The sequence below is a fragment of the Camelus bactrianus genome, chromosome 4 (assembly GCF_048773025.1).
Source record: "Camelus bactrianus isolate YW-2024 breed Bactrian camel chromosome 4, ASM4877302v1, whole genome shotgun sequence".
NCBI classification, from domain to species: domain Eukaryota; kingdom Metazoa; phylum Chordata; class Mammalia; order Artiodactyla; family Camelidae; genus Camelus; species Camelus bactrianus.
Window position 1 is genome coordinate 57,556,153 of NC_133542.1, and position 288,358 is coordinate 57,844,510.

General features: G+C 39.9%; 1 protein-coding gene and 1 long non-coding RNA gene across 7 annotated transcripts; one reads left to right on the forward strand and one right to left on the reverse strand.

The window, feature by feature from the left end:
* Window positions 1–37,920: 37,920 nt before the first annotated feature.
* Window positions 37,921–172,261, reverse strand: LPAR1 (lysophosphatidic acid receptor 1). Of its 6 annotated transcripts, XM_010970084.3 has the most exons (5): window positions 169,779–170,755; window positions 169,062–169,206; window positions 112,157–112,320; window positions 89,901–90,648; window positions 37,921–40,379 (listed from the first exon to the last, which is right to left on the reverse strand). In XM_010970084.3, the coding sequence occupies exons 3-5, from the start codon at window positions 112,199–112,201 to the stop codon at window positions 40,078–40,080; spliced, it is 1,095 nt and encodes a 364-aa protein (XP_010968386.1). In that variant the 5' UTR covers window positions 112,202–112,320; window positions 169,062–169,206; window positions 169,779–170,755; the 3' UTR covers window positions 37,921–40,077. The 6 variants fall into 6 exon arrangements, with proteins under 6 accessions (XP_010968386.1, XP_074218084.1, XP_074218085.1 ...); XM_074361983.1 differs by lacking the exons at window positions 169,062–169,206; window positions 169,779–170,755 and adding an exon at window positions 171,904–172,261; XM_074361984.1 differs by lacking the exons at window positions 169,062–169,206; window positions 169,779–170,755 and adding an exon at window positions 171,684–171,764.
* A 21,065-nt stretch (window positions 172,262–193,326) lies between these two features.
* Window positions 193,327–201,442, forward strand: LOC141577374 (uncharacterized). The gene is made up of 3 exons (XR_012506253.1): window positions 193,327–197,778; window positions 198,241–198,326; window positions 201,312–201,442. It is a non-coding gene; the product is annotated as an uncharacterized LOC141577374 (long non-coding RNA).
* The last annotated feature ends 86,916 nt before the right edge of the window (window positions 201,443–288,358 follow it).

A 288,358-nucleotide genomic window follows, 5' to 3' on the forward strand; every position in this document is an offset into this window, starting at 1 on the left:
TACACTCATTATTTTTACTCTCATCATATTAATTTCATATTGTTTTCCTCTGGGATTGGATAAATGTCTTAATCTGCTTTTCTAATTCATTACATCTCTTATCTAAAGATCCAGTCTGCTTTCAGTAGTTTCCATTGCATTCTTTAATTTTTACTTAACTATTTTTAATAAATAATACATTCATGTGAGTCAGCCTCCAGAGGTTATACAAATCTATACAGCAGACATCTGCTTCCAGAAAGATGGAGTAGATTTGCTTTTCCCTATTCTGACTGCTAAATATAACTAAAACCCTGAACATGCAATATAAAACAAACATAAGACTGTGAGGGAACACTTCCACACTATAGATGGCAATGTAAATTGGTGCAGCTACCATGGAAAATAGTATGGAGGTTCCTTAAAAAACTAAAAATAGAGCACCCTATGATCCAGCAATCCCACTCCTGGGCATATATCTGGAAGAGACAAAAACTCTAATTCAAAAAGATACATGTACCCAAATATTCATAGCAGTACTGTTTGCAATAGCCAAGACATGGAAGCAACCTAAATGTCCATTGACAGATGAATGGATAAAGAAGATGTGGTATATATATATATATATATATATATATATATACACATACATACATACACACACACACACAATGGAATACTACTCAGCCATAAAAAAGAATGGAATAATGCCATTTATAGCAACATGGATGGACCTAGAGATTATCATACTAAGTGAAATAAGTCAGAGAAAGACAAATATCATATAATATCACTTATTTGTGAAGTCTAAAAAAATGACACAAATAAACTTATTTACAAAATAGAAATGGACTCACAGACACCGCAAAGAAACTCATGGTTACCAAAGAGGAAAGAGGGGTAGGGATAACCTGGGAAGTGAGGATTATCATATACACACTACTATATATAAAACAGATAAACAACAAGGACCAACTGTATAGCCCAGGGAACTATATTCAATATCTTGTAATAACCTACAATGGAAAAGAATCTGAAAAAGAATATATATATATATTCTTTTTGTGTATATATATATATATACATACACACACACATATACATATATAGGTATATATATATAGGGATATATACATATATATCTGAATCACTTTGCTGTACATCTGAATCATCGTAAATCAACTATACTTCAATAAGAAGAAGCTGTGAAAGGTAGAGAGAAGAAGGCTGATCAGTTAGGAAGGAAGAATAAACATGGTGGTGAGTTTCCTAGATTTTCCTTTGTCCTCAAATATATCAGATTTGGAGCTGAACAGGCTGAAAACCCAGAAACACCAAAGGACATATACCCTTAAACACCTGTAACTAAAGCCTGCTCTCATTAGCCTGGAAGAAGGGCAGCCTAGCAAGACAGAAAGCTTTGAAATAATTGCTCTACTCCAGCCAGATACCACAGGAAAGACAGTTTGTTTTCACCCAGGTCACCAAAGGCTGAACATGGGCCTAGACTCTCGCACCTACCTGTCCATAACACGGGGTTCAAACCCTACAGGAATGGGTCAGAAAAGTCTGAGTGAAGTCAGGAGCTAAGACTCTTATCCCCACGGGGTCCTACATGTGTGTAGAGGGAGCATTTAAGACAATTATATTATAAACCAGGGAGGCTAGAAGGATGTGAAGGGAGGCGAGGTTTCTCCACTTCATTTTAACTGGTAGACTGTCAGCACCAACAGATTATGACAGGTTACACATGTACATACAGTGGATTATCTGGAGCAACCACTCACCAAACTATACAAAGAGATATACTTAAAAACACTGCTGGTAAACCAGAAGCGAATTCTAAAAAATGTTCAAGAAACCCACAGAAAGGGAGGAAAAAAGAACAAAGAAAAAATGGAGGAAACAAACAGAAAGCAACAAATAAAATGGCAGACTGAGGCCCTACCATATTAATAATGATATTAAGTGGAACTGTTGTGGGATTTTCAATGTTTGGATGGGCTTCCAGTCCAAGATGGGAGAGAGAACACATGTGCTCACCTCACCACCTGGGGTCTCAGTGGACTATATATTGTGATAAATTTCTGGAAGATAGAAAGCAGATGGAGGCATGCTGACAGAAAACAGAACACAGGAAACAAAAGAAGGCTGCAGTAGATGTGGAAACCATTCTTCTTGGCTAAATCCTTGAGACTATTTCCCCAGATCTACTAACTAAACTGGTATCCGCTGGCAAATGGGGAAATTCAGGCCCTGTGGATAGTGATCTTTCTGTTCTCAGTGCCTGGGCCATATCAGTAAATATTCTGACCATCACACCTAGTAACAAATCTTCTTTTCAGTCACTCCTTCCTCCAACCCCTCCATTAATTGTTTATTCATTCATTTGACCAATAGTCACTGATTAGCTACTAAATGCCGGGCACTGTTGTAGGTGCTGGGGAAACATGAGTGAACACAGTGGACAAGTCTTGAATGTGGTTGTTTCCCCTCTAGTGAAAAACAAACAATAAACATGAAAACAAAGATCATTTTAAATAGCAATGAGTGCAATGAAGGCAGAGTCACTGCACAAACTAGTCTATTTCCTTCCCACCTGCTGACCACAAATAAATGTATTACAAATGCACTGCTACTGCGTTCCAAGGGCTGTCTCTATGACACCTGCTCCCACTGATGGGGTCCTAATTGCCATCAGTGAGTGATGCAACTCTAGAATCCCATCCGTAGAGAGTGCTTTCTTGGACCACACCTAGGTCGCTGTTTCAGGTCAGGTTCCCTAAGAATCATGGGTAAGATGAGGATTCTGGTGCCAGGGATTTACTGAGGAAGTGTCCTCAGGGGAGAAATTCTTCAGGGGAGAGGGAAACAGAATCAGACAGCAAAGGAGCTGGGCAAAGGGGGTGGTTTCAGCTGAAGTGTGACTCAGCTTGACCTCACTGGGAGCTCAACCTCAGAAGCTGTCCTACCCCGAGGCAAAGGCAGCGGCATTGTTATGTCTGTGCTTTGGTCAGCTTTGAGCTGGAAGTCGCCCCAGGGCGAGCAGGGGAGTGGTGGCAGGTTTCCTCTCAGGCATCACCATGTAAGACTTACGCTCCCTGTCATCAGAGGGCAGTCGTCTAGAGAACGGTGTTGGTGTAGCAGCCGGGGGGGTGGGTTTCTGAGCCTGGGAAAGATCTGAGTGGAGCTTTTAAAGCCTCTGCTGTGCCACTGTGGTCTTCAGTTCTGCCATTCTGAGAATTCCGCTAGATGGAGGTCTTTTCCGTGTGCCTTCCAGTCTTCACTCATGGATCGTTAATCCAGATTCACCTACTCCCATCTTGCAAAAAATCCCAATTTCTGACTTGTAGATGACACCCTTCCCTACTTCGCATGGCTAACACAGTGCATAAATCTCACTGGATTTCTTTTTTTCGATTGACTCAATCAAAATCTGGAAGCGGAGAAGGAGTTGAAAGATGAAAGGGTATGCTGGAATCACTATCTTGATTTCAAAGCCTGAGTTTCCTGACTTCCTAAACTTATCATTTGGAAACATTCGTATTATCAGGTTTATTTTTATGGATGCAATCTTATTAAAGAATCACGACACATTAGCCTTTTATGTTGAATGCCTCCCTTCACACTGCTAGTAGATATGACACAAATCCCAGTAGTACAAACAATCTTTTAAGTTGGTCCAGGATCCAGCATCCTTCAGTGTTGAAGCAGCAGCTGAACTTCAGAGGAAAGAAGAAACTCTCCAAAGTCAACCCTAGGTGGCTACAAAAGGAAGGAGATGGAATGTGCCCACTCAACCTTTTCTCCACGCAACACTAACAGCACAGATTTATCCCATTAGTAAGTCTTCTTCCCCATGAGAAAGCTTCCATTGATTACTAGTCATGGGAGATGTGCATTCTCCCAGGCTTTTGGAGACCTCCAAGTGTCACAAATGCAGAGAAGAGCCGGGGAAAGAGGGAGGAGAAGAAGAAGCAGGGAGACAATCTCCTACCCTCTTTACTATTTACAAACCACTGCGTGTCCCTCATTTCTGTCCTTGATGTGATCTGGGTTTTCAGCATTTAAGAAGAAATTGAGACATTTTCCCGTAGCTCTGATTAAAAAAAAAAAAAAAAAAGTATTTCTGGAGGTCTGTGCCTCTACGTGCTGGAAATGCAAAAGGGGAAGTGTCCCAGTTAAAGTTTAGTAAACCATAACTCTTCCTGTTGTCAGGGATTTCACAGCTGTGCTCACACTCGGGAAAGCTCTCAGAGCAAATCTGACAATATTTCACAAATACCACAAAAGAACTTGCTCAGCAAGGACAATTCCAGGCTTGGCGCTAAACAATGTCTTCTGTCAAATGGCACCAGTGAGTCTCCCTTGATATGAATGATCCACAGCACAGACCAGTACCAACCTTAGACCTGGCCCTCACTCTGGTCCTTCTCTGGCCATGGCCCTCCTCCTGGGGGAAAGGGTTCAAGAAGCCAAGGAGACATGCCTACTCAGAGCCTGTCTCTCTCCTTTTAAACCATGTTCCAGGCATCAGGGACCCTGGAAGTTGAGCACAGACACAATCCTTTTTCTCAGTCCCTCTACCCCAGACTGGACAGTTCCAGTGTGCACACCAAGGGGCAGTTATTCTGAGAACATTGAATGCAGATGTGTGCACAAGGTCCTTCATGTGTTGGGCAGACCCCAGGGTAGGAAAAGAAAGGTGATGGTCCAGGACCCAGCTCTTTCCACGCCATCACATTCCAGCAGGGAGCGCTGAAGAGTCCTAAAATTCTAATACTGTGTGTGTGTGTGTGTGTGTGAAATAGTATTAGTGTAATGCTATAACTAGTATTATTGGTATAGTACATATATTCCAATCATCATAGAGTCAGTCCAGGAACTCTGTGCCTAGAGCCCAATGTTCTTGTTACTCAAAGCAACCATTCACCCTGGGGGTCCTGCCATCTCACCAGGACCCCTAGAGAGTGGGTCTTCACCACTGCCAGAAACCAGAGACACTGGTCCCCTTCTCAGCCTTGGAGAATCTCCTCTATTCTCTTGCTGCTTCCTTATGCCTAATCTCTCCAACTGCTTTAGGTTTCCCCAACTGCCAAGAAGAAAGATTATCATCAAGCAACTCAGGCTTTCGACACTGCAAAAACATCTGTGGTGAAGGAAACACAGGCTGCAAAACTGGGAACAAATTCCAGAGGGAAAAACCATCTCACGTATCTCTAAGTTTTCCAGTAGCAAAGGGAAAATGCAAAGTAAGACCTCAACAAACAATCATGTAGGATATTTTAACTGTTACATGTCTTCCATCGTTTTAAATAACACTGTAAAAAACCATTATATATGTGCCTATATTCTTGGCATGGATTTCAAATCAGAGACATGAGATACCATTCAAGGGGCTCTACTTTTTTAAACAAATATAGAATGAGGTCATTCATTTCATCGAAAGGCAAAGGTTGAACCTTTTGGTCACTTGATAGAGTTTGCTTTTCCAAGAAGTTACCTTAACATGCCCTGCAGGCAAGATAGACTAATATTCTGGAAGCCAATGGTTTCCTGGAGGAAACTCAACTCCTTATGCCTGACATTCAAAGTTAGGAGAACTTATCAGGACGGATAGTGGTGGTCTGACCAAGTTCTGCTAGCAAGAAAGAAGAGAAAAGCCTCCCCCAAAACATTCGCCCAGAGGGAAGGGAAGTTTGGGATGATATTGGAGCTCCACATAGGGCTATGCAATTTGGTAGGGGAGGCTGATTCTGTGCAGAATACTGCTGGAGAGGGAAGCACGTCTGCACCAGTGACCCACACAAAGGTCTACTAACCCCCACTCTTGCCCAAACAGAGGGTTGGCTTTGGACCAGCAGGGACATCACTGCACCAGTGGGTGAGCAGGACAGATCTCCAACAGCAGTAGCTGCAGCAGAATGGAGGGACTGCTTCATCCCTTCCATTCCCTGCCTCCTCTGCTTTGTTATGGCAGAGGTGGTCCCTTTTGATGGGTCCTTGGACAACCGAGGATCTAGGAGGAGAGAATTCAGGAGGAAGTATTTGTGGATGTTTGAGTTAATGATTGGAAAAATAAGAAATGTGAAGATAGTTGTATCCCAAGCTAGAGAAATAGGTCATTAAGTACACACACTATCAGAATCAAAGATTTATTCTCACCAGGGTGCAGAGAAGATGTAGCTTCTTTATTGCTTCCTCAGGTAGTCCTGCCTGCCACGTAGAGGGGAAACTCATGGTTAGTTTACTACTGTAAACTTGGTCCAATAACATTATTTAAAGAGTCCTTTAGGAATACAGGCATCTCATATGAAATTCTTTAGCCCTCAGATGCCATTACCCATCCTCTGCCCCTCTTCAGGATGTTATCTGAGCAAGTGATAAAGGGATTACCTGACCGCATGAAAGCAAGAAAAGAGGGGTCTGGGATTGAATAGAGTGACCCTGGATCCTCGCGGATCCCCACACAAAAGAAAGCTTGTCTGTATGTCTCCTGGACTGGTGACCGCTGAGGTATGCACAACTGGTTACATACTAGTGTATCCAATCAGAGACCGTGGTCCCAGGCATTTGGCCCCATTCCAAAGACTCTACCTCATACCTATTGTAAACTAAAAAAAAAAAAATCAATTGAAATAAAATAGTTTAATTGGAAATAGTACAAGTGATGTTGGATGTTGGGAGAAAGTGAGGGTACAAGAATGTCCCTAGATTATTGCAACAACAACGTGCATGAAAGTCCTCACTGGTTTAATATATGTTCTTTTTTTTCTCCCTTATAGATTGGTTCATTGAGGTTAACAGATTGCAAGACAGGCCAAAACATGCTCTGTTTAAGTTCTAGGAATTATAATTATATGCCTTTCGTGATTCAGTGGGCAGACAAAATTCCAGCCCGCGATAAGTTTTCCAGTGTTCTGGAAAAAGGGCATGCTACTTTGAATGCGCTTAGAGCCATTCACAATGACACTGCGTATATAGAGTCAAGATTGTCTTCACATTTCTTCAAGCCAGGGGAAAGGGAGAAGCCTCCCACCAAAACTTCAAGGCAAAGGGATGAAAGAATTGCTCACCCTCCCTAAATCTTACACCTCAAAAACGGGGACAACTAAACCAGAGCTTTGTGTAGTTGGACAACCCCTGGCTGCGGACCAGCCCTGCAGGGTGGGCAATTTGCCCAAAGCACTTGTGAGCCTCAAATCTCTTGGGAAGAATCATTGGCTTGAGAACAGTTTATCTCCAGGAAATGTCTTTACTGGGGGCAGATGGAAGGGGGTGGGGAGGACAGAAGTGTCTACTTCACTTGAGTTTTCTTTCCTTTTTTTTTTTTTTTTTTTTTTTGTAGAGAGATTCCAAAATAATCCTCATTCATGTCTGAATGTATCTTTCCCAGATAGATTAAAGAAGCTTCTAAAGGGCTGTCAAACAGTATTAAGGGAAAGACTATTATTCCGTGAAAGTTAAGTTCAACCTGCAGTTGCTGGGGACAGTTTGCTCCTGCAATAGGTGGCCCCGAAAGGCAACCAAGACTGGATTTTATGGCTGTGTGAGTATTGAAAAGAAATCTCTAACATTAACAGCCTTTATTGTTGTTGTTGTTGCAAAGGAGAAATTGAATGATAAGGTGCTATAAGTAATAGAAAATGGACCATGTTCATGCCGTCAGCCCTACCTGTGACTTTCACATCCTTGGATACGCAGAGCTGACAAAACTAGCCGTTTAACATCCAGGGACTTGAGCATCCCCGGATTTTGGCATCGGTGGGGGCCCTGGAATCAACCTCCTGTGGATACTGAGGAATGACTGTATAAATCCATTTACTTACATTCCTTAACTTGAAGATTTAATGTCTGGTGATCTTAATTTGGGAGGAGTTTATTGTGGGATTTTTAAATGTTTACATGAGCTTCCAAGAAGGAAGAAGGAACACATGCGCCTGTCACCAACCCAGGCCTCGGTGGACTAGAGATTTGATATATTTCTGGAAAATGGAAAGTAGATGGGTAACAGGGCACAGGAAACAAGAGGAAGATGCAGTGAAGGCAGAAACCATTCTTCTCTGCTAAACCTTTGAGAGGCTTCTGGCTCAGCAGAGGCAGGGTAGAGACCAGAAGGAGAAAGGAAAACTCAAAATCTCTTTCTGCCAGTGGAACAGCTCCTCATGTCAGCCATTCATTCCTTTCCCAGGCCCCTGACCGGACAGAGAGATGGGTTGCACTGGCATTTAATCCCCAGTGAAAACTGGAGTCTACTCTCTGAAATATCCATATCTAAATATGGATAGAATCAAGGTTGCTCATGTGGATACTGGCACCTCCGAGTAAAATGATCCTCATTTTAGTATTTGCTGGCCCGCTCATCACTTTTACTCTCTAAACTGAAGCCTGCCAAGTAGACCAAGTCTGCACTCAGCCCTCCCATTCAAGGGAGAGGCCTACTGGAGGGAAAGCTGAGAGGAAAAGCTCACATCTGTGCCTGGTGTTAATCAACCAAGTCCTTCACAAAAGGAAACAGAGATTCAGGCATCAGCCACCATCTGAGACAAACCACAGGAGCGATGAGAGGGACCAAGAGGAGCAAATTACACAAAAATAAGAATGACCCTTGAGGGAAAAGCAATTTTTCACAGAACTAAGAAGATTTAAGAAAAACAAAATTCTGATTCTCCGAAAAGTTTGAGAAGATACTGAGATCATGTATCCACAACTATAAGAAGAGATTGCTATAAAAAAAAAAAAGAGAGAGAAAAACAATGGGGTTTTAAAAACTTAAATATTTTAGTGAAAAGAGAAAAGTTAACAGGAGAATATATGGTTGACTGATTGCATCCATGATTCCATTTCTTCACCTCGCACTTCATCCACATCCTTTGCCATTTAACAGCATGATAACTTCCCTATTCGTCCTTGGGTTTGTCCAGGTAACTTTCTTTAGCCAAGGATGTTAGCAAGTGACACAGGCAGAATCTGGGAAAATGTGTTCTCTTTCTCCCACGTGTGCCATTGCCATAGAAATGCCTAAGTGAGGATTCTGGATGTATGTGAGAGATGCATGGAGTAGGGCTGCAGCTGGCAGCGTGCCAACTCTTGGTCACACTGTGGAGCCCAACAGACATCAGAACTGCTCATTCAAGTGTCAGCTAACACTCCCCCTCAGGAAGGCTTTCCCTGACCCTTCACCTAACAAATCCCTCCTTGACAATTATCTCATTACTATTATACTGCTCACATGGTACTCATCATTATTAAATGATCTGTTTATATCTTTGCATTCACGTTGTTTGTTCTCTCTCCTTGAATGAAAACGCTACTACATGGTGGTGAGGGTGATAAACTAGGAGAATGGGATTAACAGATACACACTACTATATATAAAATAAACAACAGGGATTTACTGTATGGCACAGGGAACTATACTCAATATCTTGTAATAACCTATAATGGAAAAGAATCTGAAAAAGAATATGTGTATGTATCACTTTGCCATACACCTGAAACTAACACAATATTGTAAATCAACTATACTTAACCCCCCCCCCACCACCACATCAAGGACCTTGTCCATCTTGAGACAGAAAGCAAGAGGACAGAGCACAACCGTTAAAAGAATGAGACAGCAATTGAGAATAGGACATAAACTGGTTAGAACCAGCTAAGCCCAAGATGGTGGAAGGTTTGACTTCCAGTAGACTTTGAGCCTCATTATATGCTCATTGTAATATATTTGCATGCTAAATGACACACCCACAGGCACCAAGGCAGTTCCGAGGCTAACCATAAAAGGCCAAAACACGGGCGGTGGCCTGGAAATCCCTGCCCTTTCCCCAAAATAGTTGAAATAGTCCTCCCACTTGTTAGCATATGAAATTACCAAGCCCATTAAAAATGAAACACTCCCCACACCCCAGGGCCGTTCTCACTTTCTGAGACAACCTTATCTCCTGGGGGTTCCTCTCTTGCCTTCTGAGACAGCCCACACTCTGTCTATGGAGCGTGCATCTCCCGGAATAAATCTGCTTTCACTTTACTATGTCTCACTCTTGAATTCTTTCCTGCTTGAAGCCAAGGACCCTCACTTGGCGGGATGCGTCTCAGGAACTCACCCGAGACCTGGGACAAGGCCATCCTCTCACACTCCATTTTCCTGCAACCATCTTACTCACTAGTGTTTCTCTGGCATCTGCAACAATGTCTTGCATTTAGTAGGCCATCAGTAATATTTATTAGATAAATGAATAAAAAGGAATGAATGGGTTGGCAGGAGGAATAACTGGAAAGAAGACTGGTTAGTAGCAGTGATAGTTAAAATATTACCAATTAATGTGGCCCAAATGAGACAAATGAGAAAGGTCACCATCCTTCAGTGGATTGGAGGGCGTTCTCTTGCCAGGTGAATCTAACACTTTAGCTGATCTGGGGAAGATCCAGAGGCTCCCTGAAGAACAGTAGTTCCCCTACATTCATGGTTTCACTTTCCTTGGTTTCCGTTACCCACAGTCAACAGCAGTCTGAAAGCATTACATGGAAAATTCCAGAAATAAACAGAACGTAAGTTTTAAATCTCACAACACTCTGCGTAGAGTGATGAAATCTCATGCCATTCCACTCTGTCCCCCCACAACATGATTTATCCCTTTGTCCAGCATATCCCGCCCATTAGCTGGCTTGGTTATCAGATCAACTGTCTCAGGAGCACTTGGGTTCCAGTAACTCTTATTTTACTTAATAATGGCCCTGAAGTACAACAGGAGTGATGCTGGCAAGTTGAATATGCCAAAGAGAAGCTGTCAAGTGCTTCCATGAAGTGAAAAGATAAAGGTTTTCAACTTGATAAAGACAGAAAAAAACAAATCGAATGCTGAAGTCAGCAAGATTTACAGTAAGAACAAGTCTTACTGTGAAACTGTGAAGAAGAAAACAGAAATGTGTGCTCCTTTTGCTGTTGCACCTCAAACTGCAAAAGTTACGGCCATGGTGTGTGATACATGCTTGGTTAAGATGGAAAAGGCACTAAATTTGTACAATAAGATACTTTGAGAGAGAAAGAGACCACATTCACGTAACTTTTATTACAGAATGTTGTTATAATTGTTCTATTTTATTATTAGTTGTTGCTGTTAATCTCTTACTATGCCTAATTTATAAATTAAACTTTATCATAGGTATGTATGTATAGGAAAAAACACACATAGGGTTAAGCACTATCCACATTTTCAGGCAACCACTGGGGGTCTTGGAACACATGCCCTTGTGGATAAGGGGAGACCACTGTATTTCAGTATTTTAACAACTGGGCTGGCCCCTGGTGCGTACCATTTAAAGATGACTCTGGTGATTAGGACAGCCATGGAATGTGTGATAGTCACAAAGTCCTGTAAACTGGACAGATACATCACATGACTCATTCCTTAGTGGTCAGTCGTATCATCCTAGCGCCCCTCCAAATCATACATTGCTATTGTTGGATCCCGTCTCAATGTCTCCCTGGCTCTGTAAAAAGAGGATGGCTGGGCTTGAATATCAAGCTCTCAGGCATCGTGCTTGCTTCATGGGATTGAAGTCATTTAAGGAAAAGAATGAGATCACTTAAACACTTCTTCAAAACTGCGGGACTCTCTGAGCTTCCCAGCTCACCCACCCACATTTCTCTGAAGTCAGTGAGCCGCTACTTCTGCTTGGCAACAAAGAGCTGCCCTCTCTTATTTCCCAAGGTTCCCCCCTCTTTGCCAAGATAATCTTTCCCAGACAGGGGCATTCGGGAGAAATAGAAGTCTCCAGAAATGGGAGCAGGGGGTAGGGGGGGAATCCCACAGAAAAGGCCCTGGCAGTGCTTAGTTCGATGAATTCCGCATTTGGCTAGGAACCAGCAGCTGACACACATACGAGAAGATCAGGAGAGAATGTGTTCTGAATAGTTCACCAAAACCAAAAAAGCAAAAAAAAAAAAAAAAAAAAACACTTAATTTTCAGGTTAGGGGGAAGCTGGCTCCTTGAAAGAATGCACCCGTTAACTTTCCATTCAAAATATCTGTTAACTGCAAATGGCAAGTTAACTTATAACCAAAATAATCAACAGTTGAAAACTTCACTTGTTTGGTTGAAAAAAAGAAGGAAGCCTTTTCAAGCCAATTTTTAAAGAGAGGGATGGTTTATTTCTCTAAATGCCCTTTTAGTGAACAGACTAGGATAACTACGAACAGTCCCATGGAAAACCTATCAAGAATCAATGAGAAACATTTTTTAATGACTTCAAATCGTTACATCCAGTTTCTTCAAGCATGCATTAAAAATCGGTTATTATCACTGTATTAAGTATCCTGTCTTATTTCTTAGAAATATCTAACCCCACGCATGTTAAGTTTAAGACATCAGCCCACACGATGATACGATGATTAAAACCATAAATAGGTTGGACATTAATTAATGAACTTTTTCATTTTTAGAAAACCAGCAGCAGCATCCGAGACAGGGATGAAAGCACTGCACGGACAGAGCTTTTAACCCCACCTCCTGCTGCCAAGGGGCTGTTAAATATTTGTAAACAGAAAGCAACCATAGAAGAAAGGCATTCTGATTAATGGGGGTAAGTCTCTCAGGAAACATCCAACTTGAAAGATACTCTTGTCTCTGCCTAAATTCAGAGAAGTCTAAGCTCTTTCCTATGACAGCTTCAGGAATTTTTTAGATGGCTTTTTTTTCCCCCCAGAACTGTTAACATTATCGACCAGACAGAATTCCAGCATCCCTGCATTTTGAGATAGCAAAAAGAACCCAGAAAGAGCCAGAGTAATGGGGAAATTGATGAAATCACGTAGTCACAACAGAAATTTCCTTAAAGACTAAACTTTGGTCTGTTTATCTGTTACAAACTTTGGTCTATGAAAACATTTTGTCTTGCCTAGAATCAATAGGTAACTAACATGGTGTGTCCCATGTGACACGGTGTCCAGGGAAGACTAGCCTAGTAATGACTACACCAGGTTCAGGGTTTAACCAATAAATTAGTGATAAGAATTAGTAACTAACAATAGAGACATATCATAGATATTCATGTGGAGAGAAAGGGGGATGAGGTGTAGGCTGGAATGACTAAGGTTATGAAACAAAAGTGCTATACTTTATTTCATAGTCTGGGATGACTCATTGTTTTATAAAATCCCAGGCCGAGTCACCTCATTATTATAAGCCAAGAAAGACGAAATGAGAGACTCCGCTGGCTTGCATCCTTACTACCCTGGGGCAAAGCCTGGCAGCCCCAAACCAGAACGATGCCTGAATGGCTTCTATCTCCCTTTCAAATGGACCCCGCGTCAAAACTGGTACATAATCTCTGCTCTGACACTTACCCTAATTACAGAGGGGGCCAATTATTTATTTTGAGGATCAATGTGTAATAAAAAAAATATAAAAATCACTTCTCTCCACTTTGAAGTAGTAGTTTTAGGTACGTTAGTGATGAAATGTCAGATACAGCTTATTGCGAAGCCAGTTGGAGCAAAGCTTATAATCAAAGCTTATAATCTCTCTACCTGGTAGAAGGTAGAGAGAATGGCAAGACGCAAACATGGAGCAAAAGCTGAGGACAGACTGAAGTCAAAAATTAAGAGCTCAGAACACCAAGCGGCCCTTATAGGGAAGCCTAAATACCATGGTCAAAGAGGCACGTTCCAGATTAAGGCCACAGAGTTTGGAGGAGCGTACGGTAGGTGTCACAAGCCATGCCCAGCGCATCCGAGAATCAAACTCCGTCGCAAGAACAAACATCAGTAACAGTCAAGTACAGATAAAAGAAAGAGACGCACAGAGTGGGGAGAAGACAGGAGACTCAAGAGTTGAGTTCTTAACGCCTATTTAATCCTGGTTCTCATGCCATTTTAAGGCCCGACTGCAACCCTGCCCTTGAGGTGGCTGTGATGCTTCTGTAGGTCTTATAATAAACTCCCTGATCCCTTTTCTTTAAGTCAACTCCAGTTGCTTCCTGTTACTTGCAACCAAGAATTTTAATTGACATAGCACATGCACATTATAAAGGTCTTGAAGTCCACTGCCAAGCTGCTCTCCCGAAAATTCATAGGGATTCATTTACCCAACAACCGGGTCTGTTTTTCTCCACTCTTATTAACTCTGGATATTTCCATTCTTTTCAAATGCGCTTCTCTATTCTAATGGCTGGCATTTGCAGAAATAGAGTTCGCACGCTATGGCTTTGCCACAGAAACACAGAAGGAATGGACATCGGGAGGAGATTTTGGACTCAGGGAACAAGGGCTCCTATTGACATAAATCTGTTATCTTCCAATGGGAAAAGGATGAGATCATCCGTGGCTAAATACGGGATGGTAAGATCGTGCTAAGCAAGGGAATCTTGGCATGAATGGACAGAAGGGTGGATGTGTGTGTGCCGTGTAATAGTCTAGGAGGAAGAGAACACAGTCAACACCTCTTGAGTCTCAAGGAAATCAACCAACCCATAAGGATTTCCTCTTCTTATGATCCCACCAATGTCCAAAGCTGATCCATCAAAAGCATACCTAATCCACCACTCTATATTAATTATAGCTTTACCCAATAAGACAAGATGAAGTGCGACTATTAGAAAGGAAAAAAAAAACACTAATATTTTGCTAGCTGTACAACTGACATCTCTGATAGTCTATAAGTAACTGAAAATTATGGGAACCTATGAAAGTGTTCGGAGAGGTAAACAGTTAAAAATAAACGTGTAAAAATCAATACATTCTAGATAAAACTGGCCAAAAGAAACATTACAGATTTTATTACTCTCGATCACAAAATATTTTAAATATCTGGGAACTGGCATGAAAACAAATCTGTTAAATAAATCTATATCAACAGCAACAAGCACACACACACACAAATTCTATTTATGTAATGAATGTAAATGAAGACTGCTTAAACAGAGAGACAAATTTTGAAATGAGACTATTTAGTATTATAAGATGTAAGTTATCTCTTGAATTCAATTAAAATTCAACTAAGACATATTTAGAACTTGACAAAAATATTCATCAAAAATAGTCATCTGGAAGAAAAGCTCATGAGGTTTATAAAACGTTGGATTAATAGGGAGCACTTGTCCAAACACATTAAAGATGATCAGTTATAGTAATCCAAAAAGGGTGGTGTTGGCAGTAGAATAAACAAAAAAATCAATTAAAAAACAGAACATATATATTAAGATTACATTACAAACCAGTGGGAAGAGAATGGATTTTTAACAAATTATATTTTGGATAAATATAATTAGAACCATTATGTATCTATTACATTAGGTTGCAAAAAGCCATCTTCTCTAGCTAGTTTAAGCAGAAAGGAGTTTATTGCATAGTACTTAGTAACTTACAGAATCATTAAGAGGACTGAAAAAAAAGAATTGATTACAAGCTGTATTTCCAGCCGGTCTGGGCTGAAAGACTTGGTCCCAAATTGCTAAGTTGCTTCTAGTACGGCCAGATTTGAAACCATACTTGCTAGTTTCTGTATCAGTAAAATGCATGTCATACACCCTACCTTTCTCCCCATTCAATTCACTTGTCAAGTCAAGTCTCACACCAGTACATTCCATTCATAAAACCTAAACACACCAGAAACAGTAGTTACACAGAAACGTGGGACTTGGAGCTTTCCAGCATGTGCGGTGCAAGGGATGGACTAGAAGAGCGATAGAAGGTGAGCAGAGCAATTCACACAAACCAAAAGAACCCTCAGATCATTTACATGTAGCGAACCAAGTTACAGAGTAGAACAAACTACTGGTATATTTAAATATGCCATATGTTGTAAGTGTTTTACAATAATAATAATACAAATTGGAAGAATCCTAAAGTTAATCAGTATGAAATAGCTTAAGTTAATTATGGTACATCATATGGGCTTCCATGTATCTGTTAAAAGAATTAGAGGATAATTAATGATATGAAAAGATGTTCACAGTGGATCATTGAATTTTAAAGTCAGGTAAAACACTGTGAGGAGTATAACCCTCTTTTGTGAATTATTCCTGTAAATTATGTTATACTAGTGAATAGATATATGTTATAAATTAAATACATATATCACATGTAATATAATAAAACATATACACACACATTTCTTTTTTCTTGCTTATAATTTTTAAATAGGTATATAATAGTATAGTAGCTTCTTTATTACAAAAGGTTTTTTTTTAAAGGAGAATAAGCCAATATAACACCTAGAATAAAGATTTTTTTTAACCCTAAGTAAAATATTAGCTAACAATTTTAATAAAAGTTAACATTTACTAGAAACTTACTATTTGACAGACACTGGTCTTAGTGCTTTAAATGTATTAATGTATTTATTCTTTATGACAACCCAAGCAGTAGGTCCCTCATTTTACATTGAGGGAACTTAGCACCCGTAAGAGTTTAAGCAACTTGCCTGAGGTCACACAACCTGTCAGTGGTTGAGCTGGACAAGGCCATCCTGTTTCAGAACCCAAGCTCTACATCCCAGCACTAAATAGCGTTATCAATGTCAACACTGTTAGCTACCATTTACTGGGCACCAACAAACAAGTCAGCTCAGCCATTCAACACATACAATTCAATGGCTGTTAGTGTGTTCACAGACATGGGTACCCTTGACCACAGTTAATTTTGGAACATTTTCATTACCCCAAACATAAAATCCACACCTTCTAGCTGTCACCACCCACCCCTACCCATCACCCTAAGCAAGTCAAATATTTGTATGATATCTGATCTATTGTAGCCTTGCAACAGCTACAAGGTTGGGACTAACATCCCTCCATACAGATGAGGAAACTGAGGCACAGAGAGGCTGAGACGCATGCCCAAGTTTACACAACCGGCCAGCAGTGGAACTGGCACTTAAATTTGGGCAGTCTGCCTTCACAGCGCCTCTCTTAATTATGATATTATGCCACCGTCACCCAATTACACTACAAAACTTGAAACTTATGAACAAGTAGGAATTATTCCAGGAATATAAGAATGATTCAATTTGAATAAACGTGGTAGTAAGATATATCACATCAATAATTCCAATTTAAAAAACCATACGCCAAAAAGCATTAGATAACATTCAATATCTGTTTCTGGGAAAAACAAAACAAAACAAAACAAAAAGATTGAAAAAAACCCTAAATAAGGATGCTTACACATCGTCTCAAATAGATACAACAGAGTGACACAAGGAAGGCATAGATCAGTCATAAAGAATAAAACATGTCCGCTGTCATTACCCCAACACATTTATTCTAGAACTTTCGTCCAATGCAGTAAGCCAGTAAAAAAGAAAAAAAAATGAGGTTTCTCTTAAAAAAGAAAATGCAAAATAAGTATTTCTAGATAATAGAGTACAGAAATAGAATATACTAGAAAATCAACTTCAAAATCATTTTCAGTAACACAACATTCCAGTCATCTAAGAAACTGCATAGAAGTTGGTGAAAAATAAAACAAGATAAATGTGCGTGGGAGTGGCGGTGGGAGTCAACTTCGCGCTCGTATCTGTCTTCCAGGCGGCACAGTCCCCATAAACTGGAAATCATTAAGTCCTGCTTCACCTCGCAAGAATGCATCTCAGTTAAGATACTTTACATTCTTTTCCCGTGCCTATTCTGCTTGGAAAAAAATACTTGAAACTGCAATGTTAGATGGATAGTTTATTTTTGTGGGTCAGTGTTTTAACTGGAAGGAAGAGGAGAGGATTTTTCATGGATCTTTAGGTTACAGTGATTTGACATTTTATTAGTTACAGGATTTATCACCCACATGGAAAAAGGAAGAACTTTTGCAAAGGAAGAGTGGAAAAGCTAAGGGCTAACATTATGCACCCCCTTCTTCCCTGACCTACTAATCAAAAACTCCAGGTGTGGAGAGTAAAAAAAAAAACAAAACAGGACCCCCAAGAGTCCTTTGATGTCCATGCAGCTGTGAGGAAATTCCAGAGTGACAATATCTTGGAGAATCTTTCAGGCTGCTGGACTCACCAGGGATCCAGGCTGAAGGTCCTCCCTGGCTTTGCCTATCCCAGAGCCCAAATACATCTGTTCAACTAGAGGCTGTCAGGACTTCCAAGGGCTTTGACCTAACAAACTTATCAGATTTTTTTTTTTTGATTAACTGTCATTCATGCATCTTCCTCCCACACAGGCTTCTGTGACTCAGATGTCAATATATTCATTTACCTTTAGAAATAGATCAACAGCTCAGGTGCACCAGATGAAGGCTGTCTTGGAGTCAGGACCCTGTGCTGAGTCTCTTGATTATCCACTTAATATCATGTGTAATCTTGGCTGAGCCACTGGACCCAACATTCACCTAAAATTAGCCTCATCAAGATCACCAATAATCTGCTGGTTTCCAAGTCTAATGGACCCTTTGATTAAAAGTCTCGCTTCACCTCTCTATGGCTTTGGGCCCTGAGATCGCCTCTCCTCCTGGGGCTTTCATGACACCACCTGCAGCTTTCCCCCGGCCTGCCAGATGGTCCGTCTTATTCCTTCGCTTACTCTTTGCCTCTGGGATCTGACTTCAGCACTCAGTTATTTGGACTGAAAACACTTTCTCTGGGTAGCCTCATCCAAATCCACAGATTCAAGTCCCAGACCTTCATCCTGGGACCCAGAACTGTAGACTGGACATCTCCACCGGAACAAACCACGGAAACTTACACACGACAGGCCCTGGGCTCGGCTAAACCTCTAACCCCACGCCTCCCACACTGTCCAAATCAGGAAATGAGTTCCTCAGGTGAAGATGCTGTAGATGACCCTCTAAGTGGCAAGGTTTGCAAAGCAAGGCTTCTTTTTATAACCCCAACCACTGGCTCATCGAGTCTCGTGGATTCCACCTTGTTGATTTCCTTTTCCTCTTCATCACTCCCACCTCCACTGCCTTAATTCAAGATCTCACGGCATCTCCTTCTCTCTGCGGACCTCCCTAACCCCATTCTGGATCATGCCAATGTCTCCTATGTACTTCTACCATAATGACCTTTATCAGAGGCAAATATGAGACTCTTCAATGGCTTTCCACGACTCTAAGCTCTCTTATTTTGTGCACAAGGCCCTTCATGGCCTGGCCTCATCCTATCTCTAGAGCTTCATCTTCACTTTCCCGCATCCCCGGCACCTCCATTTCTATTTTCCCAGGCACATCATGCTGTTCCACGCATACGTGTCCACCAACCCTCCTTTTCTTCAGTTGGAACGTCATTCCAACCCCCTAGGCTTACTCTTCTCTCATCCTCCTGGAATCGGCTCATTTGCCCCTTTCACAAGACGTCTTCCCTTCTGCTCCGTGTGATAGGCTGCATTAGCGCTCACAATGCTCCACCATTTTCTGCATTTACATTTTTGCCATGGCTTCATCATGAGCAAACTATACTTCCCCACCCTTGAACTGAGGTCAGCTTCGTGCCTCCCTTTGACCGATAACACAGAAACAGAGATGATAATGTGCCAGTTTCAAGTCCCTTTAAACAAACATCTGCCATCACTGTGAGAAGAACGGGTCTGAGCCTGTCCCAGTAGGAGCAAGAGAAATTCATGGAGCAGAACTTCTCCAGTGAGCTGACCTGAGTCTGGCTTTGATCAGCTAGCCCTCAGAGGACCCACAGACACGAGAGAGAAATAATCACTGTTACGTGGGACAGACTTCTGTGGTTGCTTGTTAGGCTGTATGTTGTAGCAAAAGATCAACGGATACAGCCAAAGTGGTTTATTTGTCTCTTCCCTGTCCTCCCCAGAGCATCCTTGCATGCCTCTGTCCAGTTGCTCTCCAAGACAAACTGGCCCAAATGCCAGTATTACTGCTAAGCACATCACAAACTTTAGCCAGAGGGGAAAAAACTCCTCTGTGCATTCTGATTAAGCTTTTTTTTTTTTTTTTTTTTTTTTTTTTTTTTTTTTTTTAAGAAAAAGGCAAGAACACCCTGCCTGGCTCTTCTCCAAATACATGAAGCCTTGAGCCCTTTCCTTTAAGTTCTTCATTCTCTAAGCAAAACAGTTTTACCCTTGACTTTTACAAGACTGATGCCTACACACATACACGAACCTTTATTTATAGATGACAATCATGTGAAGAAACATGTTTTCCTGCCATGAACAAGCTAATTTAACCTCAGTTACCTGGGGAGCCCAGCGCATGAAGTGTGGAGTAACTCAAAAATCTTCCTAAGGAAAAATACTTTTATTTTCCCAGTGCTTTGGTCTGAGATTTTCTCTGCTACAAGGTGAGGTGTTGGGGATGGAGGAGGACTGACTCAGTATTCCAAAAGCCCCTACCTTGCAAGGGTGATGGTAGGTCTGAGATTTGTCAATGAGACCAGAAATCGGAAAGACTCTGTCTTGGGGAGATGCTAAGTTAACAAGACCAGCCCACAGTCCAAGCACATCACCAAACCCAACTCAATAGGCAAGCAGAGAGTCCCAGTATGAGTTTGGAGATAGGCAACGGACAATTCTTACAACATGGAAAGGTGTTGTGGTACTTGATTCGGGAGCCATGCAGCCTCGGGCACAGGTGAGAGGCATGTGGGCATGGACCGCCTCTACTGTTCAACTTTGCACGCGGTGGCGCAAAAATATTGTATTTAAATCTTTTGTGTTATACATCCAGGCAAGCCTTGTGATAGTTGTGTGCTGATATTTGAAACAGTGATCATGAATATGATTTAGCTACATGGGGCATGCTTCAGAGAGAATGTTGGTTTGTTTGTCCTCCTGATAGAATGTTAAATGAAAAACAGAAAACAGAATGGCTTGCATGCTCTGACTACAATACATATTCCTAGAAAACAGACTGGAAGAAAACATGCCAAAAATAGCTGTTAGATAAGTGAAATTTAAGAGTCATTTTTGAAGGGCTTCTATTTTTCAAAACATTCAACGTCACAACATAACTTTATGATAAGGATAATAAATGTCTCCCATGAAACAGCATCTACAAACAAAAACTGCAAATGAAAAAAAGAGAGGTTTCTCAGTAAGCGTTAAACCAGAACAAAACAGTGTGAAAAATTCCCTGGCGTCTCCCCATGGAGATACTCCTATCAAGGGCTCATTCCAGTCGGCATGGCCCCTTCTCCAAACTGGGTTGGAGACAAATGACTCACACTTTGGCTCTCGATTTCCAGACTCCACACAGACTACCGTCCTCCCAACACATTACAATTGAGAAGATATTTGTTTATTTCAAAGATGTGCCAGTTACAGCTTCACGACTGGTTTTCTCCATTAAACATGGGACATTACCTGGGTGTTGTGCTGAGGGTCTTGAAGTACCTCATGAGCAAAAGTATTCTGTTTTTCAGTTGAGTGCTTATACACGTCGACCAGAAGATTCATTTTCATTTCCTTTCCAGAGGATGAATTTTCAGACCTCATCTCCAAAGCCAAGGCTTCCTCTGTTTGGGATCTACCTACAGCCTGTCCCGGCTGTTAACAAGTGTGAGCGAAAGCAGCCGGTTCCAATCTTGCTCGTGGTAACCCTTCACATGCTTGATGTTAAAACTGTCCGTCAGCTTTTTATTTAACTCACCTGCTCTGTTTGGCTTTCCCGCTGAGGTTTTGTTTTCCAGGAAAGAAGTGAATTTTTTTTCCCTTCATACCTGTGAATATCTCCCTGCAGTTATGAAATTGAAGCTATCTTAAAGGAATATTCAATGAGTGTAGGGTGGGCTGGGGAGAGAAAGGAAGCAAAAAATAACTTTCTCTACCAAAATTGATTTATTTTAGACTATTGTAAATATGCATGATGTGATGCAATGAATACAATCTGTGTGCCAATAGAAATCTGCTCCAAATAACAGATTAGCAATCACCTATTTGTGGAACACCCGGCTTGTAAAAACAAAGCAATTTGTATGAGATTCTTCAAGGAATAACAAAATGGCAAGAGTGCATTTTAGAAAAGATTCTATTTGGGGACTAAGAAAAGGGAATATAGGGCTTTACAAAATGATGGGATAAGAACATGCCTCTTGTGCTGCAGAGCGGAAGGAACTATCTGAACAGAAACACTTGGAGTAGAATGTCAGAGGATCAGGATTGGATTTGCTAGGAAGAGTTTGGAGATGGACCAAACTGATAAACTGGGGAGTCAAGGGTCAGGTTCTTCTTATAATAGGGACAGAAAAGTCACAGTCAGATGATCACGGCCGAGGCTTAGAGAGCCATTTCAGGAAAGAGCCAGAATTCTGAACTCAGGTTAGGAATAAGCAGTGGTGGGGATCAGGCAGCAAGGACAGAAGGTGTGACCATTATGAATCTTGGTCACAAGTGGACCTGGTTCCTGGATGATGTCACATTCAAGGAAGCTCAGTCAAAATAGCCAAAAATAATTTTTAAAATTTCAATCTTAAAAATGCAACTCAAAAGAAATAAGCAAAAAGCAATCAGTGGTACCCAATCAGAATCCTTGTCTTTTCTCTGACTTACTATGGAGCTCAACTTCCTATCTCTTCCTCTGAGCTCTTCTCCCCAGTTCATGCTCCCGTCCCCACTTAGGGCTTTCCAAGCCCTTTCACTCTCTCCAGGAGCTGGTGAGGCAGAGAAAAATGCTCCTTGGAGAGCAGTCGAGGGGCAATAGCCAAGTGGGACAAGAGCCTTCTCCTGGGTAAAATGGGCTGAAATGATTTACACAGATTAATAAGTTTTGACTACATCTCTCTGCCTCTCTTGTCAAAATTATACACACACACACACACACACACACACACACACACACACACACCCAGCATTCACACATATATACACAGAGACAAGAAAATTCTTATATTAAGTGGGGGTCCCAGAAACTCTTTTTCTTTACAGCCCAGCTTTACCCCTCTCTTCTTCTGGGGACATCAGAAATCGCCCTTGTCATATGCTTCTGGATATCTTCCAGGTAGACAATCACAACCTTCTCCAGGACCCTTACTAAACTTGATGCTGGCAGATGGGCAAGTTCCTGAGAAGCAAACACAGTCCACTCAGTATTTACTCAAATGCCACTCCAGGAGTTCTGTCCCAGACTTTGGCACCAAAATTATATCTCTGGTAAGGATCCTCCTGGTTGCAGACTACCACCAGATGTCCTTCTGTCCCTCAGTCTACACAAAGGAGTGTGTCCACCCCACCTCAGGGTCTGTGGCCAGAAGGGGGCAAGACTGTGTAGGCAGAGCCTCTCAGTGAATAGTTAGAAATGCAATTCAGAGTCAGAACTTGGCTGCCTTGTATGGTCCCATGGGCACTTCTCTTTCAGGTGCTGTGTCTTTAAAGAGTAGAGGTGGGTCTGCACACTCCATCCCAGCATTCACTTATCTTCATTAAGAAATCCTGTGCCCCCAAAGCCTTAAATGTTGGCTTCGTTTTCTCCTTAAGTCTATTCTTCGCAATAGCAAGACTTAGAGGGTCTTCAGAGCAGCAGAGAAGCTCAATAATTCCTGACTGGAAATTGACACTGCATGAATTCTAGAATCTCCATCCATTAACCATACCCAGAGAAAAGCTTGTTCTCAGACGCCTCCCCACCCACCCAGTCAGTAGTTGGTCAGATTGAACAATACTGGGGATACCAGAAAATGACGTGGACAGTTGCGGAAAGAGCTCAGGTCAAGTTTATCCTTCACTGATAAAAAAAGATACTCATCAAAGTACCCTGCAGCAAAGAGCATCACTAGCTTAGTGCCGAAGCTTCTCGTCCTGGAGAAACAGAGTTAGCAAAAACAGGAAAAAAACTTTTGAACAATTGCAATGTGTATTTTCAGTGCAATTTAATGGACCATAGGGATGCATAAAATTAACAAAGGGTGCTATGGGAAAAGGAGCAGTCAGAGAACAAGAATGAGTTCCTTTTGGGGGGTGGGAGATGATTTATAAAATTAAAAAATAAATAATAGAGGCCAGAAATAGCAGAATGGACACTGGGCGGCTAAAAACAGATTAGAACAAGCACACCAAGAATTAACTCATCTATTTGATACATATTATTTAGGCATGTCTTCTGCTCTCTGTTCTGGCTCCCATCCAGACTCTGGGGATACAAAAAGCAAACATTCTAGTGGGAATTATTACAGAATTTAGAGCAAAAAGAGACATTACGTAAATGATAAGAGGAATGGTCAGTAATACGAATAAAATAGGAAGATAGTCCAACATCTATTAAATTACGCCTTCCAGGAAACCAGATAGCACATGAAAGAAACTAGAAGAAAATTTCTCTGAGCTGATTGAGGTTTACATCAGAAGGACTCACTGAATCCTGAGGAGAAATGGTAAGGAAGCGTTCAATATATTATAATATCAAATTTAAAAATACTTCAGTTAAAATCCATCATTCGAGATGAAAACCATGACACAGATTTAAGTCAATAGGAAGATCTCCGAAAACATGAATTCTCTTAATAAAACAGACTCAAAATACATAAAGTAGTAATACATAGACGCTCCAAGGGAAAAATGACAAGTGCACTGTCAAAATGGACTCCACACGTCTTTCTCAATTATTGCCAGGAAAAGCAGAAACCAGCAAAATAGCAAAGACATTAAAACATAACGAATATACTTGATCTGAAGAAAACATATGGAATTTTGCATCCAACCACTGGAGAATATTATTTCTTCTCAAGCCTACAAGAAACATTTGGTAGAAGAAAGATACTACGATAGAGAATCCTGGTTTCTGAAATCCAAAGTAAAGATTAAATCCCACAGTATGATAATGTACCAGACTGCCTCCATTTATCACTCCTGCAGCACTCAATGCTAGAGACAATTGAGCAATGTTTAAAAATTTCTTGAGAAAAAAGATTTATTACCCAAGAACTATAAACTCAGCCAAAAAATGTTTATAGGAAGGAAAGTGAAACATGTTTTCACACATATAAGCAGTCATAAAGTACACCTTCTGGAAGAAAAAAGTCATTCATGGAAGCCAAAAGAAAAATGATTCAGCATAAATAGGAAAAGAAAGAAGAAGACATGGTATAAAAATCCTAGTGAACTGTGTAACCAACAAAGTAGAGTCTTCTAAGGCATGTGTTAACAAAGATCTTTCAAAGAGAAACTGCATCAGAAAAAAGAGGGCCTGAAAATAAATATGCAGATGTTTTTAATATAAGAGGAATTTTAGAGAAAAGGGTAGAAAGTAAAACTGATAAATTTCTGAACTTGAAAAAGAAAAATACACTTACATGTTCTTTTTATTGATAGAAGTTTAAATGTTTTGAGAAACATTTAAAATGTATAACTGCAAAGCAATTAGAAAAGTAATTTTAAGATGGCAAATTAGAACCAGGAAAAATAAAGACGTATGAAAGCATGATACAGAAAAATAAAGAGAATCAACTAAGTAACTCTATTAAACCAAACCTCATGGAATAAATAGTAAAGCAAAACCAAGCTTTTTGCTGTTTGTTAACTGTATGCCCAAAAGAAAATAACGTAGAGCTGGAAAACGAGTAGAGAAAAAAACCAGCAGGCTTCGAAATACTCACATTTCGAGAAGTCTAAATTCAAACAAACAAACAAGCAAAAAGCTCTACGTTATCAACTGGATAAAAAAATGTCCAACAATGTCCATCGAAGCTGTAAGCATTTAACTTGGCCCAAATCACAGTTATAATGGGAGACTCTGGCAAACCATCTTAATTTGATACCTAACGTGAAAGAGAATAATTTATGGTATATTACATTAAATATACCAAACACAAATTTACTAGAAAGAAAGTATAGATCTGTATATCTAGCAAAGAACTCACATACTTTTCAAGGTCCTTTGGGATTTGACACATTCATTCTAAATTGTAAATAGAACTAATGTGTAAGAATATCTACAAAAATACTGACTTAAAAGAATAGTATGAGTAAGTTTCCACATCTCATATATTAAAACATTTAACACTGTAATACTTATAATAAATATTAAATTATGATGTATTTGTATACATTACTTAATTAAAAGAATTGAGATCAACAGGCTACTTTTTCTCTTTCTTATTTTTCCTCTTTCCCCCCATGCACATACATTTATAACACACATATACATACATATATGAACAATTCCATAATTGATGTTAGAAAAACTGGCTTTCTTCTTGGCAAAAACAAAGGTATACCTTCACTTCTTATTGTATATTTAAATAAATTGCAGTGAGATTGAATATTTAACCACTAAAAATAATAAAAGCACAAAATAAATGGAAAAAAGAGAGATACGTTTATAAAAGCATTTATAATCTCATCACAAAATTCAGAAATCATAAATGAAAATAATATAGAATTGATTCAGGGAAAATGAAAAATATTTATGTAGCCAAAGAAATTATATTCAAAGCTAGGAAAAGCATTCACTACATATAAGAAAGACAAAGGGTTAGAGTAATAACTTCCAAATTAAAATGACCTATGATGCATAAAAAAAAAATAGAAAAAGAATATGCAAAGAAAAAGAATAAGCTTATGAAAAAACCTTCAATCTCACCAGCAAACAAAGAAATCAAAATTAAAGTAAAAGTAAGAAATAGTTAAATACATACAAACTTGGCTGAGAATCAAAAGATTGCTTAGGACCAGTATTAATGAAGGCATGGGGAAATGGGCTGTCTAATAACTGGAAATCTTCAAAGATATCCAATAAAGGGAATCAAAAATTAAATGCACATATTTGATTGTTATATCAGCAATTTCACTTCTGGAAATGTATCTTAGGGAAGTAATTAGACAAGTGGACAAAGATACGTCAGAATTTTTAGGAGGAAAAAATTATAAACGCGTAAATATTCACCAAGTATTATTTTAATTACAGTTTGTGCACACAATAGAACATCATGCAACAATTTAAAAGTTGAGATACATGCGTATGTATGTGCATGAAAGGGGTGCAAAATAAAGGGAAAAAAGAACAGATTATGACACAACATGTATGCCATGATCCAGCTTTTGCCTGATGTGATTAAAATTTATAGTTTCACCTCGAAGGTGCCAAAATGTAACTTTATTCCTTTATAATGGAATTCAGTCTTCTGAGATCCTATTTCCTCACTTTGAAAATTATTTTAAAACTTAGTCCATTGAAGCTTGAATCAGTTTCCTTTGGAAAATCTTTCTCCTTACTGCGTTTTCTTGGAAACTTCTTGCTTGAGGCATCTAGGTATAGGTTAATGCCTCACTAGTATAGACGATACTTGAAGTCTATCACACCATTTCTGCTCTGATATACTTGTATAAATGAACGTAATGAACAATTTGTGTATTTCTTAATGATTATTATTTTCCACAGCACTCCCCAAACCAAAATATGCTCACTTAGTTTATCCATATATATGGAAATAATTATTCTGAATATATCATTCTTTTCTCTATTATTCTCTGTCAAATGGTAATTTAAATTTTACACGATAAATTAATTTTAAATGAAATGAAATCTAACAGATTCTTCCAAATCTGCATTCAGGATTCAGGGTAAATTCACATCTTTAAAATGTATAAATTTTTACATGAATGGAGTGAATGGAGCATTCAACTCATGCATCCCAAAATAAGGCAAGGATATGAGAAGAAAAGAATTAACAAAAATAGTATCAAAAGATAATGAATTCATGTATAAGAAGACAGTGTGAGGAAAAACAAAACCCAAGAGCTGTTGCTTGGAAAATACTAACACATTTGGCAACCTCTACCAAAGATAATCAAGAAATAGAGGAAATATCAATATATTAATCATGAGAAGGGACTATAACCAATACAAAAGAAAAACGTATTAACACACACTCAGCCCTGTGCTTCAGGGGTAAACAGACCTCCTTGAAGATATCCCAGAGGTTGCAACTACCAAACACACTTGTAAGTGAACCCATACTCTTCTCCCTACCCTCCCCCCAAATCTGTTCCTTCTCTAAGTTTTCCCATCTTAGTAAATGACACCACTATCACGCTTGAGCCGGAGGCAAAAAACTTTTCTTTATTATTTCATTTTTCCTTACAACACACATCCCATCAAATTACTAAGTCTTGGTTGGTTCTATCTCTTACACGTATCTAAAATAGACCCATTTATATCCGTCTCCACTACCAACACCCTAATCTAAGCTAACATCATTTTTTCATCTCCAATATATTAGTAGCGTCTTACTGGTCTCCTTTCATCCACTCATGCCCCCATCCAAGCTATTATCCAATTCGCAAGCTTCCAGACCTACATAACTCATGGTTTCCCTCCCTGCCTTGAACCCACTGAGGGGTTCATTGTCCTTAGAATAAAGAGAAATCTCCCTAGCGTGGATGGTAGGGTTTTGCCTAATTTCTAATCATCATCCCAATTCTAGCCCTGTTTTTTTTTCTTTAATTTCATGTTCCATGGATATAATCTTTCAGGTACTTAAGAGCATGCTTTAACACTTTCACACATGAACTCCCATCAACCTTCCTGTGCCCTCCTTTCACCTGGATAACTTCTACACGGACCTCAGCTATAAACTGGAAAGTTACTTTCAGAGAAGCCTTGTTTGCTGCCCCATCTCCATTCTCAGACAAGATTAACTTCCGTGTAATACTCATCTCATTCTTAGTAATTACTCTTCCCATGGCTGTCTTCCTTTCTATGACTCTCAGCTCTATAAGACTAGGCACAGGACTGAACTTTGGAGACCTAGCAGAGGAAATGATACAATAACATACTCTGATAATACGAAAGAAGTGACGATGTGAGATTTCCAAAGCTAGCATTATAACTGTGGACTTCTAGGCTACTGCTGATGAAGATTTAAGAAAAAAGTGAGGAAAATAGTATTGGAGACTGGAGGAAAGGGTATCCTTTTAAAATAGTAGCAGAAAGTTTAGTAACACTAACACCTAAAGTTACATGGAAAACAGAAAATGGATCTATGGACTGGGTGGTTTAACTAAGGAGATTTCCAGGTGTACTTTCAGAGGTTTTGCCTGTCTTCTTTTTGACATTTATAGTAAAATGCAACAGGACAGAGATACACTGAAGAAAGTACTGTTGAATATAAAGGATCCAGGAATTGCTTGGTTTTAAAACTGTCAATTTCTAAACGTGGTAAAGAATGTCAAAAATAAAATGGCCTCAGGCAAAGAACAAATTGAGGGCACTGTCAGGAAAACACAGTCTAAAGATGAAGCTAAGTTTGTGGCCATAAAATATTTTCTTCAGATTTCAGAGTTCTAAGTTGATGCCTCCAAGAACCATCCAAACAACAGGGCTTCTAAAAATAATAGCCATGTATGGGTTTTTTTTTTTTTTCATGTACAGGTTTTTGTGTGGATATACATCTTCAACTCCTTTGGGTAAATATGAAGGATCTCAACTGCTGGACGCTGGAAGGTAAGAGTATGTTTAGTTTTATAAGAAACCACCAAACTGTCTTCCAAAGCGACTGTATCATTTTGCATCCCAACCAGCAATGAATGTGAGTTCCTATTGTTCCGTATCTTTGCTAGCTTTTGACGTTATCAGTGTTTCAGATTTTTGACAAATAGTTTTGTAGTGGTATCTCATCGTTCTTTTACTTTGTAATTCCTTAACGACACATGATGTTGAGTATTTTTTCAAATGTTTGTTTGCCATCCCTATGTCTTCTCTGATGAGGCACTAGTTCAGGCCTTTTGCCCATATTTTTGAACTGCATTGTTTGCTTATTGTTGAGTGTTAAGAGCTCTTTATATATTCTATCAGATGTGTCTTTTGCAAATATCTTCTCCCAGTCTGCCTCTTGTCTTCTCATTCTCTTGACAGTATCTTTCACAGAGCAGTTGCTCTTAATTTAAGTGAAGTCGGATTTCTCAATTCTTTCTTTAATGGATTATGCCTTTGGTGGTGTATCTTAAAAGTCATTGCCAAACCCAAGGGTCATCTAGACTATTTTCCTTTGTTAACTTCTTAGAGATTTATAGTTCTGCATTTTACATGTAGGTCTTTGATTCATTTTAATTCTCGTGAAGAGTGTAAGATCTGTGTGAGATTCATGTTTTTGCACGTGGACATCCAGTTTTCCCAGGACCACTTGCTGAAAAGACTGCATTTGTTCCATTGTACTGGAACAAATCTTTGTTCCTTTGTCAAAGGTCGGTTGACTGTATTTATGTAGGTCGACTTCTAGGCTCTCTACTCTGTTCCACTGATCTATTTGTCTAGTCTTTCACCAATACCAGACTGCCTTGATGACCACAGCTTTCTGGTAAACCTTGAAGGCAGGTGGTGTCAGTTCTCCAACCTTGTTCTTCTCCTTCATTATTGCTTTGGCTATTTAGGGTCTTTTCCCTCTCGATACAAACTTTAGAATCAGTTTGTCAGTATCTACAAAATACCTTCCTGGGATTTGGGTTGTGATTGCATTGAATCTATAAATCAATTTGTGAAAAACTGACATCTCAACAATATTGAGTTACTTTCTATACACAAACATGGAATCTTTCCACGTAGGTTTGGTTTTTTCTTTTATTTCTTTTATCAGAGTTTTGTAGTTTTTCTCAAATAGATCTTGTCCAAGTTTTGTTAGATTTATACCTAAGTATTTCATTTCCTTTGGTGATAATGCAAATGGTATTGTTTTTAACTTCAAATTCCACTTGTTCACTGGTAATATATAGGAAAATGATTGACTTTTGCACATTAATCTTATATCTTACAACCTTGCTATAATTGCTTATTAGTTTCAGATTTTTTGATTTGTTCTATGTAGACAATCATACTATCTGCAAACAAAGACAGTTATATTTCTTCCTTCCTAACCCGTGTACCTTTTATTTTTCTTGCCTTAGTGCATTAGCTAGAACTTCCAATGTGATATCAGAAAGGAGTAGTGAGAGGAAACATCCTTGCCTTGTACCTGATCTTTATGGGAAAGCTTTGAGTTTCTAACCATTAAGTATGATGTTAGCTGTACCTTTTTGGGTAGATATTCTTTACCAGGTTGAGGAGGTTCTCCCCTATTTCTAGTTTATGGAGAGTTATTTATCATGAATGGATATTGGGTTTTGTAACATGCTTTTTCTGCACCTATTCATAGAATCGTGATTTTTCTTTTCTTGTCTTTTTGCCTGTTGCTGTGATGCATTACATTAATTATTTTTTGAATGTTTAACAAACCTTACATACCTGAGAAAAATCTTACTTGGTTGTGGTGTATAATTCTTTTTAGGCATTGTTAGATTCAATTTGCTAATACTTTATTGAGGATTTTTGCATCTATGTTCATGAAAGATATTGGTCTCTAGTTCTCTCCTCTTGTAATGTCTTTGTCTGGTTTTATTAGGGTAAAATTGGCTTCACAGAATAAGTTAGCTAGTACTGCCTTTGCTTCTATCTTTCAGCAGAGATTGTAGAAAATTGGTTTAATTTATTCCTTAAGGAAAATTCACCAGTGAACCAATCTGGGCCTGATGCTGTCTGTTTGGAAGGTTATTGGTTATCAATTCAGTTTCTTTAGTTGATACAGACCTATTCAGACTGTCTGTTTCTTCCTGGAGTGAGTTTTGGAAGATTGTCTTTCAGGGGATTGGCCTATTTCACATAGGTCATCAAATTTGTGAGCATAGAGTTGCTCTATTATCCTGGTTAAGTCAATGAGATCTATAGTGATGTCCTCTCTTTCATTTCTGACATTAGTAACTTGTTTCCTCTTTTTTCCCCCCTTGGTCTGGTTATAGGCCGATTGATTTTATTGATCTTTTCAAATAATCAGCTTTTGGCTTCACTGATTTTCTCTACTAATTTTTTTTCATTGTTCCAATTTCATTATTTCTTTTCTTCTACTTACTTTGGTTTTAATTTGCCCATCTTCTAGTTTCTTAAGGTGGAAGCTTAGATGATTGATTTTAGAGCTTTCTTATTTCCCAATATACTCTTTCACTGCTATAAATTTCCCTCTAAACACTGCTTTCACTGCACCCCACAAATTTTGATACATTGTATATTCATTTTTACGTAGTTCAAAATATTTTAAAATTTCTCCTGAGATTTCTTCTTTTACTCATGTTATATAGGAGTGCTTTTTCGCCAAGTATTTGGGGATTTTTCATCCATTAGCTAAAGAACCTTCAAGGATTGATAGTATCCAATATTGGTGAAAACATAGATAAAATTTTTCTCATACATGTGGGACTATAAACTGGTACAATTTTTTGAAATGTACTTTGGTATTCTCAACGAAAGTTAAAATTTAGATGTACATTCCCTATGATCCAGAAGAACAAAAAATTAGAACCTTAATATTCATCAAAATTTAATACTATTTATTAGCTATTATACGCTAGGTTATGTTGCAGTAACAAATGAACCACACAAATCTCACCATAAACACAGCAAATATTTATTTCTTGATCATGCTGTACATTTATTATGAGTAGGTAGGGATTTTGCTTTTGAGTCACTCAAGGTCCCAGGCCTTTTCATGTTCACATTTCTTTGCTTGGCTTTCAAGGAGGAAAAAAAAAGATCTGCAGAGTAGTACATGGGCTTTTTACTTCCTCAGCCTGGAAATGACACTTGTCACATCCATTCACAGTCCACTGGCCATAATTAGTCACATGGAGCTGCCAAACAGGACTGTAGTTTTGCAAAAGCCCAGGAAGGAGGAGAAAATAAGAAATTAATGGGCTCTAAACATCTTGACCTCAACTACACAGTGAGGTAAGATAATATTTATCAATCTGGGATATATCTCAGTAATGTATTACCAAATAAAAAAAGCCCTAAGTGTGTTATATGTAGCTAACCTTATTTGTTAAAAAGAAACAAGTCCCCATGTGTCTGGATAATATTTTCAGATATTAAGTTCTGCTCTTTTATTTCTCCCTGTTTCCTTCCTTTCTTCTCTTCTTATTCAAACAGATCAAAGGTTCTGTGTTTCCTATCTTGAGGAGGAGCATGGTAGGATGACAGTAAAAGAATTTGGACTCCGAAATCTGGACCTTCAGTGCAGGGATACACCCTGAGATTCATGCATCACAGAGCCACTGCCCTACTGCGAAACTCTCCTCAGATGGTTCATAGATATTTCAGAATGTACTCAGTATCTTCTTCCTGTAAATTTGCTCCTCATCCTCTGTCCCTTAATCTCATCATATCACACCCCCATCTGCCCAGTGGCCAAGGTCATAACCTGCATATGATCAAAATTACTGGGTCCCAAACACCTCTCAAATCCATCCATCTTCTTCTCGACACCTCCATTACCACCTTCATTGTTCATCTACGTTCATGTGACAACCTCTGATCTTGTCTTTTGCCTCCAGGCTTCCTTCCCTTTGATTTAGTCTGCAGCATAAATCAGACTGTGTCACTCGTTGGCATAAATCCTTTAACTCATTTCCCATATTTCTCAGGGTAAAATGACTTTCAAAATCACTCCAGACATCATGCCTGCTGCCTTTTGAGCCTCCTTCTCACAGTCTATGTTGTCCTTCTTTCCAAAATGCATGCATTCTCTGTCCACACATTTACACATCTGGCTTGGAATTCCTAGCTATCTCTGCTGGAATCGTGCCCATTTCTCTAATGGGGTGTTTTGTTGTGGGCTGGTTACCAGAGTGGGTGCAAGTTCAAGAGCTTGACAGAGCCACACCTTCGCGCCATTCAGGCTCAAGGTGAGTGCTTTGAGAGGACAATTCCATCCCCAAAGAGCTTTTCTAGACTCTCCTTTCAAAGGTAGTTCATCTCCCCGCCTTCTCTATCCCCTTTATTTTCCTTTAATTTCTATGTCATGCCATAATTTCCTTCATCACTCTTCATACAACCTGTAATTTTACTTTTAACCTACTTATTTCTCCGCATTTTCTCCCTCACTCTTAACTAAAGGTCTTGCCTACCTCCTTCACGGCAGTATCCTAAGGGCCTACTATAAAGAGGGCTCTCAAAGAAAGTCCTTGTGGATGAATAAATTAAAGAATAAGTGACAGCAATAACAGTGACAACACCTCATTACGGTCTCAGTCAAGAACCATTTAGTAAATGGCCCATATTTTAGTTTGCTTCCAGTCATTTGGATCATTCAAAGGAGGTGGAAAAAATAAGATCATCTTATTCTCAAAGAATGTATAATCTAGCTGGGGATCCAGGCACACTTACAATATAAATCCCACACAGAACAATTCATGCACCTGCTCACGGCCTCATGTTACCTATGACTTTTACTATACTAGTTTCTTTAAAAGAATTTTTAAATGTAATGCATCAGACTTCTCAAGGAATTCATAATTTGTCCAGAGAGCCAAGACATAATTTGTACATAGGAAGAATGATTAATTACAATATAAAGAACAGGTGTTAGGTTCAAAAAATCCTATAGACAACAAACATCAGGCCCCCAAATTTTCCTCTGAGACACAGCTTCCTCATGGGTAACAAAGTCATTGCAAAGATCAAAATACAAATTATATGGATGTCTTCTGTAAGTTGTAGATAACATTACAGATTCAACACACAGTAACATTAAAAATCAAAGCAAGTTAAACAAGACACACTCAGAAAGCAAAAATATTGATATAATGTTGTATCATTCAAAGGCTTGGTCCTTGGTTTTTTCTTGTTCCTCCTTAACTTCAACTGCAGTATTCTTAAACATAAAGGGAAACTTTTATCAGGGTTGCAGAACTAAGGAGCATTTCTTGGACAAGAATGCCTTTGCTTGTGGCTCATACATTTTCTTTCATTTAAATAAGCAAATATTAAGCATTAATGAGCGCTGTGCTATGTGAGGTGGAGGCCACAAGTTTAAATAAGATTCCTTTCCTGAAAGAAAGATGCAAGTTAAGAGAAAAGATGCAAAACAAATAGCAAAACTGGAGCCTGGCTCCCCTGATGCCAATGAGATGACATTGAGAGTTTCACAAAACACAGTGGAAAATCACTTTGTAAAAGTCTGTTTATCAGGCAATGTGCTCAACAAATTTCTGTGGTCTAGCATCCATCCTACAGAAGACATTCTCGCTTTTTACTTTACTCATTTCTGTATTCCTTGAAATATTTTTAAGTTTGTGTAGCTTTTATAATCACAAAGTTCTCTTTCCCTGCAGATTACACACACACACACTCATACATTATATACCTCGAGGGAATAAGCACCAAACCTTTGAAACTGTTGTTATATAGAAATTTTTAGGAGTTTCAGTACGAAAAAATAGTTAAAAATGTATTTCAAAAAATGAGATTGGTGGTTGCTTTGTGCTGGTGGAACTGTTTGGTACCTTACTTGTATCAATTTCAATATCCAGCTGTGATGTTATACTCTGGTTTTGCAAGATACCACCACTGGGGGAAACTGGGTAAAGAGTACAAGGACCTCTCCATATTATTTCTTACAACTGCATACAAATCTAAAATTATCTCAAAGATTTAATTTTAAAATAATAGCAACATTATAACCAGTCAAATAAAATCAGAATCCATGAACCCATACTGGTATAAATAAATGAATAAATAAAAGAGAGAGGAAAAGGTTTTTTTTTTTCACAGTCGAGAACTAATAAACTTTGAAGAGGCTTAGAAATCCATCGTTTGGCAACCATCAGATTAATGATTAATTCATCCAAGAAATCAGCGGGTGCTACAACTAGATGTTAAAATTTGATGAGGAACAGAATTTTTCCCCACAAAATGCTTACTACAAAGGAAAAAAAATAGTTTTCTTCACATGGAGGAATCTGGCAGACATCATCTTAATCAAGTAATCGAAGGTAACATCACCAGTAATGGAACAAATCAACACCACATGTTCCTTGGCAGGATGCAGTGAGAAGCCACAGCAGTACTTCTGTGTTATTTTGTCAAAAAGGCAAATGATATAAATCTAATTGTGAAGAACTATCAGCCAAACCCAAAGTGAGGGACATCCTATAAAATGACTAACCTGTGATCTTTAAATGACAAAGTCCTGTAGGTCAAGAACAGACTGAGGGACTTTTCACGATTGGAGCTGACTCAAGGGCTATGACAACTAAATGCAACCAGTGACCCTAGACTGGATTCTTTTGCTGTAAGGAACATGATTGGAAAAACAGGTTAAACTTGAATGGGGTCTGTGAACTAAATGGTAGTGTTTGTATCATTGTTAGTTTCCTGATATTGCTAGTTGTATTGTCTGTAGGGATTACGTAGTATTTAAGGACGGTGAATACGTGCTATTCATCATGTTAGCAACTTACAAATGGGTTCGGTAAAAACGTTCTGTAAATTGGGCAAACTTTTCTGTGAGCTTGAGACTATTTCAAAGTGAATATTGTTTATTATTTAAAAAAGCAATTGATAATTTTCTCTGCGGCCTAGCACTCAAGGGATCATGGTGTGCCCAATTTCTCCTTCCTCTTCCAGTGAACACACATGCAGTGAGCACAGCAATGATTGAAAATGCAATTCTCTAAATCAGGGGTTGGCACACTTTTCCTTGAAAGGGTCAGAAAAATATATTAGACTCTAAGGGACAGTCTCTGTTGCAACTCTGCTGTTGGCAGTACAAAAACAGCCATAAACAATACATAACCTAGTGTGTGACTATGTTCCAATGAAACATTATGTATAGACACTGAAATTTGAATTTCATGTACTTTTCATGTTTCACAACACTCCCTTTTTTGCCCACTTAAAAATGTAATAAAATGCATTCTTAGCTCATAAATCATACAAAAACAGGCAAATCTGGCCAATGGCTCTTAGTTTGCCAACCTCTGCTTTAGATTTGTAAACAGTCTTTATCTGTCATATCATTAGACAGATTAGCAGTAAGTAACCTGTGACCATGAGCATTATTAATGGAAGAATCAGAGAATTTTATGTGCAGACTGTATAAAATACAGATGAATGTTACAAAATGAATGGTCCCTGCTTTGGAAGACTGATGACCCATTCTGGCTCCAAGTTATACACATTTCTTCTGCCAGGCAGTGCCTAAATCCAAGCCCATCCCAATACACAAACCAACCCCAAGCCTTCTGAGAGTTTGGGATCAGGTGAAGCTCACTTGTGTTTAAAAAAATAGTAATAAGCAATTTGTTTCAAAAGGTCTTGACATTAAAAAAGTCCTGCTTGCCTTGGTATAATGAAGGGGCCTGATAAAGAAGTGTTTCCCCAGTTTTTATCTAGCACAAGTCATACTCTGGGTTTAAGAAAAAAAAAAAAAACCACTGGAGACAGTATCACAAAATTCCATTTCAGAAGTTAAGAGACTAATGAAATAAATTAGAAAGATAATTAACTCTGGAACCTAAAGCAATAGTTAATTGGGAAAAAGAATGGGAAACCCAGTAAGACTCACTAATTGTATAAGGTTAGCTGAGGTTTTGAGTCTGAGAGATTATGGTTTCACTTAAAAAAAAAAAAAAAAAGATGTGAGGGCTGGTTAATTTGTGAAGGAGAGTACTGAGATGTTTGATTTCTAACAATCTTACAACTACCTAAATTTAAAAGCTCAGAATTCTATTCCAAATACTCGAGACATTCATTTAAATAAGCATTATTATTTTTCCCAACATCTTAGTAGTACATTGAAAAGAATATAATTAGCAAATAACTGGAAGACACACTTCACTTTCAAATTGTTAGTTCCTGACTTTAAAAACATAAAGACCACTATGACTTTATAAAATCCTAGTGAGAGTTTCTCATAAAGTCAATATTGAAGTTTTAATAAAATTAGTTTTTCCCAACGAAACTCACTCAAAGAGATATATGCTGAAGTACTGTCCTAAGATGTTCTCTCCTTTCATGCAAGATAAACCACCATGTCTTAGAAGCTGTAAAGACTTCTCACTCAGGGTGAAAAAAAAAAGCAGTTCTGAGCTGGGGAAGCATATGGTGGCTTCACCGCAAGAGTTCAGAAGCCCCTGTGGCAGGGACAGAAAAGAGGTCACAGAAGGCAGACATCACACCGTGCAAGTTGGAAGACTCTTCAAGCAGAGAAACAGCCCTGACCAGAACCACACATTACCAAACACTGATTGAGAATGATTTATTAAGGTCCAATTAGTAAGTTTTTAATTTCAAATAGTCCACATCACCTTAAGAATGAATGCACATAAAGTCCAAGATCATTTCTTTCACGTCCACTATAAAATGCTCTGTATTTTGTATAAAGTCTGTGCAAACAACTTTCTGCTAACTGGTCCCCCAGATTCTTTTCACTTTGGGCACTTGCTGCATCTGCCCTCCATTTAAATGGTGACCATGCACTGACTTCCTCCTTCCTAAATAACCATTCTTCTGGACATCTCTCTCTTAAACATACTCCTGACTTTCCCACACCTGCTTCATGACGGTGACGTTACTGGCTACTTATTACAACAAACTGGTGCAATGACTAGTTGACCTGGCCAATTAAACAGGTATCTCCCAATGCGGCGGCATCCATGGGGGTGACCCTAGAGAATTCACAATATCCAGTTGCATACTGATACATTCAATCCATTTGCTACAGAAGGGTCCCAAGCTATCTAATATGAAGATGATCTTTTATTCACTTGGCATGTTTGATTTCTTTGTGTTTTCTTCAATTCTACATTACAGCTCTGCCTACCAAGAGCTGGACAATCCATCTCTCAAACGAAACTTGAAATTGCTAGACATATTAATTAGGGTGTCCTGCCTATTTGTGACAGTTGACTGTTTCTCGTTATACAAAAGTCACTCTCCTCTAAAGTAACCACTGTGTTTCCTTTGTAAAAAGGTAATTTAACTGGCTATCCTCACAATTGCCACACATGCAGGGCAAAAGCAGGAAATCCTCTTTCATAAAAGGTAGAAGTATAAAAAGACACTTCACATTTAAAAAAAAAAAATCCTTCATGGGAATGTGTCCTAAGTAAGTAATCAATTATATGGACAAAGTTTTATGTACATACAAGTTTTGCAACATTATTTATAACAGTGAAAATTAGACATAACCTAAGTAGTCAACAGTATGGGAATGGTTAAATAAACTGAGATGCGTCCATTATATGGAATATTATATAGCCATTAAAATTATGGTTTTTTGTAAAATTTTTAATGCCATAGGAAAAATGTGGCAATTCTGCAGTGGAAAAAACAAACTGGTTATAAAATCATTTACAGTATGATCCCAATTATATAAAAAGGTATATAATATACATATAGGCATACACAGGGGCAATGCTGTTAATGGTGGTTACTTCTGGGCTGTGATATCAGAATTTTTTCTGTTTTACACATTTCTTCATTTTTCAAGTTTTCTAAAATGACTATGTATTATAATACAGAAAAACACAGGTTATTAAAAAAAATCCCTCTGATGAACTGACAATTAGAATGGACTTGGGTATTATAAATATGTGGGAACAATACCACTGTGTTCACCTTCCATAACTTTTATGGAGTACACATTCTTCCGAAAATAAACTTACATTTCCTGTTTGTTTCATACATGTTAAACACTTGAATAAAAAGGTACCATTGTGATTAGATCATTGCTTGTTTCATAACCTAAACAAATACTGGCTTTGACATCAGGTTTTCCTATTTCCTAGAAGATTTAAAATGAGTACCTTTCATCTTTCTGAGTAAGGCATACTGCATACATACATTACATGCATGCTTTCTAAAAAAGTCATTCTAATTTATAGTTTTCCTACATAAGGAAAAAATGGAGTTATGATAGCTTAAAAACAGTCTATAGTCTTATCCATCACAAGCATGCTGATAGGCATAAACACGTTTATTAAATGAAATGTATCCTTTAAAAATAAAAAAAAGGGAAGCCTGTATGTAAATGAAGTTGTGGATTCAACGAGTCAGAATTTATTCCGACTTCCACCAAACCACACAAAATCTCCCGAAGACTAGTTAGTGTACGGTAAATGGACACTCCAGAGTCTGTTTCCGAATTTCATCACGAGATCTCCACTTTCTACTTTCAAAAGGAATGGGGATCAGGAGGAGGGTCGTCACATAAGCTAATTTTCAATATGTATCAAGTCTTGTTGGGTCTAGGAAGAAATACTGCCGTTGGTTAGTGTTTTAAGTACGTGAGTGTACTTTTCCTCTCTCTCTCACACCCCACCTGGCCCTGGCCTTTGGGTACAGGGGAGCCTGCTCGATCTTCAATGGATGGCGGCCGCTTCTCATCGTAGCTTCGTTTCTACACCATGGAGTGGTCATTGCTGTGGACTCCGGCCAAGATGGTGTGGTTGAGGGAGGAAGCCGAGCGGTCCGAGCCTTCAGTGGGGCCGCTGGTGTTCTCGCTGCGCTGACAGCAGAGGATCTGCCTGAAGGTGGCGCTCATCTCCTTGTCGCGGTAGGAGTAGATGATGGGGTTCATGGCGGAGTTGAACTCGGCAAGCAGGAGGAAAAACTTCTCATAGGCCAGGACGTCACACTGGGGACAGCACACGTCGAGAAGTAACAAGACCAGTCCAGGAGTCCAGCAGATGATAAAGGCACCTGGGAGGTCAGGGAGAGGGAGCAGGATCAGGGAGGTTTAAAAAAAAGAGAGAGAGAACAAAAAAAAGTAAATGATGAAGTAAGCAACCATATGGTGAAATGATTTCAGTTCAAGATAAAAACACAGAGCTTCAAAGCCACCAGATCTTTATTTGAAATGAAATGTTCACTATCCTAAATAATCAGAAAACGTTTGGATGATTAGAAAATCAATTTGAACTATATTCAATACCTTGTAATAACCTATAATGAAAAAGATTATGACAAGGAATATATACCTGTATATGAATATGTATAACTGTATCACTATGCTATACACCAGAAATTAATACAACATTATAAATCAACTATACTTCAGTTAAAAATAAACCCAATTTAATAAAATCTCATTACTTCAGATCTTACTAAAATGGAGTATTTATGAGGCATTGATGATGATTAATTTGAGCAAAACAGAGTGTGCTAAGCAACTGATATATAAATCTGAGACATCTTGCATTCAGGATATACACTTTGATGCTTATAAAAAATATGGTATTCTAATAGCATAAAATTGTTTTCAGGCAGAAGCACTGACAAATGTTCTTTAACATTTAGTTAAGGCACAGTTTCTGGATTCAGGTTGATTGGGCTCAAATCCTTGCTTTGCGATTTAATAAACTGGGTGAACTCTGGCAAATTACTTTCTTTACCTCAGTTTTCTCATCTGAAAAATAGAAATGATTATATTTACCTCATTTGGTTTGTCGTAGGAGTCAATGAGTGCTAAGAAAGCAATCACTCAGTATACATGGGCCTGTTTGGGAATAGCAATTTCCAATGATAAGATGTATATTTACTTTTATTTTCAGTCCACTATCACTTAAATGGTGTTTTTCTACAGGCTTTACAAATTATTAATTAATTCAATCTGCACCATGGCCATATGCGATAGAAACTATTATCCCATCACACAGATAAAGAAACTGAGACCCAGAGAAGTTAAATAACTTGCTCAAAGCCGGGGTACTGGAAGGTGGCAGACAGGAGACAAACCCTGGAGTTTCTGCTCTTTAAGGCTGACTCCAGAGTCCACGTTCCAGAAAACATTATGTTATAGTCCCCACTTCTTATATTAACAAAATGAAGTATTTTAAACCAAAATTTTTTTGATTTAGATGTTTTCCTGTTTAGATTCTCTTTCTTCCCCAACTAGACTGAACCATTAAGATTTTACTATAATTACAAAGGAAGGAAATAGAGATTATAGTCTTCATCCCAGTTTATTTATTTACCTCCTGAAATCACTCATTGGGCTCCCAGGGAAAAAGGTTGTGAAAAAGCATTAGAATCTACCACCATGTTAGCCTGGGATGAGCTGGGGGTCCTCGGCTAAGAGAACGTGAACCAGTAGCACGGTCGTGTCCTATTACATCTCACTTTCTGGGCCCCTGATGTATAAACAGTCTACACAGCGAGCCTACAGGGAACAGGGATGAACCCAGAAGGGCATCTGAATCTTCTGATTCACTGGTCTAGGTGGATGCGGGCTGGGATTGGGGTCATGAATTGAGACTAGCCTCAAGGAGTGAGTTCCACAAAATGTGTTTGAGTCTCCAAGCAGCCTGGTTTTGAATGTGAGCTTTCTTTTCCAAACCTTTTCAGCAGGGAAATGAAAATAAAGAATGGAGCAGGGTACCCCCATAAAGCTCTTTGTTCTAAATACAAATGTGTATTGGTTTTCAACTGCTGTTCACTTTGAAGACTGGCCAAGGTGCTTCATTTTCTAATAAATACAATACCTTAGACTTTCCTTAGAGAGAGAGGGGAAAAAAATATTTCAAATATCAGGAGATAATAGCCAAGGAGCTATTTGAACTTCAAGTAAAAAAAAAAAAAATGTTAATAAAGCATTCATTCCAAGGCCTTGAATTTCCTTGCTTGAAAATCACTCAGAAAGCTAAACATAAAGGCAAATCAAAGGAATGCCTCTTGAGTTTCAGAAATAATGCATTATTCATTGAGAAGCCAGGAATTATTCTCAGGGTGGAAAATGCTGGGATGGAAAATACATGGTCCCATTATTCCATTTACTTGGAAACTAAAACCATGCAGGCCCTTCATGAATGGGAGAGCATTCTTTCAAGTTCCCTTTCCCCTTTCTTTTATCAAAGCTCTAATTGAACTCAAATTCAGAGCTTGATTAGATACCAGCAACATGCATGTCAGTAGATTTATTTTAAAGGAAATGACCTTTTTCTCCTTCCAGGCTGCAGAAGGGAACATCCTTACTCCCCAGGATTTGCTCAGGCCGCGGGACTCTGTTCAAAAGTGACAGAGTTCCGATACAGTCGTTTGTTGTTTATAACTTCTTCTGATTTTTAAATTCACAAAGAACAAGATCTTCGCAATAAAAGCCAGGGTCTCAGGAATTAGCCCAAAGGGGGCTTTACCAAAAATGCAAAAAGCCTCGCGAGATTAGAGACAGGAAGTGGGGACACCGCAGCCCGATGCAGGAGCTAATATACACGCACATGGATGCTTCACTGAGGAACTCCAAGTCCTCTCCTTTCTTCTTCACTAAAAAGGAACCGTTCTCAGTACTAGAATTAGGCCCAGCCACCCAGTCACAACACTCTGTGTTTGGAACTTCAAGACTTGACTGAGTAATTTAAGGGCCTCAAAGCATGGGGCTCAAAAATCAACATCTAAACCCAAAACTACAGAGCCTTCCCTTCTTCTCACGTCCCTTGTCTTTCACAGAAGTGCTAAGGATCAAGCTGACCAAGAGATGAAAAGTGGACTATGTCAGGGGCAACTGGGCCCTGGGAAATTCCATCTAAAAAAGAGTGACTGAATATTATGAGGTCAAGTTTGCTCAAACTACGGATTTGTCACCAAGCTTCTAAAAACAAACACTACACCCAAGCCCCTTTAGTAAAAAAGGCACCAACTATAATCCAGTCGGGTCACAGAACTTGAGACGTGCATTGTGGACCCTCAATCTGTCACCTGTGGACAGATTATCAACACCTAATCTGTAAAGACTCAAGTCCACACCTGTAAGGCAGGTGAATAAGAGTAAAGGGAACCCATCTCCACATCTGTAAAGTAGAGAAGAAACAGCTTCTTCTTACTCCACAGGGTGTGGTGAGGATCAAATTGAGACACGACACATAAAAGCCTCTACACACTGCACACCCACCCGACTACACCACCTGCTGCCAGGGTGGATTCGTGCGAGCTGGTGTAGCCCAGGACCAGCGCAGGTACCGTCCAGAGCACCACGTGGACCATGAAGACCTGGCATTTCAAAAAGCTCTGAGATGATACCACCCTAATTATGAGAGATTTCTAGGGCTTGCCGTTGGACGCGAGCAGGATAACACAAAGGAAAAGAGAGGAACACAGAGCAGGACAGAAGCCCCAAATCACTTTTGGAGTTTCTCATGGGTCACCTCAATACCTACCAAGATGATGAATAAAATAATGCGGCACTCGGTAGGGACGGTCCTTTAGGTCGTTTGTATATTTCCAGAACATTTCCGACGGATGAATCCCCAAAGACCAACGCATAAAAGCAAGGAATGGCATGCAACAGCAGGAGAGAGGAAACACAAGCCGTTTGTGGTTACTTATTGTAAAGTCAGAAGCAGAAGTGGCAGAGGAGATGTTCAAGGTCGTGGAGACTTTGCACACCGCCTGGCTAAGACGTCTGAAACTGCTCCAGTCCGGCACTGATTCTCAGCCCCAGCCACACACTACAAAAGCCTGCAGAGCTTTTAAGAAATCATGATCTTCATCTACCCTTCCTCCCATGAGATTTTAATTTCACTGGCCTCACTGGCCAGAGTCTCATTTAACGTACAACACTGTAAGGGAAGGGAAGAGGAAAATGATCTGGATAAAGGCAAAAGCATCAGATATTTCCAAATTCCAGAGTTGAAATAATAAGAGCCTGAACAGAGGCAGTGGCGATGGGAGGAGAGAGGCATGAAAGGATTGGAAAAGCGTTTAGGAGATGGACTGCCTGGAACGGATGAGGAAGATACAAGAGTCCAGAATGATGCCTAGGTTTTCCATTTGGGCGCAGGAAGAGTGGTGCTACCTTCCACTGAAGGAAGAAACACAGGAGGAAGTGTTGGTTGGGGTTTTCTGGGGGGAAGGGAGAAGAAGGCAGGCGATGCCCTCAGTTTTACATCTCCTTAGCTTGAGGTGGCTGCATGACTTCAGATGGAGATGACTTAAAGACATCCTGACAGGCTCCTAGCAATCTGAGTCCTTTCTCTCAGTGTGCTGAGCAAGAGTGGTTACATTCCGCATGACTTGCCAATATTACAAGTAACATGGGGAGGACAATATTGAAAATATATCTGTGAGCTGGGATAAATAGCAGAAGTTGCTGTTCCTTGAGCAAGCTTCATTCCTTTCTTATACATCTGTCAAATCAATCTGGGGCCGGAGGGAGCCCTGTGCCTACAAAGATAGAAGGAGAGATGCTGGAATGCAGACGCAAAGGGCAGGGGGGAAGGAAGCTGTTTGGGAACCACAGGTCACAGCTGCGGAACACGATCATATTACCACACCTTCCCTGAAACCTACACAACCCCATCTGCTGAATAATGCTTACCATCTGGTCTCACAATTAGAGTCTTTTTTCTAGAGTGGCTTTTTCCTATCTAGTTGAACTATGCTTACACGTGGAACGTAAGAACCAAAGTTAAAGAGAGAAAGAAAACAAAATGCCGGACAGAGAAGACCTCTAGGGAGGGAGTCCAAGATTTTTGATGAAAAAGACAGAAAGCATTTCCAGTCTGGCGGGCCAATTTGTGTTTTTACAAAAAAAAAAAAAAAAAAAAAAATCAGACATCCCACAGATCTAAAACAAGTCAAGGTAAATCAGTTCTCCACCGCTGCTGGGTTTTGAGTTAACCTCTCCTTGGCTTCGCCTTTCTTGTTTCTCAAATGAGGATCTCAGAGGCTTGCGGTAGAACACAAATGCGAAAGTAAGTGTTCATGTACATAAACCACTCTTTCTACTTCCACTGAAGTGTATATTCTTTCAGGGCGGACATCTTGCTCTCCCAGAATCAGACCCAATTTTAGTTCATTTCCGTAGTTCTGATGTGACTTCCGCTATTAAGGTACACACACAGGGCGAGCTAGAAAATCATTCTAAATCATAAATCTTAAGAGACTGTCAGGTAACAGACCACAAACACAAAGCTTATTGCTAAGGTCTAACTGTCAAGGGGTCATTGGAATGGAGATGTATGTGAATGGCTTTTTGAGATTAAAGCTTCTCTCAGAGTAAACTAGATCCATTTTAAAACCTGTTTTCCATAACACTGAGAAGATACTATGAATGCAACTGAGGTATCTCCACCGTAAGTCACTGTTGCCTTAATATCAATTTTACTTCATTCAGTTTAGTGTCCAGCACTTCTGCTTCTTCATGGTGATAGAAAATACTTCCTGCATTTAAGATTTCACGATTTCATTATTGTGTGACATATTCTAGGGTTCCCATCACTCACTCCTGAGAGCAACATTGATCTTCTAGAGAAGGGCATTCACAACACACAGGTCTTCACAGCAGAGTAGAATACTCATTCTGTTCTCTTTTTTTTAATATTCCTGGGTGGAAGATTCAGCCCCATAACGATGTCCTGATTAACACAGTGCTGGCTTTCCCGTACATTGGAGGGTGCAAACAGTGCCCTCCTCCTGGCCTTGTATACTCTCCTGCACATTAAGCAGTGAGTGTCATACATATACATGCCCCACGTCCTACAACAGACTCGAAATCTTGTCCTGCAACTGTACATTGATTGGAAGGCACACGCTGAAGTGGCTGGCGTGCTAGGACCCGTCTCTTAAAGAGGACCATCGGGGCTTGAGGACAGCCAGTGGAAACCACTTCTCCAGGGCTACAGACCCAGCCAAGTGTGCAATACCTTTTTTTCTGCCTATTGCAATAGGCTTCTAACCAATTCCTCTTCCTCCATACTTCTTCCCTAAAGTCCAGCTTGCACAGAACAGCCAGGATGATCTTTCAAAAGCATAAATCAATTCATACTAAATCATTTTCCTACTTAAAATCCTGAAAAGGCTTCCTACTTGAAATCCTTACTGTGGTCCATGATGCCCTGCGTGACTGGCCCCTGCCAGACTCTTTAACCTCCTCTCTTTCCACTCATCCCTCATTCATTGGGTTCTAGCCACACACACCATGCTATGCTCATTTCTGTCTCAGGACCCTTTGCATTTATGGTTCCTTCACCTGGGAATACTCTTTCTGTAGATCGTCAGGTAGACTCTTCATGTCCACTTACTATTCAGTATCACTTCCTTAAAGGCCAACCCTGACTATCCTAGCTAAAGCAGCACCGTCTCCCCACTAATTATCCCATTTTATCATCTTCCTACCCCGTATCTTTACCCAAAAATATCTTACTTATTGGTTTATGTGTTTATTTTCTGTCTTCCTTCAATGAGAAGGTAAGCTCATAATGGAAGGAATGGTGTCTCTTTCATGTCAGTATCTCCAGCATCTAGGACAAAGGCTGGCAAACAGTGGATACTCAATATATCTTCTGCTGAATGAATTGGCAAATCACAGCTAACTGCCTAATAGACATAGCCAAAGCAAGGAAAGTCAATTAGCAGAAAAGTCATCCAGTTCCATTTGGAAAATTAACACTAACACATACAGTGTATGAGGTCTTTAAATGAGTGCTACAGGGCATTCAAAGGGACACATGGTGGACTCTGTAGGCAAAAGTCTCGTTATGTATGCATCTGTTACTGTAGAAAAACTAGCCTACTGTTTCTAATTCTGATGAGGGTCAGATTATCTGTGGAATCTACTGAGCTTTGGAGAACCAGGCTGGGTCAGGAATGAGGGAGACATGGCATGAGCCAAATTGCTGTTAAAGGAATGCTTCCATAGGATGCTGCTACCCTATCAGACCCTGGATTCCACAGCAGCTTCCTGGAAAACTCACTAATTGACCCAACAGACCTTTGTGTTAAGCCCTCAAGATTCAAAGTTCCACTCAGGGGCATCCAACTCGCCATGATGTAGTCTCATATCCATGCTCCAGCTATCAGGGAGTAGGAAGAAAGACTATATCCCACCCCTCCAGCGTATGTCTTATCATTTAAAAAAATTACAAATTACAGTTCTAATCATTTATCAGCATAATCAGGGTCCATTCATAATATTACGTTTGAATATTCGTAAGACTTTTTCAAGTGTCATACTCAGATATTTTGCAGAGACTCAAATTTAGTGCATTGTTTTCATATATGTATGTCCTGATAATCTGTAATGCCGTTTTCTTGACTCAAGGAACACATTATTTATGAGGATGCTAAGGACAATTCTCATTAATCTAATTTTTCTTCCCAGAACGGTGTATCAGCTGCTTTTCTTTCACTGTTTGATGTCTAAGTGATGACACAAAGCTAATTTCTTGAATTAAGATAACTTTCTTTCCTACAGAAAATTTTGAAAGTACAGAAAAATATAAATAGGGAATTTAAAAAATCACTTAAAGTCCTGCAGTCAAGAGACACCGTAGTATATGACCTTTTACATTTTTTTTCACGTTCCTTTTCATTCTAAATCTGTTTTCCCTTTTGGGGATTTCATATAAAATCAACAGAGACAGATGGTCTGTTTATTAGTGATGGGTAAAGGAGGGCAGGCAATCAGATGTTTTATTTTCAGGAATATGTTTTTGTTCTGTTTTTATAGGTTTGGGGTGTTTGATATGCTTTTGCTGTTTTTATATAGTAATGTGTCCTAATTTGGTCAACACAATATCCTCTTGAATCAGTGAGGATATTCATTACAGTTTATTTTAAGCTATGCTACCTCTGTTTCCATGAAAGAGGCTTCAATACACACAAATGGGCTGGCGGGCGGTGGAGGACACCATATGCAGGACGCTTTCCTGAATAGAGGACCCCTTGGAAAGACAGGATAATGAATTGCCTCCAAAGCCAGCTTCTTCCTATACTTAAAACGTCCCGTGATGCCATCTAATGAGTAGGCAAAGAGCTGTATCAGACAATCATACGGGAAAAAGGTATGTTCTCCTGGAAGTTTCTATGAATAGAGAAAATGAAGCTGCGATGCCGCTCAAATAATACAGAAGCAGCGTGGCCATTCTTATTAGCTCCAAATTCTAAGAAATCAAGAGACAGCTAGGAGACTAACGATGGGCTAAGTTATATTTCCTTACAAACACACCCACACACTATACTTTCAACAGTAGCTAATGTTCTCCTGAAGTAGCATATGAGTCTATGACCCCTGAGGTCTCTGTATAAGCAGACAAATCAGGAAGTGCTTTAATTTACTTTCAACAAAATCAGTGCATGTTAATATGGGTCACTGCCTCTCGCTTCCTCCTTAAACATGTTTTCTTTCTTTATTGAAGTACAGTCAGTTACAGTGTGTTAATTTCTGGTGCCCAGCATAATGTTTCAATCATCCATACACATACATATATTCGTTTTCATATTCTTTTTCATTATAGGTTACTACAAGATACTGAATATAGTTCCCTGTGCCAAACAGAAGTGTGGTTTTTGTCTATCTTATATATAGTAGTTAATATTTGCGAATCTCGAACTCTCAATTTATCCCTTCCCATCCTTTTTCTCCTCAGTAACCATAAATTTGCTTACTGTGTCTGTGAGTCCGTTAAACATGTTTTCTGATTTCTCCAGCTCTGTCTTGGAGCAAACTAACTAGAGTAAGGCTGGCTCACCACATCATTACTGCCCACTGATAAGCAAAAAACGTTACTCCAAATGCCTACCCACCACTTTCTTGGAAGTCCTTATCAGTTTCAAATGACACATATATTTTAAACTTATAAGTAAATATGTATAATTTACATACATGCACATATACATATATGTACATACGTACAGTATATAAATGTATATATAACACATATGTATAGGTGTATGGATATATATGTCCATACTCACACACATTCAGAGCATTCACTGCATTTTAGTGTCTTCAAAAAGACAATGAGATTTATTTTCTTTGACATGAATCCCAACCAAAAAGGATGTCACATATTCTCCACATAGGAGATAATTCACCATTGTCAGCATAATTAAGTCTGTTTTGCTTCCTAAACCCAGTGATTGCAAAATTAAAAAAAAAACAAAAACAGATTTCCCTCTTTAAAAAATCTTAAATCTCACAGAAAATCACTGTCGTCAAACACAGACCAACACTGTCTAACTCAGAAAGTGATACTAAACTTGTTGCATGACTGTGGTCTAGCTGTTACCAAGGTGATCTGAATAACATTTCTCTCTTTAAAAGATAAATAATGCTCCCCACCCCAAGAATCTCTCCCTAGAAAAAGTTCAACCTATACAGGGAACTTACAATTGGTTTTGCAACATATTTTAATTTTTCAGCTATGAATCAAGATTCTTCCAAAATGGTATGACTCTAAACGAGTGTTAAAATCTAGCGAAACATGCTCACAGAAAAGAGCTGATGACAGAATCCTGTGGGTTTTGTTCTTTGCAGTTCATGAACTCCTGGCGTGGATCAACGAGATATGAATTACTCAGAAGACAAAATTCAAGGATGAAGAAACAATGGAAATTTAATTTATAATTCATTATTTTAATAACAAAATGAGGGGAAAAGTTAAAACTTAATCCAAAAGCAAATTCAGAAATACTCTTGCAACCTAAAATATTTATTAAAAGATTATGTGTGTGTGTATATATATGTATTTTTTTTTATTGGCTGAAAGACACGATAAATACGATAATCACTTTCAGTTTGGCCACGTGCCTCTTACAGTTGCTAAATGTCCTGGATTGATGTTTACAAAGTACAAATGCTTGGCGGAGTGGGAGGGAGGTACAGTCTGTTCTGCTAAACATGATAGCTCTGTGCCTAAGACATCTCTTGTTATCAAAAACTCTTATTAAAAAGCTTTTTCTTTCAGTTGTAAAAATAATTATTCAATTGGCAAGTGGGTACTTAGGCTAAAGAGTTCCAAATGCAAGTCAAAAACATGTTTTTCTACACGGATTTCAGTTTCACTACAAGTTCTGAGTAAAATATGCGTTGCTCAACACTAACGAAGCGAAGACCAAATATCAGAGCAAATTCTAACACATAAATCCGGGACAAAAGTCTATCAGTTCTAAAGCCATCAAAAAACAAAAACAAAAACCTTCAACAGCATCACTTCTTAGAATTTATCCATTTATCCTATGGAGGTATTTGTACACAGTACAGTTATGTATGGGCAAGACGTTCTCTGCAGCACTGTTTAATTTTTAAAAGTTGGAAATAATCTAAACAACCACAAATAGAGAAGTAAAATAAGTTGGACTCATAAAGTGGAATTCTATTCAAATTTCTAAAGTTCATAAGATATTCTGTCCTTACCAAATGATCTCCATGATGCACTGTTAAGTAAAAAGAACAAGATATTTAAAAAATATATAATATGGTATCAGTTATGTTTTAACAGTAGTAAAAAAAAACAAAGCGTGCCCACACACAGACACTCCATAATAATAAGCTTGAACTGAGGCAGTCCATTAATTTAAAAAATGTTTAGAACACAAAATTATAAAAATGACACCTTCAATAATTTATTTGAATTTAAAAATACCAATTTGTATTCACTTGCCAGCCCTTTATCAGGGAGCCAAAGCTTTATATTTGAATATGGGTCTGTTAACTGGCGTTCCGCAACACCTTCCAAGCAAAGCCACATCAGTAAAGCATCACATACTACTTCCAAATTTGCTTCTTCAAAGTGGACTCAGAACTTAAAATTCTTGCAAAGCAAACGCAGTACAAAAACTTTACTGATTTTTTAATGGTCTTCCCCAAATTTACAGTTGTTCTTACCTGCAAATTGAAAGCAATGTCTTTTTGTGAATTGCCTTCACTGAATATTAACAAACCCTCTCGCTTAGCTTTCCCAGAAACATTTTCTTCTGGCACTGATTTCTATCAGATAATGTGATATTGACCTACATTACTGTTTTTGTTTTAAGCTGGAGTATAGTCAATTTACAATGTTGTGTTAGTTTCTGGTGTACAGTATAGTGATTCAGTTATACATACATATGTGTGTGTATGTGTATAAATATATTTTTTTTCCTTTTCATATTCTTTTTCATTACAGGCCGTTACAAGATATTGAATACAGTTCCCTGTGCTATACCATAGGACCTTGTTGTTTATCTATTTTATACATAGTAGTTGGCATCTGCAAACCCCAAACTCCCAACTTATCACTCCCCTCCTTTCCCTCCCTGGTAACTGTAAGTTTATAAGATGTCATAAATCTCCTAGAAAAGAACACAGGCAAACATTCTCTGATAGAAATTGTAGCAATATTCTCCTAGGTCAGTCTACCGAGGCAATGGACATAAAAGCAAAAATAAACCAATGGGACCTAATTAAACTTACAAGCTTTTGCACTATTGTTATAATAACCTGGCATAAGTAGCTTTAGGAGTAAAAACGATCGATTCTTGGTAACTGTCAGAAGCTGGATTACTTGGCCTTAATGCAATAGTCTATTAACCTTTTTTTTTTTTTTAAATCAACCCAAATATATGAGTGTATAGTGTATGTCAGGTACTACCCTAGAACTGTGGATACCACAGTGAATCAAACAGAAAAAACTCTCTCCCCTCACTGAGCTCAGGTTCTAGGAAGGGTATGAAAGACAACTAACAAAATAAACAAGTAAAATATGTTTTAGGGGGGAAAGTATTTGGAGGCCATGAGACAGCAAGTGAGGAAGGAGAGCGTAGCTTATGCAGTAATCCAGACAAGAGCTAAGGGTGGCTTTGAACCTGAGAAGGTGGCGATCACGGACACAGGTTGATAGTACAGCTGATAGGATTTGCTAACAGACAGGGTGCTGGGGAGAGGGAGAGGAGTCCAGGAAAGCTGTGAGCAACTGGAAAAAAGGATTTAGTGACAAGGAGGTCACTGAGGACAGTCCGGGGGGGGGGGTGTCTTGAGGAAGAGAGAGACTGAGATTAAGAAAGAGACTGACCAAGAGCAGCACCAACCATCTGTAGCTTCTTCTTCTCACCTGTTGGAGGAAGCATCTGTCTGGCCCACTCAGAAACACGCAGTGGGCTGAGTGGTGCGGGCCGTGTGCTGGGGGTGCCCCACGGCTGTCCAGCAGCGTCCGTGGCTGGATGGTTGAGTCTTTTGCTCCAGGAATGAAATGTTAGCAAGCCCTTTTGGCTTCAGAACTAAAGCTCATCTGTATTCAATACGATAGTCTTATCTTAAAAAGAACAGCTAGCAGACTGGGGAAGATTTATAATCCTATTCATGACAGAATGAGTAAGAAATCAATGGACACACCCATACACTGTTGACAGAAGAGGCATTTGATAATCATTTTGGAAAGCCATCTGGCAATGTCTAGATGTATAACATCCTATCTAACAATTCCAGCTTCAGAAATGTATCATATCCAGAAATACTTGAAGCAGCATGTAAAATGATGAATACAGAGTGTTTGGTGACGCAGTATTTGTACTGGGGGAAAACTGTAAACCTGCACATTCACCGATGCTGTAAAATAAGTGGAGTAGGAAGTAGGCACCACATAGACCAACACTGCTCTACTTGATTGACCCGAATGGGAAGATGCACAAATTACACTGTCTGTAAAGTTACACCATGCGCAATATCCCACGTTATAAAATTTCTATAGGTACTTATATGTGTATGAACTCTACCTGCATTACAAAAAGTTTCGAAGAATACACACCAAACTGTTAACAGGAATTACCTGGGAGAGGCAGGGGTGGTAAATTGGACTTCAAGTTTTAATGTAAATATTTTGTAATTTTGGTGTTTTTTTTGTTTGTTTGTTTGTTTTTATAAAGAGCCTGTTTCTCTTTACTAACTAAGGGAACAGCTGACAATCTTCAAGCCTTGTTCCCACAGGCACTCAAGAAGCTAGCTGGTGAGGAGGAAGATGGATGGAAGCTCCTGCGAGATAAAACTTGTTTTAATCTTCCAGGCTGCACGGCTGGAAGACTTTAAAGGGTAAGGATTCATATTTTATTGGAGAAAAGAGATAGACGTGAGGTCACATACTGCTTCTCTCCCTTACTACTTGTGTGATATTGGACAAGTTATTCAATTTTGCTGAGCCCCAGTTTCCTTATCTGTCAAGTGGGGATACTGTGTACTTTCAGCCATACTGTGAGGACAGAATGAGACGCTGCAGGTAGAGCACAAAGCAAGAGGCCACCTGACAGACGTCCTTCATTTTTTCCCCTTTCCAGAGAAAACCCAAGGAATAAATCTATAAGAAACATGGATACTTGGGGCACACTGTTCTTGGCTCTCCCAACCCACAGACAGCAAACTGAGAGGCTACATTCCCTGTCCTGCCACCACCCCAACCACAAAGAGACCATCGGGCTATTTTCCTTCAGTCTGAAAAACTTCTGAAAGTCCCCACCAGCATTTCTTGACGAGATCTCCAACTCCAGGGTCAGTCCCCTTTCTGCTCTCAGTTGAAAGTAGCTGTGGTGTATGTACACAATGGAACACTACTCAGCCATTAAAAAGAATGAAATAATACCATTTGCAGCAACATGGATGGACCCAGAGATGATCATACTAAGTGACATAAGTCAGACAGAGAAAAACAAATATTGTATGATGTTGCTTATATGTGGAATCTAAAAAAAAAGTACAAATTTCATTCACAAACCAGAAATAGATTTATGGACATAAAAACCGCAGTTACTGTGGGGGAAAGAGGGAGGGACAGATTAGGAGTTTGGGATTAATAGATACTATATATAGAACAGATGAACAACAAGGATCTACTGTTACAGCACAGGGAACTGAATTCACTTTCTTGTGATGTGCGGTAATGGAAAAGAATCTGAAAAAACAATGTATGTATATGTAAAAAAAAATAAATAAAATACAATTGTATTTTCTTTTCATTTCTTACTTTTAGACCCTCCCTCACGTGAAAAAGGATCTGAGGTTAGAGACAAATTAGTAAAATGTTTAAGTGATCCTTGATTTCCCCCTACTTTAGGCAGAGGGGAACAACATCTAAAGAGTCATGGGCTACCTCAGCCTGTTCTGGAAAAGGCTGGAACCTTCTGGTTTTCAGGGGCCTGGGAACACAGTGGAAAGGTGCCCTGTGCTGCGGGGGCGGCTCCCCACTGCCCTGGCATAGGCAGTGGGGTGTCTGGGCCGCTTGCAGACGGGGCCCAGCCACGTGGCAGGGTGGCCCCTCCACCAAGAAAGGCAGGACTGAGGCCCCCGCCCCCTCGGGCCCACGGCCGGGGCCAGATCCTCCTCCTTGCTGGGAAACTGAGTGAGACCGACTTGGTTTTAATGACGAGGCTGACCCCGCTGAGAAGTTTGAGACAAACAGGTAAGGCAAGGAAGGAACTTCTTCAGGGAGTGGGCCCAGGCCTCACGTTTCTGTTTTTCACAGGTTCCAGCCCAAGAGGGGCCACGGGGAGGGACGGAGCAGGTGCACAAGCACGGAGGGCGGGGTCGGCGTGGGCTGCTCTCCGGCCACCTCTGCAGGGTCGGACCCCACCCTCTGCAAACAGCTGGCCTGCTGGGAAAGGGCCAGTGCGGGGAGAGTTCCATCACAGTCTCGTTTGGGCTAAAGGGGGAGAAAAAGAGATGAAACAAAAAATAATGTTCCTAAGAACAAATGAAGTCGGGGGGTGGGGGTGGGGGCGCTTCATGTTTGCTTTTGTGAGAAAGGGGAAGGGACCCTTCACACCCTGGACATCTCTCCTGCTTTTCTCACTGCATTTACCCACTCACTTCGCATACATTTCTTAACCAAAGATCCTAATCAGATCTGGCTTAGAGAAAGAACCATTTTGTCAGGGAAGGCGGAAGTTGCGCTGATTCACGGGCCCACCTCTTGCTCCCAGCTGTTAGTCAAACGTCTGCTTCGAGCTTAGACTGGAGAGAGAAACGCGCTTTCTCGATTTCATTTCATCCAGGGCTGTGACGCCAGTGAAGGGCTTCGAGTCTAATTAGTAATTCGCCTTATTACCTCTTAAGATTTTAAACTCTGTGGATACTTCCTAGGGCTCTAATTTTTCTAATTTACTACCAGTGGTTTGCTTTTAATAAACCTTTATTTTTCAGACACCTGCTATTTCTTTTTTTTTTTAACATTTTTTATTGATTTATAATCATTTTACAATGTTGTGTCAAATTCCAGTGTTCAGCACAATTTTTCAGTCATACATGGACACATACACACTCATTGTCACATTTTTTTCTCTGTGAGCTACCATAATGCTTTGTGTATATTTCCCTGTGCTACACAGTATAATCTTGTTTATCTATTCTACATATGCCTGTCAGTATCTACAAATTTCGAACTCCCAGTCTGTCCCTTCCCACCCCCCGCCCCTTTGGTAACCACAAGTTTGTATTCTATGTCTGTGAGTCCGTTTCTGTTTTGTATTTATGTTTTTTTTTTGTTTTTGTTTTTTTTAGATTCCACATATGAGCGATCCCATATGGTATTTTTCTTTCTTTTTCTGGCTTCCTTCACTTAGAATGACATTCTCCAGGAGCATCCATGTTGCTGCAAATGGCGTTATGTTGTCATTTTTTTTTATAGCTGAGTAGTATTCCATTGTATAAATATACCACAGCTTCTTTATCCAGTCATCTGTCAAAGGATATTTAGGCTGTTTCCATGTCTTGGCTATTGTAAATAGTGCTGCTATGAACACTGGGGTGCAGGTGTCTGAAGTAGGGTTCCTTCTGGATATATGCCCAGGAGCGGGATTCCTGGGTCATACGGTAAGTCTATTCCTAGTCTTTTGAGGAATCTCCATACTGTTTTCCAAAGTGGCTGCACCAAACTGTATTCCCACCAGCAGTGTAGGAGGGTTCCCTTTTCTCCACAGCTTCTCCAGCATTTGTCATTTGTGGACTTTTGAATGATGGCCATTCTGACTGGTGTGAGGTGATACCTCATTGTAGTTTTGATCTGCATTTCTCTGATAATTAGTGATACTGAGCATTTTTTCATGTGCCTATTGATCATTTGTATTTCTTCCTTGGAGAATTGCTTGTTTAGGTCTTCTGCCCATTTTTGGATTGGGTTGTTTGTTTTTTTCTCCAGGGACATCCATGTTGCCATAAATGGCATTATCTTATTCTTTTTTATGGCTGAGTGGTATTCCATTGTATCTGTATACCACAATTTCTTTATCCAGTCATCTGTCAATGGACATTTAGGTTGCATCCATGTCTTGGCTATTGTAAATAGTGCCGCTATGAACACTGGGGTGCATGTACCTTTTGAATTAGAGTTTTGTCCAGATATATGCCCAGGAGTGGGATTGCTGGATCACAGGGTAAGTGTATTTTCAGTTTTTTAATTCACCTATGGTCAATTAATCTTCGACAAAGGAGGCAAGAATATACAATGGAGAAAAGACAGTCTCTTTGACAAGCGGTATTGGGAAAGCTGGACAGTCGCATGTAAATCAGTGAAGTTAGAACACTCCCTCACACCATACACAAAAATAAACTCAAAATGGCTTAAAGACTTAAACATAAGACAAGACACCATTCACCTCCTAGAAGAGAACATGGGTAAAACATTCTTTGATATAAATTGTAGCAATGTTCTTCTAGGGCAGTCTACCAAGGCAATAGAAATAAAAGCAAAAGTAAACAAATGGGACCTAATTAAACTTATAAGCTTTTGCACAGTAAGGAGATCATAAACAAATAAACTACAATGTTTAATTTGTTCCTTTCCTATAGCAGTTAATTCTTATGTATGTTATAAGCTGTAACACTCATAAAATCAACCTGTTCACATAGTATACACCACATTAACTTCACAATATCCTATGAATGTTTTCACTCCATTGGTGCATAGAAAGAACAAGTTAATTCCTTGTAGTTGCAATTGTCATATAAAATAACAGATTTTGATGTATATCAAAAAAACTGATAATCCTCTTAGGTGACTCCCAAAAACATTATAGACAATTTGTTTCAGTGCAATACAAATTACTCCATTAGAACATATGATTCTGGAGTTGTTTGCAATTAATATTAAGAATAAAAAGAGTTGTCACATAGCGACATTGTGTTACACAGAGAAGAATCTGAATACAACATTCAGATGCATTCTGTTCTTCACATGCTGAAATCACTTGGAAACTTTAACTCGCAGTGAAATTCCCAGATATTTGAAAAGGTTTTCTTTTTATTTTTCATCATCAAAACTCTAGGAAGTGTCCAAATTAAACTACAAAGTCAAATATAAAAATAGTCATCCTTTTGGTTAAAAGGAAAAGGACCTATACTAAGAACATTCAGAAGTTATTTCAATAAAATTCAGTTCAGAAACAATAATACCAAGCAACTCTTTTGTGCGAGGCAATGTGTTAAGTGTTTTTTTGGCGGGGATGCAGGGATGAAATAAGACATAGCTCTGGCTTGACAAGCCTAGAAACTAAAGTTGGGAAGAAAGGCATTCGTGTAGCTAAAAGGGAAACAGAAGAAAACAAGGCAAGAGAAAGTCACAAAGGCTTTTCGAACTTGACTGTGAAAATGAATCATCTAGGAATCTTATTAAAATACAAATTCTGATTTAATAGGTCTGGGGCCTAAGAGTTCACATTGCTAACAAAGGATAAGTAATGTTGATTTTACTTGTCCACATATAACACTCTGGGTAGCAAGTGTTTGAGGGATCCATTCTACCGGATCTTTCTGCAACAATAGAAATGTTCTAGATCAGAGCTATCCAATATAGTAGCCACTAGGCACTGTGACCACGGAAGACTAAGCAAGTAAGGAAGGACTAAGGAAGAATCAAATTTCTCTGCGTTTACTATTACAGTTCTCTTGCCCCATGCCTTCCCAGCCCTGTTAAGATCACTAATAAAAAATTATTTTTTAAAATATTTTCAACACCCAAGAAATGAGAAAATATCACTTATTTCTAGATTTTTGGATTATTCCTAGAATTTGAGACTTCCTTTTATATGTATTTAGTTACTGTCTTAGTCCATTTGTGCTGCTATAAATACCACACTCTAGGTAGCTTGTAAACAACCGAAATGTATTTCTCACTGTTCTGGAGGCAGGAAGTCCAAGATCAGGGTGCCAGCACAAGTTTTAGGGAGAGCACTCTTCTGGGTTGCAGCCTGCCAACTTCTCATCATATCCTCACATGGTGCAAGGAGCCACGGACCTCTGTGGGGTCCCTTTTGTAAAGGCACTAATCCATTCATGGGGGCTCCACCCTCTGGACCTAAGCACCTCTCAAAGGCACCTCCTAAGACTATCACCTTGGAGGTTAGGCTTCAACAAATGAGTCTGAGAGGAACATATTCAGGTTATAGCTGTTATATTTACTACTTCTTTAAATTTCCTTTAAATTTTTTAAATTATTTCCCTTAGAAGTGAAAGGAGAATTTGATTTTCTGAACCCTCATCCAAAATCTTCATCGGCAACTCCTCTGCATTTTTTAGATTTTTGTTCCTATGTGCCAAGGGCTAAGGCATCTTAAGTTACCGAACAATGAGTGATCAGGTCAATTAAATCAACTTATTGTTCAAAATGTTAAAAACAAATCCTTTCTTCAATCTGTTCCTATAAACTGCTCTTTGGAGTAAAAACCTGTATCTGTTCAGCTGTTCCTGAAAGAGAGGATTGACGATGAGCAAATAAAGCCAGATGGCATTTAAGGTGTCTTTCCCTTTTTGAGTTTGATGTACAAGATTTGACAAACTCTTTAAAAGCCCATTTCCCCAGTCTTGGGAAGTTGCGGTTGATGAGAGACAATAAGGAGGAAGGTAGAGGCACAAGTTGTGGCCTAGGGACAGAGTATTTGCTGACTCACTTTCCCACCACAAAGGCTGAAACCAAGGCTTTAATTTAACTCTTTTTCTGCACTCTCAAAGACACAAGAACTTCCATTCACAGAAGCCTATGATTACCGAAGTGGAGGAAGGAGTAGGGAAGAGAGGGTAGACTGTGTTCTGGTTTGGTCTACAGGGAACTATGAGAGGTAGAAACGTACCAGTGCTGAAATAAAGCCACTGGCCAAATTCATTTTTTTCTATTATGAGTAGTCTTAAGGGTTCCCTCCCACAACCTCCTTCTTGAATAAGACTTCTGGTACAGACAAGACAGTGTAGACTATTTTGTCCCCATAACTCCCTGCTAAGCATAAATATAAACCCTTGAAAAAAACCTAAGGGGCAGCAAAGAGAACTCTGAAATGCAGAATAAGGAAGGTGAACCGATTAGGGACCCCAGGGCTAAATGGTCTTGCATCCCCAGACCTAAAAGAAGGTCAGCCAAGCCCAGATTTCCCAGACCCCCAAACTAGTGCCAAGAATGTAGCCCTCAGACCAAATGGAGTACCACCACCACCACCACCACCACCAGGCTAGCCAGCAGCACTGGCAAGAGAGATGGACTGGGGGCTCCACGGACAGTACGTGGCCAGGGAAAGCACTCTCCTTACTCACCAGACCTAAGATTCCCTTCCTGCTATGAGAGACAGCAGACAGCTGGCAGCACCAGCAAAGGGAATCCTGCCACGAAACAAGCCCCACTTGGGAAGTGGTCTCCTTCCCTGCACTGCAGGGAGACAGGGAGGGGAAGGAGGGTCACAGCCCAGCAAGTGCCGGGAAGTGTGTTTGCTCTCACTGGCCAAAGAATTCCGCTTCCCACTCCCATCAGAGGGCTGGGAGGCCCTACCCAGGGGAACTCCTCCAACCCCTCAGGCAGAATCAGCAGGGGCCAGAGGGATCCCCAGTAGCCCCAGATAAACCAAGCCAACCAAAAGAGCACCACAAAGTCTCTGAAAATGTAACTGTCATTGGAGGCACAGCCTACAAAATTAGGACAGAATCTGTAGGCTAAGCCTAAATGGGATGACTGCCTGATAAAAGATTTAAATAGGACATTGAATCTCCTAATATCATAGCCAAAATGTCTAGGATACAATGAAAAATCACCCAGTATCACTAAAAACTAGGAAAATCACTACTTGATTGAGAAAAGAATCAACGGATACTAAACTAAGATGAATCAGATGTTAGAATTATTGACAAAGATTTTAGAACAGCCATCATAAAAATGTTTTGACACACAACTGCAAATTCTTTAGAACAAATGAAAGAAATAGAAATACATCAGCAAAGAACTAGAAGTTGTAAACCAGAACCAAATGGAAGTTACAAAACTAAAATATACAATAACAAGGGTAAACTGTGGGTTGAATATTAGAGTGGAGATGACAGAGGACAGATATCAAGGAACCTGAGGACAGATTAACAGAGTCTACTCAGTCTAAACAAGAGAGAGAAAATACACTTAAAAAAAAAAAAGAGTGGCAGAGACTGGGACAATAACAAAAAAGCCAACATTTATAAACATCAGTAAAGTCCCAGAAGGATAGGACAAAGGGAGGGAACTTAAAACAAGGGTTAGAATGTCCAAAGTTGGCAAAAATATAAACCCACAGAATCAAGAAACAGTATGAAACACAAAGAGGATAAACACAAAAAATCCACACCAAGACAAGACATTTCATAATTACATTTAAAGAACTGGAGCAAAAAGAAAAAAGAACAAAAAATCCTGACAGCATTCAGATAGAAATGACACATTACCATAAGGGAACACCAATTCAACTAAGGGCAAATTTCCCATCTAAAACCATGAAGGCCAGAAGGAAGTGGCATACTTTCCAAGTGCTGGGGGTGAGGGGTAGGGAGGGAGTGGGGAGAAGAACTGGTCATCTTCAAATTCTATATCCAGCAAAACTATCCTTCAGCAATGAAAGGAAAACAAAGACATACTCAGATAAAGGAAAAGTAAAAAACAAAATTGTTGTGAGCATCATTTACCTTTGAAAAAAATCGCTAAAAGAAGTTGTTCAAACAGAAAGAATGGTCAAACAAAGAATTTTGGAGCATCAGAAAAAAAAGGAGTAACAAAGGTAAAAGGAATATGGCTACTTACAACAGACAGTTCTTTTCATGGGTTTCATAAAACATATTAGATAATTGGAACAAACACTAAATACCACCTAATACTCAAGACAATGATATTTAAAAGTGGGAAGGTAAAGAGACCTGAATGGAAGTAAGGCTTCCATACTTCAAAGTGGTAAAATATTGGTATTTGTAGACAGTGGTAAGTCATTTGTATATTGTAACACCCAGAGCGTCCTTTAAAAAAACAATACAAAGAGATACTCAAAAACGCTGTAAATCAAGACGCTATCCTGAAAGCCCTAAATATCTACTTGGGATTCTGTATATTAGGTGGCTCATCTATTAGCCATCAACTATTTACTGAGTCAACTATTTACTGCTGTCCATTTAGCATGTCTCTTAGCTCCACCTATATCAAATCTCTGAAACCAAAGGGATTATAGGAAAATCGGCTGATACCCATCGCAGTACACCAGCCCAACACGCCTTCATTTCTTCCACATCAGGCAATGCCGTCCTATTCCAAGTCTGCGTTAAGTGGACAAAGATAATTTACCTTTGCGAAGTGCTAGGTTGTATATAAATGGTTTGGTACAGTAGACAAAAATATATTCAATACAAAAATATGTCTTCACTATAACTTTATAATTAAGGTAAAAAGGGCTTCTGTTTTCTTATCGGTAATATGTAAGGATTAAAAAGTCTACCAGCTTCCTTCAATCTCTTATGTTCTGTGACCAGAATGAGTTCTTTCTCCTAAACAGAATCAGATGTAATCACTCAACAAAGGCAGTCTAGCTTCGTGGTGAAGAGCTTGCGCTTTGCTGTCGGATGCACCTGGAGTAGAAAACGCCGTGGTGTGTGTATCTGCTGGCTGAGTGTCCTAGTTTAGCATCCTGGGCCTCAGTTTCTTCATTTGAAAAAAGATATGGTAATACTTTCCTTGCAGAATTGCTGTGAGAACCAAATGAAGTTACATACATCAAGCGCTTGGCATATAATAAGTATTCCATAGCAGAAACCTTATTGTCAGACGTAGACATAATTTTGGAAACAAAGTGAAGCATTCTAAGAGGTCAGATCAGTTAAGGGTTACGGCACAAAAATCCAAGTTCTTAAAGATGTTACCTCTGAAGCCAAAATTCTCCTGTGTTCATGTTTGAGACTCTGAATCACTTGCCAAGTGGCTGCAATGCTCGGTTACCCTCTGTCTCCATGTCAGCATAGTGGTAACACCTCCCACGCTTGGTGTAACATGTTCCATAAAATAGGGTAAAATTCTCTTTCACTTGTACACTGACACTGGTGATATTTTTAAAAAATGCTTATTTCAAGCCATTGTGTACTTTCTTTGAGAGAAAACCGAGTAAAGATGTGTAATCATTAAAAATAGCACCTCCATAATTTCAGCCTGTACTAGAAATGCAAGCTTATCTTCTCTTTTTTAATATCAACCCCAAAGATGCTGAATTGTCACCTCAAAAATAATCTAATAAAAGCACACATTCCAGTCATTCTGTGGTAGAATTTTTTTCATATTTAAGTATTTTCCTTGGATTTGACTCACAGCCATTAGAGTTGATAACCAGTTATCGAAGCACTTTAAAAACAGCTAGTTTTCTTCAAGGCCTCTTCTAGAACAAGGCTTCTTAAATTAAAATCATTTCTATGTAAAAATATAAATATATTTAGCAAATATAAAATATAATGGCTACATCATATAATATGTAAGTAAGACCCAAGTTTCTATAGTGATATGCGATACACTTTAAGGGGCCAACCTACGGATAACCCAAGAAAGTTTCTGAAAATTATGGTATGAGGAAATCCTTCATTGATGCAACATGGACTTGGAGTAAGATTTTAATTTTATAATTTAAAAAAATTAAAATCAAGAATAAACCTTCTATGAATGTCTATGCAGTTTCTGTTATTAAGTGTAGATACCTAATCACAAAAGCTAACGTGTTTGAAAATATTAAAAATGCATTTATATCACTTTAATAAAAAGGAGAAAAGGGTAACACTGTATAAGAAGAGATTAAATCTTATTCAAGAATTTGATGGCAGTGATGTCACAGACAATAAATGTTCTTGATAACCTACTGTCCAGTGAACAGCATCACAAAACCATCCCAGGAGGGGTGGAGAGAAAGCAAGACTAACGGACAATGGAGGGGGACAACCGAGAATGATTCCTTAGAGACACAGCAGGCTCCCAAGGTACTGAGGTTCTAATCCCCTTACCACTGCGGAAAGGAGGTGGGTAAGGTTCCTTCCAGGCCTCCAACGGAACAGGCTCTTTGGTGGAAGAGAACGCAGAGATGTATAAAGCAAGTACCACACAACCGCCTAGAAGGAAATACACCTGTTACCTGTAAAGGAGATCAATCAGACTGACCTCAGACTCTTCGAAATCAGAGTCCAGTAAAGAAACATCTGTAAGGGTTTGTAGGAAACATTTTGATTCACTAATCTATATTCTCTCCCATCCTTCACATGTCAGGACAACAGAAAGATAAAGGACGTGTGACTGTCTGTGTGATGGGGCTATACAGGTAACCAGCTTTTTTCTTTCTTTTTCAATATTCCCCAGTGTATCTGTATTGATCCTATATTATCTTACCACAGGAGAAATTAAATATCATCAATGATAATTTAGGGATTAAAGGAGAACGAGGAACAAGGACCACAGAAAGAGGGATGGCTGCTGTTCAAATAGTTGAGATTTCTGACTTACATCGGGTTAATCATTGTAAAATTTTCGTACCAAAAAAAGACCTTCTTAAAACACACGCACACACCACACATCACGCTCACACACCCACTTTCTGATTTCAGAATGGATTCATAAAAGAATTATAGTAGACGAAGGCTAAGCTCTTTTCCAATCCAAATAGTTCAGCCTCCCATCTATTATTCCTTGTTTATTTGTTCTTGGGAAACAACTCATCAATGTGTTTTTCTTATTTTCTTTTTTTCCCCTTGGGCTTATTTTACGAACATTTTCCATTTAAACTAGGAATTAAAGTGCCATTAATTTTAAATATTTTATTAAAAAATTTAGAGATAGTAACCAAATTTTAAATATTTCTCTTTTAAAGTATTTAAGGCATTATTTTAAATGATTTTACAATGATTTATTAATTCTTAGTAAAATATTAAGATTATTATTTATTTTTACTATTAAATTTACTGTGAAAACACCTTATAATAGTTTAATTTTAACTGTTAAAAATCTCAAAATAGGAAACTCCTATATAAATGAATGCCCCATCACATCATAACTTTGAAAGAAACCCGGGGGAAAATAGAAAATAAAATAATAACCTAGGAGGTTAGGCACATTTTAGTAGCTGCACTGAACAGAGCATTCTAGTCTCTGAGAGAGAAACTCATGAGGCACAGGGGTTAACTAGCCGTTGTAAAGAAATGCCTTTTTCTCTGTGGAATGAGAAACACCCTGACATGTGCACAACCTCCCAGGAAGCCCGATAAATTCAGACACAGCTCCTAAGGGTGGTGGGAAGGCCACAGCGCTGGGAGGACCCTGCTGAAGCAAAGGACAGGTATGCCCAGCGTCCCCTTAGGGCAGCTGGTGTACTCCATGCACAGGAAAAGTTCAGTGGGATTTTGAGTTTCCATTTCAGAAGGGACAAGAGAACGATGGACTGGACATCAGAGTGGTAAAGAGCTCTATGATCTTGACCCCTTTCGGTGGCCTCCCCATGTTCCTGTTCTCTTCTGTTTCTCAACCGAGATTGGAATTAAACACTTAATAGTACACAAAAGGGCTGGGTGCTTGTCTAATGGCCAGCAAGAAAGCAGAAAGGCCAAGGAGACACTAGCTCAGTCTACAGAAAACCTCAGAGGCAGAAAACCCCGAGTGTGAGAGGAAGTGGACAGACAGGTGCAAAGCCATCTGGGTCACCCAGGACTGGGGAAGGGAGGGAGGAAAGAACAAAGCAATGCAGAAAGAAAACAGCTAAATCACAGGTTTTAAATGAGAACAGAAGAAGGAAAGAAAAACACAATGTCTTTCCAAACACACCCACTTTGACCACCCATAAGGCCAGGCCTCTTGGCTGGGACCTTCTGCCTCATGGAGGTTTGGAGAACTTCACATCACAGAACCCTGGACCTTGGAAACTTGGAAGCTGCCAAGAATCCACCTCCCTCAAAAGCCATTCTGACCTCTTTACAGACGCAAATGTCTGATCCCAGACTGAGGTATGTATCGAAAACTTTGAAAGAGGAAAACTCTTGTTTTTAAAAGACAGTTTACCAAAAAAAAAAAAAAAAAAAAAGAGAGAGAGAGAGAGAGAGAATTAACAGAGGTCAATGACTAAAGAGTTCTCATTTAATTATTTTTCTTTCTGCAAGCAAAGAGAGAAGGGGCAAGACTTAACGAGCTTCTCTGGTCATAATAAAACCCGTTTTCAGACACGTGTCATTCAGGCAGCACTGTCACGGAGCTAGTGTTTGGATGTTCAGGCTTTTGTCAGCTGCAGACACAGGCATGGCCTAAATCTGAACCAAATATTATAATATAGCCATGTGTCTCTTGCTGAAGACAGCGTCTGAACACCACAGATTTTTCATCACTCAAGGACCATGCCCAGAGAGAAGGGCCAGAGAGTCCGGTCCAAATGTCACCAGGACACTGTCCTTCCTTCAACCTCCAGATGAGACTGGCCCCTTTTCGTTCACAGGGTGCTAAGCTTGCCCCCTCTTGGGACTGCCCCAGCTAGTCAAAGGGTTGACCTCAACTGGACTGAGCAACTGGTCAAACTTGGGAAGGTCAGATTTCCAGCCACAAGAAGGTCTTGGCACAGGAGCAAGGACTCCATGGCAGAGCATTCTGCATTAACTCGTCAACACAATGTGTAAAATAGGGTTGGCTGTCCTGTTTTCAATGAGGAATGTGAAGTCGAATTTAATTGACTTGTCAAGTTACCATTCAAGCTGAAGTCTGTGTTCAAATCCAGATATTCCATTGTATTGCCATACCCGGAAGTTCATCTGGTGTAACAGGTACTATCCATCTGTCTACCTACCTACCTACCTTTATGGAAATGAAATGTTGAACTATCTGAATCCAAGGCAATTTTCCACCAGACCATGCAACATGGGAGGCACAGACTTTTCGAGCAGCCATTACACTATGTACAGGTTTGCAAAGGCAGTATTATCATGAATACAAGTCAGTCCTAGCGCCAAATCAGAAAGGACCATCCTGAGAGAAATGAAAATTAGCACCAATTTGTCGTTACACCCACACATGTATACATATTTGATTCTAAAAAGTCTAAGTCAAAGCTTTACAAAAGTATTGATGAAAGGTGTTACATATATATATATATATATATATATATATATATATATATATATATATATTTAAGTATATTTATTTTTAGTTTTAGACATTACAAACCCACGTAATAAGCAGACTAGACCAGCAGATACAGGCAAGAAACAATAGCCTGTTTTGAATGAAACAAAGTAAGTGAAGGGGATTATGGGAAGTACGTCTCAAGACCAGGCTGCAGTATGACTTTGGATGGATGAGAATATTAGAGTGAGAAATTCTGGCTCTCCTTCTTAGGCAGTGGGGATGTTGAATTTAAATTACTGATTGGGAAGATCAAAGTGACTCTTGCAGGCTATAGAGGAAGGGTGAGACGCTGAAAGCAGAGAATGGTTATGAAGTGCAGCTGGGTACCTGTTAACATTCCTCCACAGGAAGGCTGGTTGTTGTTAGCCGGTATTAACAGGACATGTCCACGCTTGACCAATATCGCTGCCTTTTATCTTTGGCAGGAGATGAGGAACAAAAAGCAGTTCTTCGCTGCTTTTCTCCCCTGGTTCCTGCCCACAAAGGATGCTATCATCTCAAAAGGCACAAGCTCCACACCCAAGAACTTACAAACTCGCAGCCCGTGCTGGATTCTAAACATACCTCCCTTGGTCTTCTTATGTAGCTGCCTGCCTAACTTTTGCACTGTTTTGTCACTGAGTACACAAATGTCTTTCATAAACGTGCTTCTACCAAATGCCTACAACAGTCCTGGTTGAGAGAATAACTCACGGTTTCTCTCCTTCCCGGACTGTACCTGAGATACTGACGTGGAAGATGCCTAGAGAGCGTGAATACAGAAGTCTTCTCTCTTTCTACTTCTTTCCTCGTGAAAGACTCAAAAGGAAGCTGGCTTTATTTTGCTTGCTGGCGTGCTGCTTCTGAGTTTCACTTCTCTTCTCCTTAAAAAAAGATGCTTTACCTCTTCAGCTAAGTCAAGGGCTAATCTCAGCCTCAAAAATGGAATCCATCCTTAGTTCTAACCGCCTGGCTTACATAGGCACGTGGGTGAAACAAATTTCTCAAGTTAAAAATAAAAGTCTGAATTCAGTGATTGAAATAAGGGCCCCTTTGTGCCAACCGCACTGATGTGCAGCATGTGAGTCATATGTTTAAGGCACAGACTCTGTCCTCAAGGATCCTTTAGACTGTTTTTAAACTCTATAGAACTGTATTCTTATACTACTAGGTTTAAGAACTTAGTTTTCCTTCACTTCATTACAAAATATTTCTATTGCTGTTTTGTGATCATGAGAGTTCTACACAATGTAGAACACCTGAAAATGAAATATAGAATAAAATTTACAATTCCATCTTTGAAATCAGCACACCTATGTGTACACACATGTACACGCACACACATACATGTACATACACATACATACAACCACACACATATCTTTGTACACATTTTTTCCCTCAGAATTCCCAGAAGTAAAGAGACATAAAAGGATATGAATAAAGTCTCTAGATATAGATTTTAGCTTATTTTCTAAACTTATTATCATGAAAACTGAAATAGAAACTGACATCCCTAAGAAGAGAAATTGAACAAGTGTGCCTTCCTTTACCTCCCCTCGCTTACTTCTGAGTATCTGTCAAAATAATAATTTATTAAATTATCAATTATCGAACCATGGTAACAACATGAATGACCAACAGTAAACAGGCAAGTATATAATGAAGTTACCCTATGGAAAAATAGTGGGCAGATTTTAAATATTAAAGATAAAGGAAGCGGTATCAAGAGTGATACCAATTTCACAGCACGACTGTACACATTTGTACACACGCAGACACACACAGTAGCTACTGAGGCATTTGCCACATGCCCCGCCCTGTGTGCTAAGCTCAGCACGCGTCCTTTCTCATGTAGTTCTTTCAGTAACCTCAGGAGATAGGCACTCCTGCTGTCTCTGTCTTACAAATGAGGAAATTCAGGTTCAGAAAGCTCAAGAAGCTTTTCTGGGCAACACAGCTAAGAAATGGTGGAGCTGGGATCCGAGTCCAGACCTGAATCCCTCCAGAGGCCTTTGTTCTGAGCCACAAGGCTACACTGCAATAGGAAAACACACTCAGGATGGAAATACGTCCAAATGGTGGTGGTCAAATGCAGGGTGGCTTTTTATTCTCAAATGTTTGTCCTTTATAAAACACTGACACTGGATGTGATTTACTTTGCTAGGAAATAATAAATCAGGAATAAATCAGTGCAGAGTAAAATATCACATACAGCCCTTGTGACTCAGGGCCACGCATCCTGGATCCCTCGCTCCATAGAACATCACTATTATTACGAGATCCTTCACTTGGCCACGGTTCTCGTTCTCCTTTCCTAGCAGCTCAGGTGGTGCAGCCTTCTAATGAAGCAGGTGTCTTCTTAAGCCCCTTAGATTTTCTCTGGAGAATGTTAATTGCCACCCTCCACCTCTCATCCCCACCAAAAAAAAAAACCTCCACTGACTCCAAACATTCTGTACTTCTCTCAAAATGTTAAAATAACAGAGGTCCAGATGTTATCAGGAAACCTAGTCTGAAAGACAAAACCTTGAAAAAAGAACTATAATATAATATGCATGGTGAATTGCATAATTCATTCTTCTAATTAAGGTAAAATAAAGATTCTCAAAGGCTGCTGAGAGAAGACAGAGAGCGGAATTCCTAGCATTGTGCCTGTTTATTTTTAATGCTTAACAACTTCACAGTTGGAAGATAAAACAGCTCCTTTACAAAACATAATCCAAGGTATGGAAAATAAAATCGTAAAATTTTCTTCAGCTTCTGCAGTGCAAGACAGTAGGTTTTTTGAAGTCTATGAAATACTATAATGAACTTCACTCTAGGATGAATCAACCAATGTATTAGGAAGTCAAGCCCCACAGAAATGCTTTCGCTGAACTGATCTCTGGCAGTAAAGAACCAGCCTTCATGAAGAAATGTTATAAAGAAAATAGGCCTTATGGTTCTGCATGTGCTGAACGCTGTGGGCTGTCCCACGTGGGCTGTCCCATCACACCGTGGCAGACATGTCCATCACAGACAAAGACCCATAAAAGAGGGCTCTTTGCACTCAGTCCTCCTAAGAGTTACTTCTCCTGATTTTACCTTATGGCCACACATCACGAATCTAATTGTGTTTACGTCTGCGTTAATTGCTAGAAAGTATATCCTTACTTGACTCCATGTCCCTGTTTACATTTATTTTTTCCTTCCCCTCCTTTTTCTTACTTTTAATTCGACTTTGTCCTCTGAACTCGCTGCATCTTTTTAAGCTGTCTTAAATCCTTTTCTTTTGATGCAAGGTTAAGTATAAAGAAACACAGGCACGTGCTCTGTATATATCTGTAAGGCTGTTTAATACTGCTGTTTGGACATAAAAATCACCCAACATGCATGGAATCAGCATGTTTCCTACAAACCAGAAAGGAGAAAATAGATTTTCATTTCTATTTTAACAGTGAGATCCAGCCTAAGGTCTGTCCCAGGCCATTCAGCAGACACTCAGATTACAACATGACCCCAACACAGTTCTTGGCTTATCTGCGGGGTCACAATTACATCATGATGATGGGTTTCAGGACCACTGTGCTCAGGAAGTAAGTGGTCAGGATTATAAGACTTCGGCTGTCCTTGAGGTGAGTGGACAAAGGGACTTGTCAGGTTGGAGATGTGACATTTCAAAAACAAACAGACTGGATGTTGGAAGTGTGAGTGAAGGAATGAGGCAAGAGATAGGAGAATCAGGAAAGAGCAACGTCTCGGAGGCCAACGGAAGAGAAAAATTCAAGACGCATGTGTTAAATGATATATTCTTTGAGGAAAGAAATATTTATGGGGCAAATATTTTTTTAATGTAGATTCAAATATATAATATTCCATCCTTTAGTCTTCCATCTAGTAACATTAATGCCTTTTAAAAGGATGCTTTCCTAAGTCAATTTTTCTTCCAACTGTGCTCATATTGGAATGCATGGCACATGGATTGTGGACACACTCCCGAAGAGTCACAGTCTTGTATAGTCCCCTCCCCTCGTGTGTGGGAAGAACCTATAAATTGCTTCTAACAGAATATAGCAAATGGTTATGCATCCTTTCCTTGACTTGGTTCTGTGATACGGCAACGGTGAAGGGATTTTACATATGTAGTTAAATCGACTTTACATTGATCAAAACGGAATTTATCCTGGGTCAGCTGGACCTAATCAAGTAAGCTCTTTTATTAAGGAAGAGGCCAGAGAACTGGAAGCTGGAGAGAATGTCCCTCTCCATCGCTGACTTTGAAGAAGCAAGTGGCCGTGATTCTACAGCCACAGGGAAATGAATTCTGCCAACCAGCGGAGGGATTTGGAAATACACCCTTCCCTGGTCTGGCCTCCAGATGAGAAGGGCGCCAAGTCAATAGGTTGACTGCACCCTGGTGAAACCTTTAGAGAACCTGCTAAGGTGCACCTGGAATTCTGACCCGTAGAAGCCGTGTAACAGTAAATGGATGTTTTACCAGTAAGCGAGGTAACCCGTTATGCAGCATAGGAAGCTAACACAACATCTAAAGATAGTCATTTTGCATGGGAATTGCCTTATAATAGCAACAGAAAGAAAATGGAATGAAAATTTCAGACTCTTTTGAGTTTTTATCATTTATATTCTTTTTTCTGTAGCCTTAATGTTTATTTTTTAACCACTTGATTGAGATACGACTGACATCACACTTTTTTTTAACTGAAGTATAGTTAATTTACAATGTTGTGTTAGTTTCAAGTGGACAGCAAAGTGATTCAGTTATATTTTCCAGATTCTTTTCCGTTATAGGTTATGACAAGACATTGAAACTAGTTCCCTGTGTTATACAGGAGGTCCTTGTTGTTTATCTATTTTATATATACTAGTGTATATATGCTAATCCCAAACTCCTAATTTATCCGTCCCCCACTTTCCCCCTTGGTAAATGTAAGTGTGTTTTCTATGCATCAGACTCTCTTAACTGCTCACATGATACTTAGTAGCCAAGCTCTTCCACCTTAAATGTTCCAGATGCTTAAAGCTGCTGCCATCAGGCCCCTGATGCTTGGCTGGAGGACCACCACGCTCTGTCTCTGTGGGGGTTCAGTGCTTGCTTGCCCAAAGAAACTTGTCTCTAGAAGGCCAGGAAGTTTAGCTTGCTAGCCTGCAACTTCCCCAAGTTCCTGGTAAGCCAAGAGAGAACCAAGCTACATCTTTACATTGTTACAGGGATTCAGCACACATGCGTCAGTGCCTTCGGCCTCGAAACTATGAGACCATCTGTTCTCCTCTCACCTTCTATTTGGGCATGAAAAGCACGAAACAAGGATGGGAGCCAGCAAACTCCCTACAGACCAGAAAGGAGCCAAGCTTTCATTTCCATTTTGACACTGAGATCAAAACACAGTCTTGGGCCAGGCTGTTGAGCTGAGACTTGGTTCCATAATAGCACGTTCTTTCTGCTGTGTGCAAAATTATACACTGATGATGTATTTCCATGCCACCGTGCCCAGAAAGTGGTTAGGCAACAGTGACTCTAGCATGGGTGAAAGGGTTAGGCATGTGAACATTTGGAAAAAAAGGAGAATGGGGGAAGGGAAAGTCTTTCTTTCTGAAGCACTTTTCTGTCCATTGCAAACCGAACTTAAAAATGCTGGTATTAAATTTTCTGAGAGATGAATACAATGTTTTTGACACGCAGTTCAACTAAGATCACGAGGCATTTTCTCTTTGGGAATTATTTCTAACAGAGTGTTGGCAATATTTTTTTTTCCAAACTGTTTTGATTCTTATACACTGATTAACACTACTCTAACACTTAAATGTACTAGACAGCAGAAACAGCAAATTTTCATTTGCTTAGAAAAATCAAAGAATAACAATCATCTTTCCTTTTCTTTTCCTTTTTTCCCCTTCCTTTCCCTCCTTTCCTTCTCATTTTTAACATTTTAAATATTAAAGGAAGCAACAAAGTGAAGAAGAGTACTGCCACTGAAATGACAAATCCAAAGTTAGGATGTGAGTTCCAGCAAATGTTGAATTATCTTCAGCAATTCACTTAATCTCTTGAGCCTCAGTTATATCATCTTTAAAATGGGCAAAATGTCACACACAAAGTATGTACCTATTACGTCAGGAAAATCTTAAAATCATATGTCTATTCAGACACTTTAGTTTCATAAACCAAACAGTGTATGAATGTAAGGTGTTTTCTTCATTTTAATACTGATGTTCTTTCTCATCAACTGGCAAAAGACAGACACTACATTTTAAAAATGAGCAGTTATTTTATTCCTAACAAAAATGAAAATACTTGAAAGTAAATTTTATAGTTGCTGTCAGAAAATAAATGTTACATGTTACGATTTTTTAAGTGCTTTAATAACATTTATTAATGTCAGGCATTGTACTAAGGGGCACATTTTATTTCATTTTCTCATTTTTCATACAAAGTAAGACCTATTATTATCTCCATTTTATAGATGAGGAATCTGAAGTTTCAGGAAATTAAGCAATCAGTGGTAAACCTAGGACGCAAAAGCCAGCCAAATAATTCAGAGCCCACAATGAACCACTCGGCTGCTTCAGATACATTTTCTGGGTTGGCATGCCAAGAACAGGGACAGTGAGAAGTGGCCTGGGCAGGTCTTTGTTGCTAAAAGGCAGAGGGCCGCCCTGGTGAGTGGGCAGGTCTGGTGCGGAGGGCTCTGCCCACCCACCGCACAGGGTGACCGCCACAGACAGACACCTCAAGATAAGGTGCCTCACTGGCACCCCACTTGAGCAGCCTGCAGTGGAAATGAAGCTCCCTGGAGTTGTGAACTGAAGTCCTGTAAGGTTTCAAACACAGTGATCACTCCCACAGCCAGATACCAAACCCTACGAGGACCCCCGGGGCCGCCTCAAGGTCTGCGTGGGTCAGGCAGTTAGCTACAGAGACAGCAGCTGCTTGATGGAGACTAGGTGGAGAATGGCTCTGGGTAAAGGAGAAGCAAACTAGAGCAGTTAGAACCAATAAATAAATACAAACAGGAACTAGAGAACAAGAGAAGTCAAGGAGCCACAAGGAAAAACAAAACTGAAGTAAATCCAGAAAGCAGGAATACAGCCAGGTTCTGGTTCCCAAACTGCCCTGAGGCACCTTAGGGTTCCAGTTAATTTAAAAGAACACAGCCGGATATTATATAAAATTTACATGTATGTAATTCACATATAACTTACATGTATATAATTTATTTATATGTAAAAGTGTATTTATATTTATATATGTATATATAAAGGGGAGGGAAACTGGCATCCGACATACTAACTTGAAGTAGTTCACAGTTTCAACATTAGATGGCATTACATTCCTTCCTGTGACATCATGTCTTTGCAGTCTGTCTGCTATGATAAAAATCAAATATTGACTAAGTCAGTGTGGAACAGGAAATGAGGCTGGCAGTGCCCAATCTGAGTTCAGGTTCTGAGATGCTGTGCAGTGCCCAGCAAAGCACACACATCCCCCAGTCATGGCTGTAAAGTGATTCTCTTCCTTTCAGTGTATGTGTGTTTGCTTTGTTTTGCAAAATGGCTACTAATTCATGAGGACCTATCTACTTATTAACCGCTTAATAGATGAAACCCTGTTAGGTATCTCTTTCAGCCCAAAAGCATCGTGAAATAATTGAGACAATAAGGGTACTGGGGAATTCAGGGAACTTCTGCATTAGGGATTAAAGCTGTCGAGGGAAGACAGAAGAGTGGGGGATCTCAGAAGTAAGTTGTGTATCTGTTTTCGGACTCATTCAGGATCCCGTGACATGGCATCACCACCCAGTCCAAGGAAAACCTGTCCCACTGAATCCCGGAAGCACGATGGGCTGCCCCTTCTTCTCACAACAGAATGAAGATTTACAACCGTGAGGATTAATCCAGGGACTTGAGGCTTCATCACAGCAATATGACCATTCAATGAAAACACCACGTTATGTATTTCATAACAGTATCTACCAAGTACTTACATGCCTGGCATCTTATATAATAATCTTACTTAATCTTTTGAGGTTTCTTGCTGTTTCTGCCTGGCCTCTCATTATACAGACAAGGAAATTGAAGCTTGGAGCAACTGAATACATTGCCCCAGTTGATTCTGCTGGTGTGCAGTGGGGCCAGGATTAGAATCCAGGCAGTTGGCACTTCAGAGATGACACTGTTAACCTCTGTACTATATTGTTCAGCTGTTAGGCCTTTAAGATTTCTAAAAAAATATACTTTAGATTTTTTTTTACACAGAACAAAGTACTTCCAAGTAGTACCTATATTTAAATGGGACTAAATGCATTTCTATTTTTGTTTACTCTTAGTTTCTAAATTCCGGAAAAGTTTCCACCTCTTTTCTAGGTTTGCTAATACTCATTCTCAGGAACAGAAATACTGTAAATGGTTACAACATGACACCATTGGGGGGGAGGGGAAGCTACCCAATATTAGCATGAACAAAGTAACTCTCATTCCCTTGTGGTAAGAGTTTAAATTGGTACAAACTTTCTGAAGAGCATTAAACAATAGTTCATCAAGATTCATGAAGTCTCAGTGAAGAAAGCAGAGATTCATATTAGATAATATTTATCAAAATGTTATTTATGATAGCAGAAAAAGAGTAAGAGATAAAAGCCAGATGTCCAGTGATTACAATATGCCGTCACTTGGATGTACTGAACTTTGTGTGGGAAACTCATGTTTTCAAAGATTACTTAACGGCATGGTATGGTAACATGCACAGGATACTCTAAAAAAATCATGCACAAGGTCCGGGGTTCAATCCCCAGTGCTTCCATCAACCAATCAATCAATCCATAAATAAATGAACAAATAAACCTAATTACCTCCCCCCCCAAAACAAACAGAAATCATACAACAGAATTGTATTTTACCATACAATTTCAACTGTAAAATATTAATCAGAACCAAGGATTGGAAAGAAACAGCATATTCATTTTAATTTTTTTTTCTCTGAATGGTTTAGATTTGTAAACTTTCTTTATTTTTATTTCCTAATTTAAAAAATTTCTTCATTTTGCCTTTCCTTCCCTTCAATAAACATGAGTTACTTTGGTCAGTAAGATTATTATTAAAATAGGATTCGGTACCTAAGGGGGTAATTGCAGTCTAACAGATGTATCTTTCTTCCAACATCGCCTCGTGACACTCAACTCAGAAAAGTCATTTACATAAACCTTTCCTGTTACACTACTCATATGATTCTCTCTCTTCTCTAAATCCCTGTACAGCTTTATCTGAGCTTCTTTTGGGGTGTTTCTGTCACCTCTTGCCTTTTATAATAATCATCTATGGACATGTGGCATCTTTCCTACTAGACCACAGGCCTGAGGATGGCAGGGCCATATTTGCTTTGCAACTGGATCTGCCTTACGTCTCACTCCCATTCTACCCCGTAATTTAGCCGTATCTGTAAATGAGCAAGGATTATACATTTTGGTAACTGTTGTCCCAACACACAAGAGGCAAAAGATGTCACTTGAACTGAACTGGTTTGCACACAGATGCAGTGTTCTTTACGGCACCAAAGGGAGAGAACTAGACCCAGTGGATGGCACTCTAAAAAAAAAAAAATAGCTCTTTCCCAGATTTTGGCTAAATACATATGTATCCAACAGTCCATTTATATGAAGACAGTCTGGCCTCTATGGAAATAAAAGTGTTCCCTGCATCCAAGATATTTGAGGAAAGGCTGAAAAACCACGTATCATTACAACTGTACACACAAGCCAAGCCTGGCTTTGGAAGAGGGTGTGAATGCCGTAAGCCTCATACAGTCTCATCCCACGCCAGGGTTGGTTCTAGGATTCTGCATTCATTGGTTAAGTGAATAATTAAGAGATGAATGGATGGATGAATCAGCAAACTATAGGAATGAGCTGAGGCCCCATATACAATTCTATGGGCAGACGGTGAGAAAATGCCGCTAGTGATTATAAAAGCCTATTAAAGAGGCTGAACAGCTCCAAGGAATGACCATCCTGGGAAAACAGCTCAAAAGACTAATTGCTACTGGTCGAAGGTGGCACATTCATGAACGCAGAACAATAGGAAAGGCATGAGAACGTCATGTTCACTGTAACACATGCCAGGTAGCATTCTAAGCACTTTATCATATTTAATTCTCACAACAAGGGGGAGAGTGGTAAGTTCTGCTCTCCCCAAACATGGGGAGAATGGGGAACAGAGCGCAGAAAGGTCAGTATATTACCCAAGGCCACAGAGTCTGAATGCCAGCCGACTTGGCGTTTTTAACCTGTGTACGTGTAATGTAAGTCTTAATCCCATGCTGTCTCTGGAAGAAAAAGGGAAACAGAGATTTTGCTTTATGTGGTGTATGAACTAAATGATCGATTCATCCTTTCCTGTGAAGGTCTCCACGCAGACAAATACAACTGTATCAGGTTAATACAAAAACAAACACTGTTGCTTTATCTCCTCTCTCGGGGGGGATAAAAGTTACTCCTTAGAATAATATAAAATCACAGGCCTACCTGAAAAAGTCTTAGGGCTTTATGCCATGATTTCTCAAGGTATCTTGATGATATAGGTCAGTCACATTTTTCAGTCTCTAAAGGTGACAAATTTTCCTTCAGTGATAATAATTAATGCAGACAGTTCAAATATTTCGAAGAAAGTCTATGTTGTGTAAAAATATCCATTTTCTTTAACAGGAAACTCCTCAAAAGCCCAGAATTTTCTCTTAGTAGTACTGCGTTTTCTCCCTAACTCTACCTTACCTTTTCTCCTCATCCTCTTGCAAAGCAGGTGTACAAACACACACATGTCAGGGTGGTCGTAGGTCCTCACCTATTCTTTAAGTGATACCAATAATGTGTCCATTTTGGTGGGGAAGTTGAAAAATAGACTTCAGAAATGAGCAAGGACAGGTTTAATGCCAGGTTTGCGTGACTCAACTATGGATGCCTGGGTACCAACACTGCTTCAGGAGGTTTGGGCTGGGGCCCAGGAGTCAACCTCTTAAACAAGCATCCTGGGTGATTCAGACACAGTTAGTCCTTGGACCGCACTTGGAGAAACACTGATGTAATGAAGCCCTTCATGGTGCAGATGAGGAAACCGTCGTTAAGATTAAGTGAGTTGCCCTAAGTTACACCAACTAGTAAGTGGCAAATCAGGCGTTAGAATATAGTTATTAACGCCTTTGTAACCAGACTACATCTTATTTCATGCTCAGGATTCCAAACTAGTTTTTGGTCACTATTCTATAAGCAACAGCTGCAAAAAACACTCGTAGCTTACATTTACATGACACTTCCTATAAAAAGAGCTTTCCCAATCATTATCATTTGTGAACTTCACAAAAGAATGTTATCTGTATTTGGCACATGAGAGAACTGAAATTCAGAGAGGTTAAGATTCTTGCTTAAAATTTTATATTATATATATTTGGGGCAAAGTAGTAGAACTTAATGAGTTTTGATAACTAGTAAGTACTCAAATGTTGGTTATTATTATCACCATTTTTGGGGATACTCTCAAAACTAAATGTTGACCTAGGAAAAGTTAGAGTTGGTATAAAAAAATCAATTAAAAATAAAATGAACAGCCAAACTACACAAAGTTACATATTGAAATTTTAAAAGGATCAAATACTTTCGATAAAATTTAGCTGTAAAATAAAGCCAAAGAAAAGTAAGTATGAGAGGAAAAATGAAAATTCACAATGGTAGATACTTTGTTACAATCTGATTTGTTCCCAAAAACCTAATGGGTAAATTAAGTCTTCACTTTACAATGTATACAAAAACATTTGATTCTCAGGTAAATTAAATCTGAAAAAATGTAGCATTCTAGAAGTGTTGTAACTGTGCTATATATATTAAATTGTTGAAGGGATTAAAGTAGACTCACATACGCTCTAAAAAAACATTTTCTCAAACAAAAACTGAGTATTACTCTAATTCTGATTTAAATATTTATGCTCACAAAAATAGTACATAAATGTCCTTGAGGTCCAATCAAAACAGTGGGTCAAAATTCCCATTACTTCTATAAGCTACCTAGTAACAAAGCTACCAAATAAGGCTACTACAGCATTATTAATGTTACAAGCCAACAGTTGCAGAGGGACAACGTATTGCGATGTAATAGCAGTAAATCATTTATTATTGATACATTATAGGCAAATCAATATATATAAATGAACATATTTTCTAATTGTTTCCATTTTTTTCTGTTCCTGCTTCTACTGTCTTTCAAATTTATTCATGCCTTTAGTGACAGCTTTCTTGCCTTAAAACTGGTGGAACCAATTCAGATTGAACTAAAACATTAAGAAATTTCATTACAGAATTCTATCAAGCTTACTCTCTTAGCACAGCAGTGTATCATCTACACTACAGTTTAACTTATCATTCAGATTTGGGTTCTAGAGCCTTCTCTTCCAATCGAAATAAGCTGTGCTTACGTACAAGAACTTGTAAATACGCTAGGGTATATGCACAGTGTCTTAGAAATAGTGTTTTATAATGAAAACATCTTCATTTCTGCCCCCAAGATGTGAGTTGCCAAATTAAATAAAGCCAGTGTTCTAATCTCTGCAACTTTCCTGTATTTGATCATTATATGTGGGCTTTGAGGGATGTTCAAATACAGGTTCCTCCTGTCTTCGTTCAGAAACTCAGGTTCCAGCCCCTTGATTTATAGCTGGGCTTTTCCTTTGGGGCTGGAGCAATACACCAAGGAGCAACTCCTGGGCATCACGTGTCCGGCGAGGTTAGCAAAGCAAATCCCTCCAGCAGAACACGATGAATCACTCGCTGGCCAGCGTTCTGCTTCGTAGGTTTCCTGTGCGGGTCCCGTTAAGGCTGCGCCCCGAAGCGGCTATCTTCCCTCTGCCCCCGGGAAAGGAAAGGGACTCGAGAAAATGAAATTCATGCCTACCACACGAAGAGGAGCTTTTTGAAGTGGAGAAATACCCATTTAGAATGAACTCATGGAAAACCCTACTTAAAATGCAGCGTGCTCTGTGTCAACAGAAGTCTACTTGCACAGGATAAATAGTGAAGCCATGAGTTTCCAGGCTCCCGATGCCAGGCTAAATCCCACTTCTTCAAAAAGACCCTGTTATTGCCGGGTCACCCTGTGAGAACTTCATATTTGCTTTGGATCTTTATAATGACTCCTCTATTGGTGGAGGAGACCAGCCGGGGTTTAAGTAAAGCCATGACCACACTCAGTCTAGACAGTATCATCTCCACTAAAACACATGAATAAAAAGTAGCCACTCAGAGCATAAGGCTCCAGTTTAGACCTCAAAGGGAAAAACAGCAAAGGTACAAACACAAGAAAAATAATTATTTATATGGAAAAACAGTTAAAATACCTCTGTCAAAGAGCATGACAAAGTATATATGTAAAAGCAGGGAATAATTCAGCTTCAAACTGGAGGTATATACATTACCTGGTCATAAAGATACATAATTTCTGAGAAACCAATAGAAGATTCTATAAGCGGATATGTCCCTTTTGTCTAGACAACTCAAAATAAAAATCAGAAATATTAAATAAGTGAAACTCCTGAGTACTTAAACTGATTTCCAGGATAATACAGAAACCAGGAAGACAAAGGAAAAAACCCTATATAGAGAGAGTTGATTGCCACCTAAAATTCTTTATTTCCCATCCAATGCTGCGTGTGTTGGCGTTGCCAGATAAAATACATAATGCCCAGTTGAATCTGAATTTCAGATAAATGACTAATACTTCTGTTAGCCTAAGTATATCCCATGCAATTATTTTAATTTGCTAAATTTGGCAATTCACGTACATGTACGTGTATGTGTCATAAGTGACAGGTGTCCACATCTCCAGGCAACAATCTTTCGGGTCCTGAAATGTCACCACTGAGCACTTGTTACTCTCCACAAGGTGTTAATATGCACATGTAGAAAATTGTCCCTATCTTTTTATAGGTTAGTAACTATTCAAGCTCATTTACTGCAAAATCCATTTAATGTGAATCTGATAACTATGGTCAACTCAAAAAAAATGAGTTATACCAGTGCCAAATGCAGGCAAAAAATATGTAAGCACAATGTTGTCTTATAATCATGCGAGCTTCCTCTGCCATCCCCCCCCAAAAAAGCCTAACAGAGGTTATTTCCATATCTAAGTAATATATTAACTGCAATATAAGGAAGGAACTGAATATTTAGTTCAGAGTGTAAAGAATACCTAACAGAAATAATTTCTTTGCCTGGGGTCACATGGCAAACTCCCGCAAAACTCTACCCAGAATAAAATGTATATTTCATTTATTCATTCAACAAACAGCTAGAGTTTGCCAAGTGCTGGGCCCTGTTCTAGGAGCTGGGAAATAAGACCGAGCCCTGCTGTCGTGCAATGCCTATAACGAGTCTCCAACGAGATGCATGAAATAGCAGCAAGAGATTAGAAGGGGAGTGAAAATCCTTTTCTTTCTAGGTGAACAGAGATGGGGCCGAGACTAAAGGAATCGGAGGTGGTCACAGCATCAAGCTGGGACCGAATGGGGAACAGCAAGAAGGTGTCAGACCCTATCCATTTGCCGTTTCTTTCATTTATGCCAGACACAGTCCTTCACTGTGGATCAAAAGGAAAGAAAAGTGATGCCCTGAATGACGGCTGGGTGGCCAGCTGGGCCCCAGGCATGGCACGTGCGCCTGAATGAGCCGATGACCTTTCCCAACAGACACTGACAAAGGGGCCTGCTCCATTTCAAAACTCATTTTAACGGTCGACACTATTTAATCGTCTCCAGAGAGTCACCAGGGCAGAAGTGCCATTTCTCATGGTGCTAATAGGGCTTTTCATACATAGGGCCGAGGCTCCACAAGTAGGATGCAGGCAACTCTGCGGTACAGATGTATCTCTGGAAAGAGAAAGCCACTCGGAATAAAATTTACAGCCTGCTAACAGAGCCAACAGCTGCTAAATAAACCACAACAGTATTTTTATACCATGTCATAGAAACGAAGCACCATCTCAACCATCAAATCCTCTACTGGGTGTGTGCTGGGGTGGGGGTATACCAGAAAGAGAAAGGGGGCAGCGGGTGGAGGAAATGCACTTGCGCACAAGACCTCCTGGTAAAGACAATGCTTGCTCCCGTTCAGTAAGTGTTTTGCATTAGCCAGAGCCTGTACGAAGTGCGCTTTCCATGAATTACCTCATCTACTGTCCGTCATCACTGGACAAGAAAGGTCCTACTACCCTTACGTTATTAATTCTGAAACTGAGGTGCAGAGAGACGCTAAATCACTTACTCTAGTCTATGAAACTATTAAGTAATTCTCAACTCTGGCTTATTTTCTTCCAAATCAAAGCTCTCAAGCTCTAAGCAACAGTGGTTCCCAGTGGTCACAATTCATTCAGGAAACTTCTGCATGTTTCATGACCTTCAGTGATAAGGACACCTGACTGGGTGACCTTCGGGCTGGGCCCGGCGGGGTGTCCGAGCTGGACCAGGTCAGCATCACTCTCCACAGACCTCAGCTCAGCAAGAGCCCCGGGTTCTGGCTGCTCCGTCCGCACCTCAAAAAGGAATTCTGTTAGTTGGGTTCCTGTGGTATTTCTGTTTTCTGTTTCTGTTTAAAAGTTTCGTCTGAGTCAAAATATTTGAATGGAGTTGGGCAACAAAAGGGCACAAAGAGCTGGTATGTGAAAAGTTGTTTTCTCTCTTGACCGGAGCCCAGGAGCTGGGGCCCCTGCAGGGTGTCCCTCCTGACCACACCCTCGGTGCCAGGCGGCCTTGCGGCTGGCCCGACAATGCAGGCTCTCATGAAGAGTCTCCCAGCTTCTTCTTCCTCAAAGAGGCCTTAACAGGGACGCCACAGGGGACCTGAGGAGACTTGGGGTAGCGCTGGTTCCTCCTCCAAGCAACAGGATGTGCAGCTGGTCACCTGTGGCCGGAGAATAAGAGACTCTTGTGTCTGCTGCCCTCCCCGAGCACCAGGACCGATGGGGAGGCCTTCCCACCTTGCCACACAGCCTCTACTGTCATTTTTATACATCATTTCTGGGGCCATCCTTTAAATGCGCCACTCCCTTTAATGGGAGGGCGTATGTCTAGAGCTAATTATTCAAGAGGCTGACATGGAGAAAAACTGTCCTTTGCTTTTACTCCAATTCCACTTCTGTGTTTTTCACTGGAAAACTCTGCACGGCTGGTCAACAGTCATTAAGTCCTTATTGTTTTGTTTACAGAGTTATAAGGAGAGGTCTAAATCATCTTGGAAATCCAACTGGCCAACTCCATCCTCCAGATGAAGGCACAGAGAAATTAACACACAGAGAAGGGAACTCGCCCAGAATCACCCAGTTAATGACAGAGTCAGGAACAGATCCCACAGGCATCCTGCCTCAATGAACGTAAATGGGGAAACACACACACACACACACATACACACTGGGGAAAATATAAACTTAATAAGAAACCAAGATAAATAAGAAATTAATACAATGCTGTTATTAACAAAGCTAGCAGGATGATAATATGTGTAAAAATTACATAATGTGCCAGGAATTCAGATTCCGATGACTTTTTGTCAAAGCTTCATTTCAGTGATCACAGTTGGTTATAATAAGGCCAAATTCAAGGGGACCCTTTGCAAGTACCTTTACAGCCACAATGTTTACACCTAACCCTGGCTCACCACATAAATACATGTTGATGTTCACAAAGAAGAAAATGATGGAAAATGTGGATGGAACTGAACGAGGTGGAGGCACAGGCAGTAAGAACAGCACATCACTCAGAGTTAACCAACCCAGTCCTTGGTTTGAGCCACCAGTGAATTCAGAGACCTAAGTTTCTCAATTAAGTTAGGAGCTTCAGTCTCTTTATTTGTAAGAATTGGAAGTTGGATAGCGTGATTTTTCAAGGACCTTTTCAGCAATAAAATTCTAAATCTGGGCCAACCCTTGCTTTAAGAAAGAAGTTCTTCTTTACTATCTTTACACAGTGGAACAAGTCCAGTGAGGAGCTCTATATTTAAAAAACCAACAGGAAACGAAGAAAGACTATAAACAAACAGAAAGCAGAGCCTAGGCGGAGGGTGACCATATATCCTGGGTTGACCAGACGAGTCTCGATTTATGCCTGTTGCCCCAGTGTCCCAGTTAGCGTCTGTTTTCACTACAGAAGTGTCTCGGTTTGGATGATAAATTAGATGGTTACCTCCAGAAGGAACTGGTGTTCTTTATCTTAGGGAATCCTTCAGCATCTCTCATCACCTACAGGTGGAAACCCAAACTCCTTAGTGTGGTATGATGGCTCTGAGTCCAAACTCTATCTAGCATACCCATCATATGGTAATCACACCTGATGACTTCCAGTTCCCCAAAGGTGAGCTGTGGTTGGCTTCCCCTCCACCCCCACCCTGCAGGATGGCAAGCTCCTCTACATGCATCAAAACTGAGCTCAATATTGCCTCCTCCAGGAGGCCTCCTTTCCCTCCACTCTGCTCATATATCAACTAGCACATGGACCTAACTGTTTTTGCAACTCTTTCTTAGCCTCCTCTAGTACACCATAAACTCTGTGTAGGATGGATTTTAAAAGGCAGAAACAAACAAATGGGACTACATCAAACTAAAAAGTTTCTGCACAGCAAAGGAAATCATCAACAAAGCAAAAACAAACAAACAAACAAAAAACCAACTTACTGACTGGGAGAAGATATTTGGCAATGATATATCTGGTAAGGAATGAATGCCCAAAATATATAAAGTACCCACACAACTCAACAACAAAAAACAAAAAAACCTGACTTAAAAATGAGCAGAGGAGCTACATCATTTTTCCATAGAAGACATTCAGACAGGCACATGAAAAGAGGTTTAAATCACTAATTATCAGAGAAATGAAAATCAAAACCACAATGAGGTATCACTCATGCCCATTAGAATGACTATTATCAAAAGGGCAAGAAATAACCAGTGCTGGTAAAGATATGGGGAACAGGGAACCCTCATACACTGTTGGTGGGAGTGAAAAATTGGTACAGCCACTATGAAAAACAGTTTGGAGATTCCTCAAAATATTAAGAATAGAACTACCATATGATCCAACTATCCCACTTCTGGGTATTTATCCAAAGACTATGAAAACACTAATTTGAAAAGTTATATGCACACTTATGTTCATTACAGCATTATTTACAATAGCCAAGATATGGAAACAATCTAAGTGTCCATCAACAGATGACTGGATAAAGACGACGTAATGCATACACACACACACACACACACACACACACACAGGAATACTATTCAGCCATTAAAAACGATGAAATCTTGTCATCTGCAACAACACGGATGGACCTTGAGAGCATTATGCTAAGCGAAATAAATCACAGAAAGACAAATACATGATTTCACTCATTGAGGAATTTAAAAAAATGAGTAAACCCAACAAAAACAAACATGCAGATACAGAGAACAGAGTAATGGTCATCAGAGGGGAAGGGGTGGGGAGGAGGGTGAAATGGATAAAGGAGATCAACAGTGTGATGATGGTGGGAACTAAATTGCTGGTGGTGAGCATGCCCTAGATATGAAATGTTGTACATGTGAAACGGATACACTGTTATAAACCAATGTTACCTCAATTTTTTAAGAAAAGAATGGAGTTTCCCTTATTCATCTTTTTAATTCCTTAGCACATAATTAGCACTCCATAATATGTTTGTTGAATTAAATGGAAAAGAGAAGTACATAAAGATTTGCTAACAGGATATTGGCCGATGTATCTTTCATCAGAGTGAACAAGAGAACAATGAGCTTAAACTCATCTGACCCCACTACTATTATTAATACCAGTGACAGTCTCTCGCAGGGCATCCGAACAGTGTCTTGCAATGGAGGGTCATGGTCTACAACATTCTTACAGCTGAATTCCAAGTCTGCTACTTACAAAATAAATGCTCTTGAGCAAGTTACTTACCCTATATTAATTCAGGTCCCTCAGCATAAAACGCAGGGAACACAACTTTCCTTGGTGTAAGGTTATAAACAGAGCATGAAGACAAGTGCCAAGTACTGACCCAGGCACAGGGGACCTGGGTAATAAGCAGTAATTTAGCTTCCGTGGTGATTATTTCCGGCCAGAACAGATCAAACTAGAAAAAGTGTCTCCCTCTTCTTCCCCAAAGAGACAGGCTCCACCCGGATTTATTTAGCTTTATGTCCCTTACTCTTTCCCATGATTAAGATGCAAAAACCTCCACACCATAAACATTCTCCTCTCTTTCCAAATCCTGGTTGCCCTCGTCTCCAATTATCCCCAACCAAGGTGTCATCGCAAGGAACAGAGCAAGAGAGGCAAGGACTAAGACAGACTGTGGTCAAATAAGGAAGAACAACTTGACTGCCACTCTGATTCAACCGTGGCACAGACTCAAAGGGAATTCTTGGTAAAATGTCAAGTGCGGAGAGTTCAAGCCTGGGGAGGGGTTACATGACTTCGTGCTGGGACAATGAAACTTCAAGTTAACTACACCTGGAACAAAACGCTCCCTCAGTCAGAAGCAGTCAGTTACCGGTGCTCTGACACCAAACGGTGGAAAGGAGCCAATGAGATGAGAGTTAGAAGCAACATTGTTAGAAGCAAAGAGGAGAAGAATGCTCCCTTAAAAGCTTTCTTCTACCCAGGAAATAAAGCACAGGCAGCGGAGCAGTATCAACAGAAACAAATGGGATCACAATGTTTCAATTTAATAGCACAGTGCTGTTCAAACTTTCTAACAAAATACAGCAGTGCTGGTAGTTGCTTTTATTATGGAGAGGTATCCTAGCAGGGAGGTGAAAAACACACGGCTCTGGAACCAGAGTGCCTGAAACATATTCCAGCTCTGGTACTTAACTAGCTGTGTGACCTTGGGCAAGTTACTTAACCTCTCTGTGCCTCAGTTTTCACCTCTGGGAAATGAAGCTAACGAATAGATAACGTTACGTAGACTCCACAGGGTTGGTCTTTATAAATCCTAATTTCTAAGGTAGAGTAGTGCTGGGCACATGATTAATGCTACATGTGTTTGACAAATAAAAGTACCAGGATCCAGTGCTCACTCAAAAGCAGCTTATACACAACCTTATGCTTAAAAACTGCTATTGGTACCGCCATCATAAACCTGGATGATCTATTTATTCTATGTTGACTCCCAGAAATACAAATTGTTGATCAACAAATCCTTTGGGTGATCCTGAGGACTAAACAGATTTAAAACTCAGAGGTCATTTTGACTTGGTGAAATGAAAACGCAAGATCTGACACATGTAATCAAGCCATAAACATCCCCAGAATAAATGAATAAACATTACTTATTGCACAGCCATTGTGGCCAGTCAATTTCTGAGCTGCTGTATTTGACTGGAAGGCACAAAATGGAATAGGAGTGAGTTGGGTTTGGCTTCTGCCCCACAGCTGAACAAAGCGGCTTTAACTTAGTGAATTCTTAGTGTGGCTCTCCCTGGGCCTCAGTTTTGAGGGCTCAAAAATTGGTTTTGTCACCACATTCATTTATGCAACAGTTATTTAATGAGCACCTACTTTGTGCCAGATCCTGACAGGTGATCTAGAGAAAGTGGCCAATACATCATTACAACCCCTGCCTGCTGTCACAGAGCTGACAATCCAGCAGAGAAGACAGGTATTAAAAACCAAACATGCACCTCCAAAAACCTGATTGCCAATAAACTAATTCACAATGAGAAGAGCTTCAAGTAGACTAGAACTCTTGTTCCTATAAGACCAATCTATCTCTTACCATGCAACGATGACTACACAGAATTCACGCAGGGGAGGACACTGTGTGGATGGTACCCAGGCACCACCTTGACAAACACTGGGTTGTTTAGGATTGCTAATTAGCTATTCTGACCCCTGCCCATTCTCCCATTTGCTGCCTTTCTTTAAAAGGCAGCTTATTTAATTTCTCCTTCCTATATGAGAATTTCACATACATCTTGCCTCACCAAATTTCTTCACCTATCACGCTGACTGAAGTTTTCCATGTTCTAAAACTTCTTCCATCACACATCAATAGAAATAATGCCATTTACTCCAGAGACAGTTATGTGTATTCAGTCCCTATAGAGTTGACTAGTTTAACCTCCAAGGGCAGCCTTACTTCTATTATTTTCAAGTTTGGGGTTGGTGTGGTGGGGCATAAGGGGCATTTAGGGCTAGTGTACACTGAAACTGGTACCCCATTAACCCTCAAAATAATTCTTATTTAACCTGCAAAACCATCCAATGAGGCACAAAAATTAATTTTCCATGAATCATTAAGCATACTACACACAGAAAACGCTGGGTTTTATACAAGTCAAAATTAAAACAAGAACTTGGCAGGTTCCTAGTCCAAGTTCAGTAGTCATTTTCTGCTGGTGGTTCTACGAACTATAAGCAATACTTGAGACAGTAATAGAAAAAGTGCACCCACCCTATGACAAGTTTCAACCTGAAATCTGAATGAATATGGCTGAATATTCATTTCAGTTTCAGTCTAAATCAGATGATTCAGATCATCAGCAAACAAATATCTGAGTTGATACAGAAGTAAAGTATCTCACATTACTCAATTTCATACAACAGCGGCATCCATGGGAAACGAAGATGTGTTTCATCCATGTTGTGGAGAATGTGTCCTTGTGGCACAGGTATGATCAAGGCTTTTGTTGATAATTAAACACAGAGAAATCATTTTTGTACGTCTCCTAAGCTCTGTTGGGTAGATGATGGGGGTCCCAGTGGGGATACTATCTAAGTGTACCAGCTAGATACAGACAGGGCTTTGGTCGTGCGAGCAATCCCAAGGCCTGGTCTTCATGCGTAAAGGTCTACCAGAAGGTCACAATCAGGACACCCAGGTGTTATCTCCCTGAGGCATTCACCCTAACCAAAATAGGTGGGACCCATGCCTCAATCAGAATGCTAGTCTAGCCATCATCAGGGCTCTATCTCTTTCCTGTGGCTAAAATTAATGTAGCTCCCAGAGCTTCCGAGGAACCATACAACCCCAGGTGACATCCACGCAACACTGCTTTACAAACTGGGGCAAAGAGCATTAGAGGAACTTTCCACTGAATTTCCATGGGGAAAGATGAAACGCTGAAAAACTTGCAAAATGTTTTCTTTAAATGTGATCAAACATTAACCTGAATATAATCCATGGAGAAAATATAATTCAATAGGGTCATTATTTAAAATACTCATTGGGTGAACTTTTAAAATAGGCACTCTGGACTCCAAAAGAAACGTCGTGTATGTGTCTTCTTCTTGGGGACACCTCCAGGAGCAGCACAGGACCTGGAACTAAGGAGGTGCTCTTTAACTATTTTCTGAATACACAAATGAATAAATATATTCCTGCTGATTGTTACCATGAATTCTTCATCCAGGAAAAACAATAGTTATTTAAAGGCAAAAGTTATCTGAGTATATATAACATAAAATAAAATTTCGCTTTTCACCTTAAAATATGAATTAACTTCCAACCCTAAAAACAGAAAATTAATGGAAAGAAAACATACGTTTTCATAAAGATGACTGTCATGGGATGGTATTAATTCCAACTTATTCTGTGCAGTCAGTTTACACAAAATATCTTGATATAATACTTACCTTACCTACATGTATGTAGTAAAAATTACAGGATGTGAAAGACATCTTGTTTAGAAATAGACTCATAAAAGTAACTGTACATGAAAGCATAGGTCATTTTCTGAGAATCTGTAATCAAGAGACCACAGGCAAAAGTTCCACAATTTGGGTTGTAAGGAAACCCTTCAAATGCTGGTATTTTCAATACTTCATTGCCAAGCTCGTCAACCGTATCTTCCACATCATCATTATTTATATCACATCACTGATACATGATTTCCCTGAAACCAATTCTGTAATTACAGAAAGACTAGGATGCTGACTTCATCACAGATATTTGATATAATGGTGCCTCATCCCCTTGTCATTCCTGCATATATACTCAGTGAATGTTCATACTGTCGTTTACCACTACCATAAATTCATCTGGTTTATATTAAGACATTGAGAATTCGTAAAGTAAGTTACAGTCAAGACAAAACTCACCAAGCACAATGACCACAGTCTTCAGAAGACTCATCATGGTGTCCCGATTCCTTCGGGGTCCAGAGCTATGGCGAGACATTCTCATAGTCCTCTGGCGAACGTAGCCAAAGATATGAGCATAGAGAACCACCATGACGACAAAGGTCACCAAGTTGAAAATGGCCCAGAAGACCAAGTAAGAGTCACTGTAGAGCGGTGCCATGTTGGAACAATTCTCAATATCACAGATGCAGTTCCAGCCCACGCTGGGTATGGCACCCATCACGATGGCCATGGTCCAGATGACCACAATCACCACCACCACCCGCCGGTTGCTCATCCGTGTGTGGAGCTGCATGCGGAAAACTGTAATGTGCCTCTCGATCGCAATGGCCAGTAAGTTGGCCACAGATGCCGTCAGGCTGGTGTCAATGAGGCCCTGACGTAGGAGCCACGTGCTGACCGTCAGTCTCCGGGTATTGGGTCCTGTGTTGAACATCAGGTAGAAGTAGGCCAACCCAGCAAAGAAGTCTGCAGCAGCCAGATTAGCCATTAAGTAATAAATAGGAAAATGGAAGCGGCGGTTGACATAGATTGCCACCATGACCAGTAGGTTGGCCAACATGATGAAGATACAGACGGTGATTCCAAGTCCCATCACCAGCTTGCTGACTGTGTTCCATTCTGTGGCGAGATACTTTCCACTCCGGTTATAAAAGAAGGCGATGGATTCGTTGTAGAAGCACTGTGGTTCATTCATGGCTGTGAACTAAAAGAGAAAGGAAGAAAGATGGGAAAAAAGAGAAAAACCACAGATCCAAATGTAAAGATGGAGAGAGAACATACGGCTTCTCTACGGCAAATGTGGCAAAAGAAAAGGCCAAAGGGAAAGAATTTGAAAATCTGATCCTGAGTAATATTCTATGATTATGTTGAAACCCCAAGGGTTCTCACTGTTTTACTTAGTGTCCTCAAGATTAAAGACAGTTGGAGTTCAACAAATGACAAGGTCCGCGCTTGGTGGTTGCATGTCATTGAAGTCTACTAGAAAAGCCACACGACCCAGAAACCTTGCTTAAAATACATGAGACAGTTCAGATTTTGCAGGGCATTGCAATTGGAATATTTGCCATAGTGCAAATCTATTTTGACCCGTCATTTAGGGAATCGTAAACATAGCTGGTTTATAGATAGGGAATTATTGCCCTATTATTCTGCATTTCTATTCTCACATAGTATGTTCAATCTGTGTCAGACTTCTTGTAATGCAAGTCCCCACAAGGACCATCAGTCTCAACATTTCAAAGAGGTCACAACGCATCAAAACTTCTTTGCCCAAAGCCAGCATTGCTGTTCGACATTCCTGTGGTCTACCCCCACGACTCTTCACCGCAGAATAGCATTTGTCAACTCGTCTCTAACGTTGGAGAACTCTTCTCTTTTTGGAGGACATAAGAAATACGTTACTTAAAGTCACGTCCAAAGAGCAGCTGACACACTGCTCTACAAAAAGTGTAGTACACTTAGATTAGATAAACTGTATCTTTTAAAATATGGGGTGATTAAAAATGTCTCATTATGTGTTTTCTTATTTTTCAACATCATCGATTAGAAAATAGTTGCTTATTAATTATTCATACTCTCACTCGAATCCAGAAAGGATTGAGGAATTTCATAATATAATAATATAGGGCAGTCAATAAAACTATTAAGGCAAAACTAGAAAATAAAAAGTCACCGAAAAAAGAAACTACAAAATTACACACCAAATAAAATAAATCACTTTTCCTAAAGCCTTAAGTTTGTCTGGGACTCCCAAAATTAGAGAATATTTCTTGAAGACAGCTCATACCCAATTTTTTTTTATTCTGGCACTGCATTTAATAAATTACTTAGCAAATATGACAGTTTTAACCACTATTGTTGATATTCTATTGAATATCTTTAGGTGTGCATAAATGTTTACCAAACACAGAAAGTTCCCAAACAATGGGTGAAACTCTTCTTGAATGGTTAGTCTTCTGACTCATCAAGACATCTAGGGTCTCCTTCCTAATTTAGACTTTAATTAGCTTTTTAGATCATGCCTCTATAATCACTACTCTCACCATGTTGTGTAATTATGTATCACTTTGCTTCTTAAAAAGATAATAGTCCAGGCAAGAGTGAGACTGTCTTACACACCTTGGTATCTCACGTGCCTTCCACAGAGCCCCATTCATTGGCGATCTGAGAATTTGTCTTGGGGTGTGTTCCATTCCACTCCAAATCTATGAATTACTGTGCGTAACTCACCTAATTTTCTTGCCTCTCAGTTTCTTGACCTCATCTCTAATGACTTTCTATTCCATTACAACTCAGTTTCCCACTCCCATGGTCACACCCTGGACTTTGTAACTACTCAGAACTGTCTCCCTTTGGATATAATCCCTTTATTCACATTGATTACTCACCAGACTTCCCATTCTCCCAAATTTCTCATTTGATCCCCAACACATCAGTTCTTTAGAGTCATCTATTTCCTTAAGCATCCTACTTTTTCTTAGTGGATTACCCTCCCTATCTTCCTCTTTTTCCTTATCCAGGTTAGATTCCATAGTTCATCGTTTCAACTTCTTTTTTGCTTAATGCATTCTCTTCTTCAAGGCTTTGAGGTCAGATGTCCTTCAGAATTCAGAATTTTTTCTGAATTTAAGAAGGGGTACACAGGGGATAATCCATACATGCTATAACAGCCTCATCAAAATTTGGGGCAGCACTCCACAGTGATACACATTATTTCTAGAGCAAAATATATGAATATATACACCAATTTGATAAATAAAGGTTATAAGTAGCCTCACATCAATTCATTCAGAGGAAGTTTTGCCACTGAGTTAAGAAAAATATCATTAGTTTTCAGATCCTCTTGAATTCTGTAATTTCAGATAAGGAAGCAGACCTTCATCTTTTAATCTACTTCTTCCTCTGTACTTCTGCAACAATTTCTTAGAATAACACCAATTGTGGAAGAATGCAACTGGTTCCCACATCCACACCTACACCAAGGCTTCTGAGAAATGTTAGAGAAAATCAATCCACCTGGCAGATTGATTCTGCTACAAATTCATGATGTCTAGCCTCAACTGAGACTTAAATGCCACAAGAAATCTGACTTTCTCCCTATTATTCTGTATCTACTTCATGGCAACTATTTTAAGCTCATCTACTATTCTCCTTTGAGCCCCATCTGCCCTCTCCAACAGTAGTTGCCAAAAAAGGAAAATTAGAAATCATCAGATGGGAATTCTTACCTTTCTCCCACCAAAAGGACAAAACTACCTTTTCGAGAAGCCATCCTTTCTTCCCCTTCTGTTACAAAGGGAAAGGTGTACCCTTCGCCATCCAGGTGTTCTGAGTCTCATCCACTCCTACTATTTTCACAGCCTTGTTCTATACACTCCTTCCTTTCTCTGCTTTCTATCTTCCATTCCTCCCTCACTCCTCATCCTCTCCCTCAATATTTCCTATCCACATTCAAGAAAGCCTCCTCTCTACCAAAGACAGAAGGAGCGAAAGAAAGTCCTACAGGACCTCATGGTGGCCTTCCAGCTTTGACTGTTTTCCCCTTCAGAGCCAATGGCTGGCTAGTGTCTCTTGCACACTAACTTCTCCATTACCTAATGTATGGCTTCTCCCCTGACCCCTCCATCAAATCCACTCTAGTCAAATCTTGAGTTTCATGTAACTTCCCAAAGTCGCACCAATCTGGAGGCTGTTCCAATGGAAACTTTTCAGTCCTCACCTTACTAACTCCTCAGAGTATTAGATATGTGACTGAGAGGCTCTTTGTTGGAAAATTCTCTTTCTTTGGCTTTCATGACATCATGCTTCCCTGAGTCTTCATCCTTCTCTCTAGCTGGTCCTTCTCAGTCATTTCTGAGGGTTCCTCATCCACTGTGCAATAGTACTGTCTCCACACTATTTATATCCTCATTCATCATACTTTGAGTTTTCTAATATGTCCTCCAAGATTTCAGTTACCTTATACATTGCAAATACTCCTGTGTCTATCTATTTAACCTCTACTTCTTTCCAGAGCACTAGGCATTGACCATGGTTCTCTCTAACCGACTGCCACCTAACTACTTCTGTCTCTGTGTTCAAAAACTGAGCTCAAACCTACAACCTTCCTAGTGATCTCCAACTTGCCCCTCCTGTGTTCTCCATTCCACAGGCGAGAGAACCACTCTCTCTCCAGTGGCCTGAGTGCTAAACCTGGGAATTCCTTCTCCCCTCACGCTCGTCATTTAATCAGTAACCAAACTCTATAAATTCTCCTTCCTAAGCCTGCTCAATGTGTCTACTATTCCATCCTCTTGGCCACCAGCATTATCACTGTACTGGCGTCCCAGGCGTTCTTTCTACCTAATGCCCATCTCTTCTCTAGTAATCTTTCTAAAAGATAAAGTTGCCCCAACTGTTCCTTGACTAAAAATGCTTCAATGGCTTCTAAGTGCACTTAAGACAAAAATCTAAACTCTTCAACCACCTCATCAGGCTTTCCTTGCCTCTCCAGCCTCAACTCAAGCTATTAACAACTTCAAACCCTCCTGCTTCGGCTCTATTCAATGTTCTGTGCTCTCTCTCACCTCTGGTTCTTGGTGTCGGTGAGACCTGTGATTTTCTGCATCAGCACCCTGAGGGTTTGTACAACACAGACTGATGGCCACATCCCAAGAATTTCTGACTAGTAGATCTGGGAGCTGGGGGATCGGGGGGGAAGCAGGGACAGATGGCACTGATGTTGCTGGTCACACTTTGAGTACCACTAGCCTAAAACAATCTTCCCCCAATTTTCACCTTATATACTCATTCTTCTGTACCAGTTAAAATATTATTCTTTCTAGTCATTCTCCCTAGATCTTCCCACGTCTGCGCAAGGTGTGTCCAACCAGTTTCCTGAACTGCTCCAGTAACAACACTTGCCACACGGTGTAATAATTGTTTAACTATCTATTGACACCTCCCCACGCTAGGCTGTAAGCACTGACGGCAGAGATTCTAGCTTTCTTTGTCATTGCCTATAGCATCCAGCTATTAAATTCAATGCTAAATATATATTGACTGCTTTCATAAATTAAAGATAATTTCAAAAATGTTTACACTTCACAAATCTCCTTTCTGCAAAGGATATATAAAAAATTGTAACTAAACCGACAACATAACGCCATTTGCAGCAACATGGATGCTCCTGGAGAATGTCATTCTAAGTGAAGTAAGCCAGAAAGAGAAAGAAAAATACCATATGAGATCGCTCATATGTGGAATCTAAAACAAACAAAAACAAACAAAGCATAAATACAAAACAGAAACAGACTCATAGACATAGAATACAAACTTGTGGTTGCCAAGGGGGCAGGGGGTGGGAAGGGACAGACAGGATTTCAAAATTGTAGAACAGACAAACGAGATTATACTGTATAGCACAGGGTAGTGTGAGTGGGCTTTTTTTTTTCTTTTTTTTTTTTTTTTTTAATTTCTTCATGACCTGACAGATTTAGGCAGAAACCCACCTCAAGCTCTGGGAGAATCCAACTCAACTATGATTGGACTACAAGCTGTTAAGGTAGTCATGGTTAAAATGATATAGCAAACAGAAAAAAAAATTATCAAACACAATGGGGAGAAAGCAATCTTGGAGGAGGAGGTGGCCATCCTACAGAATAACAGAAAACACGTCCCCCTGAAGCAGATTTATGAAAAAAAGTGGGGGATGAAAAAGAGTAAATGCTAGAGTATTTCTGATTTGCATTCTCAAAGTGTTTTGTTAGGGTGCTAGCACTGAAAATGGAGCAAGCCATTACAAAGACAAAAAAAATTCAGGGATAACTACATAGAGATTGTATTAGCTTCCTACCACTTCTGTAAAAAATCGCCACAAAGTTAGTAGGCTTAAAACTATAAAGTTATGATCTTATAGTCTCGGAGGTCAGAAGTACAAAGTGAGTGTCACTGAGCTAAAATTGGGGTGTTGGCAGGCCTATGTTTCTTTCCAGAGGCTGTAGAGAATTTTTTCTTGTCTTTTCCAGCTTGCAGAGACCACCCACATTCTGTGTGTCCTGGCCCAGCTTCAAAGCCAGCAATGGCCAGTCAAGACCTTCTCACACGGCATCATTCTAACACTGACTCTTCTTCCTCCGTCTTCCACAGTTAGGGCCCCTATGATCGAGGCCACCGACATAACCTGGGATAATCTCCCCATCACAGAATCCTGAACTAAATCACAACTGAAAAGTCCCTTTTGCCTTGTAAATTAGCGTACTTGCTGGTTCCGGGATTAAGCATGTTAACGGACAACTGTAGAACTCCATTTACTGTGCCCTCCAAAGAGATGAAAAACAATTTCTGAATTCAAAACAGTCATTCAGGCAACGAAAAGGAAGTATAAAAATTCCAGAAAACTGAAATGGCAAGGAGAAAACCTAACTTAAGAAATGTGCTCAGCGCTCGGAGAGGAAGGTCAGAGATCAGAACAAAAGGAAAACAAGGCACATGTAGGAAAAGAGTCCAAACAGAACTAGCTTTCCAAGGAAGGCTAACGCAAAGCTTAGTGACAGTCAGAAAAGTTACTGCTTCGAAAGAAGGACCTCAGCTTACCGGCTGAAGTTTATATACATTACAAAAGAGTTCATTAAAATCAACCAAAATTTAGATACAGCTCGGTTAGATTTTTGGAATCTCAGGGGTAAAGGTCAAAATGCTAAAAATATTTTAAAGATAAACAAAAAGCTAACAAACCAACTATTGAGAGAAATAGAGAAAATAGGTTATCATCAAGCTCCTGCTGTAGAATTCCAAAGGACAGACCACAAGCAATCAAAATCTCCTTTATAGCAGTTACTTCAACTTATTAAAATCTCCTTTATAAGGAGAAAATGTTTGCAATCCATAAATTCCTCGACCAACTATACTGGTGATGTCCTATGGGGACAATAAAGAACAGCCCCAGAGATGTGAGGGCTCAGAAAGATCATTATCTGCATTTCCTTTCCAAATAAAATGCAAATCCAAGTACGCCACGAAAAAAAGTAAAAATAATAATAATAATAATAATAATAAAGTAAAACAATTAAAAAACAGATTGAAAAGACTGGCAGCAAGCATCAAAAATACACAAAACCTGAGTCTAGGTTACTGTTCTTCTTATGGCTATATGACAAAGCAAAAACCAAAAATAATTCTTGAAAGTATACTTTTTATAAAAACAATAATTTCATAATGATCTGGAATTAAAATCACTATCAGTTAAGAACTTGAAAATGGCAGAACAGAAGTACGCAAATATCTTAATTTTTTTGTATTTCTCTGGTATGAATCAAAACATAATATTTAAATTATAACAATAATTCTCTAAAATAAGTTTCAATATGATGATTCAAAAACCACCAAACTGAGCAGTTAATATACTAAAAGTAAGATGACTACTTTTCATATTACTGGAGAAAAACAGAGTAAAAAGTAGGAGGAAAGCAATGTATACAGAATGACAATTTTGTGAAATTTCTATAGATAAGACTCTAAATGATTTTCTTTTCTTCCTTAGAAGAGTAGTAACTTATTGCAAGAAATTTAGGGGGAAACAAAAATATAAACAGACAAAACTCAACACTCTTTTAAAGTTTATTCTAAAATTGCAATCAGTATAATTAGAAATTTCTCTGTAGTAAGTTATAGAATTTGGTCCTGCCCAATAAACAAAGATGTACATAAAATAGAATGATTCCAAGATAAACTGACTATACTTCAATAAATATATATATATATACAAAAAATAGAATGATTCCAAAAATAAACTGTCTTCAAAGCTAGAAAGAGTCGTCCACCTCCATGTCCTTTCCACATCTACCAATCACATCTCATGATGATGGGGCGGAAGGAGGAGGCCTGGTTGGCTGCTCTACAGAACAGAGATGTTCCAGATCGCAGAAATTCACCCTCACCGTATCGTGTGATCTCAAAAGAGGTCATAACAAATCTGCCAAGCCTAAACCCTATGGAGGCACAGATGGCGTTCATCTTTGCTACACACTTTATTCATTGACACATTCACAAACGTTTGTGGAATGCCAGGCACCAGTGTGGCACTGCCCCAGGCTATGCCTCCCAGGGGTACCAAAATGATACACCTGAGGGTCTGCTGTGTGGCCACTCACAGCCCATCCAGTGTGGTTTTTAATCTCCTGAAAGACAATTACATATGCATTAGCCAAGTGGAAAAGGGAACACTTGGCACAAACTCACAGCCCAGTAGTTAAACTTCTATGATTTATTAAGTATTTAGATAAGAATGCAAATATGTACTGTACTAAAGATGCCCTAAAGAGAGATTTTAATCTATGATGGGTAAAGAACCAGTAATAAGATATAAATCAACTTGGTTTCCCACTTTCATTAAAGCACTTCCGTTAAAGGGGTGGGTGAGGAGGTCTTCCTGTTTCTGATGCTCGCCAGCTAATCTGGTCTTCTGTCAGTCTCATAACTTCAAGTGGTGATTTTCTCATTTGTAAAATAAGGTCTCTGTCAAGATCTCTTCACTTCTAGTTCTTAAATCTAAAATAACCAGAATTTCCACACATTTCCTCCCTCCCCTCCTCAAAAAAAAAAAAAAAGATTGAAAAGAGACAGCATAGAATTTGATTAAATACCATTAAGTCTCTTAAGAAAAAAAGAAATAGTTCTCACATTTTTTAGAGCCTCAAATTGGAAACAATTTTTTTAAAAATCCAAAACATAGGCCACAAAACAATGCTGATACAAACTAAAAATATTTCAATGTTAGAATCCTCTAAGTGGCTGAATATCCTCAATATCCAACTACTAGATTTTTTTGAAGTCTACCTGGAAAAGTACATAAAATGCTACTTGTTATAAAGTAACCATGCACACGAATATGATGTACATATATGTAAGAGAGAACTTATGGAAAACAAACTGTAAATCAATGAAAACTTTGTATCTGTTACAGCCCCTTGTAACACTGTGCGATAAAGTGGGTGACCTATTTGCAGAATTTTCCGAGAGAATTTTGAGTCGGTCCTAAGAGGAAGCAATGGAAAAAAACAAAACAAAACAAAACGAAACAAAAACAAAACACTAAACACGCTAAGACACGCTGGAGAGAAACATAAGTAGTGTTTTGGATGCTAAAAGGCATGAGCAAACTGAGGTGACAGGCTGCCCTGGCAGAAGATGGTCAGATTATGGAGACAGGGCACTAATTATTACTGGGAAAAAGAAGATGAGCCCTCGGTCTTGACTGAGGCTGTGACAGGACTGAGACCCAATCCTTAAGCTAAGGACTCAAAGATCTCCAAGTCAGTAAAAGGGTAGGTCAGAAAAACTAATCTACCCAGTTGCACTGGGGAAAACAAGGACATTTGTCTATCTCAGTTTAGGCTCTAGGTTGGGAAATAAATAAATTAAAAGACTCCTTTTGGAAATCACGGCCCCTAGTCTATAAATCACACACAGACGGAATCTGAAGTTAGATCTTTTGCCAAGGGTGACAAGCCACAGAAGGAGAAATTAACACAAACCACAGTCCTTAGCTTGTGATACCTCTGTCCCCCTCCCATTCCACGTGCCTGGCACTAGCAAGCATCAAACCTCTCCAGCGGGCCGGACCTCAACGGAGACACACAGGATTCTCTTCGATCAGCCCCACGGAGGATGAATTCATCATCCCAAAGGATAAAAGCACACAGGAAGGATACCACGTGTGAGAACCGCCAGAACAGTACACCGTAGAACTGGACCCAAGTATATCAGATTAAAGGCAAACCTGAACCGACTGAGCTTTGCATTTTTCTCCCTTTTCCACTTCAGTTGGTTCCAATTACATTTCTAGTTCCATTCTTTAATGCTTACCTTTAATATTTTAACATGTGTACTTGACGAAGTCTAAAGGTAATCCTCTTTCCTTGATAAGCTTTCACTCCAATGTCTCCACTCCCATGTTACTGTGGTTTAGCATTTTACTTCCATTTGTTTTGAAACCTGCCTAAGGTTACTTGATATTACTGCTTTGATTTTACATTCTCAATTAATTTGGCTATCTTTATATGAATCCAGCATACCCATGTTACAAAAACAAAAAGGAGATTAAGAATGAAATAAATTACCAGCTGGTATTATTTAAGAACATAAATGAAGAGTGCCTAAATATATTATCTGTATCTCTATCTCTGTATGTAATAGGGTGCGGAGAGGCAGGGGAGGGAGAGAGGGAGAGAGACAAGGGGAGAGACAGAGAAGTGTGACTAAATAGGGTTTATTTCACAATATAAAGATGATTTAACATTTAAAAGATCTGGTAATAGAATTCACCACATAGACAAATTTAAGAAAAGAAAAAAGGCTAATAAATCATCTCAGTAGACATGGAAAAATGCTTTTGGTAAATTTAAACACCCTTTCATGATAATTTGCCAGTCTAGGATTAGAAGGAATCTTCTTTAACTTGGCAAAAGGTATATGCATTGCAATGGTCGTATTTGATGGAAGTATTCCCTTTTAAGGCAGAAATAAACTGATTCAATCACCAGTTGCTTTTAGCATGTACTGGTGATCACTGCCAAAACAATAAAGCAAGAAAAAGAAAAAGAGTAAAGAACTGGAAAAGAAAAACTTACTGTTTTTCACAAATGATTAATCAGTTATATATAAAATGCAAGATAATCTATAAACAAACTGCATTAAGAGAGTTTAGTAAAGTTGCTGGATTAAATATTAAGCTACACGAATCAACTGAGTTCCTACAGAAACACCAGAAAAAATGTTTTAAATTATTATTTCAAGGACAACACATTTACAACAACAAAAGGTCTAATGTACCTAGGAATAAGGCTAAATATTGAAAAGTTTACAAGAAAACCTAAATAAATGGAGAGAGACTATTTCACGGGCAGAGCAAGATGCTGACACGTCAATTTTCCCAAAATAGATGAATTCAATGCAGTAAGATGAAAATTCCAGAAGAGTTTTAGATGAAGCTTGACAGGCTCCCTGAACATTGCTACAGAAGTTCCGAAGGACCAGAGTGTGCAAGATAACTTGGAAGACAAAGAACTAGATGCTCTATGGATAAGTACATTTTATTTTAAAGTGATAGCAGTTAAGACATGATACTGGCACAGAAAAACATGAATAGCCAGTCAAGTAGAATAAAGAACCAGAAATACACACTTGCATGGTAACTTGATATAAGAGACATGGCTTGTATATCCATCAATGGGGAAAAACAGCATAACTGTTCATCTATAAAAAAATAAATAAAATAAATCATCTATGCCACAGCATACACAGAAGTCATTTTCAGGTGATATGAAGACACATGTAAAAAGAAAATAAAGAATATATTTATAACTTGTGCATAGGGGAATTTTTCTAAACAAGACCAAAACACGGACAAAATTAAAAATTCAAGATCTCTGTGTTGCAAACGAATTTCTAATCAGCAAAAAGCAAAGCAGAAGAATAGTATAAAGAGTTTGGCAATGCACATAAAAAAGGCTTAGTTTACAAATCAAGATGGAAAAGTCGAACAATCCAATAGCAAAATAGGCAAAGATGGGGCCAGGCAATTCACTAAAGTAGAAATCTTAAAGGCCAATCATCACATGAAAAGATAATTACCCTTTCAAGGAATCAGAGAAAGTCAAATGCAAACTTCAGCCAGATCCAATTAATCACTCCATCAGGTGGGCAAAATTTAAGACATCTGAAAATACTGAGTTGGTGAAGATTACCAGACAATCATGGTGGAAGTAAAATTCAGTACGACTGCTTTGATAAACATTTTGGCAAAAATCACTTAAATCAGACACGTTCACACATGTGACTGAGAGATTCTGACCCTAGTAAAACTCACACATGTGCCTAAGGAGACATTTGCAAGAACTGTCACTGCCACTCTGTTGTACTATCAAAACGGTAGAAGCAACATGAGTATTTGTCAACTAGAGAATGGATAAACTGCAAAATAACCTGAAAGGTAACCTATAAAGCATTAGAATGAACAAAGTGTAGAGCTTTATGCATGCCAACGACTAAAGCGATTTGCAGACTATACTATAAAGCAGTCAGAATGAACAAAGTAGAGCTTTATATATGCCAACGACTAGAGCAATTTGCAGAGTATACATATATCATTCTTAGAAATGTGAAAAACATACAGAAATATACTATATAGTGTTTATACATTTTCTCCACATATGTTTATAGCCACAACGCATGTGGGGAGATGGTAAGTATCAACTTATGGTCTGAGCCAAGAGGGAGGTTAACAGAATTGGGAAGGAGTCAAGTTTTATCTATACTGATACACTTGTTTTATCTATTAAAGTCCAAAATATCTTCTTATTGAGATATAATTGACATTAACATTATATTAGTTTCAGGTATATAACAGAATGATTCGACATTTGTACGTATTCTGAGATGATCGCCATAAGTCTAGTTAACACCCATCACGGTATACGGTTACAAAATTTTTCTTGTGATGAGAACTTTTAAGATCTACTCTCTTAGCAGCTTTCAAATACGCAATTTAAGTGCTATTAACTATAGTCACCATGCTGTACTTTACAACCCCATGACTTTTTTATTTTATAACTCAGGTCTATTCCGTTTACCTATCCTCACCCAGAAGATGCTGAAGCACTTATATCAAAATGCTACAATTTTACAAAGCTGGGTAATAGAAATCCTATTGTATTAGAATACTTTTTACACTTTTCTGCATGCTTCACATATATTTAAAAAAAACAAACACCTTATTCAGTCTGAGTCAAAACAAATGGGCTCTGCTGTCAATAAAGCACGAGGCGAAGGGAGGAGGGGGGAGGAAGGCAGTCAGCACTATTGCAAGGCTCCACCAGGCCCAAAGAATGATTAACAGACAAAACTGAAATACGTGATGATGCTTCACTGAGCAATCCTGTCTCCTGGGAGACAGCAAAGGGTCTGGGAGACGACGTTATAAATTTATAGTGGCAGAGAGCTTAGACCCCAGAATCGGTGAGACCTGAGTTCAAATTCCAGTTACTTCGCTTACTAATATGACTTCAATACATGATTTAAAACTCTCCTCTCAGGAGTTTGTTTCCTCATCTGTAAAACAGAGAGAAAAACATCACCTTCTTTGAAAGGCTGAGTTATTATTATGCACTTTCTGTAACACCCGTTTCTCCTAAAACTTTAAAATCAAATAACCCAGGGGACTTAAACCTTCATAAACCAAACACTACCCCTAAAATGCAGGCTTCTTGAACACACAGAAGGAAACAATATAATTAAATAATTCATCCTATGAAGAAAATGAAAAGTGATTTTCCATTAGCCCTTTTTTCCCAATAGGCTAAGAGCAGAACATATTTCTTTATCATCCTGTTTCAAATTTTTTTTTAAACAATGCTATGTGTGTGGATTGGTGTCTAGGCTCTATTTCTTCCAATGGTTTATCTATCCCTATCTAAACATCACAATGACTTCTTTATTTTAACTTTATAATAAATTCTGATAATTAAAAGATCGGTTTTTCCCACCTGGGTTGTCTTCTTCAAGATTATATTGGCTAGTTTTGACGTCTTGTATTTTTATATACATGATAGAATCAGTTTGTGAGGTTTCAGAACAATCTGGGGGCACTTTTATTGTGATTATACTCAATCTCTGGATGCATTTAAAGATAACTGGGGTGAAATCAATGACTCTTACAATCCATCAACATACCATCTGTTTAAATGTTCTTTAATGTCTATTAATGAGGTTTTTATAAATAAAATTGGTTTAAGACATCCATGAGGTTATTATTAAAGTTATTCTTAAGTACTTGGTACAGCTTTTGGGGGTGATTTTCTCATTTGACAATTTTTTAAATTCAGATTTAACTGACAATATATCATTGTTAGTTTTAAGGTGTTTAATTTTTTAAAATAGGATTGTATACCTATTCTTTAAGTTTTCGCTGTATTCTACCTACACTTCCTGTATTCTCTTTATTTTTACAAACAGCTTGTCTATGCTTTCTTTTTCTGTGACGAGCTTAGAGGAAAGCAATAAGACGTGCCACTGAAAAGAGGCAGTATTTAACATTTTAAATATTGGATGCAATTTAATAATTTTAAGGAAAAAATCATGCAAAAAAGTTCTCATATGAATAAATGCATATCCTTGACATCAATTTGAGTTAAACACGTGACTAACACTACAATCTCACAGATTCCCAATCATTCAGCACCATGTCCTTTCTATCTTGTCTCTCTCCACTGTTACAGAGTTGAATTCCCAGTTGCAGGCTGTGCTGCCCTACTTTTCCAAGCTAGTCTTGAACAAGACAGTGAGCTGACCAGCAGCTGGGTCTCTCCATCCTGACTTGTGGCACAGAGGCGGCACAGATGCCTGACCGTGACTGCTGACTGCTGTTCCCACTGGACGTCCCTGCACGACCCAGCATGTCAGAGGTGAGCCCTGAACATAGGCCACAGGGCTGGGCTTCTTCCTGGGCCCTCCCCTCCATTGTTTTTGCCAGGTTACTTTAGAAACCTGATCAACCACAATTAAGGTAATGCTGAACACGGTTTGCACTAGAACAGGCAAAGCCCTTCAAGATGGGGTCCAAAGCTGAATCGTGATGAATGGCTCTTCCTTCCAGGCCTGAACTAAGGCTTCAAACCTCCCTATACTGGCTGCTGAAAGTTCACCTAAGCGCAAATACTTTTAAATCAGGCAGCTAGGTGATTCACAACCACACCCTACCCGTCTTCCTACAGGACGGGAGCTCTTGTTGGATCTCTGAAAGCTGCTTAATAGCCAGCCTCGCCTTTCAGGAATTCATCTCCTCCATGTTTAGGCCCTTTCCTAAACATTTTATCTGACGCTAAGGAGCAGGCAACAAGCCACTATCACTTCTCCCCCAGCCTGAGCCTGCCTCGGATAATCACTTACGAAATGGAGTAAGTTTAGCTCACAGGCAGTTCTTTAACGGGTGCTATGCAATTACCAAATGGCAGTTATCATCACGCAGCAAATGAAGGCTGATTTTTTTTAAATGACAGTCTTATTACAGCAAGGTACAGTTCTCAAAAGACAAGCATCCCCTGGACCCTGTGATTATGATCTCTTCAGCCGGTAAAAACAGCAGGGCGTTGCCCCACCTTAGCATCTATTCATGGAAAGGCTGCAACTGAAGTTCAAAGAAAAATAGCTGGAGAAGCCAGGAGCGTAAAGAGGAAAATGGGCAAAGAGCACCATAATGGGCAGTGAGGGGAGGAAGCCACATCCCTTTGAAGGATAAAGAGGCAGCTCCATTAATCATTAAAGACTAAACCAGTCAGAAAAGATGTATTAGAAAGAAAAAGAAACAAACGGGAAAGGTCTCACATGTGGTTTACCCTAGGTATCCCCGTATAATTCTGTCCGATGAACAGAAAACTCCGAATGTGCCCTGAGACTCTGAAAAGAGATACCCGCTCCAACTTTATCTGAGTTTATAAACACAAGACAGGGCACAGATGAATTCAAATTGCAGTACGAGAACGGATTTCACTTGTAATGGAAACATGAGTCTAGATGGAGCGGGTCGACAATCTCAGTGTTTATCCCCACATGCATTTATTCCTGGCCATATACTGGAGTTTTCCGTGGGGTGTTTATGCAACTCGGCTCTACTCCGATGGCTCTTCCGGCACCACACAAGCACGTCATGTACACAGACACTATGCAGAGATAACCACTTTTTCTCCCTGTCAAAAACCTTCCCAGGATAATTATGGGGAGAAAAAGAAGGACTTAACATAGGGCAGGTATCTATTAAGAGGGTGATCCTATACAAAGCACTTAACAGATATTTTCCCACTTAAATTTGGGAGCGCAGTGTGTATTATTTGAATTCCAGAGATTTGAAAAAAGAGAAGAAAAAAAAAAAAAAACAAACAGCTGAAGAGATATCTAGATGGAAGGGATTTAAACCTAGATGTGAACCACCATCACCTGCATCTAAGCCCATGCATTCTCTTTTCTCAGCTCCATGATGGGTGAAGCCAGACCACACTGTGTCTTCATCATGTGGCCCTGGAAACACCCTTCATACTGCAAATAAGTGTCACACTTTAGACTAAAAGAAAGCCCTACCAAGACAGCCATGGTCCCTTACTTTAGGGACTGAAAATTTAACAATTGCAACAAGTCCCTTTTTAAACCTCAAAAAGTTATTGAGTAGTTTCTGGTGGAAGAGTCAACTGATCTAATCAATGTTTTTTCAAAGATAACATAGCATACCAAATGCAAAAACACTTTTGAGAAAAGCAATTGGGAAATTGTGAATGAGTATAAAATGACCCTAAAGAGTTATCTGTCATTTTGTTATGTGTAAGGAAGGTGCTGTGGTTACATAAGTGAATTCTTTCTTAGAGGTGCTTGTTGAAGTATGAGGACTGAAATAAAATGACATGATGCCAAGGGTTTGCTTTAAAATATTTCATTCCCCCAAAATGGGGGACAGTGAAGCAAGTATGACAAAATGTTTACAGTTGTTGAACCTAGGTGATGGCTATATTGAGATTCATTATTCTTTTGATTTTTGTGAATGTCTGAAAACTGCATAATACAAAATTAAAAACAAAATACAAAAGTCTTTCAGTCTCAAAAAATCACAGCCCATTGACCATGGAATTCAGTTTCTTTAATCCAAAAGTATCCACTCTCTGATATCAAACATCTAAAACATAGATTTTGGAAATAGGATGGAATTTGGAGAACCTATTAGTAATGATGTTTAAAAACACCTGCCTTCTTCCACAGACACCAAGTAGAGATCCACTCGTTAGTTATATCAGAGCACTGGATAAGAACTAAGGAGGCAAGCTGCTGATTAAGATATTGAGAATCCACCCAAATTCACGTCTTTAAGGAAAGCTATAGGAAGTCACTTGAAGGGATCAAAATATCTTTGCTTCCTTGGCTTAAAACTAAGATTGCCCCTTAGCAAATGAGACAGATGAAATGATAGAAGGATTCCTTCCTTACTGGAATTATAGGTAGAAAATCCGAGTACCTTTGAAATTCTCAAACTCCTATTCTGGTCTCTTGACGCCAGCCCTGGGTTTGAGAGATGCCAAACCATGCATTCGTCTATGGAACTACTGCCCCCTTCATTCAAAAGAAAAATAAAGCTTTTAACCCACAGTCTATCCACAGTAACTGGATGAACCACTGTTTAAGTCATGCTAATCAGAGCTCTAAAAACAGAAAATGGTCGTTAAGAGCAGCACTTTTTTTGTTTGTTTTTTAATTTAAGTTTAGTCAGTTTACAATGTTGTATTAATTTCTGGTGTACAGCATAGTGATTCAGTTTTTTATATATATATATATATATAAATAATATAATATATATATATATATTCATTTTCATTTTTTTTATTATAGGCTATTACAAGGTATTAAGTACAGTTCCCTGTATATAGTAGGACCTTGCTGTTTATCTGTTTTATCTGTAGTAGTTAGTGATGTTGTTAATCTATTTTATATGTAGTAGTTAGTATCTGTAAATCCTGACCTCCCAATTTATCCCTTCCCACCCCTTTTCTCCTTTGGTAACCACAAATTTGTTTTCTATGTCTGTGAATCTGTTTCTGTTTTGCAACTAAGTTCATTTGTGTTCTTTTTTTAGATTCCACATATAAGTGATATTATATGATATTTTTCTTTCTCTTTCTGGCTTACATCACTTAGAATGATGATCTCCAGGTCCATCCATGTTGCTGCAAATAGCATTATTTCATTTTTATGGCTGAGTAGTATTCCATTATAAATATACACCACAACTTCTTTATCCAGTCATCTGCCAATGGACATTTAGATTGTTTCTATGTCTTGGCTATTGTGAAAAGTACTGCTATGAACATTGGGGTACATGTATTTTTTTCAAACTAGAGTTTTCTCCAGATATATGCCCAGGGGTGGGATTGCTGGATCATACGGTGAGTTTGTTTTAAGTTTTTTAAGGAATCTCCATACTGTTTTCCATAACGGCTGCACCTAACTACATTCCCACCAACAGTGGAAGAAAGAATGTTAAGTTTTTTGGTGACCCACCATCCCTCCATCCCCAATCCCAACCCTGCAGGGTAGGAGCAGGTTACTTTAACCTAATGATAAGCAGGGTCCTATCTGCAAACACATCGCTGGAGCTTCCCTGGGGTGCCCTTATGAGCAGCTGCACTGGCAGGACTATGAAGCAGCTACACAGTCTCGCTGCTGCTGCCTGTCCAGTTTCGCCTCAGTATTCAGCTAGCTTCGCAAGAACAAGGTGCGCTCTCTCTCAGCATGAGCAAACAAAAATCCTTCTTACAGTCTAGGAGTAAAGTCTGGGAGTAAAGCAGGGAATACAAACTTGTCCCACTTCAAAGCACAAGGCGTGTCTTTCACTGACTAAACAGCAATTCCAGCGGGAGTGACAATGAACGCTTTCTTCCTTATTGTTTGCAACAATCACAGGCTATTTTGTTCATATTAATTAGTTTATATCTAGTATTAGGCAGCCTTGATTCGAAAAATGCTCTTTGTTACCAAATGAATAGAGTAACAAACAAAACCAAAAGCTTTTTTTTTTTTTTTTTTTTTGCCTTAGAAAAGGGATTGTCAGGCCTTTCACACTTGAATGTTGGGTTTATCTTTGCACAGGTCGCTGAATTCACTCTAGAAGAATGCAAGTTGATGTGCCAGACAATGACAGGCTAAGCTGACTGAGTGGACTGCTCATTATGCCCTGCTTAAGGAGATGCTGCATTTAAATTACTTTTACCTTCCACGAACCTGGGGGAGACTTGATAATAGGCAAAAATACATGAATACAGGCTTGGGGGCAAGGGCAAATCAGCCTTGGACTAAAATCTGACTGCACAGATTACATGTGAAGGGTTGACATATAATCAAGAGACTCACCACTGACGAGAGGATCCTGGGAACCAAGTGACCCAACGATCTGCGTCTCTCCAGGAGAGTAAGCTGCCTGCCTCTGCGACCCAATCCCCCAGCTGATAGCCGACTCCTTCCAAGAGGGCTTGCGTTCTCCCAGCCATCAGAGGCTGCGACTGTTCCTAGCATACAGTGAGACTAATGGGACTCACCTCCCAGGTTGAGATTACTGAATGAACTTGTTCAACTAAACTGTCAAAAGTCAAGGTTTGAACCCAGCAGGTCTAAGACTCAAGAGCTACACAGGCTACTTTGAGATGAATGCTAAATACCTGAAGGCGCCTCCCAGGCCCTGCAAAACCCCCTCCAGCCTCCTTACCTAAGCCATCTACCTCCTCTACAACCTGAAGTATGCTGATAAACATCTAACAGCGGGCTCTTAGGAATGAGTGCCAGTGTTTGCCGATTTCCATGGTGTAAATAGTCCACCCTGGCTGATTTCAGGCTACAGGCATGAAGTCAATAGGTTCACTGCATTCCTGCAAGTTTAACAGTCAGCTCTTGTGAGCTAGCAGGGCTGGCGTCACTGGTCACAACCTCACAGCCCCCTGTACTCCAACTGTCCCTGAACTCACAACCAAACGCTGTGGCACTTGACATTCACACAGGCTTTTTCCTCCCCTTTACCAGAGTAACTTAGACTCATTCATAAGCTCTCAGTCTGGCAGTCTCCCCTTGAGAAGCCTTCCCTGATCCTCCCAGGCTTTCCCGGTGGTCCACTCCACCCCACCGAGCACCCACACTTCCTGCATCACAGCATCTGACACACAGCACCGTCATTTTTTGGTTTCCTTATCTGGATATTTCCTGATACATTTGTAAAGTCTTGGCAGGGCAAAAGCCTTCTTTACCTTACTTATTCTTGCATCCCCAGGCCTGCCACAGCGCTCGCTAAACGGCAATACTGACACGTACTGAGCAGCATGTCACACGCGGTGCTAAGTTTTACACACGTGATCTCATTTCAAGCGTCAAGCCACCCCGTGAAGTTGGCTCTATTATGAAGATGCTCACTTTGCAAACGAGGAAACCGAGGCACTGAGAGGGTGAATCTCTCTTCTCCCCTCCCCCACAGGCCTGGCTGCTGAATGCTGGAACCAGGATTTGAACCCAGGAAGTGTGACTAGAGAGCCTTGTGTCTCCTTCTAGACCAGTGGTTCTTGACTTTCTTTCCCCTACTGGTGACTCTCAAGGAGAAAATCTTGTTTAAATTTAAGTTCTCCCCAATGAGCAATTAAATACTAAGGAATAGGATTTCATCAGGCAGGGTTAAGCTCTGGAGGGAACTTTTTTCATCTCCCAAGAGCCAATCTTTGCCCTCCTGGGGGCAACACCATTCCTGGCAACAATGTATGTCCTGGCCTTTCACTATGCATTTACATTAATGTAACATGTGTTTATCCCTAAAAACATACGGTTTTGTTTTACAGTTTTAATGACATCTCCCTGGAAGCATTATTCTACACCTTACTTTCTTTTCCCTCCCTTAGATACCTTGAGGAGACAGAGCTGTATTGAGATAAACAGATACCCCCCACTTCACTGCAGCATGGTATTTAAATCTTATCAACATGACTGACTTTATTAAATCCTTCTCCTGTTGAATATTAGGAAGTTTTGTACTTCTTGGCCTTGAACTAATGTCTCAAAGAATATTTTCAGGCACGTCTCCTGGGCTCATGTATAAGCGTTTTTCTAACATAGATACCAAGATGGGAACAGGATACATGCAAAGCTGTATCATTTTAATAGATACCGTCAAATTATCCTCCAGGGTGACTGTGCCAATTTACTTTCCCACAGAGAATTTACAAGGGTACACATTTCTCCAAGAGTTTATATGCAACATGACCTCCTTTTAGCTAGGGCGACACTAACCATTTTCATGGAATGAGTCACTTAAAAATATTTGTATTACTCGCCAGCTGATAGTAGCTTGTGTAAGAGGAAAGATGTGAAGATAAGGTGATGTTATTGGAAATGCTGACAAATGAGAGCGGCCAGAGGGGCATGCTGAACTTCCCTGTCCAGAAAACCCATCCCAGGGCCTAGCTCGCCCCACAGCAGGCCCAGAATTGTCACGGCAGGCGAAGAGCGAACACTATTGAGGGGAATGGAAACCAAACACCCAAAGTAAATGAGGTGTTGAAAAGGTAACGATGCACCTACCAGAAAAAGAACTACACACAATGGCGGTTACTCCAAACAGAAAATGTTAAGGCACAGCCAGGACTTTATCCGTATGATAAAATGCCAAGGTTTTAGAGAAACAGAAAAGCATTTATAGTAAAGGAAGTAGAAATGTCCTTTTCTCCTTTTTCTCTCTCCTTCCTCACACACACACACACACACACACACACACACACACACACACCCCCCTACTTGAAATATATACAAAATTGAGTAGCCTGAGAAATGATACAGAGGGGGAAAAAAAGTGTGGAACATTTTGTATCATAAAGACTCAAATTTCAATCCACATGGCTTTTTCTCAAAGGTACACTTTTTTCTTTAACCTTGGCCTAAAACTCATTCTCACGAATGAGATGGGAGGTCACACTCTGAAAGGAGGAGACGACGAAGGAAGAGCACACGGGAGACGACGTTCGTTGAGCACCTACTACGTGCTCCGCATACATGCTTTCCCTTAATCCCTATAACCACGCTGTGAGGTCTGATTATACGCGAAGAAATGGAGGCTGAGCGAGGTTAGCATGATGGAGGCCTCTTATCCAGCGATCACACTGGTAATTCAGGCCTCACGACTCCAAAGTCTGTTTCCCCATTGTACTGCACTGCTTGCTGAAACTCAGGGAGTCCGGTTAATACTTGAACAAATCAGACAGAGGACAGTCAGAACAATGTTCCTGCTGCGTCACGGTCCTTCATTGGACAGAAAAAGTGGTCTAGCAGTTTCTGGAATTGCATTTTCTCCTCAAAGTTACCAGAATAGGTCAAGGAAAAATAATAATCATTATAGAGGGAGGACGTCGAGACAACATTCGGAATACCTGTTGTAAGATTAGCTCTGTACTGAACCGTCTGGATTTGGAGTTTGATGCCTACAGGAACAGCCAGACGTCCCGGGCACTGAAAGCAAGCCCCTCCCTCCCTCACAAAAGCAGTCTCATCCAAACCCCTCCAAAGGATCACCAAAGGAGGCACATGGTCTCCTGCGTCAAGCACACTTTCTGAAACTCAGTTTAGATATTCAACAGAACTGTGATGAGCCCCAGCCTCTGCGGGCTTGAATCACATACCTGGGGCTGTGAAATTCCGGGGCTGGAAGTAGAGGCAGTGGCCATGCCGGCTCCGCAGTCGTGGGCGGTGACCAGGCCCCAGCACTAAGGCGCCGGACGCACGCAGGAGCCAAAATCTCACGTCTGCTGATCAGATCGCAGTCATGCTAGGAGAAACTGTGTACCTGAAAAAGGACAGGAAAACCCACCTTTAGCCCGAGACGACTAGCACGTGGAAGTGTCTCTGGCCTCAGACGCAAATATCCCCTATACCAAATGCCAACTACCAGCTTAATGAAAATAGGGACCCGGGAGGGAGCATCGAACATCTCAGCACCAGGATTTCTATACTATCCATCCAAATCATGTTAGGTTGATGTATCTCGTATCTCGTAAGTTTGACTCCAACTATGCCTGCCACTAGACGTTCTGGGCAGGTGGTTTCAAGTTGTGACCATGGGGAGAGTGGGCGGGGGAGGAGCCATCCTGTCTTTAAATAATAAGGACTCACAGTGAGAGCGGACAGTTCATAGCCAAAGGGAAAAGAGAATAATAGCATTAAGCCTCTGAGAGATCACCCAGTTCAACCCCGCCCATCAGCAGACGAAACAACCGCAGGTTGCAAAGAGAGATGCCTGGAACCATGCTCTCCTGTTAATGGCAGGACCAGCACTAGAGCAACAAGGAAGCAATTTCCAGTCCCGGATGAGACACCAGTGGACCTGTTTCATGCTTACATTTCCTTAGGGAACTTGTTACCATTTTCAAGATTACAGAAAGGCAAGACACCCAAAAGTTACAGGAGTCGGTCACAAGAATGAGTCAGGTACTCGGTTCGATGGGCGGTGGGGGGCTTCGTAAGTCAAACTTCCGCGTGTGTGAGGAAGAAAACATCTCTAAGTTCCTCTCAGCATCCTTAGGGAGAGGATGCTAGATAAACAGAAAGTATAACCAAATCTTCCATTTTTTTTTAATAATTTAAGAAAATACTTTCATTTTAAGAAACTTTTTTTTTATTTTTTCCATTGTTTTCATACCACCTGGCAATATCCTTTCTTTTATTCAAAAGATATTTATGGAGCATCTACAGTGAACTTGGGGCATCATGAATAAAACTGAGCCAGCTCCTGCCTTCAGAAAGCTTTTTTCTGTAAATATGCTTTCTCGTTTCACCAGCATGCAAGATGACACCTGAACGTTTTTAAACTATCGGGAAATGATACTCTTCATACAGTGAATCACAAGATCCAAGCCTTGAGCAGTTAGTAACGGCAGGGTTGGCCGTAATTTAATCCAAGTCTTTTGACCCCAGATCCTCTGGTGCACTTCTCCATCAGCTGGATGATGCTGGACAAGTCACATAATGTCCGAAGAACTGTTCCCAAAGAAACATTCCAGGTACGGCAGCAACTTCCATATTCAATTTTGATTTTTATCCTGTCTTCGTGTATTATCCTTCACAATGTGGCTTTAATCACGGTAGCTTTTAGTTGTTTAGAACTATGGCACTTTCCTGTTTCCTATATCTAACTTCCTGTCAGAGTGACTATTTTTATTAACAAATAAGAAGGAAAGCCATGAAGCCATTTTGGTCTAACATCCCACACAAAATTCCATAGCTACCCCGAGATGACAGTGATGTTCTTAGTCCCAGGCTGGGGAGGGGCTGGGGAGGAGATCTGTTGTCGATTCCACTGTGAGTCTACATAACAGCCCAGGAGAAAGGCATATGTACACGGGGTGCCTCTCCTCTTGCTTGATGGCTGCCAGACAGCAGAGCCGGCCCTGAGAAAACCAGAGCGCCCCATGGTGCGCTGTTTTGTACCGAACTTGACCCTGGCATCATTTTGGGCCCTCCTTACTTTTTTATTTTTCCTTCTTATGTATTTATAATTTACATCATCTTGCTCTATCATATGTGGGGTGGACAGATGAACATATAAATAGCATGATAGCTAAAAAGCAAAATAGCAGGCAAGTGAGATTCTATTCTTAAAGACTCACACTTGTGCGCGGGTCCAATGTCATTCCTGCCAAGCTAAGTCATTAAATAATATAACCTTAAAATACTTTCAATATTTAGAGTACACAGAGTTGCCCAAAAGATGAACACGGGGCACCCAGGCTGCAATCAGGAAAGGGATGCAGAAATGGAAGGGACAAAGACGCCACGCGGCGTCACTGCTGACAGCAGAAGCGGGAGAGGCGGGCGTCCGGGACACAGGCACCACCTACAAGATGCTGTGCGCTGGTGCAGTCACTTCACGTACAGTTTGCCGCAAATATTAACTCATGTCATAGATGAGAAACCCAGGGCTTTGAAAGGTTATGCAACGCTCCCAGTCACACGACCAGGAAATGAGGGAGCTGAGACCCGATCCAGGACCCACTCCAGGGCCTTTCCATGGACTAACCCTCCAAGTGAATAAAAATTAACAAAGAAAGCACTTGGGTGTTTGTTTTTTTTTTTAAGCAAAAATTTCAGATATTGCTGAAGGAAGCAGGATTAAAGTCAGATGTCCTGCAGAGTAATCATGTCCCCAAACCCTGAAACAGAGGACCCTGGGCTGCTCCCATCTATATACAACATTAATGATGTGTCCTTAGTTTTGATTTACATTACATTATCCCTGAGCTACATGGTAGATAATACAGGTTAAGTGTTTGGTAGTTCAAAGAAGAAAATTAAGACAGAAAATTAACTGTCTTCCCCTAAAGCATTTTTTAAGACATATCTAGTTTTGAGGCTTTTGTTAAACTTATTCTTTTTTTTTAAGACAAGGAGATTTTTACTTCTGAGAGAACAGTGTGTAACACTAGAAGATTCATGAAAGTGTATGTTGAACCGATTTGTACACTGTCAGAGCCCTTTATAAAATAGCATGTGGTTACCTAACTGAAAATACAAGTGCTGAGCAATACTACCTCAAAGGGTGTCAAACCTCTCTCTTAGGGAGTGATGTCTTAAAATTACATTTGTGAAATCTGTTTACTTCCCAACCTATTTACACAACTGTACAAATCGTGGGGGAACAGACATGATGACAAAGAAGACGACACGCTAAGTAAGGATGCCATTCAGCCTCTAGCCAGGTAAGCTGGATTACTTACACAGACCAGTCCCCTGCCTTCCCAGGGCCCCACACTGTCAACTACAGAGCTGTACAGAACGTTTAAAGAAATTCATCCCTCTTTGAATTCTTTCAAGTATCTGGACACCTGACCTGCAGTTCTTCCAACCTTCCAGCAGCCTAACTCTCCACTTCCCTTGCTTGAGCTCCAGGTACAGGAAATCATACGGCACTGTGGTTTGGCCCCGTTAGCCCCAGGCGCCCTTGGCCATCACTACCGCCCCTCACGTCTTCCCCAGTTGGCCCCATCCTCCATCCCAGGCATCTCTTCTAAGCTATACACCATTCTGCTCGAAGCCACACAGCCACCTCTAATGCCACTCACTTGCAAAATACGAGCCTTGTCACTTATTTACTTGCCCATTCACCCACTTCCTTACAGTCACTGGGAATGAATTACTTTAGTATCCCTCCCCATAGTTCAAAATAGGTATGTAATATACAGTTTACAAGTAAGAAAGCTATCTAGGCTCATGCCTCTGTGCTAGACTACTGGAGAAATAACCAACCGAATGTAAGAGCAGGAAATACCCTGAATCAACCCTAGAAGCCACAGAGGGACCCCAGCTATTGCTAAAACTTCCAGAAACATACACTGAAAAGAACCAGTAGAGGAAGCTGGAGAAGGACTAAGGTTCAACACTCCCTTCGTGGGAAACTGCAGCTGAATTGACAGAATGTAAGTAAATGAGACCCCAAAAGACTTGTAATGATATTCCAGGCTCAGAGGGATGACGGCGGGAGTGAACTAGGCCAGGGAGAGTTGGAGTACATTTAAAATACACTCAACTCAAAAAAAAAAAAAAAAAAAATACACTCAACTCTTTAAAAGGGGTCTCTGGCTCCAACTGAGAAAGTAATCTCTGGCTGTATTTACTTCTAATTTGCATGCAGCCACAATGATGGGCCCAGAAAATATGTGGGAAAACCCACCACCAGCTGGCTTCCGACATGGGCAGCCATGCCAAGGGACAATGATCTTGCTAATTACCGAGTGCCACGCCAAATACCTTCAAAAAGGTCTCTGGTTCTGAGGCAAGTATCCCCTTTGATTACTTCTGGAGCTGACGCTGGCTCCTTCCTTGGGACTCATAGGAAGATGAATTTCTAACTGGCAAATTAATCAGCTATAAATCTAAACTTTTTCCTTCATCTGGACTTGAGTCAAACAGTGACTCATTTCAGTCTCTGGCAATACCTGATACTGAATATGCACAGACTTCCCTCTCTAAGGATAAGAGACAGAAAGATCCAAATCCATCAGGCAAATGAAAAATATTATGGAGTTGAAGAGAAGGCAAGACTCTAGAATCAGCAAATATTTTCTTAAAAAAATAGACATATTATATAAAAGGGAACTTTGAAAAACTATGAGACCATCATTCAAAAATCCACAAATGACAAATGCTGGAGAGGCTGTGGAGAAAGGGGAACCCTCCTACACTGCTGGTGGGAATGCAGTTTGGTGCAGCCACTTTGGAAAACAGTATGGAGATTCCTCAAAAGACTAGGAATAGACTTACCACATGACCCAGGAATCCTGCTCCTGGGCATATATCCAGAAGGAACCCTACTTCAGGATGACACCTGCACCCCAATGTTCATAGCAGCACTATTTACAATAGCCAATACATGGAAACAGCCTAAATGTCCATCAACGGATGATTGGATAAAGAAGATGTGGTATATTTATACAATGGAATACTACTTAGCCATAAAAACCAACAACATAACACCATTTGCAGCAACATGGATGCACCTGGAGAATGTCATTCTAAGTGAAGTAAGCCAGAAAGAGAAAGAAAAATAACATATGAGATCGCTCATATGTGGAATCCAAAAAAAAAAAAAAAACCAACAAAATCAAAGCATAAATACAAAACAGAAATAGACTCATAGACACAGAATACAAACTTGTGGTTGCCAAGGGGGTGGAGGGTGGGAAGGGATAGACAGGATTTCAAAATTGTAGAATAGATAAACAAGATTATACTGTATAGCACAGGGAAATATACACAAGATCTTATGGTAGCTCACAGAGAAAAAAATGTGACAATGAATATATATATATGTTCATGTATGACTGAAAAATTGTGCTCTACACTGGAATTTAACACAATATTGTAAAATGATCATAAATCAATAAAAAAATTTAAAAAAAAAAGACCTTCCCCCCCAAAAAAAACAAAAACAAAAAAACTATGAGACCAGTAATGAAATGAGTCTGCATTAACAAAAAAAAAATATGAATTGTGAACTCGAATGAAGGCAGTCGATAAAGGAGAAAACAGAATAAAAGAGCAGAAAATGGTATTAGTGAAGCAGAAGATAAACCTGAGCTTCAGGTGGCGCCTACATGGGTGAAGATTTCAAAGCTTCCATTCCCACAATAGAACAGATAAACAAAAAGTACTATGGGAAGAAAGAAGTATCAATGCTAAAACCAGGAATCGAAAAATTTATCCTCAAAATATTAGAAAAGTGTTACACATAAATAGAGACATTTAGATCAAGTAGGACAAAAATTTCAAATTTTAAATTTATGTATCCTCCTTCAGAGAGCTCTGGCGTCTGGCAGAAACCAAACAGGAAAAACTCTCAACCTCAAAGGACGAGGAACAAGATGACGTGACAGAGGAAGATCAGAGCTATAGCTTGTCTTTCTCAGTATTTATCTATTCCCTCTATCTGGGCTAAGCAACATCGGAAGCCAGGTTTTTAACTAAGGCCTGAGACTGGAAGATTCTTCTCTGGACTCTGGGTAGATGAAAAGACCGCAGGCGTCACAGAACTTGGGATGGCTCAACAGAGAACGACATTAACAAGGTCATGATAGCATTAACACTGAATAATGGCTTAATCAAAATCATGAGCTATATCAGGAAGAAGAGGTATAGGAGGGGAGAATGCATATGGCCCATCTTCCACATGGGAAGTCTATGAAGACCTGAAACTGACACATCAAAAAGTACAAGTAAAAATCTGAGTGACGCAATGCAAATAGCAAATGAAGCGGCTAAAACAACTGAAAATGGCGAAGGTAAAATGGCAGGGAGGGAGACAAAAACTCCTTTTTCTCAGCAAGCCCCAGGTAGCTATTTGACACTTTCAATTACAAACATTTGTAACTTTGATTTTTTAAAAAAAAAAAAAGGAAAATAAAATGTCACGGCTGAAAGGAAAAACTTATTGAAAACTACAACAGGCAGAAACGTCACCACAGAAAACCAAGACGAGCCTGAGAAAAATCACACAAGTTTCTAATAATACTAGTTACTAACTGATGAGAAATTGGAGCTCTGAAGATAGAGATTCAGGATAAGAAGAATTGGTACACCTGAGAACAACAAAGGCAACAGAAGATAGTTAACAAATAAAAAACAATTAAAGAAAAAGTTCACTTTTATTTATTTATAATTGTTAAGTTTTATATATAGCGCAAGCAAAGAAAAAATAGATGAAACACACTAAATCAAAATTTTAAATTTCTGCGCAAAAAAACCCCACAATCAATCAAGAATGACAAGACAAATCATGGAATGGGAGAAAATTTGCAAATCATATTATCTAAAAAGGAGTTAACTCTCCAGAATATAAAAGAAACTCAACAACAAAATCAAACAACCCAACATAAAAATAAATAAGACTTGATTAGACATTTCTCCAAAGAAGATAGTCAAATGGCCAAAGAGCACAAGACAAGACAGTCAACATCACTAATCATCAGGGAAATGCAAATCAAAACCACAATGAGATAACACGTCCCATCCATTAGAATCGTTGCTAACAAAATAAGCAAGGATGTGGAAAAACTGAACCTTTATGTACTGCTAGTGGGAATGTTCAGCTGCTACAGAAATCAGAATGGCAGTTCCTTAAAAAATTAAAAACAGAATTATCATTATTATCGAGCAATTCCCCTTCTGGGCACATACCCAAAAGATTTGAAAGCAAAATCTCAGAGAGATATCTGTACACCCATGTTCATAGTAGCATTATTCACAATGGACAAAAAGGTGGAGCAACCCAGGTGTCCACAGATGACAGATGAATGGATAAACAAAATGTGGTGTGTGTGTGTGTGTGTGTGTGTGTGTATGTATATATATATATAATGGAATATTATTCAGCCTTAAAGGGGAAGGAAATTCTGGCACATGTTACAACATGGACAAACCCTGAGGACATTCTATTAAGAGAAATAAGTCAGTAACAAAAAGACAAACATTTTGAGGTTCCACTTATATTAAGTACCTACAGTAACCAAATTCATAGAGACAGGGATGTACAAGGGTGGGTGCCAGGGGGTCGGGGAGGAGGGAATGAGGAGTTGCTGTTTAATAGGTAGAGAGTTTCAGTTTTGCAAGATGAGAAGAAATCTGAAGATCTATTTCACAACAGTGTGTATATACTGAGCACTACCAAACTTGAAATGGTTAAGATAGTAAGTTCCATGTCATATAAACGTCACCATATTAAATTAAATCAAGGAGCTCACCACATTCCAGGAAAAATATAAAGAACATGATCTACAACTGAAACACAGGTCTGTTAAGGTACTAAACTTCCAGAGTTAAAAGAATTCCATTAAAAAAAAAAACCATGAAGTGGGGAAACATCAAATCAAAGGGAAAAACTTAGGCTGGACATAGTCATCAGCTTGGCCACACCAGATGACAAGACACAGAAGCAACTTTCATGATTTTGTCACTAATACGGAATGACTCAAAAAGTATGCATTCAGCCAAGCTGTTACAAGAACAAGGCATTCGCATTAAATATAAGCAGGATATATTTCACCCTGAAATCTCCACTCGATGACATAACGCAGGTAGTCGTGTGACAAATCAAAATAACGTGCTCAGGAGAGCCTGGGCACGAGCTTCCTGTCAATCCACGTAAACAAGTAATAGCTGTGATAATGGTGACCAGGTAACGCAGTCATAACTATTAAAAGAAACGCTATACGACTGAAATGCATATAATCTGCAGTGAACTAAGATAAAAACTCCAGGAAATCGAAAGACAAATGAAAAGTTCTTCACCTTTTGAGAGTCAGTCAATACTGTTTTATTTCTAAATGTGATAAAATAGGAATTTCAGGCCAGATTTAAAGAACCAAAAGAGAAAGGGGGAAAAATGGGTGATAAAGGAAGAGCGAGGCAACATTTTTGATCTGAGCTTCCTACCCTCCCCACTGCTTCCCGTAAATCCAGCGAGGCAAATGGTCCAGCTGGGATGGAGGAAGCTGTGACCCCTTTCAGAGGCCATTTGCTTCACATGCAGATTTAGAACAAAGTAGTTAGAAAAGCATTAAAGAGACACAATAACTTCCCTATGCTTTATTTTAAAATACCACCTTTTTACCTGTGGTGGCAGAAACTTCCCTCTCTTCTTCAAAGCATCAGGCCCAAGGTCTTGCTTCAATATTCACTGAAGACAATATATGCTCCTAAATTTTTCCTTTTCCACATATAGGATCAGTTTTTCCATTTGCTTCTCCAACTTTTCAATCAGACCTTGTATTTTACATTTGGCCCAGAAGCCTACCGTTCTTTCCATATGGCACTCAGCTGATGCCTTCACAGGAAGGGATACAGTGAGCCCACCCTGCTCACACTGCCTGCAGAAACGCAAACACCACAATTACACTATTTCACATGTATTTTTAACAGTTCAGGGTTCAGTACTCCACAGATTGAAGAAACGGGGCACAAATTATTTAAATAAACTCACTGTCCTGATTTCAAAGACTGTACTGACAGGCATACAGTCTTCCCTTTGGAAAGTGTTCCTGATGGGGGGAGATGCTATCCTGAAACTTGTCAAAATAACCAGGAACTGTAAAACGTAATTGGCAGAAAAATCTCAGAACAGTGGTCACTACTAGGGCCAAGGAAATACTGGCCATACTGTTTACAGTTTAAAGCTCAAGCCAGTTTATATTATGTTACTTAGAAAATGGAAAAAAAAATAATCTGTAGTTTAGGAATAAGGGGTCAGAAATGGGCCAAAAAGAGAAACACATCCTATGAGTTAAAAAAAAAAACCAAAAAAAAAAAAAAAAAACACCAACCCCTTGAGTGTGCTCAATCACAAAGGGAGAGAGAAAGAAGAGAAGGGATGAGAACAAAAGAAGCCAACTAAAAGGTCTGAGAAGACCCTCTTTGAAAGAGAGGACAGTTTTAAAAATTACGCTTTGAATAAGAGACAGGATTACTACACCCTGTTTCCTTCCATCACCCAAGGCCCACGGCGTCCAGACTCCTGATCTTAGTATCTGCAGGCCTTGACCCAGCCATTTGCACAGGGGCCCAGAGCAGTGCAAAGACCAGCGGTAATCAAGAGCTCCACCCAGGGAAGTAAATACCCTCAGGCGCAAGGCGGATACACTTCTATTGAGGAATGTCCGTGGAGGGAGCCTCTGAGCCCTGCTGGAGCGTTTATACAGTCCACAGGTTGCAGGACGGGGAGGTGACAACTGCCATACCCAACCCTCAGGCTGAGCCAGACTCTTCCAACCAGAGCCAGTGGAGGAAGAGTGGGGGATATTTCCTTCTACGAGCACGTGCATGTTTCCAAAATCAGAAGTGATTCCCAAATGACCTAGAATAGAAGGACTTGAGGGGAAGGGAAAGAGGAAAAGAGAGAGAGCAAATGAGGGGCGGGGAGTTGCAAAGTGTCAAAATCGCTGGCCAGAAAACAGAAGCCTACAGCTGTGATAAGAAAAGTATTCAGCCCAGAATAACAGTTTGTAACAGCAAAGGATTCTGTTGACAGAGGCGTCTTCCATCATTTAAAGGTTCCAGTAGATTCAACTTTAAGCACCTTTGAAAGAGCAAGTCAAAATCAACTCTGAGGGCCTGAGTTGAAGAGGAGTGATTCAACACTGTACCTCAATATAAAAAAATTGATGCTTAAGAGAAAGTTTTCTGGTGTGTTTGCCACACGGTAGGAGTATTGGCACTCAAATTGGTTTCTGGCGTAGATGCAGCTGTTATAATCTTCCTGGAATATGGATGTGTGTGTGTATGGTTTCTACTGAGATCCTAAAAACTATGCTGAATCAGAGGGTAACTCTACAACTAGGAATTTGTACTGTGAAAAGAATTAAGGGCAAAGATTTTGCTACAAGGGTGCCTAATTCAATACCTTATATGACTAGAAAAATTTAGAAACTATCTAATAACACAGTACTTGCCAACTGAGTTATTAAAACTAGGTTCACATGCAATTCAATTTCATACAGCCAATAAAAATTAAATTGTATTGAAATTATGTACCTATATATCTCTACCATTTGGGAAACACGTAGACACAGAAAGATTAGACGTATATATATGTCTTGTGCCCTGAGGTGGGGCACAAGACATATTTTCTACAGAAAAATAACATACAGGGCTAAGACAGAGTAACAGGGACCAGACAACTGTCCGTCTAAAAAAAAAAAAAAAAAACCATAAAATATACAAAATACTGGACATCAGGCAAAAAACAATGACCCTTAAGAAGTGAAAAAAGCACAAGGTGACCCTATGACTGCCTCAGCTTCCTGCCTCAAGAGTGTCCAGCCACGGCACAGCAGAAATCCACGTAGAACCCAGCGAATTTACGGAGTTAAAGCAGCAAATCTGAGAACCCAAGAAACTCAAAGCAGTTAGAGCTCAGAGTACCACAGAGGAAGAACCAGAAAGACAGAAAACCCCAGAGATCCACAGCCCCACCCCCAACCCCCCAACCACCTGCCTGGAGTATTTATTCAACAGAGAACTGATCAGAGAACGCACATGAGGAAACTGTTAGAGGCTGGGGTAATATCTATTTGGATAGTCTCTGTTCCCACCAGCAAGCCTGGAAAACTTCATACTTCACAGGACGTTGGCTAGAGCACTCAGAAACACCCTGCCTCAGTGGTGAGGAATAATTAATCCTAAACACTGAGTTGATCCCACCTAACACATTTGAAAAGCAAGACCTGAAAATGCCTAATTGTTTCCAAGTAATTAACTGTGACCCAGAACAAAGCTTGAGAATACAGGAACATAGACTATCTAGCATCCAACAAGATAAAATTCCCATAGTCTGGCATTCAGTCAGTGATTACCAGTCATTCAAAGAAGCAGGAAAAATATAACCCACATGAGGAAAAAGTCCCTCAGTGGAAATACAACCAAAACTGACCCAGATGACATAGATACGTAGATTAAGGTACTTATTACAACTATGTTCCAAAGTGTTCAAAAAGGAGAGACATAAAAGATCTTTTAAAAGACTGAAATCAAGTTTCTAGAGCTGAAAATACAACGTATAAAATGAAAAATACACTGGATAGGAATGGAGAAAATGTTCTAACACTATGGTGACAGTTGTACAACTCTGAATCTATTTAAAAACCACTGAATGGTACTCCTTAATAGTTGAAGTATATGTGAATTGTCTCTAAATTAAGCTGTTAAAAAAGATAATTGACAAAAATAATAATGGTCGGGTTTATTATAATGATAAAAGTAAACAAAAAAAGCTTAGGAGGGATAAAAAGTATATTGTTGTAAGGTTCTTAGACTACAAAGAGGTGTAATATCACTTAAAAGTGTCACTTAAAATAAATATCACTTAATAAATTAATTTAATTAAGTATCACCTACAATAAATTAAAGCCTACTATAAGCGGTGAATCAACCACTAAAAACACAACAAAGAATTATAGCTAACATATCAAGGAGGAGATAAAAAAAATCATGAAATATACTAAATGCAAAAATAAAAATTAAAGGGTGAGAAACAAGGAATGGATGGGACAAATAAGCAAACAGCAAGATGAGCAAGACGTCAGACTTAAATATGACCATAACAAAACACACACAATGTAAGCAGTCTAAAGAGCCCAACTAAAAGGCAGAGATTGTCAGACTGGATAAGAAAGCAAGACCCAACTATCTGCTCCCTACAAGAACCATACTTTCAATATGAAGACACAGATAGTTTAAAAGGAAAAGGAAAAAGATCTGCCACGTGGACACTAAAAATAAAGAGAGAGTGCTTTTATTAATACCTGTCAGAATAAGTTTTTGAGTAAAACATACTACCAGAGATAAAGAAGGTCATTTAATAATGATAAAGGGCTGAATTCATCAAGATGATGTAACAAGCCTAAAAGCTAATGCATCTAATAAAAGAACTTCCAACAATACAAAGTGAAAACTGATGACAGGAGTATTGGACAAATCCACAATTACAGACAAAATTTCAATACCCCTCTGTAATTAACTGACAGAACAGAAAATCAGTAAGGATACAGAGGATTTAAACAACAGAAAATCAATACAGATAATAAGGATCTGAAAACTGCAATCAATCAACCTGCTCTGACTGACGTTTTTAGAAAACTTAACTAACCCCAGGAGAATACACATTCTCGTCAAGTGCAGAAGGAATCAGCACCAAAACAGATCAGAACCTGGGCCATAAAGCAAGTCCCAATAAACTTGAAAGGGTTCAAGTCATACAAAGGATGGTCTCTGACCACAGCTGAATTAAATTAGAAATCACTAGCAGAAAGATTTCTGGAAGATCGACAAATTGGGGGGCCGTGCTGGGGACGGAGAGGGGGACGACTATTCTCTCTCTAAATACCTTATGCAATAAAGAAGAAATTGAAGGAGGAAATTAGAAAGTATCTCGAACTGAATGGACATTTTGAGTGTTTCAAATTAAATTAAGGTATAAAAACAAAACATCAGTATTTGTGGGGTGCCACTAAAGTAGTACCTAAGAGGAAAATCATGGCATTAAACATTTACAGTAGCAAAGAAGTCTCAAATAAATGCCCTCATCTTTCACCATCACAAACTAGAAAAAGATGATCTAATTGAACCACAGTAAGAAGAAAAAAAAGGAAATAGTGGATAATAGCAGATAATAATAATATAATAATAGCAGAAAGTAGAGAACAATAAACCCAAAAGCTGTTTCCTTGAGAAAATCAATACAATTGCGAACCCTCTAATCAGACTGGTTAGGAAGGAAAGATGACACAAATTATTAATGGCAGAAATGAAAGAGGGGTGGTCACTACTGACCCCACACATATCAAAGGCTATATAAAGGATAAAGACAGTGTGGTCCGGGCCTAAAGAAAGACAACTAGATTAATGGGATGTAACAGAAAAGTCAGTAGATGTCCACTAACATGGACAAGTAGTTCTGAACCAAGGTAAATGGGCCATGAGCTGGAGAAAGAAGAGCCCTTCCAACAAATTGTGCTGGAACTACTTGATATCTGAATGCAAAACAAAAACAACTTTGATTCATATCTCAAACCACATAAAAAAATTAAACAGCTCACAGACCTAAATGTAAAACATAGAACTACAAAACTGCTAGAAGAAAACATAGGAGAAAATCTCTGTGGGGTTGGCTTAGGCAAAGTTTTCTTCGATAAGGTATCAAAATCATGATCCATAAAAGAACAAATCTCCATCAGAAGCCCTTCTGCTCTTCAAAAGACACTAAGTAAATTTAAACAACCAGCCACAAACTAGGTAAAAATAATTTCAAATTGTATCTAATAAAGGACCCATATTCAAAGCATATGTTTAAAAATCTCAAAATTCAGTAAGAAATCAAACCCACTTTTTAAATTGGGCAAAAGATTTAGACACTTCGCCAAAGATAAAACACAAACAGCAAATAAGCAGAGAAGAACAATCAGAAAAATTCAAATTAAAACCACAATGAAATACCCCTACATATCAAACAGAATAACCAAAGTTAAAAAGACTGACTATACCAAGTGCTGGTCAGACTATTAAGGAACCACTGCTTTCACACACTGCTGTGGGAACGTGAGATGGAATCCGTTTGGAAAAGAATTTGGCAGTTTTTTGGTTAAAGTTAAACATACACTTATTATCCAATCAAACCATTTCACTCCTAGGTATTTACTCAAGAGTAAAGAAAGCACAGGTCAACACAAAGACTTGGGCACAAATGTCTACAGTAGCTTTATCTTTAATAGCCAAAAACTGGAAACAGCTCAAATGCCGACTCATAAATGAATAAATGAATTGCCACAATGACCATACAATGGAATTACTGTTCAGCAATAAAAAGAAATGACCTAGTCATAGATACAACAGCACGTACCAATCTCAAACTAACTACACTGCGTGAAAAAAGCCAAACAAAACAGTGTTTACTGTATGATTCCACTTCCATAAAACTACAGAAACATCAAACTAACTTATAGTGACCAAAAGCAGATCATGAGGGGAGGCAAAGGCAACAGAAAGGAAAGATTTCAAAGGGACGAGGGAAAATTTGAGGAGTGGTAGATACGTTCACTATCTTCATCATGGTGATGATTTCAAGGGTATATATACACATTGAAACAAATCAAATTGTATAGTTTAAATATGTGCAGTTTATTTACATCTTCAATAAAAAATATTAATAGAAAGGCTAAGTCTTACAATAAAGAAAAATGGTACTTTATAGATTTTTAAAATTGAAATATTTTAAATATTGAAAAAGCATTTTTCTTAAATGGAAAACACCGGTTTATAAGAAAATCTGAGCAATAACTATAATATATATGTGTGTGTGTGTGTGTGTGTGTGTATACATATATAAAAAATCATGTTTGTAACAACGCAAGGGCAGCCCAATGCAGAGTGTCAGAGACTAAATGAGGTAGGAGGAGGTCCCCATGGGAAGGCAGCCAAGAGCACTCTTTAAAGCCTAAAAGGTAAGAGGGCAACCAGGAGAGGGAGAGAGAGGGGCATAAACTCATGGTTTTCAATGGCTGTGGAAATAAAAATGGAGGTTTAAGAGCATGTGTGGTGGGGTGTACGTGTGTGTGTGTCTATATACAAGTCAGAGGCCTGGGCGCAGTGACACCCCAGTAACTATGAGTACCCCAGCACTTAGATCTTGGTTTCTAAGTACCATTCTCTACTGAAAGGAGAAATGTCTTACTCCAGAGTTAGGGCCAAGGAAGTCCACAATGACTTGGAACATCTTTTTGTGCCAGAAAGAAAGACAGCCCTCAAAGAATTACAAGGATATGTTAAAAGGACAAGGAACCTAGTTTGAAGGGCCCCTCTTTGGCCTAAAATAGACATTTCTGAGCTTCAAAATGAATGACAGAACAGATATATAACCCTTTGAATAAAATAGGAATCTATGTGTTCATTCTAATATAAATTAATAAAAGTTCGACAAGAAATAGGTTATTTACATAGACTCCAATACTTTCCCACAAAATTCTTCTTATTTACAAAGGAAAAACAGTAACTTTACAATGGAGAAGCCTGGAAGACACTACCTTAATCAAGTGATCAAAGTAAACATCACCAGAAATTGGGACAAATGTACACAGTGTGCCACCTAATGGGATGCAATGAAAAATATACATCATCACTTCACTGTGATATTCCTGCCAGCTTCAAACTCTGAGTTTAACCAAAAGGAAATGTTGGTCAAACCCAAATTGAGGGACATTCTACAAAATAATCACCCTATAATTTTTAAAGGTTCGAGGTCATAAAAGAAAAAAAAAAACACTGAGAAACTGTTCTGTATTAAAGACTTAACAAGAGACATGATCAACTGACAAAATTCAGAACTGGGTCCTTTGCTATACAGGATATTATTGAGACAATTGGGGAAAACTTGAATGGATCTGAAAATTAGCCAACAGTAAGATAATGATGTTAATTTCCTAATTCTGATGGTTGTTTTGTGACTACGTGGAAGAATGTCCTTGTTTTTAGGAAACACGTTATAAAGTATGTGAGGGTGTTAATGGCATCATGTCAGTAATCCATTCTTAATTGACTTGGTGAGATAAAAGGTTCTTTGCATTTTTGTACTGTACTTGTAACTTTTCTGTAACTTTGAGAAAGGAGGAGTGAGGGAGGAGGGAGGGAGGGCCAGGGGCAGGAGAAGCCCCATCATCTAAAATGAGATGTATTTAATTGGAAGAGAGTGTTCATGTGTCACTACTAACCATAAGAATAGACATGTCCAAGAAGAAATTGAATTTAAAAATTTTTCTTAATCTGGTTAGAAGTTGCTGTTGCAAATTATGTGACTATCCCAGACACACATGTGCCTGATTTTAGAGAAGACAGGAAAAGACATTTCAGACGAATCGCAGAGTGTAAGAGGCACGTTGCCAAAAGTCAAATAGTTCTTTTGAAAAAGAAGTCTGGACCACAGTAAACAGTGCAGGCAGCATCACACCACCAGGTTTTGCTGTATTTTCAAAAGCTAAAGAAATATCAATAGTATTAGAGAGATACATTTACATTTAATGCAGAACAATGAAAAGGGCAGAAACCCTAAAAATGTGGTCCAAAGAATGTCTTCTGTTTCCAGGATATAGGGAAAATGTGACAAGGTACCATGGTCTTTGAAGATGGTGGATTACGAAATTTCTTTTGCCAACTGGTGAGAATAATCTCTTCCAGATGTTTTTGGTCCACAATGTGCTATTCAAAAATACAAAAGTTTTGTTTATTTTCAGAGTTCAAGAGCCAAATAAGAAATCTAGTTTTCTTCACTGACTTCAAATTAAACCAGAGATAAGAGCTTTAAAAAAAAAAAATCAGTGTGTATCCTAAGTCTAGACTTATGCATCCTGCCCAAAGTATTGAGGGGAGAAAAAAAAAATCATACCTGTTGAATACAACACTAGTATGTGCATCACCCTGGGAAAAACAGTGAGGCGCTTAATTTCATCGTCTTGCCTGCTACAGTACACATCGCTTTTCCTCAGTGAAGTCCCTCTTGGCAATATCTGTTTAAAATTGTAGATAGTAGAGGGAAATATAAAAGAAAACTAGTATTGTGCTAAATGATGAATTTTCTTTTCCCCCATTTGGGTTAAGGATATACAAATCCTGTGGTTTTCCTGAGAGTTCACATATGTGCTTTTGCCAACTTGAGAGGTCAGTGAGGAAAGGCTGGCCTCGTTCATTAATACAACAATTCTGGGCGTAACATTTCAAACAGTATCACCCCAGTTGAGGAAATCAGGAATGTGAGGCGAAGGGAATTAAAGGACTCTTCTCTGTTCACAAAGATTTAACTGTATAGCACAGGGAAATATACACAAGATCTTGTGGTAGCTCACAGAGAAAAAAATGTGACAATGAATATATATATGTTCATGTATAACTGAAAAATTGTGCTCTACACTGGAATTTGACACAACATTATAAAATGATTATAAATTAATAAAAAACGTTAAAAAAAAAGATTTAGTAACTGATAACAAACAAACAAAAAAGAGCCCAAAACTTTAATGCTAGTGGTATTCGAATTCGTTTCCCTTTTTTGAAAGGGTTTTAAATTTAACAGTGGACATCTTCTTAAATTATTGTTGAAGCTATTTATCACAGAAGCAGCAGAAAATGGAAAGGAAAAGAAGCCTTTTAATAAACTATGAAGAGATAATAAAACCACAAACTAGCCACAAACCCCTCTGCCTGAGATGTGACCTAAAAACCAACTGGAGACCTAAAAACAGCTGTGAGGCGCCACTTTAAAGACTTCAAACCATCAGCCTGAAAGATGCTGTCCTCTGTGTCCAGAAAATCACAGGGGGAAATCCAAAGATGCAGAGAAGGAACAGTGTCATCAGCAAACTTCTAACTAGTGTGAAAAGCGGTTATACGGCCACTCCGAAGGGAAGATAACACATTATAACACAAAAAGGGGACTTCTGGGATAAAAGGAATCAGGAAAAAGTTTCTTGCTAAACTGCTATTACCTAAAAGATCTGGGGGGTGAGAAAACAACCAAACAGACTCAGGGGCAGCAGTTTCTACCTGACCAAGAATTTCCCGGGACTTGCGAAGAAGGAGAGTGCTGCTGTAGGATTCGAGTTAGCGTGATTGCTGTTTTAAGCCAGTTCGTGGAAATGAAATAATCGGGCGACACATCTATAAATCCTTTGCATTCCAAGACTGCTTCGCTTTATACTACTGTGGTTCCAGAATGTAGTGTGCTTCAAAACTGCATGGAACGTGCTCACCCCACTGCAGAGAAGGGGGTCCGGAGGGAAAAGGAAAAGGTCACTTTGAACCACGCCGGGTTTTTTGGGTGGTGGCTGTGGAGGTGACCAGGATGACAAGCAAGGCCTCTTCTCCTGCTGGGGTCTGATGGTTTCGTTTGGAGCCTGATCTCAGATCCATGTTATATGAACTCCTCTCAGTGGGAGTTCAGAACACCACACTGATTTCTTTTGGCCCCAATCCCGCCTTGCAGCTGTTTGTACTTATGTGAGGTATGGTGTATTTTGAAACAAAGTGAGCCAGATTTCCCCTACTGCCTATGTCAGTGTCTGTGGGGCTGGGAAACCTTAACTCTTTCACAGCCGGGCTACCGATGGTTGACATGCATCCATCGTATGGAGGAGACATGAGGAGATACCGACCCAGAGCTGGGAAAGGTTCTCCAAACAAGAAGCTCATTGTAAAGCAAAGGCACAGGGGTAAGGGTATGGCTCAAGTTCAGTCCCCAGTACCTCCATTTTAAAAATAATTAAATAAATAAACCTAAGAACCTCCCCCCACCAAACAAACAAACAATCAAAGCAAAGGCAAATATTCCATCATTTACTTCATTTCTGGACTCCATCTAGCTCTAAATAAATTTCAGCTAGGCTACAGGAGGTTATAAAAGAACAAGAGTCATGACTATGAACAATTAGATGCCAACCCACTGGATAATCTAGAAGAAATGGATCAATTCCTGGACCTATAAAACCTATCAAGACAGAATCACAAAGCAATAGAAAAACTGAACAGACCTATAATGAGCAGGAAATTTAAGAAGTTAAGCAAACCCTACCTCAACAACAACAAAAAAGACTAGGACCAGGTGGTTTCACTGATGAATTCTACCAAATATTTAAAGAATACCAATCTTTCTCAAACTCTCCCAAAAAACTGAAGAGAAGGGAACACTCCCAAACTCAAAGTCATTTTACAAGGCCAGCATTACCCTGATACCAAAGCCAAAAAAGGACACTAAAGAAACCTATAGATGCAAACATTCTTAACAAAATTCTAGCAAATCAAATTCAATACATATAAAAGGATCATACACCATGATCAAGTGGGATTCATCTCTAGGATGCAAGAATGGTCAACTTAATGGAAATCAATTAATGCAGTGTATCACATTAATAGGATAAAGGATAAAAATCATATGATCTTCTCAATAGATACAGAAAAAGCATTTGGCAAAATTCAACTTACGTTCATGATAAAAAAAAAAAAGCAAAAGAAACAGGATATAGAAGGAATGTACCTCAACATAATAAAGGCTATAAGTGACAAGCCAACAGCTAACTTCATATTCAATGGTGAAAGGGTGAAATCTTTCCCACTGAGATCAGGACAAGACAAGGATGCCTACTCTTACCACTCCTATTCAACACAGACCTGGAAATCCTAACCAGAGCAATTAGGCAATAAAAATAAAAGGCATCCAAATCAAAAGGAAGCAGTAAAGTTGTCTATTTGCAGATGATATGATCTTATATGTAGAAAATCCTAAAGACTCTACCAAAAAAACTACTGAGTTTAACAAAGGAGGTAAAAGATCTGAATGCTGAAAATTACAAGACATTGATGAGAAAAACTGAAGACACAAATAAATAGAAAGATACACTGTGCTCATGGATCAGAGAAATTAATATTGTCACAACATCCACACTACCCAAAGCAATCCCAATCAAACTTCCTATAGCATTTTTCACATAAACAGATCAATCTTAAATTGATAAGAAACCACAAAAGACCCCCATATAGCCAAAGCAATCCTGAGAAAGAACAATAAGGCTGGAAGCATCACAATTCCTGATTTCAAACTTTATTACAAAGCTACAGTAATCAAAACAGTATGGGGAGGGAGATCAAGATGGCAGAGTAAGAGGATGTGGAGCTAACCGTCCCCAACAAACACATCAAAAATACATCCACATGTAGAACAACCCTCACTAAAAGCTGGAAACTGGCAGAAAGACTCCTGTACAACCAAAGTAGTAAGAAAGATACACAAGTAATAAGGTAGGAAGAGAAGAAAAGCAATCAGGTCAGGACCTGCCCCTGCGAGGGGATACAGAGGAAAAGGGAGATTACACCAGTGGACACCCACCCTGGGGAGTAAGCAGGCGGAGCCACAAACTGGGCATCCCAGTCCTGGGGTCCTACACAGAGGAGACAAGCCCCCTTGACTAGTTGGAAGACCACTGAGTCTGACAGAAAGGCTAGAGAAGCCTGGACTCCTCCCATAAGGAGTGTGCATGAGCACTGAGCAGGCCTCGAGGCAGAGTGGAGACAGGTCTGCTCTAGTGGCTGCCAGGCTTCCCATGACCACAACGCCCCAGCCCAAACCAAGAGAACACTCCAGCCCCACTCACTCCACACCACAGTGTGGCACTGGCTCTAGGGCAGCCAGTACAAAGGAAAAGATTCAACCATGGGATGTAGACGCAACTCAGTTTGAGGAGGAGCCTGGATGGCGTGGTGGCATTTACCCAGGCAGTACCCCTTGAAGCTGCTGAGATCTCTGATCCCCCTACCACAGCTAAATTTCTGACACTCCTTGGGAATCCACACAGGTCCTCACCAGCCCTGCAGAGTACTTCCACAACAGGGTAGGGATGACAGAGGCAGTGGGGAATAATCAGCTGTGAGAGATACAGGGGGCTCACACCCAAGGCTGTGTCAGAGCAGAGCCACTGCCACCTACAAAGGCAGTGTACTGGACCTCTGTCCACACACAGGCTCCATTCGCCTCAGGACTCCCCTCTTCTGGGGCAAAGTCCCACTGTGGGAAGAGGGGAAAACATGCACTTAAAGGGAACAGAGCCAGCACGAGCTCAACCCTCAGGGCTTCTGCCCCAGTAACTTAGGACCAGACCCCACCCCAGCCAGGGTGGTGACAACCACCAAGCAGAGAAGAAGTCCTGCCTCACACCTGGCTCTGGCTCTAGCCTCTCCAACTCCAGCCCCACCCCCTGCCGAAGTGACAGCTGCCAGTACACCCTGAGGAAAGACATGACTGGCATCCATGTCAAAACCAGCAGTCCCATCAAAGGCATTAGCCAAATGCAGTCTGTACAGGGATAGTCCCACCTAAGAACACCCCTTAGAGACCATAACTGATGGACTGTTTCACCTGTTTCAGCTTCTAAATTCATAGAGACAGAGAAAGTTAAACAAAATGAAAAGGTAGAGGAATCACTCAACTGCAAGAGTAAAAGAAAACCCCGGAAAAAATAATGAAACAGAAACAATTACCAGATAAAGAATTCAAAACTCTAGTAATAAAACTGTGAACTGAATTAGGAAAAAGAATTGATCTGAACACTGAACATTTTAACAAGAAATCAGAAAAAGACCCAATCAGAAATGAATAACTCTATAGAGGGAAATAAAAAACACACTAGAAGGTGTGACAATGAATATATGTATGTTCATGTATGACTGAAAAATTGTGCTCTACACTGGAATTTGACACAACATTGTAAAATGACTACTAGTCAATAAAGAAAGTTAAAAAAAAAAAAACACTAGAAGGAATAAACAGCAGACCAAATGATACAGGAGAATGCATAAGTGATCTGAAAGATGGAATAATGGAAATCACTCAATGAGAATGACAGAAAGAAAAGCAAAATTTTAAAAATGAAAATAATTTCAGAGATCTCTGGGATAAATTAAGTGTTCCAACACTCACGCTATAGGGGTTCCAGAAAAAGAAGAGAGAAAAGGGGATCAAAATGTATTTCTTTTGAGCCATCAAAATGACTGAAAACTTCCCAAACCTGAAGGAAACTGATACCCATGTACACAAAGCACAGGGGGGTCCCAAATAAGATGAACCCAAACAGACCGACAAGGGATGTATCTTCATTAAAATGGTAAAAGTTAAAGATAAAGGATATTCTCAAGGCAGCAAGAGAAAAAAAAAAGAGCTATTTACAAGGAAATCCCCATAAGGCTATCAGCTGATTTCTCTGCACAAACCTTGCAGGCTAGATGGGAGTGGCATAATATATCCAAAGTGCTGAAAGGGAAAAACCTGAAACCTAGGATACTCTACCCAACAAAATTATCATTTAGAATAGAAGGCGAGATAAAGAACTTCTCAGAGAAGCAAAAACTAAAAGAGCTCATCAATACTAAACTTATCCTGAAAGAAATGTTGAAGTGTCTTCTCTAGATGGAGAAGAAAGAACCCAAAGGATAGGGAAAATCCCACTAGAAAAGGTAAATATATAGTAAGGAATGAGAATCAAATACATAAATAAGCCAGTACATAGATTAAAAGATTTTAAAAACTGTAAAAGCAACTAGAACTGAAATAAAGAGTAAAGGGATAAGCATGAAGATGTAAAATAGGACATCAGAACCACAAAATGTTGAGGAGGGCATTAAAAAATGTAGCTCTCCGAGAATATGTTTATGACCTTAAATGACTACCAGTTTAAAACAAGTAGATATAATTACAGGTAAATATATTTGAACCCGATGGTAACCACAAATCAAAAACCTACAAATGATACACAAAAACCAAAAAGGAACAAACTACTAAAGCAAAGTATCAAACCACAAGGGAAAAAAACAATTAAAAATGAATAGAGAAGAACTACAAAAACTAGAAAACAAGTAATAAAACGGCAATAAGTACATACTTAGAACTTTAAATGTCAATGAACTAAATCCTTCAATCAAAAGACACAGGGTGACTGATTGAATTAAAAAAGAGAGAGAGAGAGAGAGGGAGACCCTTCCACATGCTGTCTACAACAGACTCACTTCAGGACTAAAGACACACATAGACTGAAAGTGAGAGGATGGAAAAAAATTTCATGCAAATGGAAATGACAAGAAAGCAGTGGTAGCAATACTCACATCAGATAAAATAGACTTTAAAACAGAGGCTGTAACAAAAGACAAAGAAGGGGCATTCAATGATAAAGGGATCAGTACAAGAAGAAGATATTATAGTCACTAACATACATGCACAGAATGCAGAAACACCTAAGTATATAAAGCAAATACTAACAGACATTAAGGGGGAAATCAACAGTGATACAATAAGAGTAGATAACAACACGCAATTTACATCAATGGGGCATCAATGGAAAGATCATTCAGAGAGAAAATGAATAAGGCAACAGCGGTCTTAAATGATACAATAGACCAGGTGGACTTAATAGATAACTGCAGGACATGACATCCAAAAACAGCAGAATACCCATCCTTTCAAGTGTACATTAATTGTTCTCCAGGATAGATCACATGCTAGGCCACAAAACAAGTCTCAACTAATTTAAGAGGATAAAAATGTCAAGCATTCTTTTTTTCTGACCACAACAGCATGAAACTAGAAAGCAACTACAGAAAGAAAATGGAAAAGGAATAAACACATGGAGACTAAACAACATGCTACAAAAAAAACCAATGAGTCAATGTAGAAATCAGGGAGGAAATCAGAAAATACCTCAAGACAAGTGGAAACACAACACTCCAAATTCTATGGGATGCAGCAAAAGCAGTTCCAAGAGGGAAGTTTACAGCAATACAGACCTTCCTCACAAGAAAACTCTCAAATGAATGACCTAAACTATCACATAAAAGAATCAGAAAAAGAAGAACAAAGCCCAAAGTCAGTAGAAGGAAGAAAATAATAAAGATCAGAGAGTAAATAAAGAAAGATAAAAAAGATCAATAAAACCAAGAGCTGGTTTTTTGACATGATTTAAAAAATCAACAAACCTCTAGCTGGTCTCACCAAGAAGAAAAGAGAGAGGACAGAAATAAACAAAATAAGAAATGAAAGAGAAGAAATAACAACAAATACTACAGAGATACAAAAATTATAAGAAAATAGTACAACAGTGATCTGCCAACAAATTGGACAACCTAGGAAAATGGACAAACTTCTAGAAACATACAACCTGCCAAGACTGGATCAAGAAGAAACCGACAATCTGAACAAACCTATCACTAGAAGTGAAGTTGAATTTATAATTAAAAAAACAAAACAAAATAAAAACTCCCAGCAAACAGAAGTCCAGGGCCAGATGGCTTCACAGGGGAATTCTTTCAAACATAAAAAGAAGAACTAGTATCTATCTTCCTTAAACTATTCCAAAAAACTGAAGAGGATGGAACATTTCCAAATTATTCCACAGGCCATCATCACCCTAGTATCAAAATCAGACTAAGACACTACAAAAGAAAAAGAAAGAGAAAAAAAGAAAAAGAAAAAAGAAAACTACAGACCAATATCTCTGATGAATAAAGATGCAAAAATCTTCAACAAAATATTAGGAAACCAAATCCAGCTATATATAAAAAGGAACATACACTATGATCAAGTTAAATTTATTCCAAGGACACAAGGATGGTTCAACATTTGCAAATCAATCAGTGTGACACACCACATTAACATAAATAAGACTAAAAATCATGATCATCTCAACAGATGTAGAAAAAGCAACTGACAAAATACAACATCCATTTGTGATTAAAAACTCTCATCAAAGTGGGTAGAGAGAAAACATATCTCAACATAATAACAGTCATTTATGATAAACCTACAGCTAACTTCATATTCAACACTGAAAAGTTGAAGGTCTTTCCTCTAAATTCAGGAACAAGACAAGGACGCCCACTCTCACCAATTCTACTTAACAAGTCCTAGCCACAGCAATCAGACATTTATATGTGGAGTCTAAAAAATAATACAGAAATACAAATATATATACATGCAAAACAGAAACAGACTCACAGACACAGAAAACACACTAGTGGCTACCAACAGAGAGAGGGAAGAGGGGGGACAGATTAGGAATACAGAATTAAGAGATACAAACTACTATGTATAAAACAGATAAGCAACAAGGATATATTGTATAGCACAGGGAATTACAGCCATTATCTTGTAATAACTTTTAATGGGGTATAAGCTGTAAAACTACTGAATCACTGTGCTGTACACTTGAAATTAATATTGCAAATCAACTATACTTCAATTAAAAAAAAAACCCAGTATGGTACTGTCATAAACACAGACACACAGATCATTGGAACAGAATCAAGACCAGAAATAATCCCACACAGACATGGTCAATAATATTTGACAAGGTAGCCAATGGGGACAGAACAGTCTCTTCCATAAGCGGTGTTGGGAAAACTGGGTATCCATATGCAAAAGAAACTGGACTCCCATCATACACCACCTACAAAAATTAACTTCAAAAAGATTAAATGTAAGGTCCCAAACTATAAAACTACTGGGGAAAAAAACAGAGAAGCAGCTCCTAGACATTGGTCTTAGCAATGATATTTTTGACATAACACCAAAGCACAAATAATAAAAGCAAAAAACAAGTGGGACTATATCAAATTAAAAAACTTTTGCACATCACATGAAACCATCAACAAAATGAAAAGTCAATCTATGGAATGGGAGAAAAAGTTGCAAACCATCTATCTGATCAGGGGTTAATATTCAAAACATATAAGGAACCTATACAACAATAGCAAAACCACAAATAATCCAATTAAAAATTGGCAAATGACTTGAATGGACAATTTTTCTACAGAAGATATACAAATGGTCAACAGATATATGGAAAAAATGTCTATCACTAATCAGAAACAGAAATAAAAACCACAATGATGTATCAACTCACACCTTTTAGAATAGCTATTATCAAGAAGAGACAAGTGTTGACAACAATGAAGAACAAAGAACCCTTACACACTGTTGATGGGAATACAGATTGGTTCAGCCATTTTGGAAAACAATATAAAGCTTCCTCAAAAAATTAAAAATAGAACTATCATATGATCTGCCAATTCTAATTCTGGGCAATCCACCAACCATATATCTAAAGGAAATAAAATCAGTATCTCAAAGAGATAACCATACCTCCATTTTCCCTGCAGCATTATTTACAATAGCCAAGACATGGAAACAACTTGTGTGTTCACCAATGGATGAATGGATAAAGAAAATATGGTGTATATGTATGATATATATAGAATGGAATATTACTGAGCCATAAAAGAGAAGGAAATCCTGCCATTTACCACAACACCGATAAACCTAGGGTGCATTATGCTAAGTGAAATAAGTCAAAAGGAGAAAGACAAAATACTTTATCTCATTTATAAGTGAAATCTAAAAAAGAGAACTCAGAGTAGAATAGTGGTTGCCAGTGGCTAGGGTGTGGAGACATGGGGAGATGTTGGTCAAAGGGTACAAACTTCCAGTTGCAAGAGAAGTAAGTTCTGGGGATCTAATGCATAGACTGGTAATGATAATTAACATACTGCCTTATATACTTGAAAGTTGTTGAGAGTAGATCTTAAATGTTATCACCACCCCAAAAAGGGTGATTTTTTTGAGATGGATGTGTTAACCTTATTATAAGAATCATTTTGCAATATATGCATTTTGTAACGTATGTTTGTCTAAATACAACATGCAATGTATCTGATCATCATGTTGTACACCTTAAACTTACACAATACGTCAGTAATATCTCAGTAAAACCGGGGGGGGGGGGGGAAGAACAAGAGTCGTGGACTGAAGTGGGCAAAGGAAATAGATACTTCAAAATTCAATGCAAAATTTTACTCTGAACTCTGTTAACTTAAAGCAAAAGAGAAAAGAGTTGCATGTTAACTATTAGAGAGAGAGATCATTCTCTTCTAAATAGTAGTAAGAGTTATCACACAGTACCAAAATAGACAGAAATCTTAACAGGATGATTTCTTCTTCCATCAGTTCTCAAAGCTGAAGACAAAAATCCATGGTTCTCAAAGGGCATTTCATCCATGAATTTATACATAAAACATATACAGAAACAAACACTTCTCCTTACCCCTAAGCAGAGCTTTTGATACAGAACTCAGTCTCCTGTATTTTTAAAGTCTCCTTAATTCTGAAGCAAACCTCTGATTACATGCCACTGACTTAAATCAGAGTTCTGTAAAGACACTTCTATAGGAACAAGTGTACTGCAGTCTACTGGTGTAGCTACTGACTAATACAATATGATACAAAGTGAGAGCAGAGGTCCGCAAAGCCGGCTTTGCCACAGAACACACAAGCACTGATTCCTGGGCCTTCCCTGAGGCCTACACGGGTGGGAATGAAGAATCTGCACTTTAACAACTGCCCAAAGTGAGCCTAGGTTGAAAGCCAGATGTGTTAACTCCTGCATAAGACCAGCGGTTCTCAAACTGGAGCATCCAGAATTCACTGAAGGGCTTGTTCAGATGTTGAGGGTTGGGCTCCACCCCACCGAGTTTCTGATTCAGTAGGTCTGGGATGGGCCTGAGAATTTGCACTTACTAACAAGTTGTCAAGCGGTGGTGCTGGTGCTGACGGTCCCGGGGCCACACTTTTGAGAACCACTCATCCGACCATCCAGTTAATATAACGGTTGCCTCAAATGACCTTCGCTAGAACCGGAAAGTAGCGAATCGAGACTGAAGTCTCTGATATGTGTCTGAAGCATAAGTGTGAGTGTTGCTGATTAAAAACCAGTTTCACATGCTCCTGATACTAAGCATTTGGAATTTTTCTTAACAGACAAAATTAATCAGATTGTATTCCAAAATGAGGGTCATTTCACCTATTCAATTATAAGGATGGCCAGGGATTTCCTCAGAAAGGAGCTTTTGAATTATTCAATAAAGACGTCAACTGAAATTACATGGAAAAGACCTGAGGGCAGGTGTTACTACGCATAACCCTTGGACAGTATTTTAGAAACACACGTAGTGAAGCTGCTAACAGCATGATATTTTCGAGCAGGACTCGATCCCAGTGTGTGTCCACGAGAAGACGAGAGCTGTAGTACGTCCCCACCACATCACAGGAAGCGACCTGTGCAGTGAAGCTGTTTCATGCCGCCCGTCTGAACTGAGAAGGGGGTCTGCCAGGAGCAACAGCTTTAGTTTCAACCAAGTTCACAGCAAGCTCTCCTTTAGAAAAAGACTGGCCCACACATCTGAGGCTTCTTAAATTCATTTCCTGTTTGTGAGCGTATGCTCATACTACGGCTCTCCTGGAAAGGCAGTATTGAACACATACAGAGGTTTTAAGTTATTAAATTATAACTTTAAAAGAAGGCAAAGGGATGTGGACACAGGTTTTATATCTTTTGGATGTGGAATCTGATCTGTCACAAGGTAATTGCTATAAAATCACGTGATTCTCAGCATGACTGATGTCAATCCTCTTAAGAAACAGTAAAGCCTAAAATCTTTGCGGTCAGTTCAACCCAGAGACATTTCATTAGGATCAAAAGCTACAATTAAATAATCATAGTTTAAATGGTCACAAACTGCCTTCTGAATATAGATGACACCAGCCTCAATTCCCAGATTATGTCCCCACCCAACTTCCAGTTAAAATACATGTAAAGACAAAATGGTAAGAACTTGAAATGTCTCTGAAACCAAGAATAGCAGCCAGTCATTTATAAGAACCTGGGACTAATGTATAAAGTACAGTGTAGTATCCACATTAAATGCAGTGAAGATGGAGCTGAATTAAAAGCAATCAGTACCCAAAGAATGTTCTGCTTGCTGAAGAGGAATGGGGAGAAGTAAGTTAGAAGGTTCAGATCTCCCCCACTCATCTTCCAGAAAATTGGGGGTGGGGGGGCAAAGAGAGCAGCAGGGACCAGCTCCTTACCAAGCGGCTCTGCTTTCTGAAACAACCAGATGGAAACCCACTACTCCCCCTTTCTCCCATCACTTTCAGAAGTTCTAGGCAAAGAAGTGTTTTCATAAGTAAGCAGGCACAATAAATAATTCACCGGCTGGTTTGTGGCCTCCTGAATATGAGAGAACAGAAGTCTAGTTCTGAAAGATCAGGGTACAGAAAGAATTCTAACACAAAAAATGTCCTTGTCCCTAGCCAAACCTTTCAGCAGTGATTTGTAACTCAGGAAAGAATGGGCTCCACTTGACTGGGGAAGTTTCTTTGGGAAATGGGGCCAGGGCTTTCTCCTGGCTCAGCAGGCAGGGTGCAGAGCCCAGAGGTAGTCAGGGGGATGGCCCTTGTCACGGCACAAGGGCACGCGGGTCCGTGGGAGGGGCAGGGCTGGAATGCAGCCAGCGCTGGACCACTTGCCCTGCTGGGTGCCTCAGTGTGCAGCTGCGTCCGCCCAGAAGAATGAGCTTTCTGAAACCAGTTAGGAGCTACGCAGCTAGGAAATGAGGGCTGGTTTTAACTCCAAAGTTAACGCCTGCGCTGACATGACAGTCACCCGCCATCTGTGGACAGCGCAAGAACAGAACGTTTCCATCTCTACAAAGAGGTCTATTGCACAGTGCTGGAATACTGCCCACACACTGGGAAGCAGAAAAAAGTTCTGTCGCTTTTCAGCTAAAATGGAAGTAGTGTTATTCCACAAAATGTAGTCTCCTGAGAGTTCCGCCACTTTGGAGTCAGAAGGAAATCTAACTAAATGCATCTAGAACAATGTAAACGTTAGGACAGGTTAGTTACAAATAGCTTATCATTAACCCTTCTTGTTCATCATGTTTTCTAATTTTAATACGTTAAAATCTAACTCACAGAAACGCTGAGCTGTCCTATGTTCCTTAAAAAGGAATAGAGTTCTCATTACATATTCATCTACATTCATCTACTCTACTTTCCTCAGAAAATTCCCTTGAGAAATCAATATTCAGACTTACTTCTGAGTCACCTCAAACTGCACACTGAACAGTAAATCACAGTGGTACAAACTGCACACTGAACAGTAAATCATGGTGGTACACAGATGTATTGTAGTCATCGCAAGGCAAAATAAGCAATTAATTTTACCAGTCAATACTCATTATGTGTCAAAGTTAATCACACAAAACCAGACGCAAGTAAGAACATATTTCAGAAAGCCTTTATCTTTTAAAATAGGGAAAAGCGTCAGACAATGAAAACTAACAATGGGGGAACAGTGAGACTGAGCGTAAAGCAACATCCATTGTCTTTGGAGAGCCAGATAAGACGGCATTCTCTTCTCCTTATCAAAGCTGGATAAACCAGAGGATCTAAAGCCACAAATACAGACAGGATTTTTCCTGCCCAGGCCAATAGATCAAAGAAATTAAAACTATCAGTAAAAGAAGAATACAAGGGACAGGTTCTAGAGATATGTGTCCGTCCAAAGTCTGAAGCACTAGGGGTATGTGACGTCTCTGTAAAACACAGAAGCGCTGGTTATAGGAAGCCTAATTTGCATACCCAGATCGGGAACGCTGGGAATCTAGGTCATTTAGAATGGGGATCCCTAAGTCCTGTGGTTCAACAGGATAGTATTTAAAACACAGAGACCCACTCTCAGACAAAGAAGGACAGGCTATCGCTGCCCCACAACGCCTGGAGCTAGCAGGCAAGCCAGAACAATCCACGGTAGGAGGGAGGTCACAGGTGCGCACTGACATCTCAAGTGCTTATTCAGATAAAGGTTGGCAAGAGTGTGGCCAGCAAGGTCGCACACGTCATCCTAGAGCCCCTCCTCTGGAGAAACCGAATGCAAATGGAAGGTACCACAAACTGAAAAAGAAAGGCTATCTCTGGTGCTAAAAGAGTTACACAGGCATCTCTGAAAATGCCTTAAAGAGTTTTCTTATTTGAAAAGAAAACTTCCTTCTGTTTGGGGGGATGGAGAAGTAACTAAAAAGTAGGGCCAGCATCATCCAGGTACCCATGCAACTTGCTGGAGTCAGGAGCTTCCTTCCTTCCCAACAGCATCAATCCCGCAGAGCATTAAAACGACACCAGTCTTTCTGGGAGTGAAGGCGTGATGCTGGAGCCACGTAATTATCCCCCCAAACCTCTGATTATACTTCAGGTTCCCGTGGCTCAAAGAGACAAGAATGTAATGGAAACGAGAATTAGGCTAGGCAGCAACAATCCAAAAGGAACTGAATTGATTTACATACGTCTTTGAACGCTGTTTCAACTGACGTGTAAATTTGTATACCGTTAGTAGTGTCAAAGTCGAACTAATGATTCCAGTAAAAGTTGTCCCAATGATTCAGACGGAGGGAAAAACACCCAACGAATTGTTCCATGAAGACATAATCCCAAGGCTGTATCATACACTCAACAGACAGCTACCATAGTTCTTTGTGCCCAAAAATATTTGTGAAATGCTAGTCTTGCAAACCTGTATCTGCCAGTGATAGTAACAGTCACCAATTTTGGCCAATACTGACTTTTTAAGACATTTCTCCCACCCATCCCAGCCCCCAGTTGGCCATGTAGAGTTTAGAACTAAAGTCCGCGTCATTCAATTACTCTCCCTTCTGAACCTTCAACTTTGTTCTTGCCTCAGCTCCCACCCCTCAGAATAAAAACATGCTCTAATTCCCACTGGTAAAAGACAAAAAGAATTACTCCCTGACCCCAACTACTGCTTCTTCCTCTTCCCCATCTCCTTCTTCCCTCCCCAACCCGCTCTCTCTTTTCAAGGCCAAGAATATTGAAGGAACAGTCTGGGCTCACTACTTTTGCATCCTTACATGATGCACCATGGCAGAGCCCTCACCATTGAGAATTTTGAGAAAAGATCACTTTCCTCTAAATAAGGACATTTCTCAGTCTTTATCTTCCTTGACTCTTTAGTGGCATTTCACATTGTTAATCACTGTCTTTTAAAACTTGCCCTACTGGTGACACTATGCTCCTTGGATTCTTATCCAGCTTTCTGATAGCTCTTTCTCAGGCCCCTGCAGGATCCTCTTCCTCTCAGGATCTGGAAATGGTGGTTCACCCCCGAGTCCTTCCCTCACTCTTTTCTACTTCTGCTTACTCTCCCTCGGTCATCTTAGAGATTCACACCAATGGATCCCACAGACACTTGCAGGCTGATGATTCTTTTTTAAAAATATTTTTTGTAGACTTTGTTTTTCTTAGAGCAGTTTCAGGTTTACAGCAGAATTGAGCAGACAACAGAGTTCCCACATAGCCCTCCCCACCCACACATATATACTCCCCTACCTTCAACATCCCTCATCAGTGTGGCATATTTGGTACAATAGATGAACAAACATGGACACATTATTATCAACCAAAGTCCATAGTTTACATTAGGGTTCATGCTTGATGCTGTATATTCTATGGGCTTTGACAAATGCATAATGACATGTAGCCACCACTACAGTATCATACAGAATAATTTCATGGCCCTAAAAATCCCTTGTGCCCCATCTGATGATTCTTAAATAGGCATACCTATTCCAGAGCATTCTCCCATACTCCAGTAGACCTGTACTGAAGAATTTCCAACTTAAAAATACCCCACATCCAACTTATTTTCCTACACTGAGCATGTCACTAAATCCTGTTGACTACACTCTTCAATAAATTCAAACCCATTCTCTCTCCTCCAGCCCCTGCCGTCGCTTACTTAGTTCAGGTCATCTCCCCGGGACAATCGCGAAGATCTCTATCTCTAATCTTATTTCACTTCTCTGTCTCTCTCCGATTTAAACCTCCCATAATGATCTAACTGGAAAAAAAAACTGTGGAAATCCTTTCAATCGATAACAATCAGGTGGGAGGAGGTGAACTTCAGACTCCTTTGCACACACCACAGGACCTCCCATGAGGTGGCCTTGGCCTCGTGAACAAGCAGCTCTTCCATTATTTCCCACCCAAACTACTTGGAGTTCCTAGAAAACACCATATTATTTCATGCCTTTTCATATTCTATTTTCACTGATTGAAATGCCCTCTTCCATTGCCTGTCTACAAGGTCAATTCCCTTTATCTTTCAGTCTTTCATCAGCAAGTCTCAAAAGTCCCTTCTTAGTCACATCGCCCCAACACACACACATCATCGTCAGCAGTGAGGGGGTTGTGCCCTCTTACAAGACATCACCTCTGCACCTTGCACGTAAGAGACGGCAATCATCACACTATTCATTTGTGAGGCAACCACTGGACTTTGAGCTCCTTGAGGACAAAGTTAGCACCATAATTATCATTTTATTCTAATGATCAGTGTGCCTGGCCCAGAGACAGTCCTCAGTAAAGGTTTGTTGAAAGGAACGAAAACTGAATGCAGACAAAGCCACAAGAAATGAAAAAATGAACCAAAAAATTGGTTTACCCAAAAGTACACAGTATTTAAACATAACTCTATCTCCGAGCCACTCAATCTCCTTTATTCATTCATTCATGCAACAAGTAATTATGGAGCACCTACTGCATACAAAAAGCCATACCACACAAGAAACAGTGTTGGTAATATCAAGTCTCCTTGGCTTTTTCAAATTACTGCAAACTCTGACCATGCAAGAGGCTCTCCGGTCAATCCCACGCATTGTTTTTCGAATGGCAATTGGGACAACAAAAAACACACACCACTTAGTGGGAAGACGACCCTCTGATGGTTAAGCGTTATGTTTAACCTCCTTTAACACATCCCTTAACTCATTCCTTCTTCCTTAACACACTCACTTCTTTTCATCATGCATTTGGAGCTCACCGTTGCCTGCATAAACATCTCCATTCCCGATTCCATTTGCAAAAGTTACAGCCTCAACATGAAGATATTCCCAAGTGATCTGGCTTTATCTAGATCATCTCTCCAAATAGGAACACAAGCAAACCAGCGTGAGTAAGAAATCCTCACGGTGTGAAGTGAGAGACAGACCTTCACAGAAACAAACACATTTTCTATGAAAAACAGAGCCTTAGCAGACCTAAAGGAAAACATAATAAAACAGTTATACAATCCTAGAGCAAGGGGAGGCTATTTTAGCATAATGCCAAAACAAAAACCCTAGAAGACAGATGAAGGTGACTACCTAAATACTTAAAGCTTCTTTGTATTTAAGAAAAATAAAGAAATGCACATTGGAGAAATGTTTAACATTATATGAAGAGCCATTCATATCTTAAAACTTTTTAAAAGAATAATTATATATATTAGATGTATAATTTAAACAAATAAAAAAACCTACACATGAGAATCCTAGTAGAAAAATGATTGTAAACATGAACTGGAAATTTATGAGAAACACAAATGTTCAATGAGCATAAGAAAAAGTTGTGCTTAACCCTCCCAAGGGATCAAAGAAATCTGAATTTTAAAAATAAAATGCTGTCTCCCTCGGTATACTGATGATTTGTCTAAATGTATGATATTCAGTGGTTAATGAAGGGCGGTACTTTCAAGTGCTGTGTTTGGGAGTTTCAATGTGGAATCATCATCTTGACCCTTCAGGATGACTCTGACAATATCTATCAAAAACCAAACAAGCATGCCCTTTGACCTAGCCGTTTTGCTTCAAGATACTTATCCTTAATCAGCGATCCACACTAAGATATCTACATGAGGACATCCTTCGTAATAGAAACTGAAAGCAACCTCAAGGTTCCAAGGACGGAGATCATTTAAGTATAAACAAAAATGTATTAAAAGGATGAATTATGCCCTCCTATTAAATAGTCATGTTGCAGACTTCCTTTCCAGGAACGCTGGAAACAAAATACCCTGAAAACCCTCTCAGTACAAAAACATCTAGAACTGCTGGGTATGTGAACACACGTGCAAGCGCATGCGAGCACACACACACGCGCACACACACGCGCACACACACACCTCCACCTACCTTTTTAAATGCTTAGCCAAGCTGGCCAAAAAAGTAACAAATCTCTTGGGATAACAAAATATGTCAAGAAATCAGTCAAGGTGAAAAAACACATAACCAAGCCATCGGTTATCTCCTCATCCCACCTGACTTCTATTTTTGACTTTTGCAAGCAGAAAGCAAGTGGAAAGTGGAAGTCAGATCAGAGACCCCTGCAAAAAGCTGGGACATCCCACCCTCAGTAAGGTGGACTAGGGGAAAGCACTGACCCACGTCACGTAGGGAGAGGGTAAAGAAACATGACTGTGTCAGATTCCGATCTAGGCAGGAAGGCATCTACCCTGAGAATTTACATCCAGACACTTAACTTGCCCCTAATACACTGGGGGCCTGGATTCATACAATTTGTGCGGCCACCCCAAAAAACACTCAAGCTGGATATTTAAACTGATGTGGACATGAGGTGACAGTGCCCTAAAGGCACCAGTAGAAGCAAATACAAGCTTTGTATTTCACCTTAAGTTCTCAAAGAATTCCTAGAGAAAAAGTTCCTAGAAACATGAGCTCACATTAAAAAAAAAAAAAAAATCAGAGTACATGAGGAAGCAAGCCAGCGCATACCAGAGTCATCAAAAACAACGAATAGCAGAATCAGACCTACAAAGTCTACAGATAATGGAACCAGCAGATACAGACTGTAAAATAAAAATGTTCAGTATGTTTAACAATAAAAGATATATTAAAGAATGGTAATTTTATTTTAACGGAGGTACTGGGAACTGAACCCAGGATCTCATGCACGCTAAGCACGCACTTTACCACTGAGCTATACCTGCCCCCCCAAAGAATGGTACATTTTCAAAAACAACGCAATTCTGAAAAAGATCTAGAGGTTCTAGGAATGAAAAACATAGTATTTCAAATTACTCAGTGGGTGAGATAAATACCTGATTAACTGCAACCGATGAGAAAAATTAGTGAATGAGACTGTTGCTACCAAAAAAAAATTACAGAGAACAGAGGACAGGGGCTCAGAGATGAAAATTTGAAAATGAGGTTCAGAGGCGGGAATGATAGTGAAAAAGTCTCCTAGTCATCTAAATGGAGATCCAGAACCACAGAACTGTCAGAACAGAAGTGTTACTCAAAGAAATAATGGACAAAAATGCCCCAGAATTGATGGTAGACCTGAATCCTCAAATACAAGAAGCAGCAAGATCAATACAAAGAAATTCACACCAAAACAAATTTAATCGCACATTTATTGATGAAAGAGTTTGATTCACTCCTAAGTTAAAAAAAAAAAAAAACCTACAAAGCTATATATAATCTAGTGTTATTTTTTTAAGTGTGCATTTATAGACAGGTACATACTCGAAAAAATTAGTTAAAAAACGGTTCACGTTTATTTTTAAGTGGAAAGATTTCTGCCGTTTTTTTGATTTATTCTTTTTCTCTTTTCCAGGGGTCTGAACTGTATATGTATCATTTTTAGAATAAGAAAAGTTACTACAAATTAAAAGATTAATACCAAACATATTCAATGTATTTGAATATATGAAGAGACATATACCAAAAATATTAACAGCTAATAGTCCCAGTTTGTAAGAATTTGGATTTTTCCCTATAGTTTCTAATCAATGACAAAGCAAATTATATGTATAAATACAGACAGGAAGAAGAGTTAGTATTTAAAAACATTAGAAGAGATTTTATTTGAGGGCTTAGTTACATGATTTAGAATTTTTATGTTTTACAAAGTTTCATTTGTTATAGTGTTTATACTGCCTACATTTTACACATTTTCATTTGTTGTTTCACTATTAAAACCATTTTGAACATATGCATGTGGATACATGGATGGGTCATTTGGCCTTAGATTCTAGGTAAAGTTTTGTGCAAAAAAAATCCTCTTCAAAATAATCAAAATTTAAAATATGCAGTATATCCATATATTTATTATATACAATGTTTTCAGGGACTTAATGATGTTATGGGAAAGTGTTGCTTTTAAAATGTTAAAATTTTAAAGCACAAAACAAAAATATGTGCAGATCTCATATAAAAAATCTACAGGAGAAAAACAGGCAGAAATAACAGAAAAATGCTAACAGAGGCCGTCCCTGGTGTCACAGCTTAACCCCTTTGTGCACTGACATCAGGGAAGGCACGAACAAGAGAGCCAGTCAGGGTTTCTGAATGTTGACACACATCTGGCCTCAATTTTGAGTCTTGGGAATTAAACGCAGTGAAAGCAAGAGAACCAGGGGGTAAAAAAAGATAGGGACTAAAACCACCTATCTAAAAACCTTTAAAATTTATAATTATTGGCATTTAGAAGAAGAAAGTCAACATTTGCCATGGCCTTTCAACACCAGGGCAAAAGACGAATACAATCAAGAAGAGGGCATGCTTGGCCGCTGCCACGTCTCTTTAACGACATCAAAATCCACATCAGAAGCGTGATTTGTGTGTTTGTGCACAACAGCCTTGAACTAGAAACCACAGATCTTAATCTCTAACTGATTCAGGAATAAGAATTCAGACCATAGGGAACATACTTTTACGTGGCTTTAAATGTACGTTACTGGCTAATGATAGGAAAAGCTCACATTGCCTCGCAAGTTCACACGGAATGTCCTGACTCTCCCTTCTGTCTTCGTAAGCACCTCTCTGAAGACAGATCCCTAGCCAAAGAACAAGAAAATACAAAATATTGGAGAAAACTTTTCACTTATTCTATCCAGTCTTCCTCTGATCTTTAAGGGAGTGATTCTGCAGAGTTTTCCAAATTCACAGCAGACCTGATGTATAAACATCAAATCATCAAAGACAGTTCAAGAGCACTTCACTTCTCGAAACATTATGAGCTAAAACTAAGAGCGTCTACACCTGCAAATAATAAACTTCAAAGGCAACCCAAAACTAGCCTGTCATCTATCATTTGTGAGCATGAGAGAGAGAGAGAGAGAGAGAGAGAGAGAGAGAGAGAGAGAGAGAGAAGTGTGCGCGTAATCAATCAACCAACTATAGTTCACCCAGTCTCATTTTAGCCTTGGATTCTTTATAGTGTCCTAAAACTTTAAAGTGTACTGTTCATAAAATAAGTGGCATCTCACAATTGGAAGGAAACTTCCAACGTCATGGAGCTCTACCTCTTACCCAACGCCTTCATTCCGTCTACATTCTCCAGCATCTGCTGGAACACTTCCAGTGACAGGAAGCTCACTCCCTTCCAAGGCCAGCGTGAAGTCCTTGGGCAGGATGCTCGCTAGCAATTCTCTTAAATGTGGTTCGAATCATCCCGGCTGAAAAGCCCATCCAGGGGGCCCAGCTGCTCTTGTGTAATCAGACAGAATCTCATCTTTCCAACACCTGAAGGTGTATCAGGTGGAGATCGAGACACCCATTTCTTTCCTTCCTTTCTTATAATTCCCGTCTCACGGGTCCTTTACACCACCTTTCCACTCTCCACTGAGAGCACAAATATTCCTAAAAGATGGCCCCAAAGCACAATACAGTACCCCTGCTGGGTGCTTCTGACCAACCCAAAACACAGGAAAACCTACATCTCATTGGCTCTTACTTTAATTCTCAGATAAGAAGTGTTTGGAGAACACACCGTCATGAAATCGTCTACAGTTTGCTATAACAGCCATTTCAAACGGGTCCAGCTCTGGAAAATGCTATTACCGTGAAACCGAGAATTAGAAAAACTAATGTCCGCCAAAGTTTCTCAAAGAGAATGTGGTCTACCAGCAGAGTCTGTTAAAAGGGCAGAGTCCTGGATCCTTCCCAGACAGTCTGAATCAGAATCTCTGTGAGAGGGCCCAGGACTTTGCATTTTAAATAGACTCTCTGGTGACTGACGCAAAGTAAAAGGCGAGAACCAACGTCCTACCTTCATGAGTGCCAAATGGTTATTGCTTAACCACACACCAATCCAGTCATTCTCTCTCCTCCTCTCATTCTCCCTCCCCCTCTATCTCTTGTAGGTTCACAAAGGCAGTAACAAAATCACTAGCTCGATCTGGGTTGGTTTCAATTGATGGGTAAACTGGGATTAGGACCAAGTACTGGTAATCCCTTCCTTTCATTCCAGTCCAAACTTGTCCCTCAAGAGAGCAAGGTATCCGGGATGTAGTAGGGGAAAGAGGAGAGGGGCAGAGTATTAGATGAGGCCGAATTCAGGGGAATCAACAGCCTAAAGCAATTATTCACTTACATGTGATCCTTGGAGGTAAGCGGTAAAAAGCTGAGAAACTGTTTGATTTGGAGGAAGGCAAGGAGAGGAGATAAAGAATAAAACCCCAAGCAATAAAGGAGGGGGGTTTCTGTGACTGTACAGGACACACTGGTTGGATTCAGCCCGTAGCTTTGTGAACGTTCTGGAGTGTCACTCTTACAATGTCAATTTTCAAGTTTTCTTGTATTAATACTAAGTTCTATGTGATTTAGAAAAACTTCTTCCCCGAAGAAGCAAATGCAAAATCAAGGTGATTGATGTCTCCATTGGCTGCAACAACAATCAACATTCAAGAGTCAATTTTATATGTTGGGACAAGGATCAAATTTATCTTCTCAAATACCCACGAGAAATTCGACCACTGAACACAAAATGCACCCATCGAGTTCCTTCCATTGTTTTGGGTCCTCGTTTTAAAAACCGTACTTCATTCTAGTTCCAAATACAGATGCAAACTGCAGACAAAACATCCTACCACAAAACTAAAATGCCCAGGACCAACGAATCCACAATAAAGAGGCTAAGCTCCAAACCCGAAATGGTAAATGTAATTAGGATGACCTTTACCACGCGGTAAAAGATGAATCCAACTAACGTTACCTTAAAAAGAACTTCGGTCACTCCCCTCCTTCCTGTCGTAATTACCCATTACAGGCCTCAGAAGCCAGCTGCGTGGTGGAGACATTTCTGACCAATGTACCACTTCACCCTGCGTGAACTCCACAAAACACGCGTTCATGGATTCCAAAAGCACGTCAAGAGGCCATAACCTGTCAAACATTTACAATTACAAGGGGATCAATAAAAACTGAGTTGTTAAATGGTTACTTTCCAGATTGCTGTCTTCTGATTCCAAAAGAACAGAAGGAAAAAAAAAAGAGATAGCAGTGGCTCAAAATAAATTATGTTTTGTTCAATCACAAGGCTGGAAGGGACCTTAAAGGTTCTCCAGTAAACGCCTCCTAACCTCCGTTCCCTCCTTCAAACAACTCGGTCATCAAGCAAGTCCCTGTTGAGGGTAATTTCGGCACAACCCAAAATCTGACCTCTCTGCTTAGCCCCTCATTGACCAGAATTGCCCCAGGACACTTCAAAATCCCCCTTTCTAACTGGAACTCTACGTCTGTACAGCTGTTAGCACTCACATGCACTCAATCTGCCCTTGGATGTCAAAATATCCTGCTTCCCGCCCCCTCCACTCTCCTCTGATCATCAGCCCTGTCCAGCCTCCTTCTCAAAATATTCAGCCTAAAGGTCATGGTCCACCCCACCACCAGCTGCTACCTCCCACACTCCTTTCTGCCTTTAACATTGCAATTCTGATTAAATCCCAACTGCCCGTTCTGTATCCATTCACTGCCTCCAAAAGCCCCGCAGAGAAAAGATGGACAAGATGAAGATGTCACCACTAATCTCAGCAAAGCCCACGCCAGCAGCCATTACTGCTGTCATTTCTCTTTGCTCTCTTCCATTTCTCACAGTATCTCTTCTAAGCCTTTAATCCTCTCCTATGAGCCCCATAACTTCTACATCCATCAGGGAGAAATCAGTAGACATCAGGCTAGAAGCCTCTTTAAGTTCTGTCCTTCCCCCCTCTTCTCTCCCCGCCCACCCATCACTTGAGCGATCTGGCCCGCTCTCTCACACCTCTTCTCTGGCTCACCCATCACATGCCCTAGACACTCCTCTCAAACCTGGAGGCACATTAAAATCACCAGGTGGTTGCCCCAGTGTCTGTCCCAAAGGCAGAGTTAATTGGTCTAAAGTGGGGACCCTGAGTGTGGTTTATTTTAAAACCTCCCCCAGGTGATTCTTAAAATAAGACAAGGTTGGGTACCATGGTCCAAGGTAACTTTATCCACTCCCATAGTTTTAAACTACCAAATTAGAGCACTTTCCTGAGCTGTATTCTCACATATGCATTCTCTAACTGCATTCTAGAGCCACCGCTGCCTATCCAGAGGCATCTCAAACTCAAATGTACCAGCTGTACTCCTCAGCCTTCCTGTTACGGACCAAACTATGTCCCCAAAGATTCATATGTTGAAGCCCTAACCCCTAGCACCTCAAAATCTGACCTTATTTGGATATATACGGTCTTTAAAGAGGTGATCAAGTTAAAATGAGGTCACTAGGGGGGACCTTAATCCAGTATGACTGGTGTCCTTCCAAGAAGGGGAAATCTGGAGGGACACACACACACACACACACATGGAGAGGAAAGGTCATGTAAAGGCCCAGGGAGATGACCATCCACACACCAAGAGATGCCTCAAAAGAAACCAGCCCTGCTATCATCTTGATCTTGGGCTTTGAGTCTCCACAATTGTGAGAAAATTTTCCAGCGTTTGAGCCACCCAGTCGGTGGTGCTTTGCCACGGCAGCCCTAACAGACTCGCACCCTTCCCATGCCCTCCTTACTCTCTCCCACCTCTCCGTCTTAGTCAGTGGAATCACCATTCATTCACCATGACTCCTCCTCCCGCCTCACCTGCCGTAATTACTTTCACTAAATGGTGTCAATTCTTCCTCCTAAACATCTTTTACATCTGCTTCTTTCCCTCCAAACCCACTATCACTGCCTTAATGCAGGCCCTCACTTTCTCCCCAAGCAAATTCCAAGTCCCTTCCAGCTACCACCATTTTTCCTGGCCGTGTGGAGAATCACCTGCCTGAAACAGAAATCTAGCATGCCAATGCTCGGTGGTAAACCCTTCCCTGGTCTCGCACTGCCTCAAGTCCAACCTCCTTGAGCACAGCACACTGAGTCATCCAGCTACTTCCCACTTCAGCCATAACCTACCTTGCGCATTAAGCACCAGCACGTTGGATCTACTCGGAACTCCCTGAACACATAAGGCCAATCTGCACAACTGTCTTTTCATGTGCACTTGGCTCTTCCTGGAACACCTTCCCTTGTCCTAACCCCATGCCTAGCAAACATCTATTTCGTCCTTCTAGTCCCAGCCTCAGAACCTTTTATGACCCTCCTCCCAACCCAGATTAACCACTGCCTGTTCCGTCCTGCCTCTGAAAGTTACACATACCTCACATTATACCGTGACTGTATTTTGGCAGGTGTCACGAAGTCAAATACCTCCAGGGACCAATCAGGAATCATACATAAGTGAAGTATTTAGTGAAAACAGATCTTCAGTTTGCATAATAAAGAAATGACACTTGCATTAGGACCAATCATAATGCCTGCCTGGCTACATCACCGTTTCAAACTTTGTGTGAACAAATAAAATGCATGTGGGGCCAAATTCATTTAGCACGCAGAGTGCCAGTTTTGCAAACTCCAGCCAAGGCCATGAAAATGTCAGGGCCTTCGTTTCTTTTCCTTCTACTCCTTTAAGTGAAAAGACTAGAGACCGTGCCTGGAGGTATTCCCACAGACTACAAGGAAATGATGCAGTGTTGAGCTGTATAACCTTGAACTCAACTGCTATTCAATACTTACCAAAAGTACTATTTTTCAAGAAGTAATATTCATAGGCAATCTCCTGAGACATAAGGAGCCCATCACTCCACAGGGAATGCAGAATGTCTGTCCTTGGACAGAGCCACACCAGCAAAGAGCTACTTGTCTGAACTGTCTTGCTTTGGCTCCCAAAGAACTCCTTTTCTGAGACAAGCTTTGGCATTATGCTGATGATCTATATTGAGCAATGGTGTCTTTTGCTTTGTTTTTTTCACCCTCACAGTGACATTAATTGTAAAGACTGTGTTTGGAGACATTGCTTATTATATTAATGTACTTACTGTTTAAAGAACCAGTAATAAAGTCCTCTCTCCTCGCAGTACCATGATGAGTTACCCTCCTAGGCTCTCTGGATCATATAGCTGATGCCCCGTCTTTGTGTCACCCACTAGGAAGGACAGTGAAATGTCTGGCCTTTTCTTAACACATGGGCAGGACCCAGAGGGGACCCTCCGTCTTACTCTCTGCTTAAACTCACACTCTCACTTCCTCTTCCTGCTTGCTAAATTTCTTTATCTTCGTAGAAAAACACAAGTAACTAACTGTTAGCACTGCATTTATCACACAGTATTTTCATAAAAGTCCTCACCTCTACTGTTTGTTTTTTGAAGGCAAGGCTTCCATCTCATTCATTTTTGTATCTCCGGAGTCTGGTAAGTGATCATTAATTGAATGTCAAATTGAATTCTATCACACGTGATTACTTTAAATTATGGATGAAACGGTCAATTTGATACCTCTTAAAGAAAGCTCATTTAATTTCCCCAAAAGAGCAAACGTGGTCCCTGGCTTCCATACCAATGGCATCTGGAAGAAAATAAAGCATATGGGGACTACCACGAGGAAGACACATGGAACACGTACACATACAAATACAATTTCACTTTTAATTCTTCGCTATCCATTTTTGGAGCACTAGTTCCATTTAGTAGCAGCTAACCAGTTCTTTAGCAGAAGCATATTAACCAGGAATATTCCACAACCAGCTGGCAGAGTGAATGCAGTTAAAATCAAAATATTTTATGGTGCATTAAAATCTGCACTCAAAAGATGTGGGATCAAGGAAAGCTTCAGGATGTTCTCTGTTAGAACACAGAACTGTAAAGCAGTGAAGAACAGCACCTCAGCAGAAAGAGGCACCTCGACCAGTGAGGCCCGGGCACTTCCGTTCAGCATCATCCAGGACCCAGCGTTGGTAAAGCTTCCCGTTGCTCTGATCATTTTCCAAGTTCTACAAATTGACATTTCATTTATGCAAATTTCTGTCTTCAGATTTTTCTCAGAGTCCGCTGGGAGGAGCATGAAGCGCTAACACTGTTTTGGGAACTGATTTAATCCTTTCTCACCAGGGGTCGTGCAAATCATCCCCACCTTTTGAGGCGGTAAATTGTGTCGCTGGGAATCTACCTAAACGAGTCATCTGAAACGCAGAAAAAGGTGTTCGCACACAAAGGTGTTCACTGTGGTGAGGCAGAGCTGCTGAACTGAATGCATATCCCCTCCAATTATGATATACTATTAAGACAAAAGACAGCATCCTCACTGTACTCAGCAAGATTTCCACCAATTAGTAAAATGTGCAGAGAAAATATTAGAAGGAAATACCCCATAAAGCCGACAATGGCTATCTCCAGGTGGGAATTCTAGGTACTTTTTCTTCTTTATGTTTCTCTTTGTTTTCTACGAAGAACACATAATACTTTTGCAATTTAAAAAGTTTTTCTTAATAATATTTTTAAACTACTTTGAAACCAAGTGATATTACTCTCAAATTAGAGACCCTACTCTTGTTCTCAGGAAATTACACAGAAAGTATTGAGTACAGGAGGAAGGGTATAGCTCAGTGGTAGAGAATGGGCTTAGCATGCCCGAGGTCCTGGGTTCAATCCCCAGTACCTCCATTTAAAAAAAAAAAAACCTAATAATAAATAAATAGCCCTAATTACCTACCCCCTGGCAAAAAAAAAAAAAAAAAAAAAGAAAGCTGTTGGATGCAGTATTTTTTAAATAGCAAACAAATGAGAAATAAAACTAAATGTTCAAAAACAGGACAATGGTTAAATGAATAACAGTTTAACAACTTAATGGATTACTATTAAGCTATTAAAAATACAATGATTCAGACTATATTGCCACATAGAAAATGGTCTGTAGAAATAGAAACACATTTGTTACCTCTCGGTAGAATTAGATCATAAAATGGACCATAATGGGAACAGACCGTGAAACATGATTAAATGAAAAATGTATTAGGGAACTCCAAATATGAATGAGTTTGTTTGTTTAAATATTGCCATAATGTGGTTTCAAAAATAATTTTTAAGACATTTTAAGGAATACTCTAAGCAGTGTTTTATATAAAAAAATAGTTTTAAATGAGTTGCACAGTTTAAAATGCTTTAAGATGTGTTTACTGAATTTTTTCTTTTTTTTTTTACCAGCTAAGTTATTTCACCATCAAAATGGGATGAAAAAGGAAAAGGGAAGGGGTTTGGGTAGGTAAAAAATTCTGTGCATTCTCTCTATATTAAAACAAGCCCCAAATAGTCCACTAACCACTGTCATAACAGCTACTGGCCAGTATCCTCAAAATTAAAGGAATGTTAAACCTGTTTCAGAGTAAATCTCTTGCAGAAACAGCCATGAAACCGGGACTGACTCCTGTTCCTGAAGAAGGTGTTCAACAAGGTCTCAATCTCTGAATCTAATAAGAATTTGCGATTTGTGTCCCTCCACTTTGAGGTGACTAAACGTTTAGAGAATTGTGGGGGCTGCACTTCCCAAGGTCATGGTGACAAAGCCTGGCTGGAGGGCCGAGGTTCCCTTAAACAAGCTGAAGTGGTCAACTGGTGCTCCCAACTCTGAAAACAAAATTCCTCCAGGGAGCTTCAAACTTCTGTCTCCACAGCTTCTCTCCTAGGGCTATCCAGAATGCCCTGCCTTAAAATACTAGGCAGCGCATGAAAACACCGTGCCTCTTCCTGGTTCTGTCTGCCCCGGACTTACCTAATCTAGCCCCGTGACTCCACCCACTTCTGATCCTATTTCTTAGTACCAGCCTTGAGCAACAGCCATGCGTATTACCTGCCTGGACCCATGCCCAACCTAATCCCAAACACTGCCTGTACCACCTGCCCTGCCTCAATCCCAGATATGGAGCCCAAGGTCCTGGCCAGGTTTCTATACAGTATCAGCTTAAGAAGATGATATTCAACAGCAAAGACGGGCATACAGGCTGATGAATCAACACCAAAACACTCTAAGTAAAACACCCACAGTTACCTGGACTTTCTGAACAAGTATGTATTATGAATGAGGAAGGAGGTAGCACTCAAAAAGAAAAAGCAGGCATCTTATTATCTTTTTTTCCCTCCAATAGATTTTCCTCCAAAATAAGAATAAGTGAAATACTTACAACTGAAATTGAAAGACTGAAATTTATTTTGAAATTACCCAAAATAATGTATTTAATCAACTGATCTAAGACACTGGGAAGAAAAGCTGAGTTGCCAAGTACTTTTTGTTCTCTTCCACAGAAAACCCACTCCTGATCCAATAGTCCTCAAACTTGCAAGAGCCATTAAAATTGGATTAGTCTTCCATGTGATTCCTTAGCCCTTTAAATCTCTTTGAAAGAACATCACTCACTCTTCAATGGGTTTTTATAAAATGTGGATTATATGTAACAACTGAGATACTGCACATTTCCCCCAAAGCAAGCATCCAGCATACAAACCTGAGACAGTGACTGTTTCATCTTCACTGACCCCGAAAGGTTAAAAACAAATGTAAATTTCAAGTGTGGGCAAACTACAAACTATGTTAGAGTCAGAAGGATTTGCTCAGGAAAGTCGAAATCTTGGCCCACTCTTCCATGTTTCCAGAAGTATTGGTGGTGGTGTCCAGTGTCAAAGTGTCCGTCCACCTGAGCCTCACTTTACAATACACAGAAGGATGCAAATACCTGGAGTTCTCCCATGCTTAGTTTGAGCTTGTCAGATGAAATTAGCTCGGCGGCACAAGAACATCAAGTCTCTGAAGATTAAACGGTCAAAGTTGAAAATAAAGAGCGTGAAGTCATGAATAACATGACGGGGGAACGATCTGTGCAAACTGATTCCAAGTCTTGTATTTTAAGACAAGGACCTAAAGGCCTGGAAGGGGAGGGTGCTGTTAAAGGCCCCATGGACGGCAGTGGGACAACTGGTACTTGAATCATGGTTTTACTCAGTCTCAATGAGTCCACCTAATTTATGAATTTCCAATTTTAAATATTTTAAAACTCTCCACACAACTTTAAAAAGGGGGGCCAGAGGAATGAACCCTAAAACCCTACCACGGCCAAGTAAGGAAATAAAAAATAAAAATCCTAACACAACAATAATTTCGAACCATTATTTCAAAATCACCAAGAAGGTATGAAATGTTCATTCAATCATCAGATCGTGGAGGGGAGGGTACAGCTTGCTGGTAAAGTGAATGTCTACATGCACAAGGTCCTGGGTTCAATTCCCAGTACTGCTGTTTAAATAAACAAACCTAAATCACCTCCACTCCATTAAAAAAAAAATTTTTTTAATTTTAAAAATAATCAGATCGTCACTTACTAAAACTTAATTCAGAGGTCTACTTTCTTACAAATTATGCATAGTTACTAATTGGTAACTATGCTATACAGGAGTATTTTTTTTTAATCTAACCAAGACTACTTCCACATATAAACACAGAGCTTTGTACAGTTTCTAATGCAGAGCACACCTTCAACAAATGCTACTAGTAGTTAGCAAAACACAAAACTGCTACAATACAAAACTGCTTCAAACACACCTACACCTACCTCCTCGGAAATAGTCTTTCTATTCTTGCTTGACTTCTGTCAAGTGGGAAAAAAAAAAAAAAAAAAAAGCCAAAAATAGGAAGGCCCACTAAGTATCACCAAAATGCCAGCTCATCAAACAAAAAGGACTGCCTTCTGTCTGTCTTTCACTTTCAGGACTCTATTTTGCTTACATTACTCAATTCTTCCATGACTCAACAATGCCACGCACACACCCCACCTTGACCCTTCACAGAGTTAACCCCTTCTCATTCTGCAGATCTAATCAGTGTCACTTCCCCAGGGGAATCCTGAATCACCCCAAAGTCAGATGAGGCTCCCCATTCAATTTCTTTTGAAACTCCCCGTGGGTTTCCCTTGTAATAGTCATCCCATTTTGTACATGTATATCAGGGTGATCATTTCGTCAATGTCCTCCTTTCCTCTGGACTCTGTGTGCCGTGCCTCCAGTGATAATGACTGCTTCATCCACCACTCTATTCCAGCTATTAGCGTAAGAATTGGTACCATGTATCTAATAAGGACATGCAGAATAATGACTGACCCTAATTCCACATAGAATAGCAACAGATTAGATCAGTGTTTTTCAAACCACCATTCATAACCAGATCAGTGTTTTCAAAACCTGAGTTATGTCCAACACTTTTTTAAATGAAAATTCAGCAGACTATGATAAAAATAGGGAAAATAATCATGTATACTATACGTAGTAAGTTGCATGAAACTGTCATTTTATTCATATATATATGACCTTTTATAACTATGCATAAGGATCAAAAATGTTTGAAAGCCACTGAACTGGATGTCCCAACACAACTCCTCCCAACTTCCCACAAAAGTGCTCAAAAAGGTGCACAAAACGGCAAAACTGGCAACAGCACTAGGAAGAGGCAGGAAAAAAGCCAAAATCAAGGCATTATTACCACTAACTACACTCTGAAGGCTGAGTAAGAAGAACATCCTTGGACCACATGAATCTGAAGGACTCACACCGCACCTTCAGAAGTTCAACGAAGTAGATGCTCTGATGGATGTAAGAAAAATTCTGAGTCTCACTCAGGCTTGCAGAACATACAACTGGCCAGATAAACACGAGGATGTCCCCCAGTTATATGGGAAACATCTTTCAAGCCAGCATAAGAAAGGGGAGCCAAGTGCAAATAGGGGTCAAAACCAACTAGAGACACATATAAAATACTGTCGTAGATTCTATTACAAAGTAGACTACAAAAACCTAAAGTCTAGAAGGGTGGGAAGGGACAGACTGGGATTTCAAAATGTAGAATAGAAAAACAAGATTGTACTGTGTAGCCCAGGGAAATATATACAGGATCTTGTGGTGGCTCACAGCAAAAGAGAATGCGACAATGAATGTATGTATGGTTGTGTGTAACTGAAAAATTGTGCTCTACACTGGAATTTGGCACAACACTGTAAAATGACTATAACTCAATTTAAAAAAAAAGTTTAAAACAAAGAATAAAATAAAAAAAAAACCCTAAAGTCTATACTTAAAATTTAAGTTACAAGCTGAAATATATAGATTATACATAAATATATAATGGAAATTGAGAAGGGGCAAGGAAGCAAACAAAATAAAGGCATACTAAATTCTTTGTTGAGCAGAGGAGTGGGATCATAAGTTATTTAGTTCCTTGACTTCGGGAACCAGAGAAACACAGACTCATGAAAGCATTTGGAAAACAAAGATAATCACTAGTAAACTGAAAAGTAGATTTGGCCATTTCAAAATACTCCAGATGTACAAAACAAATGATATACAGAAAAGGACAGAAAATAAAGTCCAGAAGGCACAGGAGATTGAACCAAAGGAAACTGCCTTTTTTATAGGTCAAAAGCAGTCAAGTAACAATTTCATACGACTCAACCCATCAACAGTGATAACAGTAACACCAGCTAATACGCCCAGTGTGCCAGGCATTTTAAAGCACTAATGGAAGATTTGTGCCTGTGTGTTGTCTGTTTACAAATAAAGAGCTGTAGCCCTTAGAGACATTATGTAATTTATCGAAGGCCATGCAGCTAATTGCTGGTAGAAAGAAGCAAGCCAGTGCTTTTCACAGTGTCTCTCAAAACAAAAAACTTAAAAAAGAAATAAGATCAAGCATATTGGTCATGACGATAAACGCTGAAGTAATCAGTTTCCCTCTCAGGGGTGTGTTAAAACAAAAATCCTATCAGATGTTGCTTATAAGCAAAAATATATGAGACAAAATGACACCGAAAGTCTAAAATCAGAAGGATGAGTGAAGTCATTTCAGACAAAGACAAAGACTGGCAACATGAGTGTCAGGAAAAATAGTAGAAGGTAGTTTCAGATGCATAGAGGGTTATTTTCTATCAATAAATACATAATAAAGGCTTCACAGTAATCTTTATGTATTTAAAACTATGTTAACACATAGAAATTGCTATGAAGAAACTGACAAAAGCCTATTTGTAGAGAGAGACTGAAGGACCATTATCAGTCTATGACGGCTCAAGGACAGAATCAGGGCACAGAGGATGTGAATAATATTACTACAGTGGCTGAATTAATTAGATCTGTACTTGTCACCTATAGAAAATCATGCTCTTTCCAATCATCAAGGCACAGAAACCCTTAATAGACAAGACGTAAAAACTGTACAAACTTCACTTAATTACCAACAGAAAAATATAGACAAGTAAAAATTGTACAAATTCACTTAATTACCAACATAAAGATAATTTATACAAAAGTTTACATGAATAGAATAAAGCAATATTCAGCCAAGTCATACTGAACCACTAGCAGCATTTCCAATGAAGTCAGGTATTAACGAGAATGTTTACTTTCCCTGTACTGTTTTACATTTTTACAGTGATTATATGAGCACAAAACATAGAAGTTAAGCTGGTTTCATTTTTAAATATTGTGACTATTATGTGGTGATTAGAAATATAAAATGAAAGATTCTAATGGCACGTGTACTTATGATACAAGGCAAAATGCTATTAAATATTAAGTAAGATCAACTATTTTAAAAACCGCACGGAGTTAACCCAAAATGGAATAAGGAAGGTATTCTTGAGCGGTGGAACTGTGGATGGGTCTCCAGGATTCTCCAAATTCTAAATGAGCATGGACTGTGGGAAGTGGCAATGAGTATAATTTTAAAGAATCATAATGACCTAGAAAGAAAAAGCTGAGAACAACTTTAATTTTGTTCTATCTTACATGCACATGCAAGAAGGCATGCCAGTATAATTCCCTGAAATGGAAATACATTTTTCATTGGAAAAGTTGTTTTTTTTTTAAACCAGGTAAAGAGCAAAGTTATACTGTATCCCATTTCTACCTTCATCGGGCAATTAAAGCTTAAATTTACTCAACCAGATTTTATAAATCCCCATAACAAACCTGTTAGGGTTTCTCAAAGTCTAGTCTTTAGACTGAAGTCTCTTGGGTTGTCTTTTATTACAGTGATGACAGTAATTGACAGTAACATGACACTCAACGCTGTTGGTCCAGAAGTAAACTAAAACTGTATTTGCAATTCAGACCCCAAATCACTACCAGTCTTCAGATTCTTTTCAGGAATTTTTTTCCTTTTGCTCAAATGGATTGTTTCAGAGGCTTTTATTCATCTCAAAGGAACATCGAGCTGAAGCTCCATTTCCTTTGTAGCATCTCTGAAATCCCTCACCAAGAGAAGCCACAGTGGACATTCACTGAATGTTTGACAACTTATAAAGCTATTTTAAGCACCTGCTAGAAAGAAAAATTATCTAAAAAATCAAAATACATCTTATTGTCCTTGTTAAGACACCAAGTACATATTTCAATTGTGTGCATATAACAAATCATCACATTGTACATTTTAAATACCTAGTTTTATTTTTCAATTACACCTCAATAAAGCTGGGGGAATTTTTTTAAATAGTTTAAAATCCATCAAGTATATATCACTTTTCTCACTCCAAAAATTCTCTCCAGCTTATCACAGAAATTTCATTGGTATTTTTTTGACATATAACAATTACTCCTGAATACTGCCAAGCTCTGACTTCTCAGTTAAGCTTTAAACTCAAATTTCCAGCTACCAACTGGAAAACCTGTGCCTTAGTTCTAGACATGTCTAGAACCAACATGCCCCACTGGAACAATCCTCACACTCTCACGTCCCCTCTCTCTGCTAACAGCATCGATGTGCCCTTTTTTTTTTGTCCCCAACAGCTCCCCGCACCCTTCTGTTGGCTCTTCAAGATTGACCCAAATCATACCATCACTCTGCCACCAATTGTAACCCGTCACTCACACGCAGCATCCACACCCTCCTAAGGACTCTGGAATGTGCTTCTCAGCCAACTTGCCCATCGGGGCCAGAATCCTGCTGCCAATCTTTCCTCTGCTCCAAGGCAGACTTACTCTCTCCATCCTCAAATAGTCAGATGGCACTTTGTTTAAACCTGGGTTTATATCTCGGGCACTTGTATCCATGGCTCTTCGTGTTTCTGAGCTACTTGAGGGTTTGAGGGCAGGGACTATACTTTCTTGGCGGTTTCCCCTTTCTTAATTTTTTTAATTTTAGTGCCCTCAGCCAAGTATAGGTTCTTAATCACAGACGTGTGCAAAGATTTTAGCTGCATGAAACTGAACTGACAGGGTCTCAGCTAACGTGAGGAGAGCACAGATCCTACTGAATTTGGAAAAGTCAGTCATCCTGCCTTTGCCTTTGAACCTTGAGGTCTCTGTCTGCTCACAAAGTAAAGCAAGCAGTTCTCTGCAGAACTACAATACTGGGTACAGAATGAATGCCTCCTTTTCTTGACATGCCTCCTCTCCCAACAAATCACAGTCCAAGATGGCAAACAGCCCCTTGACAAAAGGCAATTCTGTTTCAGCTGTGTCACTCCCTTAGCAGGAACTCTCCATCCTTATCATCTGCTGATTGCGGACATCTAAGGGGGCAAGGAAACCTGACTACAATGAGAATCTCCCCCATCTGCTCTGTCCGGAAGTGGCTGATAGGCCTTCCACAGTTCCCTTGTTTTCCAGCCCACAAAAGACGCTCAGATGCCTGTCAAACACGTGCTCCTAAATGCCCCACCTCCCCAGGCCTGAGACCCGGATGAAGCAGAGTCCTTGCGGAATTAACATTATTGGCAATGATACTTGTCTTGATTGTCACACAGCTGGAAATAGTCTGCTTGCTTTCCATTCATAACAGCCAGACCTTCACATCTCGGTGACAAGAACTATTAATCAAAGTAACATTATGCTGCACCAATCAAAGAAGACTCACGCAGGCTCTCTGGATTTCAAACTTCTGACCTGAGATCGCAGCCTTAATAACAGCCTCTCTAAAATGAACACAGGCAGGAGGAAGTGTGTGCACGCACAGACACATGCATCTCACACACATAAATATATATGCACACAAACATTTCTGTGGTTTGTATAAGCAAAGATACAAGTACGGGAGGCCATGTAACAAACTGATGACAGGGGAGTTGGTCACATCAGCTGGGTAAGGTGGAAAGAGTACAGGGACATTATTATGTTTCCTTTAGACACATCTATATCGTTTGAAGCATTAGAAAACCTCTTTTTATAAATGAATGCAGCTACCTTCTTCTGGTTAGAATACTTTCTCCTGTGTTCATACCCCTGAGTGACTTAAACAAGGTAAGCAAAATGCATTAACAAGCAGGGTTCACCATGATAGCGTGACCTCAGAATACGTCTGCCTTCCTACCAAGGCTAGATTTGGATTATTCTAGGAAGCAAATCAGAAGCTGAATATAAAATCAAACACAGGCAGAGTCAAAATTAAGAATATCCAGAATGAGAAGGAAGCAAACCAGGGTTACAGATAAGACACAGCTATGCCTGTCTCTGGACTTAGTGACTACGAGGTAAATCTGGGCAAAACACTGCAAATTTACAGAACAAAGATGGGAATACCCACATCTGTCTGTCTCCTTCTCCTCTTGTTACAAAAAGCTACCTGACCTGGAAGCCCTGGAACTGGTTAGAAGAAAACATTCCTCAAGTTGAAGAATAGCTAAACAAACATGCTCTGTATTTGAAGACATTTCAAAAGAACTTCAGCCGTTAACATAACCAGATAGAGCGCAAGCTCCCTGAGGGAAGGGACCGCCCACGTCTTGTTTCCTACCGGTCCCTAGTACACAGTCGATGTGCAAAAGATACCCACTCCGTGTGAAATAAATTAACAAATAACACATTAAGGAACAAGTAAATGAAAACTGGAATTAGCAGCCAGGTGACATCCATCCGGGCTTACTCCTGTTTTACCGATATAAGCAGAGTGGAACTCTGGTTTATCCAGCAACAGAAGAGCTGGAAATAAAAAGGCTCTTGATTCCCTCTGTCTTGGTCTCTTTTTTCTGCTGTTGGTTTATCTCCTAGGTTCCTCCCAGATCCTGATCTTCCAGGAGCCTTCCCCCCACCGCCACCCCCAAGCCCCAGAGGGTCAGGTGCCCCTGCCTGGTGCTCCCATAGTACCCGGAGCTTATCTCACTCATCACACTTGTTACACTGCTTTGCAATCACCCATTAATATGTCTGTAGGCTCGGCTCCTCCTGGAGGGTAGGAATCCTGCCTCATCCCCACTCCCTGCCTCTGTCTAGTACCAGGACAATGCCTGGCTTTCGGCAGGCAGTCAGTTCGGTACTGCTAATAGAACAGAACTTGTTCCTCTGCCCCTGAATCATTCTTCCTTCCAAAGAGCTGGAAATATCCTTCTGTTAGGGTAGAATCTCAGGATGAAGGCAGCTTAGGGATTGCTCAAGGAGAACCACATAAACACAGAGAAAAAATGGAGTATACTGGACTTAAATGAAATCAAATCATTTTCCTTTATCTCCATATTCAATAAAGCAAACACAACCTGATCTACCTCGTTTGGGTTACATGCATTTGTTTTAGCACTGGACTAAAGTTAAGAGCCTGCTGCATCATTATGTCACTCTTTTTTTAAAACAGTACTATAAAATTAAAATAAATTAACACCTTGATCTAACTCATTCAGGCTTCTATGCATCTGTTTTGGCACTGGACTAAAAAGTCTGCCCTATCATTATATCACTTTTTTAAAACAGTACAACAAAAATAAAATAAATTATAACCTAAATCCATGCATGCAGTAAAACAGTCGTCTTATTTCCAAATTTGAATTTTACATGAACTTCAAGGTTAAAGTTTCTACAGCATTGATCAGCTAACATGAGCCACCAACATCAAAGTATTAAGACAGTTTTCTTTTCCCCGACCGCCATAAGTCAGTAACAACATTACCTTGAAATCATACTAACCTGCTGGGGAAAAAAAAAACAAAAAACCAAAACCAAAGCAGGGAATTTAAATAAAATCACCACCACCAGCCCTCCTCCCTTTCTCCCACCAAAAACCAAATAACTTTAGTTTCCTTCAACTTAACAAATTTAATTAATTGATTAAACATGCCAACCCCAAGTTCCCTTGCAGAAGATAAAACAAATTGCTGGGAGGATTGGTCATTTAAACTGCATTCAGCAGATAGTAAAAAGCAGCTGACCTAACTCCTTTAATCACCTGTCTGCTGGTTAGCCCAGCACCTCCAGATTCAAGGGTAATTAGAAGACTTAACTCAAATCAGCTCCACCTTTGACGTGCAGCTGAAAAGCCACCCATGCCCCCCTGTGAGCCCCGAGTACTAGGGTGTGAGAGGAAGCCTACAAGGCTGCTGAAAGTCACTCCCAAAAGGAGTCCACAGAGGTTCTTCCTGTCTGAGAGATAACGAGCCATATACCTGAGCTGTAGAGATTTAGGGGAATGGAAATTAAAAAGGCAGATGATCAGAAGGAAGGTTCTTAAAGAAGCTTTGGTCTACAGCACTAAGCAAGCTGCTGCTATTGGAAACTTAATAAAAAAAAAAAACCTCCAGAGTGGGGTCAGCTCCCACTGCAACACCAAGGGTGCTACCCCCTCACACAACCTCCTCCCCTCTACCCTTTACAAGGACATTAATCCCATTTCTAAACTAATAATAATTCTCTTCTGTGCTACAAATATTCAGCCACTGTGGTTAAAAACTACGTAAAGCACAAACAAGGTCAAGAACATTGGTTGCCATTAGAGTCGTGTTTAAATTAGCATTAACAAGCAGGCCCTTCCCTAAACAAAAACAAAACAAAATGCTTTCTTGGTCAGTCAGCTCTGTGCCTGGAGAGCAATTTTACCCCATATACCCTTTAAGGGCCTCACAGGGTCCAGATGTACCACAATAATATCATTAATTTCCACTAAATTTCTCAAAGGACCACTATCCATTTGGGGAATTTCTTCTGAGGGAAGAAACTGCATATTCTTTATACCCTTTGTGTAATCTGGATAAGCTGGCAGCAGTGTCCTAAAATTCCTGGAAGAAGAGCCCGGTCACCTCTCAAGCATCTCGGCCCTCGCTATACCCAACATCTGTGACTCAGTGTCTCCCTGTATCATGGGGTTAAATCACACTTCCCGGACTCCAACTCTGTGTAGCACGATTCCTTAAAATAACATCCAAGGGCCCCATAATTTACCAACTTGTATCTTTCCAGCCTCCATTACCCCGGACTCCAACCACATGTTCACTCCCCACCATTCAGCTCTTAAGAGACACATCACTTTCATCCTTCAGGTCCCTTCTGTGAAGTCTTCCCCAGAGCCAGAATTTAATTTTCCATTCCCGGGCATGCCAAGGTTCATGGATTCCACAGCTGCCACCTACTTATGCAAGCCAGCTGCTATATATTGAAGTTAGCTGCATCTTTTCCCTCTGAAGTACAGCTCTTTCTAGAACCTCCTTTTTCTCATCCTTGTATCTACTACTGTTGAAGGAGTTCGGTAATTGCTTATTCAATTAAAATTGCCTCCTTTTCTCCCAACTTTCTAAGGTATCTGTAACAGTTCTCCATGAGACAGTTAAGTTACAACACTCTAGGGATTGGGGGGGGAGGGACATGATATGTAAAACTTAGAAACGAAATAAGATGCTGAGTTAACAAGGCCAGAGCAAACGTTCAGATTTTAAACCAAGTTTTATTACCTCACACTTCACTTTGAAAATAAATCATGTTCCTCAAGTGTCTATGCATATAGGTACCCCAAAAATTAAAGAATAAGAAGACAGACATCACACCAAGCAGATACTAAAATCCTGACCTCAAACTAAATTTCAAGTCTTCTTATTTGCTGAACACTTGGAGCCTCCCAGTGAAAAATGATACAGTGTATTCCGCCCAGAAGGCAACTGTCCTTACTAAGCATTTAAAGTAAGATTCTTGTCCCTAAAAATCATGAACTTCAGACTGAATGTCATTATGTATCAAAAAAAAAAAACAAAAAAAACTGGTCAAGTGTGAGTTTTACTTTCTTGGAACTTTCCAGTCTGCCTAACGGAATAGATTCAGTAAAACTTTGAAAAGCCTATGGTAATATAATTTTTTTAAATCAAATTACTTTCTGAAAAAACACTAGCATCAAATAAAAACAGACATTTCAAACTGCAGGTGTTGAAAGGGCTGCCACTTACATTCCCATCTCTGACCTCTCTGTCCATCACAGGCAGGGATACTGAGATGGCGGAGTGCCCACCGCACGGAGCAGCCGCTCATCTCCTGAGAGACAGCGACGCAAGTGGGAAGCTGCTCAGGTCAGACTGCAGACTCCACATCCATCTGAAAGTTAAGTAGGCTCACACACTTTAAATAATAAAGGTAATGGAAGAATGGTGGAGGGGTGGGGTGGTCATTATTGATGCTCTGGTGGAGGTGGAAACAAAACACAACAAAACAAAACAAAAAAACGGGAAAATCAACTCCCAGCTCAAGGGTCTTCCCCCTCCAGGCATCTCCCACTGCTGATTTTCTTCCACCTTCTCAGCCCTCTTGGCCTCCCTCTTCCCTACTGGACTAATCCGTTCACACTTCCCTTTACTCTCTTCTAACTGCTCTAACACGGGATAACTACCCACCAGTTTCTAGTTATCTAGGGAGCTGGAAGGAACAGCAAAGATCATCCAAGCCCTCCATTTTCCAGATGAGGACACAGAAGGAGGACCAGCTGACCTGACTGGCTAAGGTCGCACCGCTAGGGGACGTGGTGTGCGTGTGGGCTCGGATTATGACAACCTAGCCTCCCGCCTGGCCCCTCAGCCCCTGCCTTCCCGCCGCACGCTTTCTCTTGCTTCTTGGCTTCTTTATCCTCAAATTAAATGGTATCAAGAGAAACACAGCTTTCATATACTTACAATGCTGATCGTTAATGCCCAATTTTGCATTTGGGGCAAATATGCTCTGTCCTCCCCAGAACTGGAAAATCAGGAGCAGAAACAACCGGATGGCATTATGCGTATGTGTTAAGGCAATTTAGTTCGGTCCAAATAGCCGTAACTCCAGTACACACCCTTTTTTCTCGGGGCTTACCACCCGATTTGACAAGGGAGTAGCTTCTTAAGAGAACGAACTTAAGTTTCTCCAGCCCATTCTCCCTTTAAGCGGAATTGCCAGCTTTGAATCACAGACCTTCCGCTTCCCAGACACGCTTCTGCTGGGCAAACGACACAGGCAAATAGGTGGAAAAACACGGACTGTTAAAGCCTGAAGGTATAGAGGATTTTGCTCTAATAAATGCAGTTACATGTTTTCAAGATTCATGTTTGGAAGTATGTATCTGTTCCAGTGGGAAACAATGCATTCACAGTGAAACTTCAGTGAAACTTTAACAAGCAAGCGCAACGGAAACTCACATTTATGAAAACTCCATAGATTTCAACAAAAAAGAAAAGAAGTAGCAGCAGAGAGCAGCAATCTCAGGCCCCAGCCTGAAGGCAGCAACAAGTACGGAGCGCGTCATTCTTAACATCAGTCCATACGGCAGCAAAGAAAAACAAGAATAAACTGTAAATCCATTCACAACAAACTAGTCCTACACAAACACACACACACACACACACACACACACACACAAGCCTGTCGATTTTAAAACCAACTCCAAGTCAGGTCCCTCCCTTGCCTTAGATTCCCCAGTTACTTGCTAAACGTGTTTGCTAGGCGGCTGGACGGAAACTTAGGTTTAAAGTCCTCGGCCTGGGAGAGACGGCTGCGTGGTCCGTGAGAAGCAAGTGGGGCGGGAGCTGGCGCTGCGGGGCGCGGGGTGCGGGGTCCGGACGAGGCTTGGGGGAAATTTCGAGCGCCTCCCGCCTGCCTTCTCCTGGAGCTCCCACCCAGACCCAGGTAACCAGAGACCACCTACGTGTCACTTGGGTGGGTCCCGGCCGCAGACACTGCGCATAGCATGGGCCCCGGGGCACGCTGACCTGGCCAGGGGACGGGAGGGCCGGCGGCCCGAGCGGCTGCGGCAACTTCCCTCCCGGGGCTCGGTCAACTGGTTGGTTGGGACGGTCAGGAGCGCCTCGCCTCCTGCAGGCCGGCCCGCGGGCACGCACACCCACCCACACCCGGCACAGGCGCGCGCGCGTACACACACACACACACACACACACACACACACACTCGCTCTCGCACTTGCACGCACAGCCACAAAGCCCGTCAGCCGCGGGACTGCGAGATCCCAGCGCCCCGTTTGGCGGAGGAGGGGACCTGGCGGCCGCTGGCTCGGCGCCCAGGGGGCACCGTCCCCCCGCGCCACCCCGCGCGGCGCCCACCGCTTTACCTGAGCCCGCCGCCACGGCGCGTCCGGCTCCCGCCGCCCCCGGGATGGCCTCGGGCTGCGCGGTCAATCCCCGCAGCCCCCGCCCCGCGGCCAGCCGAGCCCAGCCCTCCGCCCGCCCCTCGGCCGTCGCCCGGAGCGGGGCCGCCCCCTGCGCCCACCCCGCCGGGGTCCCGCGCGCGGCCGGGAGGCCGGGAAGGCTCGGCGGCGCCGAGGCCCAAGCCGCCCGAGAACCGAGCGGGCTCCGTGGGGGACAGGGGCGTCGCGGCTAGGGGAGCGTCAGCCGCCGCTCGGCCCCGACTGCCCGGGCTTTGGCGCGCTGGCAGGGGCGGCGGGGGAGGGGGCGCCGAGGGAGGGCCGCGGGAGCAGCGCGGACGCCAGCCCCCTCCTTCCTCCGCCTTCTTTCTTTTCCGCTGGCTCCACGTAGCACAAGTCAGCAACTCCCGCACCCCCCCGACTCCCTCCTCCTCGCTCATTTCCTTACCTGGTGCGACGCCCCCCGAGCCCCTACCCTCCGCGCTCCTCCTCCCGGGTTCAGTGGCGGGACTCTCCGCCCTCGCTGCAGGGCGGGGGCAGGGGTAGCCCAAGCCTCCCATTCATTATCTTCCCACCCCCCCACACCCCACCCCGATCCGACCCACCCGCGGCGGGAGACCGGCGGCCGCCAGCTCCGAATCCCAACCCCCACCCGCTCCCGCGCTCACCTCTGCGCGGGACAATTTGCGGGACTCGGGTGGCCTCCCGCACACGTTGCATTTTCATTTTGTCGCTCTTCTCTTTCCACTTGAAAAGCTCTGGAAAACATCGCGGGACCCGCAAAACCCCTGACGTCTGGCTTCTCTCCTAGTTCAGTTTCCAAACTTTCCAGGAGCCACAGAATTTCTCCTAGCGCAGCCTTTAAGTCGAGGCTGCAAAGAACGCAGAGTCAATTTAGCTGCGGGAAAGGTGCTCACGTTTTTATTTCTGAATTTTCGATCGACTGGGTCTGCGGACCAAAGCAACCGTGACTGTGCTCCCCTAGTTCTCCATATCCATGATCATAAATTTCTCTTCCGCTTTCCCCGTGTCACTTTGCAAGTGCCAACTATCAATTTTAAAAGAGTAATTAAGGGCGGGGAAGGCGCACCTGGAGGTGTGGGCGGGCGCGGCGCCGGACTAAGGCCTGGGGATCGTTCTCAGTAAAGTGGCGGCCACAGAGGAGATTCGCCCAGGTTCTGGAACAACACCCAGTCAGTCCCGGGTCTCTCCAGCCGCGCCACCCACCACCCACCACCCACCTCCCACCTCCCACCCTTGGCTTCCCGGAGTGTTGGCAGTTCTCTGCCTTTCGCTCCACTGCTAAAGCCGCAACACAACAAAAGTAGCTGCTTGGGAGTAAAACCTGAGTAAACTCTCATCTGAAACGGCACGTGGGGCCCATGACAGAGGACTCGGCAGGACTGGTGGAAGAACATTTAAGAAAGAAACGCAGAACAGCAAGAGGGGACTGCGTTGGTCGCGGTCACTCGGTAACCTTGGGCTTCGCAGAAAGGAGAGGTCACTGGAAACCGCAGAGGGAGGGGAGGGAATAGAAACTTCTTAAGCTTCCAGTGAAGTTGGCTTCGGTAAGAACTTGACCGTCTCCCGCCAGTGACTGCGTAGTACCTTGACTGAGTTCGTCTTGTGGTTTTCACAGGATGCTCGAGTTCACGCCCCGGTTGCCCATCAATTACCGTCAGAAGCTGTTTCCTTTTTCAAACAATCTATCAGATCCCCTTCGTTTAAAAAATCAACTTTAAACAACTCTGCTTTCTCTCCTGTCCTACCAGTTTATCATTTACTTTACAACAGTCCATGAAAATGTGAAAAATAGACATTTCAATACATGCACAGTACTAATATGTTCGCGTTCAGCATGCAGAAATAGATATAAAAACTTACCACACACATAATAAGAGTTGATCTTAAACTCTAAAAAATATATCAGGACGAATAGGAAAATGCTTACCATAAAATCCAAGTATAATAAAAAGTATGTATTGATAAGAAAAGAAGAATGTACTGAAAGGGGCTTTCCTTCTCAACCACAGCTCTACCCAACTCAGGAAAATCACTTAGCTAATTTTCGCGTCTTCCTACCACACAGTCTTTTTATTTACTGTTGAGCTTCTCAATACTAAAACTTCAATATCTAGTAAAAAGAATACTTTAAATTTTTATTTAAAAATAATCACTATTACATTAATTACAGCAATAAATCATATCAAATAATTATTTAATTAATTTATAAATTAATTACTTCAATGTTTAGCCATTCCTCAGAAATCAAAGGTAAAGTGCAGATGAGTGTCTTGCCTGCCATTCAGCTTGAATATTTTCCAATATGCTCATTTCATCTCTTAACATCTTAAGGAATATGGCTGCTTCTGCTTTGACCATATATTAAGCACCTTAACTACTCTGTGGTCCTTTCTAACATCGAATGAGGAGTTCTGCCCACACAAGATGTGTCCTCATGAGTTCCAAGTTATTTGCTTTAACACACTTTATTTCCTCTTTATTTGGCCCACCGTGGCCTAAAATGAACTAGAGAACAAAGTACAGGGTCAGCTGAACAGGCCAGTCTCCCTGACATGTGTGGACCTGTCTGAATGAGATAGCTTTGCAGCCAGTTTTAGTTGAATAACTTTAAAATCAACTGTAGGTAAAAGGAGAGAGAAAATGAAATCCAGTACAGAATCCAGTTCAGCACAGAGATGAATCCATCCAAGCTAGTTTTGTGTTCCTAACGAGCCAGCTTTCTCATCTGTAAAATGGGATAATACAAATACAGTCTATTTTACTGGGTTGCAAGTTGTCTTTATCACAGTAAGATAATACATTTGAACAGGCTTCTTCAAACACAAAAGTAGATGATGTTGTTTCAACAGAGGTGAAGAAGAATACCTGGATATACTTTCTTTAATGTTTTTATCTGTCTGTGACCCTCTTGCCATTCAAATTATTCCCTTTCTTGGTTAGGCATCCTCATGCTTTCTGCCTAACCTTTCTCTCTTATCCTCCGCCAAGCAATGTTTCTCTAGATCTGTTTCTTCAAATGACTTCAGCAGAGCCAAAGACCCAAAGACAGCTGGTGCTGTCAAACATGAGAAAAAATATTTTCAGTAAAACGAAGAGAATCTGAATAAGGAATATTTGAAGCAGAGTTTACATTAATATCATAAAGGATAACTGTAGACTTTGTTGGATTATTGACGTTATCTAGTGGTCCAAGGTCTGTAATTTGCAAAGCATGTAGGATTGAAAACTTGGCTGTCATTACTTTTGGCTCTATTCAGACAGTTTGCTGGTCATGCCGGTTCTCTCTGCCTCCCATGTTCCCTTCCACCTGGCAGAAAGCCTTTGAAATTTTCTACTACAGAGTAATCAAAACTATCAGCAAAGAGATCTGCTGGAAACCTTCCCTCCAGTCTGTTAAGGTAGAGACTGATGCAGAGAATAGATTCTGGTGAAACAATACCCTGAGAGAATTCAGCCGCTTGGGAAAGTTTTTCAGGTGCCTCTTGGGCAGAAGTTTCTTCCTTCTTAAAATGGGGTATTTATGACTCTCTGGTGTTTTTCCCCTTGACTAGAAAGAGATCATTCTCCTTAGGAAACCTTTTCTATTTTAAAAGGCCAGTGGCAGAGGTGGGCGAGGCAGCTCAATTTAGTTAAAAATAAAATGAAATAAAATAAAACCACTCTTCAGGGTAGGAATGACATAAGAGGACCCTAGGAATGGAGAATAGAAGGTGGAATTGTGTGTGCAGAAGCCTTGTATTAGACTGTAATGAAATGACAACCCTATAAATAGAGGGACTCTCTGCTCACCTTTTTCTTTTTTTTATTGAAGTATAGTCAGTTACAATGTGTCAATTTGTGGTGTCCAGCATACTGTTTCAGTCATACATACACACACATATATTCGTTTTCATATTCTTCTTCATTATAGGTTACTACAAGATATTGAATATAGTTCCCCATGCTATACAGAAGAAATCTGTTTTTTATCTATTTTATATATAGTAGTTAATATTTGCAAATCTTGAACTCCCAGTCTATTCCTTCCTACTCCCACTGCTCACCTTTTTCTTATCACGTATTTCAGCATAAATAATCTGGGTAATGTCTGAAATAGATCCAGGGCTAGCAAATCCTTTTCCTGTAGTCTCCCTCACTCAAAAATGCTTTGATCTAAAACACAGGAGGGAGGAAGAAAATGAAGAACACATATATGTGTGTTCTATGTATAACTTTAGAGCTAAAAATAGACCTAAGTATCAAGAAATCATAGACTGGATCACAAAACAAAAAGCTAGTTCAATAAAACAATAATAAAATCGGTAACTTTCTAGTGAGACTGATAGTGGAGGAAAAGAGAAGAGAAACAAGACTATGAATGATATTATAGTAACAGTTGAGAGTTTTTTCTAATACTAAGAGAATACTGTGAATATTTTTAAAACTTAGCTAAAATAGATACTTTTTAATAAGATGTAAATTACAAAAATTATTGATTCAAGCAAATTAAAAGTATGAATACATTTATGACCATTAAATAAACTGAACTCATATTTCCAAATCTACAACAAAAAGAGTCAAAAAATTTGGTAGGAAAGATTTACCAAATCTCTATTAGACAGATAATCTCTATTCAAATGATTTCAAAGACTAAAAAAAGAAGGAAAGCACCTTAATTATTATATGAGCTAATAAACCCTTGATGCCAAAATCAGAGAAAAACATAGAAAGGAAAATTATAAGCCAATCTCAAAAGGAATAAAAAATTTTATTCTTAACATGTAATATTATTAAACCAAGTTCAGCAATGTGTTTTAAAAAATACATCAGAAGCATATCAGGTTGATACCATCATGTAAGGATGGCTTAATATTAGAAAACAGAGTAATTTGCCACTCTTATTTTTTAAATCTTAACACACTAGAAAAGGGAGGAATTTCCTGAACATGATAATAGTTGCTACCAACAACCTAATTCAAGAAGCATTATTTTTAATATTAATTCATTAAATATTTTCCTTTTAAAGTTAGAAACAAGACATGGATCGCTTTACCATTTCTCCTCCACATTGTACTAGAGCACCTTGCCAAGATAATACACTCATACACACAAAGAAATTTGAAGACATAAGGGTTGGGAAACAAGGAAAATATGACTTGTAAATGATACAATTGTCTACTGAGAAATTCGAGCAAGTATAATAAAGTATTAGAGCAGAGAGGAGAGTTTAGCAACATTGCTAAATAAAAGATCAATGTACAAAGAAGCCACAGCCCATTAGAAAATGAGACGTTTAAGGGTCTCACTTAGAATAACAACAGATCTTCGTTACAACTTGAATAAAAATTAATAAAAAGGTATAGAATCCGTATGGAGAAAATGTTTAAAACTCTACTGAAATACACAAGAAGGCCTCAGTAAATGGATAGATAATATCAAGGTTATGGATGAGAAGACTCCAGTAAGCAGACTGCAATCCACTCCAAGTTGTAACAAGGCTTCTCATCGACAGACCTTAACAGAGTGAGTCTACGGTTCACGTAGACATGGAAGAGGCCCAGAAAAACTACGACAATTCTGAGGACGGGCAAGGAGGGGAGACTGTCCCTCCAAGATACCGAAATATCCTAAAGCTTCACCAACTGAAACAACGGAGGATTGCCGCAGTGGTTGGTAAATAACCTCATGAGAGAACAGCAAGTTCAGAAACAGCCATACATAAATGAAAACCCTTCTCATTTCTCCGATAACACTGGCTCTGCCCAAAGCAGAGGCAGAGTGAATTCCACAGGTTAAAAAAAAATACTGGACATAAGTGGCAGACTAGTCAGCAGTGTTAGGAACGAACTCCTGATACACGCAGCAATATGGACGGATCTCAAAAGCAGGCCGAACAAAAGAAGACAGACCCAACAGTGCGTCCTGTATGATTTCATTTCTATGAAGTTCCTGAACAGACAAAGCTTATCTGTGATGTTAGGGACAGAACAACTAGTCAGGGAGGGGTATGGCTCAGTGGTAGAGTGTATGCTTATCATACGTGAAGTCCTGGGTTCAATCCTCAGTACCTCCACTTAAAAAAATAATAATAATTTCTGAAAAAAGGAAAAAGAGCAATGATTACCTAGGGAGTGGGGACTGACAGAAAAGGCAAACAAAGGAACTTCCTGGGGGTGAGAGCAATGTGCTGTATGTCGCTTGGTGTGGTGGTAACATGGGTGTATATAATTGTCCAAAATCACTGAACTGAACATTTAAGATTGTGTGATTTATTATTTGTAAATTACAGCTGCATAATATATTTTTAAACATGAGTGTAATTATTTAGATCTATCCATACAATGATATTTCTAAAACAATTACGGAATAACGTTCAGCCATTACATCCTCTGGGGGTTACTATTGTGATTAAACATATATAAAGACAACAAAACCTAAGAGCAGAGAATGACTGTACTCCTGTGTAAAACCAAGACACACTATACACACGCCACAAGAAAAATTAACTTTATAACAAGCAAGTCAGTAAATTATTCCTATGTAAAAAGCCCATGATTTTCCATGGCTAGTATCCTAATTGTATATAACCATAAAACATATTTCTATAACTAATAGTATAAGTTTCTTTTGTCTTTAGCGGGATGTAATCTTATATGACAAAACTGTATTTTGAGATTTTTATTCCCGGGTTTTCTTCTCCCTTCTCTCATTGTTGAATAGCCACATGTTCTGTGCTCATTGCTCTGGAAAGCGTGTGGCAAAACAGAAAACAGAAGAGCCAGAAACCTTTATGGAAAGCATACGCTCTTAGGAGAAGGGGATTTACACATAAACAGTGCAGACTTGAAGAAAAACAATCCTCTTGGAGTGTGAGAACGACAGAGAGAGGTCTGTGTATCCTGAGAGAACAGGGGCACCTCTGTCCTGCTTCCCAGAGATGCTGTCAGGGAGACGGCAAGCCCCTTCGGAAGAGAAGACTGCAAGGTGTGCTTAGGTAGATGGAACCTGGATCAGCTTAGTAATAGACGCTCATGCCTCACGGGTAGCGTTATCAGCAGTGGACCTGGACAAAGGAATTCTAAGAGGCAACCCCTGGGGTCCGATGCTAGAGGCCCCTCCAACATGCGGCCACTGTATAAAACTCTGGAATGGTAACTGATCTGGATAGGAGTGTGTTACTATAATTCCCTGAGAATGGAAGAAAACTTCAAAAGAACTGAGCTCATATTTTCCCACCAACCAGGAGGAACGGGAGATTCAGAGTAAGAACTTAACCTGAAATACAGAAAAATGCTTCTTGAATACCTAAGTTTATTGACTGTTGAGATTTATACCCACTGTATTAGTTTGGTAGGGCTACCATGACAAAGCACTGTAGACTGGGTAGTTTACACAACAGAAATTTATTTTCCCCCTGATCTAGAGGCTAGAAGTCCAAGGTCAAGGGTTCTTTCTTCTGAGGGCTCTGTCCCAGGCCTGCGGACGGAGGTTTGCTCCCCACGTCTTCACTTGGTCTCCCCTCAGTCTGTGTGTGTCTGTGTCCTCATCGCTTCTTATAACGGCAGTCCTCCTGGACTAGGGCCCACCCATATGACCTCGTTTTACCTAAATTCCTCTTTAAAGGCCCTACCTACAAATACAGTCACATTCTGAGATGCTGAGGACTAGTTCTTCCAAATACAAGGTTTGGAGAGACCCAATTTAACCCGTAACTCCCACTAAGTGTGGAGTTTTTACCCATGATTGCTAAGACCCATTGACCCCACCTCGTATCTGCACCCTGGAAAGACTGCAAACCCTGGAATAGGAACTAATTTCATATAAAGTATGGTCACAACCTTGGGAGGAGTGTTACACGGACAAGAGGTGGCCTTGCAGAGGTCACTGCTGATTTGCAGAGCACAAAGGGACTACAAGAGGTTTGAAACAGTAACACGGGATACTTTAAAACCCCTGGGAAGATGGAGTAGGATCCGAAGGAAGGAATGACAGCAAATTGAGCCTTGATAGAATTTGCTGATAAGATTAATTTATCTCTAATTCCTAAGAAAATATCTCGAAAAAGTATGTGAAAAGTTGTCTAGAACCCATTTCTGGGACTTCAAGATTTTTGTAAAAGAGTAACAGCAGTAACAATAACTAGACTTTTTCCCAGAGAGAGATTTGAACCGACTTGTAGAAATTTAGACTCAGAGGGCGTGGATCTGATCCATTAGGGATGGATTTTGGCAGGTGTAAATTACACTTGAGTGTTATAATCTATTCCAAGATGAACTTGAACGAACATGATCCTCCCCCTTCCAGAATTCTTCCAGTTGTAGTAGGAGAGGGGGGAGGCAGAATTCCTGCTCATCTCCACAAGTAGGAATGCTGATCCAGCCTTTGCTAGCAGCGCAATGGGCACGTGAGTGAAGTGGCCACCAGGTCAGAGAGGGAGGCCATGCATGGGTCCAACAGTATGACTCCCACTTACTAAAGCTGATCCCTCTGCTGCTGCTTCTGAATGGCCAAACTGCTAGCAACAGAGACCAGTTCAAAGCCCCAAGTATGGGCATAAGCATGGACTAACTCCGAGCACCTAGCATGGACTATTTCTTATGGAGACCCACTGGCAACGTGGTGGCAGGTTAGCTAGGTTGGGCCTCTTCCATCCTAGGAGGGCTTGGGGTTCATTTCCACAGGAATAGACACCTGTTCTGGATATGGCATTGCCTCTTCTGCCCTCCAGGCCTCGGCCAGCATCACTGTCCAGGACCTACAGAATGCCTGATCCACGGGCATGGAATCCCACCCAACGTTTAACCACAGCATTTAGTTAACAGCGAAGAAGGTGTGAAAATGAATCATGTGGTCTTATCACGCACTGCCCCATCCAGAAGCTTCCTGTGGAGGGATGCAATGTCCTACTGAGTACAGAGCTGAAGCACCAACTTGGAGACAGTACTGCGCAAGGAAGGAAACTGTCTTTCAGGCTGGACTACATGCGCTGGATCAGAGACCTTTGCGTGATGCTTTGTCTCTTTTCCTTTCATAGATGTTACTCCCTGATAAACCCTTTCTTTGCTCTCCTACCTCAGCCTCAGCACCTGCAGAGCACCCAACCCGCCCGAGTACCTTCCACAGTTTCTGTCCTATTTAAGCTATATTTCTATTTATCATTAAATAATCATCATCTAATAGTCTTTTTGTTGAGATTTTCAAACTGAGCTGGAATTGTTACGGTCTTCACCCCTTTGTTTATCCTAGTACTATAGATTTTTTTTTAATGATTTGCTTTGCTAATGGTCTTTTTTGACTCTTTACCAAAAAAAAAAAAAATAGATCTAGGATGTATATATCAATGCTGTTCATTTTCTGCCGTGTATCTCATTATGGTTTTGTTCATAGTTAAATCCTTTACATCGACTTCCTTGGTTTTGTTTCATAAATCTCCTTAGTTTCTGGTGCTGAATGTTTAACTAACTTATTTTATTCTTTCCTTTTAATAATAATTTTAAAATACTCTCAACTCAGTACACAACTCAGTCACTTGGACTAATCTTTAAACTTCTCAACAAGGCTTTATGGGAGGTATATATTTAGTCTTTGTGTAACTTTGAATGTTTTCTATTCTCTTCAAAAAACAAAAACTGAACTATGTTGCAACCCAGAAACCCCTACAAATTTACAAAAATAGGTCTTTATGTAAGTTTATAAATACTTTTATAGTCAGGCGCGGTGGCCAAGTGGTAAGGCGTTGGTTTCGTACATATAAATAGTTTCATAAACCTTTATAGAGTAAGTTCAGAAAAATTTTCTTCTACTTTATAGTTAATTGTTGCCTTTGCTTCATTTGTTCTGTCACCTTCAGGAGCAGCCTTATCAATATACTGGCTCTTTGTTCTCTGTTTTTCATTCAGTTACTCTCTTGTCATTTTTCTCTCTTCACCTTTTTTAAAAAAATCTTTTGCCCTGCATCCTAGGAGAGCTTATAAAGAGTGAAATCCACACAATTGATTCCATATTCATAGCATTTTTTTTCTTTCTAATCACACCAATGTAGATTTTATTAACACTGAATTTTAATTTTTTTGCATGTGTCTTTTTAATCTTTTTTCTAATCTCTCATGCTGTTAACATTTTATATCACACTGCACTTTTCATAACACACCTGTTTCCATTTCTTAAAAACTCATCTTTTTACACTCTGTTAAGTAGGTATGCCTAACTCAGTATCTGGCACTTAGTAGAGACTTAGTAAATACTTGTTGGTTTAATTAATTTTAAGTGAATGAATGAACCTTCAACAGTAGGGTCAAGTTCCATAGTAAAGGAAAAAGATAATATGCTAACAAAGTTGGCAGTTCACTCAAAGAAAAATGAAATGTCATTATTTTCTGTGTTCCAAGTTTTCTTCAAAATCCATTTTTCAAGTATCATAAGAGGATTATCCAATATTAAATTAAAGCCTGTTTAGAAGAGATAACTGATTATCAAGACCATATCCAGCCTATGCAACAGGGGTCCTCTTTTTTAAAAACTGCCTGCAAGAAACAATTTATTTCTGAGATGCTGAAATCTCCTACCCACTTTTTTGCACTCTACAAATATATTAGAAGTTCCTTTTTTGGTGTGTTCTCTTGGGAAAAAAAAAAAAGTTCAAGTTTGAAACATTAACAGTGGAACAGCAAAAAAAAAAAAAAAAAAAAAAAAAAAAACCAAAATCCAACCCTCTTCTGGTAATATTAACCAGCCACAAATGGCCAGGGTAAACTTCCTTCATGAAAGCGTCTTGCCTAGAGGTGGGATTGGGTCATTATGTCTGCACAATAACCGCCCTGCAAACAGCATATGAATGCCAGATGGTTGGAACTGTTCCATTAAGAAACTGATGTTTTCATTGTTCGGAATTTGATTTTGTAGCTTTCTCCATACAGTGATTTGATTGCAGCAGTTAGAAGCCTTGAGAGCTTTCCCATAAATTATTCCACCCCTTGAATGTGAAACTAGGTTAGCCTTATTAGCCTGTTTTTCCATTAGTATGTCATTCCCACTTTCTTACTCAGATGTGGATAATTCAGGCAGGATTCATAAAAAGAAAATGCAGGTTTTGGGCTTTAGTTGTTTCTTCAAGGAACTTACTACTGAATAATACTTCTCTCACTGTGTTCACATGAATCTTATAAATGAATATTCAGGAAAAATCAAATAATAATGCCTAACAAAGTTCCTACTACGTGTTTCTATGGTTCTTACTTTAATCTTACAGTTCTTACACTGTTCTAAACATTTTATACATATTAATGTACGTGAGCATCACATCAACTCTGTGAGGTCAATTTATTATTACTTCCACTTTATAGATGAAGAAACTAAGGAACAGAGAAGTCAGGTAACTTACCAAAGGTCAAACAGACAGTGAGTGGGAAATACAGAATTTCAATGCTAGGGAAAAAAAAAAAACCCTCAGAGTCTGTGGTTTTAACCACCTCACCCTACATTACATTGTTTAAATTCCAACTAATCCAACTTGTTCCAAGAGGATAATGGTAAAACTCAAGTCCCTGCTCCCTATTTAAAAGTCCTCATTAATGTAAACAAGATCTTTATATTATTGTGGCAAATGTCTTATCTATTCCAAACCTTAAGAGAATATGCCAGGGTGTATATAACCACCCACCAACAGGGCCAGTCTATACTGCATCTTGGAGAGATCTGTTATTCTGTGTAAGAAATAAAGGAGGTTTACTTTCCTGAAATCCTTTACAAATCACTCCTGCTACGGATGCTCTAGTTTGGTGTCTCCCATTACATTAAAATAGGACATGCCTTTTTTTTTTTAAGTAATTCATTTCATTAGAAATTAAACACAGCAGGACATTACAGAAAATGGAAGTGCGCTGTAAAAGGAAAACTAGGAGGAGTTACAACTGCAAAATGGCTATTACTGCAATGTAACTCATGATCGGCAGGTCCCTGCAGGAAGGCACAGGCCTGCCCTCGAGGTGAAAGGACATAGGGGCATGATAATGACAAGCATTTGGAGTATGCCTACAAGAGGAAGACTCAGGGAAACTAAGCAGTTTAAACAGCATTGAAGAGTCATCCCAAGACTAGTTTGGACTTTTCAGCTTCCTAGGCAAATGGATGGGCGGTGGACAACTGTGGCTGTTTCGCTGGCCAGCGTCCATGCTCCCTTCTGCTCACAGCACCCAGATATTCCTTTCTACTGTTTTGTGCTGACTTCGCGTTTTCCTGTGCTGCGGTGCTGACCATTCAACACATTCAATTCCAGTCTCAAGGATTAATTCAAACAAGAGCCAGTGATGCCATCAGAGATACTCGTGTAATCTTGGGTACTTCTGCTTGAGCTGGGGAGAGAGGAGTATATTCTCTTTTCCTGCTACAATTAGAGCTATGGAACTTAAAACCTGAAATGCTGGAGGCCACCATGAATGAGAACTTGCCAAAGGAGTAAGCCAACCCTCAGGAAAGTAGCACTGACAGACACAGACGGAGTGAGATAATGTCCTGACGACATAATCTGACCCCCTGGATCAAGATGTACCTATAGTCTGTCCCTGGAACTTTCAAGTTACATAAGCCCATAAATTCCAATGTTTATTCAAGTTTTTTGAGCTACCCAAGAAGTTCTGAAAGAAGGCGAGAACTAAGAGTCGTTGGCCCCTTTGGTGAACGTTTGCTTTGTGTTCCTTTGTGAGGAAAAACAATGGAGCACTTGAAGAAGGCTCTGGGGGAAAACCAAAGGTTGGGATTTGAGGATATCACTGAGCGGAGATAACCTTTCAGGACATTAAAAGAGAGGATTTGGTTTTAGAAAGGCAAAGAAAATATTCTGTACTTTCATACAGAATCCTCAGGGATGAAGGGAAGAGGAAACGATTTCAACAATAGTTGACATCTTATGGTGGTAACTAAAAGGCTCCATTTGTGTCACTGTGGCAGACTTCAGAGACACCTGCCTTTTGGCCCATAACCCACAAGTGTGGCTTCAGGCTCTCAGGGGAAGCCATTATTACTATTTTTCTTTAATTGAAGTATAGTCAGTTTACAATGTTGTGTCAATTTTTGGAGTCTAGCATAATGTTTCAGTCATACGTACACATACATATATTCCTTTACATATTCTTTTTCATTATAGGTTACTACAAGATATTGAATATATAGTTCCCTCTGCTATACAGTAGAAACTTGTTATTTATCTATTTTATACATAGTAGTTAGTATCTGCATATCTTATCCCTTCCCACCCCTCCTTTTCCCCCCAGGAACCATGACTTTAGTTTCTATGTCTGTGAGTCTATTTATGTTTTGTAAATAAGTTTGTGTCTTTTTTTTTTTTTTAGATTCCACATATAAGCGATATCATATGGTATTTTTCTTTCTCTTTCTGGCTTACTTCACTTAGAATGACAGTCTCCAGGTCCATCCATGTTGCTGCGAATGGCATTATTTTATTCTTTTTTATGGCTGAGTAGTATCCCGTTGTATAAATATACCACAACCGCTTCATCCAGTCATCTGGGGAAGATATAATTGACCTGGATTTTCACTCTTTTCAAGAGATTCGATCCCTAAATAGGGATTGTCTTGGTGTGGCACACTGCTAGTAGTTACCAGAAATTCTTTCTTTTCTTCCCCCAACAATGGAATTTTACCTGGCTCATGGCTGTTCAGCTAGAGCCTCCACTTTCCAGCCAGCTATGATCACATGATTAGTTCTCACCAACAGAAGTGGAAGAGTGTGAGCGGAGCAAATGTGCACAATTTCTACACCATTTGCTTAAAAGGAAATTGCTTGCCCTCCATCTCTGTACTTTCTCCTTCTAGCTTGATCCAATTTAAAGTGATTAATGAGGACAACACCCTAGGGATCAGAGATGCAATAAGATGAAAGAAACAATGTTCCTGAATGACTGAAGCCAGAAACGATGTCCCACCAACCTGGACCACTCACGACTAGACTGTTTCTTGACAGAGAAATACATTTCTATGTTATTTAAGCCCCTGTATTTGGGGGCTCTTTTTTCCTATAGCACCTTAGCATCTGTGCTAATATTCCTATTTTCTGACTCTTTCCCCAAAGCCTTCTCCACTTTTTCATAACAGATAGTTTCTATCCCTCAGTGTCTCCTTAACTTCATTCCATCCATTCAGGGTCTTTTAGTCTCTCTTTAGGTTCTATAAGCTTTTGCAGCCATCACCTTAATTCTTTCTCCTCTGACAACCACGCTGAAACTTATACCAAACAATACTGAGAAGACATCTCTGCTCAAATGTTAAGAGGGAAACCCCTCATCTATTAAAACTTCATTTTGATTCATTTCTGAAAACGTGCCTGTTTGGATTTTGTAAGGGGTATGTCTGTCTCATTCTCAACCATCAGGGAAGTGTCACCTACTCTGCTAATGATTCTCACTGAATAGTTCAGAGCAAAATACTTCCTCTCTCATTGGATTCGGACTGGATATTTGACAATATTAAAAAAACCTGTTATTAGTTTTTAGGTGTGATGGTAGTACTATGGTTATGTTTCAAAGGAGTTACTTCCTTTTAGAGATATACATTAAAATATAAAATATGATGCCTGAGAATTGCTTCCAAGTAATCAGAGAACACATGTGGGTACAGGTATTGATGAAAAACGTTTTAAAAAAATTTTATAAAGGTTGAGTGTTTGAATAAAATAACAATTATCTGCTGCTTAAAAGAAGCAGACCTAAAACAAAAAGAAAACAGAAGTCTGAAAATAAGCAGAATACGAAAATACAAGGCAAATGCTAGTTTAAAAACTCATGGATAGCATTATTATTGCTCCAGCAGTCACATATTTATAAGCAGTTGGAAAAGCTCAGGTACAAATGCCAACTTACACTACTGGCAGAATTATGTATTTGTCAGATACTGAATGAATGTATTTAATAATAAAAAAAATCACTGGTCATAAAAAAGTGAAAAAAAAACCCTCATGGATGGCATTATTAAGAACAGAATAAGTAATATTCATGGGAAAAATGAAATGGGATAAAGATGGACAGTTCATGTGAATCGATGGTATAATTTATTAAAAAGATGTAACAAACCTTTGTGGGTCAAACGATATTGCATTAACTATCTGAAGCAAACATTATTGGCAGCACATGGAGATTTTGATAAAGTAAAAGAATGTACAATTTAACTTATAGATGAAAATGTTCTAAAAGCAACATTATAAAGCAGGTGGCAGTGTTATGAGATTTCAGGAGAACTACATAAAATTACTTCTAGAAGTTTCAAAGTGATTTGTACTTTCATTCATAAGTCATGCCAAAAAAAGTTTAAAGGAGAAAACAAAATACATCTTAGCAAGTGCAGAAAAGTCCTGTTTTAGTCCTTGGAGACACAATAGTGAACAAAATATAGCCACCCCTCAGGGAGCTTACATTCCAGTGGGAGGAGGTCGAAAATCAACCTATAAGCAAACGATACGCCAGGTAGTGCTATGAAGAGGATTAGAGAAAAGTGAACGGAGAGTAATTAGGGGGGCACTTGTTTCCGATACAACGCTCAGGAAAGGCCTTTTGTAAAGATGGCACATGAACAGAGACCTGAGGATAGCAGATAAGGAGGAAGAAGTGGAGGTGAGCATCCCAGGTAGATGGGAAGGTAAGTGCAACTGTCCCGAGAAGGCAATTTACTTCACTTATTCAATAAGGCAATTAAATCCCAATGTAAAAAGCCTTTAAATAAAACCAAGCAATGCTTTTCAAATGATAAAGTGAAGGAATACTTGCATTCTAGGAATAATATTTTTGCAATATTTTAACACGGTTTTTCCTTTGTGAGCAGCCATCTGACTTGGATGGTCAGGGTAATTAGGACTGTGAACAGCAGGAATGCAAGAAAAAGAAAGCAGTTAATGTTCAGCTTCCGACGGTCAAATGGATTTGCCCAGAGAGAAAAGGACTTTCTAAATTCTGTGAGATCTCACCTAATCACCAACTTGATCACAGAGTTCCGCTACAAGTAGGGAGAGCTCAGAGAGCAGAGGCCGTGGTACCCAGGAAGGAACGAACGTCCATCCTTTCTTCTTCTAGTGGAGTTTGGAGAAAAAGAAGGGAGGATGAAGTCAGATCCTGGGGATCTCACTTCCCTCCTCTTAGAGAGAGGTCAATAAAAAAAACATCCAGAAGAGGTATCAGGGAAACTGAGGCCCCCAGAGCTAGCGGACTGCTTCCCTGAGCCTAGGCAAGCCCTATCTAAAAGTACTTAACGTGATGTTCAGCGATGTGTGAGGGCTATAATGCAACATCGGTGAAGGAGGCGGCCGGAGAGATGGCTTCCCACACCTGTGTGTGCCACGCAGGGGAACAGGATGTCCCCACGTGCCTTCATGTGGATGAGCCAAAGGCACTGGGTGGGCTAGCAGACCAGTGAGTGCCTGCCGCAGAGGCGGGGGATTCCCACCTTCCATCCTTTCGGGGGGGGAAGGTGTGCACAGGTTATTTCGAGGTCTTTGTAGTCAGCCGAGTCTCCTCCAGAATGCAGGCAAAGGTTATCAGTCTCTCTAAGACTTGTGTTTTCATTTTCTGTGTGGTTTCATAGATATTTAGTGAGACTTTACATGAGTCTACTTCAGGGAGTAGGACATCAAAAAAAGAGACTGGAAAGGCTGAGCCATTCCCACTTACCACCAATAACTTCCATCACCCCGGATTTTTTGAGGCAAACAGTTGACTTTCCCAAACTTACATAAAGTGCTACACAAACCTAACTCCAGGCTTCCTTCCAAATCTCTTGCTGCCTCCCAGTCCCTCATACATGGGGATTTTATAATCATCAGTGACTAACCTGATGCCATTTTGAACTCTAAACTCTTAACATGGACACTTGAACTTTGACATTTTTGAAGTTTTCTTTTCTGAGGCAGGCTTTCCCACTGGCAACTTTAGATCCTATCTCTCCTGGATCTGATTTTCTTTCCTTTTTTTTTTTTTTTTTTTTTGTCCAGCTATTTTAAAACTCCATTTTCCTGTCTAATAAAAGGCAGCCGCCTCAGTAGAACTTCTGGGAATAATGACAACGAATTCCATCAGTCATTTATTCCTATGATACTTTCTTACGATTTCCCTGTTGGGCAATCAGTATCTCAAAGAGCAATACTGGGACTTAGGACTTATCAAATGATCAAGGAATTCAGCCACAAGTTTTGGCTAATTTCATGAATGCCTGAACAGCAACTTGGTCATCTTCTATTTCTTCTCCTTTTCCTGTCTTTGGTTTCATCTCATCAGGCAAATCTGGATGCTCAAAGGTAAAAAAGACTCCCTGCAGGTTCTCATGCCCTCTTTCTCCCACACCTCATCGGCTCACTTTTGCTCTGGTCCTTACACACATCTCTGATCACACTCCCCTAGTTCCCTCTGAAACGTTCAGTCTTCTTTCTGCTTTTGTGACTTCGCTATGTGCCCCTAGCCCAGTCTCGGCAGCTTCTGCAGGCCCCAATACTGGGGAGGAACTGCCCTTCAATTTTATTAAGACTGTTAAGTTGTTTCTTGTTAAAATGCAGAGTCCCGAGCCCCAGACAAATCAGAAACTGTCAGAGAGCCTCGGGATTCTTCATTGTACAAGCTTCCCAGGTGGTTAGGATGCACATTAACACTTAGCAAGTGAAAAAACGGATAAAAGGCCTGCAGTCCTCTCAGTGCTTGACATTTCTTCTTTCCTCTCTCCCTTTTTTTTTCCTTCTTAGGGAATTAATGGAACACCCTGGGCTTACTTTTTGGTTTCTAGTCTTTCTTCCTCCCTTCTTTCTCATTTATTTTCTCTCTCTCTTCCTCCCACTCTGTCTCTCCTGTCCAGTCCTGCCTTCACTCAGCATTTCAGCACATCATGGCCGTATGCTGAGCATTACAATATCTGATAATCTTTATACAAAAAACGGAAAGGAAGGAAGGAAGGAAGGAAGAGAAGAGAGAGAGAGAGAGAGAGAGAGAGAGAGAAAGAAAGAAAGAAAGAAAGAAAGAAAGAAAGAAAGAAAGAAAGAAAGAAAGAAAGAAAGAAAGAAAGGAAGAAAGGAAGAGAGAGAGAAAGAGAGAGAGAAAGAGAGAGAGAAAGAGAGAGAGAAAGGAAGGGAAGGGAAGGGAAAGTTGGCCAAGAGCTGCTGGACCAAAATCTCCCCTGAGCTTTGGACACGTAGATTACAACCTACAGAATGGTCTGGAGCCAGGAAACCCCAAAAATAAGCACAGCTGGGATTCATAAAGTCCCCTCCCGCTGATTCAGGGAGAAACCTTCTAACAGCTGGCTTACCGCTCCAGCATTTCGGTTCCATCATCTGATGTTTGAAAGCTGACATGGTCCTGCCTCCTTTATCCTTCAACACAATATCACTAATTGTTTTTAGAGAAAGCTTCCATCCTATAACCCTTGTGGAAAAAGGCTTAATTCTTCCATGTAGTTTTAGAGTTCTGTGTTAGTAGAAAACGAAGCAATCTCTTCATAACCTGTTGGCTGTAGAAGTGGGTAATACAGGCAAAGCCTGTGGTGGTTGTTTTATTAAGAACAAAAAGCGAAAAGAAAATCGTTTAGAAATGTACTGTTTTTTTATTGCAATCGATGTTACTGAAAAGGTGCATATTAATTAAATTATGGTTAATAAAAGTATATTTAAACTAAATTCTGTACTCTAAGGGAATTTCACGGAGCTCAAATAACGAATGCTTTCTGATGTGCAAATATTTATTCTATTGTGTCTTATTTTGCAAAAATCCATTTTCCTTAAAGTGGAGGCATTTCTGTCTCCCTGAGTGCTTTGCTTTAAATGTTAGGAGAAGCACAAATGCTATATCCATGTTTACTTTGCATAAGAAACAATGCTAATTATATGTGAGTTAACTTGTGAGTATCACAGTTTATAAAAAACACCAAGTGGAATGTGGACTGAAAAATGTTAGTTTTGCTCTAGAATTATCTCAGATGACCGGGCTTTGTGTCCAGGAACTAGATAACTTCTTTCATCTGAAAAAAAGATCTCCTTTATCATCATCAGTTGGCCTTTAAAATGACAAACTCTGTCTTATTTGCAAAAGTTCACGAAGAGACCTATTTGTGTTGCTGAATTTAAATAATTTATAGACAGACAGCTTTCCTAGAGGTAGGAAAAGGGGGAGAAATTAACAGCAGCCCACACTAAGAATTATCTTCCAAATACTGCCTCTAAGTTTGGACTTCACATCAAGATCTGGCAAACTGACAGTACCGAAATTGTCAGCTCTCCGGAATAATTACGCCCGCTGTCAGTTACAAGTTTTGCAATTGAATTTATGCACATATTTCTCCCTTACACAGCAATCCTCCTTCAATTCCTATTTGTCTCACTTATTTTTATAATAACTTCATTAATTGCCACCTATACCTCCCTCAGCTGTACAAACTCACAACAGGAACTATCATCAAGGAATCCAGGTTGATAGGAAAAAAAAAAAAAAAGAAGAGCCAGGGAAAGAAAACACCAACCCCTGAATGGCTTCAATATGCCCATCCCAAGGCTGATCAACATCTCTTTCATATTAAATATTGGCTGGAAGTCCTTTTACATAAAGGAAAAAGAAGAACTTTTTATGCCTTTGAAAGGTGTGCACAAGATCAAAGCAGCCAGGATGGAAGTTTCTTGACTGGAATTCCACCAATACAGATGGAAAACCCATTTTTTAAAAGAAATCAAATCTATTCACAAATAAAAATAAGCCACTCGGTTTTAAGAGCGCTGGCCCGGGTTATGCGGAACATCAGGAACCAATTAAATTGCTCTCCCCTCCTTGTTTATCCTAAATAATATGGTCTTTTCCCTCCTCTGATTACCCCAGCTTCACGCCCCTGTGGCAGGGGTCTGTTTTTTCACTCTTTATTAAAGTTCTTTCTCCGAAACACCTAGGAGTTAGTAAAAGATGGAAAGCCTGCATTTTATCAAGCCAAGGAAAAATAGCTAAGTATCAACCTTATATCATGCCGTATTTTCTTTTGCCCCCGAAAGACAGCTGGCAGTCGGTTCATGGCTGAGTGCATCGGTGTGTTGAATCCCAATAGCCAACCATGACAATGATCCTGTTTTTCATTTGCTTAAACTTTTCACCTCCCTCCTGAGCTTATAATGGAACCTATTCTTCATGTTCTGCTTTTCGTTGTCTTTTTTAAGGCCTGGGCACATGGTTCAGTTCTGAGAGGACAGAGAGCCAGGCTTAGTGCCTTATTGTGAAATATGGACTATAAAATGACATCAGCCCTTCCAGTTAGTGTCTGAGAACAAACCACTCAGCGTGTCTGTTTCCCGTCTGTCCACCAGGACCACAGCCCCCAGTAGAGGGTACTATGTCTCACGTCTGCACAGCAACACATCCACGTATCTGCTCCTAGGGTGTATTCCGAGGAACAGGGTGGAAATTACACATTGGAAAGAGCTACCGGGGAGGCTCAGGAAACCACAGGTCACATGGCTCTGGACTTGTACAATATGCAGCCATGATCATCCTTGTACATTTTGCCATAAAAAACAAGTGGGGAAAGAGGAGTTTGGGCCAGTGCCCTTTAAATCTATCCAGAGTGACTAAGAGAGCTCTGGAGCCTTGGTGTGCTTAGGTGAGAACAGACAATGACCTCACAGGCTTTTTGGAGCTTCTGCTCCCTGTGAACCCCAATCAGTGAGTTCCCAGCTCAATTGCGTGTCTTGTTCATGTCCAGATAATGATGCCAGGAAGTGACAGAGCACGCATCATTTGTAAGCTGAGAGATAGTTTTCATCTTCTATCCATAATAACCCCAAAGCTCAGCGTCCCCATACCAGGGGCTCACCAAGAAGCACTTTGTCTCAAGAAACACTTTCATTCCTCCCTCTCAGATCTGCTGCATGCCTGCCCTTTACTGCTGGACAATACTTCTCCGCTCTTCCATCTCTAACTCAACCACTGGATTAAACCTGTACCTTCAGGGACAGTTTACTGTCCATGTACCTTGCTGTCTCCACAACAGTGCTGCTTTTTGTGCTTTTCTAGGAAACAGAGAGGAGTAGTTGCCTTCCTAGAAACTCCCTGGTGACCTGGCATCACTAGATGTGTCCAGGTCGCCTAGTAGAGGTCAAACTCAAATGGTGACAAAATGTAAGGTGGGGGGGGGGGGGATCAGACCAGAAAAAGGGAAACCTAAATTGGCCAAATTATTTTCCAAGACAGTACCTAATCTCTAGCCTCAGTGTTCTAAACTATTAAAGGGATACAGAAAATTAACATTCAGAGTAAACACACTATTCTATGCAAGTCAGAGGATTTTTTTTATTTTTATATTTTGCCCAAAACCCTGGCAAAGGAAGGTTTTTGTCTCCCTATGTTACACATGAGGAATCTCAAACTCAGAAAGGTTTATTAATTTGCTCAGGGTCACAAAGCAAAAAAGTAACAGAGCAGAGATCTGAACAGAGCTATTGCCTCCCCTGAAAACACATGTGTGAAAGCATTATGCCTGGTGCATAGTTACTGCTTGATAAATGTTCTCTTCCAAATTTTCTTCTAGCTTTAAAGTACAAAATTCTATCATAAATCCCAAGCTTCAGACCTATTCATGTATGCCAACCACATAGCTTCCTGCACACATATCAAGGCATTGTCTGCTGAACTCCCCACTTTGAATCCTCACCAGACGACTCTCTCTCATAACACCCTCATTTAGTTCAAGCTGAATTCCCTGCTACCCTCTGACTCCAACGTTCCCCCAGTCCCGTCTTTGATACCTGTCAGGTGATGCCCTCCAAGACCATTTGCCAAGTTCTGACCCTTTTTTGTATGCTAAGAGCTCTCGACATTTCAGCCTTCATTAAAGGTCTTTTCAGGTAAGTTAAAATAAATATAGTAACTCCCTGACCCCTCACTGACCTAGCTGACAATCTATCGTCATTACCGAATTATAATCAAGTGAAAATATACACTATCCTATATGTTGTATATATTATAGCGTTATAAATAAATCTATGTTATATATAATGATATTGTAATGTTATATGCAGTTCTATTATAGTACATACAATTATGTCATAGACAATGTTATATGTGAGAGAAAATGTTATATAATATACAGTATATTGCATATTTTCTATATTATATATAATACATTATATATAAATATATAATATACAATGTAACATACTATATAAAATCAATATATTACAATATTATGTATCATCATATAATTGTGTTATGTAATATATATTATACTATGAATATATATCCTGTGGATAACTGTGAAATCAGACACATGAACTCTTCATAAGAAAAGCAAGTAACTTTCAATATCAGCACAGTCTAAGTCATACTTAGAAAAGCAGCACTTTCCAAAAGGAAATGAAATCTGCAAAGATCCAGCTCTGCCCACAATGAAGTCAACCTTTCAGAGGACTAGCAGAGGATTTCTGTTCCTGGCCCCCACATGGTCTCCCAGCTTTCCAATCCAAAATGAGGTACTTGTGGCAGTCTTCCCCTAACAAAGGAATGTGTCCCTCCACCCTGACCCATGCACACGCAAAGCAAAGAACTGCTGGGAGGTTTGAGCCGGTGTTTCAGCAAGGCATCAAGCTCCAAAACCGTGGGGTGCCCTTCCCTCAGCAGCCTTTCCGGGGGAAGTAACTTTAGCCAAGCGCTTGGCCCAGGAAGGAGAGCAAGACCCTGAAATGAAGGCAGTAGATGATGGCCATCTCCCTGGGCAGCAAACCCCGGATGTTGTGACCTTTCTTCTCTGTTAAAGTTATTCTCATCCCAAGACATCTCTTTCTCCACAATTTTATATTCCTCTTTTTTTTTTCCCATATGTACAGAATATGTAAAAAAGGTAACTTTCTCAAGTTTGACCTTAGCGATGCTGCGATGCTGTTTTTGGTTTCGTATCTGAGCAATTTTACTTTGAAGTTTACCCCTTCATCAGAATGTGGGTTAAAAGAATTGGCAGGTGAGGGAGAAGGCAGGAAAGGATACTCCAGATGGGATGGAAAAGAAATCCTACAACAATCTCCATACTTTCCATGAATGAAATTCCCCCAAAGACTCTACTTTAGGTGATTTTTACGTATTTTTAAAGATGCCATCTCTCCTGCCTGAGGTAATGTTACTTGTAGACTTTTAAAATTATGATTATTTCCCTCCTACCCTGAGCTGAAGAAAGGAAAGAAAAACCAAGGAAATCTGGAACCTGTCACGATGCCTCTCTCCCTCTCAGTTTTTCCTCTTACTCACTTCCTCTCCTTGCTCACCAGGGCTTGCAGTCCAAACCCTGCCCACAGGGACTGGTCATTGAGTAAAAGAAACATAATCTCAATACGAGAGTCTCATTATGTTTTTTGAGTGAGTTATATAAGCCGTTAAACGCTCTTCTTAGTGTAAGGGCATCCTATTTCCTGAAAAAAAAAAAAAGCTAAATCACACAGGAGAATGAATCCAGTCCTAAATATATCTTCAACATGCTTCCACAAAACTCCTTTGCTGCTGGGAAAAAGGGCCCAACTTTCTCATCCCGCAATTCTATTCTCTCAGAGTCACACCGTGGGGGGTATATTGCTCCACAGTGGAAAATCAGGACCATCAAAATCCTACTGGTAGGAGACTTTGGGAGCAGCTGGTTCTCTGGATGTTTTCCAGCTCAGATGAGTTCGGTGTCAGGGAAAAAGTTATTCAAGGATGTGACCAATAGTCTCCCACCAGACGGGCACTGCAGCCCTCTCTCGACCCCACACTTCCCCTTGCACGGACACCCTGGCAGGAGGGCGGGATACTGTGATAATTAATACCCGTGTCCAAGGAAGAAGTGAGACAGACTGCAGAGAGTGCCCAGAGCTCTCAGTAACAGGAAAACCCTATTTGGGGATGGCTGGTAGAAAGGGGCAACTGAGAAAGGTGAGTTAGTTGTCCGTCCTGAAATAAATGGTGTGGCCATGCAGGGAAATCTCCCCTCCAAGAGAACAGGTAGTTAGTTACTGGCTGGTTGAAGCATTTATGGAGAGACATGGAAAAGCTAAAGAAACATCTAATTCCACTAGAGGATGGTTCTGGAAACTGATCCAGGCAAAGGGTAGATGCTACAGAATGGGAACTATGAACTTGGCTGAGGGGGTAGGGTAACTTTTGAAAGAGAGCTGATGGCACATGGCCCACAGCCTCTAAGAAACAAAAGAGGCAAAGTTGATTTTATCAATGAGAATTTTGTGAGATCGGATGAGAAGTCCCTCTCCCAAGGGTCTCCAGAAATCCTCAGAAGGGTCTATGTGGCCTCTTTTGAGAGGGTGATGACAGGGGTGATGACTTCGAGCACTGACTCCTGCTCTTGGGAGGACAGTCTGCTGGCCTCAGGCCAACTCTGAGGTCACTCTGTCAGGCCAGCAGTCATTGAGAGAAGGAGCCGATTAAGAGGAAAGTCGTAGAGGTGGGGGATTCCCGCAATGTCCTAGAGCACAAGGAGGCAGGGAACCTGATGGCCTTGGCCTTGATCGCTCTCGTTGGGCCGGATTTGTTGAGGTAGGAGTTGATTCCAAGGCAAGCAAAACAAAATACCTGCATGGGTTTTAAAAATTGGTAAATAGCCGTGGTCTGCTCTTGATTAAAATGGAGGGGAAGAGACTGAGCACATAGAAGCCACCATATGTGATCAGCAGGAACTCCTTGGGGTTTGGTGGAAAATTCTGAGAAGCGCTCCTCCAACCATATGGTTTCCTTAAGAGTTCTAGGAAAACTCCTTAAGCCTAGATTCCTAAGAAGCCAAATATAGCAGGAAGTATTCTTTTATGATGGGGAGGGGAGGGTGGAGAGAAGGGTAAATTTTATGTTAAAAATTATTTTAATGCCAGTAGTTCTCATCTGAGCAATCAAATAATTGTAAATTGTAACTCCTGTAACTCCCAGCTAATCAATAGCTGTTCCCACTGTCCCAAATTTACTTTCTCTGTTTCTCTTCATCAGTGTATTTAGTCTCTCGGTGAACTGGTATTTAGCATCTAATCTGCCTGACTTGGGCTTATATAAATCTGTTGCCATCTCTGCTGGAATTATTATTCCACAGGGTTTTCAGAGGGCAAAGTAACTGCGTCAAACTGAATGATGTAAGATGGGGTAGTTGGAACCTTGGCTCGTCATGTGACCTTGGGAAAGATGCTGGATGTCAATTCAAAATGGATTTGATAATAGTGCCTGCCCCACAGAGTTGCTGTGAGGATTAACCGAGGTGACGTGTATGTGACAGTCACTGGCCTATAAGAGCTGCTCAGTGAATGGAGTTCCCCTCTGAGATGTCTCAGGGGTGGACCCTTCTGCGACTCCTGTATTTCCCACTTGGCATTGCGCTGGGCTGCCACTAGCTGAGTATATTATCTGACCGAGAGATGGAAGAAATAACAACAAAAAGAGATGGCGTAGGCATTCTGGGGAAGCTACTGAACAGTCCAGTGGGGTTAGGAAAGCCCACATGCTGAGAGTTCAATGCCGAGCTCATGGAGAACCGGGAAACACCTTCACTCCCCACCTCGCTCCGGGTCCTTCCCCGATCTGAGCAGCGCTGCTTGAGTTCTGACCAGAGGTAAGTCATTGAGCACTGCACATAGATGGCCTCATTTCGTTTTAAACTAATTCTGTAAGTAGACACATTTATTATCATCATCCTCATTTTGTAGATGTTGAAATTGAAGCTTAGATTGATACTGAAGGCCCCACAGGCAGGGAGTAACTCAGACAGTCTGGCTCCAGGGCCTGTCCCCTTGACCATTGCTCACTCAAGGGGTTCATGGCTACCATGATTTTCAGGCTAAGAGAAAGTAATCACCGTAGCCTAACCAGTTTTTCTAAGACTCTGGACCCTGATTATCATACTGATGCATTTTAATGAGCCTACGAGAAAGGATCTGACAGAGATAAAATGTGAGTGCACTGCTCTCAGAGCACCAGAATTTTCCATAGTATCAAGTAATAATAATAACAATAACAGCTATCACTGAGCATTAACTACATGACGGTGCTACAGTAGGAGCCTTCCTTATTTCATTTAATTCTTTAAGTGACCCTTCCAAGTACTTACTATTATCCTTATTTCATAACTGAGAAAACTGAGACTTAAAATCCTTCAGTGGCTAAGTAGCTGAGAAAAGCTTTAATTCAGGTCTCCCAATCTCCAAAGCCCTGTTCTTTCCAAGACACAGTCTTCTAATTGTTTTCTTTACTTTAGAAAAAGTATGTATTGTAATCTTCTCCCTGTGGTCTCTGACCTATGACCATCCTTCACTCTGCATGAAGAGATTTCAATGATAAAGAGATTACAGTGCTTCAAGGAATCAATTTCTGATTATCTCAAGCTGCCAAACAAAGTGAATTTATCCCATGAGCCAAGACCTTTCACCAAGAAAAGGAATAAAACAAACACATTATTTTAGCTTTCGTTATGTGGTTTTTTTTGACTCCCAGTGAAAGGAACTCAACTGTAAAATTAAGAAACGAAAACCAAATGGCTCATAATGAAGATCTGGAATCTACTCTCTTTGACAGGTAAGAGAAGGGCGTGGGGGGAACCAAGGTAAATAACTAAAGGAATCTTGGAAAGGCTGTGATCCGTGTAGACTGTAAAGGTTTGGGTTCTAGTCCCAGGTCTACACAAACCAAGTATTCTTGAATCAGTCACTTTATTTCTCTGAGATACAGTTTTCTTATCTGTAAAATGGGGCCAATATCAACCTTGCTTAACCCACGAGATTTACAAAAGAATTAAAATGAAAGAAGGCATATGAAAGTGTTTTAAAATCTGTAAAGTCTGTTTAAATATACTGCTCTGTCATCCTCATTGCCTTTGGAGTTAAATGGATCAGTCTTCATTCAGTCACTCACTATATCTGAGATGTAGGTCAGGCCACATAACCTCTCTGTCCTTCAACTTACCGTTTATAAAATGTATGTAGTGAATACACGTTCATTACCTACCCCAGAATTTAACCCCCTCTTCTGTCATCCTAGCATTATCTACAGTTTTCACTCAGGAAGCCACCCTTCCCCCATGGAGTTCAAATACTTAAGGTCGCCTGACCACCTTCAGTTTCAAGGTGAGCCTTTCTTCTTTTTAATTTAAATATAGTTGATTTACAATGTTGTGTTAATTTCTGGTATATAATATATTGATTCGGTGATACAGATATATATTTCTTTTCATATTCTTTTTCATTATAGGCCATTAGAAGGTATTAAATATAGTTCCCTGTGCTATACAGTAGGACTTTGTTGTTTATCTATTTTATATGTAGTAGTTAGTATCTGCAAATCCTAAAATCTCAATTTATCTCTCCACTCACCTCTTTCCCCCCGATAACCATAAGTTTTTTTTCTATATCTGTGAGTCTGTTTCTGTTTTGTAAATAAGTTCATGTCACTTTTTTGGATTCCACATATAAGTGATATCATATGGTGTTTTTCTTTTTACTTTTGGCTTAGTTCATTTAGTATGACAATTTCCAGGTCCATCCATTTTGCTGCAAATGGCATTATTTCATTCTTTTTTATGGCCAATAATATTCACTCCATTATATGTATATATACCACAATTTCTTTATCCAGTCATCTGTTGATGGACATTTAGGTTGTTTCCATGCCTTGGCTATTGTAAATAGTGCTGCTATGAACACTGGGTTGCAAATATCTTTTCGAATTAGAGTTTCCTCTGGATATATGCCCAGGAGTGGGATTGCTGGATCATATGGTAAACTTATTTTCAGTTTTTTTAAGGGATCTCCATATTGTTTTCCGTAACAGCCACATCAGACTACATTCCCTCAAAGGTGAGTCTTGATTGAACTAAGCAAATCAGGGACTACAATCCACCTTGTCATAGTGATTGATTTATAATTAGCATAATCTGATAACCAAACAGATTGGTTCAAAATTAAGCAAATGGATTACCTGCCTCTGACTGATGAAAGGCACTGGAACTCTGAGGAAGAAGCTTTCTTGCTCTTAGGAGAAAGTACCTAAAGAACTCCAAAACTTTACATTTCCACTTCTGTCCATGATGGGATAACTGATACCAGACTAGCCTTCCTACGGTCAACAATTAGAAAACCAGACAAAATTTATAAAACAACTATTTCTAGACACCAGGCAATTGGCAGCAGGATTGTGAGCCCTGAAAGAAGGAAAACAAGTGAGCTGAATTCAATGATTACCCCAGCTTTCTGTGTGGAGACATTTTGCAGACATTGACACAAGGAGGGAGAATCCATGCATAGCACAGCAGTCTCAGTACAGTGAGGTTACAGGGACAGGGTCCAGGAGGGTCAAAGTGGCTGGAGTTGTATGGGCACCAGGAAGGAACGAGGTGCCTGGATAAACTGCTCTATAAATCTTCATGGGCATCACTGTGAATGTCTGACCAAATAATAAATGGCATATTTATAGGGTGAGAACCCACAAGAGCAACTACGATAGAAAGACAACTTATGGGGAGCTGTAAGTTGAACAATTACCAGAACTTTCATAGTGCTAAGAAACATTTCAGTCTGACCAACCAAAGTAGAGAAGCCTCACTGGACACTTGGGGCACTCTACAGAAGTCTACATCTTAGGAAAGGTCTGGAGTAAAGGCTACCTGAACGTTAAAAATGCCTTGAAAGGATCAAGAAGATCTAGAACTAAAGTAATTGCTTTCCAGCATAAAATCCAACACTGACTAAAGGAAGGCAGCAAGATTCACAAACTCAACAAGGTAGCCATCATGATGTCTAGAATCCAAGACATACTCAATACCATGAGTCATTAGGGAAACGCAAATCAAAACTGCAATGAGACACCACTTCACACCCACTAGAACGGCCATAATAAAAAAAAAATGGAAAAAAAACCCCAAGTATAGGCAAGGATGTGGAGAAATTCTCACATTGCCAATGGGAGTGCAAAATGGTACAGCCATTGTGAAAAAGTTAAGTGGTTTTTTTGACAAATTAAACACAGACTTACAATAGGATCCAGCAATCCCTCTCCTAGATAGATACACAGAAGAACTGAAAGCAGATGTTCAAACAAAAACTTGACATGAATGTTCATAGCAACACGATTCACAACAGTCACTTGGGAAACAACTCAAATGTCCATCAACTGCTAAATAGATAAACACAGTGTGGTACGTCCATCCACTGAAACATTATTCAGCCATAAGAGAAATGAATTTCTGATTCATACTACAGCGCGATAACTTGAAAATACTGCACTAAGTATAAGAAGCCAGACACAAAAGATTACATATTGTGTGATTTCATTTACATGAAATATTCAGAACAGGCAAATCCACAGAGACAGAAAGCAGACTAGTGGTTGCCCAAGGGTGGTGGTGGAAGGAAGGAATCAGGAATGATTGTTTAATTGGTACAGGCTCCCTTTTGGGGTGAAAAACTGTTCTGGAACTAATAGAGGTGATGGTTGTACAACATCGTGAATATACTTGATGCTACTGAATTGTACACTTCAAAATGGTTAGACTGGTCAATTTCATGTTATATATACATTTTACTGTAATTTTAAAAAATTATTCTTATATGTGTCAAAAAGGAAAATTCTTGTTTTTTTCTTGTTTTAAGCTCTTGTTATAAAACAAGGAGACAACTCAGACAACAGAAACACACTCAAGAATAAAAGAGATGCTAGGATAAGTAGACAAGGACTTTAAAACAGTGATTATAACTATATTAAAGTATTATATTAGTTATCTGCTGCCTTGTAACAAAATGAATGCAAAATTTAGCAGTAGAAATAGCAAATGTGTATTATCTCAGATTTTCCAAGAATCAGAAGTCCAGGAGATCATTAGCTGGTGGCTCTGGCTGAGAACCTAACGATTACTTCAGTATTTAATATGGTGGGTTTGTCAGTAAGTACAAAAGACAACAAAATATAAAGGACAGTGAAAGTAAAATGGTAACTATAGCTGTCAAATGGCTAATGTGGCAATAAACACAAAAGACATTTTCTTGTTTTGTAACTTCTTTCAAAGATAATTGGAGGGATTCTCTGGTTGTGAGACTAAGTTCCCTCCCTCTCTGCAGAAACAACTATAAAACTTGGATATGAACATAATAAACCCCGTGCTGAGACCTTTATCCCAAGACAGAAGCCAGAGGACTCAGACAGGTGAGGAGGACAGAGAGTGTCTGTCTCAGTCCTACAGGAGACGCACTAGGTAAGGTTTGCCTGATTCTGTCATATTCTGGGAAAATCTCAGGGAAAAGCAATAGCATTCACATAAAAAACTTAGACAAGATCCAACTTGGCACACACTGGGCAAAAACGAAGGTCAAGCCACATAGTGCTGGTATATGAATTTACTTTTAGGACTTGTTCACAAGTCAAAATTCTCTATTAGATCACCAAGGAAAAAGTGAAATAATCTGTCCCGGTGGTGGTCAACATGGCATGAAATTCTAAAATTCTCCATCTAATGGCTCTTCCATGTCATCGAAGTGATGTGTTTCCAGCCAGCTGGGACGTTCCCAGCATCTGATAGCTAAGCGCCACTGGAGAGCTGTGCGAAGTCCTTCCAGACAGCTTTCTTAGATGACGTCATTAAGCTTCTTATTCCCATGAGCACCAAATCATTTGTTTCAAAGAGATTTCCTTTGACCTCGCATGTTTTTAAATTTGAAGACTTCGTGTCTTATTTAGAAAGTCAGCACAAGCCACATCAGAGCAAAGGAAGGTGAAATGACAGAGTAACTGGCACGAAGCTCACCCTAGTCATGCTCGGGACCAGGAAATCGCAGAGGCACATGAGTCCTCACCATGAGGGTGGAACAAGGTGGGTGTGTGGAGGGGAGGGTGAGAGTATCAACGGAGAATAATGTCCCCTTAAACCAAGTGAAACAAATTAAGACAAAAATTCAGTGATGCCAGATTTTGACATCATCAGTGAAGGGGTCAATCTATTCTGCTCTTCAGGGTTTTAACATGGTTAAAACCAAATGTCTTCTTTGCCTAACCTGAGTGAGCACCATCATGGAAGCCCCAAGACAGGGAGACCACCAGGCTCTTAACTGCTGCTTCCCAGGGCTTGAAAGTTTTCCCCTCCTCTTCCTGACCCACCAGAGTAAGAATTAGAAGAAAGAGAACTTACACTGGAACCTGAAAGAACACTCTTCAAACCCCCAAGTCCATCAATGCACCTTGCCTTACAGAAGAGAAGTGTGTAAACAACCATACAAGGAATTTTTTGTAAATCAACTGTGATTTTTAATCACCCCACAACATCACATCATCAGGGAAATGCAAATCAAAACTCCAGTGAGACACCACCTCACACCAGTTAGGATAATTATCAAAAAGACAAGAGACAACAAGTGTTGTTGAGGATGGAGGGGAAGGGAATCCTTGTACAGTTAGTGGGACTGTAAATTGGTAAAGTCATTATGGGAAATAGGATGGAGGCTCCTCCAACAGTCCTACTGTATGATCTATCTAAGTAGAACTATCATATGACCCAGCAATCCCACTTTTGAATATATACGCAAAGGGTACGAAATCAGTATCTGCCACTCCAGTGTTCATTGCAGCATTATTCACAAGGACCAAGATATGGAAACAACCTGTGTCCACTGACAAATAAATATATAAAGAAGATATTGTCTGTGTATATATGGACTATTATTCAGCCATAAAAAAGGAAATCTTATCATTCGTGACAACATAGATGAACCTGGAGGACGTTATGATAAGTGAAATAAGCCAGACATAGAAAGACAAATACTGTATGATCTCACTTATATGTGGAATCTAAAAAAGTCAGTTCACAGAAGCAGAGATTAGAATGCTGGTTTCCAGGAGCTGAAGGGTGGGTGAAATGGGAGATGCTGGTTAAAAGGTGCAAACTTCCAGTTATAAGGTAAGTTCTGAAGAGCTAATGTACAGCATGGTGAATATAGTAAATGACAGTATATACTTGAAAATTGCTGAGAGTAAATCTTAAGTGTTCTTAAGACACACACAAAGATAACTATGTGAGTTGATGTGTTAATTAGCTTGATTGTTGCAATCATTTCACAATGTATCACACTGTACACCTTAAATATATAAAATTTTTAATTCATCAGTTTTACCTTAATAAAGCTAGAGGAGAAATGCTACAGCAGGAGGAAAGGACTTATAATTTAAAATAATTCCCTTATCATTTCTGCATACCTGATTTTCTTTAAAAAGGAGGATATGCTTACAGTGAATATTGACAGTTCATAGAGCCAGCACTGGATTAGATGAGAAAATACATTTAAAACATTAGGACGGTCCCTGATACACAGTAATATTCAAGAACATGGTAGCTACTATTTTTCCTGTGATGATGGAATTTGAATAATGTATACTTCAGAAGACCTAACTATACCTTCCCACCTCAGGGTCACAACCAGTCCTAGGAGCCTCAGTGAGATTTACGTCTATTATACAAAAGCTTGCAGGTGGGGACACTATCAGGCAAAAGCCCCAATCCGGCAATGACTGACCAAATGAGAATCCCTTAGAGAAGGTCAGAGTGAGAACGGTGAGATCCAGGGCCAAGTCTCCAGCACCGGTAAGGAGCAGTCATGAGTCTTTTTCCCCTAACAAATCCATTCATAAACCATATGGTTTCATTCACTGAGGACTTTCTATGTAAAGACACAGGTTTAAATCTCACGGAATCCCTAATGGTTATTAGTTTCACTTCACTGATGGGAAAAGGTCTAGAAAGTGTCGAAACCACCCCTGAGATCTGGGTCCGCCTGCATCCCTCACCCAGACTGTAACTGTGCCATACCTTCCCTGCCTTGGGACCTACTGTCCCGACAAACGCTCCCCTTGCCACGCGATCCAAATAAGCTAAGGCAAGCTGTTTGCAGGAGGACACCCAGCCACGCTCAGTGAGGCCTCGACCACCTAAAACAATCTCAAACTACAGAATGGAAAGCTCTCTCTCTTAAAAGCCAGATTCCATGTAAGTTGGAAAGATTATCTATTCGTTCAGGAGCTCAGGAGACCTCTCAACTCACGTGAGCCTGAGATACCTCTTTGTTTATGAAGCGACATTCTTAAGGACAATTTGGGATGTCAGGCGGGAAGGGAAGACAGGCACTTCCCCTCTGGAGACCTTCATTCTGAGTCTGAGCACAGGGAACTACAGTCAATATCTTGTCGTAACCTACAAGAATAAAGAATGTGAAAAAGAATATATGTATGTATCACTGAATCACTATGCTGTATGCCAGAAACGGATACAACACTGATACTACACTTCAATTAAAAAATAAAATAAAAACAAAAGGAGTCCAAGCCCCTGTCCTACCAGCTTGAACTCACACCTGAGCCCTGTCATCCTCCACCCTTAATACGGGGTGACTATCTGCAGACCCGGCTCCACAGACGTTGCCCTGATGCGTCCTCTACGAAGGGCATGCAGCCACAATGTGAGGATTTGATATACGCGTGCACTGTAAAATGGTCACCACAGTCAACTGTGATGGTTAACAGAGCCATCACCTCACATAGTTACCACTCTGTGTGTGTGTGTGTGTGTGTGTGTGTGTGTGTGTGTGTGTGTGTGTGTGTGGTGAGAACACTTAAGAGCTACTCTCCAGCAAAATATAACTAGACAATACAGTATTTTAAAATTTATTTTATTTTTTATTGAAGTATAATCAACTGACAATGTTGTGTCAATTTCTAGTGTACAGCATACTGTTTCAGTCATACATATACATACATATGTTTGTTTTCATATTCTTTTTCATTATAAGTTACTATAAGATATTGAATATAGTTTCCTATGCTACACAGTATAAACTTGTTTATCTGTTCTATACATAGTAGTTAATATTTGCACATCTCGAGCTCCCAGTTTATCCCTTCCCACACTCCAATACAGTATTTCAAGCTACAGTCACCATGCTGCACATTAGACGCCCAGAACGTATTCACCTTATAACCGGAAGTTCATACTCTGACCAGCATCTCTTCATTTCCCCCACCTTCCAGCCAAATGGCAACCTCCATCCTCATCTCTGCTTCTGTGGTGCACTTTTGTTTGACTCCACATCAAAATGAGATGACGGGGCCCTCCGTTCCTTCTGGGGCTGAGGGTTCTGTCTGTACTGTCTGGCCATCCCAAGTTTCGGGCTGGCAGCCTCATTACGCTGGCTGCCCCAGCGGCTGTTCTCAAATGCCGGGGGCTGACATTTGGTGGGGATTTACACCCAGAGTAGGACCCCAAAAGGACAGCGAAAGAGCCAGGCAAAGCAGCCCAGGGCTGTCTGGAGCACTTAAGGAAATGAAATCCCAGCAGGTTTCTGATTTTCCTCTTAATTAGCTTCCTCCCTTCCCTTAGGCATTTGTTCCCTTAGCAGGATCCTACCCCATAAACTCTCTTTTCTCTGGGCTCAAGGGTGTTAAGTAAATACCTGGCAGCCGCACTGCCGGCAGCTCTGGAGGGCTTGCTGTGGCCCACAGCAGGCCCCCAGCCTGACAGCGTCTGCTCGTGCTCATTGGGGCACTTGGATCACACTTTCTGTCTGGAGGAGAGGATTTCCACACCGCGGTTCGCCTGCCCAGACCTCCTGCCAAAGGAGTCCTGGAACCTTGTGCAAAAGCTTCTATCATGTGCCTTTATTCCTGGCACGTCTCCTGAGGGGGCAGCAGGTGTTTATTTCATACACGGCAAAGGACTTGTCTTCCCTGATACGGAAAGGTCAAAGGACAATCAGAATAAATCTAACTATAATAACATGAATCTCACTGGAAACTCAGGCGAAGGCAACTCTAATCACTGATCAAATGGAGCCAATGTTAATTCCACAGATAAATGGGAGAGAGTTTTCATGCAATGTGAAGATGCCATGGAAACCTGGTGATCTGTAGGGTCTCTCTGATTCTGCCCCAATTGCGTCTCCCTCTCCTGAACCTTGACAGCACCATTGGTTCATCAGGCCTGATCATTACACTAACATTTTAAAGAAAAAAATGGGGAAGAGTTAAGACAGAGGAGGAGGGAATTGGAGAGAGAAGAGGAATCTTTCTACTTCTTTTATATTAGAAAACCTGAATCTGTATTTCTATGGCTAAATTATACTTCCAGGTAAAACACTGCCGGATAATGTAATGCAGAGTCCTACAGCTGAGACGTTCGTCTTTGTCTCCTCTTGTTGGATGAAGCTAGGAACTCATTCATTCATTCATTCATTCATTCAATATGGACTGTGGTTGGGATGAACATATGATTTATCATCCAAACAGGGATAGTTTAGAAAATGAAAGGGCCACTTTATGAATTCCACCTACACAAAAGGCCATCCGGGACTGTTCTGAACAAAATGGGAGGTATGCTCACCCTAAGCATTGAGCACTTTCTGTATACCTTGCATAAAAACAGAGAATGTCTGTGGGAGTGGGCAGAGGAGCTGTTTTTCATTCCTAGATCCAAAATCAGGGCTAACTCCCACCTGATCTCAAGACACCTAAAATTTTTGCTAAAATCTATTGGTGCTTTAAGGTAAAATTAAAATATGCGCTCAGGTCATTCAACCACTGATTTTTCTGGCTTGGAACAGTTCTCTCTACTCGAATAGGATCCCGTTTCTTTCCTATGTTTTTTAAGAACAGGTTGAACTTAATAGATAATTCTGTATTTATTTACATTAATATATGACAATGAGAGGTCACTGAGACCTAATCTTAGCAAAAAAAAAAACCTGTCTCTTTCAAAGATGAGGAAATCACTGAGTCACCACTCCAGGGAACATTACACAGATGGTGAGGAGGTATTTTAAATAGACAAGAAGGACAAAGCACAAAAAAATACATATACACACAAACACAGAGAGAAGGTAGATAGATACAGTTTTAGCAAGACTTGAGCATAGTTGGTGTTAACTCATGTTTTCATAGCACAGTATTTAGAGTTTAGAAATAAATTTGCCCATATTATCACCGTTGGTTCTCACACAACTGGCTTAGACAGTATCACTGTCCCCATTTTACAGTCAAGGAAATTAACTACCACAGAGAGACACAGACCCGCACTTGGAGCTTATAATTCTGATTCCATGGATCTCACAATAAGACGATAGTTCATTATAGATGCGTAAGGCGTAATGCTTGTAAAAAGAGTCCCTACACTTCCATCACATCTGAGACTATCTGAAGCACTTTCTCATTTATTTATTCAGTACATGTAAAGGGACTACGGTGTGCAATGCACCAGCGAGATGCTGGAGGCACAGAGGTGAATAAAACCGTCCCTGGGTATGAGGAACTGGAAATCTGATGTTTAAGACAGAAAAGGAAGCTGGTCCGGTTCAGTTGATCAGTGAAATGGAGGACCTGCACGATATGCCATGAGTCACAAAAAAGAGCACCAGATCCGAGCTATGGGAACCTGTAAGGCATCATCCCGACGGTGTAATGCTTGCAAGAGAAGAGAGGAGTTTGCTTACGCAGATGAGCTAATGGCCTCAAGTCAGGGAACATCAGACTACACTAAAGCGACACAAGTTGTTTGTGAACAGTTGCAGGGAAGGCTGTGTTTCAGGATAGGATGTTGGATAAGGGCCAGGCCCAGGATGAGAGCCTGGAATGCTGGGAGGCTGAAATCTGCCTACAGGGTTAGGAAGCCAAGGAAAGGAGAAAGCAGCGAGACAGGTGACAGTGAGACACCTGGGGAAGCAAATGCCACAGGCGTGGTGAAAGATGGGTGGGCCCGACATTTACGAGAGGGAAGAGGAAAGCGCAGCCAGGAACTGTACTTAAACACAGAGCTAGGACTCCCTTCCAGAGCCCCCTGTGTGCAGGCGTCCTGGGGAGGCGGGAGTGCGTGTCCCACAGGCGTCTCTGTCCATCAGGGGCCGCTGCAGGATATTTGTTTATCTGTAGGATGACAGGTCTTGCTGCCCTGAGACCTGGATGGGATGGAGAAGATGGTGTCTCGATCCACGTGCAACCACATGGAATTCTGGGCCCTTATTAAGGCCTAGGCTGACAAGCTGAAAAATGCTGTGGGACGAATGGGCGAATTCCAACGTGGGCCCAGCATTCAATGGCCTGGTAAGTTAGCGTTCATGTTTTTAGTTCCGATAATGGTACTGTGGTTATAGAACCCGGTTCCTTTACACTTGTTTTTAACAGTTGCATACTATAGCAGGCACCACAAAATATCCCAATATCTGTGTTTTATTAAACTACTTAAACCAAAAGAAAAAAAAGGGGGGAGAGAGACAGAGTTAGTAAGATTTGGGGTCTAGATGTGGGAGATGAGAGGTGAGAAGAAAGAAAGAAAGTGACGTGGTTTGAGTAAGTTTCCTGAACCGAGACGGGGCATAGGGAGGATGAGCAGATTTCTCAGGGACACTCAGTTTTGTACACACTGAGTGCAAGTATCCCATAGAACAGTCAAGGGCAAGACCTTGAGAGAACTGGCAATAAACTCCCGAAGCTCAGGGGAAAACTCCAGGCAGTAGATACAGATTTGAGACTCTTTATGTGTGAGACCAAAGGTGAGGCCCAAAATGAAGGCCATTCATTGAACAGGGGAGCAGAAGAATCCTTCAACGGGGGAGATGGGGGAGGGTTTTCAAACAATGGAAGGTTGTGATACTGTTTTGTTTTACTAGAAAACAAATTAGTTGGGAGTATGTGTTTTAATCAAACAGTGTAGCAAAAAATATTTCCCCCTGATTTTGTTTTATTAGGAAATACATGTCTCTCCACAGTGCTGTCCCTTAATACATGGACTTTGAGTCACACATAAGGAAAAACAAGATTGAAGGGAGCCTTTCTTCCGTGATGCCAAATTGACGAATGGGTGGTGACCTTTCATCGAGGGAGCTGCACTGGGGAAAGGGGGGACATAGTTCTAGAAGCCCCCTTGCACTGACCTCCAACGTTTTTTGCCAGTTCCAACACACCCTCTGAGATCACACCATTTCATTCAGCCTCTCGATGCACTCATAGCTAAACAAATGTTTTCAACTTCCACCCACCCATGTTCTCATCCCTTTCAAATATCAGATGCAGAGGTCCCCATGGCCAGCAAGAAAGCCAAAGGATGACTGAAATCTCTCTCTAGCCCTGGGAAACGGGCCACATCATAAGGAAGAGGGAGGTAACTTCACTAAGTGTCCCACGGTTAAGTCACTCTTGGCTCTGTTCTGATTGTACAAGTGGCCTGAGCAATTGGATTCCATCATCTCAGAAGAGGGCTTAGTGCGATGTGAATATGGTCCTGATCTTTGTGACCTTGAACCATGTTATGGGCTGACCTGTTCCCTACCCCTAATTCATTATGTCGAAGACCTAACCCCTGGAACCTCAGACTATAATCGAATTTGGAGTTAAGGTCTTCAAAAGGGTAATTAAATGAAAATGAAGTCTCTGGGGTAGGCCTAACCCAGCATGACTGGTGTCCTCAAAAGAAGAGATTTGGACACAGATGCAAACAGAAGAAAGGCAAGGAAGGACACAGCAGGAGCGCAGCCGTCTGCAGGCCGGCGAGAGAGGCCTCAGAAGAGATCCAACCTGCTGGCACCTCGAGCTTGGGTTTCCAGCCTTCAGAACTGGGAGCTCAACTTCTGTTTTTTAAGCCACCTGGCCTGGGGCACTTCATTATGCCACCCTAGCAAGCCAATACAGGTACTTATTAAATGTGGCATAAAATATGGGCCAGGGATTTCCCAAAATGAAGCTAAAGGAAAAAAAAAAATTAGGCTTGTTTTGCAATCGAAGGTACTGGTGAAGCACAACTGTACTGTGTGAAATTGTTCCTCTATTTACAAGCTCTGTAGAAGTCTAGCCATCCAGGAGAGAAGCTAGCATGTGGTTACTTGAGTTTTATACCATCGTTGCTACAGCATTCACTGATGAACAGGGTTGCATGGAATTACGTCCATTCTGCGGCTCAGACGCGGTACCTCAAGACGCCACGAACAGCTTTAAACAGATTGTACTGATGGAGCGTGCAAACCTCTTAGTCGTTGAAACACAAAATTCAAAATATCACATAATATTTCCAAAGCAGAAAGGAAAAAAGGGTGGATAATAGTTATGCTTGGGTCCCAAGTTATCTCCCCATCCCCTCTCCCTGGCTGATTTGTCACCAAGTCTTCTGAAACAGCCCTCACCTGTCTCCTCCAACCCCCAAACTGACTGCCTTCATTCAAATCCTCGTAACATCTGGCCCATTCTATTATCCACCTACTTAAACCTTTCGAAGCAGTGAAACGTTGGGTGACGGTGAAGGCGCACAGGCGCTTGAGTGAGACCCCCAGCTCTGCCTAATTGTTGACCTGACCCAGATCTCCGCTTCCCAACTTCTCGTGATTAAAACAGTGATGGTACCGGTACTTTCCTCATCGGGCTGCTAGAGAATTAAGTGAGAGAACGAGTGAAAAGCATTTGGCATGGTCACAGCAAAGTCCTCAGAAAATACGACGTGCAGTGTGATTAATCTTTTAAAATCCATCATCCGACAGTGTTTTGTCATGCTCTCTTTGGCAGAATTCTGCCAGCTAAGGATTTCTCATGCTGGGACTTCTTGTCATTTATGTTATGAAAACAACAGGCGTGTCAGATGTTCTGATTCAGACATCACAGGCTTCCCCTGCCCACGTCTCCTCAGTGAAGGACCCTTTTCAGTGAACGCTCCCTGTTTGAAAGTCCTGGTCCTAACTGACATTTCCCAAGTCCCCGTTAAAATTCATTCTCCCTACTACTCCAAGCTCTGAGTTCTTTTTCCAAAGCACAGAACGCAGACTTACAAGCTTTCAGTGGCCTTCTGGTTCAGGAGGTGAAGCCCAAAAGCTCTGACACAACCCACAGTGCCTGGGTCAAGCTGCCTCCACCTCCAAATTCTCACCTCCAGCCACGAGGCCCCGCTCCGGGCCTGACAGATGGCAGGAGCTCAGCAGATGTTTGTTTGATGAGAAGAGAACTTGAAAAATGCACGCTGCGCCCAAGGCTGGCACCCGCCCACCACCCCTCTCACCACCTGCATCCGTGTGTTGTGTTTGTCTCCTAGGGCTTTTGCTGTGATGAATGACCACAGGTTTACTCTCTCACAGATCCCAAGCCCAGAAGTCTGAAATCAAGGTGTTGGCAGAGCCGTGCTCCCTCTGAAGGGGGAAAGCCTTCCTTGCCTCTTCCAGCTTCTGGTGGCTCCTAGGGGTCCTCGGCTTGTGGCCACATCATGCCAATCTCTGCCTCTGTCCTTACATGCCTCCCTCCCTGGGTCTCCGTCTCTGTGTCCCTGTGGTTCAAATTCCCCTCTCTTTTCTCTTATAAGGACACTCGTCATTGGACTCAGGGCCCACTCTGCAACCAGAGTGACCTCATCTTGAGATCCTGAACGTAATAATACCCATGAAGCCCCAACTTCTAAGTAAAGTCACATTTGCAAGCACCTGCGGTTAAGAGTTGGACATACCTTACTGGGGAACACGATTCAGCCCATTACAACTGTCAAGGGTCAGGGAGGTCAAGGGGTGAGGAGGGACTGGAACACAATGAGGTCTGATGAAGCTCAGGAAGGACGTGAGATTTTCATCTGCAGTTCAGAGGTCAAAGCCATGTGGGTGCTGAGCACGCCATCTGGCAAGAGTCCCTGCACCAGCCCAGGGGAGCAGGGGAACGGGGTTTTCTGCCCAGCCTTCTTTCAGATCCACGTGGTAATGGTTTAGGTTTTTGTTTCTGAACTATAAAAGACTATTTATGAATAAGGCAAATTAGAGAAAAGAGAAAAAAAAAATCACATAAATTCCATCATTCTTACATCTTTTCCCCCATATTTAGGTATTAGTTTGGGATTTTTCAATAGGTAATTTTAAATTAAACCTTTTAAAAGATAAACAAGGACCTACTGTATAACACAGGGAACTATATTCAATATCCTGTAATAACCTGTAATGGAAAATAAAGAAAAAAAATGTATGTATATAAGACTGAATCACTCTGTTGTTAACCTGAAACATTATAAATCAACTATATTTCAATTTTTAAAAATTGAAAAAAAATTTCTGTAAAATTAAACCTGCACATAACTTAAGAGTTCATATGGTTTGTTATAAAAAGGAAAATAAATCACAAAATGAAACAAAACCAGCAATCCTTTGCACCATAGCTCCATCCCATCTCCTGCTACCCAAAGAGAACTACTTTCAAATCTTTCAGGCATCTTTGTCAAACAGACAAACTTCATAGTTACATAAAGTGGCCCTGGGAGCTCTTTTAGAGATTAAATATGACAGATTTGTCAGGGTAAGGACCATCACCAGTAGGGCAAAATGATGCCTGGAAGAAAAAGGTCTATTGTCACCATCCCAGAGCTGATTCAGAGTAAAATAATAAATTTTTGGAAGCTAAAAATGCAGGAAGAGGAACAGTAACCAACTTATCATACCCAAGAAAGGTAAGTCGTAAACCAGCAACAGGAAAAGCTGAGATGCTATCAGCATGACACCACACACAGGATTCCCAGGACACCATCAGAATTGCACCCCAGAGGGGCTCAGGCACAGCCCCTCCCATTCCCTAGGACATCCTTTACCTTGAAACAAGCTTCACTTGTAATTGTAAGAGTCTTGTTCTCCAAATGAGGCTACTAGAAGCCTGGTAGCCCACTGGAACAGCAGCTACCAGGCTGACCGTGAGGATACAGGAAGCCCAGCCTGTGTTTAGCTCCCTCAGATACCTTGAGCAGAGTGGGGATGGAGAACGAGTTGTTCTGTAGGACTAACAGATAGAGGGATGGGTCTGTAATCTCCAAATGGGCTATAGAAGCAATATAGGCTTGCGTGGAAGAGCTCTAAGGCAAAGTCATCTCTGGCATCCTTTGTCATCCAGGTTTTCAGAAACATTGGAACATGGTCCCTTATGCTTCCCAGGAAGCTTGTGGCTGCAGGGACTTTGGCAAACCACCCGTTCATGCCTCTTGCTGCTCCTGCCTCATCCTCCCAGGCCCTGAAGAGAGTTTTTATAAGGAGCTCACTTTCCCATTCCTGACAGTTTAGCTCAGCTAGGAATAAAGAATACCCAGTATCTGGAGAAAACACTAACTTGAAAAGATACATGCAACCCAATGTTCATTGCAGCATTATTCACAATGGCCAAAACATGGAAACAACCTAAATGTCCATCAACAGATGACTGGATAAAGAAGTTGTGGTGTATTTATACAATGGAATACTACTCAGCCATAAAAAAGAATAAACTAATGCCATTTGCAGCAACACGGATGGACCTAGAGATTATCACACTAAGTGAAGTAAGTCAGACAGAGAAAGACAAATATCACATGATATCACTAATATGTGGAATCTAAAAAATGGATACAAATGCACTCATTTACAAAGCAAAAATAGACTCATAGACATAGAAAACAAACTTATGGTTACCAAAGGGGTGGGGAGGAGGGATAAATTAGGAGTTTGGGATTAGCAGACACAAGCTATGAAATACAAAATAGATAACATAGATAGATAAATAGATAAAATAAACAAAGTCCTACTATATAGCACAGGAAATTATATTCAGTAGCTTGTAATAACCTACAATGTAAAAGAAAACAAAAAAGAATATATACATATATATAACTGCATCACTTTGCTGTACACCTGAAACTAACACAACATTGTAAATCAACTATACTTCAACCCAGAACAGGAGGTCATACGTCTAGGTTCTGTGGCTGGCCCCCACTGTGGCACTGCATTTAATCTTCCTGTGGCTCCACATGGACACTGGGGAAATTTCCAAGAACGTGAAGGCCTTGACCTTGCCCAATATTGCGACATGGAAATTCCTGAGACCCATTCAGGAAGATGATAGGTCAAAACTGGTTCTTAATGATACTAAGATATCATGCCCTTTTCACTGCGTTGACATTTGGACTGGTGGTACAGAAGTGATGGTAGATAAAACTGTGGGCATAAATCAAGGCAGGGACACCAGAAAGTCCAAGCAGACTAGAAGCCATTATATTCTTTACTGCCATACATACACAAGGGGAAGAGTTTCATTTTAAAATAACTTTGATAAAGCAGTAAAAAAAAAAAAAAAAGTACTAATTTCATTAACTCTTGATTCTTTTTAATATTCTGGGTGAAGGATTTGGCAGAATGCATGAAGCCTGATGCACTCCAAGGTAACGTGTTTGTCTCAAAGAAAAGCACCTTGTGCAACTTCGCATTTCAGGGAGAAACAGCTACTTTTTTTTTCCTCCACTCAACATGATTTTCACTTGAAAGGATAGCTGAAAGACAAATACTCTTATTCAGATTTGGGTGCTTGACAGACACTTCGAAAATTAGAAAAGCAAATCAAGAAAAGTAACTGACAGTATTTGTTGCGGATCATAAAATTTGGGCTTTCAAGCAAAAATTACAATTTTGGAAAATCTGTACCTCTACCTTGAACTTGACAGCTTGCCAGTACTTAAAGAGATGACTATCTTTAAGTTACCTAAATTGTTTTTTTCTGACATTGGTGTTCTGTGAACAGGTGGGGTGTTTTGACATTGTTTTGACATTGTATAATAAAATGTGTCAACCTTTGAAAGATCTACATAATTCAGTGAAGCACTGTTGTAACATTATGAATGGATAAAAGATCCACTGGAAGTACAACACAGGCCAATAGTCCTCACGTACCTGAGTGTGAAAGTTGATATAGTTTCAGATTTCACATTGCAGCTAGCCTTTAAGAAATGACCACTTATATTTCTTATCATATCAAAGAAGAATAAAATTTTCTGAAATGACCACTAAAACACTCCCCTCTTTTCCAACTGCTTATCTGTGTGAGGCTAGATTTTCCTCATATACTTCAAGCAAAAGGACACATCGCAGCAGAGTTAATGCAAAAGCAAATGTGAGAATCTGGCTGTCTTCTATTCTATGAAGCCAGACATTAGGAGATTTGCAAAAATGCAAAACAATTCCCCTCTTCTCAGTAAATATTTTTGTCTTGGAAAATATCGTTGTTTTAATTAAAATATTTTACTCATATGAACACGTACCAGATTTATTGTAATCATTTTAAGTGAATTAGCACATAATTAGGAATTTTAAATATGGCCAGTTTTCCTTAAAATGTACTATTCATGTTAATATGTATTAGTTATTTGTAACTGAGTTGATAAATAATAAAATTTTCTTAGTTCTACTTTGTAAAAATGGTAAATTTACCCAAAGAAACTAAAGCTAGCTGGGGTCCTCAATAATTTATCAGGGTCTAAAGAAGTTGAGACCAGAACAATTTGAGAATCCCTTCCTTAGAGTGTGATCCAAGGCAGCGTGGTTGAAACTAACTCACTGGACAGGTTCGTGGAAGAGGGCAGAGAAGAAGCAGAGGAAAAGTGATTTCCTTAAGCAAAGCCAATCCAGAAGTCGCCCTTCTTGGTCACCTCCCATTGGCCGACACTCAGTCACAGAGCCACGCCCACTGCCAGGGAGGCTGGGCAATATGTTCTCCGCCCGGGCAGCCACAAGGGGAGACTTTGAGGTCTCTGCCTTGCTTCCCAATCTGGACTTCGTTGGCATTCAAAAAGAGAATTAAAGGACGTGTCCCAGTGGCCAGCACTGTGTCGGCTGAGACTCACGAGCATATTTGAGCAACACAGGAGACTGTGAGCTAATAGCTTGCAATCTTGTGATTCAATAGGCTCTGCTGAGACTGGCTTGGAAACCGGCATTTATAATGTGCACAAGGGCATATGCCCATTCAGAGATGCCCTTATACAATGCCCGGACCTGAGGGCTGGCCAAGCAGACAGGGACGAGTAGATAGAAACCGTGATACTGGACAGCCGAAGCCACTCAGGCTCCCATGATCAGCAGCATCAAGGGAATGTAGGTGGAGAAGGGACCCTCATTACAGATTTCATTGCATCTCCCACCAAAGAGGAGACCAGCTGCTTCAGAGGCTCCCGGTCCTGATAGAGGACAGCTGCCATTCCAGAGAGAAAATTCTTCCTCTCTTGTTTGCTCCAGGGTGACCTCCTAACAGCAGCATGTGGGACGAGCCACCGGAAACGGGGTGCAGAGTGGCTTCCTCTGAGCCTAAAGCGTTGCAGGTGGGGTCGACCAGTCATTGCGAGATTGTGTGTCCAGCCTGTGAGGTGAGCTCGGGACAGCTGACTGCCAGCCTCAGCCTCTCAGCCCAGCAGATCCCTAGCTCAGCTCACACAAACAAGATCATTCACTTCTTTTCATCTTAGTTTCTTGGACTTTAAAACGGAGGAGAAAAAAAATGTGTTCTATTTATGGGGTTGCTAAGAAAATCAAACAAGGTATAATTTGCAAAACGCTGCACTAAACAGGAAAAAGACCAAGTTTGAGTAGATGGTTGTCATGGCTATCACGTACACTGGACACTGCTGAGGGGCTGTTAGGTCACTTACAATTTTTTGTGTTCATCCTCTTCCTTATCACTCAGATTTTTTAAATTTTATGTTTAATTGTAGTGAAATAGACAAAACAAAATTTATCATCTTAACCATTTTTTAAGCGGGCAATTTGGTGGTGTTCAGTATATTCACATTGCTGTACAACCGACCTCCAGAACTTCTTTATCTTGCAAAACTGAAATACTACCCATTAAATGAAAACTCTCCATTCCTCTCAAAATAAGCTTTGAAGTAATCCTCTCTCCCAAGATTCCAGAACCATGATCAGCTAAAACGGATGCGCCACACAGGACTGCTCTTCACCTTCCCATTATTTGCTCTTGAACATGGGTTATGTTGAGCCAGTCTTAAGAAACAGATTCTTAGCAATGTTTTGAGGCTAAAAAAATGTTATTCTCAAAGATCTCCCAGTAGAGTTTACAAGTGTGTTAGTAATCAAGTGTGATTCAGCGGTCACAGAGGATGCAATTAAGGTCCGTACAAGGTGTAGCGATGGCACAAAAGAAGCCATCAAACTTTCAGGAGAAGGATGCACAGGTAACAGGGGAGGCATGTTAATATAATAAAGGTTTGAGAAAGTCCTCAAGGTGGGACTTGAAGAATGAAGAGGCAAGAATTCATCAGAGAAACAGTGGGAAAGTTTTGAAATACAAACAGTTCAGTCTAATATGAAGTATTTTCTGTCTAACGTTTTCTCATCAAACGTCTAATTCCCCAAAGAGGTTTGAAATGATGATAATTTCAGGCAAGAAGTTTAACAGAGTTGGAGAGGGTGGTTATGGCAGTGAGAGACCAGTGAAGGGATGACTTTTGCAGAGACATGGAAATTCTCTCTCTGTAGGTGACCCCTATCCCTCATAGGTACACATTCCTCTAGGGACCAATACTCAGAAAAAAACAAAAATTACTTGTAAAATTTGGGTTTAAAATTTCTTTCCCTTATTATGTCTTTCCTTTCCTTGTTTCCCTTTCTTGATATAGAGCTGGAAAAATCAGTCATTCTTTTTCTGAATATATTTTTAGTTTTCATGTTTAATTTCAAAGCTTGAGTTCTGTTTTTATTGCTAAAAAACCTACCAATTGTGCAGGGAGAGTTGGGGGGTTTTTTAAACTATTTTTTTGTTGTTTAATGCCATTTTAAACAATTCAACCTTTTTAGATACAATTCCTAAAATCGTTGTCTTACCGACAGCAATTTCAACCATATCTGTTGGATATATCCCAATTTAACTACTGATTGATTAAGAATTTAACTATTGATTGACTTTTCTTTCTGCCTAAGTACTCCAAAATATTTACAGGATTGCTCTAAATTATTCCAAACACAGTGAGATATTTGAGAATCAGTGCATTCTGGCTTAAGTAAAGAGAGTTAGTTATTTCTAGTACAAGTCCTATGGCTGTTTTTAATGAGGAATCAAAATATTTACAGATCTGTATATTTTAAGATCCCTTGTATCTTTCCATTGTAGAAATAGCTTCCATATCACTTCAAAAGAAGGAATTGTCAAGGTAAAGAGAGAAGTTAGAGCTGAGATCTATCTTGGAGACACAGTCCCAGGGGCTGGGGGATCAGTCTCTCAGCTTCAGGAGGCTGACAGCCCGGGGATGTCTCAACTGAGCAGAACTTACCTGAGTTCCATCCTTATCTGTCCTAGTCCCCAGGGGCTATAATTCAGAGGCTGCATTCCACACAAGAATCCGAAAGCCCAATGAAATAACCCTGAAATGTCACGTCCTTAGCCTAGACCTGGGGCCAGGAAAAACATGTGGCCCAGGTAAACATGCAAGAATTGTAGGAAAGTTTAAACTCTATCTTCCTTCACTTTGATTTGATTTTGCTATGTCTATGACATAATTTTAACAACAAATTCAAAATCAACAAAATGCTGAATGCGGACAAATTTGAAATCTACTTGAGGAAATAGAGATACTTGCTTTTCTGTGTATTTACACTTGGGAGAAAAAAAAAAAAGATGAAAGTTTCCCAGATGCTGGGGGCCAGGGGCAAACATCCAGTTGCTTTCAGTTACTGGAGAAGCAGGAGAGTCTGCTTTACACAGCATCTCCACGTATAATTGAAATTCCACGATTCAGGAAGTTTAAGGAGACAAAAGGAGATACGTCCTGTACTAATTTGTTTCATCATCGATTTCTCCAATTATAGAGTCTGTAACTCATATGCCAGGAAATCTTACAGTCCTCAGGATGTAAAGTGTATAAAAGCCTCAGTGGGTTTCTTTTTATTCCATTTCCTGCCTTAGTATCAATTTTTCCATACCTGATTAAGTTTAACCAAACTAAATGTTTTAACATACCTCCTGAAATACAAAGTAACACAAATTTTTTTTTAAGTGGCCATTTTTCTTTTTCATTCTGTGGCTTAAAATTGCCTTTTCTAGTTCAGCTCCTAGAGCATCTGTTTTAAATATAATGCTTTTTGGTTACGTTCCCTCCCACATTTTTGTTAAGTGATACATCTGCTTATTGGTTCATCCTGAATGGGTTCATCTTGAAGTGATGTCTGAATCTTTCAAATATGAAAACATATATGAGGAAATAACCATACTATTCATATTTAGAATACTGTGTATGGATGTACCCATTCGTGATAAAAGATTTAAGACACACATGAGAACTTCAGGACACAAGCTTGCTCCCAGGAGGGAGGGAAACGAAAAGATGGGCTTCTGCTGGATCAGTAACATTTTATTTCTTAACAGAAAAAATATCAGAAGCAACGAAGACATATTATTAACATCCATTAAATCTGGTGTAGGGTGCAGAGGCCATTAACTGCCCCAAGAACAGCCACAGAAACCTTAGGAATAAAGCCAGTGCTAAACTCCTATGAACTGTAAAGGCATACAAGGTGAAAAGAGTAAGTATCACAAGGTAGAAGGCATCGTGGTACAACAGGAAAAGACCCAGCTTTGACTCCCAGCTCCACTGCTGTGCAGACAGGCAGATAGGCAGATACAACCTGGCACAAGCTGGCAAATCCCTCTGAGCCAGAACGTCTCTGTTTGTAAAAGGAGCACCGTAATGCTAACTTTGTGGATTATGAAGAGCGTTGTGTTGTTTTCCATGTAGATTGCAAACCGATTACCTGACCCTTACGTAATCTATACAGACAGAGTGATGATCAGTTTATCAATGAAGTCTTCAATTACTTCTAAACTGGTTTCTCTATTTTTAAAAAATTTTTAAAAATTTCCAATGGGCAAATTCCAATATTGCCCACGGAAACACTTTATAAAGTAATCCAAGCAGTGAAGTGCTAATGTGACAATGGATTATGTTATAAGGGATCTAAATACAGAGAAGAGTTAAAATAGACTATGGAAAAAGAAACAATCGAAATGGGGTTACTGAAGATAGCTCTTAATTTTTTAACATTTTTTGCGGGGTGGGGGTAAGAGGAAATCAATTGAACTGTCTGACTATCCAGAGGGGAGAGAAAAGGGAAATTAATTATGGCTTCCACAGATGTTATCACATTTAACAGACAGACGTTACGCAAACAAGTAAGTGGGAGAGCCAGGCTTCAAAGCTAGGTTTCGTTTCATTTTCAAATCCATATTTTTCCATGATTCTACAAAAGTATTCCCTTTCTGCACCTAATTCTGATCAACACAGAGTTGGCAAAGGGACAGTGCTAGTTATGTACCAGTTTACAGAGCAAACCTACTGATGTAACCCCTAAGTCACTCACCTCTGAACTGTGAAAAACGTAAATGTGAGAAAAATGGAATTCCAATACTGAAAAAGACAGATTCTGCAAACCCTTCACTAAGGAACCTTAGTATTGACCTTTATTTAAAAGGCAACTGGTAACTATTAAAAAACAAATCAGAGATCACTAGAACCATTACAGTTATATAAAAATAGTCGTGGTGGACGAACTTCATTTCTCTTTCAATAAATTTATGATAGGCTGATCAGGGAAAGGCAATAGAAAACACTTCCCCTCACTTTAGCAGGGGATCTGACAAAATCTCGAATTCATTCATTCTACAATTATTGAACACTATACTTTGCAAAGTCCACCTTGATGTTTAAATAGTCCAACCCATCCGTGCTTCACACAGCACACTCCCCAGGATCCGCTCACATATTTCCAACAGCGCCCCTCAATGAGTTTCCTCCACCCATTTTTTTTTTTTTTTTTTTTTTTTTTTGGTTAACGTCTTTGTTCATCCTTCAAGATTCAGGAGTCACTGCCTCCAGGAAGCCCTCCCTGACACTCCTTCCCCTGAATTGGTCCCCGCTGCATACAATCAAAGCTTCCCGTGCACTTTTTAATCCAAGTACCTATCCCACTGATTTGCAGTTGTTTGTTTACTTGCTTGTCTCGCTCTCTGGATTATATCCTATTGGCAGGAACTCTGTTCTATCTCTGTTCCTGGGAGAAAGTAAGTGTCCTATAAACACTGCTTGAATGAAAATGTATTAAGTAGCATTGGGAGTGGTATCAGACCTGACATACTAAACACGCATAATCCTTCCCCGCTTTCAGTGGTCACCTTCCCCATTTATTCTACAGAGTTTCTTTTGTGCTTGTCTTGACATGACTATCAGACACTTGCTCACTTTGGGGTGCTCCTTCCCAGGCCCCCTTCAAGGTCACCTTACCCACAGAAATTACAGACAGACTTCTTTCTTCTTAAGACTGCTCAACAACTAACTGCTGAATCGTTACAGACACATACAGAGAACAGCCACATGCTTTGTGGCATAAAACAAACAGTAAAGTCTAATCCATGGGCGGCAATTTCCTAATTCCTCCCCTAATTAGCTAAGAGCATCCTCATTCCTGGTGTTTATCAAGAGGTCGAACTGAGGAGGGAGTTCTAACTACATGAATTGAGTACCTGTTAGGTTAAGCACTGTATATGGTTTAGCCTTTTATATTCATCCTTCTGTCAATCAAGATCAGCCACTTGGTTTTAGAGATAAGGAAACAGAGGTAAAAAAAGGAGAAGTGGCCAGAGTGGGGAGGGTACAGCTCAGCATGCAGCATCCTGGGTTCAATCCCCCAGTACCTCTGTTAAAAACTAAACAAATTAAATAAACCTAATTGCCTCCCCCTCAAAATAAACAAATAAAAATAAATTGTACTAAAATAAAATAAATGTTCTAAAAAAATTTTTTAAAGAAAGGCATCAGTACATGCAGCTATTCAGGAGCAGGTCTTGGACCCAGGGGCTCTGGGTCCCAGGACAGAGTACATTGCATAACTTGGTGCCTTCGAGCCACCATTCCTTTCCTAACGGAGCATCGCAGAAGGCTCTGCATGGGATTCCTTGGGTTATATCAGATTCTTTCAAACTTCAAAGCATTTTCAAGTATGAAAACTTTGTAGGAAGGGATGATAGGATGTGGGTCTCAACCTACCAACGTCATGCTCTCCATGCCCCTCAACACAGCTTGTTTACTAAAACGCACACAGAGATGAGGTAGCCCAGAGGAATTAGATCATTTTTCTTTGTCCGCTTGTTTTTGCTAGAAGGGGGGTGTCCTCTCCCAGTCCCTGATCATTGGCAGTAATTGTTGCAGCTGAATCACCCTGCAAACCAGGCTCCCCTGGTCAGCAGACACAGCTCCCATCCAATGAATAACATTTCAAAGCTCAGAACATGACTATTCCATGAGGGCCTCAGGCCCTGTGACGACTAAGCCTTTAAAACTGTTAACCTAATGACTTGTATGCCAGGCTGCCTTCCACACAAAATCCTGTGGCAAGAGTTTGACTTGAGAGGACCAAGATCCCTAACACCCAATCAGGCCAGGACATCCAAGGGCGCACCAGAATCAGGGAAATTACATAAAAAAGCGGAATTTTCCCCATTCTCCGTTTACAGCTGATCGTTCAATGTTGCAAATAGAGTTTGAGTCTCACCCTGTTGGAGTTCAGTGCCTTGAGCTTCTAATTTGAACCTGGAATTTCCGTAGTGAAATAAGAACAAGCCACAGGGCCCCAACGTCATTTGCTGGTCGGTAACATCCAATTACAAGGAGTAATGACTGTAACTGGAGCACTTAACAGAGTTCAGAATAACTAAAACTTGCCCTGGTTTTAAAAAATTCTGTAAAACACCCCTGGATTACAATGACATCTGGCTAGCAGCTCCCCATTTAGCTTGTCCACTTCTTACTAAAAAGACTGTGAAGACACTGGAGAAAGATGAAAAGTGATCACGAACCAAAACTAAATCAAATAAATGCCTCCCTTCAATAAGTCTTTCATGGCTGCTGGCGCTGCGGTATCTGGTGGGACTAGTGAATTTCTTGGGCACACACCCTTTGACATCCTTCTTTCACCTTTTCTTAGAAGAAATGTTGTGTGGAATAGCAAGACAACAGATTGCGCAGCACATAAACCACAACTGTGTCAGGCATTTGGATGTATTTCTTTGAGAATAAACGGCTGCACCCTCCACAATGGTCACGTGATGGCAGGTCACCTTGGGGACGGTGCCACTTCAAGGCCTTACCCTTGGTCTCACTTACTGATAAGCTAAACGATCATCAGGGTAACTGTCAAAATAACCTTGGTAAGTGGAAATCCACATTCCTAAGGCCAACCATCCCTGCCAACGTGATCACATTGTGCATAAGCCCATCAAACAAGCCACCTGGGGGAAAGAGACTGTCTGGCATCATAGGTCATCGTGTCCACCTGGCCGTGGAGATCTTCCTCTACAGGGGGTACCATCTGATGGGACACAAGTATCTTCACACTCTTTGGTCATTCTGTGAGGTGCATCCACACATCTCACATCATCAGTCCTGTTCTAAGTCCCAGGCCTGCTGGCTGAAGAGTCAGAGTTTATTTCCTACCATTTGACATGCATATATCTTACTAAGGCAGGTAGGATACTGTTTATACCCTGCCTACCAAGTTAAATTAGCATAATGTCATAAGTATAATAAACTAGCATGATGTTTTCTAATATGTCAGGATACCTAAGTTTCTCCAGGCTCTGTGATCATGGGAAGCAAGAGAGTCAACATAGCACTAAGTTAAAACAGTGTGCCGTTTTCCCTACCAGGTGAATGTAAACTGCTATTAATTGTGGTTACTAATTAGGACTGAATGGAAACCATTTGCTGACTCAACAGCTGTATATCAAATACCAGAAAATGTGTTCATGTTCTCCAGCAGGAATACCGCCTTTGACATAGCAGCTGCGATCAGAGACACCACTGATAAACCTAGGAGTCCCCATGCCACTGCATGCAGCATCTTACCATCTTCTCATTCCCCACCTACGCTCAAGCTAAGTTACTTTCATTAAATAAAAGAGCAGTCTTATCCATGAATTCCCAAGCTGAAGATCTGATTCTGGGGCTACTTTTGGTACCAAATACCAGTTAGAGCTTTAACAATCAGCAGAATTCTCCCCAGTAGCTCAAATTAACAGACTTTAATGAAAGCATTGTTTACAAATATGCAAGCAGTATTAATGAATGTTGAGGTGCTCTGAAATTAGAATTAACAGGGAGCCATGACCATCAGAGGGCTGGTGGACAAAGGGAGGAAACAGTGTTGCTGGAGCACAGTGAGAACAGAGTCACCAGTAGGGAGCTGTATTCTTGGGCGGTCACAGCGATTGCCAAAGGCGCAGCACTGAAGCGAAGGATCATGGAATAGATACTCTGACCTTGTTCTCATCCCACCTTCTGATCTCGATCAGCTAAACCCAACTGGAAGTCAGGTGGGCAGAGGTCAGGCTTCTAGGGTAAACAACAAAGGCAGAGAAGGGTAGATGATGGGGATGACAGTGGGGAGTTAGAATAATCAGCACAGAAGTGCCTAAAGGAAAAAGCCTGCGAGGCCCCTTTCAGATGAGGACTAACGATCTACCTAAAATATGCAGCATGTATTACATCAAGATATTTCTATAAATTATTTTTATAATGATTTGCAGTAGGACAACAAACCCTTGTAATGGACCACCCAACTCAATACATTTTCTAGGAATTCCACTTTTTTTTTTTAACCAGTCCGGCTATGTGGTCTGAAATGCTGAGTAAGTCAGTAAAAGTAAAGAATGAAGCAGATGTGCAGGGAGAGGATGGGGCGAAAGGGAGAAAGAAGATGTGCAGATGTACAGAGCAGTTCCTTCTCAGTCTACTCCTGAAACATGGCACCATACTGCCCTTGAATCTCATGAGAGTCCCTAGAATCATTCAAACCAATGCATCTACTTTGCTTAAGTTTAACTAGAGTTTGGTTCTTGTTACTTAGACTCCTAACAGATCATCATTACAAGCACACAGAGTTAACACAACTCATTACATTGATATATAATGTCAATTCGATTTGTACCAGTGTTCCCATCTCCATTTCAAGGGGTTCCTTTTTGAAAAACGTGAGAAATCAATGAAAAGAAAAAGAAACATTCCATATATTGGCTGAATAAAGAAGAGCCAAAGAAAAGAAATTGGGGGCCAAGTGGGTTAGTTTTCTACTATAAAAGCGGAAAACCCTACATAAGCAATTGTAGGAATGGGTCATTGCATTTGCACATGAGATCTGTGTGGGAGGCAGATAACCTCTAAATTACCTGAATTCCTAAATGGTGGGCATTGGACTCACAACCAGTTTAATTTCACTTTGCCAACGTACTCACATTTCAGAAATTACCGAGGCATCTTCCCTTCTCAAACACCATGAAGATCAGTGGTTTATGAAAGTCTATATACCTACCCAACATGGGGAGAACACAAATAAAATGGATCGTCTCAAGGGGGGAAAAATGTTGCTGAGAAAATGCCTTTTCAAAGGAGTCTGAATCCACAAGCTTCCTTTCCTAAAATTCAATATCTCAGATTTCTATACCAAGATCTTAGCTTCAAACACTTATCTACTAGAATAAATATCCTCAAGAAAATAACATTATTCTAATGTTCTCTTCTAAATCCAAGCTTACTTCGGGAAAAGAAATTTAATTTAACATCAGAATTAGCCCCGGAAGTTCCGTTTGGGTATATGTTGAAAAACATATTTATTATATTCCAATCCTGACACAAGAAAGGTTAAAATGACTTTGTTTGGTTGGCTGTGTTTAATCAGTAGAGGAATGTTTGTTCTCCCTCCGTATTGCTATCATAAAACACATTGATCATTGTCTGTAGCCATTTGGTTTTACTGTTTATATTTGAGAGATGTTGCAATATTGAGCAAGGAAGTCGCTGTCACAGAGGGGAAATTATTTGGACCATAAATGGTTATTTACAAATAAAGCCAGCTTCTTCATCTGTTTTTTGTTTATGTTGCTAATTATCAGAGCAAAATGAGTCCTTTCATTTAGACATCTCTGACTCCCAAGTCTCTTCAGGCAGATTTCGAATACCAGAGGATTTATTTTTCACCAACCACCACAGGCAAATATTTAGCCTACTTTCCAAATGATTGCATTGTGATTCTTGCCCCTTCCTTATCTTTCCTTAATTTCATGGAATGAACCTTAAAAAAATAAAAAATGAGGACATGTTAAATTCAATGGAACAAACACTGGATAGTTTCATCTGCCAGGCCTGTGCTCGCCATTTAGGGTGTAAAAAATGAAATACAGTTCCCGGTATATTTGGAGATGAAAGGAAACCAGAGGATCCATAAATGTTGGCCTCTGTTCTCCATAAAGTGAAGACAGTTGTTAAGAGTAGAGGTCAGCGGGGAAGAAGAGAAGATTCAAGGTAGAGGGTACAAGGAGAAGAGCAAAGTTTAGGATCTGCCACTAAAACGAGGGCTAGGCTTAACTGAGTGCTGTGCGCCAGCCCGTGGACACTCTGCCTTACATACACTGCTTACTTAATCTTTAAAGCAACCTCTGGATGTAGGTACTATTGTTCTCATTTTGGAGATTAAGTAATTGGGAATCGGAGAGGTTGCCCCAGGTCACACAGCCCAGTGAACTGCAGATTCAGGATACAGCCCATCTTATCTGCATGGCAGTAAGGGCCATACTCAGTTTAGTATCCATGAGTTTACATCTATGAATGTGCTGTAACACAAGCTTGCAGAACTATGCCATTTTTTTCCAGCAAGGCTTGGCAACTGGAGAAGAAGAAAGCAGAAAGCTGATGGCTGAAGTCATCTAGGATTGACTGAGGACTGATCTGGTCGTCATGGCTAAAGCACAGTCGTAGCGAAGGAATTGAGTGTGCGGAAGACTCCCGTGGAAGTGAATGTCAGGTTAGGAAGGGGAGACGGTGATGTTAGAGGGCTGATGTTTTAGAAAAACTGAGTTGTTCTGACAGACTACGGGATTCAATAAAGACCAAGAAGAAGTGGAAGGACGGTCAAGAAGTGAAAAAAATGAAAGAACAGGAAGCACAATCAGAATTCAAATTCAAAATTAAATTTTAACTATAGAGTTACGGAAATCAAAATGACTGACACCCTCAACTTCAAATCCATCCCAATGATTAGACTAAACAAAACACGGAAACCCCAGTCTCACTGCTAAGGACTGGTTTAGGACAAGGCCTGCCACCTAGTCTTGGTGGAATGAGGGAAAGCCTTTGGGGAACGGTTTTCATTCCTATAGAAAAGAGGCCCGTGGAAAGCACCCAACCCCCTTCCTCCTTTGGATGCTGTAGGGTCTCGGTCCTGTCACCAGCTTAAGGACAAAGCCAGTACAGACAGGAGGTCAGAGACCACGGGAATTGTTCAATAACAAAATCAGCCCTGAAGAATATGCCTACAGCTGCTTTATGTCTCAAATTGTATTATGTGTTATAAATCCCTTCTCTTTTAAAGCAAATTAAGCTAGGTTTTCTGTCCACTGCAGCCAAAGGCAACCTAAATGATTCAAGGATGGTTTCAGAAGATGACAGTGTATTTTCATAATGTACGTGACTAATACGGAGTAAAATCTGACGCTGACCCACAGAAGATGAGAATGGTGCAATCCAAACAGCATGAGTCTTGGGGGAGGGGAAGTTTTGAATTGATGAGGTAAGAGGAACGGACTAGGAACAACAATGATCTAGGATGCTGAAAGACATTGTTACATACGTAACAATAAAAAATAATGTATTCATTTAATCAACTAGTGAAAGTCTATAAAATACCAGAATTGTGTCTTGGGCTATGGACACATTGTAAGCAAAAGAGACAACGGTGTCTGCCCTAACAGAGCTTGGAGTCTAATGGGGGACACAGACATTAATCAAATAATCCCATAAACAAATATAAAATTACATCTGTTACAAATAAAAGTACATCTGCTACGAAAGGGAGGTTTAGATTTCTAGGTCAAGATGGGAAAATGCACACGCTACAAATCACGTCCTCCCATCCCAAATGAATATAAATGCTACATAAAAATAAAACGACAGAGACAGAGAAGGAGAAAGGATGATCTTAAAGTAGGAAAAAGAAGGAACCCACTGTGTTTGGTAGGAACTAAAGTCAGGAAGCGAGAGAGGACCCAGGTGAGATACAGAGCTTGGGGCTGGGTTTTAGTGCCCTTTGGTGAACTGGGTTCACCCTGTAAAACTGAGCACTGGGAATATGTTGCTCCTGTATGAACTGGGACTGGAGGATCTCCACACATTTTCCCAAGTTTGCAAGCAGCAGCTAGGCATCTGCCCCTAGCCTTAGACAAGAAACCTCTATCTAGACCTCACGTAACGCGGGGCCCAGGCTGCACTCCTCTACTTATCCAAAGCTTCACAGTGGGAGCAAGGGAAGCAAGAGTTCTGATACGGCCACTGCGGGGAGATGGTGAGTAACAACTGCACAGCTGAACCACTGTGACCCATCATGTGACTTCCTCCTGCAGCACGTGATGTAGACATGGGAGGAACAGATAAGTGGATTCATCCAGGCTCAGGATTTTGCCAGACAAAGGTGACGAACAAAACAGAAGTGAAAGGGAATTTGGGCTACAGGAAGGAGTGGTTTTGAAATCATGAGCCTTAGACTCTAAACTGGAGATAAAGAGGAAAATGAAAAGAAAAAAAAGAAGAAGAAGCTAGAAGAGTTGTTGGATTACATGTTTTGAAAAGATGAAGAAAATTCTAGTAGGAGCGTTGAACAAGCAACGGTCAGAGAAGGAGATTATGGTTACAGATAATGATGTATGAAGTGGCAATTCTGTAAATGGATCAATTAGAAGTACTAGCAACATGAGAGCGCAGGGCAGAAGTGGACGGGAGGAGGAAATCACGACTGATGAGGAGATTAAGGAACTCAGAGTTACTAGCACAGGATGGGTCATCTATGCCACCATCATCCATAGGTAATTTGAGGAAAGATGGGAGGAACTGAGATGGGGAAGATTAGGCAGGTGCCAATATTTCAGATGTTGGCAGGGGAAATCATTGGGGAAGTTGGTAATATGATGACAAGCAATGGGATAGAGGCTAATAAATTTTAAATGGACCAAGACTCAGTGGAGAGGGCTTTTATAAGATGGTAGTGAAATGCAGGCGGCCGTGGTGAGCTAGGAAGACACCAGCCCTACCTTCTGGTCCTAAGGTATATGGGGTTTGTGGAAGTAAACAGCCGCAGTCACTTATGAGAGCTTCAGGTCCTCTCAGGAAAAAGAGCCAGATTTCATGAAAGGCAAGGAAGTAGAGGGCGGATTCAGGCAACAGGCTGAAAATAGGAAGAAGCTGTCGCTGGCCTTGGAGCAGCAGTTCCAGAGAGAATAGCAAAAGAATCTTGGAGGGGAGGACATGTGGAGTGGCTAGTTCAAGAGCAAAGGAAGCAGCCAGCATGATGGGGGCTTCACTGATGCTCTGACTGACTGAAAAGGAGGAAGACGCATGGAAGATCGGGCCTCGGTGTCTCTTTGAGAAAGGCAGTCAACGCACCCTGTAGCCAGACTCGGCTCACCTGGCTGAGATGACGGTGGATTCAGAACCTGCAGATAAAAGTAGCTGCAAGACGGGCTTCCATTGACTGAATGAACACTAGGTACCAAGTATTGTTCCTATTCATTTCACTCAGTGCTTACAACAGCCCTGTGAATTGTGTCATTACTCTAAATTTACAAATGAGGAAACTGACACTTAGACTAAGGTGGCAAAGCCAAAACCCAAAGTTTAGCAGAGGTTGCTGCCAGTGGCTCATGAACTTTAACCGGCCAAAAGCATACTTAAGATGTTTTATTTGGCCCACGTTTGTTTTCAAAAAAAAAAAAAAAATGCATACAGCTCAGTAGCTAGAGGAGTTATATCTAGATCTCCTTACTTATTTTTAGTATTACTGGACTATTCCTGTGGGCATCTAAACGTGCTAACCTCATTTAGACCAGATGTATCTGACGCCATCTTTGGCATACTCTACAGTATTTAAGCCACCCTAAACAACTCTAAAATTGGACAAAATACACAAATTGAACCACAAGCAATGCAGGATCATGATCGTCAGGAGAAGGAAAATATAGAGATGAACTTCACATTTCCCCCAGATTGCTGCCTGCGGACAGTTTCCAGGTGGCAGAGCAGGAAGGTGAAGGCCAAAAGCACCACAGTCTTGCTGAGCTAATGAAGCAGGTGTCAGAGTCTGGAGCTACTGAAGCAGCAGGAAATTGTGCTTCGTGGCTCAAGAGAAGAAGTAGCTGCACAGAGGAGAGGTCCTGAAATCTGCATGGGCTGCCCAGTGGCTTACTGGACGAGGCTGAGATAAATGCACACAGGATGAGATGCCACAAGGCCAGCAAAAAGTGGATGATGCAAGACCGAGCACGACTGGGGACAAGAGAGGTCACATGGAGCTGAGAGATGTTGGATTTCCAGGCCAGCCAGTGTTGAGGCTTGTAGAGAACTCCATAATGACATGTCTTAATGAATAGGACCATGACCTTAAGTAAAAGCCACATCCAATGAAAAGGAGAGCAAGGGCCAAAAATATCTAAAGACATGATGGCTGAAAATTTCTAAAACTGATGATAAACAGAAATCTACAGATCCAAAAAGTCCAGCAAACCCCAAATAGCATAAACAAAAACAGAAGCAAAATCAAACCTAGGTATATTATGGTCAAACTGCTAAAGAGAAAATTTTTAAAGGAGCTATAGAAGAAAAAAGGACCTTGAATACAGAAAAACGGATAAAAACCATGTCTGATTTTCTATCACAAACAATGGAAAACAGGTCACAGGGGAATTGCCTCTTTAAAATGCTAAACTAACAAAAAGGTCTACCTAAAATTCTTCAACCAGTGAACATATCTTCTAAAAATGAGAATGAAATACAGACATTTTCAGAAAAAGGGAAGCTAAGAGAATTTGTACCCAGTAGACTTGCACTGTAAGAAATACTAAGGGGAGTTCTTCAGGCTGAAGGAAATGACATACCAGCGGAAGAGTTATGTTGACACAAAGGAATAAATAATTCTGTAAGTGGTAAATATTTGAGTAAATATAAAGACTAGCACTTTTTCCTTCCTGAATTTCTGTGAAATACAACTGACAATCTAAAGCAAGAATAATGGCATTGCGTTGTAGGGTTTATCTCATATGCAAAAGCAGAGTATAAGACAACAGTAGCATAAAGGATGAGGATTAATGGAATTATTTTATCAAGAAGCAACTCATTTACAACAGCATCAAAAATAAATAAAATACTTCAGAATACATTTTTTAAAAGAAAAGGACTACAATTTCAAGATTTGACCACTGAAAACTACATCACATTATTAAAATAAGTTAAAGACCTAAGTAAATGGAAAGACATTCCATGTTCATGGATTGGAAAACAATCTTGTTAAGTGTGAAATTCTCTACAAACTGATCTATAGAGTCAATGAAATTCCTAATAAAATCCCAGCTGCCTTTGTTTTTGCAGAAATTTACAAGCTGATTATGTGAAAATTCTCAGAAGCCAGAATAGTCAAAACAATCTCATGAAAGAAGTACAAAATTGGAGGACCCACACTTCCAATCTGAAAACTTACTTCACAACCATGGGAATCAAGACTTGGATATGGACAGACATACAGATCAACCAAACAGAATTGAGAGCCTAGAAATAAACTCATTCATTTATGGCCAATTGAGTTTTGATGAGTGCCAAGACAATACAATGTGAAAAAATAGACTTTTCAATAAATATTACTACAACAGTTGCATACTCACATGCGAAAGAATGAATTTAGACCCTACTTCATATCACATCAATAATTAACTCCGAACAGATTAAAGACCTAAATGTAAGAGCTAAAACGATAAAACTCTTAGGAGAAAACATACACAAGTCTTCACAACTTGAATTAGGCTAAGGTTTCTTTGATAAGACACCAAAAGCTCAAACAACAAAAGAAAAAAACAGATAAATTGGACTTCATACAAATTTAAAACACATGTGCTTCAAGAGACAGTAAGAAGAAAGTGAAAAAATTCACACAACAGAAGAAAATATTTGCAAATCATATGCCTGATAAGGGACTTGTATCCACAGTATATAAAGCACTCTTAAAACTCAACAAATAACCCAACTGAAAAATGGGCAAAGGATTTGAACAGATGTTTCTCCAAAGAAAACATACAAATGTGCCAATAAGCACATGGAAATATGCTCAACATCATTAGCCATCAGGAAATGCCAATGAAAACCACATTGAGCTATCACCTCACACCCAACAGGATGGCTACAGTTTTTTAAAAAATAGACAATAACAAGTTTTGGTGAGAATATGGAAAAATTAGAACCCTTGCATATTGTTGTTGGGATTGTAAAATGGTATAGCCACTTTAGGAAACAGACTGGCAGTTCTTCAAAAATTTAAACACAGAGTAACCATATAACCACATGACATATAACCACAGTAATTCCACCACTGGGTATATACCAAGAAAATTGAAAATATATGTTCACCCCAAAACTTGTAACACAATGTTCATAGCAGAATTAGTCATAATAGCCAAAAAGTGGAAATCATCCAAAGTCTATCAATTGATGAATGGATAAACAAAATGTGGTCTATCCACATAATGGAATACTATTCAGCCTTAAAAAAGAATGAAGCACTGATACATGCTTCAACATGGATAAATCTTGAAAACATTATGCTAAGTGAAAGAAGCCAGATACAAAAAGCCACATATTATACACTTCCATTTATATGAAATGTCTACCATATGCAAATTCATAGAGGCAGAAAGCAGATTAATCATTGCTGAGGCTTTGGAAGAGTGAGAATGGGGAGTAACTGCTAATGGGTAGGGAGCTTCTTTCAGAGAGATGGACATGTTCTAAAATTACATAGTGGTGATGTTTGCATACTCTCCGAATATTTTAAGATCCACTAAATTGTATATTTAATGGGGGTAAATTTCATGGTAGTTGAATTATACCTCCATTTTAAAACTTGAAGAACTCTGTAGAAAGACATAAAACAATGGCTGTCTTATTTGGGACAGGAAAGCTCCCTAAATGAATCCATAAATTATGGGCAAGTCCAATCAACATCTTAATGGACTTTTTTTTCACTTGGCAAAATGATTGTAAATTTCATTTGGGAGCAGAAACCTGAAGGAATCATAAGAAAAAAAACCTTGAAAATATTTTAAAACTTAAGCTGGTTGAGGTTATTGAATTACTTCTCCTGGATGTTAGGGTTTGTGTGTTCAACTGCTACAGTGTTTAAAAGCATATTCAGTGAGGTATGTTTCAAATTTTAATTTTTAAACAATGCAAATACGTTACTTTTAAAGAACAAAACAATAAATCAAACAAAAAAGCAAAATAAAAAATAAATTAAAATTATGCATCCCCTTCTCCAATGCTAGTTTATTCTATTTCAAGCCAAAAATCCCTATTCTTTCAATATATCCTCATCTGCATAATTTCAAGTCCCTTTTTTAGACTTGTTGATTTTCTCTGAATATAGGTTAATTTATGAATAGCCTCCCTAGGATTTGGCAGCTAACCTGAATATATCTGATGTGGACTGACTGGCACAAAATTAAGGTTCATTTTGTTGTTTAATCTGGTTACTTCATTTACATTCATTCATCCTAATCATATCAGCCCTCTGGGGCAGCTAATTCACAAATCTGACTGATAGTAAGTTAAAGACTAGTGACTGACGCCCTGTGAGTTGCTCACAATCAGTGCTGCTAAGCCAGAACTATCGTTTTGTCCCTTGTGCAGCAATATTTAGAATAGACCATGTAACCTTACCTTTATTTCCATCAAATTTCATCTCGATGTAGTTGTCCCAGTCCTTTGCATTTGATGCAACCTTCCAAGGTATTCATGAACTCCGCCAGTTCTGTGATATCTGAAATTTGTCAGGAACAATCCTAGATCATCATCTAAGTCACTGAGGAAAATGACTGTCAGGACATCTTGGGGGACACAGACTGCAGAAAATACGAAACTCTCCATATGCATTAATTAGTTCCCATCGTGTTTCCGGCATCTAGCCCAAAGGCGCTCAGACCTTACTGCATTTAAGAATCACCCGGGTAGCCTGTAAATTCCCTGGAATCATCTCTGGGGATTCTGATTCAACAGATCTAGAATGAGGTTCGACAACTGGCAATTAAACGTCGCATCCACAGAACTCACCTGGACATTTACCTAAGATTGCATTTCTCTTTCTTGGTGATAAGCACATCGGAGAGGTCATGTCATACACCCTGCTGAAGGCAAGAAGATGCAATGTCTATTGATTCATTTCATCCACCAGCCTGGCTCCCTGTCGAAATAAGAGAATGGAATTAATATGCAACAAAACCCAAGTTACCTTCTTATGAACAATGTTGCCTACATGCCCACCATTTTTTTAATAATCAGCCCTAGAAGCTTGCTTTCACGCACTTTTATTCAGTTAACAAATATTTGGGGGGCCTAGCATATGCCAAATATTATGCTAATTTACCTTCCCACCAGGGGTATGAGTTTTTCACTGTATTCATGTTCACACTGGGTCTTATAATACTTCACTGCACTCAGTTTGACAAGGTATAATAAATAGATTTGTGTTATTTTAATTTGCATTTTATTATCTTCCATAATGAAGTTGAAAACTCTCATATTTTTCTTGACCCTTGCAAATTCCTTACTGGTTCTCATCTATCAATTGTTGCATTTATTTTTTCCTAAGAAACATGCTAGTTATCACTGTTATTTTTAATCTGTTATGCGGGTTGCAAGTAGTTTTCTGTTTCTTTGTTTCTCTGTTTGTCTTCAGTTTGCTGTCTTTTAACCTTTCTATGATTTTTTCCTTTTACAGCAAATGTTTCTCTTTCCTATGCAAAGCTACCAAATATTTTACTGTAGTTTCTGCCATTATTTGAAGCCATGTTTTAAAAGTCTTCCTCCAAGATTATGTAAATATTCAATTTTTTTAAGAATCTAACCTTGCATTTTTTACGTATTTAAATGTTTGATATCTTTGTATTTTTTAATGTTATACATTTCCATAATTCTTTTAAAATATAATCCTTCAAAACTGTGGATCAAGGATGTTAATAGCAGTATTGTTTAAATACTAAAAATGAGGAACTGCCTAAATGTATCATAAGATAAGACTAGTTGATTATGTAGAACATCCATAAGATAGAACTCTGTGGCAAATGAGATTTTGCTCCAGGAGGATACATTCAGACTTGAAAATATTCGTAATAATATTCATTCATACTGTTAAGTGAAGCAAAGCAGGACTTTACATACACACACACACATACATACATATGCATGAAGTTTAAAGCTAAAACTATGTACTGTGTTGAATTCTAATAACTTTGAGCAAAATAAGAAACTACAATAGAGTATAAAATAGAAACTATTTGGTTTTAGGTGACCTGCATACTGTTTGGAAGTTATTTAAAAATTTTTGTTTTCAGATACGACTGTGCTCTCACTGTGAATCATCAGTGTCCAAACCAGGTCAGTACTCACTATAAATGAGCACGAATTTAATTAACTACCCTATGTTGTCATGTGCAAATATAAAAATGTCACCACATTTTATTGCAGTGACGCAGCCAGCATATTTCTTCACATAAACCCTTACATTTACATAATTTTTTAATAGTCAATTGCAAACACAATTCTGGGATAAGGGTTTCAACACGGTGAAGACTGCGTCAGGGGTCCCCAAGACCACTCCCAGGTTTGATGATTCACTGGGAGGACTCACAGGACTCAGCAGAAAGTCATACGGCCATGACTTATGACAGGGAAAATATCAAAGCAAAATCAAAGCGAAGGCCAGAGGAAATTATGCAAAGCTTCCAAGAGTGCGCTCCCAGTGGAGTCACGTGGGAGGCAGTTAAGTCCCCAGCGAGGACTTGTGACAACACGGGTAAAATGCTGTCTACCATTTCTTTAAGTCTTCTTTAATTTCCTTAATCAATGTTTTGTAGTTCTCCATGTATAAGTCTTTCATCTCCTTGGTTAGATTTATTCCTAGGTATTTTATTACTTTGGGTGCTATTTTAAAAGGGATTGTTTCTATGGTTACTGGGGGGAAGGGGGTGAGAAGGGATAAACTGGGAGTTTGAGATTTGCAGATACTGACTGGTATATACAAAATAGATAAACAAGTTTATACTGTACAGCACAGGGAACTATATTCAATATCTTGTAGTAGCTCACAGTGAAAAAGAATATGAAAATGAATATATGTATTCATGTATGACTGAAGCATTGTGCTGTACACCAGAAATTCACACAACATTGTAAACTGACTATACTTCAATAAAAAAAAAATTATACAGGTATCCAACCAATCAATCAACAAGCTGTCCACTAGGGAAACTCACTGGAAACTCAGCACCCAGGATTTCTACGGTGGGGCTGTTTGCACAGGCACCCTCCACCTAGCACGTTTCAAAATTCCAGACTCCCAGAAGGAAAGCAGGTATTCAGCAAAAAACACACTGTTTGTACAAACTTTCTAAGCAGAATGAGCCGCTCTTATCAGTTCTGGGAATGGTAGAAACCTTCCAGAAATCCAAGTTTCCACATGCCGGCTAAGGGCCACTTTGCAAACAGGCATTTCCAAGGAGAGCAGTTTCGGGCCTGCTGTGTTAACGCTTTGCTGCACACAAGTTCACTCTTAAAGCGCAAGTTACCAAGTTACCAGATGTGGGAATCGCATACCCACAATACGTTAGGCTCATCCATACCCAAATTAAGTTAAAGAAACGTAAATGAATACTCCTTGCAGTTAAATTCACTTTTATTGAGTCCACCAATAAATTGTTTGATAAGTGACCAACTCAGAAGGGATCAGAAATTATTACAATGCTTTCCTACATTTGTGATATTAAATGCACACTTGCTGTAGACAATGGAAAACCCAGAAAAATATTAAAGCAATAAGATTCACTGAAACCCTCAATCTTAGATCACCATTGCTAACTTTTCTGTTCACGTAGTAACATAGTTGATACTGCACTTAATATTAAATTTTACTTTTGTTACCTTCCTTTTTCATGTCCCATAAAGTCCCATTAAACATTTTTCGTAATGAAAAGTATTTTATCTCTGGTGATAAAATAATTTCTAAAGCCTCTCCCCTCTGTTGGATAGATAGATTGTTTCCTGTCGTTAATATATTTTTTTAACCCTCATAAAACCTTTCAACGGCTTCCTATTGCTCTTAGAATAAAGGTCAAGATCTTTAATATGGTCATAAGACCCCACATGACCTAGGGCTGCCCTCCCTCCCTCTGCAACTCACTCTTTCCCATCTTTCCTCTGTACTCAGTCATCTTGGGCTTCTTTGAATTCCTCAAATGTGCCGCTGTCTCCCACTTCATGCTTTATACATGTGTAGGCAGCCCCTACCTTATATACTACAATTATCACAGTAACTATTTAAGGATGCAAATCTGTAAAATATCCATCTCCCATAATAGGTGGTAATCCATGAAGCCAGAGCTATGTCTGTCTTGTTCACTGATGTGCCCATGGTGCTAAATGTTGTCCCTGTAGACATGCAAACATAACTGTAGAATTAAAGAAGACATGCGTCAATAACAGGATTCTTCTACTTTCGTGTGAATTTTTTAATCACTTCATATATTTGATAACTTTATTCATTGGATTCCCATGTTTTTTAAGGTATCATTAAATATTTTCTTTTTGGAAAACTTTTCATTTCCTCGTTATACCTCTTTATTATCTATTATGGGAAATAGTTAAAGCCACTTAATTCTGTACACAATTTTCTTTAATTCAGACCTTTTGCTTAACTATTTTATTAGTTCTAGTAACTTTTAGATTTGTTCTTTGGCGTTTTCTCCAAATCACAATGCCTGTGACTGGTGATACTTGGAGTAACACTGTTATATTTTATCTGATATTATATTGCTCTCATATTCACTCTTAGTTACATTTCAACTTTGAATCAATACTTACATAGTTTTTTTTTTTTTTTCAATTTCCTTGTGGATGGTGTTTCGCTTAATGATTTTAAAAATTCAACCTCTATGTCTTTTAGTATCAGCTCTTTGGAACTTAGGAAGGCTTCATTATCGATAAAGGTGTTTACCTACAGATTTTTGTTTGTTTTTAATTGAGAGGTTGGGCTAAACCTGAGTGGGGGTGGGGAGGGAAGGGTTTTCCCCTTTGCTGGGTTGTGGAGAAATTGATAGCCCTGGGCTCTTTTGCAGGGCACAAGGTCAAAGAAACTCCACTTGGAGAACGTGAACCAGTTCCTACAACTTGGTCATAGGGTGGGGGAAACAAGATAGATGCCCTGGAGGGTCCTGAGAATGGGGAGGAGGTTCTGATTTACGAATTCTGGAAGTACTCATATTTAATACCCAGTATTTTCTTTTCTATACTGAATCTCCTTTGGTTATCTGGTGTTTTTAGTAGAGTTTGGTTAATTGTTACAGCCTGATCTTAGCTGAGCCCTGGGTATTCATTGATGGGCCTATTTGGGCTGAAGCTGTACAGGGTGAGCTGCAGCATCCTTAGGAAGTCAGTTAAGAAATCATTAAAAATTGTTATCCAAAGATCAGAGATGCAGGCCAGAAGGAGGTCACTGGTCCAAGTAGGCAGTGAAATCCAGGACTGATCTAGGAAACATTCGAGTATTCTATAGGGAGCCCCAGAGACGATGGGGAGGGGAAAACGGGAAAAGCCTAACTTTCCTGTGGTCAAACATAATGAAGGTTCAGATCCTTTCATTTAGAATTAAAGGGAAGTGCTACTTTTGACAACTGCAGAGGTCAGCAACCTCTGGGTTACAGACCAATAAATTCTCTTAATAGGCAGTCAATGAGACAGAAACTGCTTTTCCAGATGCTTTTCTGCCTTCCTGCTGCACAGTACTATGATTACTTTTCTCAAGCTCTATTTCAAAATGCATGATATTAATAACTTTTAAAAAAAATACTGAATATAGATGAAGGCACAGTAAATGTGGCATCTTCATATATGGTAATACAAACAAAGAGCCACAAAACATTTGTGTAATTAAGCCGACAAATTCTACATCATGAAAACATCTTGAAATAATAATTTACAAATATAGGGGAAGGCCCAAAAAAAGGTAAAAAGAAAACTAAATTTGAGTTACCAAAAACACCTTAAAACTCTAGATGAAAAGCAAAAAGTATTGATTCATGGATAGAGAGAACACCGATGAATAATGGTCAGGGAACATATATATATCTATACCATGAGCATAAAAGTTCTGGAATCACATAAAATTAGAGATATAAGTAAAATAGACAGCAGCGTGAGTGCAAAATGGCAAACAATATTTTAAGCAATTAAAAGTATTAAAATATTTAAAATATTACATTGCAACAGAGCAGCAGTATATTTGCTACAAAACAGGCTCCCAATAGCTTAAGAGCTCCTGGCAGAATGGACAGGAACCACTCTGCATCTCCACTAGCTACTTTTTTTCTCTTTACTCTTTACCATCTATTCTTACATATGTTGAGGATGGGGCATCCATCTTCCTCAATGAACAGTATTATAATAGCCCTCAGTAGTAGTTTCCATTCATACTCATACGTAAGTGCCAAAGCATGGAAATATTTGCAAAAAAAGTGTCCATCACAGTGTTACTGACACCAGCCCAAGACAGAGACAACCTGAAATGACTAGCAGTGGGAAAATCATTAAACATCCCATCATAAGTTAACTCAGCAATGTACTTTGGAGCCCTTAGAAAATAATTTTCTGAATTTAATTTTAATTTCTAATTTAACGTCTTATGACTGAATAAAGGTAAAATATATATAAAATATACAAATATAATGAGTCTACATTATATTTATAAAACATACTGAGAGCTAATGTGACAAAATGTCAAAAGCAATTATCAAGGGGAGAAATTATGATTTTTTTTCCCTACTTTTTTGGGGAACAGTGAAATTACTTTGATAAGAAAAACTGTATGTGAAAATATATATGATACCTGTTTGCTTCCATGGTTTTTTGGATCATAATTAAAAAACCTCAAGCTGATGAGGGCTGTGCGATGGCCCGTCACCCACAGATTCGCGTCTTCATCTGGATTCAGCCATACTGAAAGTTTTTAAGGAGGGTCACCAAAAAGAGGATGCTCTTATAGGTCAATGACAAACCTCAAGAAGAAAAACAATGGTGCTCTAATATTGAGCAACCACATACACATTTTTAAGCATTATCTCCGTTTTATTTTCTTCTTCCAACTTTATTAAAGAATAATTGACAAATATAATTGTATCTATTTAAAGTGTACATGATGATTCAACATTGGGATTTGACATTGTGAAATGATTACCAAGATCAAAATGACAAACACATCTATTACCTCACATAGTTAACTCGTGTGTGTGTGTGTGTGTGTGTGTGTGTGTGTCTGAGAATGGTTAAGACGTACTCTCAGCAAATTTCCAGTGTGCAATACTGTACTGTTAACTATAGTTATCATACTGTACATTAGACCCTCAGAACTTATTCATTTGATAGCTGAAAGTTTGCACCCTTTGACCTACCTTTCGTTTCCCTCTACCCTTGGCCCCTGGCAACCACCATGCTAGTTCCTGTTTCTATGAAATTGGCTTTTTTTTTTTAGATTCCACATATAAGTGATACTATACAGTATCTGTCTTTTGCCATCTGATTAATTTCACTTAGCATAATGTCCTCCAGGTTGACTCATGTTGTCACAAATGGCAAGATTTCCTTCTTTTTTAAGGATGAATAACATTCTGTTGTACAGATGTAAAACATTTTCTTTATCCATGCAGCTTCCCAAGGACATTTGGGGTGTTTCTATATCTGAGCCACTGTGAGTAATGCTGCAACAAATATGGGGGTGCAGATCTCTTTTCGAGATGGTGATTGCATCTCCTTCAGACATACCCAGGAGTGGGATTCCTGGATGATATGGTAGATCAAATGAGGGAATGGTGGCTCTATTTTTAATTTTTTGAGGAACCTTCAGACTGTTTTCCATAATGGCTGTACCAGTTTACCTTCCACCAACAGTGCTGAAGGGCTCCCTTTTATCCACACCCTTGCCAACACTGGTTATCTCTTGCCTTTGATAATGACCCTTCTAACGCATGAGAGGTGATAATTGAACTACATTCATTTTAATTTCCAGGGAAAGATAATCCTTTGCAAGAACTAAGGAACTCATCTGTCCCCATGGGGACAAACTTAAAACTGAATTATGCTAAGTGCTCAGATCACCCCTCTCTCAATGGCAGGAAATAACAGTAAAGAAATAGTCAGAAAACATCAGAATCTGGAGTTTCACCAATTATGACAACCACAGAATGTCATGAAGCCTGCTCTGGAAGAAAGAGCAGAGAAAAGGAAGGCAATTCTGTCTTCACCAGACTCCAGCCCATCCCTTCCTACTGTCCGGAGCCTACCATCTGTGAATTTAAAACTCCGCCCTCTCTTCCTCCCTCTTTCCCATCTTCTCAGCCAAGCGTTCGGTAGCAAATGGACAAGAGTTAAGCTTAGTGTGTGTCTCCGTGGTAATTTAAGTGGCATATACCGAATTCCTCTACATTATTCAGCACACGTTCTCCTTTCTTTTCAGGCCCAGAGACATCGGAGGACTCGTAAACATAATTTGACACGACAGGTAGCTAACCATTTGCATGCCTTCAAATGAATGTTACTTAGGCATATATGCAGTGTTTACTTAAAGGACAAACCAACTGAATGCTGGGTCAGGAAGTCCTCAGCCTCTCCTGCACTGTCTTGGAACCAGAGACCAGGGACTGTGACAAGAGTTTGCTTCTTAGAAGCTGATTCCTCCCACCCCGAGTGCTCATCCAGGCAAAGCACACTTCAGTCACCTACAGAACTCTCCCCGTGCTAAACATAATTTTCTGCATGTAGTTATGTTTCCAGTAATGTTTTAGAACCCTTATGACTAGAGATCCAGGCAGCTGTCTTATTGGCTCACCTGTTTCCCAATGACAGGAAATCAGCTCCATGATAAAACATCAGAGAGGTTGACTTTGGAAGGCGCCGGGGGCATGGTGGGAACAGGAGCAAGGATTGTCAAGGAGGAGGCGCAAGGGAACTTTCTGGAATGAAGGCAATGTACTATATATTAATAGGAGTTTGCGTTATACAAGTGTATGCATTTGTTAAAACTCAGGAAATTAATGCCTAAGACTTGTGAATTTCATGTATGTAGATTTTACATCAAAAGAAAAACTATAAATTAATATTCAGCCCAACTTTTGTTGGTATATACATGACCCAATATACTGATGTCAGTATACTGAGGTCAGCAATGGACTTTGAATTGCATCATCAGAAGTAAGATAGATTAACAGATGCTTCAGGGGATGGATAGATAGATATGTAACAAAACAAGTAGGGCAAAATGTTTGTAATAGAATAGAGACAGATAGGGGTGATCACAATCTATCTTTGAAAATTTTCGTAACAGAATACTGGAGGGAGAAAAAAAAATCAACTCACGAAAAGAATGTGAGTGTTATAAAGTAGATACACTATCTTGCTGTATCTGCCTCCAAAAACCTCCTTCACCCTCATCATTTTAATTTTGGAGAATCACAGCTGCATTCTCCTCTCAAAAACAGAACTGCCTGTATCATTTCAGCGTCTACCAGTACTGTGAACATCACAAGGCTCAACTTTAATTACTGTACCTAATCTGGACTCTTCCGAGTATTAGTACGTTGCTTGTGGTCACCACATATGGACTAACTTAAGCAAATGGGTAATGTATTAGAAGGATACAGGGAAGCTCGCAGGATTGAAGGAAGGCTTGGAAACCAGGCATGCGACATACAGAAAATAAACTGCTCTGGAGAGTTTAGGTAGCAGGAAGTATGTTTTTTCCCCAGGAACTGACGACATAATGAATTAATTCCAATAATGAACAGCCTTTCATCATTCTGCTCATAGTTAAAATTTCAGGGAGAGAATTTCCAACTGGCCTTCCTTGACCATTAGACTGTACTTAATGGAAAAAAGATTATTTCCAAATGGAAATCCAGGTGCTATTGTGAAAAGGAAATGGCATGGTTGAACAGCCAAAAAGCCAAACAAAACCACACAAAAAAACAAGCACTAGTGTACTTACAATTTTCTGTCACTAACAGGACACTAGATACTGTATCATTTGCTCTACCACCACTCTGTTTTTCGCTCCCATCAATGCTGTTTTGTCACTCCAACTCTGTGACTGTCCTAAAATCTCCACCAAAATTTCGTAGATTCTATTTTTGCTCCCCTTCTCAGCCAAGATTGCAAAGTTTCAAAAAAGAATCAGCATCTCCCTGTCCCCACTCCCAATGCTGGCATTAGATCTAAGCCTCCCTCGGTTCACTTCCTGGATTCCACACTCGTGTATCTAAACCGAGATTCTCAGGTATATTTGGATCTATTTTGTGATTGGACAGTTCTTCTCTGGATACTGGTGAAGACGGAACGTAGGTCCAACTGCCCCTCCGACACAACGTATCGGAATGTGAGGAAGCCCCAGGGGCTGACCTGGTCCACCTGAGTGCCACTCTGTCCTAGAACAGGAATGCTCTAAGGATGACTGCTGCTTAGGAGAGCTGCTACCTAACCGCAGGAGATTAGTGAAAGTCTAAAGCAGAGTAAGCCATTTTAAGCAACTGGATTTGAAATAATTTCAACAGAGAATTGTGAGTAGGGAGTAGAGACTTGGCCGTGGAGCAGCACATGTGGGCTGTGTTTACGTGAGTCAGGAGAAAGTCTGGCTCTGAAGCTGACACACTAGCACGGTTGTGGATAGTGCCTCTCCGGGTAATTTGGAGCCTGGCCAGTAAGGATTGGCCCTCCAGCATGGGAGGCCGGAGGCCAGCTGGAATTGTTCTCTCCACGGGTACCACACCCCTGGATTCTCAGGGTGTCCTCACTCCACTGGCTCCACTGCGAAAGAGCACGCCCATCGGCAGATAGCAACCTGGGGGGGTTCCTGTCACCAAGTTTTTTCCAAGTTCTGACTTCGTTTTCTCCAAGGCATTTTATTTTGCTCCTCAATTTTCTGCTTACAAGGGACCGCAGCTGCTTTATTTGGCAATGTTTGTCCTTAAAAATGAAATATTAATTGGTTTACAAGTCTACAGCTGCCTATTCATATTCAGAAAATTTTAATGTTACTGCTGACTTCGTAAACTATTAATTGTTTGAGTTTGGGAAAATTACTTGAACTTTTCTAAACTATAGTTTCTTTATCTATTGAAATAACAAAAGCTGTCCTGTCCACTTTAGATTATTATGAGAATCAAATGTCATGATTTTTGACCGTTCCACTACAGGTTGCCTGTTTATGATAAAATTACATAGGTTCTTTATATATTACATATATTACCATTTTAAAAATGTTTAAATCTGGTGTTTGCCTTTAATTCTTTTTAGGTGGTTTTAAAAATATAAAAATTATTATGAAAAGAATACATAAATATTATAGGTTTTAAAAAGACACCTTAAAAAGTAAAAATTTGCTCATTAAACACATACCCAGTGTGCATTCTGGAATATACACTTATCTTGACTATGCATATATTTGCATGTATTTGTGAAGACAGACATATTTATAACAAAATAGGATCAGAGATACATGCCGTTTCATGTTTCCATTTTTATTTCCCAATACGTTGCAAATATGGATATGTGAAAACAGTTTACAAAATATGGAATTATCTTGCAAACATTACCTATTACTGTCATTATAATCATTTTTTTTTTTTACTATTGACCCAGCAAAAATTATGTTTTGCTAGGATAGTGATTGCTTTTAAGATTATATGTCTGTTCTTTAAAAGTATTGTTTTCAAAAGAAAACTAGCTAAAATGTACAGAATGCTGAGAGCCAAAGAGGGAAAGGTCTCTGAAAATGACTTGCAGATGTGAACGTGGGAAAACATCACACCAGAAGACCAGAATCCTGTGCTTTGGAGTCTTAAGTATTGGATTTGAATTCTAGCTCTGTCCATTCACAAAACAAAACAAAGTTTTTACCTTAAAACAATTTTTTAATTTAATACTTAAAACACAAGGGAAAAAATAACAGTAAATAGCAACTGTCATTAAAAATATTATTACAGTTATTAATATTCAATCATCAGATATTTAAGTTATAAAAATAGGCCTTCAAAAATACTTAGAATGTTACAGCTTTCATGGTTTAATTTCGGGACATGACCTATCACTCAGCCGGCACAAAACTGTCTTCCCCTCTTTACCTGAATAAAAAAATGGACCGTTAAAAATTTTCCTGGTACCATGTTACAAGCAGAGTAAGTGGAAGTAAGTGGCCAGAGATTTCACAAAAAGAGAGAGTACAGTCATCATTGCTTCCGATAATTGTCAGTGTTCAACCTCCCTATCCATTAAGGAAATGGATAAATAATATATAAAGTTTCACCAATTATGTTATTAAAGGAAAACAAACACAAGAGCCCATCACTGGCAGGAAGACAAGCACATTCATACGTTGGCAGTGGTGGTCATGAAAAGTGCTACAGTATTTTAGAATATTATTCTAAAATTATTCACAGTATTTTAGATAATATGTAGTAAATCATTTAAAAATAGTCATTGCCCAATAATCTCAGTTCTAGGATTCCCTCCTAACAAAAAAATCTCATTACAGTAGAATCTTTATCACAGATTTGGTTGTCAAATCTTCATCTACATTAGTGAAAAATAATGCCAATATCTGAGAACAGGAGAGTAAGAAAATGTTAGTACTCCCACTCAGTGTAACATACAGCCATGAAAATATGTCTAATAGCATTTAAAAATACTTACATTATAATGGTACAAAATGCAAATTTAAGAATATTTCACAAGCCTCAGGTTATTTTGTTGTTTTTCATCCTTAAACAAAGAGACATCTACTGGGAACCTACTTTTACCTACCCTTCCATTCATTTGCATGCTGACCAGATCTCCATCTCAGACCCACTGATTGCACAGCCTTCTAGTGTGGCTCCAAAGTTTGACCATTAAAATCTTTCCTAGTACCATGTCACTTGCAGAGTAAATGGAAACCAGTGATCAGGGATTTCACAAAAAGAGAAAGTATCGTCATCATTATGGCATAGCAGTCAAGCATAGAAAATCTGCAAGCCGCAAGAACGTTGTAGGAAGATGGCACAGTGGCGGTGGTCTATGGCGAGGTTGCAATTAAAGAGAAAGCCCTCGACCTGACCACAGTAGGTAACTGAATGCCGGGGTTTTACTTTGTTCACGGATACCACCGTGGGAGCCCCTTGCACCCTCCACATCCTTTCCATTTTCTCCTTGACAGATCACCTCTTTGCTGAAGCAAACACACCTTGGGAAAGAACACATCCATGGACTCCTCCCCATTAGTTTGTGCAACGGCAGGTTGCTGCCAGGAGCAACAAAAAGAGGACACTTGATGGGGACTAGGAATTTGAGAGAGAGCTCTATTTGGCACCTTTACCAAAAATTCATATATATGAGGTGGGAAGGGGAGGCTAACCTTTTTCTAGCCAGTGAACTTTCTGTCTCTCAGAGCTAAGGCCAGAGAGTGGAGATGAGTCAAAATCTCTGCCTTATTTTCCCACCTGCCATGCTCTAGAGGTGTTTAGGGGAGCACAGAGGTCACCTGATGTCTTAGTTTCTACCCAATTTCTGAGTCCTTGCAGCTGGAGGGATTTCCTTCTGGTCTCTGGAACGTGGTCTCCTATTACCCGTAATTTCTAGGGGCTTTATTTCACTGTATTTTATTTTAACGTTTTTTTTAATTTAGTATTTAATTTTAATGTCTTTTTAAATTTAGTTTTATATACTGGTAACATCCTAATGGAATACTGGGACCCGCATATCATACACTGAGTTTTAAAAGCAAACTTAGTAGCACCAAATCTAAGTAGGCATTGTTCAAATAAACAGTTGCCATGACCTGGGAATATTCAAAACATCTTGATCACAGATCACTGTTTTAAACTAGTTATTAAATACCATATTAGAATACCATATTGTAAATAGATTTTTATATTTCTTTGGAAATTCAATGCATATAACTTTGTTTACATAATTTATTTTAATTTTAAAAAGTTTTTAAATTTAAAAAAATTTTTAATAAAAATAATTTTAATTTTTATTAAATTTATTGATTTTTATTTTAATAAAAATCTGCTAGTTTTCTCTCCATTTCTAAATTTGTCTCGCTTTCACTCCATAATGGTCCTAAGGAGAACTTAATTGACACAATTAGAGAAACAGGTAATGTAGAAAGAGAAAAATAATTTTTTTTTTTGCTTATTGATGGACTTCTTAAAAATGATGGCATCAGCTGAATTTGATTAAACTGCAAACCATGGCAGTGGCCCACCAAGAGGTTTCAATTAAAGGGAAAGCCATCAGCCCCATTTAATTGGGAATCTCCTTCCAGGGCCAGAGATGAGGCCCCTTGCTCTGTTCAGGGCTGTGTGTCGCTGTGGCTTATGTGTGAACAGCTACACGCTGAGGGTCTGGCCGTCACTCTTTACATCAAAGCTGTAAGTCAAGCTTCTCCAGTGACTTTCAAGCAAGTTAAATAAACACCCATCAGGGAAAAGAGGGAAAGCTGTGGTGGAGAAAAACACAGAGAATTCAGCACTGCGAGAGGCAGCAGATATTAGAACCATCTCTTCCACCCTCACTGGCAGGGCCAAGGACGTGACTTTCCCAAGTCTCTCAGAGCTGGGCTGTGGTGAACACAGCAATCCAATGCCCAGGTCCCCCTTGCTGCTCAGCTAAGAGGAATGTGGGCAGCATTGAGCCTCCAGCTGACAGTAACTTCAAGGTCAGCTTCATCTGCCTAGGACCACTTTGCCCGAGGTCATACCCTTCTCAAGGCGGCTGGCATCCAATGACCAAACAAGCTGGAGATAGAAAAGTCCGGCCATTAGTATGCGTGGGGTGACTCCAGGTGGCCCTGATACATCAGAACCACAATAAAGCAAAACTAAATAGCAAGAGATTGTAAAGTAGAAAATCAAACAATAAGTGACGGGGTTATTACACAAAGCACATTCTGGAAAGTCCTGTACACTTGCTAGCAGGGGCTGCAAATTTGAGCTTAATAAGAAACGTGCCCGCTGAGTTAGTAATTATACTGAATGAGTGAATCAAGGAGTAAACAAAATATGTAAAGACTAAAAAATTACTAAAGAATGTAAAAATACCTGAAGATACGAAAAGACAAATCATGACCTAGGTTGTAAAGATAACCAGGCAAATATTCTTCCCAAAATAATTCATAAATTTAATGCAGTTCTAATGAAAATTCCAAGGGGTTTAGGAAACTGACAAAAATATTCTGACATGCACCTGAAAGAAAAAGCAGACGGCAATTGCTACAGTATTTTGAAAAACAAGAATCAGAAGGGGCAGTTGCACTACCAGATGCACGTGTGCAATCAAACGGCATCAAGCGCAACGTGAGAGATGAGTAGGGAAGAGAAAGATGCTATCCATCTAATACTAAATAATAGACTAAATGACTAAAACACTATATAAGACGAGAAACAGACCCAAGTACACATTAGAATTTAGTACAAAAATCATTTATTGCTTTTCCTGACTGAACTTTTCGTAAGGCTCAGAATAGACAGCTTATTCTACCTCACGTGGTGTTGACTACAGCAGCTCGGCTGGGGCTGGAGGTTCCAAGATTGTTTTGGTCACGTGTCTGGTGCCTCAGCTGGGGTGGCAGATTTGGATAAGGACTGGCTGGAACGATTTCCCTCTCTCTCTTTTTCTCTCCCTCTCTTTCTCTCTCCTGTCATCATTCAGTCACCTAGCCTGAACTTCTTTAAAGGTAACTCACCACAAGAGAACCAAAACAGAAGGTGCCCAGCCTCCCAAGGCCCACAGCTAGCGTGGCACAGTGACGGCTGCATTATATTGGCCAAAGCAAGTCACATCAGCCCAGGTTCCAGGAAAGGCAAACAGAGTTTTCTGTGCAGACAAGGATGGGATCCTCTTGTCCCACTGCTCATGTCCACCTCTGCAGACAGCCTACCAGAATAAACTTTGTTGTTATTATGAGTCACGTACGCACAGCCAGGCCCAGCTGGTTTTTGCAGACTTATTCTACCAAATATTCTCCTCTAGAGAACAGAAAAATAAGGGATGTCCCTAACTCATTTTAGAACGTTTATACAACCTTGATTCCAAAAGCACACTGAAGCACTGTAAGAAAGGAGATTAATCTAGTCTTGTTTCAAAATATACATTAAAAAGTACCTAAATAAAATATTATCAAATTGAATCCAGCAATGTATAAAATAAATCATACATTTATGTCCAGTTTCTTAATGGATTCACATCTGAAAACCTAAGTGGTGGAATTCAGCCACATTAACAAAATAAAAGAGGAGAGAAATGAACATTCCACTAGAAGAAGGAAATGACTTTCTAGCATTCAAGAATAATTCATGATTTTAAAGAACACTTAGCAAACAAAAATAAAAATGAACTTCCTTAACCTGATAAAGATAATCTATGGAAATCCTACAACAACCACCCAGAATGGTGCGAAGCCGGAGCACCCCCTTTGAAGACAGGGTTATGATAAGGGTACCCACCATCAATACTTCTATTCAACACTGCACCAGACGCCCTAGCCAAGATGAGTAAGGCAAGAAGAAAAGATTAGTGGCCTACAGGTTGGAGAGGTGGGAAAAAAAAACAATAATTATTTCCTGGTGATATTTCTTAACATTTAGAAACGTCAAAAAACTCTTTAAACAAACTACCAGAGCAAGCTGCTAAGCTGCTGTAGAAAAGGTCAATATTTAAAATCAATTGCATTCTCACATTAATAATCTAATAAGGCTGGTATGAACTACTTTTTAAAGTGACATAAAGATTAGCTATTGTAAATTAAAAACAAAACATATCTTAATCCCAAATGAACTCTTGTGAATTAATGTTAATTTTAAAATGAAATGATTGGACTATCAGAAATTATAGGTGGATGTCTAAGGAAACAGAAAGAGATTTTCCAAACGTAAAAGCCATGGAAAGAATCATAAAGTGAGTAACTGATAAATTAGATGCCATAAAATATGTTAAATGATATTTTAAAAATCATAACACTTATGTGACAAATTGGAAAAGCAGCCACAAATAAGGAAAAAAAAAAGGCTAATATCCTTAATAGACAAAGCATACTTATAAATCTTACAATCCACTGGGAAAACACTAATCCTCCAACAGAAATACTAGCAAAGAAAATCCATGCAAGAAAATATCACTTACAGTTACGTGAATAAAAGTTTAGCCTCATCCTCATAAAATAGCTGCTTATTAAAATATCAGTGATGTGTTACTTTTTTAACCAGCGAACAGAAAGTAACACGAAGAAGGGTACGTTGTGTGCTATGAGACAGGTCCTTTTGCAGGAACTGAACAGGTCCTGCTGTTAGAAATTGAAGTTGCACAACCATCCTCCAAGCCACATTTATCTAGACCACATTAGAACAGCACCTCTGTTTGACCCAGTATCTGCATCTGTATTTCTATATACTTCCTAAAGATATAATTAGATATTTATATATTTTATAAACTTACAATATATATTACATATACTTATCTACATGTTTGTATTTCACATATTACATTTATATCATATAATTTAAAAGTTGTCCATGATATTACTTAAACTATGGGAAAACTGGATATGCAACAAATGTGAAATGATTAAATAAATTATGGCTCATCGGTAATTGATTTCAGACTTTGATAGCTTGGGGATCCTTCCTCAAGGAGAACTTTGTGCAGAAGCCCACTACATATATTAGTTAAATGTGAAGCTGCTCTGTTTGAAAAATATAAGGGAAGCCTAGTCTCAAAGGCCTCCCTCCAGTTCCTGCTTCCCCCAAGCCCTGTGGTCGCCCCAACACACCTCTATGAATCCTGAAGACTGCATGGAAAATTCTGGGGGAAAAAAACCGGCTACACCATATTACAAGTCTACTGAATTTATACTTTGAAATATTTGTAATGATGAGAGCCAAAGCGCAGGATATAATATCACATAAAAATTAATATACAAAACTACATTCTGTATGATCTCAACCAGATAAACATATATGTGTAAATATCCAGTGATGCTTTCTATTTCATTCTTCATAGTTATCTGTAACTTTCAATTCTTCTTCCAAGACCATGAATTCCTTTCATAATTAGGGGGAAGTGAAAAATTATTAACAAACGTGTAGTTTTCATCCAGGCCCATGAGTTCATGCTAGAATTATTATATGCATCTGTAGAAAAAAAAGAAAACTCTTGGAATTTTAAAGAAAATTTTATTAGAAACAGCTAAAGAGCACTCCAATAATCTACCTCTGGGACGTTTATCTTCAGTGTTATTCAGAGCACATCTGAAATCAATTACAGCCCCCCAAACTGGCTTCAGGAACCGCTGTGTGCCTCCAGCCATCTCCACAGCAAATTGCTTCAGCCGTGGTCAAAGTCAAAATTTCTCAGTTGCCTTGGTTGACCTAGAAATGTTTTATGTAATTTGCCATTATCTGAAGGGGAAACAGTTGTTAGAAAATAAATCTTTTTTGACCGTGTCTTGTTAAATGGGTGCCAAGAAATATTCTCCATCGTTCAGACATACCAGAAGAAAAATAACAAATATTCGGTAAGTAAATGGAATCTCCAAGATAAATCACAAGGGAAAAAAAAAATCACTGTTAATCCATCTCTAGAGACACAGAGTGAAAGGTAATTTGGTTTTTCATTGTTGAATACCAGAAATAGGACCTCTATCAGGATGGTAAACATGGAAATAAGAAGCAGAACTTTTCTTTTCCCTTCCCTCCTCCATTCGGTAAACATTAACCTAGAAACCTATAACAGGAAGACATTGTGCTAGGGGTTGGGAACAGAAATCTGTGCATAGCAGGGATGAGGATGGAGGCAAAAATGTAAGAAATGATGGCAGTTTCTCCACGAGTGCGACAGCAACGGGGTGTGTGAGCTGTTTTGGAAATTCAGAAGAGAAAACCACTAACTGACCTCCCTAGGAGAGAAGGAAGAAGGGAGAGAACTTGTGGCGGGGGATGAAGGGGAGGATGGAGCCTGAAACAGCCAGCGCTTCTCAGAGGCAATGACGGTATTACAACTTGCAGAAAAAGAGGGGAAGTATGTTGCATAAAAAAGAAAATCACCAACAGAGCTCTCTACCAATGGTCACCAGCCTCAAGTGGTCCCTCAGAGCCTCCCAGCAGTTCAACTCTGTTTCTGGAGCTCATTCACGCGCCTCTTCTCTAAGATGACTAGCTGGTCCCTTTTTCTGTCCCCGCAAACCTCCAGCAGTCCCTCCCCGTCTTCTCTCTCACCGAGCCTGCTTTCCTTGTCACTGAGACTGCAGAAGCAGCTGAAGGAGGTTTTGAGGTTTTAGCCTGCTCCCACCGCCACGTCTCCTGACACACTGCTCTGTGTGCCCTCATCCCCCACCGTCCCTCCTGGGGCCCTGGATAAACTCTCGGCCTCCGAGCTGAACCAAGCCCTCCACCCGTGTGGTCCGCTCTTCTTCCTCCTGCCAACTCAAGAACATCACCTCAGCAGTTGTTTCCTCTCTCCCCTGCATCTTCAGTTTCCCTCCCTCTCCTGGGTCATTCACCTCAGCACTCAGAAATGCTAGATCCTAAAATAAAACCCTCACTTGACCCCACATTCCCTTCCAGCTACCACAACACATCTCCGCCTTCCTCTGTTGCGAAACCTCTATCAAAGGTTGACTACACATGGTGTCTGAAATCTCCCTCTTGAATGCATGTCTATCAGGCTTTCCTCCCAAGCACGCCACTGAAACAGCTTTCATAAACATCCCCAAACCTCCTTCCCATCACTCACACTCTGTTCTCCACACCCCTTGCACCACCACCTTCTGACACACCATAAATTTTCTTGCATGTTTCTTGCCTATTTCCCCCAACTAGGCTGTCATCTCTAAGAACTCTACCCCAAAAGCCCAAAACATTGCCTGGCACATAACAGGTATTCAGTAAATATCTGTTAAATGGATGGGTGAGATAAATAAATTACTGTGCCTAAGACTATGCAGCTATTAAATTGGGGGACAGAGATTCACACCCAGATTACCTGACTTTAGAATCATGTACCCCAAAGCTTCATGCTACACAACCTGGGGGCCTCTGATAGAAGTGACTGGAATAGCTGGCAGCATCATGAGTGAAGTAGAGTCTCTAAGAGAAAAAAAGATTTGAGATGGAGAGTGGTGAAATCACTGACTCGTTTGCAAAATAAGCATAACATTAGAGAAACTGTCTGCTTGAGGTGACTAATCTGGCAGCCTCGGATTACACACAACACAATCCAGGATGAGAAACGCAACAACCGCAGCTTCCAAATGACCTAAGCAGCTGTCACGAAGCCCAAGGTCACACACCGGGAGTTTAGCGGGCTCTCAGAGCCACAAGTTTTAGGGTTAGGTATTCCAACCACAGACGCTCAAAAGCAACCAACTATGAGGCCAGTCCTAGGGGGAGCACCCCTCCCACACACACACACAATTTCCAAAAGCCGCTCCAAGAACTTAAACAACCTAGTGTGGTTCCATCCAGCCTGAGCACAGCCCTTCACGCCTCAGCACTGATCCTCCCTACTACCCTCCAGGGCAGGGTCGCATAAGACAGCGATTGTTGAGAACAATGATCTGAGATGATGAGGCCAAGACTAAGTTGTATTCTGTATCTTCTTTTTAAGAAGGCAGATAACTCAAATTTTAGAAAGATAGCCATAGAATCTGTTTGTAAGTTTTGAAAGGCTGCATTTGAAGAGGTAAAATTTCTGGGGGAAAAAAAAATCTATTTCATGGAAGAGCTCAACCCCCCAAGCATGCTAGATAAATGGGACATCAGGGTACTTCTCTGAAGAATCAAACAGAGAACCAGCAAGTGGACTTGATTTTTATTTTTAATTTGTGTGTGACTCATGCCAAAGGTCTCTGAGAGGTCATTTACATATCGCAACTTTGGCATCGTGGAAGTAACATCTGATGTTGACAGTCCAACACAAGTCGGTACTCGCTGGTCCAGGGAATGGCAGATGACTTACTTTTGTAGCTCTGTGATCTTCTATAGAGAGAAAAATAGTCTTATTTGTGGGAAAGTAAAGTATATGCTTTCCAAGTAAGAGACTGGTTTCTCTAAGATTAGCAGTACAATATTCTTAAAACTGGAAAGAAACTAACAGTACCACAGGAAATTCCAATAATCAGGCTGTTAACTTTGCAGACCAGAAAGAGAGAGAAATAAGAGCTTAATATTAAAAAGTTCAATATTTTTCCACCCTCATTAGTGCTTCTGGTCTCAGATTTCACTGCTGGCATTACCGATAGTATATTGAAACTTGTTTTTGTCACACATGTGAAGATTTATTTAACTTGAAAGTCCCACCCAGTTCATGTGAATTAAAACCATAACTAAATACCTTGTCACATGTTTCTTATTGTGGATAGGCATACATAGCTTTCCAAAGAATAATTACTATTCCAGTGAACAGATTTAGCCAGACTTTCAAAAGGTAGACTATAGATCTTGAGAAACTTTAAAACTTGTTTTATGATTTTTTAATCAGCAAAAGACTGTGTTCAAAATTAAGACATGGAAAACAATTCATTCTCCAGAAAAGAGGACAACAAAGCTTTTGAAAACCAATTTTCCCTTTTCTTTGAGCCAGATTCTAAGATCTATGGTAAAAAGATACTACATGAGAAAAAAAAAATTCCCTTTTTTTTTGTATTCGGGAGTCCAAATATCATATGAGATACTTTAAAGATAGAATTTTTTGCTTTGGGGGGAATGGAATGATTTCCTAGATGTCCTTAGGAACATCACTCTACATTCTGGCCAAATCTGTTTAAAGTCCTTACAATCTGATATCCAAACATATAAAATACCGGGCAACATAACATAGGAGTAAAAAGACTATTGGCTCTCAAATCAGACAGACTTGAGTTTGCATTCTCCATTCTACCTACTCTCCTAGTGACCTTGAGCTATTAACTTCTAGGAGCCTCGGTTTTCTCATCTGCAAAATGGCATAAAAGTATGGCCTGTTTCATACTTGCAGAGTTACTGAAAGAATTAATGAAATAATATATAAAAGCCTCCCAGCACAGAGTAAACGCTTGGGCCCTGTTATCAGTGATTACGACTATGAATGCAATTGTGATCACGATTTCCACCACTTGCCTGCATGGCACACAGTCAGACTGTGCTATTTCCTTCCTGAATATTTCGTAAGAGCCTGATGAAGGGATAAGTTTTAACCTGGATCCACGCTCTTAAAAGTCAAGACACGCGACGGCTCCTCTCTATTCCGTCTGACCTTCCCTCATTGTTCCTTCAATTTTCAGAAACAACGAGGGAACAAAAGAATTGAGGAAACCTGGTTACAAATAGGAGAATATTTTTGAGGATTTGGAAACTGGGGAGAACAAGGTTTATGCTCAGAAGAGTCGAAAAGGGATAGCATACAATGAAATATGAAGGATATTCAGCCTAACTGAGAAGAAAACAAATGCTGGTTTCTGCATATGTCAATCCTTGGTATCACATAATGAAAGGCCACCCTACCAGCCACTTTTCACCCCCACACTCCATAATTATGCCTTGAGCCTTTTTCATCTCTGAAGACAAACTCCCCTCCTGTGCTAGCTAGATTTAAAAAGTATCAGGGAACAGAGTAAAATTAACCCAGGATACTATGAACCAAGAAATGATGACAAAATAGATGTTACCGGCAACTTTACTGGAAGATTGGAAAGGGGTATTCTGGTGAGTTCAGTGGATGCCAAACTCCTTTGCAGTCGTCACCAAAATCCTATCCCAAAAGGAAACTTCAGTCCCTTCTGTTTTCATATTGGGCTTGACAAGTGCGTTTTGTCAACTACTATTGTGACTGAACTTGACATTAGAAAATGTTATTTCTTCAAACTAAATACAAAAAAAATCCCTCAGTGGCCCTTCTCTGTTGTGTTTCCCCACCCCCCTATAATTATGCCCTTTCACCTCTGTCTTTTTTTTCTTCTTCTTCTTCTTCTTTTTCTTTCTTCTTTTTCTTTTACTGCAGGATTTATGAAATCCTTTGAAACATGTTGTTTCCAGATGTTGGTCCCGAGTGCCCTGTCATTTACTTCCTGTCCAAGCACTGAGCAGATGGAATTACACAAGTTCAGCTGTGCGATTCCACCCTCCAATGCCTTCATTAAACTCCAGGATTTTAAAGAGTCTGCCCAGTTCCTGGCAGGGACCTTTCCATACTTCCACCCCTGAAGCTGTAAATTACTACCTCATTAAACTCAATTGTAAATGATTAGGTGTCTGGAATGTACTTTCCTTTCCCTGCAGCCTCCTTGGAGTAATTACCGCATCGCAGGCCTCCCTACTTAACTTAGCACATTATTCAAGCAGGGCAGTGTTTGAGTAGCTCATTGAGGGAGGAGGTTTTATTTTTGTTAGGGTATTATAACTCTATCTTTCGGTTCCAACAGCAGAAGATTTGTGATCTTCCATTTCCCATTGAGCAATCTCTCTTTTTGACAAGAGAAAGCTGTAATCAACGGACCTTTTTTTCAAGAATTCATTTTTCCTTCTACCACACATGCAGCTGGAACTACAGAACTTTTGTTTTTTTCTGACCATCAGTGAGATAATTTAACATTTTTGGCTGCTGCTGCCACCACTAACTTCCATAGGTAAAGATCACCTGGGAAATGTTTCAACTTTTTTTTTTTTTTGAGACAAAGAGAAACAAAAATAACTCAGGTAATCAATGACTAGTCACCTAATTTTGATTCTTTGATGAGATTTGTTTAAAAAAAAAAAACTTGAAGAGTCTGGAAAGGTCATGGGTAAAGGGTTGGAGGGAGGGAAAGAGGAGGAGGGGCTGTCACATTGAATAAATAATCTATCCAGAGTTCCCAGCCTGGTTACCATCACTTTAGCAGGAAAGGTAAAACTAATATTCCCGGAGGGACAAAATCTCAGAAGGTCAGTCCTCTTTCTTATGGAGGTTTTTGCCTCTTTAGTTGATTCATTGGCTTCAAGTCTTCAGATTTTTACTATGCCTGCATGGGCTTCTCTGCCACTTGTTTCCGCACAGTCGATGAGCGTGTCCCCGGGAGATAGGTAAGGACATTGACTTATTATGTGGAGAAAAAAAATGAGGGCCATGGTGCAAAATGGTTTAGCTGAGGTCAAACAGCATCAGGCATACAGGCAATGCTGAAGTAGACTATCCACTGTATGTGGAGGGAAAATTCAAAAACAGATAATGGAACGGAGCATCATTCATTCCTTCCTGACATCTGTGAAGGAAAAATTCAGGAAAAAAAAGATAAGGAAATGGAGCACCATTCATATCTAACTCAGCCTGTGCATGTGTTCTTGGGTGTTATAGGTGATCCCATGGAGATTCGTTCACATCTGGATATGACAGACAAGGGGTGGACTAGACAGGTTAGCTGTTCTTTTATCTGCACTCACTGGTGTGTGCAGAAAGTTCAGGTGAACTTTGCTTGGGAGGACCCTCTCTAACTGGGATGAAATCAAAGGGTATATCTTGGTTTTGGTTTCTGGTCTAGTCCCTTGGAATAGACAGGATTATAAGAGGTAAATGAGCTGTTACCCCCAAGGAAGAAAAAGGAGCATAGTGTTACCCAGGTGACAGAGTGTGACAGAGAGTCAGGAAGGATGCCGGCTCCCCCATTTTGCCCACACACAGCAGAGCTTTGGTTTGGTGAGGACTAAAGGAGCTGCAATGACACTCAAGACAACCCAAGGGCCCGAGCACTTGGGAAATCATCTTTTGGCAATGTCATCAGTGTTGTCTTGGTGGACACTAGCAGCAGTGATAATGCTGAGTCACAATTCTCAGAAAGTTTCATGAACATCAGACATTCCAAAGGGAGCACAAGGTACTAAAGACACAAGCACTGAGCTAAAGTAAGACACCAGAGAAGTACAAGCAAGACTTGGAAGAGCTGGACCATCTTTGTCAGCCTTGGGCAAATGCCAGTGGAATTTATTATGATGTTGACCCAATCTAGACCTAAGGTCCAGTGAGTTCTGGGAAAATCAATTTTCACAAAGAAACATATTAAAATTAGTACCACAAAATGGGCCCAGAGAAAAATTAGCTACTGAAGTAGATTGATTAGAAGAAAGCAGGCTTCTAAAATACTGCATGTTAACTATGTTTTAGGCAATTCATTCCTTGACAAATTTTTTATTCATTTAAAAATTATTTAAAAGGCTACTAGGGTATTAAAGTTATTCTCCTCCCACAGTGGTGTAAAGAAACAAAAAATGGTATTAAGAGGGATCTTTGACTACTAATGATGTCATTTTTTATATTTTAAGACATCTGTATGTTTTTGTGAATTACCTGCTAAGACATAGTCCTATTTGCCTTTTTCTTGTTAATTTATAAGAGCTCTTTATATATTGAGGGTGATAACAATGTGTCATTTATTTTACAAATATGTTTTGCCTGTTTTAGAAATGGACTTTAAATTTGTTTATGATAATTTTTGAGGTAGAAAGATTACATTTCTTATTCTCTTCTTTTATTTTTCTTTAATTTTATGCTTAGAAATTTTTCACTCACCCTGTAAGCAGAATCAATTCCTCTGTATTTTCAAGAATTTTTATATTGTAGTTTCATTTTTCAAATTAACTCTTATGCAACCTCTTTTTGGAGTACTGGATGAGGAAAGGCTCTGATTTTATTTTTTCACGAATAGGTACTTTTTTGCCTTGCATAGAATAATACATTACTCTTCAAAATCTGGGGGGAAACCATCTTTATCACAAGCTAAAACCTTCTCTGTTTCTTGACTTTCTGTTCTGTTTGACTTAACGACATTGGTCCATTCTTGTGCCAACACCACAATATGAAATTATAATGTGTTCTAAAATTCCGTGATGCAAATGTCACTTCATGATTCTTCTTTTTTTCACAATTCTATTGCAGAGTTTTACTCCACTTTAAGATGCAGAAGGTTGTAGCAGATCATTGCTCTCACCAGAAAAATTGGAAAAATATGGATTAACTAAAAATCCCTATGTTTTAACATACTGGAGAGCTATGAATGAAAAGAATCTGAAGACTTTCAGAGAGAAACAGGCCCTTCCCTGGACTACTTTCATCCTGGGAACACTTGCTGAGCTTAGACAGAAAGAATCTGCTGGGGTAAGGAGAACCCAGTTAAACTTTTAACTGGCATAGTGGACATACCACATGAGCTGGTGTAATGAAGTAAAATCTTAGGAACACCAAACGCAGAGCAACTGCTTCCTTCCAGCAATTCCCCACACTGTACTTCCACTCAGTGTCTGAAAAAAAGCATCCGGGAATCTGGGGGCAAGGCTGGAAAGCAAATACAGATCTCAAAGTCTACTAGAAGCGAGAGCCGGTTATATACACAGATAAGACTGCACTCTCAAGAAATTTGAAAACAAATACAACCTGAAACTAACTAAAGCTACAAACCCGCCTGAATTCTGTTAAATTCCTGATAAGATCAAGGCAAAAATCCTCTCCAGTCTCCTTCTAGCTGCCTGATAAGAAGAAAAGACATTCCCCCTTCTCGGGGGGGAGTAATATTTACTTCAATCTTTATAGTTTTTAAACACAAGAAAAAGTTACAAGTCATGGAAAGAAGGAAAATGTGACTTTTATTCAAAGGAAAAATACAATCTATAGAAGGAAAACTACAGATAACCCAAATGTCGGATTGACTGAAAATGGCTATTAAATCAGTACGAGAAATGTTTTAAAAATTAAAGCAAAAATAGACCTGATGAAAAAATGAAGAATTTCAACAGAGGGATGGAAGCACAAGCAGCAATAAAATAGGGATTCTAAAATATTTAAAATTAGGAAGGTATTGGATGGGCTTAATATCAGACTAGATACAGCAGAAGGAAGAATCAATGAATTTGAGGACAAGTCAATAGAAATAAAATAAAACACAGAGAAAAAAGAACTTTTTAAAGAGCAGAGAATGAAGGAAATATGAGATAATATCTGTAACTAATAATTCTGGCAGATACACAGGCTAGCTTAAGAGCCAGCACTCTAGACCTACCTTGAGGAATCTAATGAAGCTGAGATAACAAAAAACATTCCATAACAGTTCAAAACCCAGGCCTGCAGACAGAGGAGTCAGGACATGAAAACAAACCCTTCTGGTCTGGAGAAGGTCAGGTGACAGGGCTAATCTTCTCCATGAAGAAATGATGCAATGGAGAACCTGAGAATGATATCTCCTTGGCCAAGGTCAGAGAGCAAATCATCGGCAGAGCTGGGACTTGGAGAGACTGGGTATCATAAGACATGGTGGGAGTGGGGAGAGGGGGGAATGACTCTAAAGAAGTGAAAGGAATTTGCCAAAAATCATGTGTAAATGATGCAGTGGAGAACCTGAGAATGATATCTCCTTGGCCAAGGTCAGACAGCAAATCATTGGCAGAGCTTGGACTTGGAGAGACTGGGTACCTTAAGACATGGGGGGAGGGGGCAGGAATGACTCTAAAGAAGTGAAAGGAACTTACCAAAAATCATTCAAGAAGAGAGCATCAGAGCCAGAAGTGGAAGCCAGGTCTCCTGTCGCTTAGGTGAGTACATGTTCACTAAATCTCTTCTTTGTCCACTGCTGATCCTCACACCCCCCCATACTTCAAAACCTACCCATGTTTGAAAGCTGTCTGGTACAAGAGTTTCTCCATGAAGCCTTATCCACATCATTGTATTTAAATGTGGTTTCTGATGTCCCGAACCAATGGAAATGTGGAGATGAGAGTCCCATTGGGGGTTAGGGGGGTCTCTGAACTGGCCCTTGGCACACTGGAACTATGACATCCCCACCCATGCCCTGGTCCATAGAGAGTTACAAGAGTAAAGACTCAGTGGTTCTCAAGAACAGGGAAGCAGAGGGGTAAGTAGAAGAAACAAGAGGTCTGGGTTACTGTTCTGTTCTTTTTGGTTTGGCGTCTTTCTTTTTCATCTTCTTCGTTGAGAAAACATTCACCTTAATATTCACCGTTTCAAAGAGGGTGCAGTTCTGTGGAGTTCAGTATATTCACGAGGTTGTGCAACCATCATCACTAATTTCAAAACATTGTATCACCCAGAAGGAAACCCTATGCCCATCAGTAGTCACTGCCCATTCCTCTTTTCCCCCCATCCCCTGGCAACCACCAATCTGCTTTCTGTCTGCATGGATTTGCCTCTTCTGGACATTTCATAAAAATGGAATTATACAGTAAAAATTTTAAGAGAAAGAGAAATACATGCTTTTATTTAAGCCACACAGTCTATGGTATTTTTGTTACAGTAGCTTCAGTGGACTACAACAATTAGGAAAATTAAAATTAAAACAACAGTGAGACACTATTTCATACCATGAAAATGGCTAAAATTAAAAGACTGACAATATAAAGGGCTGATAAGAATGTGGAGCAACTGACCTTCACATGCAATGCTGGTGGGAGTGTAAAAATAATGGTTTACGTCACATTGAAAAGATATTTATCAGTTTCTAATCAAGTTAAAGATTCATCTACCCTATAACTCAGCAAATCACGTCTTATGTATATACCTAAGAATGCATATAGCCCCCCCAAAATTTGATCAAGAATGTTTGTTTATAGCAGCTTTATTTCTAATAACCCAAATGTCCATCCGTAGGAGAATGGACAAACAAGTTGTGCTACAGTCATACAACGGACTGCTACACACCAATAAAGAACAAGCAACTGATGTACTTAACTACATGGATAAATGTCAGACAGAGACACAAAAGAGTAGCCACCGTAGGGATCCATTCTTATGCAGTTCAGTACCAGGCAAAACTTAACATCTATGATGATAGAAATAGTGTAATTATCTGTGGATTGGGGCTGTTGACTAGGAGGGAGCGTGAGGAAACTTTCTAAGTGTGTGAAAACGTTCTGTATGTTCTGTGGTGGTCACCAGGGTGTATATATTTGTAAAAATTTATTGAGCTGTAAAATCATGATCTGGATATTTTACTGTATTCTTTTTATCTCAGTAAAAACAATGTTAAAATGTTTAATGCATATATGTTGAATATTCTTAGATTTACATACTTCCACCAAAAAAAACTGATAAGCCCAAAATACCCATGTTGGGGTCTTGCTTGGAGTCACATTAAATACATAAATTAACCTGAGGAGAACTGATGATACAATGGGTTATCTTATTAGAAACATGTTATATCTCCATTTATTCATTTTTATTTAAATATTCTCTCGCTTACTGTATTGTTTTCCTTATATTTTTGCATAAACTTTAATTATATATTTTCCCCTCAATTTATCAGTGGATTGTTTCTCATGTATAGAAAAATAATAGTACAGTCATTTTAACTGGACTTCTTTATTTCCTTTATTTTTTTTCTCTCTAGGATTCTGTTGTTGCTGCCATTTTTGATTGTCTTCATTGAAAAGATCACTGAGAAATAGATAATATTATCATGTTCTTAGCTCAAACTGCCAAAATATCATTTTTAAAAGTGATGATGAAATTTATTCAAGTGCTGTCCATCACTATCTCAATAAAACTGAGATGGAAAAAAAGCAATGAAGGTTAGTAATCCTGTCCTGTTTGTAGTCTTGATAAAACACCTTTAGAATTTACCAGTAAGTATGATGTTCGTGCTAATTTGAGAGAGCCACTCACTATCAGATTAAGATATTATCTGTCCATCCTTAGTTCTCCTTGAATTTTATCTTGGATAGGTATAAAATCTTGCACCTCCAGATACAGAAAATTCATCTCAAGAATTTATAAAAAGTTTCTACAGTTGATTTGTAAAGAACTTAGATAATTTTTTTCTGTATAGTTACAAATATAGTTTTATTTTTGTCTTTCATAAGAATTTTAGGTAGGTTTTACTTTTGGGGGGTTTTTTGCCTCTGTAATTGTAAACGTAGAACATTTTTTCCCACGTAGCAAGCATTTTAGGAAGCTTTGCTTCAGTGATCATAAACGTAGAGTTTTAATATTGTCTGTATGTTTTGTCAGATTTTGCAATCTGTGTTTCAGCTAGCACTGTATAATGAATTGGAAAACCTTCCTTACTTTTATATAGGGCTCTAGAATATGCCATGCTTTGGCATTACCAGTTCTTCGAACGTTTGAAAAAAACTCACACATGAAAGTGATTCAGGTCTTCAGCCATCTTGAAGATAATTCTTTTTGTAACATCTTCAGTTAATTCAAAGGTTGTTGGTCTATTCAGTTTTTCCTTACCCTGACTCAGTTTGAGCAATATACACTTTCCTCCAAAACTGCCAGTTTTCATACCCGTTAGTGTTAAGTATCATATTCTCTCAGCTTTTTATAACTACTATTTTAGTTAGATCCCATTTTAATTCATAACACTGTGTTTTGTATATGGTGAAATTTATTGCCAATTTCTCTCTTATATGTACCCTGATTAATTTCTGCTTTTATCTTTCTTTTCTCTTGCTTCCCTTAGATTAATTTGATTATTTTCCAACTCTTTGATGACATTAACTCAGTTTCATTCTCTCTGATTTCTGAGAAATGCACTGAAAGAATGCATTCTAGTTCTAGTTTTAGCTTCAAATACGTAAGTTCTTATATATTCAGTGTTATCATCATTTTCAGTAATCTCTGCTTCAAATATTTTTCCTATTTAACTCAAGAAATGAGACGTATTACTTAGGAATAAGGTTTGGCTGCTGTGAGAGTGGCTCAAACAAGATAAATGTCCACGCAGGACTCCAGGGTGGAGGGCAGCTCAGTTTTTTCTATCTTGCTATCCCACCAATTTCCAGAGTAAGCAGTTTCTACATCATGAGCTCAGATCCACATGCCAGCCCACAGAAGAAGCATAAGGGGGAAAGAACGAATTTGCAAAATACAAGTTGCACTCATCATTGCCACCCACATTAGAATTTAGTCCCATGGCTGCATCTAGAATCAAGGGATCCTGGGAAATGTAGTCTTTGGCTGGTTGGCCATGTGCCCAATTAAAAATTCTATTACCATGTAAAATGAAAAAACAGATAAACAGGGGCCAGGTATCAGTATCTGCCACAGAGAGTTTTAGAAGTATTTCCAAGGAGCTGATTTGTTTATTTTGAATTTTTATTTTTAGTTTCTAATAGTTTTGCAGTGGATGAAACAATGGGATTTGTATTCTTTCTAGTTTTTAAATTTACTGGCAGTTTTTATACCTTAATACAGGATTCTATAATTTTTCAATATTCATAGATAACTGGAAAAGAATGTGTTTTCTTTGTAGGGTACAAACTTTTATACCTATTTACAAATCAGCTCTCCTGTTTCCTGCTGTCTATTCTTAGATGAAGCACTTTGCCTGTTAGTTACATCCCTCCCAGGATCCACACCTCTGTGCTAGTTTCTTTTACTCATTTTCCAGTTTGCTACAACTTCTCTGAATAAATGCTTAGAGATAGCAGAGTGGTCGCAGATGACAGCTTCACACATCTCATTGCCATAATTCTGTCAAATGTACTTTAGCAATGGTTAGTTTGCTATTTTTCAGTGACATTTTGTACAAATGTGCCTCTTTAATAAAATATTAGGAGCTATAATTACTCAAATAATAGTAATAATAACTGGGCTATATTTCGCTATAAATTCTTGTTCCTGAAAAAATTCTGTATAATGATGTATTTTATAACAATACAATTTGGTTGGTTTTTAGATTAAGATTTTAGAAATTACTGTGCATTGTAGCCAAAATTTTTATACAACCTTTATATATTTTCCAGTGGAAAGAATAAGTAGCATTCCATTATTGTGGCCCATTTCCACTATTTTTAAATTTTTAAAATTATGTTACTATCCATTTTATTATTTTTTTAATTAAAGTACAGTCAGTTACAATGTGCCAGTTTCTAGTGTACAGCACAATGTCCCAGTCATGCATATACATACATACATATATTCGTTTTCATATTTTTTTCCATTAAAGGTTATTATAAGATATTGAACATAGTTCCCTGTTCTATATCTGATTTTATATTTTCAATAAAACTGTATAAATTATTTTATAAACTATTACAATTTCACACCTGTCCCCCCAAAAAATGTGATGCTTTTTGGCAAATTCAAACTTTTTCATTTTATAAAACGTAACCTCTTATATGTAGGTCAAAACTGGAACTTGAAAATAATACGGAGACCTGCAGCTGGTGAAGAAATACACTAAAAACTCTGTAAAGTTAAAAATTATAAACCCTGAATTCTTAGTCCTAGGATGTGTTTTCCCAATGTCAGGTGAATAATCGTGTGTGTCTGGCACTGTGGTTCAACTGTAAAAACAGTGGAACTTCACCAGGAGGGGGCTGTTGGGGGGAGGGGAAGAGGAAAGCAAAGAGGGGTGAAGAGGACATGGTTTTAACATCTGAAACTCAACTTATTATAATGAGAAACAGAGGAGACATGATGTCATACCACAGAAGGTGGCTCCACTATATTTTTTTTTTCAGGTTGGCTTGACCTGAGGTTTCAACTAAGTCCAGATGGAAAGAAGGGAGAAATGTATGTATATATAGATATTCCAAGTTTGAAACAAAGACTTGAAGCAGGGGATTTCTCACTCATGAATTTAACATGCTTGCGTTTCACGCAGATCAAGTAAAGCCACCTCTCTCATCATTCTCTCCTCCTCGACTGCTTACCCCAAGCCTTTTAACCTCGCACTGAATCTACAGGATGCCGTCTGTCCTGGCTAGTCTCCTAACCCCTAGGGTTGGGGGTGGAGCGGGTGGTTAATTCCTACTGATGGGGGAGTAACATCTATCGCTTTCTCACCGACTCTAAGACCAAGACCCAGGTTTGGTTTTTTGTTTGGGGCTTGGTTGGGTTTGGTTTTCATATTTTAACATCTCTGAAACTGAGATGCGTCTTATAATGAATGAGGCTTCATAGTTTAATCGGCAAAAGTTTTGTTTGTTTGCTTACTTGCTTTTGTGGGGGGCTTTGGGGGTTTTTTTTGTTTTGTTTTCCAGTGGAACATAAAATAATGCTGCATCTACTGTTAGTGTCATCTTAGAATTTACAAAATATAACTCTAATGGGGGTGACTGATGAGGCACATGGATTTGGCTTTGTTTTGCTTTGTTTTGTTTTTATCCTGGAGTGACTTCTCATTTAAAGAAAGACCTAGAATGAAGTCCCCTGAGTGCTGGTCTGTATTGTGTGAAAGTTCATTTCTGTGGCTGCACTGGATTGTGCAAATATAAAGCCAGCAACTGCTTTTCACCTGCAGAAAGGTCAACCCCCCTCTCCCCAAAAGCTCTAGGTAGAGAATGTATCAACTTGCAGAAGAAGTCCAGAATCTTCAAAGAGGAAAGGATGAAGACCACAGCTCCCATTCCCCCAAAATCAAAGACCACGGAAATTTGGGATGAACCTGGGTGCCACTGAGCAAGAGATGCTGGAAGAAAGTGACAATGAGTACATCAAAGAAGAAATCATTGGGGTGGGGGGGTGAAGCCTCGGTCATACGCAGAAAGGCAGCTGTGGCTGAAAGAGGATGCCTACAGACTCAGCCGCTCTGGCATAGCGTTGACTTTTTGAGGAACAGTGATGGAGCTCAGAACACGGCAGTGCAGCCAGGTACCACTGCAGCGCTGGCAGGAATCCAGACCCTCAGGAGCATCTCCTCAATTGCAGACAGGCACCCATCGGCTGAGCAGGACCAGCCTTCCAGCAGCACAACTCTCAACAGAAGCCAAAACCATAGCGCCAGCAGACTGATTCAACTTGCCAGTCCCTTCTCCCCACCTGACACTCTCCAGGCTTGCCTTGCACCCATGGAAAATTAAATGAAAACTGAGACACCTGCCAATCTCTGTACCCCAGCTGCCAGAGCAGACCACTTGCGTAACAATTATGATGCACCAATTACAAACCTGGCACCAGCGAAGATACTTTAAAAAAGAGTTCCCAACAATCAATGAGAAGTTGTGATTATTCCAAGGAAACAGAGTCACAGGATTTAAAAAAAAAAAAAAAAAAGGTTGTCCAAAGACACAAAGCTAGTAAGTTAGTTAGTGGGGGGATAAGATTCAAACGCAGGTCAACCTGAGTTGGAAAGTCATGTTCTTTTCAAGACATCGAGCTGGTCACCTCTGAAGAGATGAGAACTCTCACAAGGACACACTGGCAGATCAAGCTCTTCAGAGGTCATCCACTGTGCTTAACTAGTTATTTTACACCTGGGTTGGATAATATAATCTGAGTTTGGAACATGAAGAGGAAGTATCAGATGGGCCTACAACTGGCCATCTGGTCCAGCGATGCACACACCTCCAGTCAAATTTCCTTGGGTTCACTGAGAACTGATCAATGCAAAGCTTGACAAATTTAGGAGTTCCTGAAAGTCTCTAAGGAGAGGTTTTCCAAATAACAAAGGAGATCTTGATTCTACTTCCTCTGGAGGAAACACTATAGGGAAGCCCTGAAAAGCTGTCTTTCAGAGCCTCTTTGTGTAAGTAAATAAGGAAAAGCAGAGGGGTTCTCACTAATCTAAAACCCATCTACTAAAGGATGGATGGGGCATCTCCAGAACTTTCTGGACATTGTACTCCTTAAGGCAAAAAAGACAACTAACACCACTGCCTTATTTTTACTTTTTTTCTGATTATAAAATATGATATGACCCTGTATGATGTGTGGAATACAAACAATTTGTATGAACAAGAGACATAATAATATTTGATTTATAATCTCCCTATGAAGTGATAAGAACTGTTACAGTTCAAATTCACTATGTTTCCAGTCATGGCCATTAAAAAATCATAATTAGTATCACACATGGAAATAGTTTTATATCCTCCTTCTTTTACTTAACATTACATCATGAGTTTTCCCCTAGCCATTACAAATGCCCACGATGTGCCAAGCTTGTAATTTTGAGTACAGGCCATCGGGTATTCTAATTACTAGCCTGCCTGCTAATATGGTCGTAGAGGAAAAGGGGACCAAAGGCAACATCCCAGATGAGGGTGTGCTTGAGAAGCAGTGAGAAACCCAAAAGGTATGAGTGGAAAACAAACAAACAAAAAATCAGAACACATTTACCCCAAACACAGGGAATATAGGTTAAACCAGCTGGGGATTTCAAAATCTATAGAGAGATTTACTGGAATAATGATACCCAGAGGGAGGGAGATTTTTATATACAGGGTGATTATGTAACTTATCGTTCAACCTGGGGACACTATGGATAACTGCCCTGGGACGACAACCGTAAACCAGGACGTTCCTATGGAAACTGAGACAAACAGCTGCCTTATTTATAGCCCTTTTATAGCCAATCAAGAAGATACAGAGGTGAAAGCTCTCAAGGACTCCCAGCCTGCTTGGACGTTACTGCACTGGTGATAATTTCTCTATAGCATTGTTCCCTAGTGGTGGTGTCAGGAGTTCTTGTTCTGATTCTGTTTCACTTTCACTGTTAAATAGTATGGTACTCCAAGTCAGAAGCAATGTTTCAATATCATTAAAAAAATCTTAAAAAAAAAAGAATGATCCAGTGAGAGTCATAAGGCAGAGACAAGAAATTTCCCAAGGCCAATGGTACACAAGTGTCTCCTGAGGACTCAATGCATTCAGTGGAGACAGTACATTATTACATAGGAAATATTAATTGTACAGTCTTCCTAAGGTCTCTGGACAGTTCTGTTAAAAACTGCATTTATCCCAGTGCATCATCATGATTCCAGGATTTCCCTTAGGTCCTTGCTCCATTCTCTCTCACAGGAATGCAAAATGGAGAATGAGATTTTGGTGGAATGAATGAATGAGGAGGAGTGAAAGACGGGGTTCATGTGCATGGAGAAACTCACATAGAGTCCAAAGGCGACAGGATGGCCAACCCCCACCGTGACTCCATCAGGACACAGGGAGCTCGTCTCCACTTGGTACTGTCTGAGGTAGAGACATATTGTTTCTTTGATGTAGACAGACTTCCCAGAGCCTGATTTTAAAAGGGATTTTTTTTTCCTTTGCCGATATTTCACTGTTAGTGTAAAGAAATGTAACAGATTTCTGTATGTCAAGCTTGTATCCTGCTACCTTGCTGAACTGAGCAATTTTAATGAAGTCTTTTTCTGCTTCAATCAGCCAGAGTCCATTCTTGTGGAACACAACTAAGCCTCTAACTGATAAAGCCGTTTAGAAACAGCATGCCCTTCATTCCTCCAGGAAGGTCCTTAAAACCTGTATTAAATCCTTATAACCAGAGCACATAGTGTTTCTCTTCTACACAGTTTTATTACTTTGATATGTGGAAAAATGTATCTAGAAAAGTTACTCTAAACTTAAAATAATTTTACAAATATATATATGCATGTATGGCTGAAGCATTGTGCTGCACACCAGAAATTAACACAACATTGTAAACTGACTGTACTTCAATTTAAAAAAGAAAGAAAGAAAGAAAACCAGAAACTCCCCCCAAAATAATAATTTTACAGGTAAGAAGGTGTGGAGAGGAACAGGAATGGGGGTGGTCAAATAGGACTTATCTTTAATCAGTAATGTTCTGATCTTTAATGAAAAGAATATATTTCTGTATTATATATGCAATAAAAATTCATTTTAAAAAATAATGCAACTTCAGCACCTAGCATGGACCTAGCACTGGTATTTATTCAATAACACTTGCTGGGAGAATGGGTCAAAGAAGTATCAAGTAAGTCCAGACTGTTGTTCTATAGATGAAGCAGATAAGACTGCAAACCCTGACCTGCTGGCCGGCATGCAACACCACTGCAGTGGCCTGGAATGTCAGGTGTCCATGTCTGAACAATATCTACATGGCAGTTAGGTAGTGGAAGGGAACTAACATGCATGAAGACATGGTCACACAACTTCTAGATGGCTGGGTACGTTTACAGTCATTAGTTGTAAGCAACAGAATAAATTATGGCTGAACTACGTGATAAAAGCTTTATTAAAGTTGCTGAGAAGTTTGGAGAAGCAGGTTGAAGAAATGACAGGAACTAGGGAAGACTGACCAGACTAACCCCAGAGCAGGTCACACCAGAGGAGCAGTCTAGCAGACTTTGCTGCCACCACTAAAAAAGGTTAAGCAACCTGCTCAAGATCACACAGCTAGGAAGTGGTAGAGGTGGGATCTGAACCTGGACAGTCTGATTCTAGACTCTCATCACGGGTGTATACCACCCAGGTCAGATATGTGAGGTCCATAAAATCTATTGTACTGAGAGGTCTAGAAAGAATGTTTATGGTGGTATAAATGATTGCTTCATCCTCTTGCTGGCATTTTTTACGACCTCTTATATTTAATCTGAACGCTCACTCTCTTATCTGTTGGTTCTTTAACATCCCTTGTCACCCATAGGACACAGTGAAGACATGGACCAGAAAAATATTCTCCTATCACATTTTGCATATAATGATATAATAATATACTAGTAGGAGGGAGAACTCACATGCCACAACATTAACTGGCAGTAAAAAGTGATGAGAAGTCTAGGGCACAAGATGGGAAAATGGGTATATCTGTCACCAAAATAAAGGAAAGAAAAACTTTAAATGACTTCATAACCAGTTTAATTAATGCAAATAGATGTTACTGCCTTAAATCAACCACACTCTAAAATTATCCTTCTCTATGTAGTATTTTGTGCAAACTCTCTCTCTATATATATATAAAGATATATATAAAATAATGCTCATATATATCTATATAGATATGAAAAAATGCTTATCTATATCTCTATACAGATACAGATAAGCATTATTTCAAAGTAAAATACATGGTCCTTAGGCTCTGCAGGGTGTTTCCAGTTCCTTGATAACTCAGCTTTTTCAAAGGTCCTACACTATAGTACAAATTCTATTCTGTCGTGTTAGAGACAAACTCCAGTGGTCTACCACCTTTTCCAATGACAAAGCTTTCTGGCTGAGCGTTAACAACATTCTTTCTAAAAGACAGAGATCAGGAACATGAAGAAGACCCAAGGTAAACAGTGTGCACACACTTACTAAGCACAATAGAACCAAAATACGTTTGACAGCAGAGATTAACTCCATTTGTTACACTCTGGCCACTTATGAACCTAAAACATCAACTTCAGCAATTTTCACTGACAATTGTGAAAAAAATCACATCAACTTTCACCAGCCTAATCTGTTATTTAAGGGTGCCAGATCAAATATTTATAAAAGTAGAAGAAATTATTCACTACCGTTGTTTATTTTTTAGGATAGAGAGTACCTAATGGTGTGTGGAGCATATATCTTAAATAATCTATATCCTTTTGCATTCTTGAACAATTCTGGGGAAATGAGATAATTTTACACAGCTAGAAATATGAGTAGAAATCTCCCCTAGTCTTGAAATGTTCTCTGGTCATATATTATACTTTCGAGAACTAAGAATAAAATTTCATGGAAACTATGACAGTCCCCAAAATGTTTGCAATGGAGCACAATTATTACAGTATACTCTAACTCTTCAGACTGTAGCAGAGAGAGCATCCTTGTTATTGGGACAGGACTAACTGGTAATACTGAGGCAGCATGATACAGAGGAACAAAACAGAATTTGGAGATAGATCTGGGCTGGAAAACATACAGTCATGAACGCCTGTCTGCCCATTTGTAAGCTCCCCACCACAAGCCATTGTCTAAGGAGATAGAAACACTTCCTTCCTTCCTCAGGGACTATTTCAAAATGAATGAAAAGTCTGTAAAAAGCCAGGAGCTGCTTCAAAACAAGAGTTCAGCACAAACATTAAATTATTAATTCTCCTATGGGTTGCAGTTCATTTATTCTTGGCACAGAGATAAATATGATCATGTTTACCCAGTTTGCCGAGTGGACAATAACTTATCTATACAGGAGGTATTCTGTGTTTGCAACTTGGCTTGGAAATTCTGAGTATTACTAATTTTTGAAATAAACTATTATTTTAATCTTAGTGATTTGGCTAGTTTTGTTAAAATAAAAATTCACTCCAAGTATTCATTTATTATTTGTGTCCCTCCAAATTCCAAGATGGACTTTAAAAGACTTAAAAGCAAATGAAAGATTAGTTGAGACATTGGGAGGATGTAGTAGAATAAGTAATTATACGAGAAAATGATACTGAGAAAAAATATTTCAATTGAACACAAGACTTAGATATTTCTGCTAAACAGAGGGAAATATAAGGCTTTGGTATAAATGGTATCTGCTTAACAATTTCTGTAGCAGCTTTTCCTGAAAACACACTGACATTCTGATGAAGATTCCAAAAACTATGAAACCAGCAATAAGAAGAACAGACTGTAGAATGGGAATGTGCGGAAGGAAAGGAATTTCCACTAATTAAAACATCAATGGAGACGGATTGAGAAAAAATAATTCAGGGATTCTCAAGCTCCGTTATGTGAAAGAAAGGGCTCTGCTGCGTTGAAAGACAACAGCGGAGACACTTCATCCTTCTGCTCTGTTCCTCCGGCTCCATACACGGACAGAGCTATAGCGAAGGCAGAAATGCAAGAGCTCCGATAAGAATGTACAACTCAGGCTGTGATATTTCACATGCTCCTGGGTTCAGAAAGGGGAGCTAAGAGAAAAGCAAGCCTCATTCCAGCAGGATGCACTCTATAAACGTACAGAACGCAATGAAATTCTGGCTAAGAGTCACGCAACGAGATAATACAAAGACTCAAGGAAAAGCCACTGATTTTGCCTGAGGACACAAACGCCAGGGCTGAACAGGTCTTACCATTTTTTTAAAACAAAGAAGAGAGAAATTTTAGTTTCAATTTTTTAACGAAATGAAAAGTTCAATTTAAAAAATTTAATTAAAAATTTAATTTTAATGTTTTTAATTTTTTAATCTAAATTTCTACAAAATTTAACACTTTCAATTTAAAAAAAAAAACAGAAAAAAAGAGTAAATAGGCCCTATGAAAAAAAGTACTGTATCACAAGGAAAAGATAATATCATTCTGAAAATCTAAAAGAGACCCACCTATCTTTGAAAATGATACTTGACGAGAATCAAAGGAAAATTTTAGGAAACTTGGCATCCTTAATAGGGCCCAAGAGGACACAGAGAATGTAAAAGAGAGAACAGGAACGAGTAAGAGTACAACACAGTGAGAGCAAAGGCCATAATTAGAGATAAGCAGGGGCTACAGGAGATACGGAAGAACAAAACAGAAACTCGCACTGAAACGGCAGCATGAAAATCAGCAATGGAGACGTTAAAGAGAAGGGATGACACGGGAAATAAAGCAAATGTGGAAAACAGCTTGAAGAGCCTTCCCCAGACGTAGCTGTAAAGGACAAGAGCTGAAAATTATAGAGGGCTTAGATGAAAATCTAATCAAAGAATCAGCGATGGTCACACCAACAAAATCAGAGCAATTTTAGAAGTCATAACTTAGTTCTGAGTTTAAAAACATAAGGATTAAAATATTCACATCAAAGGCAATTAACAAGTACAAAGTAAAATGACCAAAAAGGGACTCATGTCAAAATTCCTCCATTACAAAGATAAATTCTACAAGTTTTCAGGGGGCAATGGGATGTTACCCACAAAGAAAATTTTTTAAATTAAAAAATAAAAAATCACCACCACTACTACCAATAGAAAAAGACACTGTGCTGGCGTCAAAATTCTCTCCAATAAAAAAAAAAAAAAAAAATGTCAAAAGAAAATAGAGAAAAGCCTATAGAATTTTCTGGGGGCAGGGCGTAAACTCATGGTACAAGAATGGCATTTCCACATGAGCAGTTATTCCTGTGTGAAAGAGAAAAATACTCATTCTAGACATTTCCTAAAAATCGAGAAAATACAGAATCCAAGTGTCTTTTTTTCTTAGAGTGAATTTTCCCTTTTTAATCACAAAATGTATAATAAATTTATTATTTTAAAAACCCAGTCCTCATTAGTATAGTTGTAAAAAGAAAAAAAAATTCAAATAAGCAATAGAAAATGTTAGAATCACCCATAAATCTATTCCCCAGTGATGACCTTCTCAGTTTCACTTAGCAATATGTCACAAATTGCTATCCATTTCATTAAAAATTCTCCTACAGCATCATTTGTAATGCTGGGGTTAGGGGTTAGAGGTCATTCCAATATAGAAAATAATGAATGATGGATGTGCCCCCCATTTATTTTACCAATTCCCTGTGACCCAGCTGTCAGTTGGGCTCCCCTCTGGAAAGGCACTGGTGAGGTCCAGCGCCCTCTGCCAACAGCCTGCACATTCCTAGGAGATCTACATTCCTTTGCTTACCTCTGGCTTTGAGCTCCAGCTCTCCACTGAGTTCACTTGGCTTGCTGTATCTGATCCTGTCACTTCTCTGCTTAAAACCTTCTGATAAATCATCTTCCATTGCCCTTGTAATAAAGTATACATTACTCAGCTTGAATTACACGTCCTGCCTGCGCCTCCAGCCTTATTTCCAGACACTGCCCCCTCCCATGACCTTCTCCTCCTTCCGCCTATGTTCCAACAATAAGAACAACTGATTTCAGTTTCCCAAAGGAGTCCAGTTCCCTTTTACCCCAAACCTGTAGCAAGCTGCTCACCTATAGTTCTAGGCACTTTGCTAGAGACCTAAAGGGCCTGGTCCAGAACAAACAAATAGATTAGTGGAACAGAATATGTAGCCAAGAAGACAGATTGTAGAATGCATAAGGATGTCATATGTTATAACATGGTGTCACACACCAGTGGGAACACAATGAACGAGCTGACAAATACTATCGGGAACACTGGCTTCCACTGGGGGAAAGACGTCAAAAATAATGAAGTGAAAGCCTCACCTAAAGTATATCATATTTTGTACAAAAATGGAACAAGCCAGATTAAAAAGTTAAATGGAGATATGAGAACATTAAAAACTAGACATAGTTATACAGCTGGTTATTTAACCGATCTTCAGGAGAGAAAGGAATTTCTGAGCATATACGCAATGGAGAAATCCCTAAAGAAAAAGTGTAACAGATCTGATAACATGAAAATTAGAGACTTTGGCCATTAGGGAAAGCAAAGAGCAGATAATAAACTGGGCTGTATATTTTCAGTTGTACGAAAGCCTTCTATGTTCTCGGGGCTCCCAGCTCACTCAGAGAAGAGGTCCAAGTCCACGCACCTCCAGCGCTCTGGCCTCACCTCCTCTTACACTCTCCCCGCAGCTCGCATGGCTTATGACCACGTGGACCCCTTTCCGCCCTTCACCCCTTCCTACGTGCTCCAACCTCAAGACTTCTGCTAGCCCTTGCTAGGCTCTCCTCTGGATGTTCTCTCTCCCCAGTTACCTGCCAATCTTGCTTCTGCATTGCTGCATTAGTTTTCTATTGCTGTTGCAACAAATGGCCACAAACTCAGTGACATAAAACTGCACAAATTTATTACCTTATAGTTCTGGAGGCCAGAGTCTCAAGATCAAGGTGCTAGCAGGGCTGTATTCTTTCCGGAGGCTCTAGGGGAAATCTGTTTCCATGTCTTTTTCAGCACCTATAGGCTGTCTGCACTCTCGGTTCATGATCCTCTCCTCCATCTTCAAGCCAGCAGTAGAGCATCTTCAAATCTCTCTGGCTCTGCTTCTGATGCCACATCTCCTGTCTCTTCTGCGTCCCTCTTATGAGGACCCTTGTGATTTCCCTGGACCTATCTGGATAACCCAGGATAATCTTCTCATCTCGAAATTATTAACTTAATCATACCTGCAAAGCACCTTTTACATGTAAGGTGACCAACATGTGCCTGGGTTTCTAAGATTCGGAAATGGAAATCTTTGGGAGGGGGCATTATTCGGTCTACAGAATTTCCCTCAGATCTTTGCTCAAACACTACTTTATCAAAAAGGGTATGAGACACCTAAATAAAAAAGGAAGAGCTTCTGCTCCATCCTACACCTACCCTTCTCACGGCACTTTATTTCTCCACATAGTACTTCACACCCACTAATTTACACAATCTCCATCAGGCCAATGACTTTGTATTGTTTACTCATGGGTTCTCATAGCTACAACAGTGGGAAGCACATGGTAGGTGCTCAATAAATGTTTGTTGAATGCATAAATAAGAAAAAAAGTGACTTATTTCTAGGGCAAAAAAAGGGAAAAATACCAGAAGTGATAAATTCTCTCATATCAAGAAAGAAATAAAAAGGAAGGAAGGAAGGAAGGAAGAACGGAAGGAAGGAAGGATTGCTAACTCTCCTCAAATAGCTAATGAATTGTGAAAGTTTTCTATTATTGGTCCATGAAATTTTCACTGAATCATGAATTAGATTTTCCTTAAATTTTGACCAAGTCACTAGAAGTCATTGTAATGGAGGCAAGATGTGAAAAGTCTATACACTGATCAAGAACCATCTACTTCTTACACGATCCTCCTGCCTCTACAGTAATCTAAGGAAGGTAGTCCGAGCAAAATCAAAAAGGAGGAAGGGAAGAGGATTGTTGAGATCATGTGGCCAGTTCACAACAAAAGTCTATCACGCCATGATTTGTAGTCTGTTATTCAGCAGGAAGGAATCTTGGAAAAACAACCATCTTGTTCTTGGAATGTCAGAGAGAATCAAAATAATTCAAAATCCAATCAGCAGCTTTGAGCAAAACACATATTCTTTTCTTCTGCTAGTTTTGGATAATAATTCCTCACACAGTAGATTTTTATAGAACTGGAAACTCCTAGAATAATGAAAAAGTCTAGGAAAAACCTGAACCACACTGGCTTACTAAGATCCGGGGCTGGTGCAGGGCTGCAGGGTGTGACCAAGGGAGCGCGTGGGAGGGGGAGTGATGTGTGAAATGGAAGACTGGATTCTGGCAAGGGGAGTGCTGGCTCTGGGATTCTCATAGCAGAATAACGACATTTGAAACCTCTGCTCTTATTTCTCCTTAAAATGTATGAGGCCACACATTTGTTCCAGTCATTCTTGCTGCATAAAAATTATCTCAAAATTTAGTGGTATAAACTACAATGGTTTAGTTTTGCTCACAGTTTCAAGGGTCACGAATTTGGGAAAGGCTCCCACTTGGGGTCGCTCATGCAGGTGCATCAGACATCCACTGAGGCTGCAGTCATCTGAAGGCTTGCCCGGCTGAACATCCAGAACGGCTCAATCATGTCACTGCCAAGTGCTGCTAAACTTCTGCTGGGAGCTCCACTGACTGCACACACCCTCTCCAGTGTGGTGCTCTTAGTAGTGAAACTTCTTACAGAGTTTCTTCTATCCTAGGATAGAATGTGGCTTCTTTCTCCCAAGAGGTAACCATGGAACCTCATGGCTTTTCTGAGCCTGCCCTGGAAAGCACACAACATCACTTCTGCTGCATTCTATGAATTACAAGTGAGTCACTGAGGCAAGCTCAGATTTAAGGGGAAGGGGATACTGATCCCACCTCTCAATGAGGTATGCCAAGCAACTGATCCTTTAAACAATCTTCAATCAGCTTGACTAACTGCTCCTTTCTTTCTTGGCATGTCCCACTTTAGACCTACGTGTTCCATGTTAGGGTGTTCTACTTGTTCTGTGTTAGGATGTTTAATTCTTACTTCATGGAATACACTGCTAATCCTTAGTGGTTGTCTCTGCACTTTATTTGGTGTTTATGGAAAACTTGGCTTCCCTCCAAAATTCACTGTCCAGTACAGGCTGAGGCTATGTGATGCTGTAGCTCCCTGTGTCTCCATACTGAATGGACTCTGCCAATAGATTTTTTTCAGAGGCAACTCTGTCTTTTCTAACCCAGTGATCATCTTTTGTGGCAATGGAAAAAAGAACAAAGGTGTTCCTTTAGGTTCCTCATCATGTGCATTTAACATGTCATGATGCTCCTTTTGAGATTCCTCAAAAGACTAGGAATAGATTTACCATATGACCCAGTAATCCCACTCCTGGGCATATATACAGAAGGAACCCTACTTCAAAATGACACCTGCACCCCAATGTTCATAGCAGCACTATTTACAACACCCAAGACATGGAAACAGCCTAAATGTCCATCGACAGATGACTGGATAAAGAAGATGTGGTATATTTACACAATGGAATACTATTCAGCCATAAGAATGATAACATAATGCCATTTGCAGCAACATGGATGTTCCTGGAGAATGTCATTCTAAGTGAAGGAAGCCAGAAAGAGAAAGAAAAATACCATATGAGATCACTCATATGTGGAATCTAAAAAAAAAAATAAAACATAAATACAAAACAGAAACAGACTCATAGACATATACAAACTTGTGGTTGCCAAGGGGGTGGGGGATGGGAAGGGATAGACTGGGATTTCAAAATGTAAAATAGATAAACAGGATTATACTGTATAGCACAGGGAAATATATACAAGATCTTATGGTAGCTCAGTGCAAAAAAAAAATGTGACAATGAATATATGTATGTTCATGTATAACTGAGGGCTTGTGCTCTACACTGGAAATCTACACAACATTGTAAACTGACCATAACTCAATAAAATAGAATTTAAAAGCAAAGATGTCACGATGCTCCTTTTGAAACTCCATTCACCATTTTCCTGGAGTGAGTACGCCACTATATTGTTATTTACTCACTTCATACCAATACTGTGAGAGGAGCAATTACTATGTCTATTTGAGCTGACTGCATTTAATTCTACCGAAAATTATCTCATGATATCAGAATAATACATAGAATTACTCACCAAAAGAAAATAGATGTTAAAAAAAAAAAAAAGGCTAAACATGTACTTGAACTGAGCCTGGACCATCTCCCAAATTTGTATGCTGAGTAAGAACCCTCTCCATACACCACTGAAGCCATTAAAATTATTACAATGTCCTAGGATTGGAACAGACACCAATGGCCTATGTAATTAAAGGCAATCAGCATAAAAAGGCTCTTGGACTCTGATGGAGGGAAGTTTACCACCATTTTAATAAAGAGGCCTAGTTGCTTTATTTATCTACTTCCTTCTTCAATATTAAATTTACAAGAAAAAATGAACACTTTAAAAGAAGCCTTGAAGATTTAATTTTCCAGCAGGCTTTGTCTTTAGGAGAAAAAAAAATACTTGGTTTTATAATACATTGCTACACAAAGTAGTTTTTGATAACATCTAAACTGTTTAGTTTGCTTTTGGGGACACATTTTAAGTCATCATTTATAAAGAGAAAAAAAAAAGTTAGTTGAACCATGTATTACAGTAACTCGGTGACCCGCTGATTCTGTGTACCGTGGGTTTACAAATGGTTTCTTTTGCGTTGCCACTGCGACATTTTTTTCCAACGAACTCTGTGCAACCTAATGAACATCTATACATGGGATATAAGGGGCCAGCTTGGCCTCCAGACTGCATTATGTGAACAATCACTATTCCTTAAACATTTATTTAACATTCACAATGAAAATATACATGATTGTATAGCATGAAAGGCCACCAGCCTAAGATAGGACCATCCTCTGGATCTAGATAAACAAGCACCACCAAAACCAGTGTTCTATGTCTGTGGCCTTGTAAGACTAGTTGCTAGAGTTTCATTCCTGCTTCTTCCCACCTCTTCTTCCCCAGCTCTGTTGGTTTCCAGGAAAATTCCTGGATGGCTCCAGAAGCCACTCTGCCATGGCTAAGACACCTCCTTACAGGTTGCCTCATTCAGCCACAACTGCTGCCTCTTCCAGCCCCTGCGCCTCCCACTGGTCTGCAGTCCTGGGCAGGAGGAAGGGCAAAAGGCAATGAGCTCATACAACTCAATATCAAAAAACAAAAATCTGATTAAAAAATGAGCAGAAGACCTGAACAGACATTTTTCCAAAGAAGACACACAGATAGCTAACAGGCACATGAAAATACATTCAGCATCACTAATCATCAGAGAAATGCAAATCAAAACCACAATGAGGTATCACCTTGCACCTTTCAGAATGGTTCTCATCAAAAAGACCACAAATAACAAATGTTGGTGAGGATGTCGAGAAAAGGGAACCCTCACAGACTGTTGGCCAGAATGTATATGGTGCAGCCACTGTGGGAAAAAGTAAGAAGGGTCCTCAAAAAACTAAAAATAGAACTACCATATGACCCAGCAATTCCACTCCTGGGTATATATCTGAAGAAAATGAAAACACTAATTTGATAAGATACATGCACCCCCAATGTTCACAGCAGCATTTTTTTTTACAATAGCCAAGATACATAAGCAACCTAAGTGTTCATCAACAAATGAATGGATAAAGAAGATGTGGTGTATATACACAATGGAATATTACTCAGCCATAAAAAAGAATGAAATTCTGCCATTTGCAACAATGTGGATAGACCTAGAAGGTATTATACTTAGTAAGTCAGAGAAAGACAAATATTCTATGTTACCACTTACATGTAGAATCTAAAAAAATAAAACAAATAAATGACTATAATAAAACAGGAAGAGACTCACAGACATAGAGAATAAACTAGTGGTTACCAGGGGGGAAAAGGAAGCAAGGAGGGGCAAGGAAGGGGTATGGGATTAAGAGAAACAAACTACTAGGTATAAAATAGATGAGCAATCAAGATATATTGTACAACACAGGGAAATAGAGCCATTATTTTATAATAACTTTAAGTGGAGTATAATCTGTAAAAATACTGAATCACTGTATTGTACACCTGAAACTAATATAATGTTGTAAATTGACTATACTTCAATTAAAAAAAAAGAAAAAAGAAGGTAAGGTAATTCTTTATACTACTCTTGCAACTTTTAAGTTTGAAATTACATCAAAATAAGAAGTTACCCCTGACAACCACTAGGTAAACTATACAAGTGATATGCACAAAAGCTTGAGAATAGATAAATCAAGATGAAATCCTAAAAAATGTCCACATAACTCCCAGGAAGGTGAAACAAAAAAGAGAAACAGAGGAATGAGAAATAGAGCAAACAAACAGAAAATAAATAATAAAAATGCAGACCTAAGCCCTAACATATCAATAATGACCCTAAAAGTAAATGTCTAAATATGCCAATTAAAAGAACAAAATTAGCACAGTAGGTAAAAATATATATATGGTCCATTAATATGCTATCTACAAAAAACTCACTTCAAATATAAGAGCAGAGGTATGTTGAAAGTAAACAGATGGAAAAAGATGTATCGTGCAAATATTAATCCAAAGTCACCCTCCAAAAAAGTCAGTTGATGTTTAAAGCAAAAATAATAACACTCGCAGAGGTAAAATATGTGCCAAAAACAGCACAAAGCAATGGAGTCACTTCCCTCCTGAAGAACCTCCAGTGACTTCCCATTTCACTAAGAGTAAAAGCCAGAGTTCTTACAAAGTCCTACAAGTCCCTCTGCCAAGTGGCCCTGTGACTCTGTCACCTCTCCTACTGTTCTCGCCCCCTGCTCACGGTGCTCCAGTCACACTAACCTATGGGGCTATTCCTAGAGGATCGTGGACAAACCCCCCCCCCCCGGGGGGGCGGGCTTGAGCACTGGCGGCTGCCTCTTCCCAGAAGGTTCTCACACCCAGATGACCAGAGGCTAGCCCACTTTGAAATGAGGCTCACCCAAACAAATCTAATGACAGCTGTAACTCATGTACTCATCTCCAACCCCATTATCCTCCTCTAATTTTTTCATAGCACATATCACCTTTTTAACACAGCATATAATTTCCTTGTTTAGGTTAATTATTTTCTGTTTCCCCGTGCTAGGATGTAAGCTCCAGTAGAGTGTGGATTTTGCCCATTTTCTTTTTAAATGTACCCCCAAGTCCATAGAATAGTGGCTAGTATATAATAATGGCTTAATAAACACTTGCTGAATGAACGGATAAATAAAAGACTATTTTAGAGGGAGGAGGAGAAAGAGAATGATGTTTGTGAAACAGGACAGACATTATTCTGAGAACCCAGAGCACAGAAAGGGAAGACGTGGCTGAAGTAGGCAGTTCAGCCTCATATTAACCATTTGTAGAGAGAAGTATCGTGACAAGAATGGTCCTTTAAGAATATCAATTCCGCAGAGGTGAACACCTTTAACCTCAAACACAAGTCCATTATTCACAAAGAGGACACCAAGCAAGCGAGAAGGCACACACAGTTCCGTGTTAACCACATCCAAACTGCACATCCTCTGCTTAGAGTCACCTTGACAGAAGGGTAGCACGATGTTTGCACAAAGCACCTGGATGTGTGTGTCCAACATTTTCTATTCCTTTTATTCGTTTTTTAGAAATTCATTGCACACAAAAATGCTAAAGCTAAGGGATTTGCAGATCATCCATTAGCGATAAGAAATACCTAGCTGCTGTTTGTTCATTTTGAACTAGCAGACATCTCCAGGCATAGCAGTCACCCAGAGTTGTAATGTAAATAGGTCATTTAAACAAGGAATTCAGGTAGAAAATGGAAATCACTGAAGTACCATTAATGCCCACACCAGCTTGCTTCATCTGGAAACAAGGAGGAAATACACATTCATCATCTGAGTTGATACTAATAAGACACACCAAGATGTTCTGTCCTTCTACAAGCCGGCCGGCATCCTCCCAGATGAAAATGTAGCCAATCTTCAAGAACCAGCTCAAATGCGATCTCCTTCATGAAGACTCAACGATCCCCAAAGACAAATGAGGGTTGGCTCCTATTAGCCCCCTAGGGCTACATTGATATCAACTTGTGGCACTTGCCTTACCTCTCTGATACAGTCATGAGCATTCAACGTTGTTGCCACCACGAGGACAGGAATCCTGTGTTTTTAATCTTCTGAATCTCCGTTGGTGCCTCACATATATATCTAACAAATCCTTATTAAATTGAATCAATCAAATGCTTCCAAAATAGGCTCCCATCCGGTAGGTCAGCAAGATCTTCGTATACAGTAGGTATTCACTGAATTCACTTGACTGGAATCTCAAGAAGATTTATATTTCTGGCAACTTTTTGTTTCACTGTCTTGTCGGGCATTCCACCTCCACTGTTCTTCAGGAATGAGTGAGCTATTAAGTTTTACTTTACTGTACAAATTTTAGACTCACTGGCAAGTTCCCCTAAAACAAGTACGTTAGTATTTTCACTTAAATTACATCAAATCTACAGATTAGTTGAAGAAGTTTGCCATTTTTATGATCCTGAGACTTCCAACCCATAAACATGGTATGGATTTTAATGTTATTTTAATAAAATGTTTCAATTGTGTCCGTAAAAGTTTGCAAATATTTGGTACATTTATTCCTGGATAATTTATAGTTCTATGTTATTTTAAATAGCATGTGTTTCTACAATTACATCAACTGCTGGTTGCTGGTAGAAGGCAATAAAATTGATTTGTGTATATTGATTTTTGTACCAAGCAAACTTTACTAAATTCCCTTATTAATTCTAATTTATCTATAAATTCTTTTGAATTCTCAATGAAGATATCATTTGTCAATAGTGATAGTTTCATTTCTTCCCTTCAAATCATTATGCCCTTTTTTCTTTTTCTTACCAAATTGATCTGGCAGGAATTTCCGTTTTAATATTAAACATAAATCATCCTTGGAATCTTCTTAATCTAAAAAGAGACAGATGTTTTTTATGCTTAGCCATTAAAAATAATGTCTGCCTTATGCTTTTTGAGGCCAATTTTAGGTTAGGTAGTCTTTTATTACTAGTTTGCAAATCATGAATGAAAGTTTAACTTTATTTTAAAAATTCTGTACTACCAAAATCATCATATTTTTACCTCCTTTTTTTGGTCAGTATGGTGAATTACAGTAAATGAAGTTTCTAATATTAAGGAACATTAGGCTAACCTGGCATTCCTGGAATTAATCCAACTTGGTCATGATAAATTGTTTTATATAGTGTTAAATTTGATTAGCTAAATTTTTTTTTTAGGATTTTTTGCATCATGGTTATGAGTAAGACGATCTATAATTTTTTATTTTTTTAGTATCCTGTCAAGTGGTGTATTATGACCATGTTATCCTCATACCAATCATATATTAGAAATTAAATTTATTATTAAATTTATACAGATAACACTTTAAACAGACAACACTTTATATATGAAGGACACACAATTAACTCAATAAAAGACATTCAAAACTGTACAGAGAAAATTATACAACTTTCTTAAGAGCTATTAATGAAAATCTTTTTTAAATGGAGAAGCATATACCATATTATGGATTTGAAAACTCAAAATTGTGAAGATATAAATTCCCTCAAATCAACTGATAGACTTACTGCAAACTCAATTAAAATCAGCAGGTTTCACGTGTGAGATTTGAAGAATCCTAAGAGATAGATGGTATTTTTAAGAAACAGGATTTGCTGACGATCTGGATGCAAAGTACTTAAAGACAGGAACCCCAGTTGATTTGCTCTGGGGGGAAAAATAACCCAGAAAAGGAAGCAGGCCAGTCCCTTGACTTCAGCTATCTAGACACAACCTCCCAGTTACCCTCTGTTGTAATTTTCCAAGTTTATACAAGTGATTCAAAATCCAGTGAAAGGCTTGGCTTTATGTTCGCTGGCCTTACTGTGGGTGGAATCTTAGAAATGCTAGTGTCTTACAAATATAATGTTCTCTTTGTTTGAAGATTTTGTTTTCTAACCAAGGAGATAATTAATTAAGCTTGAATTCTCCCATCCCCCTCTATGTTCTAAACAGCTGGTACTTATTTGGGACACGATTTTGTTTGGAATCCATGGTGACAGAGTATTTGTTTATTGTCATGAACATGTTATAAGGTGGACTTACGATTTGCTAAACCAATCAATAATCATTGCATTAAGAATCTTCCTTTACACAAAATTTTTTTAAATGTCATTCATCTCTGACATCAAAACATCTTTCTCTAATTCAATTAATGAGTCAGGCACCTCTAAGTCCAAAAAAAAAATCGTGTTAAATATCTGGAATTCATAATAACATCAAATTTTCTCTGATTAAGTAAACTGACTTGGCATTTTCAAAAACCACTTTAGTTGATAGATTACTGTGCTTATTCTCTTAAAATGTCATTTGAAAAATAAACACGGAAGTAGAATGACCGCTGAAAGAAAAAAAAATGTGAAGGAGAGATGCCTTAAACAAGGGAGGACCCTGTGGGGGTGGTGAGGACAGCTCAGGGACTCTGTTGACTGGCTTGGTTCCCAGCTAGATTTCATCTGGTCCACCTGTCAAATGCCAAGAAAAATAAGAGCATTTTGCAGAGGCCAATTATCTCCATCTCTCTGCTCTGACCCTCCCTCCCTCCTGACCCTCTGACCCTCCCTGCAGGAGCTGCTCTGAGCAACTGTGCCCAGCACCTGGGAGGCAAAGAACTCCAGAGAGGCCAGTATGTCAACATTCCACTGGGAACGTTGTGGCTGAGAATCCAACAAATTCAGCTGTTATCCTTCCACACCCTCCATCTAGGCTCCCAGCCAAGCCCCTCCTTCTCCACGACTACACATTACAAGCAAAGCCCCAGCCCCTCTTCTCATCCCTTCCCGTCCAGTTCCCCTCTCCATCCCACCCCCAGGCCTCGCTATCTGTGAGCCTCTCCACCGTGCCTTGTGAAACCCCGATTCTACAAATAACTAACACCCTTTGGTCTACAAATACTTCCTTGAGCACTGCCTCTACATTACTAACAAATAAACTTACTAGTTTCCTTCCCAAACCTGTCATTCCATCGGGCACCAACCTTAGATCACCCTCTAAGTCACCAGGACACCAGCCCTCGGAGTGAACATGACCTCCTCCCATTTGCCTCCCATGTCCAATCTTTTGCCAAGTGTTGACAATTCCAACTATGATTTTGGGGGAGGGGAGAACAAGATGAACCTATGCTCAGTTATTAACCATACTATTATTTTTTTCAGATCTTTTTATTATGAAAAGTTTCAAACATACCCTTAAATACAGTACAGCAAAAATCCCACATACCCACCACTAACTCCATCAGGTCGTAACATTTTACAATACTGTATTTGATTCCATTTCCTTTCAACACCTTTAATTTTTGTTTAACAGATGAAATTCAAAAACATCGGATGACTTTCCCCAGGTTCACAGCACCTACCCAGCACAGTGTCTAAGACACAGCACACACACAGAATCATTTGCTCAACAGTATTTGCCTAAGCTTAGGAGCCTCCTTGAGACCCAATCCTTTCTTTCTTTCCCTGTCTCCCTTTCCAATCTGCTTCCTTGGAATATATATATTTCTATCTGCATTGGTTGTTACTCAGTATTTTTTCCTGTAATACCTCAGTATTTTCTGCACATATGCATCTCTCTATTTCTTTTTATTTTTCTTTCTCCCCATGCCATTCCTTCTGTCTTTTGTTTAATCACTATTTCATAAGCACTGACACCGTGCCAGGCACTGTTCTGGGCCCTCGGGTTATGTATCTGACACCCTTTCTCTCTGCACAGCTTTCTCTTTGCTGCTACTTCTTGTTTTCCGGCCCATCGATCAATCTGAATTTCTTCCCCTTTTCCTTTCATCATCTCTGCCCCATCACCTCCTCTCACGCTTCCCTCACCTAACTGATTACAAAAGAAAATGGAAGTATTATTTAACCAACTGTGTTTTCACACTAGAGTGTGTTCTCCCTCTCTTCAGTTTTAAAAATTAAGAAGTAACATCCTATTGAGTGATGTTCAAATTTTTTACAGCAGCACCAAGTCTTCAGAGAACCTTTTCTCGCTCACCAAGCACCCTGTATCCCAGTCATGTCTGAATAGTCTCCATTCTACAGATTCATTTCCAGATCTTTACTTAGGCTGTTCCTTGTTACGGGGGGGGGGGGGGGGGTCTCCCAACCTGGAGCTGTCAAGGTTCCTTGGAGAGGAGGCAGCCACAGTCTGCTCTTTCAAAGCACACCTCGAGCATTTAGCACAATGCCTGGTGCACAGAAAGAGCTCAAGAAATGTTCATTGTACTTTAAAAAAAAAAAAAACAATAAAAATAAGTTACTCATTACTGGGTACAGCATGTTTTCTTTAAGTTGACGGGCCACCATGGAAACCAATTCCTTCGCTTCAACTGACTGGCTGGGACAGGAAGCGAGAAGGTAGGAAGAATGGACCAGGAAGAACTCCTGACAACTGTCACGCTGAGAAAGAATGAGAACCTCCGCGATGACTCCTTCCCATGGGGTTACAGACGTGTCAGAGGTGGAGAGTGAAGCAACTGCAAATAGTTTGCCTCCCTCCTAATCCTTCAGGGCAAGAAAAAGACGGAACTAAGAAGAAGACATAACAGCTGCAGGTCTACCAGCGCATTCCACCAAGTCACAAGAAAACTGACGAGAGTTCAAACCCTCTGTGATAACAGTAGGGAGATGCTGCCAACGAAAAACACCAGGCAAAGGGACGCGGAGGCTTTTCTCCCTCAGAAATCTGAAGAATTAAGCCGCACGTATCGGGAAGACCCAGTAAATCAGAGGTCAGAGAGGAGGCAGCAGATGCCCCTGTGCACGTGCACGCAGAGGGCACGGCGCCAGCACGACATCCAACGCGTAGGAAGTTAAAACACAGTGATAATCTCCTCTTTCTGGACCCCACCCTGGTCCCAGCTGGTTTCCAGCACCTTGGGTGAGATCATTTACCAAGAGATAAAGCCCTTGATGGTTTGCTTCTTAGGAGTTTCGTGATTAAGTTCACTTAGAAAATGAGTGAGAGCTGTTTGAGGAGACAGACACTCCTGGCCAAGCAACGTGCTGACTCCTGGAGCAGCTGACGGCTAAATAAACCACATCCTCAGGAAAGGACAATCCTGGGCAACACTCACCTGCACGGAAGTCACCAGGCGCTTGTTAAAAATTCAGATTTCTGGATCCCCAACTGTTTTCTATTTAATCCAGGTTCACACACAAAGCAGTAGCTCAATGTTAAATAACAAGGAAGTTTAAAAAAACGAGACAAAACAAAACAATCTCCTTCCCAGGCCTCACCCAGATCCAAACGGGTGTACAACACTTGTTAAGATTTTTTTCTTTCCACATGCAAAGATACAGCTTGTGACGGTCAAATGCTTTTTTAGCAAGATTCCCTGGTGATTGAAAGTCTGAGAAGATGCCTTTGAGGTGAGCCAAAAAGCCACCTGCCCTGAGGTTTCTCTGCTCTGGGGCCATCCTCCCTTGATCTGAGGTCCAAGGAACCACAGGCAGGAAACCCCTCCTATGGTCCAGAGCCTTTGTCTCTGCTCCTGCACAGAATTGTTACATTGAATTTTGTGCTCCTAGCAACTG

Excerpts from the sequence above, each read along its gene's own strand:
- LPAR1 (XM_074361983.1), bottom strand. The coding sequence starts at position 112,201 with ATGGCCACTGCCTCTACTTCCAGCCCCGGAATTTCACAGCCCCAG. Across the intron at positions 90,649-112,156 it reads CCGGAATTTCACAGCCCCAG|TTCACAGCCATGAATGAACC; the intron begins GTATGTGATTCA and ends TTTCTCTTTTAG. Across the intron at positions 40,380-89,900 it reads GACTGTGGTCATTGTGCTTG|GTGCCTTTATCATCTGCTGG; the intron begins GTGAGTTTTGTC and ends CTGACCTCCCAG.